This window comes from Cygnus atratus, chromosome 2 (genome assembly GCF_013377495.2).
Source record: "Cygnus atratus isolate AKBS03 ecotype Queensland, Australia chromosome 2, CAtr_DNAZoo_HiC_assembly, whole genome shotgun sequence".
In the NCBI taxonomy this organism is placed as follows: domain Eukaryota; kingdom Metazoa; phylum Chordata; class Aves; order Anseriformes; family Anatidae; genus Cygnus; species Cygnus atratus.
In genome coordinates, this window is record NC_066363.1 from 159,646,775 (window position 1) to 159,882,376 (window position 235,602).

At 56.7% G+C, this 235,602-nt stretch overlaps 19 protein-coding genes and 9 pseudogenes across 19 annotated transcripts in view; 17 read left to right on the forward strand and 11 right to left on the reverse strand.

Annotated features, from left to right (window-relative positions):
- Positions 1–2,580: 2,580 nt before the first annotated feature.
- Positions 2,581–3,576, reverse strand: LOC118257944 (feather beta keratin-like; annotated as a pseudogene).
- A 3,910-nt stretch (positions 3,577–7,486) lies between these two features.
- On the reverse strand, positions 7,487–9,969 carry LOC118257945 (feather beta keratin-like; annotated as a pseudogene).
- Positions 9,970–12,440: 2,471 nt separating this feature from the next.
- On the reverse strand, positions 12,441–13,922 carry LOC118257946 (uncharacterized). The gene is given in 5 exon segments (XM_050708789.1): positions 12,441–12,786; positions 13,037–13,107; positions 13,109–13,158; positions 13,552–13,770; positions 13,862–13,922. Coding segments are annotated over 5 exon segments (747 nt in total).
- Positions 13,923–17,394: 3,472 nt separating this feature from the next.
- On the reverse strand, positions 17,395–18,408 carry LOC118257947 (feather beta keratin-like; annotated as a pseudogene).
- Positions 18,409–22,347: 3,939 nt separating this feature from the next.
- LOC118257949 (feather beta keratin-like) lies at positions 22,348–23,361 on the reverse strand (annotated as a pseudogene).
- Positions 23,362–27,330: 3,969 nt separating this feature from the next.
- Positions 27,331–28,728, reverse strand: LOC118257950 (feather beta keratin-like). Its single transcript, XM_050708790.1, has 3 exons — positions 28,682–28,728; positions 27,909–28,025; positions 27,331–27,676 (listed from the first exon to the last, which is right to left on the reverse strand). The coding sequence occupies exons 1-3, from the start codon at positions 28,726–28,728 to the stop codon at positions 27,331–27,333; spliced, it is 510 nt and encodes a 169-aa protein (XP_050564747.1).
- A 1,352-nt stretch (positions 28,729–30,080) lies between these two features.
- On the reverse strand, positions 30,081–33,595 carry LOC126913181 (uncharacterized). Its single transcript, XM_050708791.1, has 3 exons — positions 33,216–33,595; positions 30,637–30,708; positions 30,081–30,426 (listed from the first exon to the last, which is right to left on the reverse strand). The coding sequence occupies exons 1-3, from the start codon at positions 33,593–33,595 to the stop codon at positions 30,081–30,083; spliced, it is 798 nt and encodes a 265-aa protein (XP_050564748.1).
- Positions 33,596–35,968: 2,373 nt separating this feature from the next.
- Positions 35,969–36,292, reverse strand: LOC118257951 (feather keratin 1-like). Its single transcript, XM_035566409.1, has one exon. It carries the CDS (start codon positions 36,272–36,274, stop codon positions 35,969–35,971), a length of 306 nt encoding a protein of 101 aa, XP_035422302.1. The 5' UTR covers positions 36,275–36,292.
- Positions 36,293–40,145: 3,853 nt separating this feature from the next.
- On the reverse strand, positions 40,146–40,466 carry LOC118257929 (feather beta keratin-like). Its single transcript, XM_035566393.1, has one exon. The coding sequence runs from the start codon at positions 40,464–40,466 to the stop codon at positions 40,146–40,148; it is 321 nt and encodes a 106-aa protein (XP_035422286.1).
- A 4,116-nt stretch (positions 40,467–44,582) lies between these two features.
- Positions 44,583–44,903, forward strand: LOC118257952 (feather keratin 1-like). The gene has a single exon (XM_035566411.1). It carries the CDS (start codon positions 44,583–44,585, stop codon positions 44,901–44,903), a length of 321 nt encoding a protein of 106 aa, XP_035422304.1.
- Positions 44,904–52,978: 8,075 nt separating this feature from the next.
- On the forward strand, positions 52,979–53,664 carry LOC118257953 (feather keratin 1-like; annotated as a pseudogene).
- A 4,126-nt stretch (positions 53,665–57,790) lies between these two features.
- On the forward strand, positions 57,791–58,458 carry LOC118257954 (feather keratin 1-like; annotated as a pseudogene).
- A 2,938-nt stretch (positions 58,459–61,396) lies between these two features.
- LOC118257932 (feather keratin 1-like) lies at positions 61,397–61,720 on the forward strand. Its single transcript, XM_035566396.2, has one exon. It carries the CDS (start codon positions 61,415–61,417, stop codon positions 61,718–61,720), a length of 306 nt encoding a protein of 101 aa, XP_035422289.1. The 5' UTR covers positions 61,397–61,414.
- A 2,884-nt stretch (positions 61,721–64,604) lies between these two features.
- On the forward strand, positions 64,605–64,910 carry LOC118257955 (feather keratin 1-like). Its single transcript, XM_035566412.1, has one exon. The coding sequence runs from the start codon at positions 64,605–64,607 to the stop codon at positions 64,908–64,910; it is 306 nt and encodes a 101-aa protein (XP_035422305.1).
- A 2,954-nt stretch (positions 64,911–67,864) lies between these two features.
- Positions 67,865–68,197, forward strand: LOC118257956 (feather keratin 1-like). Its single transcript, XM_035566413.1, has one exon. It carries the CDS (start codon positions 67,865–67,867, stop codon positions 68,195–68,197), a length of 333 nt encoding a protein of 110 aa, XP_035422306.1.
- A 2,512-nt stretch (positions 68,198–70,709) lies between these two features.
- On the forward strand, positions 70,710–71,381 carry LOC118257957 (feather keratin 1-like; annotated as a pseudogene).
- Positions 71,382–74,335: 2,954 nt separating this feature from the next.
- Positions 74,336–74,641, forward strand: LOC118257934 (feather keratin 1-like). The gene has a single exon (XM_035566398.1). It carries the CDS (start codon positions 74,336–74,338, stop codon positions 74,639–74,641), a length of 306 nt encoding a protein of 101 aa, XP_035422291.1.
- A 2,537-nt stretch (positions 74,642–77,178) lies between these two features.
- Positions 77,179–77,850, forward strand: LOC118257958 (feather keratin 1-like; annotated as a pseudogene).
- Positions 77,851–80,804: 2,954 nt separating this feature from the next.
- Positions 80,805–81,110, forward strand: LOC118257933 (feather keratin 1-like). Its single transcript, XM_035566397.1, has one exon. It carries the CDS (start codon positions 80,805–80,807, stop codon positions 81,108–81,110), a length of 306 nt encoding a protein of 101 aa, XP_035422290.1.
- A 2,537-nt stretch (positions 81,111–83,647) lies between these two features.
- LOC118257960 (feather keratin 1-like) lies at positions 83,648–84,319 on the forward strand (annotated as a pseudogene).
- A 2,933-nt stretch (positions 84,320–87,252) lies between these two features.
- Positions 87,253–87,573, forward strand: LOC118257935 (feather keratin 1-like). The gene has a single exon (XM_035566399.1). It carries the CDS (start codon positions 87,253–87,255, stop codon positions 87,571–87,573), a length of 321 nt encoding a protein of 106 aa, XP_035422292.1.
- An 8,258-nt stretch (positions 87,574–95,831) lies between these two features.
- Positions 95,832–192,937, forward strand: ARHGAP39 (Rho GTPase activating protein 39). The gene is made up of 11 exons (XM_035566420.2): positions 95,832–95,927; positions 164,319–164,753; positions 176,546–176,626; positions 182,755–184,156; positions 186,275–186,836; positions 188,648–188,740; positions 190,971–191,044; positions 191,784–191,983; positions 192,242–192,333; positions 192,414–192,583; positions 192,743–192,937. Exons 1-11 carry the CDS (start codon positions 95,917–95,919, stop codon positions 192,935–192,937), a joined length of 3,315 nt encoding a protein of 1,104 aa, XP_035422313.1. The 5' UTR covers positions 95,832–95,916.
- Positions 192,938–198,118: 5,181 nt separating this feature from the next.
- On the forward strand, positions 198,119–201,302 carry C2H8orf82 (chromosome 2 C8orf82 homolog). Its single transcript, XM_035566418.2, has 3 exons — positions 198,119–198,266; positions 200,013–200,061; positions 200,616–201,302. Exons 1-3 carry the CDS (start codon positions 198,162–198,164, stop codon positions 201,200–201,202), a joined length of 741 nt encoding a protein of 246 aa, XP_035422311.1. The 5' UTR covers positions 198,119–198,161; the 3' UTR covers positions 201,203–201,302.
- A 1,128-nt stretch (positions 201,303–202,430) lies between these two features.
- Positions 202,431–204,531, forward strand: LOC118257961 (uncharacterized). The gene is given in 3 exon segments (XM_035566414.2): positions 202,431–202,466; positions 202,664–203,237; positions 203,240–204,531. Coding segments are annotated over 2 exon segments (1,527 nt in total). The 5' UTR covers positions 202,431–202,466; positions 202,664–202,691; the 3' UTR covers positions 204,221–204,531.
- Positions 204,532–204,829: 298 nt separating this feature from the next.
- LRRC14 (leucine rich repeat containing 14) lies at positions 204,830–207,478 on the reverse strand. Its single transcript, XM_035566419.2, is given in 4 exon segments — positions 204,830–205,430; positions 205,718–206,323; positions 207,122–207,288; positions 207,290–207,478. Coding segments are annotated over 4 exon segments (1,443 nt in total). The 5' UTR covers positions 207,410–207,478; the 3' UTR covers positions 204,830–204,880.
- A 1,334-nt stretch (positions 207,479–208,812) lies between these two features.
- On the forward strand, positions 208,813–216,930 carry RECQL4 (RecQ like helicase 4). The gene is made up of 24 exons (XM_035566415.2): positions 208,813–208,896; positions 209,014–209,047; positions 209,486–209,571; positions 209,869–210,006; positions 210,126–210,847; positions 211,506–211,605; positions 211,789–211,911; positions 212,090–212,201; positions 212,295–212,429; positions 212,561–212,653; positions 212,766–212,902; positions 212,997–213,080; positions 213,168–213,356; positions 213,450–213,641; positions 213,823–214,009; positions 214,160–214,434; positions 214,647–214,784; positions 215,046–215,202; positions 215,299–215,428; positions 215,560–215,732; positions 215,826–216,012; positions 216,113–216,290; positions 216,414–216,516; positions 216,654–216,930. Exons 1-24 carry the CDS (start codon positions 208,813–208,815, stop codon positions 216,773–216,775), a joined length of 3,879 nt encoding a protein of 1,292 aa, XP_035422308.1. The 3' UTR covers positions 216,776–216,930.
- A 7,604-nt stretch (positions 216,931–224,534) lies between these two features.
- GPT (glutamic--pyruvic transaminase) lies at positions 224,535–234,881 on the reverse strand. Its single transcript, XM_035566384.1, has 11 exons — positions 234,774–234,881; positions 232,886–232,975; positions 232,683–232,791; positions 231,697–231,827; positions 229,150–229,393; positions 227,666–227,745; positions 227,465–227,601; positions 226,304–226,478; positions 225,465–225,620; positions 225,249–225,361; positions 224,535–224,625 (listed from the first exon to the last, which is right to left on the reverse strand). The coding sequence occupies exons 1-11, from the start codon at positions 234,858–234,860 to the stop codon at positions 224,535–224,537; spliced, it is 1,413 nt and encodes a 470-aa protein (XP_035422277.1). The 5' UTR covers positions 234,861–234,881.
- Positions 234,859–235,602, forward strand: part of DGAT1 (diacylglycerol O-acyltransferase 1) — a 5,819-nt gene continuing 5,075 nt past the window's right edge. The window contains exon 1 of the mRNA XM_050708793.1: positions 234,859–234,980. Coding sequence (XP_050564750.1) covers positions 234,859–234,980 — 122 coding nt within the window. The remainder of the gene's footprint in view (positions 234,981–235,602) is intronic.

Consider the following 235,602-nt stretch of genomic DNA (forward strand, 5'->3'; position numbering starts at 1 on the left):
GCATCCAGACGGGCCTTGAATATCTCCAGAGAAGGAGACTCCACAACCTCCCTGGGCAGCCTGTTCCAGTGCTCCGTCACCCTCACCGTGAAGAAGCTCTTTCTCATGTTGGTGCGGAACTTCCTGTGCTCTATCTTGTGGCCATAATATCCTCATTAGTGAGGTGGGTGATGGGACGGAGTGACCCGCAGGAATTCTGCAGATGACCCGAGACGGGGAGGAGCGTCTGATGCTCGTGATGAACGTGGCACCATTCAGAATGATGTGCAGAGGCTGGAGAACTGGGCAGAGAGGAACATCATGAATTGCAGAAGGGGCAAAGCAAATTCCTGCCTCTGGGGAGGACTAACACGCGGCAGCAGGACATGGTGTTTGTCCGACAGAGTGGCAGGCAGCTTTGCCGAACAGGACCTTGTGTTGCTGTTGGAGAGCAAGCTGACGATGAGTCGGCAATGCAGCCTTGCGGCAAAAGAGGCCACCAGGCTCCAGGAGGGCATGGGGAAGAGCGTTGCCCGGCACGATGAGAAAGGTGCTCCGTCATCTCTCTTCAGGACTGGTGAGGCCCCTTGTGGAGTCCTTTGTCCAGTTTGAGGCGCCCCAGTGGAACATGGAAGCGGACATGCTGGAGCAATTCCAGTGCAGGGCTACCAAGATGCTGAAGGGCCTTGAGCCTCTTCCAATATGAGGAGAAGGTGAGAGAGCTGGGTGTTTTCAACCCTCAGAGAAGGCTGCTCAGGCTGAATCTCCTCCTTGTTCTAAATCCCAGATGGGCAGGAATGAAGACAAGGGAACCAGGACTATTTTCAGTTACTGCCTGCTGCCAGGACAGAGAGTGAGTGGACGCCACAGAGGAGAGATGCAATTGCCTTGGAAGAGAAGGAAAAGCCTTTTCCCCTGTGAGGGTGGTCAAGCAGTGGACCTCAAGCAGAGGTTTTGGATTTCCATCCTTGGAGATATGAGAAACCAAACTGCACATGTCCTGGACAGCCTGCTGTAGCTGACTCTGCTTGAGCAGGGTGCTTGCAGTACATGGTCTCCAGAGGTTACTTCCAAACTGAAGGGATTCTGTGACTGCATCTGTTGTCAATGCGGGAGAATGCCGCTGGGTGAGAAGCAGTCGAGTGTGTGCTGACACGGAGAGATTGTTTCAGAGGGCATGTGCAGAAGAGCCTTAGCGTGCCCAAGCCTTTGTTTGGTCAAGTGCAGGTCTTGTGTGACGTGCTGGAAGGTGTGGTGGCCCTTTTCGACGTGCCCCCGATGACCCGTTGAGCTTTGCCTTTTTACTGAGAGACGTGGGAAGGGCAGTGGGAGAAGAAGGGAAGAGGAGGAGCGTCAGGCTGGCATGCTTGAGAACTTTATTGAGGAAAGCGCATGGAAAGGAAGGAGCAGCAAGTGGAACATCCCCGGGGGGGTCTTGATGCACATAGGGTGACCAACAACGTCATCATTGTGCGCAGAAGATTTTCTCGGAGCACGGAAATCTTCCAGCCCTGTGATGGGAGCAGCAGAGAGGTAGTCGATCCCTGGTGGCGTTTGGCTGGTGAGCACGTCATAGCAGCAGAGAGAACCAGACATACGAGACAGCGCAAGTCAAGGAAAGAAGTGGGAGAATGGTAGAATGTAAGTCGGCCATGTTTCCAAACATCACGGAATAGCCCACTTCCTTGCTTCTCTGGTTCATGCCTTGAGAGAAATAGCCGTGGTTGTGGAGCTGAAGACCCGGTGGGTTCAGCGACGGCACAAAGGTGCATCCTCAATCCACGAGGAGTCTCGCACCATATGTGTGGTGTCCGTGTGACGGACAACTCTGTTAAATCATACTGGCCTCACTAGAGACGCCAGAGGGACACCACTCCTCCCTGGTCTCCACCTGAGCACCGAGCTGTTGACCGCAACTCTTGGTATGTGACCATGCAGGCAATTCATTGTCTGCTGAGTGGCCCATCATGTCTTTCCATTTTAGTGACAAGGAGCTATGTAAGAGCGTTGTCCAAATGCTTCTTGAACACCACCAGGCTTGGGCCCTAATGGCCACTTGAGCGCTGCTTTTTCTTCTTTTTGTCGGGTGAAGTTGGAAGAGCGTTGGGAGAAGAAAGGAAGAGGAGGCATCTGAGGATATGGGATGCAGGCGGATTTTATTGAGGAAAACATGAAAAAGAGGGAGCGTCAAGTGGAAGGTGCACATTCTGAGGTGCCTGGAGGGCGACCACCAGCCTATGTCCCTTGCATAGAGCAGATTTTCCCAGAGCCCCAAGGTCTCCCTACCCTGTGGTGGGAGCAGCCCCAGAAGGTCTCCCGAGGGATTGTGCTAGTGAGCAAGGCATTGCAGCAGAGAGTAGCGGCCGTAGAAGGTGGTGCTATGGAAAGGAGAAAGAGGAAGAAAGAAGGAGGTATGTTGGCCATGTGTCCTGACAGCATGGGCTTGGCCCCTTCCTTGCTTGCTTGCTTTGTTGTGCTGTGGAAAGTGGAGTCGCGGCTGGTGAGCCCGCGTGCCATGAACAGCGCAGAGGTGCGTCCTCAGTCTGAGAGCTGTCTTGCACGGTGTTGGAAGGCTTCTGTCAGGGGTGTTGGCGTGGGTCCTTAGCAGGGGTAGCAGGCTCTTCCGCCGTTGATGCAGCCAAGGCCTCCGAAGCCAAAGCCTCCAAGGCCAAAGCCTCCGAATCCCCCGGAGGAGATGGGCACTCCCTGGGCGCTGAGGTTGCTGCCCACGGCAGCTGATGCGGAGGATCCAACGGCGGTGTTCTGGGGGAAGGAGCTGAGGATGGGTCCTGGCAGGGTGACCAGCACGGCAGGAGGCTGGATGACGACGCGGGAGTCCTCGCACTGCCTGACACAGGGCTCGTTGCAGCTGTTAGCCAGCGGGGTGGGTCCGCAGGGGCGGCAGATGTCGTAGCAGGACATGTCTGTGGTGTGGAGGGTCCCTGGAAGAGAGGGTGTTGGGAAGGCGGAGGGTGTTGGGAAGGCGGAGGGTGTTGGGGCTTGAGCAGTAGTGCTGGGGGAGGCCAAGAGAGTGGGGAGGCCTGGGGTTGTGGGGAGCAGTGGCGGTGGGGAGGAAGAAGGGCTGCTGAGGCTAAGGGGGAAAGGGCGTGTGGAGAGAGAGGCCTGGTGGGGTGGGCGAAGGAGGGGAGCGGGGTTCAGGCTCACCTTGTTGGGTACAGGGGAGAAGGCGTCGGGAAGATTGTGTGAGGGTGCGAGTCGCAGGGCCGGCTTTTATGCTGGTCCGTGAGTGCCCGCGGGGCGAGAGAGCCTTTGCGCATGACAGCATTTGGCGTGAGCTGCTCTTACATGCTAAAGCCTGGCAAGTAATGAGGTGGGGCATGTTGTCATTTCCACAACGCTCTCGTGTTCTTTTCTCCTGTTGAGGATGTGTCTCTGTGGCCTTGGCGGCAGCTTTTAAGTGAGGGTGGCTCTTTGGATGGATTTGCATGGCGAGTGCGTTTGCGGGCAGTCGGCAGACGCGGCCAAAGCATGAGAGAGGTGGGTTGTTATGAAGTGAGGTCATGGCGTGTCACTCGTGCGGTGCGGCTTGCGGCTGCATTGTTGTGAGGAGGGGGCCCTATTTGCTGGCGTCGCCATAATGCAGGCTGGTCTGGGCTTCCCAGATATGCTGGGCGTGAGGCCCTGGCACTGGCATCGCACTCTTTCCCTCCCTGCCTTCCTGCCCACTCCCTACGCCTGTGTTTATTCCTCGTCGGTGGCTTGGTGGCCTTTGTGCTTGGAAGGTCCTGGGTGGGAGAAGGGAGTCTGCGTGTTTTCTTCTTGCGGCAGCTTGGCGGGTGGTAGTTTGATCAGGCAGAGGAGAGCTGTTTGCGACAGCAGGACGTTGTCCTCCCAGGCCTCGTTGAAAGCTTGCAAGCCCTGAGCTGAGGGGGAGTGGTTTGGCAGGGAGACTGAGGCAGAGCTTTTGGGGTCTTATTCAGCACTGAGCGCCCAAGGGTGAGGCCCTTTCCCTGCCTAGGCTTTGATGGTCAGACGCAGGGTTTGGTCCCTGCAGCAGGGAGTTGGAGGCATGCATGGTGCGCGGGGCTGCAGCCGTGAGCCCCTCCTGGCTGGGTGGTCCCGGGCATGGCTGACGAGTGGCAAGGCCTGTTCCCGTTCGGCTGAGGTGGTTTTGGCTTGCTGCTGAGGTGAGTAGCGCTTGTTGCTGAGGAAGATGAAGCAAGGTAGGAAGGGGGGCTGTGCAACTGGGTGCGCCTTGTTCCGTGAGGCCTGCTGGGTTGCAGCCACGAATGCTGAGGGAGCTGTGTGGTGTCCTTGCGAGGCCACTACTAATTATCTTTGAAAGGTCATGGTGAGTGGGAGAGGCTCCGGAAGACTGGAAGAGACTCGCCGCGCTCCTGTGTTCAAGGAGGTGAAGAAGGAAGGTGTGGGAAACCAGAGGCTGGTTGGCCTGACATCAGTCGCTGGGAAGGTTCTAAGGGAAATCCTCCCGGAAAGCACTGTCGAGCAGACGAAGAACCGGAATGTGATGGGGAGTAGTCAGCACGGATTTAGAGATGGAAAGTCACACGTGAGCCTCCTCAGCGTCTTCTAAATTGAGGTGACCAGTTTAGTGGAGGAGGGGAGAGCAGTGGCTGCTGCTCAACTTCAGTAAAGCCTTTAGTAAGGGCTTTCTTTGACGCTTGCTCCCATGACACGCTCATAGAGAAGCGGACAAAGTATGGGATAGATAAAGGGACAGTGGGGTGGGCTGAAAAGTGGCCGATTGGTTGGGTGCAGAGGCTATTGCTGAGTGGCACAGAGCGGTGTTGCAGGCAAGGCCCTAGCGGTGTAGGCCAGGGCTCGGCAGTGAGGCCAGCACTGTTCAATATCACAGAATCACAGAATTGACGGGGTTGGAAGGGACCTCGAAAGATCATCGGGTCCAACCCCCCTGCCAAAGCAGGTTCCTTAGAGCAGGCTGCCCAGGTAGGCATCCAGACAGGCCTTGAATATCTCCAGAGAAGGAGACTCCACAACCTCCCTGGGCAGCCTGTTCCAGTGTTCCGTCACCCTCACTGTGAAGAAGTTCTTTCTCATGTTGGTGCGGAACTTCCTGTGCTCTATCTTGTGGCCATAATATCCCCATTAGTGAGGTGGGTGATGGGACAGAGTGACCCCGCAGGAATTCTGCAGATGACCCGAGACGGGGAGGAGCGTCTGATGCACGTGATGAACGTGGCACCATTCAGAATGATGTGCAGAGGCTGGAGAACAGGGCAGAGAGGAACATCATGAAGTTGCAGAAGGGGCAAAGCAAATTCCTGCCTCTGGGGAGGACTAACACCGGGCAGCAGGACATGGTGTTGTCCGACAGAGTGGCAGGCAGCTTTGCCGAACAGGACCTTGTGTTGCTGTTGGAGAGCAAGCTGACGATGAGTTGGCAATGCAGCCTTGCGGCAAAAGAGGCCACCAGGCTCCAGGAGGGCATGGGGAAGAGCATTGCCAGCACGATGAGAAAGGTGCTCCGTCATCTCTCTTCAGGACTGGTGAGGCCCCTTGTGGAGTCCTTTGTCCAGTTTGAGGCGCCCCAGTGGAACATGGAAGCGGACATGCTGGAGCAATTCCAGTGCAGGGCTACCAAGATGCTGAAGGGCCTGGAGCCTCTTCAATATGAGGAGAAGGTGAGAGAGCTGGGTGTTTTCAACCCTCAGAGAAGGCTGCTCAGGCTGAATCTCCTCCTTGTTCTAAATCCCAGATGGGCAGGAATGAAGACAAGGGAACCAGACTATTTTCAGTTACTGCCTGCTGCCAGGACAGAGGTGAGTGGACGCCACAGAGGAGAGATGCAATTGCCTTGGAAGAGAAGGAAAGCCTTTTCCCCTGTGAGGGTGGTCAAGCAGTGGACCTCAAGCAGAGGTTTTGGATTTCCATCCTTGGAGATATGAGAAACCCAACTGCACATGGTCCTGGACAGCCTGCTGTAGCTGACTCTGCTTGAGCAGGGTGCTTGCAGTACATGGTCTCCAGAGGTTACTTCCAAACTGAAGGGATTCTGTGACTGCATCTGTTGTCAATGCGGGAGAATGCCGCTGGGTGAGAAAGCAGTCGAGTGTGTGCTGACACGGAGAGATTGTTTCAGAGGGCAAGTGCAGAAGAGCCTTAGCGTGCCCAAGCCTTTGTTTGGTCAAGTGCAGGTCTTGTGTGACGTGCTGGAAGGTGTGGTGGCCCTTTTCGACGTGCCCCGATGACCCGTTGAGCTTTGCCTTTTTACTGAGAGACGTGGGAAGGGCAGTGGGAGAAGAAGGGAAGAGGAGGAGCGTCAGGCTGGCATGCTTGAGAACTTTATTGAGGAAAGCGCATGGAAAGGAAGGAGCAGCAAGTGGAACATCCCCGGGGGGTCTTGGATGCATGTAGGGTGACCAACAACGTCATCATTGTGCGCAGAAGATTTTCTCGGAGCACGGAAATCTTCCAGCCCTGTGATGGGAGCAGCAGAGAGGTAGTCGATCCCTGGTGGCGTTTGGCTGGTGAGCACGTCATAGCAGCAGAGAGAACCAGACATACGAGACAGCGCAAGTCAAGGAAAGAAGTGGGAGAATGGTAGAATGTAAGTCGGCCATGTTTCCAAACATCACGGAATAGCCCACTTCCTTGCTTCTCTGGTTCATGCCTTGAGAGAAATAGCCGTGGTTGTGGAGCTGAAGACCCGGTGGGTCAGCGACGGCACAAAGGTGCATCCTCAATCCACGAGGAGTCTCGCACCATATGTGTGGTGTCCGTGTGACGGACAACTCTGTTAAATCATACTGGCCTCACTAGAGACGCCAGAGGGACACCACTCCTCCCTGGTCTCCACCTGAGCACCGAGCTGTTGACCGCAACTCTTGGTATGTGACCATGCGGGCAATTCATTGTCTGCTGAGTGGCCCATCATGTCTTTCCATTTTAGTGACAAGGAGCTATGTAAGAGCGTTGTCCAAATGCTTCTTGAACACCACCAGGCTTGGGCCCTAATGGCCACTTGAGCGCTGCTTTTTCTTCTTTTTGTCGGGTGAAGTTGGAAGAGCGTTGGGAGAAGAAAGGAAGAGGAGGCATCTGAGGATATGGGATGCAGGCGGATTTTATTGAGGAAAACATGAAAAAGAGGGAGCGTCAAGTGGAAGGTGCACATTCTGAGGTGCCTGGAGGGCGACCACCAGCCTATGTCCCTTGCATAGAGCAGATTTTCCCAGAGCCCCAAGGTCTCCCTACCCTGTGGTGGGAGCAGCCCCAGAAGGTCTCCCGAGGGATTGTGCTAGTGAGCAAGGCATTGCAGCAGAGAGTAGCGGCCGTAGAAGGTGGTGCTATGGAAAGGAGAAAGAGGAAGAAAGAAGGAGGTATGTTGGCCATGTGTCCTGACAGCATGGGCTGGCCCCTTCCTTGCTTGCTTGCTTTGTTGTGCTGTGGAAAGTGGAGTCGCGGCTGGTGAGCCCGCGTGCCATGAACAGCGCAGAGGTGCGTCCTCAGTCTGAGAGCTGTCTTGCACGGTGTTGGAGGCTTCTGTCAGGGGTGTTGGCGTGGGTCCTTAGCAGGGGTAGCAGGCTCTTCCGCCGTTGATGCAGCCAAGGCCTCCGAAGCCAAAGCCTCCAAGGCCAAAGCCTCCGAATCCCCCGGAGGAGATGGGCACTCCCTGGGCGCTGAGGTTGCTGCCCACGGCAGCTGATGCGGAGGATCCAACGGCGGTGTTCTGGGGGAAGGAGCTGAGGATGGGTCCTGGCAGGGTGACCAGCACGGCAGGAGGCTGGATGACGACGCGGGAGTCCTCGCACTGCCTGACACAGGGCTCGTTGCAGCTGTTAGCCAGCGGGGTGGGTCCGCAGGGGCGGCAGATGTCGTAGCAGGACATGTCTGTGGTGTGGAGGGTCCCTGGAAGAGAGGGTGTTGGGAAGGCGGAGGGTGTTGGGAAGGCGGAGGGTGTTGGGGGCTTGAGCAGTAGTGCTGGGGGAGGCCAAGAGAGTGGGGAGGCCTGGGGTTGTGGGGAGCGTGGCGGTGGGGAGGAAGAAGGGCTGCTGAGGCTAAGGGGGAAAGGGCGTGTGGAGAGAGAGGCCTGGTGGGGTGGGCGAAGGAGGGGAGCGGGGTTCAGGCTCACCTTGTTGGGTACAGGGGAGAAGGCGTCGGGAAGATTGTGTGAGGGTGCGAGTCGCAGGGCCGGCTTTTATGCTGGTCCGTGAGTGCCCGCGGGGCGAGAGAGCCTTTGCGCATGACAGCATTTGGCGTGAGCTGCTCTTACATGCTAAAGCCTGGCAAGTAATGAGGTGGGGCATGTTGTCATTTCCACAACGCTCTCGTGTTCTTTTCTCCTGTTGAGGATGTGTCTCTGTGGCCTTGGCAGCAGCTTTTAAGTGAGGGTGGCTCTTTGGATGGATTTGCATGGCGAGTGCGTTTGAGGGCAGTCGGCAGACGCGGCCAAAGCATGAGAGAGGTGGGTTGTTATGAAGTGAGGTCATGGCGTGTCACTCGTGCGGTGCGGCTTGCGGCTGCATTGTTGTGAGGAGGGGGCCCTATTTGCTGGCTTCGCCATAATGCAGGCTGGTCTGGGCTTCCCAGATGTGCTGGGCGTGAGGCGCTGGCACTGGCATCGCACTCTTTCCCTCCCTGCCTTAATGCCCACTCCCTACGCCTGTGTTTATTCCTCGTCTTTCCCATTGGGTGTGCTGCATCGGTCGGTGGCTTGGTGGCCTTTGTGCTTGGAGGGTCCTGGGTGGGAGAAGGGAGGCTGTGTATTTTCTTCTTGCGGCAGCTTGGCGGGTGGTAGTTTGATCAGGCAGAGGAGAGCTGTTTGCGACAGCAGGACGTTGTCCTCCCAGGCCTCGCTGAAAGCTTGCAAGCCCTGAGCTGAGGGGGAGTGGTTTGGCAGGGAGACTGAGGCAGAGCTTTTGGGGTCTTATTCAGCACTGAGCGCCCAAGGGTGAGGCCCTTTCCCTGCCTAGGCTTTGATGGTCAGACACAGGGTTTGGTCCCTGCAGCAGGGAGTTGGAGGCATGCATGGTGCGCGGGGCTGCAGCCGTGAGCCCCTCCTGGCTGGGTGGTCCCGGGCATGGCTGACGAGTGGCAAGGCCTGTCCCCGTTCGGCTGAGGTGGTTTTGGCTTGCTGCTGAGGTGAGTAGCGCTTGTTGCTGAGGAAGATGAAGCAAGGTAGGAAGGGGGGCTGTGCAACTGGGTGCGCCTTGTTCCGTGAGGCCTGCTGGGTTGCAGCCACGAATGCTGAGGGAGCTGTGTGGTGTCCTTGCGAGGCCACTACTAATTATCTTTGAAAGGTCATGGTGAGTGGGAGAGGCTCCGGAAGACTGGAAGAGACTCGCCGCGCTCCTGTGTTCAAGGAGGTGAAGAAGGAAGGTGTGGGAAACCAGAGGCTGGTTGGCCTGACATCAGTCGCTGGGAAGGTTCTAAGGGAAATCCTCCCGGAAAGCACTGTCGAGCAGACGAAGAACCGGAATGTGATGGGGAGTAGTCAGCACGGATTTAGAGAGGGAAAGTCACGCGTGAGCCTCCTCAGCGTCTTCTAAATTGAGGTGACCAGCTTAGTGGAGGAGGGGAGAGCAGTGGCTGCTGCTCAACTTCAGTAAAGCCTTTAGTAAGGGCTTTCTTTGACGCTTGCTCCCATGACACGCTCATAGAGAAGCGGACAAAGTATGGGATAGATAAAGGGACAGTGAGGTGGGCTGAAAAGTGGCCGATTGGTTGGGTGCAGAGGCTATTGCTGAGTGGCACAGAGCGGTGTTGCAGGCAAGGCCCTAGCGGTGTAGGCCAGGGCTCGGCAGTGAGGCCAGCACTGTTCAATATCACAGAATCACAGAATCACAGAATCACAGAATTGACGGGGTTGGAAGGGACCTCGAAAGATCATCGGGTCCAACCCCCCTGCCAAAGCAGGTTCCTTAGAGCAGGCTGCCCAGGTAGGCATCCAGACGGGCCTTGAATATCTCCAGAGAAGGAGACTCCACAACCTCCCTGGGCAGCCTGTTCCAGTGCTCCGTCACCCTCACCTGTGAAGAAGCTCTTTCTCATGTTGGTGCGGAACTTCCTGTGCTCTATCTTGTGGCCATAATATCCTCATTAGTGAGGTGGGTGATGGGACGGAGTGACCCCGCAGGAATTCTGCAGATGACCCGAGACGGGGAGGAGCGTCTGATGCACGTGATGAACGTGGCACCATTCAGAATGATGTGCAGAGGCTGGAGAACTGGGCAGAGAGGAACATCATGAAGTTGCAGAAGGGGCAAAGCAAATTCCTGCCTCTGGGGAGGACTAACACCGGGCAGCAGGACATGGTGTTGTCCGACAGAGTGGCAGGCAGCTTTGCCGAACAGGACCTTGTGTTGCTGTTGGAGAGCAAGCTGACGATGAGTCGGCAATGCAGCCTTGCGGCAAAAGAGGCCACCAGGCTCCAGGAGGGCATGGGGAAGAGCGTTGCCAGCACGATGAGAAAGGTGCTTCCGTCATCTCTCTTCAGGACTGGTGAGGCCCCTTGTGGAGTCCTTTGTCCAGTTTGAGGCGCCCCAGTGGAACATGGAAGCGGACATGCTGGAGCAATTCCAGTGCAGGGCTACCAAGATGCTGAAGGGCCTGGAGCCTCTTCAATATGAGGAGAAGGTGAGAGAGCTGGGTGTTTTCAACCCTCAGAGAAGGCTGCTCAGGCTGAATCTCCTCCTTGTTCTAAATCCCAGATGGGCAGGAATGAAGACAAGGGAACCAGACTATTTTCAGTTACTGCCTGCTGCCAGGACAGAGGTGAGTGGACGCCACAGAGAGAGATGCAATTGCCTTGGAAGAGAAGGAAAGCCTTTTCCCCTGTGAGGGTGGTCAAGCAGTGGACCTCAAGCAGAGGTTTTGGATTTCCATCCTTGGAGATATGAGAAACCCAACTGCACATGGTCCTGGACAGCCTGCTGTAGCTGACTCTGCTTGAGCAGGGTGCTTGCAGTACATGGTCTCCAGAGGTTACTTCCAAACTGAAGGGATTCTGTGACTGCATCTGTTGTCAATGCGGGAGAATGCCGCTGGGTGAGAAAGCAGTCGAGTGTGTGCTGACACGGAGAGATTGTTTCAGAGGGCATGTGCAGAAGAGCCTTAGCGTGCCCAAGCCTTTGTTTGGTCAAGTGCAGGTCTTGTGTGACGTGCTGGAAGGTGTGGTGGCCCTTTTCGACGTGCCCCGATGACCCGTTGAGCTTTGCCTTTTTACTGAGAGACGTGGGAAGGGCAGTGGGAGAAGAAGGGAAGAGGAGGAGCGTCAGGCTGGCATGCTTGAGAACTTTATTGAGGAAAGCGCATGGAAAGGAAGGAGCAGCAAGTGGAACATCCCCGGGGGGTCTTGGATGCACATAGGGTGACCAACAACGTCATCATTGTGCGCAGGAAGATTTTCTCGGAGCACGGAAATCTTCCAGCCCTGTGATGGGAGCAGCAGAGAGGTAGTCGATCCCTGGTGGCGTTTGGCTGGTGAGCACGTCATAGCAGCAGAGAGAACCAGACATACGAGACAGCGCAAGTCAAGGAAAGAAGTGGGAGAATGGTAGAATGTAAGTCGGCCATGTTTCCAAACATCACGGAATAGCCCACTTCCTTGCTTCTCTGGTTCATGCCTTGAGAGAAATAGCCGTGGTTGTGGAGCTGAAGACCCGGTGGGTCAGCGACGGCACAAAGGTGCATCCTCAATCCACGAGGAGTCTCGCACCATATGTGTGGTGTCCGTGTGACGGACAACTCTGTTAAATCATACTGGCCTCACTAGAGACGCCAGAGGGACACCACTCCTCCCTGGTCTCCACCTGAGCACCGAGCTGTTGACCGCAACTCTTGGTATGTGACCATGCAGGCAATTCATTGTCTGCTGAGTGGCCCATCATGTCTTTCCATTTTAGTGACAAGGAGCTATGTAAGAGCGTTGTCCAAATGCTTCTTGAACACCACCAGGCTTGGGCCCTAATGGCCACTTGAGCGCTGCTTTTTCTTCTTTTTGTCGGGTGAAGTTGGAAGAGCGTTGGGAGAAGAAAGGAAGAGGAGGCATCTGAGGATATGGGATGCAGGCGGATTTTATTGAGGAAAACATGAAAAAGAGGGAGCGTCAAGTGGAAGGTGCACATTCTGAGGTGCCTGGAGGGCTGACCACCAGCCTATGTCCCTTGCATAGAGCAGATTTTCCCAGAGCCCCAAGGTCTCCCTACCCTGTGGTGGGAGCAGCCCCAGAAGGTCTCCCGAGGGATTGTGCTAGTGAGCAAGGCATTGCAGCAGAGAGTAGCGGCCGTAGAAGGTGGTGCTATGGAAAGGAGAAAGAGGAAGAAAGAAGGAGGTATGTTGGCCATGTGTCCTGACAGCATGGGCTGGCCCCTTCCTTGCTTGCTTGCTTTGTTGTGCCTGTGGAAAGATGGAGTCGCGGCTGGTGAGCCCGCGTGCCATGAACAGCGCAGAGGTGCGTCCTCAGTCTGAGAGCTGTCTTGCACGGTGTTGGAAGCTTCTGTCAGGGGTGTTGGCGTGGGTCCTTAGCAGGGGTAGCAGGCTCTTCCGCCGTTGATGCAGCCAAGACCTCCGAAGCCAAAGCCTCCAAGGCCAAAGCCTCCGAATCCCCCGGAGGAGATGGGCACTCCCTGGGCGCTGAGGTTGCTGCCCACGGCAGCTGATGCGGAGGATCCAACGGCGGTGTTCTGGGGGAAGGAGCTGAGGATGGGTCCTGGCAGGGTGACCAGCACGGCAGGAGGCTGGATGACGACGCGGGAGTCCTCGCACTGCCTGACACAGGGCTCGTTGCAGCTGTTAGCCAGCGGGGTGGGTCCGCAGGGGCGGCAGATGTCGTAGCAGGACATGTCTGTGGTGTGGAGGGTCCCTGGAAGAGAGGGTGTTGGGAAGGTGGAGGGTGTTGGGAAGGCAGAGGGTGGTGGGAAGGCGGAGGGTGCTGGGGGCTTGAGCAGTAGTGCTGGGGGAGGCCAAGAGAGTGGGGAGGCCTGGGGTTGTGGGGAGCATGGCGGTGGGGAGGAAGAAGGGCTGCTGAGGCTAAGGGGGAAAGGGCGTGTGGAGAGAGAGGCCTGGTGGGGTGGGCGAAGGAGGGGAGCGGGGTTCAGGCTCACCTTGTTGGGCGCAGGGGAGAAGGCGTCGGGAAGATTGTGTGAGGGTGCGAGTCGCAGGGCCGGCTTTTATGCTGGTCCGTGAGTGCCCGCGGGGCGAGAGAGCCTTTGCGCATGACAGCATTTGGCGTGAGCTGCTCTTACATGCTAAAGCCTGGCAAGTAATGAGGTGGGGCATGTTGTCATTTCCACAACGCTCTCGTGTTCTTTTCTCCTGTTGAGGATGTGTCTCTGTGGCCTTGGCGGCAGCTTTTAAGTGAGGGTGGCTCTTTGGATGGATTTGCATGGCGAGTGCGTTTGAGGGCAGTCGGCAGACGCGGCCAAAGCATGAGAGAGGTGGGTTGTTATGAAGTGAGGTCATGGCGTGTCACTCGTGCGGTGCGGCTTGCGGCTGCATTGTTGTGAGGAGGGGGCCCTATTTGCTGGCTTCGCCATAATGCAGGCTGGTCTGGGCTTCCCAGATGTGCTGGGCGTGAGGCGCTGGCACTGGCATCGCACTCTTTCCCTCCCTGCCTTAATGCCCACTCCCTACGCCTGTGTTTATTCCTCGTCTTTCCCATTGGGTGTGCTGCATCGGTCGGTGGCTTGGTGGCCTTTGTGCTTGGAGGGTCCTGGGTGGGAGAAGGGAGGCTGTGTGTTTTCTTCTTGATAGGCAGCTTGGCGGGTGGTAGTTTGATCAGGCAGAGGAGAGCTGTTTGCGACAGCAGGACGTTGTCCTCCCAGGCCTCGTTGAAAGCTTGCAAGCCCTGAGCTGAGGGGGAGTGGTTTGGCAGGGAGACTGAGGCAGAGCTTTTGGGGTCTTATTCAGCACTGAGCGCCCAAGGGTGAGGCCCTTTCCCTGCCTAGGCTTTGATGGTCAGACGCAGGGTTTGGTCCCTGCAGCAGGGAGTTGGAGGCATGCATGGTGCGCGGGGCTGCAGCCGTGAGCCCCTCTTGGCTGGGTGGTCCCGGGCATGGCTGACGAGTGGCAAGGCCTGTTCCCCGTTCGGCTGAGGTGGTTTTGGCTTGCTGCTGAGGTGAGTAGCGCTTGTTGCTGAGGAAGATGAAGCAAGGTAGGAAGGGGGGCTGTGCAACTGGGTGCGCCTTGTTCCGTGAGGCCTGCTGGGTTGCAGCCACGAATGCTGAGGGAGCTGTGTGGTGTCCTTGCGAGGCCACTACTAATTATCTTTGAAAGGTCATGGTGAGTGGGAGAGGCTCCGGAAGACTGGAAGAGACTCGCCGCGCTCCTGTGTTCAAGGAGGTGAAGAAGGAAGGTGTGGGAAACCAGAGGCTGGTTGGCCTGACATCAGTCGCTGGGAAGGTTCTAAGGGAAATCCTCCCGGAAAGCACTGTCGAGCAGACGAAGAACCGGAATGTGATGGGGAGTAGTCAGCACGGATTTAGAGAGGGAAAGTCACGCGTGAGCCTCCTCAGCGTCTTCTAAATTGAGGTGACCAGCTTAGTGGAGGAGGGGAGAGCAGTGGCTGCTGCTCAACTTCAGTAAAGCCTTTAGTAAGGGCTTTCTTTGACGCTTGCTCCCATGACACGCTCATAGAGAAGCGGACAAAGTATGGGATAGATAAAGGGACAGTGGGGTGGGCTGAAAAGTGGCCGATTGCTTGGGTGCAGAGGCTATTGCTGAGTGGCACAGAGCGGTGTTGCAGGCAAGGCCCTAGCGGTGTAGGCCAGGGCTCGGCAGTGAGGCCAGCACTGTTCAATATCACAGAATCACAGAATTGACGGGGTTGGAAGGGACCTCGAAAGATCATCGGGTCCAACCCCCCTGCCAAAGCAGGTTCCTTAGAGCAGGCTGCCCAGGTAGGCATCCAGACGAGCCTTGAATATCTCCAGAGAAGGAGACTCCACAACCTCCCTGGGCAGCCTGTTCCAGTGCTCCGTCACCCTCACTGTGAAGAAGTTCTTTCTCATGTTGGTGCGGAACTTCCTGTGCTCTATCTTGTGGCCATAATATCCTCATTAGTGAGGTGGGTGATGGGACGGAGTGACCCCGCAGGAATTCTGCAGATGACCCGAGACGAGGAGGAGCATCTGATGCTCGTGATGAACGTGGCACCATTCAGAATGATGTGCAGAGGCTGGAGAACTGGGCAGAGAGGAACATCATGACATTGCAGAAGGGGCAAAGCAAATTCCTGCCTCTGGGGAGGACTAACACCGGGCAGCAGGACATGGTGTTGTCCGACAGAGTGGCAGGCAGCTTTGCCGAACAGGACCTTGTGTTGCTGTTGGAGAGCAAGCTGACGATGAGTCGGCAATGCAGCCTTGCGGCAAAAGAGGCCACCAGGCTCCAGGAGGGCATGGGGAAGAGCGTTGCCAGCACGATGAGAAAGGTGCTCCGTCATCTCTCTTCAGGACTGGTGAGGCCCCTTGTGGAGTCCTTTGTCCAGTTTGAGGCGCCCCAGTGGAACATGGAAGCGGACATGCTGGAGCAATTCCAGTGCAGGGCTACCAAGATGCTGAAGGGCCTGGAGCCTCTTCAATATGAGGAGAAGGTGAGAGAGCTGGGTGTTTTCAACCCTCAGAGAAGGCTGCTCAGGCTGAATCTCCTCCTTGTTCTAAATCCCAGATGGGCAGGAATGAAGACAAGGGAACCAGACTATTTTCAGTTACTGCCTGCTGCCAGGACAGAGGTGAGTGGACGCCACAGAGGAGAGATGCAATTGCCTTGGAAGAGAAGGAAAGCCTTTTCCCCTGTGAGGGTGGTCAAGCAGTGGACCTCAAGCAGAGGTTTTGGATTTCCATCCTTGGAGATATGAGAAACCCAACTGCACATGGTCCTGGACAGCCTGCTGCAGCTGACTCTGCTTGAGCAGGGTGCTTGCAGTACATGGTCTCCAGAGGTTACTTCCAAACTGAAGGGATTCTGTGACTGCATCTGTTGTCAATGCGGGAGAATGCCGCTGGGTGAGAAAGCAGTCGAGTGTGTGCTGACACGGAGAGATTGTTTCAGAGGGCATGTGCAGAAGAGCCTTAGCGTGCCCAAGCCTTTGTTTGGTCAAGTGCAGGTCTTGTGTGACGTGCTGGAAGGTGTGGTGGCCCTTTTCGACGTGCCCCGATGACCCGTTGAGCTTTGCCTTTTTACTGAGAGACGTGGGAAGGGCACTGGGAGAAGAAGGGAAGAGGAGGAGCGTCAGGCTGGCATGCTTGAGAACTTTATTGAGGAAAGCGCATGGAAAGGAAGGAGCAGCAAGTGGAACATCCCCGGGGGGTCTTGGATGCACATAGGGTGACCAACAACGTCATCATTGTGCGCAGAAGATTTTCTCGGAGCACGGAAATCTTCCAGCCCTGTGATGGGAGCAGCAGAGAGGTAGTCGATCCCTGGTGGCGTTTGGCTGGTGAGCACGTCATAGCAGCAGAGAGAACCAGACATACGAGACAGCGCAAGTCAAGGAAAGAAGTGGGAGAATGGTAGAATGTAAGTCGGCCATGTTTCCAAACATCACGGAATAGCCCACTTCCTTGCTTCTCTGGTTCATGCCTTGAGAGAAATAGCCGTGGTTGTGGAGCTGAAGACCCGGTGGGTCAGCGACGGCACAAAGGTGCATCCTCAATCCACGAGGAGTCTCGCACCATATGTGTGGTGTCCGTGTGACGGACAACTCTGTTAAATCATACTGGCCTCACTAGAGACGCCAGAGGGACACCACTCCTCCCTGGTCTCCACCTGAGCACCGAGCTGTTGACCGCAACTCTTGGTATGTGACCATGCAGGCAATTCATTGTCTGCTGAGTGGCCCATCATGTCTTTCCATTTTAGTGACAAGGAGCTATGTAAGAGCGTTGTCCAAATGCTTCTTGAACACCACCAGGCTTGGGCCCTAATGGCCACTTGAGCGCTGCTTTTTCTTCTTTTTGTCGGGTGAAGTTGGAAGAGCGTTGGGAGAAGAAAGGAAGAGGAGGCATCTGAGGATATGGGATGCAGGCGGATTTTATTGAGGAAAACATGAAAAAGAGGGAGCGTCAAGTGGAAGGTGCACATTCTGAGGTGCCTGGAGGGCGACCACCAGCCTATGTCCCTTGCATAGAGCAGATTTTCCCAGAGCCCCAAGGTCTCCCTACCCTGTGGTGGGAGCAGCCCCAGAAGGTCTCCCGAGGGATTGTGCTAGTGAGCAAGGCATTGCAGCAGAGAGTAGTGGCCGTAGAAGGTGGTGCTATGGAAAGAAGGAAGAGGAAGAAAGAAGGAGGTATGTTGGCCATGTGTCCTGACAGCATGGGCTGGCCCCTTCCTTGCTTGCTTGCTTTGTTGTGCTGTGGAAAGTGGAGTCGCGGCTGGTGAGCCCGCGTGCCATGAACAGCGCAGAGGTGCGTCCTCAGTCTGAGAGCTGTCTTGCACGGTGTTGGAAGCTTCTGTCAGGGGTGTTGGCGTGGGTCCTTAGCAGGGGTAGCAGGCTCTTCCGCCGTTGATGCAGCCAAGACCTCCGAAGCCAAAGCCTCCAAGGCCAAAGCCTCCGAATCCCCCGGAGGAGATGGGCACTCCCTGGGCGCTAAGGTTGCTGCCCACGGCAGCTGATGCGGAGGATCCAACGGCGGTGTTCTGGGGGAAGGAGCTGAGGATGGGTCCTGGCAGGGTGACCAGCACGGCAGGAGGCTGGATGACAACGCGGGAGTCCTCGCACTGCCTGACACAGGGCTCGTTGCAGCTGTTAGCCAGCGGGGTGGGTCCGCAGGGGCGGCAGATGTCGTAGCAGGACATGTCTGTGGTGTGGAGGGTCCCTGGAAGAGAGGGTGTTGGGAAGGTGGAGGGTGTTGGGAAGGCGGAGGGTGTTGGGAAGGCGGAGGGTGTTGGGGGCTTGAGCAGTAGTGCTGGGGGAGGCCAAGAGAGTGGGGAGGCCTGGGGTTGTGGGGAGCATGGCGGTGGGGAGGAAGAAGGGCTGCTGAGGCTAAGGGGGAAAGGGCGTGTGGAGAGAGAGGCCTGGTGGGGTGGGCGAAGGAGGGGAGCGGGGTTCAGGCTCACCTTGTTGGGCGCAGGGGAGAAGGCGTCGGGAAGATTGTGTGAGGGTGCGAGTCGCAGGGCCGGCTTTTATGCTGGTCCGTGAGTGCCCGCGGGGCGAGAGAGCCTTTGCGCATGACAGCATTTGGCGTGAGCTGCTCTTACATGCTAAAGCCTGGCAAGTAATGAGGTGGGGCATGTTGTCATTTCCACAACGCTCTCGTGTTCTTTTCTCCTGTTGAGGATGTGTCTCTGTGGCCTTGGCGGCAGCTTTTAAGTGAGAGTGGCTCTTTGGATGGATTTGCATGGCGAGTGCGTTTGAGGGCAGTCGGCAGACGCGGCCAAAGCATGAGAGAGGTGGGTTGTTATGAAGTGAGGTCATGGCGTGTCACTCGTGCGGTGCGGCTTGCGGCTGCATTGTTGTGAGGAGGGGGCCCTATTTGCTGGCTTCGCCATAATGCAGGCTGGTCTGGGCTTCCCAGATGTGCTGGGCGTGAGGCGCTGGCACTGGCATCGCACTCTTTCCCTCCCTGCCTTAATGCCCACTCCCTACGCCTGTGTTTATTCCTCGTCTTTCCCATTGGGTGTGCTGCATCGGTCGGTGGCTTGGTGGCCTTTGTGCTTGGAGGGTCCTGGGTGGGAGAAGGGAGTCTGCGTGTTTTCTTCTTGCGGCAGCTTGGCGGGTGGTAGTTTGATCAGGCAGAGGAGAGCTGTTTGCAACAGCAGGACGTTGTCCTCCCAGGCCTCGTTGAAAGCTTGCAAGCCCTGAGCTGAGGGGGAGTGGTTTGGCAGGGGGACTGAGGCAGAGCTTTTGGGGTCTTATTCAGCACTGAGCGCCCAAGGGTGAGGCCCTTTCCCTGCCTAGGCTTTGATGGTCAGACGCAGGGTTTGGTCCCTGCAGCAGGGAGTTGGAGGCATGCATGGTGCGCGGGGCTGCAGCCGTGAGCCCCTCTTGGCTGGGTGGTCCCGGGCATGGCTGACGAGTGGCAAGGCCTGTTCCCGTTCGGCTGAGGTGGTTTTGGCTTGCTGCTGAGGTGAGTAGCGCTTGTTGCTGAGGAAGATGAAGCAAGGTAGGAAGGGGGGCTGTGCAACTGGGTGCGCCTTGTTCCGTGAGGCCTGCTGGGTTGCAGCCACGAATGCTGAGGGAGCTGTGTGGTGTCCTTGCGAGGCCACTACTAATTATCTTTGAAAGGTCATGGTGAGTGGGAGAGGCTCCGGAAGACTGGAAGAGACTCGCCGCGCTCCTGTGTTCAAGGAGGTGAAGAAGGAAGGTGTGGGAAACCAGAGGCTGGTTGGCCTGACATCAGTCGCTGGGAAGGTTCTAAGGGAAATCCTCCCGGAAAGCACTGTCGAGCAGACGAAGAACCAGAATGTGATGGGGAGTAGTCAGCACGGATTTAGAGAGGGAAAGTCACGCGTGAGCCTCCTCAGCGTCTTCTAAATTGAGGTGACCAGCTTAGTGGAGGAGGGGAGAGCAGTGGCTGCTGCTCAACTTCAGTAAAGCCTTTAGTAAGGGCTTTCTTTGACGCTTGCTCCCATGACACGCTCATAGAGAAGCGGACAAAGTATGGGATAGATAAAGGGACAGTGAGGTGGGCTGAAAAGTGGCCGATTGCTTGGGTGCAGAGGCTATTGCTGAGTGGCACAGAGCGGTGTTGCAGGCAAGGCCCTAGCGGTGTAGGCCAGGGCTCGGCAGTGAGGCCAGCACTGTTCAATATCACAGAATCACAGAATTGACGGGGTTGGAAGGGACCTCGAAAGATCATCGGGTCCAACCCCCCCCTGCCAAAGCAGGTTCCTTAGAGCAGGCTGCCCAGGTAGGCATCCAGACGGGCCTTGAATATCTCCAGAGAAGGAGACTCCACAACCTCCCTGGGCAGCCTGTTCCAGTGTTCTGTCACCCTCACTGTGAAGAAGTTCTTTCTCATGTTGGTGCGGAACTTCCTGTGCTCTATCTTGTGGCCATAATATCCTCATTAGTGAGGTGGGTGATGGGACGGAGTGACCCCGCAGGAATTCTGCAGATGACCCGAGACGGGGAGGAGCGTCTGATGCTCGTGATGAACGTGGCACCATTCAGAATGATGTGCAGAGGCTGGAGAACTGGGCAGAGAGGAACATCATGACATTGCAGAAGGGGCAAAGCAAATTCCTGCCTCTGGGGAGGACTAACACCGGGCAGCAGGACATGGTGTTGTCCGACAGAGTGGCAGGCAGCTTTGCCGAACAGGACCTTGTGTTGCTGTTGGAGAGCAAGCTGACAATGAGTCGGCAATGCAGCCTTGCAGCAAAAGAGGCCACCAGGCTCCAGGAGGGCATGGGGAAGAGCGTTGCCAGCACGATGAGAAAGGTGCTCCGTCATCTCTCTTCAGGACTGGTGAGGCCCCTTGTGGAGTCCTTTGTCCAGTTTGAGGCGCCCCAGTGGAACATGGAAGCGGACATGCTGGAGCAATTCCAGTGCAGGGCTACCAAGATGCTGAAGGGCCTGGAGCCTCTTCAATATGAGGAGAAGGTGAGAGAGCTGGGTGTTTTCAACCCTCAGAGAAGGCTGCTCAGGCTGAATCTCCTCCTTGTTCTAAATCCCAGATGGGCAGGAATGAAGACAAGGGAACCAGACTATTTTCAGTTACTGCCTGCTGCCAGGACAGAGGTGAGTGGACGCCACAGAGGAGAGATGCAATTGCCTTGGAAGAGAAGGAAAGCCTTTTCCCCTGTGAGGGTGGTCAAGCAGTGGACCTCAAGCAGAGGTTTTGGATTTCCATCCTTGGAGATATGAGAAACCCAACTGCACATGGTCCTGGACAGCCTGCTGTAGCTGACTCTGCTTGAGCAGGGTGCTTGCAGTACATGGTCTCCAGAGGTTACTTCCAAACTGAAGGGATTCTGTGACTGCATCTGTTGTCAATGCGGGAGAATGCCGCTGGGTGAGAAAGCAGTCGAGTGTGTGCTGACACGGAGAGATTGTTTCAGAGGGCATGTGCAGAAGAGCCTTAGCGTGCCCAAGCCTTTGTTTGGTCAAGTGCAGGTCTTGTGTGACGTGCTGGAAGGTGTGGTGGCCCTTTTCGACGTGCCCCGATGACCCGTTGAGCTTTGCCTTTTTACTGAGAGACGTGGGAAGGGCACTGGGAGAAGAAGGGAAGAGGAGGAGCATCAGGCTGGCATGCTTGAGAACTTTATTGAGGAAAGCGCATGGAAAGGAAGGAGCAGCAAGTGGAACATCCCCGGGGGGTCTTGGATGCATGTAGGGTGACCAACAACGTCATCATTGTGCGCGGAAGATTTTCTCGGAGCACGGAAATCTTCCAGCCCTGTGATGGGAGCAGCAGAGAGGTAGTCGATCCCTGGTGGCGTTTGGCTGGTGAGCACGTCATAGCAGCAGAGAGAACCAGACATACGAGACAGCGCAAGTCAAGGAAAGAAGTGGGAGAATGGTAGAATGTAAGTCGGCCATGTTTCCAAACATCACGGAATAGCCCACTTCCTTGCTTCTCTGGTTCATGCCTTGAGAGAAATAGCCGTGGTTGTGGAGCTGAAGACCCGGTGGGTCAGCGACGGCACAAAGGTGCATCCTCAATCCACGAGGAGTCTCGCACCATATGTGTGGTGTCCGTGTGACGGACAACTCTGTTAAATCATACTGGCCTCACTAGAGACACCAGAGGGACACCACTCCTCCCTGGTCTCCACCTGAGCACCGAGCTGTTGACCGCAACTCTTGGTATGTGACCATGCGGGCAATTCATTGTCTGCTGAGTGGCCCATCATGTCTTTCCATTTTAGTGACAAGGAGCTATGTAAGAGCGTTGTCCAAATGCTTCTTGAACACCACCAGGCTTGGGCCCTAATGGCCACTTGAGCGCTGCTTTTTCTTCTTTTTGTCGGGTGAAGTTGGAAGAGCGTTGGGAGAAGAAAGGAAGAGGAGGCATCTGAGGATATGGGATGCAGGCGGATTTTATTGAGGAAAACATGAAAAAGAGGGAGCGTCAAGTGGAAGGTGCACATTCTGAGGTGCCTGGAGGGCGACCACCAGCCTATGTCCCTTGCATAGAGCAGATTTTCCCAGAGCCCCAAGGTCTCCCTACCCTGTGGTGGGAGCAGCCCCAGAAGGTCTCCCGAGGGATTGTGCTAGTGAGCAAGGCATTGCAGCAGAGAGTAGCGGCCGTAGAAGGTGGTGCTATGGAAAGGAGAAAGAGGAAGAAAGAAGGAGGTATGTTGGCCATGTGTCCTGACAGCATGGGCTGGCCCCTTCCTTGCTTGCTTGCTTTGTTGTGCTGTGGAAAGTGGAGTCGCGGCTGGTGAGCCCGCGTGCCATGAACAGCGCAGAGGTGCGTCCTCAGTCTGAGAGCTGTCTTGCACGGTGTTGGAAGCTTCTGTCAGGGGTGTTGGCGTGGGTCCTTAGCAGGGGTAGCAGGCTCTTCCGCCGTTGATGCAGCCAAGACCTCCGAAGCCAAAGCCTCCAAGGCCAAAGCCTCCGAATCCCCCGGAGGAGATGGGCACTCCCTGGGCGCTAAGGTTGCTGCCCACGGCAGCTGATGCGGAGGATCCAACGGCGGTGTTCTGGGGGAAGGAGCTGAGGATGGGTCCTGGCAGGGTGACCAGCACGGCAGGAGGCTGGATGACAACGCGGGAGTCCTCGCACTGCCTGACACAGGGCTCATTGCAGCTGTTAGCCAGCGGGGTGGGTCCGCAGGGGCGGCAGATGTCGTAGCAGGACATGTCTGTGGTGTGGAGGGTCCCTGGAAGAGAGGGTGTTGGGAAGGTGGAGGGTGTTGGGAAGGCGGAGGGTGTTGGGAAGGCGGAGGGTGTTGGGGGCTTGAGCAGTAGTGCTGGGGGAGGCCAAGAGAGTGGGGAGGCCTGGGGTTGTGGGGAGCATGGCGGTGGGGAGGAAGAAGGGCTGCTGAGGCTAAGGGGGAAAGGGCGTGTGGAGAGAGAGGCCTGGTGGGGTGGGCGAAGGAGGGGAGCGGGGTTCAGGCTCACCTTGTTGGGCACAGGGGAGAAGGCGTCGGGAGGATTGTGTGAGGGTGCGAGTCGCAGGGCCGGCTTTTATGCTGGTCCGTGAGTGCCCGCGGGGCGAGAGAGCCTTTGCGCATGACAGCATTTGGCGTGAGCTGCTCTTACATGCTAAAGCCTGGCAAGTAATGAGGTGGGGCATGTTGTCATTTCCACAACGCTCTCGTGTTCTTTTCTCCTGTTGAGGATGTGTCTCTGTGGCCTTGGCGGCAGCTTTTAAGTGAGGGTGGCTCTTTGGATGGATTTGCATGGCGAGTGCGTTTGCGGGCAGTCGGCAGACGCGGCCAAAGCATGAGAGAGGTGGGTTGTTATGAAGTGAGGTCATGGCGTGTCACTCGTGCGGTGCAGCTTGCGGCTGCATTGTTGTGAGGAGGGGGCCCTATTTGCTGGCTTCGCCATAATGCAGGCTGGTCTGGGCTTCCCAGATGTGCTGGGCGTGAGGCGCTGGCACTGGCATCGCACTCTTTCCCTCCCTGCCTTAATGCCCACTCCCTACGCCTGTGTTTATTCCTCATCTTTCCCATTGGGTGTGCTGCATCGGTCGGTGGCTTGGTGGCCTTTGTGCTTGGAAGGTCCTGGGTGGGAGAAGGGAGTCTGCGTGTTTTCTTCTTGCGGCAGCTTGGCCGGTGGTAGTTTGATCAGGCAGAGGAGAGCTGTTTGCAACAGCAGGACGTTGTCCTCCCAGGCCTCGTTGAAAGCTTGCAAGCCCTGAGCTGAAGGGGAGTGGTTTGGCAGGGAGACTGAGGCAGAGCTTTTGGGGTCTTATTCAGCACTGAGCGCCCAAGGGTGAGGCCCTTTCCCTGCCTAGGCTTTGATGGTCAGACGCAGGGTTTGGTCCCTGCAGCAGGGAGTTGGAGGCATGCATGGTGCGCGGGGCTGCAGCCGTGAGCCCCTCCTGGCTGGGTGGTCCCGGGCATGGCTGACGAGTGGCAAGGCCTGTTCCCGTTCGGCTGAGGTGGTTTTGGCTTGCTGCTGAGGTGAGTAGCGCTTGTTGCTGAGGAAGATGAAGCAAGGTAGGAAGGGGGGCTGTGCAACTGGGTGCGCCTTGTTCCGTGAGGCCTGCTGGGTTGCAGCCACGAATGCTGAGGGAGCTGTGTGGTGTCCTTGCGAGGCCACTACTAATTATCTTTGAAAGGTCATGGTGAGTGGGAGAGGCTCCGGAAGACTGGAAGAGACTCGCCGCGCTCCTGTGTTCAAGGAGGTGAAGAAGGAAGGTGTGGGAAACCAGAGGCTGGTTGGCCTGACATCAGTCGCTGGGAAGGTTCTAAGGGAAATCCTCCCGGAAAGCACTGTCGAGCAGACGAAGAACCGGAATGTGATGGGGAGTAGTCAGCACGGATTTAGAGAGGGAAAGTCACGCGTGAGCCTCCTCAGCGTCTTCTAAATTGAGGTGACCAGCTTAGTGGAGGAGGGGAGAGCAGTGGCTGCTGCTCAACTTCAGTAAAGCCTTTAGTAAGGGCTTTCTTTGACGCTTGCTCCCATGACACGCTCATAGAGAAGCGGACAAAGTATGGGATAGATAAAGGGACAGTGAGGTGGTCTGAAAAGTGGCCGATTGCTTGGGTGCAGAGGCTATTGCTGAGTGGCACAGAGCGGTGTTGCAGGCAAGGCCCTAGCGGTGTAGGCCAGGGCTCGGCAGTGAGGCCAGCACTGTTCAATATCACAGAATCACAGAATCACAGAATCACAGAATCACAGAATCACAGAATTGACGGGGTTGGAAGGGACCTCGAAAGATCATCGGGTCCAACCCCCCTGCCAAAGCAGGTTCCTTAGAGCAGGCTGCCCAGGTAGGCATCCAGACGAGCCTTGAATATCTCCAGAGAAGGAGACTCCACAACCTCCCTGGGCAGCCTGTTCCAGTGCTCCGTCACCCTCACTGTGAAGAAGCTCTTTCTCACGTTGGTGCGGAACTTCCTGTGCTCTATCTTGTGGCCATAATATCCTCATTAGTGAGGTGGGTGATGGGACGGAGTGACCCCGCAGGAATTCTGCAGATGACCCGAGACGGGGAGGAGCGTCTGATGCTCGTGATGAACGTGGCACCATTCAGAATGATGTGCAGAGGCTGGAGAACTGGGCAGAGAGGAACATCATGAAGTTGCAGAAGGGGCAAAGCAAATTCCTGCCTCTGGGGAGGACTAACACCGGGCAGCAGAACATGGTGTTGTCCGACAGAGTGGCAGGCAGCTTTGCCGAACAGGACCTTGTGTTGCTGTTGGAGAGCAAGCTGACGATGAGTCGGCAATGCAGCCTTGCGGCAAAAGAGGCCACCAGGCTCCAGGAGGGCATGGGGAAGAGCATTGCCAGCACGATGAGAAAGGTGCTCCGTCATCTCTCTTCAGGACTGGTGAGGCCCCTTGTGGAGTCCTTTGTCCAGTTTGAGGCGCCCCAGTGGAACATGGAAGCGGACATGCTGGAGCAATTCCAGTGCAGGGCTACCAAGATGCTGAAGGGCCTGGAGCCTCTTCAATATGAGGAGAAGGTGAGAGAGCTGGGTGTTTTCAACCCTCAGAGAAGGCTGCTCAGGCTGAATCTCCTCCTTGTTCTAAATCCCAGATGGGCAGGAATGAAGACAAGGGAACCAGACTATTTTCAGTTACTGCCTGCTGCCAGGACAGAGGTGAGTGGACGCCACAGAGAAGAGATGCAATTGCCTTGGAAGAGAAGGAAAGCCTTTTCCCCTGTGAGGGTGGTCAAGCAGTGGACCTCAAGCAGAGGTTTTGGATTTCCATCCTTGGAGATATGAAAAACCCAACTGCACATGGTCCTGGACAGCCTGCTGTAGCTGACTCTGCTTGAGCAGGGTGCTTGCAGTACATGGTCTCCAGAGGTTACTTCCAAACTGAAGGGATTCTGTGACTGCATCTGTTGTCAATGCGGGAGAATGCCGCTGGGTGAGAAAGCAGTCGAGTGTGTGCTGACACGGAGAGATTGTTTCAGAGGGCATGTGCAGAAGAGCCTTAGCATGCCCAAGCCTTTGTTTGGTCAAGTGCAGGTCTTGTGCGACGTGCTGGAAGGTGTGGTGGCCCTTTTCGACATGCCCCTATGACTTCTTGAGCTTTGCCTTTTTACTGAGAGACGTGGGAAGGGCACTGGGAGAAGAAGGGAAGAGGAGGAGCGTCAGGCTGGCATGCTTGAGAACTTTATTGAGGAAAGCGCATGGAAAGGAAGGAGCAGCAAGTGGAACATCCCTGGGGGGTCTTGGATGCACGTAGGGTGACCAACAACGTCATCATTGTGCGCGGAAGATTTTCTCAGAGCACGGAAATCTTCCAGCCCTGTGATGGGAGCAGCAGAGAGGTAGTCGATTCCTGGTGGCGTTTGGCTGGTGAGCACGTCATAGCAGCAGAGAGAACCAGACATACGAGACAGCGCAAGTCAAGGAAAGAAGTGGGAGAATGGTAGAATGTAAGTCGGCCATGTTTCCAAACATCACGGAATAGCCCACTTCCTTGCTTCTCTGGTTCATGCCTTGAGAGAAATAGCCGTGGTTGTGGAGCTGAAGACCCGGTGGGTCAGCGACGGCACAAAGGTGCATCCTCAATCCACGAGGAGTCTCGCACCATATGTGTGGTGTCCGTGTGACGGACAACTCTGTTAAATCATACTGGCCTCACTAGAGACGCCAGAGGGACACCACTCCTCCCTGGTCTCCACCTGAGCACCGAGCTGTTGACCGCAACTCTTGGTATGTGACCATGCGGGCAATTCATTGTCTGCTGAGTGGCCCATCATGTCTTTCCATTTTAGTGACAAGGAGCTATGTAAGAGCGTTGTCCAAATGCTTCTTGAACACCACCAGGCTTGGGCCCTAATGGCCACTTGAGCGCTGCTTTTTCTTCTTTTTGTCGGGTGAAGCTGGAAGAGCGTTGGGAGAAGAAAGGAAGAGGAGGCATCTGAGGATATGGGATGTAGGCGGATTTTATTGAGGAAAACATGAAAAAGAGGGAGCGTCAAGTGGAAGGTGCACATTCTGAGGTGCCTGGAGGGCGACCACCAGCCTATGTCCCTTGCATAGAGCAGATTTTCCCAGAGCCCCAAGGTCTCCCTACCCTGTGGTGGGAGCAGCCCCAGAAGGTCTCCCGAGGGATTGTGCTAGTGAGCAAGGCATTGCAGCAGAGAGTAGCGGCCGTAGAAGGTGGTGCTATGGAAAGGAGAAAGAGGAAGAAAGAAGGAGGTATGTTGGCCATGTGTCCTGACAGCATGGGCTGGCCCCTTCCTTGCTTGCTTGCTTTGTTGTGCTGTGGAAAGTGGAGTCGCGGCTGGTGAGCCCGCGTGCCATGAACAGCGCAGAGGTGCGTCCTCAGTCTGAGAGCTGTCTTGCACGGTGTTGGAGGCTTCTGTCAGGGGTGTTGGCGTGGGTCCTTAGCAGGGGTAGCAGGCTCTTCCGCCGTTGATGCAGCCAAGACCTCCGAAGCCAAAGCCTCCAAGGCCAAAGCCTCCGAATCCCCCGGAGGAGATGGGCACTCCCTGGGCGCTGAGGTTGCTGCCCACGGCAGCTGATGCGGAGGATCCAACGGCGGTGTTCTGGGGGAAGGAGCTGAGGATGGGTCCTGGCAGGGTGACCAGCACGGCAGGAGGCTGGATGACGACGCGGGAGTCCTCGCACTGCCTGACACAGGGCTCGTTGCAGCTGTTAGCCAGCGGGGTGGGTCCGCAGGGGTGGCAGATGTCGTAGCAGGACATGTCTGTGGTGTGGAGGGTCCCTGGAAGAGAGGGTGTTGGGAAGGCGGAGGGTGTTGGGAAGGCGGAGGGTGTTGGGGGCTTGAGCAGTAGTGCTGGGGGAGGCCAAGAGAGTGGGGAGGCCTGGGGTTGTGGGGAGCGTGGCGGTGGGCAGGAAGAAGGGCTGCTGAGGCTAAGGGGGAAAGGGCGTGTGGAGAGAGAGGCCTGGTGGGGTGGGCGAAGGAGGGGAGCGGGGTTCAGGCTCACCTTGTTGGGTACAGGGGAGAAGGCGTCGGGAAGATTGTGTGAGGGTGCGAGTCGCAGGGCCGGCTTTTATGCTGGTTCGTGAGTGCCCGCGGGGCGAGCTCTTCAGGACTGGTGAGGCCCCTTGTGGAGTCCTTTGTCCAGTTTGAGGCGCCCCAGTGGAACATGGAAGCGGACATGCTGGAGCAATTCCAGTGCAGGGCTACCAAGATGCTGAAGGGCCTGGAGCCTCTTCAATATGAGGAGAAGGTGAGAGAGCTGGGTGTTTTCAACCCTCAGAGAAGGCTGCTCAGGCTGAATCTCCTCCTTGTTCTAAATCCCAGATGGGCAGGAATGAAGACAAGGGAACCAGACTATTTTCAGTTACTGCCTGCTGCCAGGACAAAGGTGGGTGGACGCCACAGAGAAGAGATGAAATTGCTTTGGAAAAGAAGGAAAGCCTTTTCCCATGTGACAGCAGTCGAGCAGAGGAAGAGGTTACCCAGAAGATTAATTTTGGTTCCCCATCCTTCGAGATACTGAGAACACAACTGTACATTTTCAGAACAGTCTTTGTGTGCTGTCTGAGTCCACTCTATTCCTCTACTTGATAGAAGTCCGGCTGAGGCTTAGGAGCCACAACAGGCCTTTATATGACCCTTCCTTCACTGTCAAATCCACAACTACAAGGATAGGTTGTTACCTCCTTAAAGCAGGTGCCCGCTGAAATCACTGAGAAGAAGATGATGGATTACATTAAATTCGAAGATCAGTGTGGTAAGGAGTCTGTGTTTGACTATGCGTCACTCACTCTATCTTATAAATGTAGCAGCCAGAGAAAAATGTGGTGGAGTACATTTTTTCCCCAGCTCAGCTATGGTTTGGGAGTAACTTCAGTCCTCCATTGTCAGTGGGCAACAGGTATAAAGGGTGAATACAGTCAGGCACTCTCTGATCTTCTCTCAGACCCTGCAGCCTGGGCTCTGGAGAGTACCAGCACTGTACATTCTAGAATACCAAACTTGCCTTATCTGAACCGTAGCCAGGATGGAAAATTACCATCAATCATCTTGTGGTCCTATAAATAGTAGTCCTAAGCAAAGAACCCCATGAGCTCTCCAGGGGTTGCAAACTCAATCTCTCCCTGAGCTGGGATGCCTCACAGCATACCCCTGAGGGAAAGTGCATCTCAGGGCTGACTCCTTGAGGAACAACCTCAGATGCAGACAAACACCAACAAGGAATTAGGGTGAGTAATTCACTCTTGGGGGGTATTTTGGAAGCGCATGACTGAATTTAAACACCCCCAAGAACCCTGCAGTGAGTCTCAGCTGAACCTTGCCATTCTTGAGCCTTTAAGTCACTGTTTCTATTGTAGCAAATCCCATTAAAATAATTCTGTTAAATTCTCTGGTGATCAAAGGTTGATTAAGAGCTGTTAAAAATCATACCATCTGTACCTCAAAAGTATAAAATAAATCCTAAATTGCTGCTATATTAAAGCAGTGTAAAATCTAATTCCACAACATGTGCCCAAGCCTTAGTTTGGTCATCTGTATGTATTGGATGACGGGCTGGAAAACCAGCTGGTGCCCACCGGTGTTGTTGGTGATGACATCCTTGAGAGGGGAGGTTCAGTGGCCCTTTACAACCCCACCTGATGGCCTCTTGAGCAAAGCTTTAGTAGCAGGTGAAGTGGAAAGAGCGTTGGGTTGAAAAAAGGAAGATGACGAATGTCAGGATGGGATGCAGGTAGATTTTATTGAGGGGGAAAAAAATAAAAGGAAGGAGCACCAATAAAAACGCCAGGGTCTGAGGTGCTATTAGAGTGACCACCAGCTGCTGTCCCTTGTCTACAGCACATTTCTCCAGGGCACTGACAACTTCCTGTGCTTTTGAGAAGAGTAGCAGAGATGGGGTCAATCCATGGTGGCATTTGGCTTATGAACCAGTCATAGCAGTAGAGAGTAGCGGCTGTAGAAGGTGGTGCTATGGAAAGGAGAAAGAGGAAGAAAGAAGGAGGTATGTTGGCCATGTGTCCTGACAGCATGGGCTGGCCCCTTCCTTGCTTGCTTGCTTTGTTGTGCTGTGGAAAGTGGAGTCGCGGCTGGTGAGCCCGCGTGCCATGAACAGCGCAGAGGTGCGTCCTCAGTCTGAGAGCTGTCTTTCATGGTGTTGGAGGCTTCTGTCAGGGGTGTTGGCGTGGGTCCTTAGCAGGGGTAGCAGGCTCTTCCGCCGTTGATGCAGCCAAGACCTCCGAAGCCAAAGCCTCCAAGGCCAAAGCCTCCGAATCCCCCGGAGGAGATGGGCACTCCCTGGGCGCTGAGGTTGCTGCCCACGGCAGCTGATGCGGAGGATCCAACGGCGGTGTTCTGGGGGAAGGAGCTGAGGATGGGTCCTGGCAGGGTGACCAGCACGGCAGGAGGCTGGATGACAACGCGGGAGTCCTCGCACTGCCTGACACAGGGCTCGTTGCAGCTGTTAGCCAGCGGGGTGGGTCCGCAGGGGCGGCAGATGTCGTAGCAGGACATGTCTGTGGTGTGGAGGGTCCCTGGAAGAGAGGGTGTTGGGAATGTGGAGGGTGTTGGGGGCGTGAGGAGCGGTGCTGGGGGAGGCCAAGGGAGTGGGGAGGCCTAGGTTGGGGCTGTGGGGTGCACGGGAGTGGGGACGAGGAATGGCTGCTGAGGCTGGGGGCAGAAGGCGTGTGGAGTTTTATCCCGATGGGGTGGAAGGGGGTGGGGTTCAGGCTCACCTTGTTGGGTACAGGGGAGAAGGTGTCGGGAGGAGTTTTTGAGGGTGCGAGGTGCAGGGCTGGCTTTTATGCTGGTCCATGAGTGCCTGCGGGGCAAGAGGGACTTTGCACGTGACAGCATTTGGCGTGAGTTGCTCTTACATGCCAAAGCCTGGCAAGTAATGAGGTAGGGCATGTTTTTGATCCTGCAACACTCAATTTTCACGTCCTTCTCTTGAGGACACGTCCGTTTGGCAATAGTGGCACCTTTTATGCCAAAGTAATTATTAGAGGCCAAAGGATTGCTCTTGAAGGTGCATGTCAAAGCAGGCAGAAGATGTGACCCAAGCATAGGCGAGGAGCGGTGTTTTCAGTGAGGTCATGGTGCTGCTCTCATGTGGTGTGATTGCGGCTGTGTTGTGAGGAGGGGCTTCCTGGATGTGCTGGGCATGAGGTGCAGTCACTTCCTTTTATGACAAGGTTACCCATCTAATTGACCAAAGGAAGGCAGTACATGCAATTTCTTTGGATTTCAGCAAACCTTTTTGATACTGTTTCTCACAACATCCTCCTGGACAAAATGTCCGGCACGCAGGTAGATAAATATATAACATAGTTGGTGGACTGTTGGCTGACTGGTCAAGTTCAAAGGGTTGTAGTAAAGGGGGGGTTCATCACGCTTGCTGCAGTCACTAGTGGGGTTTCCCAGGACTCCATTTTGGACCCAGTTCTCTTTGATGTTTTTGCAGATGATCTGGATACAGGACTCAAATGCATATTAAGTAAGTTTACAGATGATAGGAAATAAGGAGTTGCTGTTGTCTCCCTCAAGGGTGGAGAGGCTGTGCAGAGAGATCTTGACAGACCACAGGGCTGTGCAATCACTAGTCATATGAAGTTTAAGAAGAGTAAGTACCAGATTCTGCACCTGGGGCACGGTAACCTGTCCCAGTATATGTACAGACTGGGGGATGAGGTACTGGGGAGCTGCCTCAAAGAAAGGGATCTGTGGCTTCTAGTTGACAGTAAGTTGAGTAATGAAGTGGGGTGTGTTTTCCTACCCCAAATGTTCCCTTTTTGGGTCCTTCTGCTGAGGACATGGCCAATGATCATGGCAGCGCATTTTAAGTGTCAGTATTAAAGACCAAAATATAGTTCTTGAAAGTGCGTGTAAGGCTGGATAGAAGATGCATCCAAAGAAAGGGAGAGGTGTGGTGTCATCAGTGAGGTCAAAGGGAAACCTGCTTTTGATTTTTAGAAAGATGATTTGGACATTTCAGACAGGAATGGGAGGCATGCGGTCTGCAACTCAAAAGGGTGGGTGATATCAAAGCCTTCCACTGTTTAGCCAAGGTGACTGGTTTGCAGGCTGATAGGTGAGTAGTGCATGTTGCTGAGGAAGATGGAGAAGCTGTGCGACTGGATGTACTGAAGTGCACAGGACCTGTCAAGTTGCACCTACAAATGCTGAGAGTCCTGGTTGATATCTTCACAAGGCTACTTTCAGCTTTCTTTGAAAGTTGATGGCGACTGTGTTCCTGAAGATAGGAAGAGACTCATCCCACTCCTATGTTCAACAAGATCCAGAAGGAAGGTCTGGGGAACTGCAGGAAGGTTGGCCTGCCATCAGTCTCTGGGAAGGTGCGGAAGGAAATCCTCTTGGGAAGCATTGCCAAGCACACAGAGGATAAGAATGCGATGGGGAGTAGTCAGCATGGATTTAGAGAACTGAAGTCAGGCTTGAGCCTCCTCAGTGTCTTCTGCGTTGAAATAACTCTCCTGGTAGATGAGGGAAGAGCCGTGTCTGTTGCTTATCCTTGCCTTTAGTAAAGGCTTTGATGCTCCCTCCAATGACATGGCCATTCAGAAGCTGAGAAAGTACGGGTTTCTTTGAGAAAGAGCCGTGGTTGACGATTTGGTGAGCCCAAGATCCAGCCTCATCCTAGAGGTGCAACCCTCATTCCATGTCATTGCTTGCAGCGTCTTGATGGTATCTGTCAGGGGTGGTGGCCATAAAATCCTGATGGGAAAGAGAGTTGTTCAGTGCGTGCTGACGTCTGACGCATGCAGAAGTCCCTTAGTGTGCCCAGGCCCCTGGTTGTGCAAGTGAAGGGCTTGTGTCACATGCCCGAAGAACAGCAGCAGCCCATTGGTGCTGTTGTCAGTGACATACTTGCTAGGAGAGGTCTTGTGTCCCTTTTCATAGACTCTTAGAATTGTAGACTATCTTGACTGTGAGATACGGTAGAGTATCCAGATCCCTGAGGCTCTGAGAGTCCAGCTCCAGACAACATACACAGCAACCTGAGTGCTAAACCAGATAGAATCATTGAATGATTGAATGTTTTCAGTTGGAAGGAATGCTAATTCTATGATTCCTGTAGGCCTGTTTTAATTACTGGAGGGTCTCTATAATGCCTGCCTGGAGCCTTCTCTTCTCCAGGCTGAACAAGCCCGGCTCTCTCAGCCTGTCTTTGTAGGAGAGGTGCACCAGCTGTCTGACCATCTTTGTGTCCCTCCTCGCAACCTGCTCTTACAGTTCCAGATCTGTCTTATGCTGGGGCCCAAGCACTCAACACAGTCCTGCAGGTGGGGTCTGACAAGAGCAGAGTACAGGGGGAGAATAGCCTCCCTCCATTTGCTAGGTGCAATTCTTATGATGCAGCCCAGGAGACGGCTGGCTTTCTGGGCCGCGAGTGTACATCGCTGGCTCACATTGAGATGTTTCTCCACCAATACCCCCAAGTCATTCTCTGCGGGGCTGCTCTCAATCCACTTGTTCCTCAGGCTGTATTCATGTTGGGGATTGTCTCGACCCAAATGCAGGACTTTGCATTCGGCCTTGTTGAACTCCTTGAGGTTTGCTTGGGCCCACCTGTCAAGCCTGTCAAGGTCCTTCCAGATGGCATCCCTTTCCCCTAAGGTGCTGGCCACCCCACAGAGCTTGGTGACATTCACAAACCTGCTGACTGCCTGCTCAATACCACTGTGCATGTCAGCAACAAAGAGGTATAATAATGCTGGTCCCAGGACAGACCCCTGAGAGAAAGCTTCCCCTCTGGTCTCTACCTGGGAATCGAGCAGACTCCTTGAATGTGTTCATCTAGAAAATTTGTTGTCTGCAAAGTGGTCCGTCAAACCTCTGACTCTTCATTTTAAAAACAAGGATATATGTAAGAGTGCTGTCCAGATGCTTCTTGAACAGCAACAGGCTTGGGCCCTGCCGGCCTGCTGAGCCCTGCTTAATGTTGAGTGAAGTTGAAGGAGTGTTGGGAGCAGAAAGGAAGAGGAGACATCACAGGCTGACATGCACGAGAACTTTATTGTGGAAAAGAAGAGTGCAAAGGCGTGCAGAGTAGAAGGGACCTGTTCTGTGGTGCAAGCAGTGCAATCATCAGCCTGTGTCCCATGGTACAGCAGATTTTCCCAGAGCCCCAAGGTCTTCCTGCACTGCAATAGAATCAGCACATGGGAGGTGCCGGGTGGGTTTGTGGCTGCGAGTAAGCCATTGCAGTGGACAGTACTGGACATGGAAGATGGTGGAAGGAGAACAAGGAATTGAGAGAGGAGTAGGCCATCCTTCAGCCATGTTTCCAGGCAGCATGGACTGGCCCCCTTCCCTGCTAGAGTGCGGAGTTCCCTGAGAAGAAGAGCCGAGGCTGGTGAGCCCATGCGCCATGAACAGCACAGAGGTGCATCCTCAGTCTGAGAAGTGGCTTGCACAGTCTTGGAGGCTTCTGTCAGGGGTGTTGGTGTGGGTCCTTAGCAGCGGTAGCAGGCTCTTCTGCTGGAGAAGCAGCACAGGCCTTCGGAGCATCAATAATAAATTCAATAATCATGGATTTATAAAGAGCACATCAAGTATGACCCTCCGCAGAGTCTTCTACGTAGAGTTGACTGATGTCCTACACATATGACTCTCTGATAGTGTTTGTTGTGAAGGTGTAGGATCATGTTGCAGAAGAAAGCAGGTCAAGGGTGTGCTCACATGGGGAGATTGTTTCAGAGGGCACAGGCAGAAGAGCCTTAGCATGCCCAAGGCTTTGGTTGGGCACATGTAGGTCTTGGGTGATGTGCTGGAAGTGCAGGCGGTGCCCGCTCGTGGTTATGTTGGTGACATCCTTGCCAGGTGTGGTGGTTTTACCCAGCTGGACAGCTGAGCTCCACCACAACTGCTGTCTCACTCCCCCTCCTCAAAGGGAAAGGGGGAGAAAAGACAATGAAAAGGGCTCAAGGGTTGAGTTAAGGACAGGGAGATCACTCAACAATGATAGTCACGGGCAAAAGAGGCTCAGCACTGGGAGATTAATCAAACATATTACCTATTACTAACAAGCTAGAACAGTGAGAAAGAAACAAAAAACAAACTAAAGATATCTACCCCCATCCACCCTATTCCACCTCCTCCCCTGAAGTGGCATAGGAAATGGGCAATATGGGCTGCAGTCAGTCCTTGTCGCTTCGTGTCCACCGCTCCTTCGTGGTCCCTCTCTGTCCCTGCTCCAACTGGAGTCCCTCCCGTGGGGCATTCACAGCTTGTCTTGGCAACCTTTTCCAATGCCTCACCACCCTCACAGTGAAGAATTTCCTCCTAATGTCTAGTCTAAATCTATCCTCTTTTAGCTGAAGACCATTCCCCCTTGTCCTATCATTATCTACATGAGTAAAGAGTCCTCTTCCATCTTTTTTAGAAGACCCCTTTAAGTACTGAAAGGTCTCAAGGAAGTCTCCGCAGAGCCTGCACTTCTCCAGGCTGAACATCCCGAGCTCTCTAAGCCTTCTTTCATAGGGGAGGTGCTCAAGGTGGTGCCTCATGAGGACAGAACAGAGGGGGACAATCACGTCCCTCGACCTGCTGCTCACACCTCTGTTGAAGCAGCCCAGGATGCAGTTGGCCTTCTGGGCTGCAGGCGTGCACTGCTGGGTCCTGTCGAGCCTTTGGTCCACCAGAACAACCCAAGTCCTCCTCTGCAGGGCTGCTCTCAATGAGTTCTTCTCCCAGTCTGTACTCCTGACTGGGATTGCCCCGACCCAGGTGCAACACCTTGAACTTGGGCTTGTTGAACCTCACGTGGTTCACATGGGCCTGCTTCTGCAGCCTGTCCAGGTCCCTTTGGCTGAAGAGCGTTGAGTGAAGAAAGGAGGAGTGTCAGGCTGGCATCCATTAAGAACTTATTAAGGAAGACTCATGAAAAGGAAGGAGCACAAACAGAAGGGCCGTGGTCAGAGGTGCAAGCAGAGTGACCATCAGCAGCTATGCATTTTGTGTGGAAGATATTCCCAGAGCACAGAGATGAGAGCATCCTCAGTCCATGAAGTGGCTTGCAGGACATTGTAAGCTGCTGTCTGGGACATTGATGTGGGTCCTTACCAGGGGTAGCAGGCTCTTCTGCCAGAGAAGCAGCCCAGGCCTCCAAGGCCAAAGCCTCCGAATCCCCCGGAGGAGATGGGCACTCCCTGGGAGCTGAGGTTGCTGCCCACGGCAGCTGATGCGGAGGATCCAACGGCGGTGTTCTGGGGGAAGGAGCTGAGGATGGGTCCTGGCAGGGTGACCACCACGGTGGAAGGCTGGATGGCGACGTGGGAGTCCTCGCACTGCCTGACACAGGGCTCGTTGCAGCTGTTAGCCAGCGGGGTGGGTCCGCAGGGGCGGCAGATGTCGTAGCAGGACATGTCTGTGGTGTGGAGGGTCCCTGGAAGAGAGAGTGGTGGGAAGGTGGAGGGTGTTGGGGGCGTGAGCAGTAGTGCTGGGGGAGGCCAAGAGAGTGGGGAGGCCTGGGGTTGTGGGGAGCGTGGCAGTGGGGAGGCAGAAGGGCTGCTGAGGCTGGGGACAGAGGGCGTGTGGAAAGATGAAGGAGGGGAGCGGGGTTCAGGCTCACCTTGTTGGGCGCAGGGGAGAAGGCGTCGGGAGGATTGTGTGAGGGTGCGAGGCACAAGGCTGGCTTTTATGCTGGTCCTTGAGTGCCCGCGGGGCGAGAGAGCCTTTGCGCGTGACAGCATTTTGCGTGAGCTGCTCTTACATGCCAAAACCTCGCAGGTAATGAGGTGGGGCGTGTTGTCCTTCCCACAACGCACCCTTTTCATTTTCTCCTGTTGAGATGTGTCTCTGTGGCCTTGGCGGCAGCTTTTAAGTGAGGGTGGCTCTTTGGATGGATTTGCATGGAGAGTGCGTTTGAGGGCAGTCAGTAGACGCGGCCAAAGCACAGGAGAGGTGGGGTGTCATGAAGTGAGGTCATGGCGTGTCACTCGTGCGATGCGGTTTGCAGCTACATTGTTGTGAGGAGGGGGTCCTATTTGCTGGCATTGCCATAGTGCAGGCTGGTCTGGGCTTACCAGGTTTGCTGGGCGTGAGGTGCTGGTATTATTATTTATCACAAGGTTACCCCTCTCATTTACTATGTGTAGCCACCAGTAGGTGTAATCTCTTAGGAGTTCAGCAAAGCTTTTGATAAAATTTCTTACAATGTCCTTCCGGACAAAATGTCCAGCATATAGCTAGACTTATATGTAATGTGATGGTTGAGCAGTTGGCTGATTGGTCAGACTCAAAGTATAGTTGTAAATGGGGTTGCCTGTGCCCAGCAGGGAGTCACTATGGGGGTTCCCATGGGTTCCATTTTGGGTAGAGGAGCCTCGCACATAGATGTTGACGAATTAGAGGGCTGGGCTATGACCAACAGCATGAAATTTAATGAGGGCAACAGGCGAATTCCCCATCTGAGACAGGGCAACCCTGGATCTGGGTTACATCAAGCACAGCATTGCTAGCCAGTCAAAGGAAGTGATTGTCCCGCTCTACTCTGCACTGGTGTGGCCTCCCCTCAGGTGCTGTGTACAGAATTGGTCACCGCAATCTAACGACATAAAACTCTTAGCGATTGTCAAAAGGAGCACTACAGAGGTGATGAAGGGCTTAGAGGGCAAAATGTACGAGGAGTGGCTGCAGTCCCTTGGTTTGTTCAGCCCAGAGAAGAGGAGACTTCACCGGAGCCTACAGCTTCCTCACGAGGGGAGCGGAGGGACAGGCGCTTCTCTCTGGTGAGCAGCAGTAGGACCCGAGGGAACAGCCTGAAGGTGTGTCAGGGGAGGTTCTGCTTGGATATTAGGGAAAGACTCTTTCCCGAGAGGGTGGTTGGCACTGGAGAGGCCGAGGGAGTGGAACTGTGAGGAAGGGCCAGCTGGGGAGCCCGGGTGTTGGGGGTGAGTGCCTTTAGGGTGAGTGTCAAGGTGACAGCTATTTTTCTGCACCGTGTTTGATGGTCAGAAAGAGGATCTGGACATTTCAGAGGGCAGCTGGAGGCATACAGATTAGTAGACCTTGTGCTGATGTTTGCATTCCAAAGGGTGGAATGATGGCAAGGCCTGCCTGAGGGCAGCTGAGGTGAGTGTTTTGCAGGCTGTCTCTCAGGTGAGCAGAGCTTCTTGCAGAGGCAGATGTGTAGGTTGTGCATCTGGATGTGCATAAATAATCAGGACCTGATGGGTTGCACCCAAAAATGCCGAGGGTTCTGGCTGATGTCTGTACAAGGCCACTTTCAATTATCTTTGAAAGGTTATGGCGACTGGGACAGGACCTGGAAACTGGAAGAAACTCACCCCACTCCTATGTTCAACAAGATGAAGAAGGAAGGTCTGGGAAACTGCGGGCTGGTTGTTCTGTCATTGGTCACTGGGAAGGTTCTGAAATAAATCCTCCTGGAAAGCACTGACAAGCACATGAATGATAAGAAAGAGATGGGGAGTAGTCAGCATGGATCTACAAAGAGCAGATCATACTTGAGCCTTCTCAGTGTCTTCTACGTTGAAGTGACCTGCTGGGTGGACAAGGGGAGGGCAAAAGCTGTTGCTTACCTTACCTTTAGTAAAGGATTTGATGCTTGCTCCCATGAAATGCTCACAGAGAATCTAACAAGTACGGGTTACACCAACAAACAGTGGGGTGGTCTGAAAAGCGGCTGCATGCCACTGCACATGGTCCTAGACAGCCTGCTGACTGTCCTTGACCATGGAAGTTGTACTACCTGGTGTCAAGAGCTTCCTTCCTGACTATACCATTCTGAGATAGTGTTTCTTGTGTCGGTGTAGGATCATAGTACAGAAGGAAGCAGCAGTAGGGCGTGTAAGAAGGGGAAATTTTTTGAGAGAGCATGGGCAGAAGAGACTTAGCATGACAAAGCCTGTGTTTGGGCACTTGTAGGTCTTGGGTGATGTGTTTTAAGGTCTTGTGGCCCTTTTCGACGTGCCCCGATGACCTCTTGAGCTTTGCCTTTGCACTGAGGGAAGTGGGAAAGACGTGGGGAGAAGAAGGGAAGAGGAGGAGCGTCAGGCTGGCATGCTTGAGAACTTTATTGAGGAAAGCGCATGGAAAGGAAGGAGCAGCAAGTGGAACATCCCCGGGGGGTCTTGGATGCACGTAGGGTGACCAAAACCTCATCCTTCTGCGCGGAAGATTTTCCCGGAGCACGGAAATCTTCCTGCCCTGTGATGGGAGCAGCGGAGAGGGAGTCGATCCCTGGTGGCGTTTGGCTTGTGAGCACGTCATAGCAGCAGAGAGAACCAGACATACGAGACAGCGCAAGTCAAGGAAAGAAGTGGGAGAATGGTAGAATGTAAGTCGGCCATGTTTCCAAACATCACGGAATAGCCCACTTCCTTGCTTCTCTGGTTCATGCCTTGAGAGAAATAGCCGTGGTTGTGGAGCTGAAGACCCGGTGGGTCAGCGACGGCACAAAGGTGCATCCTCAATCCACGAGGAGTCTCGCACCATATGTGTGGTGTCCGTGTGACGGACAACTCTGTTAAATCATACTGGCCTCACTAGAGACGCCAGAGGGACACCACTCCTCCCTGGTCTCCACCTGAGCACCGAGCTGTTGACCGCAACTCTTGGTATGTGACCATGCGGGCAATTCATTGTCTGCTGAGTGGCCCATCATGTCTTTCCATTTTAGTGACAAGGAGCTATGTAAGAGCGTTGTCCAAATGCTTCTTGAACACCACCAGGCTTGGGCCCTAATGGCCACTTGAGCGCTGCTTTTTCTTCTTTTTGTCGGGTGAAGTTGGAAGAGCGTTGGGAGAAGAAAGGAAGAGGAGGCATCTGAGGATATGGGATGCAGGCGGATTTTATTGAGGAAAACATGAAAAAGAGGGAGCGTCAAGTGGAAGGTGCACATTCTGAGGTGCCTGGAGGGCGACCACCAGCCTATGTCCCTTGCATAGAGCAGATTTTCCCAGAGCCCCAAGGCCTCCCTACCCTGTGGTGGGAGCAGCCCCAGAAGGTCTCCCGAGGGATTGTGCTAGTGAGCAAGGCATTGCAGCAGAGAGTAGCGGCCGTAGAAGGTGGTGCTATGGAAAGGAGAAAGAGGAAGAAAGAAGGAGGTATGTTGGCCATGTGTCCTGACAGCATGGGCTGGCCCCTTCCTTGCTTGCTTGCTTTGTTGTGCCATGGAATGATGAGCCGTGGCTGGTGAGCCCGCATGACATGAACAGCGCAGAGGTGCGTCCTCAGTCGAAGAGCTGGCTTGCATGGTGTTGGCGTGGGTCCTTACCAGGGGTAGCAGGCTCTTCTGCCAGAAAAGCAGCCAAGACCTCCGAAGCCAAAGCCTCCAAGGCCAAAGCCTCCAAAGCCACCAGAGGAGATGGGCACTCCCTGGGCGCTGAGGTTGCTGCCCACGGCAGCTGATGCGGAGGATCCAACGGCGGTGTTCTGGGGGAAGGAGCTGAGGATGGGTCCTGGCAGGGTGACCAGCACGGCAGGAGGCTGGATGACGACGCGGGAGTCCTCGCACTGCCTGACACAGGGCTCGTTGCAGCTGTTAGCCAGCGGGGTGGGTCCGCAGGGGCGGCAGATGTCGTAGCAGGACATGTCTGTGGTGTGGAGGGTCCCTGGAAGAGAGGGTGCTGGGAAGGCGGAGGGTGTTGGGGGCGTGAGGAGCGGTGCTGGGGGAGGCCAAGGGATTGGGGAGGCCTAGGGTGGGACTTTGGGGAGTATGGCGGTGGGGAGGCAGAAGGGCTGTTGAGGCTGGGGGCAGAAAGAGTCTGGAGAGATGGGTCCAGTGGGGCGGGCGAAGGAGGGGAGCGGGGTTCAGGCTCACCTTGTTGGGCGCACGGGAGAAGGCGTCAGGAGGAGTGTGTGAGGGTGCGAGTCGCAGGGCCGGCTTTTATGCTGGTCCTTGAGTGCCCGCGGGGCGAGAGAGCCTTTGCGCATGACAGCATTTGGTGTGAGGTGCTCTTGCATTCCAAAGCCTGGCAAGTAATGAGGTGGTGTGTGTTGTCATTCCCACAATGCTCCCTTTTCATTTTCTCTTGTTTAGGATGTGTCTGTTTCACAGAATCTTGGCAGCACATTACAAGTGACAGTAATAAAGACCAAGGCAAGACCACTTGCCTCATACTAAACAAGAGGCTTTGGAAGAGTGCCTTTGCACTCTTTTTCCACAATAAAGTTCTCGTGCATGTCAGCCTGTGATGTCTCCTCTTCCTTTCTGCTCCCAACACTCCTTCAACTTCACTCAACATTAAGCAGGGCTCAGCAGGCCGGCAGGGCCCAAGCCTGTTGCTGTTCAAGAAGCAGCTAGACAGCACTCTTACATATGTCCTGGTTTTTAAACAAGAAGAGTCATAGATTTGACAGACAGACCGCTTAGCAGACAACTAATTGGCTGGATGAGCACATTCAAGGAGTTGCGGCCAACAGCTGAGTGCACATATAGAGACCAGTGAGGAGAGCTTTCTCTCAGGATTCTGTCCTGGGACCAGTGTTATTTGACCTCCTTGTCGCTGACATGCGTGGTGGTATTGAGCGGGCCCTCAGCAAGTTTGTGAATGTCATCAAGCTCTGTGGGGTGGCCAGCACCTTAGGGGAAAAAGGGATGGAAGGACCTTGACAGGCTTGACAGGTGGGCCCAAGCAAACCTCAAGGAGTTCAACAAGGCCGAATGCAAAGTCCTGCATTTGGGTCGAGACAATCCCCAACATGAATACAGCCTGAGGAACAAGTGGATTGAGAGCAGCCCCGCAGAGAATGACTTGGGGGTATTGGTGGAGAAACATCTCAATGTGAGCCAGCGATGTACACTCGCGGCCCAGAAAGCCAGCCGTCTCCTGGGCTGCATCATAAGAATTGCACCTAGCAAATGGAGGGAGGCTATTCTCCCCCTGTACTCTGCTCTTGTCAGACCCCACCTGCAGGACTGTGTTGAGTGCTTGGGCCCCAGCATAAGACAGATCTGGAACTGTAAGAGCAGGTTGCGAGGAGGGACACAAAGATGGTCAGACAGCTGGTGCACCTCTCCTACAAAGACAGGCTGAGAGAGCCGGGCTTGTTCAGCCTGGAGAAGAGAAGGCTCCAGGCAGGCATTATAGAGACCCTCCAGTAATTAAAACAGGCCTACAGGAATCATAGAATTAGCATTCCTTCCAACTGAAAACATTCAATCATTCAATGATTCTATCTGGTTTAGCACTCAGGTTGCTGTGTATGTTGTCTGGAGCTGGACTCTCAGAGCCTCAGGGATCTGGATACTCTACCGTATCTCACAGTCAAGATAGTCTACAATTCTAAGAGTCTATGAAAAGGGACACAAGACCTCTCCTAGCAAGTATGTCACTGACAACAGCACCAATGGGCTGCTGCTGTTCTTCGGGCATGTGACACAAGCCCTTCACTTGCACAACCAGGGGCCTGGGCACACTAAGGGACTTCTGCATGGGTCAGAAGTCAGCACGCACTGAACAACTCTCTTTCCCATCAGGATTTTATGGCCACCACCCCTGACAGATACCATCAAGACGCTGCAAGCAATGACATGGAATGAGGGTTGCACCTCTAGGATGAGGCTGGATCTTGGGCTCACCAAATCGTCAACCACGGCTCTTTCTCAAAGAAACCCGTACTTTCTCAGCTTCTGAATGGCCATGTCATTGGAGGGAGCATCAAAGCCTTTACTAAAGGCAAGGATAAGCAACAGACACGGCTCTTCCCTCATCTACCAGGAGAGTTATTTCAACGCAGAAGACACTGAGGAGGCTCAAGCCTGACTTCAGTTCTCTAAATCCATGCTGACTACTCCCCATCGCATTCTTATCCTCTGTGTGCTTGGCAATGCTTCCCAAGAGGATTTCCTTCCGCACCTTCCCAGAGACTGATGGCAGGCCAACCTTCCTGCAGTTCCCCAGACCTTCCTTCTGGATCTTGTTGAACATAGGAGTGGGATGAGTCTCTTCCTATCTTCAGGAACACAGTCGCCATCAACTTTCAAAGAAAGCTGAAAGTAGCCTTGTGAAGATATCAACCAGGACTCTCAGCATTTGTAGGTGCAACCTGACAGGTCCTGTGCACTTCAGTACATCCAGTCGCACAGCTTCTCCATCTTCCTCAGCAACATGCACTACTCACCTATCAGCCTGCAAACCAGTCACCTTGGCTAAACAGTGGAAGGCTTTGATATCACCCACCCTTTTGAGTTGCAGACCGCATGCCTCCCATTCCTGTCTGAAATGTCCAAATCATCTTTCTAAAAATCAAAAGCAGGTTTCCCTTTGACCTCACTGATGACACCACACCTCTCCCTTTCTTTGGATGCATCTTCTATCCAGCCTTACACGCACTTTCAAGAACTATATTTTGGTCTTTAATACTGACACTTGAAATGCGCTGCCATGATCATTGGCCATGTCCTCAGCAGAAGGACCCAAAAAGGGAACATTTGGGGTAGGAAAACACACCCCACTTCATTACTCAACTTACTGTCAACTAGAAGCCACAGATCCCTTTCTTTGAGGCAGCTCCCCAGTACCTCATCCCCCAGTCTGTACATATACTGGGACAGGTTACCGTGCCCCAGGTGCAGAATCTGGTACTTACTCTTCTTAAACTTCATATGACTAGTGATTGCACAGCCCTGTGGTCTGTCAAGATCTCTCTGCACAGCCTCTCCACCCTTGAGGGAGACAACAGCAACTCCTTATTTCCTATCATCTGTAAACTTACTTAATATGCATTTGAGTCCTGTATCCAGATCATCTGCAAAAACATCAAAGAGAACTGGGTCCAAAATGGAGTCCTGGGAAACCCCACTAGTGACTGCAGCAAGCGTGATGAACCCCCCCTTTACTACAACCCTTTGAACTTGACCAGTCAGCCAACAGTCCACCAACTATGTTATATATTTATCTACCTGCGTGCCGGACATTTTGTCCAGGAGGATGTTGTGAGAAACAGTATCAAAAAGGTTTGCTGAAATCCAAAGAAATTGCATGTACTGCCTTCCTTTGGTCAATTAGATGGGTAACCTTGTCATAAAAGGAAGTGACTGCACCTCATGCCCAGCACATCCAGGAAGCCCCTCCTCACAACACAGCCGCAATCACACCACATGAGAGCAGCACCATGACCTCACTGAAAACACCGCTCCTCGCCTATGCTTGGGTCACATCTTCTGCTCGCCCTGACATACACCTTCAGGAAGAATCCTTTGGCCTCTAATAATTACTTTGACGTAAAAGGTGCCACTATTGCCAAATGGACATGTCCTCAAGAGAAGGACGTGAAAATTGAGTGTTGCAGGATCAAAAACATGCCCCACCTCATTACTTGCCAGGCTTTGGCATGCAAGAGCAGGTCATGCCAACTGCTGTCACGCGCAAAGGATCTCTTGCCCCATGGGCACTCGGGGACCAGCATAAAAGCTGGCCCTGTGCCTCGCACCCTCACACACTCCTCCTGACGGCTTCTCCCCTGTGCCCAACAAGGTGAGCCTGAGCCCTGCTCCCCTCCTTCGCCCACCCCACCAGCCCCATCTCTCCACACACCCTCTGCCCCCAGCCTCAGCAGCCCTTCTGCCTCCCCACCGCCATACTCCCCACAGCCCCACCCTAGGCCTCCCCACTCTCTTGGCCTCCCCCAGCACTGCTCCTCACGCCCCCAACACCCTCCACCTTCCCAACACCCTCTCTTCCAGGGACCCTCCGCACCACAGACATGTCCTGCTACGACATCTGCCGCCCCTGCGGACCCACCCCGCTGGCTAACAGCTGCAACGAGCCCTGTGTCAGGCAGTGCGAGGACTCCCACGTCGCCATCCAGCCTCCTGCCGTGGTGGTCACCCTGCCAGGACCCATCCTCAGCTCCTTCCCCCAGAACACCGCCGTTGGATCCTCCGCATCAGCTGCTGTGGGCAGCAACCTCAGCTCCCAGGGAGTGCCCATCTCCTCCGGGGGATTCGGAGGCTTTGGCCTTGGAGGCTTTGGCCTTGGAGGCCTGGGCTGCTTCTCTGGCAGAAGAGCCTGCTACCCCTGGTAAGGACCCACACCAATATTGCTGACAGCAGTCTCCAACACCATGAAAGCCAGCTCTCGGACTGTGGATGCACCTCTGTGCTGTTCATGGCACATGGGCTCACCAGCCATAGTTCTTCTTTTCGTGGCTCTTTCTTCCTCTTTCTCCTTTCCACAGTGCCTCCTTCTATGTCAAGTACTTTCTGCTGCAATTACTCAGAGCAAGAAGCCCTTGGGGACCTCCTTTTTGGTGAATTTATCATAGTACAGGAAGACCTTTTTGCTCTGGGAAAATCTGCTGTGCACAAGGGACGTAAGCTGATGATCGCCCTACTTGCACCTTAGTATTTGTCCCTTTTATTCTGTATGCCTTCCTTTTTGATGTTTTTTCTTCAATAAAATCATCCTGCAACGCATTCTGAGATGCCTCCTCTTCCTTTCTTCTCCCAACACTCTTTCAACTTCATCCACAAGAAAGACAGGGCTCAAGAGGCCATCATTCCAGATGGCGAAGGGCCTTGTGCTCAGACTCCATCAAGCCTAACACAGAAATCCCATCCCAACATAAACGCAGGGATGGTTGGAGAAAGCTATTAATGAGTTCCCCAAGGTGCCAAGACCTATCACAAGAAGTATGTTCACCACAGCCAGCATAGCTTGGCACAATTTTTCCTTCCAGAACATGACACAAGCCTTTCACTTGTCCAAACAATGGCTTGGGTATATAAAGACCATCTGGTCAGGTATCTGATGCAATCTCCCTGTGTCACCACACACCTAACTCTCTTCCCCAGCACCACTCTCCAGCCCTCCTAAGATATGTTACCACAGAAGCAGAAAGAAAAGCAAAGAAACAAACAATGAAAAGAAAGAAGAGAGGAACAATGTGACTTCACAGTAAGGGCTCAGCTCCATTGTCACAAAGGGAACATTACTGGCCATGGCCTATGCCCCGTGTCATGTAAAGGCTAAGAACGCCCTGCAGGAAGCATTGCACTCGTCATCCAACCACTCTCCTGCTCCTCAGCTATTCATCTATTCAAGGCTTTAGGGCTCCTGCACATTTTCCTGAACAAGATGAGACTGTAATAGGCTGCAAGGGAATCTCACAAAAATATCCACAGAGCCTTCCGCTGGCTGCCTCACACAGAAAGATGAATGGAGCAGGAACTGCAGTTCTCAACGGCCACACAGCCTTTTCCAAGATTTCCAGGGCTAAAAGGAAAGACACACAATAGGAAAGAGGGCCCACAAGCAACCATATGGCCACAGGGACAACGAGGATTGAGCATGAGAGTGGGTACAAGGGTTCTGGCACAAAGATGCAGCTCACACTGCAACCACCTTTCCAAGTCTCCTTCCTCCAGCACAGAAACCCTTCTCTACCCCCCACAAAGTCACCAACCTGTCTCACAGCAGGCCCCCAGCCCAGCATGGCATTCATCCCCCATGCCTCTTCCCTGTCAGTCACCCCAGCGCCCAACAACAGAGAAAGGCAGTCACCCTTCCCACCTCACCTCATCTCCTTCAGCAACAAGCCCTGCTCACCTGAGGGACAATGCACAGAACATCCACATGCATCACAGGAAGGCAGGCCACCCACAAACTCCCAGACAGCGATTTATCCATCCCTTTGAACATCTCTAAAGACCTGGGATGCTCCTTCACAAAACAGCCCGTCCCCTGCCTCCTCCCTGCACATCTCTCCCGCAGAGTCTGTGGGCAGCTACTGCAGGCCTCCGATCATACAAGCTGTCCCACCAGCCTCAGGTAATCCCATCATGCCACAGTTCTCTGAGCTGACACAGGGCTCTTGCTCCTCCTGCCTACTTCCCAGGCTCTGTGCTTTTGCATACGGATACCTCAGGTGGATCCTTTTCCCACCTCTTGCTTCTTCCCAAGACTTCTCTGGCTCAGTCACCACACCCTATGTACTGACAACCCAACGTCTGTTTCCCCACTTACCTGCAACCTACAGTCTTTCAACAGAACCAGCTTACATCCCTACTCATCTGGTTTCACAGTACTGTGGAATGGTTGAGGTTGGAAGGGACCTCTGGAGGTCACCTCATTCATCCCCTCTGCTCAAGCAGCACCACCAAGACCAGATTACCCCGGATTGTCTCCAGGTGGCTTTTGAGTACCTCCAAGGAGGAGAACTTGGTCACCCACACTGTAAAAAAGGTTTCTACAGATTTACGCAGAACATCTGGTCTTCTACTTTGTGTCCATTACTTCTTGTCCTGGCACCACAGAATCACGGAATGGTTGAGGTTGGAGGGAACCTCTGAAGATCATCTAGTCCAACCCTCCTGCCAAGCAGGATCACCTAGAGCACATTGTGCAGGATAGCATCCAGGCATGTTTTGAATATCTTCAGAGAAGGAAACTTCACGACCTCTCTGGGCAACCTGTTCCAGTGCTCTCTCACCCTCACAGTAAAGAAGTGCCCTCTCATATTCAGATGAAACTTCCTGTGCTTCAGTCTGTGCCCGTTGCCTTTCGTCCTGGCACTGGGCACAACTGAAAAGAGTCTGGTTCCATCCTCTTGACACCCTCCCTTCATATATTTATATGCATTGATGAAATCTACCCTCAGTCTTCTCTTTTCCAAGCTAAACAGGCCCAGTTCTCTCAGCCTGTCCTCATATGACAGGTGCTCCAGTCCTCTAATCATCTTCATAGCCCTCCTCTGGCCTTGCTCCAGTAGTTCCATGTCCCTCTTGTACTGGGGAGCCCAGAACTGGACACAATACTCCAGGTGTGGCCTCACCAGGACTGAGCAGGCGGGCAGGATCACCTCCCTTGACCTGCTGGCAACACTCTTCCGAATGCACCCCATGTTACCAATGGCCTTCTTGGCCACAAGGGCACATTGCTGACTCATGGTCAGCCTGCTGTCCACCAGGACTCCCAGCTCCCTCTCAACAGAGCTGCTCCCCAGCAGGTCAGCCCCCAGCCTGTACTGGTGCTTGGGGTTATTCCTCCCTAGGTGCAGGACCCTGCACTTGCCTTTGTTGAACTTCATGAGGTTCCCCTCAGCCCATCTCTCCAGCCTGTCCAGGTCCCTCTGAATGCCAGCACAGCCCTCTGGGGTATCAGCCACTCCTCCCAGCTTTGTGTCATCAGCAAACTTCCGGAGGTTGCACTCTGTTCCATCGTCGAGGTCATTAATGAATAAGTTGAACAAAACAGGACCCAGTACTGATGCCTGAGGGACACTTCTAGCTACAGGCCTGTAACTAGATTCCTCACCACTGAGCACAACCCTCTGAGCTCTGCCATCCAGCCAATTATCAATCCACCTCACTGTCCACTCATCTAGCCCGCACATCCTGAGCTTGCCTAAGAGGATGTTATGGGAGACAGTGTCAAAAGCCTTGCTGAAGTCAAGGTGGATCACATCCACTGCTCTCCCCTCATCTACCCAGCTAGTCATCTCATCATTGAAGGTTATCAGATTAGTTTAGCATGATTTCCCCTTGGTAAATCCATGCTGACTACTCCTGATCACTTTCTAATCCTCCACATGCTTGGAGATGACCTCCAGGATGAGCTGCTCCATCACCTTTCCAGAAACGGAGGTGAGGCTGACTGGCCTGTAGTTTCCTGAGTTCTCTTTCCTGCCCTTTTTGAAGACTGGTGTGACATTGGCTTTCTTCCAGTCTTCAGGCACCTCTCTTGCACAACTCACAAGACCCTGGCTTCATCCTCTCTGCACCCTCCCTTCAGGTATTCGTAGACATATGTGAGATCTCTCATGAGCCATGTCTTCTCCAGGCTCAACAGTCTAAGCTCTCTTAGCACTTCCTCATTGAGGAGGCCCAGGTTGGGCCTCACCACTGCTGAGTAGAGGGGAAGGATGACCTCTCTTGATGTGCTGGCAACATTCCCTCTAATATAATGCAAGACATCATTAACCCTCCTACCTGCAAGGGCACATTGCTGCCCCGTGTTCAACCTGGTGTCCACCAGGACACCCAGGTCCTTTTCTGCTAAGCTGCTTTCCAGATGGGCAGCCCCCAGCATGTCCTAGTGCCTGGAGCTGTTCTTCCTGAGCTGCAGGGCTTGGCACTTTCCCTGTTTGAACTCCAAGAGGTTCCCATCAGCCTGTTTCTTCAGCCTGTCAAGGTCCTTCAGGATGGCAAGACAATGCTGTGGCAGATCAGCCATTCCTTGGCATTCTGTCAGCAGGAACCACGTAGAGGGTATGCTCTGCTCCATCACCCGCACCATAAATGAAGATGTTTACCAGGACTGGACCCAGCATTCTCCTCTGGGATCAATCTCTGACTCTTGACCTTAGGCCTGGCTGCTCACCCCGTTTTTGATCCACCTCACTGCTTGATCATCGAGCCCATACTTAACAGCTTCTCTGTAAAAATCTGATGGGAGACAGTGTCAAAAGCCTGACTGAAGTCAGGCAGACAGACAACATCCACTGCTTTCCTGTCATTTACCAAGCCAGTTGTTTCAGCCCAGAAGGTTATCAGGCCAGTCAAGTATGACTTCCCCTTTGGGAATCCATACTCCTGATGACGTTCTTGTCCTCTGTGTGCCTGGAAATGAATCACCTTCCCAGGGATCAAGGTTAGGCTGACTGGCTTCCAGTTCCTCGGGTCCTCCTTCCTGCCTTTCTTCAAGGAGGAGTGACGTTTGCTTTCCTCCAGTCCTCAGGCATCTCCTTCACTCCCCATGACCATTTGCACGTTACTGAGAGTGGCGTTGCAATGACATCAGCCAGCTCCGTCAGTACTCCTGGGTGCATCCCATTGTAGCCCTTAGACTTGTGTATGGCTGCTTGACTAGGGGACATCTTCCTTGCTCCTGAGTTTCACGCTGGTCTCTGGGACATTGGATTCCTGAAGGCTGCTCTTGCTAGTGGAGACTCAAGTGAAGAAGACATTCACTACCTCCACCTTTTCCATGTCCTCTGTCATCCACCACCACCTCATTCAGTGCCTTCCCTACTCTTCCTTTTACTGCTTTACACTTCAAGAACCCCTTCTCATTTCCTTTGACATCCCTGGATGTTTGTAAGCGGGTGGACAAAGAGCTCTTACCACACTGTGTCACAAACATCCTATCTCTCTCCAAAGCATGCCAGCAGCTACCACCACACAGCCGAGCCAGGACAGGCTCTCTTCAACATTCAAGCTCAGCTCAAGCAGCTGGCCCTCATGTCCTGAGTGTCCTGCCGGCAAGGCCATGGCCACTGCAGCACCAAGTCCTGCAACAGCAGTGCCATGGCAACCCTGCATGGCATGGGTTGGGCTCTAGGCCCCGCTGCCCCCTGTCATCGCCCACCTCTGCTCCAGCAGTTGCAGCCTACCCTCAGCACAGCCAGGCACTTGCAGCCCTCAGGGCCTCCTCAGCCAATCATGAGGCAGTTAACAACCAGCACCTTCCAGTCAGGAGGCAGCTGACAGGCCCCAGCTGCAGCAGAAAAGACAACCAACCATCCTGTTAGAAAGGCCTGTTGAAACAAATTCTTCAGATCAACCAAAGGGCTTACAAAAACAACCAAAAAGAGAGGGGAAAAGAATCAATCAATAAAATAAAACCCTGAGAACAAAATGGCAAGGAATCCCCAAACAGGGGTTAAAAATAAATAAATAAATAAATAAATAAATAAATAAATAAATAAGGGGGGGAGGGAGGAGCAGGTGGGGCTGGAAAAATGCTGATTAAAAAGTACTCATGAAAATAGAGTAGATAGCCCACGCATGTAGGGTTCTGTCATGGTTCCCCCATACTGCAGGGTCCCAGACCCAATGTCCCCATGACTTTCTAGGTCCACAGTCTCACTAACTGCGTATTACCCACTCAGTCTATGAGAGCTATAAAAAATACTGTCCAGCCTTCATATGGAGTCCAGAAAACCCACATGGCCTCAGCATACTCAAGACTGCAACCCAGGCAGCATGAAACATCCTTTCTTGTAGCTGCAACCTTACAAGCAAGAAGGGCACTAGGCCACTGACACTGCACACCCAATGGGAAAGGCAAGGGCTGCAGAGAGTCTAAGCAAGTTGGGACGAAATAGTCTACCTCGACTTCAGCAAGGCCTTTGACACAGTCTCCCATAGTATTCTCCTGGAGAAGCTGGCAGCCCATGGCTTGGACAGGTACACTCTTTGCTGGGTTAAAAACTGGCTGGACGGCCAGACCCAGAGAGTGGTGGTGAACAGAGTGAAATCCAGCTGGCGACCGGTCACCAGTGGTATTCCCCAGGGGTTGGTGTTGGGGCCCATCCTCTTTAATATCTTTTTTGATGATTTGGATGAGGGAATTGAGTGCACCCTCAGTAAGTTTGCAAATGACACCAAGCTGGGGGGAAATGTTGATCTGCCAGAGGGTAGGAAGGCCATGCAGAGGGACCTGGATAGGATGGGTCCATGGGCAAAGGCCAATGGGATGAGGTTCAACATGGCTAAGTGCCAGTTCCTGCACTTTGGCCACAACAACCCCATGCAGTGCTACAGGCTTGGGGAAGGCTGGCTGGAAAGCTGTGCAGATGAAAAGGATCTGGGGGTGCTGGTTGATGCTCGCCTGAACATGAGCCGGCAGTGTGCCCAGGTGGCCAAGAAGGCCAACAGCATCCTGGCCTGTATCAGGAATAGTGCAGCCAGCAGGACCAGGGAGGTGATCGTTCCCCTGTACTCAGCTCTGGTGAGGCTGCACTTCAAGTACCATGTTCAGCTTTGGGCCGCTCAGTACAAGAAGGACATTGAGGCCCTGGAACGTGTCCAGAGAAGGGTGACGAAGCTGGTGAAGGGCCTGGAACACAAATCCTATGAGGAGCACTTGAGGGAACTGGGGTTGTTTAGTCTGGAGAAGAGGAGGCTCAGGGGAGACGTTACTGCTCTCTACAACTACCTGAGAAGAAGTGGTGGGTAGCTGGGGTCAGCCTCTTCTCACAGATAACTAGTGATAGGACTAGAGAGAATGGCTTTGAGTTGCACCAGGGGAGGCTTAGGTTGGAAATTAAGAGACATTTCTTCTCAGAAAGAGTCGTCAGGCATTGGAACAGGTTGCCCAGGGAAGTGCTGAAGTCACCGTCCCTGGGGGTGTTCAAGGAAAGGTGGGATGTGGTACTTAGGGACATGGTGTAGTGGGTGACATTGGTAGTAGGGAGATGGTTAGACCAGATGATCTTGAAGGTCTTTTCCAACCTTAATGATTCTATGATTCTGTGAAGCAATTTTATTCATGATTGCAATGGCAGGTGTCCTGCAAGCAGGAGTGCACAGCAAAAGTATATCATAACCTTATATTACCAATTACCCAATGCTCGATTCCTACCTGGTTCCTCATCGACTGAGTAATACAGGTTCACAAACTACTTGACGCTTATTATTATACCATATATGTACAATTTTATGTGACCAGCTATTAACTTCTCTTTTTCCTTCTCTTTTTCCTTCTCTTTTTCCTTCTCGTCTCATGACAAGAGGGCCCTGATTATTTGTTTATACTGATTTCGCGCTTCTCGTCCTCTTTTTGTAAGCTGTGCTCCTTATCTGAGGACAGTGGCACCTGCCCCTTATCTCGTTAACATACTCCCCATTCCCATGCCACTGTCATGCTTGTGCAATCACTTTTCAATATGCAAGGTTTGTGGAATTTTCCACTGCAAAAACACATCCAATGGCAAAAACACCACTTTTTTTTTTTTTCACATAAGCCGCCAAAGCAGTACACACGATGGGAAAGACGAGGGCTAAACATAGGCTTGCTGAGTTGGGTTAAAGGCATGGAGGGAGTGAACGTGATGCAAGTGGTAGCGCATCATGCCCAGACACCTGGGAAGCCCAGAACAGACTGCTGGGGATACCAGCAAATGGGCCCCCCTTCTCAAAACAAAGCCACAGACAACACCTCATGAGTGCCAACCCATGACCTCACTGATGACAAAGCACCTCTTCCATGCCTTGGATGCATCTTCTACCCGCCCTTTTGCACACCTTCAAGAACTATTCTTTGGTCTTTATTATTCTCACTTCAAATGTGCCACCAAACCAAACAGACACATACTCAACAGTAGAAAATGAAAAGGTCGAGTTCTGGGAACGACAACGCACCCCACCTCATTACTTGATGGGTTTTGGCATATACGAGCAGCTCACGCCAAATGCTGTCATGCGCAAAGGCTCTCTCGCCCCGCGGGCACTCAAGGACCAGCATAAAAGCCAGCCCTGCGCCTCACACCCTCACACACTCTTCCTGACGCCTTCTCCCCTGCGCCCAACAAGGTAAGCCTGAACCCCACTCCCCTCCTTCATCTCTCCACACTCCCTCTGTCCCCAGCCTCCGCAGCCCTTCTTCCTCCCCATTGCCATGCTCCCCACAGCCCCACCCTAGGCTTTCCCACTACCTTGGCCTCCCCCAGCACAGCTCCTCCCGCCCCAGGATCCTCCACCTTCCCAACATCCTCTCTTCCAGGGACCCTCCACACCACAGACATGTCCTGCTACGACATCTGCCGCCCCTGCGGACCCACCCCGCTGGCTAACAGCTGCAACGAGCCCTGTGTCAGGCAGTGCGAGGACTCCCACGTCGCCATCCAGCCTCCTGCCGTGGTGGTCACCCTGCCAGGACCCATCCTCAGCTCCTTCCCCCAGAACACCGCCGTTGGATCCTCCGCATCAGCTGCCGTGGGCAGCAACCTCAGCTCCCAGGGAGTGCCCATCTCCTCCGGGGGATTCGGAGGCTTTGGCCTTGGAGGCTTTGGCCTTGGAGGCCTGGGCTGCTTCTCTGGCAGAAGAGCCTGCTACCCCTGGTAAGGACCCATGCCAACACCCCTGACAGCAGCTAACAATGCCCCGCAAGCCACTTCATGGACTGAGGATGCTCTCATCTCCGTGCTCTGGGAATATCTTCCACACAAAATGCATAGCTGCTGATGGTCACTCTGCTTGCACCTCTGACCACGGCCCTTCTGTTTGTGCTCCTTCCTTTTCATGAGTCTTCCTTAATAAGTTCTTAATGGATGCCAGCCTGACACTCCTCCTTTCTTCACTCAATGCTCTTCAACCAAAGGGACCTGGACAGGCTGCAGAAGCGGGCCCATGTGAACCACATGAGGTTCAACAAGCCCAAGTTCAAGGTGTTGCACCTGGGTCGGGGCAATCCCAGTCAGGAGTACAGACTGGGAGAAGAACTCATTGAGAGCAGCCCTGCAGAGAAGGACTTGGGTTGTTCTGGTGGACCAAAGGCTCGACAGGACCCAGCAGTGCACGCCTGCAGCCCAGAAGGCCAACTGCATCCTGGGCTGCTTCAACAGAGGTGTGACCAGCAGGTCGAGGGACGTGATTGTCCCCCTCTGTTCTGTCCTCGTGAGGCACCACCTTGAGCACCTCCCCTATGAAAGAAGGCTTAGAGAGCTCAGGATGTTCAGCGTGGAGAAGTGCAGGCTCTGCGGAGACTTCCTTGAGACCTTTCAGTACTTAAAGGGGTCTTCTAAAAAAGATGGAGAACGTCTCTTTCCTTGGGTAGATAATGATAGGACAAGGGGGAATGGTCTTCAACTAAGTGCTATTTATTGAAACCATATCAGCCAGGACACTCAGCATTTGCAGGTGCAGCCTGTCAGCTCCCAAGGGCTCCTGCATAACCAGCTACACAGCCTCCCCATCATCCTCGTCAACAAGCTCCAGTGGGACAGCCTACAAAACACTCACCTCGGCAGATCAGGGGCTGCACTTGCCATTCCCCAATCCTTGCAATGCAACCATCACCACTGGGGCCTCATGTCCACAGCTACAAGCAGCATGCACACCTCCAGCTCCCCTCTAAAACGTCCATATCGTCTGTCTCAACATTGAACACCACGCACAGAAGTACGATTCCCCCTTGACACCCACCACAAAGAACAGCCTAAGGGACTCCCACCAAACTGCAGGAGGCCAAAGCCCCGGCTGTCAACATGCTGGCCCCAGAAAAGGGAGCGCTATGGAGTTGCCAACGCAACCTTTTAGGAATCATGACAGGACTCCCAACGCACTTACTCTTGTCAGCCCTGACACAGGCCCACGACTACAACATGGAATCATAGAATCATAGAATATCTCAAGTTGGAAGTGATAAGGATCATGGAGTCCAAGTCCTGGCACCACACAGGTCTACCCAAAATTTTAGACCATGTGACTAAGTGCACAGTCCAAACACTTCTTAAACTCTGACAGGCTTGGTGCAGTGACTACTTCCCTGGGGAGCCTGTTCTAGTGTGCAACCACCCTCTCAGTGAAGAACCTCTTCCTGATATCCATCCTGAACCTCCCCTGCCTCAGCTTGACACCATTCCCATGGGGTCTTATCACTGGTGACTAAAGAGAATAGATCGGCACCTGCTCCTCCACTCCCCCTCATGAGGAAGCTGTAACTGCGATGAGGTCTCCCCTCAGCCTCCTCTTTTCCAGGCTGAACAGGCCAAGTGACCTCAGCCGCTCCTCATACGTCTTCCCCTCTAGGCCCTTCACCATCTTAGTTGCCCTCCTCTGGACACTCTCCAACAGTTTCACGTCCTTTTTGTACTGTGGTTCCCAGAACTGCACACAGTACTCAAGGTGAGGCCACACCAGCGCAGAGTAGAGCAAGACAATCACCTGCCTCGACCGACTAGCGATGCCATGCTTGATGCACCCCAGGGTACTGTTCACCCTCCTGGCTGCCATGGCACTGCTTGCTCATCTTCAACTTGCTATCAACCAAAACCCCCAGATCCCTCTCTAAGGGGCTGCTCTCCAGCATCTCATCACCCAGTCTGTACGTGTAGCCAGGTTTGGCCTTTCTCAGGTGCAGGACCCGACACTTGATCTTGTTAAACTTCATGTGGTTGGTGATCGCCCAGCTCTCCAATCTGTCCAGATCTCTCTGCATGGCCTTTCCACCCTCAACAGAATCCACATCTCCGCCAAGTTTGTTGTCGTCGGCAAATTTGCTCAAAACACCTTCTAGTCCTACACCCAATTGGTTTATAGAAACATTGAAGAGGACTGGCCCTAAAATGGAGCCTTGGGGCTCCCTGGGAGCTCCACACCTAGTGACCATCCACCAGTTAGATGTGGCCCTATTTACCACAACCCTTTGAGCCCTCCGTCAGCCAACTGGTCACCCATCGGATGATGTTTTTGTCTAGCTGTATGCTGGATATTTTCTCCAGTACGATCCTGTGGGAAACTGTCAAAACCTTTGCTGACGTCCAAAAAGATCACATCAGCTGGTTTCCCTTGATCGACTAGGTGGGTGATTTTGTCATAAAACAAAATCAAATTTGTTAAGCAGGACCTACATCCTGCTTGGCAAATACCCCTCCTCTGCCTCTTGGGACTGAAGCGCCAGGGACAAGACAGGGAGCCCACTTGCTCCCAGCTACAGCCTCTAAGTTGAAGATGGCCACCAAGCCAGCGATACAGCACACCCAACGGGAAAGACAAGGGTAAAGACTGGCTTAGCGAGTTGTTAGAAAGGCAGGGAGGCAGCAAATGCGATGGAATTATGGAATCACAGAATAGACCAAGTTGTGAGGGACCCACGAGGATCATCGCGTCCAACTCGTGGCTCCACACAGGACCACCCAAAAATCAAACCGCATTTCTTAGAGTGTTGTCTTGTGCTCCAGCAGGCTTGGTGCTGTGATGGCTTCCCTGGGGAGCCTGTTCCAGTGCCCTAGCACCCTCTCAGGAAAGAGTCTTTCCCTAATATCCAAGCAGAACCTCCCCTGACACACCTTCAGGCTGTTCCCTCGGGTCCTACTGCTGCTCACCAGAGAGAAGCGCCTGTCCCTCCGCTCCCCTCGTGAGGAAGCTGTAGGCTCCGGTGAAGTCTCCTCTTCTCTGGGCTGAACAAACCAAGGGACTGCAGCCACTCCTTGTACATTTTGCCCTCTAAGCCCTTCACCATCTCTGTAGTGCTCCTTTTGACAATCTCTAAGAGTTTTATGTCGTTAGATTGCGGTGACCAATTCTGTACACAGCACTTGAGGGGAGGCCGCACCAGTGCAGAGTAGAGCGGGACAATCATTTCCTTTCACTAGCTAGCAATGCTGTGCTTGATGTAACCCAGGAAACGGGGTGAACTTTGGGCTGCCAGGGCGCCCTGTTGACTCACAGTCCGCTTGCTGTCAACCAGAACCCCCAGGTCCTTTCATGCTGGGCTGCTCTCCAGCCTCTCCTCCCTGAGTCTGGACATAGATCCAGGGTTGCCCTGTCTCGGATGGCGAATTCGCCAGTTGCCCTCATTAAATTTCATGCTGTTGGTCATAGCCCAGCCCTCTAATTCGTCAACATCTATGTGCGAGGCTTCTCTACCCAAAATGGAGCCCATGGGAACCCCCATAGTGACTCCCTGCTGGGCACAGGTAACCCCATTTACAACTATACTTTGAGTCTGACCAATCAGCCAACTGCTCAACCATCACATTACATATAAGTCTAGCTATATGCTGGACATTTTGTCCGGAAGGACATTGTAAGAAATTTTATCAAAAGCTTTGCTGAACTCCTAAGAGATTGCACCTACTGGTGGCTACACATGGTAAATGAGAGGGGTAACCTTGTGATAAATAATAATACCAGCACCTCACGCCCAGCAAACCTGGTAAGCCCAGACCAGCCTGCACTATGGCAATGCCAGCAAATAGGACCCCCTCCTCACAACAATGTAGCTGCAAACCGCATCGCACGAGTGACACGCCATGACCTCACTTCATGACACCCCACCTCTCCTGTGCTTTGGCCGCGTCTGCCGACTGCCCTCAAACGCACTCGCCATGCAAATCCATCCAAAGAGCCACTCTTACTTAAAAGCTGCCGCCAAGGCCACAGAGACACATCCTCAACAGGAGAAAAGAACACGAGAGCGTTGTGGAAATGACAACATGCCCCACCTCATTACTTGCCAGGCTTTGGCATGCAAGAACAGCTCACACCAAATGCTGTCATACGCAAAGGCTCTCTCGCCCCGCGGGCACTCAAGGACCAGCATAAAAGCCGGCCCTCTGCCTTCAACCCTCACAGACTCCTCCTGATGCCTTCTCGCCTGCATCCAACAAGGTGAGCCTGAACCCCACTCCCCTCCTTCACCTGCCCCTCCAGGCCTACCCCTCCACACGCCCTCTGCCCCCAGCCTTCCGCCTCCCCACCGCCATGCTCCCCAAAGTCCCACCCTAGGCCTCCCCACTCCCTTGGCCTCCCCCAGCAACGCTCCTCACGCCCCCAACACCCTCCGCCTTCCCAGCACCCTCTCTTCCAGGGACCCTCCGCACCACAGACATGTCCTGCTACGACATCTGCCGCCCCTGCGGACCCACCCCGCTGGCTAACAGCTGCAACGAGCCCTGTGTCAGGCAGTGCGAGGACTCCCACGTCGCCATCCAGCCTCCCACCGTGGTGGTCACCCTGCCAGGACCCATCCTCAGCTCCTTCCCCCAGAACACCGCCGTTGGATCCTCCGCATCAGCTGCCATGGGCAGCAACCTCAGCTCCCAGGGAGTGCCTATCTCCTCTGGAGGCTTTGGAGGCTTTGGCCTTGGAGGCCTGGGCTGCTTCTCTGGCAGAAGAGCCTGCTACCCCTGGTAAGGACCCATGCCAACACCCCTGACAGCAGCTAACAATGCCCTGCAAGCCACTTCATGGACTGAGGATGCTCTCATCTCCGTGCTCTGGGAATATCTTCCACACAAAATGCATAGCTGCTGATGGTCACTCTGCTTGCACCTCTGACCACGGCCCTTCTGTTTGTGCTCCTTCCTTTTCATGAGTCTTCCTTAATAAGTTCTTAATGGATGCCAGCCTGACACTCCTCCTTTCTTCACTCAACGCTCTTCAGCCAAAGGGACCTGGACAGGCTGCAGAAGCAGGCCCATGTGAACCACGTGAGGTTCAACAAGCCCAAGTTCAAGGTGTTGCACCTGGGTCGGGGCAATCCCAGTCAGGAGTACAGACTGGGAGAAGAACTCATTGAGAGCAGCCCTGCAGAGAAGGACTTGGGTTGTTCTGGTGGACCAAAGGCTCGACAGGACCCAGCAGTGCACGCCTGCAGCCCAGAAGGCCAACTGCATCCTGGGCTGCTTCAACAGAGGTGTGAGCAGCAGGTCGAGGGACGTGATTGTCCCCCTCTGTTCTGTCCTCGTGAGGCACCACCTTGAGCACCTCCCCTATGAAAGAAGGCTTAGAGAGCTCAGGATATTCAGCCTGGAGAAGTGCAGGCTCTGCGGAGACTTCCTTGAGACCTTTCAGTACTTAAAGGGGTCTTCTAAAAAAGATGGAGAACGTCTCTTTCCTTGGGTAGATAATGATAGGACAAGGGGGAATGGTCTTCAACTAAAAGAGGATAGTTTTAGACTAGACATTAAAAGGAAATTCTTCACTGTGAGAGGATGAGGCACTGGAACAGGTTGCCAAGAGAAGTTGTGGTTACCCCAGCCCTGGAGGTGTTCAAGGCCAGCCTGGATGAGGCCTTGGCCAACGTGATCTGGTGGGTGGCATCCCTGCCTCTGGCAGGGGGCTGGAGTTAGATGATCCTTAAAGTCCCTTCCAAGGTGAGCCATTCTATGATTCTATGATGATTCCCACTTCACCCTGTGTAAATACACGGTTCAAGATCAGGTCGAAAAGTGCCACAAGACCTCCCCTAGTGTACTGTTTTTACGTGGCAAGGTTTTGGTAGTGGGGGCTGCAGGGACGGCCTCTGTGACAAGAATCCAGCAGTTGCCTCATGTTTGATAAGGGCCTCTTTCAGCCATCTACAAAGGGACCTGCCGCTGCCCAGTGCTGAGCCAATAAGCGATGTTTTTTGTGCCTCTGTGATCCTACACCTTCACAACAAACACTATCACAGAGTCGTATATGTAGGACGTCAGTCACTTCTCCGTAGAAGATGCTATGTAGGCACACACGGGATATGCTCTCTATAAATCCGTGCTGACTACTCTCCATCGCTTTTCCGTACTTGAGAATACATTCTGGGAGGATTTCCTTCAGAACCTTCCCAGACTCTGATATCAGGCTGACCAGGCTGCAGCTTCCCAGACATTCCTCCTTCGTCTTTTGAACATAAGAGTGGGATGAGTCTCTTCCAGTTCTCAGGAACCTCTCCCAGTCGCCGTGACTTTTCAAAGATAACTGAGAGTGCTATTTATTGAAACCAGATCAGCCAGGACACTCAGCATTTGCAGGTGCAGCCTGTCAGCTCCCAAGGACTCCTGCATAACCAGCTACACAGCCTCCCCATCATCCTCGTCAACAAGCTGCAGTGGGACAGCCTACAAAACACTCACCTCGGCAGATCAGGGGCTGCACTTGCCATTCCCCAATCCTTGCAATGCAACCATCACCACTGGGGCCTCACGTCCACAGCTAAAAGCAGCATGCACACCTCCAGCTCCCCTCTAAAACGTCCATATCGTCTGTCTCAACATTGAACACCACACACAGAAGTATGATTCCCCCTTGACACCCACCACAAAGAACAGCCTAAGGGACTCCCACCAAACTGCAGGAGGCCAAAGCCCCGGCTGTCAACATGCTGGCCCCAGAAAAGGGAGCGCTATGGAGTTGCCAACGCAACCCTTTGGGAAGCATGGCAGGACTCCCAACGCACTTAGTCCTGTCAGCCCTAAGACAGGCCGGCGACTACAACATCCTGCGTTGCAAACTCCCCTCCTCTGCCTCTTTTGACTGCGGCCCCAAGGACAAGACAGGGAGCCCACTTGCTCCCAGATACAGCCTCTACGTACAAGATGACCACCAAGCCACCAATGTAGCACACCAAACAGGAAAGACAAGGGCTGAAAGCAGGCTCGTGAGTTGGGATGAAGGCACGGAGGGAGTGAACGTGATGCGAGTGGTAGCGCATCACGCCCAGCATACCTGAGAAGCCCTGACCAGCCTGCTGGGGATGCCAACAAGGGGGGCCCCCCTCCTCGCAACAGAGCCACCGACCACACCTCATGAGTGCCAAACCATGACCTCACTGACAACAATGCACTTCTCCCATGTCATGCATGCATCTTCTACCAGCCCTTTAACGAACCTTCAGGAACTATACCTTTAATACTCTCACTTGAAATGTTCCGCCACTTCCAACATCCTCAACAGGAGGAAATGAAGATGGAGCATTGTGGGGACAACACACCCCACCTCATTACTTGATGGGTTTTGGCATATAAGAGCAGCTCACGCCAAATGCTGTCATGCGCAAAGGCTCTCTCGCCCCGCGGGCACTCGTGGACCAGCATAAAACCGGCCCTGCGCCTCGCACCCTCACACACTCCTCCCGACGCCTTCTCCTCTGCGCCCAACAAGGTGAGCCTGAGCCCCGCTCCCCTCCTTCACCCGCCCCACTGGACCCATCTCTCCAGACTCTTTCCGCCCCCAGCCTCAACAGCCCTTCTGCCTCCCCACCGCCATACTCCCCAAAGTCCCACCCTAGGCCTCCCCACTCCCTTGGCCTCCCCCAGCACCGCTCCTCACGCCCCCAACACCCTCCGCCTTCCCAGCACCCTCTCTTCCAGGGACCCTCCACACCACAGACATGTCCTGCTACGACATCTGCCGCCCCTGCGGACCCACCCCGCTGGCTAACAGCTGCAACGAGCCCTGTGTCAGGCAGTGCGAGGACTCCCACGTCGCCATCCAGCCTCCCACCGTGGTGGTCACCCTGCCAGGACCCATCCTCAGCTCCTTCCCCCAGAACACCGCCGTTGGATCCTCCGCATCAGCTGCCGTGGGCAGCAACCTCAGCTCCCAGGGAGTGCCCATCTCCTCCGGTGGCTTTGGAGGCTTTGGCCTTGGAGGCCTGGGCTGCTTCTCTGGCAGAAGAGCCTGCTACCCCTGCTAAGGACCCACACCAACACCATGCAAGCCAGCTCTTCGACTGAGGACGCACCTCCACGTTCTTCATAGCGCACAGGCTCACCAGCCTCGGCTCTTCTTCTCAGGGCACTCCGCACTCTAGCAGGGAAGGGGGCCAGTCCATGCTGCCTGGAAACATGGCTGATGGACGGCCTACTCCTCTCTCACTTCCTTGTTCTCCTTCCTCCGTCTTCCATGTCCAGTACTCTCCACTGCAATGGCTTACTCGCAGCCACAAACCCACCCGGCACCTCCCATGTGCTGATTCTATTGCAGTGCAGGAAGACCTTGGGGCTCTGGGAAAATCTGCTGTACCATGGGACACAGGCTGATGATTGCACTACTTGCACCACAGAACAGGTCCCTTCTACTCTGCACGCCTTTGCACTCTTCTTTTCCACAATAAAGTTCTCGTGCATGTCAGCCTGTGATGTCTCCTCTTCCTTTCTGCTCCCAACACTCCTTCAACTTCACTCAACATTAAGCAGGGCTCAGCAGGCCGGCAGGGCCCAAGCCTGTTGCTGTTCAAGAAGCAGCTAGACAGCACTCTTACATATGTCCTGGTTTTTAAACAAGAGGAGTCATAGATTTGACAGACAGACCGCTTAGCAGACAACTAATTGGCTGGATGAGCACATTCAAGGAGTAGCGGCCAACAGTTCGATGCCCAGGTAGATAAAATGGAGGAGTGCTTTCTCTCAGGGGTCTGTCCTGGGACCTGTGTTATTTCACCTCCTTGTCCCTGACATACACAGTGGGATTGAGCGGGCCCTCAGCAAGTTTGCACATGGCACCAAGCTCTGTGGGGGGGCCGACACCTTAGAGGAAAGGGATGCCATCTGGAAGGACCTTGACAGGCTTGACAGGTGGGCCCAAGCAAACCTCAAGGAGTTCAACAAGGCCGAATGCAAAGTCCTGCATTTGGGTCGAGACAATCCCCAACATGAATACAGCCTGAGGAACAAGTGGATTGAGAGCAGCCCCGCAGAGAATGACTTGGGGGTATTGGTGGAGAAACATCTCAATGTGAGCCAGCGATGTACACTCGCGGCCCAGAAAGCCAGCCGTCTCCTGGGCTGCACCAATAGAAGTCAGCACGCACTGAACTACTCTCTTTCCCATTGGGATTTTCTGGCCACCACCCCTCACAGATACCATCAAGACACTTCAATCAACGTCATAGAATGACGGTTGCGCCTCTGAGATGAGGCTGGATCTTGGGCTCACCAAATCCTCAACCATGGCTCTTTCTCAAAGAGACCCGTACTTCCTCAGCTTCTGAATGGCCATGTCATTGGAGCAATCATCAAAGCCTTTACTAAAGGCAAGGTAAGCAACAATTCCTGCCCTCCCCTTGTCCACCCAGCAGGTCACTTCAACGTAGAAGACACTGAGAAGGCTCAAGTATGATCTGCTCTTTGTAGATCGATGCTGACTATTCCCCATCTCTTTCTTACCGTTCATGGGCTTGTCAATGCTTTCCAGGAGGATTTCTTTCAAAACGTTCCCAGCGACGGATGACAGAGTGACCAGCCTGCAGTTTCCCAGACCTTCCTTCTCCGTCTTGTTGAACATCAGAGTGGGATGAGTCTCTTCCAGTCTTCAGGAACCCGGTCACCAAGAACTTTCAAAGAAAGCTGAATGTAGCCTTGTGAAGAAATCAGCCAGGACTCTCAGCATGTGTGGGTGCAACCTCATAGGTCCTGTGCACTTAAGCACATCCAGGGGCACAGCCTCCCCACCTTCCTCAGCAACACGCACTACTCACCTGTTGGACAGCCTGCAAAACACTCACCTTGGCTAATCAGTGGAAGGCCTTGACATTCGCCCACACTTTGGAGTTGCAGACCACATGCCTCCAGTTCCATCTGAAATGTCCAAATTGTCTTTCAGAAAATCAAACACTGGGCAGAGAAATAGGTTTCTCCCTTGACACAAATGCCAAATATCACCCCCAATAACACAATGGCTCCCAGCTGGCCCTTTCTGACAGTACCTCTTGTCCTCTGCCTTTCGTGAATCTCAGGGCCACTCACGGACCTCACCACCCAGCCCAAAAAATCCCATCAAGCAGAGCGTCAAGCCTTGTGTTTTCTGGTGCCTTCGGCTTTGGAGGAAAGGCGAGGAAGCCTATGGTGTCAGGAAACATGGCCAGTGTAGGACCTACTCATCTCTCATTCCTTCTTTTCATAGCACCCTCTTCTATGCCCGATACGCTCCACTGCAATGATTTCCTCACAGCCACAAAGCCCAGTGTGGCTGGGCCACACCACATAAATGCCATGCAAAGACCTCACTCATGACGCCACACCTCAGCCAGCCTTTGGCCACATCATCTACCTGCCCTGCCATGCACCTTTCACAGAAATGCTCCAGCCTCTAATACTCTCACTTTGAAGGTGCCACCAGGACCCAACACCATGTCCTCAACAGGAGGAAATGAAAAGGTCGAGGTGTGGGAAGGACACCACACCCCACCTTCATTACTTGCATGGCTTTTGGCATATAAGAGCAGCTCACGCCAAATGCTGTCACGCGCAAAGGCTCTCTCGCCCCGCGGGCACTCAAGGACCAGCATAAAAGCCGGCCCTGCGCCTCTCACACTCACACACTCCTCCCGACGCCTTCTCCCCTGCGCCCAACAAGGTGAGCCTGAACCCCACCCCCTTCCTTCACCCGCCCCAACAGGCCTATCTCTCCATACGCCCTCTGCCCCAGCCTCAGTAGCCCTTCCGCCTCCCCACTGCCATGCTCCGCAAAACCCCAGGCCTCCCCACCCCTTTGGCTTCCACCAGCACTGCTTCTCACGCCCCCAACACCCTCCGCCTTCCCATTCACCCTCTCTTCCAGGGACCCTCCACACCACAGACATGTCCTGCTACGACATCTGCCGCCCCTGCGGACCCACCCCGCTGGCTAACAGCTGCAACGAGCCCTGTGTCAGGCAGTGCGAGGACTCCCACGTCGCCATCCAGCCTTCCACCGTGCTGGTCACCCTGCCAGGACCCATCCTCAGCTCCTTCCCCCAGAACACCGCCGTTGGATCCTCCGCATCAGCTGCCGTGGGCAGCAACCTCAGCTCCCAGGGAGTGCCCATTTCCTCCTGGGGATTCGGAGGCTTTGGCCTTGGAGGCCTGGGCTGCTTCTCTGGCAGAAGAGCCTGCTACCCCTGGTAAGGACCCATGCCAACACCCCTGACAGCAGCTAACAATGCCCCGCAAGCCACTTCATGGACTGAGGATGCTCTCATCTCTGTGCTCTGGGAATATCTTCCACACAAAATGCATAGCTGCTGATGGTCACTCTGCTTGCACCTCTGACCACGGCTCTTCTGTTTGTGCTCCTTCCTTTTCATGAGTCTTCCTCAATAAAGTTCTAATGCATGCCAGCCTGACACTCCTCCTTTCTTCACTCAACTGCTCTTCAGCCAAAGGGACCTGGACAGGCTGCAGAAGCGGGCCCATGTGAACCACGTGAGGTTCAACAAGCCCAAGTTCAAGGTGTTGCACCTGGGTCGGGGCAATCCCAGTCAGGAGTACAGACTGGGAGAAGAACTCATTGAGAGCAGCCCTGCAGAGAAGGACTTGGGTTGTTCTGGTGGACCAAAGGCTCGACAGGACCCAGCAGTGCACGCCTGCAGCCCAGAAGGCCAACTGCATCCTGGGCTGCTTCAACAGAGGTGTGAGCAGCAGGTCGAGGGACGTGATTGTCCCCCTCTGTTCTGTCCTCGTGAGGCACCACCTTGAGCACCTTCCCCTATGAAAGAAGGCTCAGAGAGCTCGGGATGTTCAGCCTGGAGAAGTGCAGGCTCTGCGGAGACTTCCTTGAGACCTTTCAGTACTTAAAGGGGTCTTCTAAAAAAGATGGAGAACGTCTCTTTCCTTGGGTAGATAATGATAGGACAAGGGGGAATGGTCTTCAACTAAAAGAGGATAGTTTTAGACTAGACATTAAAAGGAAATTCTTCACTGTGAGAGGATGAGGCACTGGAACAGGTTGCCAAGAGAAGTTGTGGTTACCCCAGCCCTGGAGGTGTTCAAGGCCAGTCTGGATGAGGCCTTGGCCAACGTGATCTGGTGGGTGGCATCCCTGCCTCTGGCAGGGGCTGGAGTTAGATGATCCTTAAAGTCCCTTCCAAGGTGAGCCATTCTATGATTCTATGATGATTCCCACTTCACCCTGTGTAAATACACGGTTCAAGATCAGGTCGAAAAGTGCCACAAGACCTCCCCTAGTGTACTGTTTTTACGTGGCAAGGTTTTGGTAGTGGGGGCTGCAGGGACGGCCTCTGTGACAAGAATCCAGCAGTTGCCTCATGTTTGATAAGGGCCTCTTTCAGCCATCTACAAAGGGACCTGCCGCTGCCCAGTGCTGAGCCAATAAGCGATGTTTTTTGTGCCTCTGTGATCCTACACCTTCACAACAAACACTATCACAGAGTCATATATGTAGGACGTCAGTCACTTCTCCGTAGAAGATGCTATGTAGGCACACACGGGATATGCTCTCTATAAATCCGTGCTGACTACTCTCCATCGCTTTTCCGTACTTGAGAATACATTCTGGGAGGATTTCCTTCAGAACCTTCCCAGACTCTGATATCAGGCTGACCAGGCTGCAGCTTCCCAGACATTCCTCCTTCGTCTTTTGAACATAAGAGTGGGATGAGTCTCTTCCAGTTCTCAGGAACCTCTCCCAGTCGCCGTGACTTTTCAAAGATAACTGAGAGTGCTATTTATTGAAACCAGATCAGCCAGGACACTCAGCATTTGCAGGTGCAGCCTGTCAGCTCCCAAGGACTCCTGCATAACCAGCTACACAGCCTCCCCATCATCCTCGTCAACAAGCTCCAGTGGGACAGCCTACAAAACACTCACCTCGGCAGATCAGGGGCTGCACTTGCCATTCCCCAATCCTTGCAATGCAACCATCACCACTGGGGCCTCACGTCCACAGCTACAAGCAGCATGCACACCTCCAGCTCCTCTAAAACGTCCATATCGTCTGTCTCAACATTGAACACCACGCACAGAAGTACGATTCCCCCTTGACACCCACCACAAAGAACAGCCTAAGGGACTCCCACCAAACTGCAGGAGGCCAAAGCCCCGGCTGTCAACATGCTGGCCCCAGAAAAGGGAGCGCTATGGAGTTGCCAACGCAACCCTTTGGGAAGCATGGCAGGACTCCCAACGCACTTAGTCCTGTCAGCCCTAAGACAGGCCTGCGACTACAACATCCTGCGTTGCAAACTCCCCTCCTCTGCCTCTTTTGACTGCGGCCCCAAGGACAAGACAGGGAGCCCACTTGCTCCCAGATACAGCCTCTACGTACAAGATGACCACCAAGCCACCAATGTAGCACACCAAACAGGAAAGACAAGGGCTGAAAGCAGGCTCGTGAGTTGGGATGAAGGCACGGAGGGAGTGAACGTGATGCAAGTGGTAGCGCATCACGCCCAGCATACCTGAGAAGCCCTGACCAGCCTGCTGGGGATGCCAACAAGGGGGGCCCCCTCCTCGCAACAGAGCCACCGACCACACCTCATGAGTGCCAAACCATGACCTCACTGACAACAATGCACTTCTCCCATGTCATGCATGCATCTTCTACCAGCCCTTTAACGAACCTTCAGGAACTATACCTTTAATACTCTCACTTGAAATGTTCCGCCACTTCCAACATCCTCAACAGGAGGAAATGAAGATGGAGCATTGTGGGGACAACACACCCCACCTCATTACTTGATGGGTTTTGGCATATAAGAGCAGCTCACGCCAAATGCTGTCATGCGCAAAGGCTCTCTCGCCCCGCGGGCACTCGTGGACCAGCATAAAACCGGCCCTGCGCCTCGCACCCTCACACACTCCTCCCGACGCCTTCTCCTCTGCGCCCAACAAGGTGAGCCTGAGCCCCGCTCCCCTCCTTCACCCGCCCCACTGGACCCATCTCTCCAGACTCTTTCCGCCCCCAGCCTCAACAGCCCTTCTGCCTCCCCACCGCCATACTCCCCAAAGTCCCACCCTAGGCCTCCCCACTCCCTTGGCCTCCCCCAGCACCGCTCCTCACGCCCCCAACACCCTCCGCCTTCCCAGCACCCTCTCTTCCAGGGACCCTCCACACCACAGACATGTCCTGCTACGACATCTGCCGCCCCTGCGGACCCACCCCGCTGGCTAACAGCTGCAACGAGCCCTGTGTCAGGCAGTGCGAGGACTCCCACGTCGCCATCCAGCCTCCCACCGTGGTGGTCACCCTGCCAGGACCCATCCTCAGCTCCTTCCCCCAGAACACCGCCGTTGGATCCTCCGCATCAGCTGCCGTGGGCAGCAACCTCAGCTCCCAGGGAGTGCCCATCTCCTCCGGTGGCTTTGGAGGCTTTGGCCTTGGAGGCCTGGGCTGCTTCTCTGGCTGGAAGAGCCTGCTACCCCTGCTAAGGACCCACACCAACACCCCTGACTGAAGCCTCCAACTCCATGCAAGCCAGCTCTTCGACTGAGGACGCACCTCCACGCTCTTCATAGCGCACAGGCTCACCAGCCTCGGCTCTTCTTCTCAGGGCACTCCGCACTCTAGCAGGGAAGGGGGCCAGTCCATGCTGCCTGGAAACATGGCTGATGGACGGCCTACTCCTCTCTCACTTCCTTGTTCTCCTTCCTCCGTCTTCCATGTCCAGTACTCTCCACTGCAATGGCTTACTCGCAGCCACAAACCCACCCGGCACCTCCCATGTGCTGATTCTATTGCAGTGCAGGAAGACCTTGGGGCTCTGGGAAAATCTGCTGTACCATGGGACACAGGCTGATGATTGCACTACTTGCACCACAGAACAGGTCCCTTCTACTCTGCACGCCTTTGCACTCTTCTTTTCCACAATAAAGTTCTCAGTGCATGTCAGCCTGTGATGTCTCCTCTTCCTTTCTGCTCCCAACACTCCTTCAACTTCACTCAACATTAAGCAGGGCTCAGCAGGCCGGCAGGGCCCAAGCCTGTTGCTGTTCAAGAAGCAGCTAGACAGCACTCTTACATATATCCTGGTTTTTAAACAAGAAGAGTCATAGATTTGACGGACAGACCGCTTAGCAGACAACTAATTGGCTGGATGAGCACATTCAAGGAGTAGCGGCCAACAGTTCGATGCCCAGGTAGATAAAATGGAGGAGTGCTTTCTCTCAGGGGTCTGTCCTGGGACCTGTGTTATTTCACCTCCTTGTCCCTGACATACACAGTGGGATTGAGCGGGCCCTCAGCAAGTTTGCACATGGCACCAAGCTCTGTGGGGGGGCCGACACCTTAGAGGAAAGGGATGCCATCTGGAAGGACCTTGACAGGCTTGACAGGTGGGCCCAAGCAAACCTCAAGGAGTTCAACAAGGCCGAATGCAAAGTCCTGCATTTGGGTCGAGACAATCCCCAACATGAATACAGCCTGAGGAACAAGTGGATTGAGAGCAGCCCCGCAGAGAATGACTTGGGGGTATTGGTGGAGAAACATCTCAATGTGAGCCAGCGATGTACACTCGCGGCCCAGAAAGCCAGCCGTCTCCTGGGCTGCACCAATAGAAGTCAGCACGCACTGAGCTACTCTCTTTCCCATTGGGATTTTCTGGCCACCACCCCTCACAGATACCATCAAGACACTTCAATCAACGTCATAGAATGACGGTTGCGCCTCTGAGATGAGGCTGGATCTTGGGCTCACCAAATCCTCAACCATGGCTCTTTCTCAAAGAGACCCGTACTTCCTCAGCTTCTGAATGGCCATGTCATTGGAGCAATCATCAAAGCCTTTACTAAAGGCAAGGTAAGCAACAATTCCTGCCCTCCCCTTGTCCACCCAGCAGGTCACTTCAACGTAGAAGACACTGAGAAGGCTCAAGTATGATCTGCTCTTTGTAGATCGATGCTGACTATTCCCCATCTCTTTCTTACCGTTCATGGGCTTGTCAATGCTTTCCAGGAGGATTTCTTTCAAAACGTTCCCAGCGACGGATGACAGAGTGACCAGCCTGCAGTTTCCCAGACCTTCCTTCTCCGTCTTGTTGAACATCAGAGTGGGATGAGTCTATTCCAGTCTTCAGGAACCCGGTCACCAAGAGCTTTCAAAGAAAGCTGAATGTAGCCTTGTGAAGAAATCAGACAGGACTCTCAGCATGTGTGGGTGCAACCTCATAGGTCCTGTGCACTTAAGCACATCCAGGGGCACAGCCTCCCCACCTTCCTCAGCAACACGCACTACTCACCTGTTGGACAGCCTGCAAAACACTCACCTTGGCTAATCAGTGGAAGGCCTTGACATTCGCCCACACTTTGGAGTTGCAGACCACATGCCTCCAGTTCTGTCTGAAATGTCCAAATTGTCTTTCAGAAAATCAAACACTGGGCAGAGAAATAGGTTTCTCCCTTGACACAAATGCCAAATATCACCCCCAATAACACAATGGCTCCCAGCTGGCCCTTTCTGACAGTACCTCTTGTCCTCTGCCTTTCGTGAATCTCAGGGCCACTCACGGACCTCACCACCCAGCCCAAAAAATCCCATCAAGCAGAGCGTCAAGCCTTGTGTTTTCTGGTGCCTTCGGCTTTGGAGGAAAGGCGAGGAAGCCTATGGTGTCAGGAGACATGGCCAGTGTAGGACCTACTCATCTCTCATTCCTTCTTTTCATAGCACCCTCTTCTATGCCCGATACGCTCCACTGCAATGATTTCCTCACAGCCACAAAGCCCAGTGTGGCTGGGCCACACCACATAAATGCCATGCAAAGACCTCACTCATGATGCCACACCTCAGCCAGCCTTTGGCCACATCATCTACCTGCCCTGCCATGCACCTTTCACAGAAATGCTCCAGCCTCTAATACTCTCACTTTGAAGGTGCCACCAGGACCCAACACCATGTCCTCAACAGGAGGAAATGAAAAGGTCGAGGTGTGGGAAGGACACCACACCCCACTTCATTACTTGCCAGGCTTTGACATGCAAGAGCAGCTCACGCCAAATGCTGTCACGCGCAAAGGCTCTCTCGCCCCGCGGGCACTCAAGGACCAGCATAAAAGCCGGCCCTGCGCCTCTCACACTCACACACTCCTCCCGACGCCTTCTCCCCTGCGCCCAACAAGGTGAGCCTGAACCCCACCCCCTTCCTTCACCCGCCCCAACAGGCCTATCTCTCCATACGCCCTCTGCCCCAGCCTCAGTAGCCCTTCCGCCTCCCCACTGCCATGCTCCGCAAAACCCCAGGCCTCCCCACCCCTTTGGCTTCCACCAGCACTGCTTCTCACGCCCCCAACACCCTCCGACTTCCCTTCACCCTCTCTTCCAGGGACCCTCCACACCACAGACATGTCCTGCTACGACATCTGCCGCCCCTGCGGACCCACCCCGCTGGCTAACAGCTGCAACGAGCCCTGTGTCAGGCAGTGCGAGGACTCCCACGTCGCCATCCAGCCTTCCACCGTGGTGGTCACCCTGCCAGGACCCATCCTCAGCTCCTTCCCCCAGAACACTGCCGTTGGATCCTCCGCATCAGCTGCCGTGGGCAGCAACCTCAGCTCCCAGGGAGTGCCCATTTCCTCCTGGGGATTCGGAGGCTTTGGCCTTGGAGGCCTGGGCTGCTTCTCTGGCAGAAGAGCCTGCTACCCCTGGTAAGGACCCACGCCGACACCCCTGACAGCAGCTAACAATGCCCCGCAAGCCACTTCATGGACTGAGGATGCTCTCATCTCTGTGCTCTGGGAATATCTTCCACACAAAATGCATAGCTGCTGATGGTCACTCTGCTTGCACCTCTGACCACAGCCCTTCTGTTTGTGCTCCTTCCTTTTCATGAGTCTTCCTCAATAAAGTTCTAATGCATGCCAGCCTGACACTCCTCCTTTCTTCACTCAATGCTCTTCAGCCAAAGGGACCTGGACAGGCTGCAGAAGCGGGCCCATGTGAACCACATGAGGTTCAACAAGCCCAAGTTCAAGGTGTTGCACCTGGGTCGGGGCAATCCCAGTCAGGAGTACAGACTGGGAGAAGAACTCATTGAGAGCAGCCCTGCAGAGAAGGACTTGGGTTGTTCTGGTGGACCAAAGGCTCGACAGGACCCAGCAGTGCACGCCTGCAGCCCAGAAGGCCAACTGCATCCTGGGCTGCTTCAACAGAGGTGTGAGCAGCAGGTCGAGGGACGTGATTGTCCCCCTCTGTTCTGTCCTCGTGAGGCACCACCTTGAGCACCTTCCCTATGAAAGAAGGCTCAGAGAGCTCGGGATGTTCAGCCTGGAGAAGTGCAAGCTCTGCGGAGACTTCCTTGAGACCTTTCAGTACTTAAAGGGGTCTTCTAAAAAAGATGGAGAACGTCTCTTTCCTTGGGTAGATAATGATAGGACAAGGGGGAATGGTCTTCAACTAAAAGAGGATAGATTTAGACTAGACATTAAAAGGAAATTCTTCACTGTGAGAGGATGAGGCACTGGAACAGGTTGCCAAGAGAAGTTGTGGTTACCCCAGCCCTGGAGGTGTTCAAGGCCAGCCTGGATGAGGCCTTGGCCAACGTGATCTGGTGGGTGGCATCCCTGCCTCTGGCAGGAGGCTGGAGTTAGATGATCCTTAAAGTCCCTTCCAAGGTGAGCCATTCTATGATTCTATGATGATTCCCACTTCACCCTGTGTAAATACACGGTTCAAGATCAGGTCGAAAAGTGCCACAAGACCTCCCCTAGTGTACTGTTTTTACGTGGCAAGGTTTTGGTAGTGGGGGCTGCAGGGACGGCCTCTGTGACAAGAATCCAGCAGTTGCCTCATGTTTGATAAGGGCCTCTTTCAGCCATCTACAAAGGGACCTGCCGCTGCCCAGTGCTGAGCCAATAAGCGATGTTTTTTGTGCCTCTGTGATCCTACACCTTCACAACAAACACTATCACAGAGTCGTATATGTAGGACGTCAGTCACTTCTCCGTAGAAGATGCTATGTAGGCACACACGGGATATGCTCTCTATAAATCCGTGCTGACTACTCTCCATCGCTTTTCCGTACTTGAGAATACATTCTGGGAGGATTTCCTTCAGAACCTTCCCAGACTCTGATATCAGGCTGACCAGGCTGCAGTTTCCCAGACATTCCTCCTTCGTCTTTTGAACATAAGAGTGGGATGAGTCTCTTCCAGTTCTCAGGAACCTCTCCCAGTCGCCGTGACTTTTCAAAGATAACTGAGAGTGCTATTTATTGAAACCAGATCAGCCAGGACACTCAGCATTTGCAGGTGCAGCCTGTCAGCTCCCAAGGACTCCTGCATAACCAGCTACACAGCCTCCCCATCATCCTCGTCAACAAGCTCCAGTGGGACAGCCTACAAAACACTCACCTCGGCAGATCAGGGGCTGCACTTGCCATTCCCCAATCCTTGCAATGCAACCATCACCACTGGGGCCTCACGTCCACAGCTACAAGCAGCATGCACACCTCCAGCTCCTCCTAAAACGTCCATATCGTCTGTCTCAACATTGAACACCACGCACAGAAGTACGATTCCCCCTTGACACCCACCACAAAGAACAGCCTAAGGGACTCCCACCAAACTGCAGGAGGCCAAAGCCCCGGCTGTCAACATGCTGGCCCCAGAAAAGGGAGCGCTATGGAGTTGCCAACGCAACCCTTTGGGAAGCATGGCAGGACTCCCAACGCACTTAGTCCTGTCAGCCCTAAGACAGGCCTGCGACTACAACATCCTGCGTTGCAAACTCCCCTCCTCTGCCTCTTTTGACTGCGGCCCCAAGGACAAGACAGGGAGCCCACTTGCTCCCAGATACAGCCTCTACGTACAAGATGACCACCAAGCCACCAATGTAGCACACCAAACAGGAAAGACAAGGGCTGAAAGCAGGCTCGTGAGTTGGGATGAAGGCACGGAGGGAGTGAACGCGATGCAAGTGGTAGCGCATCACGCCCAGCATACCTGAGAAGCCCTGACCAGCCTGCTGGGGATGCCAACAAGGGGGGCCCCCTCCTCGCAACAGAGCCACCGACCACACCTCATGAGTGCCAAACCATGACCTCACTGACAACAATGCACTTCTCCCGTGTCATGCATGCATCTTCTACCAGCCCTTTAACGAACCTTCAGGAACTATACCTTTAATACTCTCACTTGAAATGTTCCGCCACTTCCAACATCCTCAACAGGAGGAAATGAAGATGGAGCATTGTGGGGACAACACACCCCACCTCATTACTTGATGGGTTTTGGCATATAAGAGCAGCTCACGCCAAATGCTGTCATGCGCAAAGGCTCTCTAGCCCCGCGGGCACTCGTGGACCAGCATAAAACCGGCCCTGCGCCTCGCACCCTCACACACTCCTCCCGACGCCTTCTCCTCTGCGCCCAACAAGGTGAGCCTGAGCCCCGCTCCCCTCCTTCACCCGCCCCACTGGACCCATCTCTCCAGACTCTTTCCGCCCCCGGCCTCAACAGCCCTTCTGCCTCCCCACCGCCATACTCCCCAAAGTCCCACCCTAGGCCTCCCCACTCCCTTGGCCTCCCCCAGCACCGCTCCTCACGCCCCCAACACCCTCCGCCTTCCCAGCACCCTCTCTTCCAGGGACCCTCCACACCACAGACATGTCCTGCTACGACATCTGCCGCCCCTGCGGACCCACCCCGCTGGCTAACAGCTGCAACGAGCCCTGTGTCAGGCAGTGCGAGGACTCCCACGTCGCCATCCAGCCTCCCACCGTGGTGGTCACCCTGCCAGGACCCATCCTCAGCTCCTTCCCCCAGAACACCGCCGTTGGATCCTCCGCATCAGCTGCCGTGGGCAGCAACCTCAGCTCCCAGGGAGTGCCCATCTCCTCCGGTGGCTTTGGAGGCTTTGGCCTTGGAGGCCTGGGCTGCTTCTCTGGTGGAAGAGCCTGCTACCCCTGCTAAGGACCCACACCAACACCCCTGACTGAAGCCTCCAACTCCACGCAAGCCAGCTCTTCGACTGAGGACGCACCTCCGCGCTCTTCATAGCGCACAGGCTCACCAGCCTCGGCTCTTCTTCTCAGGGCACTCCGCACTCTAGCAGGGAAGGGGGCCAGTCCATGCTGCCTGGAAACATGGCTGATGGACGGCCTACTCCTCTCTCACTTCCTTGTTCTCCTTCCTCCATCTTCCATGTCCAGTACTCTCCACTGCAATGGCTTACTCGCAGCCACAAACCCACCCGGCACCTCCCATGTGCTGATTCTATTGCAGTGCAGGAAGACCTTGGGGCTCTGGGAAAATCTGCTGTACCATGGGACACAGGCTGATGATTGCACTACTTGCACCACAGAACAGGTCCCTTCTACTCTGCACGCCTTTGCACTCTTCTTTTCCACAATAAAGTTCTCATGCATGTCAGCCTGTGATGTCTCCTCTTCCTTTCTGCTCCCAACACTCCTTCAACTTCACTCAACATTAAGCAGGGCTCAGCAGGCCGGCAGGGCCCAAGCCTGTTGCTGTTCAAGAAGCAGCTAGACAGCACTCTTACATATATCCTGGTTTTTAAACAAGAAGAGTCATAGATTTGACGGACAGACCGCTTAGCAGACAACTAATTGGCTGGATGAGCACATTCAAGGAGTAGCGGCCAACAGTTCGATGCCCGGGTAGATAAAATGGAGGAGTGCTTTCTCTCAGGGGTCTGTCCTGGGACCTGTGTTATTTCACCTCCTTGTCCCTGACATACACAGTGGGATTGAGCGGGCCCTCAGCAAGTTTGCACATGGCACCAAGCTCTGTGGGGGGGCCGACACCTTAGAGGAAAGGGATGCCATCTGGAAGGACCTTGACAGGCTTGACAGGTGGGCCCAAGCAAACCTCAAGGAGTTCAACAAGGCCGAATGCAAAGTCCTGCATTTGGGTCGAGACAATCCCCAACATGAATACAGCCTGAGGAACAAGTGGATTGAGAGCAGCCCCGCAGAGAATGACTTGGGGGTATTGGTGGAGAAACATCTCAATGTGAGCCAGCGATGTACACTCGCGGCCCAGAAAGCCAGCCGTCTCCTGGGCTGCACCAATAGAAGTCAGCACGCACTGAGCTACTCTCTTTCCCATTGGGATTTTCTGGCCACCACCCCTCACAGATACCATCAAGACACTTCAATCAACGTCATAGAATGACGGTTGCGCCTCTGAGATGAGGCTGGATCTTGGGCTCACCAAATCCTCAACCATGGCTCTTTCTCAAAGAGACCCGTACTTCCTCAGCTTCTGAATGGCCATGTCATTGGAGCAATCATCAAAGCCTTTACTAAAGGCAAGGTAAGCAACAATTCCTGCCCTCCCCTTGTCCACCCAGCAGGTCACTTCAACGTAGAAGACACTGAGAAGGCTCAAGTATGATCTGCTCTTTGTAGATCGATGCTGACTATTCCCCATCTCTTTCTTACCGTTCATGGGCTTGTCAATGCTTTCCAGGAGGATTTCTTTCAAAACGTTCCCAGCGACGGATGACAGAGTGACCAGCCTGCAGTTTCCCAGACCTTCCTTCTCCGTCTTGTTGAACATCAGAGTGGGATGAGTCTATTCCAGTCTTCAGGAACCCGGTCACCAAGAGCTTTCAAAGAAAGCTGAATGTAGCCTTGTGAAGAAATCAGACAGGACTCTCAGCATGTGTGGGTGCAACCTCATAGGTCCTGTGCACTTAAGCACATCCAGGGGCACAGCCTCCCCACCTTCCTCAGCAACACGCACTACTCACCTGTTGGACAGCCTGCAAAACACTCACCTTGGCTAATCAGTGGAAGGCCTTGACATTCGCCCACACTTTGGAGTTGCAGACCACATGCCTCCAGTTCCGTCTGAAATGTCCAAATTGTCTTTCAGAAAATCAAACACTGGGCAGAGAAATAGGTTTCTCCCTTGACACAAATGCCAAATATCACCCCCAATAACACAATGGCTCCCAGCTGGCCCTTTCTGACAGTACCTCTTGTCCTCTGCCTTTCGTGAATCTCAGGGCCACTCACGGACCTCACCACCCAGCCCAAAAAATCCCATCAAGCAGAGCGTCAAGCCTTGTGTTTTCTGGTGCCTTCGGCTTTGGAGGAAAGGCGAGGAAGCCTATGGTGTCAGGAGACATGGCCAGTGTAGGACCTACTCATCTCTCATTCCTTCTTTTCATAGCACCCTCTTCTATGCCCGATACGCTCCACTGCAATGATTTCCTCACAGCCACAAAGCCCAGTGTGGCTGGGCCACACCACATAAATGCCATGCAAAGACCTCACTCATGATGCCACACCTCAGCCAGCCTTTGGCCACATCATCTACCTGCCCTGCCATGCACCTTTCACAGAAATGCTCCAGCCTCTAATACTCTCACTTTGAAGGTGCCACCAGGACCCAACACCATGTCCTCAACAGGAGGAAATGAAAAGGTCGAGGTGTGGGAAGGACACCACACCCCACTTCATTACTTGCCAGGCTTTGACATGCAAGAGCAGCTCACGCCAAATGCTGTCACGCGCAAAGGCTCTCTCGCCCCGCGGGCACTCAAGGACCAGCATAAAAGCCGGCCCTGCGCCTCTCACACTCACACACTCCTCCCGACGCCTTCTCCCCTGCGCCCAACAAGGTGAGCCTGAACCCCACCCCCTTCCTTCACCCGCCCCAACAGGCCTATCTCTCCATACGCCCTCTGCCCCAGCCTCAGTAGCCCTTCCGCCTCCCCACTGCCATGCTCCGCAAAACCCCAGGCCTCCCCACCCCTTTGGCTTCCACCAGCACTGCTTCTCACGCCCCCAACACCCTCCGACTTCCCTTCACCCTCTCTTCCAGGGACCCTCCACACCACAGACATGTCCTGCTACGACATCTGCCGCCCCTGCGGACCCACCCCGCTGGCTAACAGCTGCAACGAGCCCTGTGTCAGGCAGTGCGAGGACTCCCACGTCGCCATCCAGCCTTCCACCGTGGTGGTCACCCTGCCAGGACCCATCCTCAGCTCCTTCCCCCAGAACACTGCCGTTGGATCCTCCGCATCAGCTGCCGTGGGCAGCAACCTCAGCTCCCAGGGAGTGCCCATTTCCTCCTGGGGATTCGGAGGCTTTGGCCTTGGAGGCCTGGGCTGCTTCTCTGGCAGAAGAGCCTGCTACCCCTGGTAAGGACCCACGCCGACACCCCTGACAGCAGCTAACAATGCCCCGCAAGCCACTTCATGGACTGAGGATGCTCTCATCTCTGTGCTCTGGGAATATCTTCCACACAAAATGCATAGCTGCTGATGGTCACTCTGCTTGCACCTCTGACCACAGCCCTTCTGTTTGTGCTCCTTCCTTTTCATGAGTCTTCCTCAATAAAGTTCTAATGCATGCCAGCCTGACACTCCTCCTTTCTTCACTCAATGCTCTTCAGCCAAAGGGACCTGGACAGGCTGCAGAAGCGGGCCCATGTGAACCACATGAGGTTCAACAAGCCCAAGTTCAAGGTGTTGCACCTGGGTCGGGGCAATCCCAGTCAGGAGTACAGACTGGGAGAAGAACTCATTGAGAGCAGCCCTGCAGAGAAGGACTTGGGTTGTTCTGGTGGACCAAAGGCTCGACAGGACCCAGCAGTGCACGCCTGCAGCCCAGAAGGCCAACTGCATCCTGGGCTGCTTCAACAGAGGTGTGAGCAGCAGGTCGAGGGACGTGATTGTCCCCCTCTGTTCTGTCCTCGTGAGGCACCACCTTGAGCACCTTCCCTATGAAAGAAGGCTCAGAGAGCTCGGGATGTTCAGCCTGGAGAAGTGCAAGCTCTGCGGAGACTTCCTTGAGACCTTTCAGTACTTAAAGGGGTCTTCTAAAAAAGATGGAGAACGTCTCTTTCCTTGGGTAGATAATGATAGGACAAGGGGGAATGGTCTTCAACTAAAAGAGGATAGATTTAGACTAGACATTAAAAGGAAATTCTTCACTGTGAGAGGATGAGGCACTGGAACAGGTTGCCAAGAGAAGTTGTGGTTACCCCAGCCCTGGAGGTGTTCAAGGCCAGCCTGGATGAGGCCTTGGCCAACGTGATCTGGTGGGTGGCATCCCTGCCTCTGGCAGGAGGCTGGAGTTAGATGATCCTTAAAGTCCCTTCCAAGGTGAGCCATTCTATGATTCTATGATGATTCCCACTTCACCCTGTGTAAATACACGGTTCAAGATCAGGTCGAAAAGTGCCACAAGACCTCCCCTAGTGTACTGTTTTTACGTGGCAAGGTTTTGGTAGTGGGGGCTGCAGGGACGGCCTCTGTGACAAGAATCCAGCAGTTGCCTCATGTTTGATAAGGGCCTCTTTCAGCCATCTACAAAGGGACCTGCCGCTGCCCAGTGCTGAGCCAATAAGCGATGTTTTTTGTGCCTCTGTGATCCTACACCTTCACAACAAACACTATCACAGAGTCGTATATGTAGGACGTCAGTCACTTCTCCGTAGAAGATGCTATGTAGGCACACACGGGATATGCTCTCTATAAATCCGTGCTGACTACTCTCCATCGCTTTTCCGTACTTGAGAATACATTCTGGGAGGATTTCCTTCAGAACCTTCCCAGACTCTGATATCAGGCTGACCAGGCTGCAGTTTCCCAGACATTCCTCCTTCGTCTTTTGAACATAAGAGTGGGATGAGTCTCTTCCAGTTCTCAGGAACCTCTCCCAGTCACCGTGACTTTTCAAAGATAACTGAGAGTGCTATTTATTGAAACCAGATCAGCCAGGACACTCAGCATTTGCAGGTGCAGCCTGTCAGCTCCCAAGGACTCCTGCATAACCAGCTACACAGCCTCCCCATCATCCTCGTCAACAAGCTCCAGTGGGACAGCCTACAAAACACTCACCTCGGCAGATCAGGGGCTGCACTTGCCATTCCCCAATCCTTGCAATGCAACCATCACCACTGGGGCCTCACGTCCACAGCTACAAGCAGCATGCACACCTCCAGCTCCTCCTAAAACGTCCATATCGTCTGTCTCAACATTGAACACCACGCACAGAAGTACGATTCCCCCTTGACACCCACCACAAAGAACAGCCTAAGGGACTCCCACCAAACTGCAGGAGGCCAAAGCCCCGGCTGTCAACATGCTGGCCCCAGAAAAGGGAGCGCTATGGAGTTGCCAACGCAACCCTTTGGGAAGCATGGCAGGACTCCCAACGCACTTAGTCCTGTCAGCCCTAAGACAGGCCTGCGACTACAACATCCTGCGTTGCAAACTCCCCTCCTCTGCCTCTTTTGACTGCGGCCCCAAGGACAAGACAGGGAGCCCACTTGCTCCCAGATACAGCCTCTACGTACAAGATGACCACCAAGCCACCAATGTAGCACACCAAACAGGAAAGACAAGGGCTGAAAGCAGGCTCGTGAGTTGGGATGAAGGCACGGAGGGAGTGAACGCGATGCAAGTGGTAGCGCATCACGCCCAGCATACCTGAGAAGCCCTGACCAGCCTGCTGGGGATGCCAACAAGGGGGGCCCCCTCCTCGCAACAGAGCCACCGACCACACCTCATGAGTGCCAAACCATGACCTCACTGACAACAATGCACTTCTCCCGTGTCATGCATGCATCTTCTACCAGCCCTTTAACGAACCTTCAGGAACTATACCTTTAATACTCTCACTTGAAATGTTCCGCCACTTCCAACATCCTCAACAGGAGGAAATGAAGATGGAGCATTGTGGGGACAACACACCCCACCTCATTACTTGATGGGTTTTGGCATATAAGAGCAGCTCACGCCAAATGCTGTCATGCGCAAAGGCTCTCTAGCCCCGCGGGCACTCGTGGACCAGCATAAAACCGGCCCTGCGCCTCGCACCCTCACACACTCCTCCCGACGCCTTCTCCTCTGCGCCCAACAAGGTGAGCCTGAGCCCCGCTCCCCTCCTTCACCCGCCCCACTGGACCCATCTCTCCAGACTCTTTCCGCCCCCGGCCTCAACAGCCCTTCTGCCTCCCCACCGCCATACTCCCCAAAGTCCCACCCTAGGCCTCCCCACTCCCTTGGCCTCCCCCAGCACCGCTCCTCACGCCCCCAACACCCTCCGCCTTCCCAGCACCCTCTCTTCCAGGGACCCTCCACACCACAGACATGTCCTGCTACGACATCTGCCGCCCCTGCGGACCCACCCCGCTGGCTAACAGCTGCAACGAGCCCTGTGTCAGGCAGTGCGAGGACTCCCACGTCGCCATCCAGCCTCCCACCGTGGTGGTCACCCTGCCAGGACCCATCCTCAGCTCCTTCCCCCAGAACACCGCCGTTGGATCCTCCGCATCAGCTGCCGTGGGCAGCAACCTCAGCTCCCAGGGAGTGCCCATCTCCTCCGGTGGCTTTGGAGGCTTTGGCCTTGGAGGCCTGGGCTGCTTCTCTGGCGGAAGAGCCTGCTACCCCTGCTAAGGACCCACACCAACACCCCTGACTGAAGCCTCCAACTCCACGCAAGCCAGCTCTTCGACTGAGGACGCACCTCCGCGCTCTTCATAGCGCACAGGCTCACCAGCCTCGGCTCTTCTTCTCAGGGCACTCCGCACTCTAGCAGGGAAGGGGGCCAGTCCATGCTGCCTGGAAACATGGCTGATGGACGGCCTACTCCTCTCTCACTTCCTTGTTCTCCTTCCTCCATCTTCCATGTCCAGTACTCTCCACTGCAATGGCTTACTCGCAGCCACAAACCCACCCGGCACCTCCCATGTGCTGATTCTATTGCAGTGCAGGAAGACCTTGGGGCTCTGGGAAAATCTGCTGTACCATGGGACACAGGCTGATGATTGCACTACTTGCACCACAGAACAGGTCCCTTCTACTCTGCACGCCTTTGCACTCTTCTTTTCCACAATAAAGTTCTCATGCATGTCAGCCTGTGATGTCTCCTCTTCCTTTCTGCTCCCAACACTCCTTCAACTTCACTCAACATTAAGCAGGGCTCAGCAGGCCGGCAGGGCCCAAGCCTGTTGCTGTTCAAGAAGCAGCTAGACAGCACTCTTACATATATCCTGGTTTTTAAACAAGAAGAGTCATAGATTTGACGGACAGACCGCTTAGCAGACAACTAATTGGCTGGATGAGCACATTCAAGGAGTAGCGGCCAACAGTTCGATGCCCGGGTAGATAAAATGGAGGAGTGCTTTCTCTCAGGGGTCTGTCCTGGGACCTGTGTTATTTCACCTCCTTGTCCCTGACATACACAGTGGGATTGAGCGGGCCCTCAGCAAGTTTGCACATGGCACCAAGCTCTGTGGGGGGGCCGACACCTTAGAGGAAAGGGATGCCATCTGGAAGGACCTTGACAGGCTTGACAGGTGGGCCCAAGCAAACCTCAAGGAGTTCAACAAGGCCGAATGCAAAGTCCTGCATTTGGGTCGAGACAATCCCCAACATGAATACAGCCTGAGGAACAAGTGGATTGAGAGCAGCCCCGCAGAGAATGACTTGGGGGTATTGGTGGAGAAACATCTCAATGTGAGCCAGCGATGTACACTCGCGGCCCAGAAAGCCAGCCGTCTCCTGGGCTGCACCAATAGAAGTCAGCACGCACTGAGCTACTCTCTTTCCCATTGGGATTTTCTGGCCACCACCCCTCACAGATACCATCAAGACACTTCAATCAACGTCATAGAATGACGGTTGCGCCTCTGAGATGAGGCTGGATCTTGGGCTCACCAAATCCTCAACCATGGCTCTTTCTCAAAGAGACCCGTACTTCCTCAGCTTCTGAATGGCCATGTCATTGGAGCAATCATCAAAGCCTTTACTAAAGGCAAGGTAAGCAACAATTCCTGCCCTCCCCTTGTCCACCCAGCAGGTCACTTCAACGTAGAAGACACTGAGAAGGCTCAAGTATGATCTGCTCTTTGTAGATCGATGCTGACTATTCCCCATCTCTTTCTTACCGTTCATGGGCTTGTCAATGCTTTCCAGGAGGATTTCTTTCAAAACGTTCCCAGCGACGGATGACAGAGTGACCAGCCTGCAGTTTCCCAGACCTTCCTTCTCCGTCTTGTTGAACATCAGAGTGGGATGAGTCTATTCCAGTCTTCAGGAACCCGGTCACCAAGAGCTTTCAAAGAAAGCTGAATGTAGCCTTGTGAAGAAATCAGCCAGGACTCTCAGCATGTGTGGGTGCAACCTCATAGGTCCTGTGCACTTAAGCACATCCAGGGGCACAGCCTCCCCACCTTCCTCAGCAACACGCACTACTCACCTGTTGGACAGCCTGCAAAACACTCACCTTGGCTAATCAGTGGAAGGCCTTGACATTCGCCCACACTTTGGAGTTGCAGACCACATGCCTCCAGTTCCATCTGAAATGTCCAAATTGTCTTTCAGAAAATCAAACACTGGGCAGAGAAATAGGTTTCTCCCTTGACACAAATGCCAAATATCACCCCCAATAACACAATGGCTCCCAGCTGGCCCTTTCTGACAGTACCTCTTGTCCTCTGCCTTTCGTGAATCTCAGGGCCACTCACGGACCTCACCACCCAGCCCAAAAAATCCCATCAAGCAGAGCGTCAAGCCTTGTGTTTTCTGGTGCCTTCGGCTTTGGAGGAAAGGCGAGGAAGCCTATGGTGTCAGGAGACATGGCCAGTGTAGGACCTACTCATCTCTCATTCCTTCTTTTCATAGCACCCTCTTCTATGCCCGATACGCTCCACTGCAATGATTTCCTCACAGCCACAAAGCCCAGTGTGGCTGGGCCACACCACATAAATGCCATGCAAAGACCTCACTCATGATGCCACACCTCAGCCAGCCTTTGGCCACATCATCTACCTGCCCTGCCATGCACCTTTCACAGAAATGCTCCAGCCTCTAATACTCTCACTTTGAAGGTGCCACCAGGACCCAACACCATGTCCTCAACAGGAGGAAATGAAAAGGTCGAGGTGTGGGAAGGACACCACACCCCACTTCATTACTTGCCAGGCTTTGACATGCAAGAGCAGCTCACGCCAAATGCTGTCACGCGCAAAGGCTCTCTCGCCCCGCGGGCACTCAAGGACCAGCATAAAAGCCGGCCCTGCGCCTCTCACACTCACACACTCCTCCCGACGCCTTCTCCCCTGCGCCCAACAAGGTGAGCCTGAACCCCACCCCCTTCCTTCACCCGCCCCAACAGGCCTATCTCTCCATACGCCCTCTGCCCCAGCCTCAGTAGCCCTTCCGCCTCCCCACTGCCATGCTCCGCAAAACCCCAGGCCTCCCCACCCCTTTGGCTTCCACCAGCACTGCTTCTCACGCCCCCAACACCCTCCGACTTCCCTTCACCCTCTCTTCCAGGGACCCTCCACACCACAGACATGTCCTGCTACGACATCTGCCGCCCCTGCGGACCCACCCCGCTGGCTAACAGCTGCAACGAGCCCTGTGTCAGGCAGTGCGAGGACTCCCACGTCGCCATCCAGCCTTCCACCGTGGTGGTCACCCTGCCAGGACCCATCCTCAGCTCCTTCCCCCAGAACACTGCCGTTGGATCCTCCGCATCAGCTGCCGTGGGCAGCAACCTCAGCTCCCAGGGAGTGCCCATTTCCTCCTGGGGATTCGGAGGCTTTGGCCTTGGAGGCCTGGGCTGCTTCTCTGGCAGAAGAGCCTGCTACCCCTGGTAAGGACCCACGCCGACACCCCTGACAGCAGCTAACAATGCCCCGCAAGCCACTTCATGGACTGAGGATGCTCTCATCTCTGTGCTCTGGGAATATCTTCCACACAAAATGCATAGCTGCTGATGGTCACTCTGCTTGCACCTCTGACCACAGCCCTTCTGTTTGTGCTCCTTCCTTTTCATGAGTCTTCCTCAATAAAGTTCTAATGCATGCCAGCCTGACACTCCTCCTTTCTTCACTCAATGCTCTTCAGCCAAAGGGACCTGGACAGGCTGCAGAAGCGGGCCCATGTGAACCACATGAGGTTCAACAAGCCCAAGTTCAAGGTGTTGCACCTGGGTCGGGGCAATCCCAGTCAGGAGTACAGACTGGGAGAAGAACTCATTGAGAGCAGCCCTGCAGAGAAGGACTTGGGTTGTTCTGGTGGACCAAAGGCTCGACAGGACCCAGCAGTGCACGCCTGCAGCCCAGAAGGCCAACTGCATCCTGGGCTGCTTCAACAGAGGTGTGAGCAGCAGGTCGAGGGACGTGATTGTCCCCCTCTGTTCTGTCCTCGTGAGGCACCACCTTGAGCACCTTCCCTATGAAAGAAGGCTCAGAGAGCTCGGGATGTTCAGCCTGGAGAAGTGCAAGCTCTGCGGAGACTTCCTTGAGACCTTTCAGTACTTAAAGGGGTCTTCTAAAAAAGATGGAGAACGTCTCTTTCCTTGGGTAGATAATGATAGGACAAGGGGGAATGGTCTTCAACTAAAAGAGGATAGATTTAGACTAGACATTAAAAGGAAATTCTTCACTGTGAGAGGATGAGGCACTGGAACAGGTTGCCAAGAGAAGTTGTGGTTACCCCAGCCCTGGAGGTGTTCAAGGCCAGCCTGGATGAGGCCTTGGCCAACGTGATCTGGTGGGTGGCATCCCTGCCTCTGGCAGGAGGCTGGAGTTAGATGATCCTTAAAGTCCCTTCCAAGGTGAGCCATTCTATGATTCTATGATGATTCCCACTTCACCCTGTGTAAATACACGGTTCAAGATCAGGTCGAAAAGTGCCACAAGACCTCCCCTAGTGTACTGTTTTTACGTGGCAAGGTTTTGGTAGTGGGGGCTGCAGGGACGGCCTCTGTGACAAGAATCCAGCAGTTGCCTCATGTTTGATAAGGGCCTCTTTCAGCCATCTACAAAGGGACCTGCCGCTGCCCAGTGCTGAGCCAATAAGCGATGTTTTTTGTGCCTCTGTGATCCTACACCTTCACAACAAACACTATCACAGAGTCGTATATGTAGGACGTCAGTCACTTCTCCGTAGAAGATGCTATGTAGGCACACACGGGATATGCTCTCTATAAATCCGTGCTGACTACTCTCCATCGCTTTTCCGTACTTGAGAATACATTCTGGGAGGATTTCCTTCAGAACCTTCCCAGACTCTGATATCAGGCTGACCAGGCTGCAGTTTCCCAGACATTCCTCCTTCGTCTTTTGAACATAAGAGTGGGATGAGTCTCTTCCAGTTCTCAGGAACCTCTCCCAGTCGCCGTGACTTTTCAAAGATAACTGAGAGTGCTATTTATTGAAACCAGATCAGCCAGGACACTCAGCATTTGCAGGTGCAGCCTGTCAGCTCCCAAGGACTCCTGCATAACCAGCTACACAGCCTCCCCATCATCCTCGTCAACAAGCTCCAGTGGGACAGCCTACAAAACACTCACCTCGGCAGATCAGGGGCTGCACTTGCCATTCCCCAATCCTTGCAATGCAACCATCACCACTGGGGCCTCACGTCCACAGCTACAAGCAGCATGCACACCTCCAGCTCCTCCTAAAACGTCCATATCGTCTGTCTCAACATTGAACACCACGCACAGAAGTACGATTCCCCCTTGACACCCACCACAAAGAACAGCCTAAGGGACTCCCACCAAACTGCAGGAGGCCAAAGCCCCGGCTGTCAACATGCTGGCCCCAGAAAAGGGAGCGCTATGGAGTTGCCAACGCAACCCTTTGGGAAGCATGGCAGGACTCCCAACGCACTTAGTCCTGTCAGCCCTAAGACAGGCCTGCGACTACAACATCCTGCGTTGCAAACTCCCCTCCTCTGCCTCTTTTGACTGCGGCCCCAAGGACAAGACAGGGAGCCCACTTGCTCCCAGATACAGCCTCTACGTACAAGATGACCACCAAGCCACCAATGTAGCACACCAAACAGGAAAGACAAGGGCTGAAAGCAGGCTCGTGAGTTGGGATGAAGGCACGGAGGGAGTGAACGCGATGCAAGTGGTAGCGCATCACGCCCAGCATACCTGAGAAGCCCTGACCAGCCTGCTGGGGATGCCAACAAGGGGGGCCCCCTCCTCGCAACAGAGCCACCGACCACACCTCATGAGTGCCAAACCATGACCTCACTGACAACAATGCACTTCTCCCGTGTCATGCATGCATCTTCTACCAGCCCTTTAACGAACCTTCAGGAACTATACCTTTAATACTCTCACTTGAAATGTTCCGCCACTTCCAACATCCTCAACAGGAGGAAATGAAGATGGAGCATTGTGGGGACAACACACCCCACCTCATTACTTGATGGGTTTTGGCATATAAGAGCAGCTCACGCCAAATGCTGTCATGCGCAAAGGCTCTCTCGCCCCGCGGGCACTCGTGGACCAGCATAAAACCGGCCCTGCACCTCGCACCCTCACACACTCCTCCCGACGCCTTCTCCTCTGCGCCCAACAAGGTGAGCCTGAGCCCCGCTCCCCTCCTTCACCCGCCCCACTGGACCCATCTCTCCAGACTCTTTCCGCTCCAGACTCTCCCCACTGCCATGCTCCGCAAAACCCCAGGCCTCCCCACCCCTTTGGCTTCCACCAGCACTGCTTCTCACGCCCCCAACACCCTCCGACTTCCCTTCACCCTCTCTTGCAGGGACCCTCCACACCACAGACATGTCCTGCTATGACATCTGCCGCCCCTGCGGACCCACCCCGCTGGCTAACAGCTGCAACGAGCCCTGTGTCAGGCAGTGCGAGGACTCCCACGTCGCCATCCAGCCTTCCACCGTGCTGGTCACCCTGCCAGGACCCATCCTCAGCTCCTTCCCCCAGAACACCGCCGTTGGATCCTCCGCATCAGCTGCCGTGGGCAGCAACCTCAGCTCCCAGGGAGTGCCCATCTCCTCCGGTGGCTTTGGAGGCTTTGGCCTTGGAGGCTTTGGCTTCGGAGGTCTTGGCTGCATCAATGGCGGAAGAGCCTGCTACCCCTGCTAAGGACCCACGCCAACACCCCTGACAGAAGCCTCCAACACCGTGCAAGACAGCTCTCAGACTGAGGACGCACCTCTGTGCTGTTCATGGCACGCGGGCTCACCAGCCGCGACTCCTCATTCCACGGCACAACAAAGCAAGCAAACAAGGAAGGGGCCAGCCCATGCTGTCAGGACACATGGCCAACATACCTCCTTCTTTCTTCCTCTTTCTCCTTTCCCAAGCACCACCTTCTATGGCCGATACTCTCTGCTGCAATGCCTTGCTCACTAGCACAATCCCTCGCAAAACCTACTAGAGCTGCTCCCACCACAGGGTAGGGAGGCCTTGGGGCTCTGCTAAAATCTGCTCTATGCAAGGGACATAGGCTGGTGGTCGCCCTCCAGGCACCTCAGAATGTGCACCTTCCACTTGACGCTCCCTCTTTTTCATGTTTTCCTCAATAAAATCCGCCTGCATCCCATATCCTCAGATACCTCCTCTTCCTTTCTTCTCCCAACGCTCTTCCAACTTCACCCAACAAAAAGAAGAAAAAGCAGCGCTCAAGTGTCCATCAGGGCCCAAGCCTGGTGGTGTTCAAGAAGCGTTTGGACAATGCTCTTACATAGCTCCTTGTCACTAAAATGGAAAGACATGATGGGCCACTCAGCAGACAATGAATTGCCTGCATGGTCACATACCAAGAGTTGTGGTCAACAGCTCGGTGCCCAGGTGGGGACCAGGGAGGAGTGGTGTCCCTCTGGGGTCTCTAGTGAGGCCTGTATTTTTTAGAATCATAGAATATCCTGAATTCGAAGGGACCAACAAGGATCATCACGTCCAACTCCTGGCACCACACAGGTCTACCCAAAGATTCAGATCATATGACTAAGAGCACAGTCCAAACCCTTAAACTCCGACAGGCTTGGTGCTGTGACTACATCCCTGGGGAGCCTGTTCCAGTGCGCAACCTCTCGGTGAAGAACCTTTTCCTGATATCCAGCCTGAACCTCCCCTGCCTCAGCTTGACACCATTCCTGTGGGTCCTATCACCGGTCACTAAAGAGAATAGATCAGCACCTGCTCCTCCACTCTCCCTCGTGAGGAAGCTGTAGACTGCGATGAGCTCTCCCCTCAGCCTCCTCTTTTCCAGGCTGAACAGGCCAAGTGACCTCAGCCACTCCTCATACGTCTTCCCCTCTAGGCCCTTCACCATCTTAGTAGCCCTTCTCTGGACAGTCTCCACAGTTTCATGTCCTTTTTGTACTGTGGTGCCCAGAACTGCACACAGTACTCGAGGTGAGGCCGCACCAGTGCAGAGTAGAGAGGGACAATCCCTTCCCTTGACCGACTAGAAATGTTGTGCTTGATGCACCCCAGGGTACGGTTGGCCCTCCTGGCTGCCAGGGCACAGTGCTGGCTCATATTCAACTTGCTGTCAACCACAACCCCCAGATTCCTCTCTGCGGGGCTGCTCTCCACCATCTTGTCACCCAGTCTGTACATATAGCTAGGGTTGCCCCTTCCCAGGTGCAGGACCCGGCACTTGCTCTTAAAATCCTTTAGACGCTGGGTTTGAAGACATATCTGCTGAGTACCCCACCTCGGTTTCGGTCCGTTGCAGTCCCTCTCTCTCAAACACGATGCAGAGGTAGCGCTGCTCTTCAGCCCGGGCACCACTTGCTGTAACTTGTGTGCCAGTTCCAGGGACCGCAACCGTGGCAGCAACAGTGATTGGGCATTGGGCGTTGTGCTGTTTTCTCCACAGCCTGTTACCCTCCTGGGCATGATGCGAGGGGCACATCTGTGATATCAGTGTGGTGTTTTGAAGCTCCTGGGTGGACCATGTGAATGGCAGGACACCCTGGACCTCCACAGCCTCTCTCCCTCATCCCTCCATGGGCAGAGTTAGCATCCCTCCCTTGATATGAGGTTGGTGTTAGCAAGCCAGGGCCAGAAGAGGTGAAGCCCACCAAGATGAAGCCAGGAGATGTATAAAGGGACACATAGACGTGACCAGACCCCACTGGGCTGCATTTAGCTCTGACAGGGTTGGTGGGCAACATTTGGCTCCTTCTGAACCCTCCTCAGCTGGAAGCAGCCATCCCATGGGATGGGTTAGACATGGAGAAAACTGTCCCTGTGCTTGCCTTCAACAACATGCCCCCATCTGCATGTCCCTGCAGCCTCTGGCTGATCCCAGAGCCTCCCTTTCCCAGTGCCTGCAGAACATTTTGACACCACATGTGACAAATGTGGATAAATTTAACTGGGGTGGAGCGGGGAGGCTGGGGCTGGTAAGAGGGAGTTGACGCTGCCGTGGCTTTTGGAAATGTATCTTGATGGAAGGGTGCATTTATTTTTTTCATTGCTTCTCTTGTTCAATCATTTGGGGTTTGAGAGATGTTTCAAGTCTTTATATAGCTTAAAAATATTAAAACATAATAGTCTTCTGTTTCCATGGCAACAGGGACAGCAGGTATTCATGGGTCTGGGATGCTGGCATCCTGCATTCATCACAAGGTTTAAAAGACAGAACAATTTTCTTCAAGGTTCCCAGAAAGCACCGCGCAGAGAGAAGGGAACCCCAGCCAAATGCCAGCCCCAGGGCTGGAGCAGCGAGCCTGGGAGTGCTGCAGCTTACAGGGAGCTGCGGCTCCGGCACTCATTTCCATGCCTCCTGCCCATGTCAGTGACCGTGACTGATGGCCTGGGCACTGGTGGGAGGCAGGGTTCTCTGGGACGTCATTTGGGTGCCCCCGTTGCATCCTGCATGCAGCCCTGTTGTGCAAAGCAAGCAAACCTCTGCAAAGCAAGCCTGGCATCGTCATGGGCACGTGGCTGCATGGCTCCCAGCCAGCTGCTGGCATTGTCACGGGCAGCTGGGCACGTCTGAGCCTTCCCAGCCCTGCTCCTCCAGGTGCTGTCTCCCTTCTCTCTCAGGAGGAAAACAGAAGAGAAGGCAAAGCCTTTCCCTGCTCAGGTATGTTCTCCTTGGAAATTCAAAGGAGCATCCCAGGACTGAGGACTACCCTTCTCCCCAGCAAGGGGGTGGTGCAGGGCATTGCAGCTCCATGGGGGCAGCCACCTCCCTGGGTCCATGCTTGGTGCCAGGACCGTGCAGCATGGATACCAGGAGCTGGCAGGTGCCCACTGCCTGAGCTTGGCCACCCTTTACTATGGTTTGTGCAAGCTGCTTGCCAGTGGGATCCAGCGAGCCACATACCTGTGGGACCTGGTCAACCACACACTGCAGGGATCGGGCAAGCCACATTCAATCCCTTCTTCATTAAAGATTCAGAGTTTCCCCTGTGAAGGCATCTTAAGCAAAGAACAAAGCATGATCATCTATAACACATGCCAGCCACTCTTCACAAAGCTAGGGCACATTTGTGTGATTTACAAGGGCACCTCAGGGCTGTCGGCATCCTTGTGAGCTATCCTCAAATTAAAAGCATGAGCTCGCAAGTTTATTCTCTGCTGTTTGCTCTGGAAACGCCGCGGGAATGGGGTCTTAGCTCAAGAGTGGGTGGAAAGGCAGCATCAGAGCTGCCTCTGGACTCTGATCTTCCAAACCCATCGCCAGTGCTCTGTGCAGTGGGCATGGCTAAAAAGTGTAGACATTTCCCTCACATTACAAGGGGCCCCAGGGGGTACAGAGGCATGGTGGGGGTCTGCCTCAAAGGAGCCCGTGAAAAACTCCTTTGGGTCTCCAAGCCTCCTGGAGCAGGACATCGCTGGAGGATCTGCAGGCAACCACCAGGTAGATTGGTGCCTGTCCCACAGAACCCACTGCTTTGGCCACCCCAAGTGATGCTTCAGTTCCAGATGTTCCTCCAGAGGTCCCTCTGCACGAAGCCCGTTGCCTGAGCACAGCACTGGGAGCATCAGCAGGACTCCAAGCCCCATCTTCTCTCCTCGTGTGGCCCAATCGCTCAGATACAGTACATGCCTGCAGCCTTCCCCTCCCTCCCACCCCTCCTGGGCACATCCTGGGCCGTGTCTCCATGCCACCAGCACGCTGGGTGCTTTACCCGACAGCTCCACGCTCCCCTTCTCCATCACGTAGGATTTCGGTATCCTCAGCCAGGCTGCTTGCCTGCTGTGCCTCGTGCTGTTCAGAGCTCTACCTGCAAGCCCCAGGGATGCACGGATGCATCTGTTCTTGCTCTGTGATACAACTTTTTTATGGAAAAATGAACAAGGTTTTTTTGTAAGTAGAATTCTAAGAACTGTCGTTCCCTGGGCACCTGAAGTGTGTTTGATCGTGCTTAAGTGACACTGCAGGGACTGAAAGCACGTTATTTAAGTAATTACAGGAAAGCTTTAAAATTCAGCACAGATTTCACTATTCAAACTGTGTCCAGATATTCACATTTCCGTTGGGTTAAAACGTGCAAGTGACACATGTCTCTCACTGTGACCATGTCCCCAGGCACTTGCTGTTTGCTGCAAAGCTCCAGCATCTGGAGCCACTAAATGTCCTGGTTTCAGTTTGCAAAATACAGATGGATAAAAAGTTGTAAGCATGGATGAATGACTCTGCTATGATCAAAACCCAGAAGGTTACAAGATAGGACCCAAATCTTACTTTTTAGAGAAAAATCCCACTATGTGAGCAGACCCAGAGAGGTATGGCACAGGGCTTTGATTCTGCTCCAGCACTGCAGATCTGGCTTTCTGGAGGCACAGCGGTGCTGGTGGGCAGGGTGCAGAAAACCTCAGCCGCAGGCTGGCCCAAGTCAACATCTTCTTTAATGATCCGGATGACGGGGCAGAGCGTACCCTCAGCAAGGTTGCAGGTGACCCCAAACTGTGCGGAATGGCTGATACACCATGGGACCATGCTGCCATCCAGAGGGACCTGGACAGGCTGGAGAAACGGGCTGATGGGAATGTCGTGGGGTTCAGCCAGGAAAAATGGAGGAACAACCCCAGGCACCAGGACATGGCAGGCACCGTGGCATCCTGGAGCTGGGGTCACCCCTGGATGCGGACACGTCCCCTGTCCCCTGCAGAGCGCAGTGGCACAGACTAGCCTGCACTGTGACGAGCGGCTGGGTTAACTGGGGACATGTGCCTTCGTGTCACTGGGTCCCCGATCAATGCGGTTCTCCTGGGGGCTGTTCACATGCTGCAGTTAATGCATGGCCGCAGCAGCGAGGGAAGGAAGGGGGCATCCCTGCCCCTGCCGGGTTCTGCTCTGCCATCCCCGGGTTTGGGGGTGGTGTCAGGGGGCTGCTTTCCACCCTCATCTCCAGAAGGTTGGAGACAAAGGTCCCGGTCGACTTTGTGGCCCAAGAATGGGAGAAATGACCCTAAGTGGGAGGAATGACCCTAAATGGGAGGAATGACCCTAAGTGGGAGGAATGACCCTAAATCCTTCTGGCCTTCAATTTTCTTCTCTTTGCGTGGGCGCTTTGGTGCCTGGACCCCTCCGTGTTGCCCAAATGCTGGTGGTGGAGCTACAAGCCAGGGGTGATACCTTCAGGAAGGAGTACTGGGGGGAACAGGGGGCACCCCTGGGTGCTAAATCCCGCACAGACATCCTGAATGTTCCCACGATGGGCAGGACGTGCAGGAGATGAAGTGGGGAGGACTTGTTGGGGACCAGCGTGCTGCTGGGGTGATCCTCCCCCTCTACTCTGCCCTGGAAAGGCCTCACCTGGAGTACTGTGTCCAGTTCTGGGCTCCCCGGTACAAAAAAGACAGGGAACTCCTGGAAAGAGTCCAGTGGAGGGCCACAATGATGATACGGGGCCTAGAGCATCTTCCCTATGAGGAAAGGCTGCGAGACCTGGGTCTGTTCAGCCTGGAGAAGACAAGACTGAGAGGGGATCTCACCAATGTGTATAAATGCCTGAGGTGTGGCAGACAGAGGGATTTGGCCAAGCTCTTCTCAGTGGTTTGTGGGGACAGGACAAGGGGCAATGGCCACAAGATAGAGCCCAGGAAGCTCCTCACCAACATGCAAAAGAACTTCTTCACGGTGAGGGTGACGGAGCACTGGGACAGGCTGCCCAGGGAGGTTGTGGAGTCTCCTTCTCTGGAGATATTCAAGGCCCGTCTGGATGCCTACCTGGGCAGCCTGCTCTAGGGAACCTGCTTTGGCAGGGGGGTTGGACCCGATGATCTCTGGAGGTCCCTTCCAACCCCTACAATTCTGTAATAAGCTTCTGTAAAGCAACCTGGTAAGCTTCTGTCATGAAATCCCCAGCATGACAGAGTGGAGAGCGGTGGTATTGTCTTCGTGGACTTCAGCAAGGCTTTGGACACTGTGCCCAAAACATCCTCATGGATGAGGACGAGCAGGCCACGAGGTGTACTGAAAACTGGCTGAAGGGCTGGGCCCGGGGGGGGAGGCCAGTGGCACAAAATCTGGTTGGAGTCCCCAGGGGTCAATACTAGGCCCGGTCCTATTTGACATCTTCATGTTGCCTGTCCCTCACCAGCACAGAGAACGCCCCAGGACAGGGAAACATCCCTCACAGGGAAAGAGCTCCCATCACGCCTGCGTTCACAGCAGAAAACCTCCAAAAAGTTGATGTTCCCTTGGACAGTGTAGCTGTGACTTGCACCACTCACACCTCCAAGGAGGAGAAATCTGGGTTGGGGCCAAACGCGGTGTTCTTGGGTCTTTCCAGAAAGCTTGAGTGACATCGAGCAGTCACGGCCACGGCAGGGAGCAGTAGGTGAGGCACTGGTTTGTTGGGGCACCCCTATGCTGGGGACACCAACATGGACACCAACCTCCAGAGACTCCTGGCAGTGACTTTTGGCCAAATTCCTTCAAATTTGCAAGTCAGGATTTAGATTCAGGCTGGAAACGTCATTTTTGTGGGCGGTTTGGTACCATCCGCTGCTGAAAAACTGAAAGAAATGAGCTGCTTCTCCAAATTCAGCATTTCTTTTATTAATCCTGGAGTGTTTTGGCATGGGGCAAAAGCTGCCCCAAGCTGCCCCCCACCACAGAGGTGGGTGTAGGTCGGGAGGGGCTGTGGGGTTAGGGGGGCACTGGCCCTGGGGGAGGCTATGGGGCACGGGGGGGCCCTGTGATGCACAAATCCCAGGGGACATGGGGCACAGGGTGCTGTGGGGCCTCGGCTTTGTGCTTTTGTGTGCACGACAGCACGTGTGCATGTGTGTGCATGTGGCTTGTGTGTGCACTGGGCAGTGCATATATGTGCAACGGTGCACACTGTGCTTGTGCACGGGTATATATACATGTATATGTGGTGTGCAAACTCTGCACATATGTGCAACACGTATATGGTCCTATGGGTGTGCACATGAACACGCATGTGCAATGTGCACATAGGTGCAGTGTGCACACTGTGTGAGATGTGTATATAGTCCTATGGGTGCAATGTGCACACATATGTGCACTGTGCATGTGTGTGCAACAGGTGTATAGACCTATTGGTGTGTACGTGCACACTTACATGTGGTGTGCACATAGATGCGTGTGTGCACCATATACAGTGTCCTATGGGTATGTATGTGCAATGTGCACGTATGTGCATGTGTGTACATGTGCTGCGTGCAATGTGTGTCTGTGCAGTGTGTATGTGTGTGTAAGCGCACATGTGTAAGTGCACATGCGTGTTGTATGTGCACAGTGTGTAAGCCAAGTGTACGTATGTGCTCACGTATGTGCACTGTACAGCGTGTGTGCATCTGTGCGCAGTGTGCTTGCACGTACACACACACATGCACTGTGCCTGTGTGCGTGCGGGCAGTTTTTGAGCTAAAAGAGGGCAGATTTGGGTCAGACATAAGGAGTTTGTTGTGCAGAGGCTGCCCAGGGGAGCTGGGGGTGCCCAAGGCCAGGCTGAGGGGGCTGGGGGCAGGCTGGGGGCAGGGCCCCCGGTGCGGGGTCAGAATTGGGCGACTCCCCCCCAAAAACCCGCTTCCACGTGACTCTCCCTGCACCCCAATCCCGCCCACCCCGCGCGCGGACTACAACTCCCAGCACCCCCCGCGGCCCCCTCCGTTAAAGAGGGGGGGGGGAGGAGGAAGGCGCGGCTGGAGGCGGAGCCTGGCGAGAAGAGGGGGGCGTGGCTTGAGCGCCCGGCCCCGCCCCCCTCGCCGCTCCCTATTGGCCGCGCCGCCGTTGTCGCTGGTGACGGGGGGACGCGGCGGGGCCGCGGCGCGAGCGCCGGCCTCAGTCGGGCGGCGGCGGCGGCGGCGGCGGCTGAGGGGGGAGCGGGGTCCGCGCGCGCGCGCTCCCGCGCGTGGGGGGGGGTGGGCCGGGATTTTGGGGGGGGTGGGGGGGGGAGGAGGGGGTGCGGGGGCAAGGCCCGGCCATGGGAGCCTGCACCGGGAGCGGGGCCGGGGCCGCCGCCGGGCGGTAGGGCCGCCGGGAACATGGCGGAGAGGTGAGAGCCGGCATCGCGATGGGAGGGGGGGGGGCTTTGGAAATGGTGGGGGGGGGATGGGGGCGTGGGGGGGGGGGCGTTTGGGGTCTGGGGGGGCTGATAAAAGGGGTCCAGACCCCCCCCCCCACATGTCCCCGAGGAGGGGTCTGAACCCCCCTTTATTCCACCCCCCCATATATACACCATAGGGATATTGGGGGGGGGGCCCCTTTTGAGGGGCTTTTTGTCCCCCCGCATTTAGGGGGAGGATTGTTGAACCCCCTTTTTTTTGGGGGGGGTCTGGATGCATGCAGGGGGCACCATTTTATTGGGGGGGGTCTCTGTCTGTTCTTGGGGGGGGGGGGGTACAGTGAGAGTTTGGTTGGTAGCCCCCCCCTTTTTGGGTGCATTGGGGGAGAATCCCAGCCCTGCCCCCCATCCTTTTTGGGTCCATGGGGGGGTGGATTCCAGCCCTGCCCCCCTCCTCCCCCCTTTTTGGGTCCATGGGGTTGGGAGGGGGGCTCCCAACCCCACCCTGATTTCCGGGGGGGGGGGGGGGGCGTTGGCAAAATGGGGGGGGGGGGGGTGGATCTTGACCCCACCCTGCTGCTTGGAAGGGTGATGGGGGGCTGGATCCCCCCCCACCATTTCTATGCCTTATATGAGGGCTATGCCCCCCCCCGCCCTCCCCCCCGACCTGTGGGGGGTTGGATCCCCCCTCCCTGAATTCACCTCCCCTCCATATGGGGTTAAGGGGGCGGGGGGGGGGTCCTGCATCTCACCTCCCCATAGAGGTCATGGGGGGGGGGTGGCTGGATCCCCCCCCCCACCCTGCTCCTAATCTGGGGGGCTGGATCCTTACCCCCCCACACCTTTATTCCCTCTGGGGGGGAGGGGGGGCTGGATTTCCACCACCCCCCCCCCCCCCCCTTTAATTATGGGGGGGGTTGGATCCCACTCCATATCACCCTATAGGGGCTATGGGATGGGATTACCCCCCCCATCTCCTTATAGGGGTTATGGGGGGGGGGGGGGGGGGAGGCTGGATTCCCCCCCCCCCCCCTTGCTGTTTTTTGGGGGGGAGGATGTTATGGGGGGGGGCCGCATCCCCACCCCGCTCCCCGCGGGCTGCAGCTGGAGGAGGATTTTTGCGGCGGTGCAAGGTGTGGCACGGCGAGGGGGTGCCTGCACGGGGGGCCGGGGGGGGGGCACGAATACGGGGCTGAGCTGAGGGGGCTGCATCAGGGCAGGGGGGGGGGGATCGGGGCGGGGGGGGGGGGGGGGGGGCGCTCAGAAATGGCCGAGCCAGGGCGTTTGCGCCGGGGCGGGAGGTATTTATTTTCTCGTGCGCGGCGGATCGTGGGTTTTTTATTTATTTTTTTTTAATTCCCCCCTCCCCTCCCTTCTCTGCGCTGCTCTGCTGCTTCCCCAGCCCTGCGTTTCCTGGGCTGCGAAAGCTGCAGGATTTTTTTTTTTTTAATCACTCTTTTTTTATATTTATATACATATACTATTATATTTTTTTTTCTTTGCAATAGCAGCTTAATCAACCCTTGGGTGACCTCTACAGAGAAACCCGCAGCTGCCGCGCGCCGGCACTTCACCTGGCACATGCAGCTGGGTGGGCTTAAAAGGGTGGGGGGAATGACATTAAAATAATAAATATTATATAAAATAACAAAATCAGGGAGCTTTTTGTGAGCCCGGAGGCCCCCGAAAGCAGCAGGTGGCTTGGGCAGGGTGCGCCTGGGCCAGTAGCGAGCGAGGTGTGGCCGTGCCGATCCCCGATCCCTCTGCGGCCGCACGGCGATGCGCAGCCCAATCCTTGGGCCGGCGCGCTTGCACCTCGCTGGAAACCTTCATGCGGTGCTCGGGGGGGGGCGGATTTGGTGCTCGGGGGGATCCAGCAGCCTCGCAGCTCCGTCGCGGTGCCGGGGACGTGGGGTGTTGTCTCCGGCCGCGCCGTGCTGCCTGGCGGATGCCTCTCGCCGCCGCCGCCGCTGCTGCTGCCTCTTCTTCCACGCCGCCGCTGCTTTCTGTGCTCGTTTCGTAATTCAGGAGCCGCGCATCTCCTCGCCATCACCCGGTGGTGTTACCTTCCTCCGCTCAAAGGGGAGCCCGGCCGCCTTGTGTGCCCTCGGGGTGTCCTGGACCCTAAAATCCGTATCTGTCTGCGGTACATGGAGCAGCTTTCGGGTCTAAATTCCTCCTTAGTGCTAACCCCAGCGACTTGAGGTATGCCCACGGGGCTCGAGTGGCCCTTGATCTCTCGTGCAGTCCCTTTCCTCCGGTGCCGATGGGGTACGTCCCTCGGAAATCTCTGCCTGCTGCCTTTCCCTCGCCGCCGATCGGGAGGAGCCGAGGGCTCGGCTGTCTGCGAGCCAGATGTCTGCTCGTCGCACTCTTCCAAAGGAGCCGGGGATGGGTTCAAAGGGGTTGTTCAAAGGAGGCTGCGAGCGAGACAGCAAGCCTGGCGGCTTGGGAAGAGGGGGGGGAGCGAACTCGCCGTCCTGGTGACATTAATATTGCGATACCGAGACGCTCGAGGGGCTCTCGCAGCCGAATTCCCATAATTTATTACTAACTGGGTTTGAGGAGCTTGCAACTAATTCCTGGGAACGCGGTACCTGCCTTAAATTAGGTCATTAACTCCTAATAAGAGAAGCAGAAGTGTCCCGGTCTCTTGGAAGCAGCAGCTTGGAGCAGTGGAGGCTGCCAAAACCATGCCCCGTTTCACCCAGGGTCTTCCCGATGCCTGCGGCGGTCGGCATGGGGTCGGTGGCTGGTTTGGGGTTGGTTTGGGGGTTTTTGTGTCTGCTTCTCGTGCCGTTGTTGGGGCAGGAGCTGCTTTTCTGCGCTGGTTGCAGCCGTGAAGTGGTTTTTATGGCGAGCCCTGGGCAGCTGCCGAACATAACAGCGGTGCTGGGTGCGATTTCGGCCAGCGTTAACGAATCAAGATGTGTTTGTGCGCGCTAACGAACCTGGCACCGTAAAAGCAGTGAGTGATACGGGTTGTGTTGATTAAAAAAAAAAAAAAAAAAGGCTGGCTTTTTATTCTGATTTAGAAGTATATCCCTGCTGCCTTGTTCTTCCCAGGCTGTGTCAGGCGGTTCAGAGCTGTCACTGCAGGTTATGATTGAGTGGTGAGGGGAGGCGTCACCGTGGGGCAGGGATACGTGCCATCAAAGGCCAGGCTGGACGGGGCTTTGGGCAGGTGGGTGGCATCCCTGCCCATGGCAAGGGGTGGCACTGGTTGGCCTTCAAGGTCCCTTCCAACCCAAATCACCCTGAAACAGCCCTGCACGCACCTGGGCAGCGCGGTGCAGCTCGTGGTAGGTTGGCTTGCTTGTCTGCAGAGCTGCTCTTCTCCCTCTAATATTAAAGGGTGGCGAAATCTGGGACAGTCCCAGCAACCTGTCTGCGCGACGCTATCTTTAGAGCTGTGGCTTTCATCAGATGAAAGCTGCGTTATTGCCGGCGGTTGCCGTATCTACAACGCAGCCCTCGACGGGGACTCCGAGTCTCCAAAATCCTCAAGCCGATCCCGGCAGGATAAGGGAGATCCAGGCTGTGCAGGGCACTCCTGATGGACTGAACTTTGCTGAGAAACCCATCTGCCTAGAGGAATGGCATGGCCTTGTTTGCTAACGTAGTTCAGCTTGGACTGTCCGCCGGGTGGAGGAGGCCTGGTGCATCGTGTAGCTCCTCTAACGATGACCCTGGTCTTCTAAAACACTTCTGCGAGCCAGGTGGAGCTCCTGGGAAGGAGTCGTCTCAACTCGTGTTTACGAGGAACTATCCTGGAGGCTTTGGTGAAGCCGCAGTTCGGGACCTGGATCTGAAGGTGACCACTTTGGTCTTGGCCAAGTCCAAGTCCAGCACACCACCAGTTCCTGCCACCACGCGGGGGCTGTTGGCTGCCCAGTGTTCATGGAGTCGGAGTCTTGAGCTATAGCAGCGTGTTGATGTGGGCAACCTCCCCACGAAGTAATTCCTTTAGGTAGTGCTCCAGGAGCAGCTTCCTAAATCCCTGCCCCAGCGGCGTCCTGCGGTGGCTTCGCCTGGTCCTGTTGAGTTGGGTTGGCCGTTGTCTATCGTGGGTCAGTCAGCTCTGACTTGTCCGTCCGCGTGTAGGCTGGTCAAGGTGAAGATCCAGGGCAGGTTTTTCTGGGTGGGTTTGTAGGTAAACGGCCGTGTCGATCGCAGACATCGTGTCTCGGGGGTGGGTATCTTGGTTTCTTGTGCAAGACCGGTCGGGGCAAGGCTCCACGCTCAAACCGTTCTGGCGTTCTGCCTGCTCGTGGTATGAAGACCAAAGACTTGCGGTGTGTTGTTCCTCTTCTGCAAGATGAAAGTTTCAGAAGTTCACCTCTAGTAACTCGTGAATATACATGATTTTTAAAAAGCAGAAGAAAACCACCCGACAACCTCTGACTGAGAACCCACAAACCGAGGCGAAACCACTAAGTACAACAGAGGGCTCCAGCGACTGGGCTGCTTCCAGGAGTAAAATTTCCGCATGAAACAGGGCTGTGAATTCCCTGGGAGCACGGCAGAGGGGCCTGGCTCCGCAGGTGGAGGAGAAATCATCGGGTGCAGGGGTTTTAGGCTTGACCGTAGCCACCGTCACTGTACAGCAGCGCCCAACCCACGCATTTTTATGGCAGGCTCATGTGAAGGGGTTTGTCCCAGACAATAAATACCAGCGAGAGCTTCGTTTTGGCTGCTGATTGAGATCATTACGATGCCCCCTTCCCTGCAGTGTGTTTTTTTAAAAGTAATTTCTTGTTCCCGTCTCCAGCAGCCACGCTCTTCCCTCCTGCATTTTTGCTTCAGTGATTATTTCCTTACATGCTCTAGATAACGCATTGAGCCTAGACCTTTCCTCTTCTTCCTCTGCCTCTCCTCAGAAACATTTCTGCTGTAATACTTTTTCTTCTTCCCCTTTGCAACTAATCCAGGCTGGCTATTTTTAATTCCAGTTGCCAAGAAGCAAGCAAGGGATAAATGTGCTCCAGGTGCCGAGGGGAAGAAGCGGAGCGTTTGCAAGATAGCATCAGCGCCGTGCCCTTTGAGTTGGTTGTCATTCCTCCAAGCGCTCCCAAACCCCCAAAGCTGGTTTTCTCACTTTACCAGTTCCTGGCTAGCAGTGAAGGAACCGCATTGTGCTGGTAAATGGGAGGTGCCGTGCTGCTCAGGTTGCCTACGGCCGTGCCACTCTGGCTATGCCCGGTCTCGTCTGATCTCGGGAGCTGAGCGGGGTCGGGGCTCCTTTGGGAGACCTCCTGGGAGCACCGGGTGCTGTAGGCTAGAATTTATTTGGCAGCTGTCTTGGTCATAATGACCATGGAGCGGTTGAGTTTAAAATTTTCAGTGACGGGAGGAAAACCTGGATATGGGGAGAGCAGGCTTCAGGCTGCTCAGGGAACTCAGTAGTAGGGTCCCCTGGGAAACCACTTTTGTAGGCATCCATTGGTGCTGGTCAGTCTTTGAGCACTGCCTCCTAAAAGCACAGCATCAGGCAATTCCCAAATATCAGAAGTCAAGGTGGGGCAGAAGGCTGGCTGGGCTGTCCAGGGATCTTTTTCTGGAGTTTAGGCATAAAAAAGAAAGCGTGTGGCTGCTGGAAGCAGGGTCAGGCAGTGTGGAAGGACTACAGGGATGCTGTTCACTTTTGTAGGGAGAAAATTTGTGTGGCCAAAGCCCAATTAAGAATTGAAGCTGGCCAGGTCTGTGGGAGACAATCAGAAGGGCTTTTTGAAATATGTGAACAGAAAAAGGAGGACCAGAGGAAACATAGGTCTGCTACTTGATGGGATGATCACCTCACAGACAAGGACATGGGCAAAGCAGAGACACATAGTCATACGGTCTGAATTTTTGGGTAGATCTGTGTGGGCCAGGAGTTGGACCCGATGATCCTTGCGGGTCCCTTCCAGCTCAGGATATTCTGTGATTGTGCATCCCTCGCTGCTTCCCTGGCCTTATAGGGTCTGGTGATGGTGCTTGTTTTCCTCCTCTGACTGCTCCTGCCCTTTAAGCGTTCCCACAAGCAGCCCTATAAGAGGCACTCTTCTTGGACACCTGGTTCTTAGGGAGCCAAGTACATCGCTCCGATTTGGTCTGGTTGGCAGGCAACGGGATAACCTCGTCTCTGCTCTTGCAAATGGGGGGAGAAAAAAAGAAGTTAAAGTATTTTAAAATACTAAACGTGAAGGAGATGCAAACGGGCAGAGCGGGCTCATTAATGTGCCGCGTAGTAACCCAGCAGCGTGATTTAGAGAGCAGAAACCACTGTTCCTGCAGTGAAAGATGTGGAATTTTCTGATTGTTGATTAACATCTCATAAAACTTGCAGCAAATGAGGCCTGAAATGGACTGTCAGAGGGAGAAGGCTTTGCTTATTGTATTTTACAGACGCTGCGATCCTGGAAGGTTTTGTTCCTGGATCGAGCGTTGATTGGGAGTTATGCTGCTGGTGGGGAGCTGAGCTGTTTGACTTCTGGTTAATGTTCGAGTCTGCTCACCAGTGCCGGCTTTCCAAGGCGGTTTGGCTGGGAAGAAAGCCCTTATGGAGGGTGAGAGCAGGGAATCGGGGGGTCATCGGCATCAGGACATGAGTGGTGTGGAAGGAAGGGTGCTGGGGGCTCGCTGATGTTTGGGCAGCCTCGCGTCACTTGGTGCCTACCCTCAAGGTGGCTCGCAGGTGGCTCTGGTCTTCTGTCAGCGCTGCATGTAGGGCTGGGGGCTGTCAATTAATAGTAAAAACCTCATCAAGCGTGGGATAAAAGTGGAGTATTGCATACCACAGCTCAGTGTTTCTGACCTTGTCGTAGTGCTGAGGGTGGGGATGTTCTGCACCAAAGTACGTGTAGTAAGCGTACAAATACTTACACGCTGCGCCCATTCTACGGATGGGAAGGGAGGAGACCAGGATGTGTCCGAGGTGGTGCAGAGCAGCGATGCTGGGGTCTGGGACCTCGGCTCAGGCTGTGACAGGTCCTGGCTGTGCAGTCATCGTCCCCTTCACCACCGGGGCGTGCAGCACAGTGCTGAGGGGCAGAGCGGTGCGATCCGCATGGCACTGCCCCCGTGGAAAGCGAGCCCGGCTGGTCCATTTGTGCTCTTGTCAGCTGCACGCGGTTCCTGGCCTGCCTCTTCCCGAGGTGATGGCATTTCTCTGTCTGCCTCGTTGCGTTTTTATTGATCTCCCTCTCTGCCCTGCGCTCCGCTTGAATGTAAATGACTTCCACGGGTGATGTGTTTGGAAATCCAAGCTTTTTGCCATCTAGAAATGTTACTTACTCGGCGGATTGGAGCTATAGTATTATGATTTTATTGATCTTCCTGTAGCACTCCTTGCAAGCCTCAGAGCACTTCGCACGAGGCTGGGAGAGATCATTGCATTAGGCAGAGAAGTGCAATCGCTTATTGACTGCAGCGTGGCAGTTTCCATTATGGAGGAGGACGGACAGACAACGCGGTGCGTTCGGGAAGCGGGGGAATTTAGGTTACCGGAGTCAACCCGTGGTTTGTCTGGGATCTTTAGACAAACAGTCTCCCAAAGCCTAAATCCTTCGGAGACTACAAATGGCTTGTGGTCTCTGGATCAGCACCGCGCTGTCCTTCGCAGCGCGTTCGGATGCCAACGTGGACTTGAAAGGGAAGATGCTGCTTCTTGAACAGCCCATCTCGCTTCCTCTCAGCGTGCTGGGTTTTTTTTTGGCGTCCATCTGTTAAATTACTCATGGCGAGGAGCGCATCCCAAGCCAGCCGAGCAGCCACCAAGCGCGCGCACACGAGGCTCTGGTGGATGTACGGATGTATCATCAGTTTTATTAGTAATTAAGCTGTCTCTTCAGCGCTTTCTGAGTCCTGTTGCCGCTGTGAAGGTGGATGTCTAGGTGCTGTTGAGTTCTGCTTCGTAAGCTGCTTTGCCCCTAATCTAATGTGAGCATCTGTGAATCCCTGTCCTCTCCCCGGCGGGGACTGGAGGAACCGCGGAGCCTTCTCAGTGCGGTTGGTGCACTGCAGTTGCTATGGGCTTAATTAAAAAAAAAAAAAAAAAAAAAAAAGGAAGCAAAACCAAACACAAACGCCTCTGACTCTGGCAGCACTGAGTGTGGTCAGGAACATTTGGGAAGAATTAGAGAAAGCACCAGGCAGAAAATCACTGTTAGTTGAGGGATGTGCATGCATGCACGCTGGGCGCGTGCGTCTCTGCCTGGAGCAGCAGGCTCTGGGCAACGCGTGCGGTTTTCCTCGGCTTCCCAAAAAGCAGCGGGGTCTGGGTGAAGCTGGAGGAGGCTTTTTGCCCAGGCTGCTGGGCTCTGGTTCCTTGCTTTGCATCCGCACGACTGAGCACGACCTCTGCTACTCGCTGCTTGGGGTTTGTGAGCTGGGGTCGTGTTTCAGCCCTCACTGGAGGCTGATGCAGGAGATGTGGGCTGCCCACGGCCCCGGCTGCGCAAAAGAGGAGCGTGCGGGGACAGCGAGAAGGTCCCCAGGCTGCAGGAGCTGCCCTGTGCTGCTGGGAGCCCTCTCCCAGGGGTTCCTGGAAGCTGAAGGCCGAAGGAGCGCGCACTCAGCATGATTTTCATTTCTGAGGCAGGATGGAGGCCGAGGTCTGAGTGCTTTGAAACCTTTCCCTGGTTCCTGGTGGAACCTGGTTCCTTTTTGCCTTTCTCCTTCACAGCAATGTATCCCGGTGCTTGTTCTGAAGGGCAGCGCTTCCTCTGCCTCTATGCTTCCTAAAATCCCTTCTCCTCAACCATTTGACCCCCCAACCTAGCTCCTGCTCTGGGAAACGAGAGCAGTCACGTCCCAGTGTACCCCCAGCATGAAAATCGTAGTGCTGGGGTTGAATGAGAGCTGGTGGCAAGGCGCTGAGCCGCTGGATTTGGGAAGCTCCAAGGTCTGGGTCCTTGCTGGGGTGGAGGCTCTCACTAATTTGGGGTCTCCTGGGTGGGCGATGTGAGTACCAGTGCTGGGCCTGATCCAGATGGAGTGTAGCTTGGTGAAATTGAGCCACAGGGTAGCAAAAGTGGAGAGAAAACCAAGAGCTTCCTATGCACCTCGGTTGGAAAAGACTCGCATTACCCCCTGACACTGCAGAGAGCTTTCAGATCCCCGCTTTCACCTTCTGCACTGCTTTCAAGAGATGCTGTTGAATCTGTCAAAGCTCCCAACAGCACTGCTGTAAAGCTGTAAGGGGAAATTGCAAATGAATACATCAACACCGCTTTCATTTAGAAGCCCTTTCTCTTCCCCTCCTGGTTCTGCATTGCTAACGTCTCCTCAACGTCACCTTGAGCAATCCGCGCTGTTCGGTGCCGTGGGTCAGATGTGGGAAAGGAGGGTGGAGGGATGTTCAGAAAATACCCATGCCCTCATAGAAAAAAATTTTAAAAACAGCACTTTAGAGAACGACTTTGTATGTTTTCTGTTTTAGACTTTTTTTTTTTAGCAGGAAGCTCTCTAGGTTTTTGTTCAAGGTAAGAAATGTGCCGAGAACTTCAAACCCTGACAAGTGCCTCTGCAGTAATTATTTTTCTGTCAAACTCGAGCTCGCCTAAACAATGCACTGTTCTCCTTCAGCGGGGAGGGAGGCGTGTGGACAGGGGGGTTGTCGCAAGCAGAAGCAGGAATAGGTCCTGTAGGAGCATGCTCCGAGGGTAGCGAGCAGGGTTTCAAAGCCTCCTGGGTTGAGGAGGTGCAGTGCCTGCCCTCGTGAAAATCTGTTCATTCTAGAGATTCAACAACTTGATTGCTGTAGCTTCTTAAAAACGAAGGGCTTCGTGGCAAGTCCCTGAACCTCAACATCGCTTCTGCTTCCAGAGCTGACATGCTCCTTGTCACCACCATGGGCTGGGCTCCAAGCTGAGGTTCCGAGCAAGAGCAGCTCCACTTGAGTTGTCTCAATGTCCAAAAGGACGTTCCTGTAGTGGAGGGTGAAAAATCAGTCCCAGGAACAGGGCTGACTGTTCGTTACCTCCAGCAGAGTGCAAATTGGGAGAGGTCTGATGGGGATAAGACCATAGGAGGAACCCAGGGAAACCAGGGCTTGTTTCATCATCTCCACCCCCACCAGGTTGTCTCCTGGGAAGACGATGCCCCAACCAGAGACTAATACAAACCCCGGGCAGAAACCGAGCTCGGTGTGCAGGAGGAACAGGTTGGGCAGCAAAGCCCTCTCTTGTCTGCTGCTCCTCAACGTCGGCAGCCTCTGCTCCAGATCTGTGAGCCGCGGGTTGTATCAGCCTCGCCGTGGCTGCCCCGTTTCATGCAGCTGGTGCTGGTAGGCATGCTTCCGAGCATCCCTGCCTGCTAACCGGGATCTGGCGCGAGCTGCTCCAGGAGTGAGTCAAGGGTGGTCGGAAGCAGTGCTCCAGAGCACGACGGGAAGCGTGGCTGGCGTTTGTGGGCAGTGGCTCTCCGGTTGGGGCTTGGTGCTCTCGTAAACAGGCTTGTTTCTTGCCTGCATATGGATGAGCTTTCCACCAGCTCATGCAGCGCTCCAGGCGCTTTTGTTCCTCGAGCGCGTTTCTTCGGCGAATCAAAGTGCCTTGGAAGCAAGCAGAGGGGCTCTGTGGCCACTGGGATCAAGGTGCCTGTTCTTTTAGCAACAGGGAAAATAGAAAAATTCTGAACGTATACTTCTGGATACTCCTGGCATATGTCTCTCCATCTGCACTTAGAGCACATGGATAATGTAGCTAAAAACACGCTTGCAGATAACACTGTATAAATTTTCTCCCTGTGGTGTGCAAATATCTATAAGGCTTTTAACTAGGGAGCAAGCAATCTCTTTGGGGTGTGGTTTTGCAGAATGCCTCCATCTAAAGCAAGTCTGTTCAGCCACTACAGATAAGTCTTATGTCTCACCGTATAACCGCGTGCTTCAAAGCACACCTACTAGTCAGTGTTGATAAGGCAAACCTGCAGAATGGAGCCATGCTTACTTTGCACTGGTGGATAGCACTGCAAACATGGTGCTTAGCTCCCTGTGCAGTCAAACCTTGAAACAAAACCGTCTCATTTTGGCACCCTGGAGTTAGAAGCTACCGGCTAGTTTCAAAGCTGAATGGGTTTCGTTTAAGAGCACTCCCTCCCTGCTTCAGACCCGCTGCTGAAACTTGAATTCCCTTCTTTGTTCCCTTTCAGAGAAATGAAAGATGGAACGTACCCAAATGAGGAAAATTGAGGCTAGAGCAGTGAATTGAATATGCAAGCACTGTGAACAGATGTCCTGGAGCTGGCTTCGTTCTAGAGGACTTGCGAGCTGGCAAAAGGGGCAAGCAGAGGCTAGCGGGGAAGGCTGCAAGCCTTACATCTGCATCTTGATGTAAATAAAGTGTAAATCAGTGACTTGTGTGTCCCTCTCCACTCGCGTAACTGTGATATGAAGGCTGGCTTTCTCTTTTCGTAGTGCATTTTGGGCTATTGTAGAAAACGTGTAAACCTCAGGTTTATATGCATGTTTTCAGATCCCACCCAAGGCTGGACACTGAGGTGACCATGAGCCAGCACTGGGGCCCTGCCCCTAGGAAGGCTGGGGGTGGTCTTGGCTGTGTGGAGCAAAGCATTGCCAGTGGGACTATGGAGGCATCCTGCCCCTGTGCTCGGCGCTGGGGAGCACTGGGCCCCCAGTACCGGTGGGACCTGGGTGTACTGGGGAGAGCCAAGTGCAGGGCCCCGAGGGGAGGCAGGGCCTGGAGCCCCCCTGCCCTGAGGAGAGGCTGCGAGAGCTGGGGCTGCTCAGCCTGGAGAGGAGGAAGCTCCGTGGGAGCTCCCCCACGTCCCTGTGGCCCTGCAGGGAGGTGCGAGAGGCCGGGGCCGGGCTCTGCTCGGGGGGCCTGGGGCCAGCAGCGGAGGCTGCGGGCCCAGCCTGGAGCCCGGGAGGCTCCCCCTGGCTCCCAAGGCAGCACTGCTGGTCCGGGCGGGTGCTGGAGCCCTGGCACCGGGACCAGGGGCTGGGGGCTTCTCTTTGGGGGCTGCGCACCCTGCAGTAGGTGGCCCTGATGGGGTGGGGGGGACCTGGAGGAGCCCCCAGCCTTGGCCACTCCGAGATTCTGAAGGCCTTCAGCTATAGCATCCACATGGCAGGAAAGCATTTGTCATGTAACTGCTTTCATCTCATCACCAGTCATTCAACTCAGTTTTGCTCGGCTATTGGGATCTTGCCTAGCAGCAGCAGCTTTTTTTAACAAAATGCTGTCTTAGCTCTAGAATATTTTTTTTTTCCGTGATTCTTCAGTATATTGACAACTGAAGTCAACTCCAAGCTCGGCTTTGGGTGCTGACCTGCGACTCTTGCTGCAGGAGCGGGATTTCTCCTGAAGGCTCCTTGGCTGCCTTCATCTCAAAGATTTGGCCCTGACATTTAGAATAATTGGAGTGTGTTCTAGCTCAGTCTGTGCTGATTGTTTTACAAATAGGGATCAAATGACTTTTAGCCAGAGACCGGTAAGGCTAGAAGCTGTCTGGTAATCTGTTGATTGAAATTGCTGAAAGAGGTATTAATACCACGTTGAGATACCTGGACTGAAATGAATCTCTCCCAGGTGCTTTAGCGTGCTCCTCCAGTGTGTTTTTATGGCTATGGCATACAGCTTGCTCCAGTTCCAGTGTGTTGTGGCTAAAACCCTAAAAACTAGCCCTAAAAACCATCCCCTAACCAGGCCTAAACCCTGAAAACCAGCCCCCCCCCGGGTGGGATTTGTGCTGTTGCAAAATTGCATCGTGGAGGCCTTAAAACAGCACCTGCTCTTCAGTGCTCTTTGGTACCCTCGAGGCCATCCACCAGCCCTGGAGGAAGGAACTCATTCCCTATCCCCTAAAATGGGGGAATAAAGTGGTTTCTGGATAGTGTCAGCTGCCATGTGTGCTCGGTGTGGATTCTCACACCTCTTGCTGGGTCGGTAGGTATGAGGGACCGCTGTGGAATGGCTTCATCGGGGAACACAGACTGGCATGAAACTGCATCGTCCTGGGGTGAATTCAGGAGGGAGAGGAACTGAAGTAGGGTCGTTTGTGCAGGGTTGGAGCACAAGGTTACTGGCCTAGTACCCCATCTCCTGACTTGTCTTCATCTTCCGTGGTTCTGGGAGTTGATTGTGTAGCACCACGGCTCTGGGTCCACGACTTTACGTAGCTGCAAAGGGTGTGGTGGGTGGTGGCAGAGCTTGGTGGGGACAGGACTCTGGCAGGATGGTGTAAAGGACAGGCTGGCATTTCTGGAGATCCTAGTGTCCCCTTAGAAAACCTCTAGTGCACATCTCAACTCTGCTGGGAGCACATGAACTTAAATGCCTTTGAGGTGACTATCTCCTAATGGTTTAAGTATCTGGGTCTTAAATATCGCTAAGTATCCTTTATTTTCCCATTCCCTAAGTGATATCTTAATCCTACAGTTTGCTGAAATATAATTGCCATGCTCTTCTGCGACTACAGGCTCTTGGAAGATCTTTGTCCTGGAGCTATGCAAAGGCTGGCCGTCACTGCTTTCAGGGGGTTGCCTTTGTGGGAGGCAGAGGCATGGCTCCCTGCAGGAGGCAGGAAGCTTCCCCTTCCCTTTCCCCGTCCTCTTCCCCGTCCCTGTCCCCCTCCCCATCCCCTGGACACCAGCTAGCAGCTGCAATGAAGTTACAGACGAGGTGACTTGGCCCATAACACTCAAAGCATCTATTTGCACAGTGGTTGGTGCTCAGAAGTATCCCAGCCATGTCATGAAGCAAGCCCTCTCGCCAGGAAGGCGAGGAGTTGGCTGCTGTCCGACAGGATCCAATTAACTGCAGTGATCAATGGCAATCATTTAAAATCCGCACTCCCTGGATTACAGAACAGTAAGGACATCTGTCCGGACTAAACTTTAAGGCAAGCCACTTTGTTGGAGCTAGCTTTCTGATATCACCTTTTAACTTAGTGGGTGTTAGCTTAAAGAACATAGGGCTACGTGAAACTTTAAGCCTGTTTTGACTCAATCCACATCCTTGCTGAGTGACCTATCGACTTCAGGGTCATGTAGTCGTGTTTTCTTTCTAATATATCCCTAGGAGGCACTTAGGCTGGGAATAGAAAGGCACAAATGTCCAAGGGGGCTACAAAAACTGCAGAGGTCTGTCAAAGAACAGGGGTCAGCTATTAGAAGATAAAGGGATGAGCAATAAGTGGCTGAAGCCATCGCATGCGCATGGGCAGTAAGGTGTAGGGACAAGGCGGTGCGTCAGGAAGATGTGGGGATGTGGGGGGAGAACCAGCAAGGCTGCGGTGTTAATGCAGAGGGACATAAACTAGCAAGAAGAAAAATGGATGTGAAGGAGGGCGAGGATGCTCCAGGCTACGCATCAGCCTGGTGTGCAGTGAGGGGAACGCGGAGGCTTTTTGATAGTGATGAGGAGCGAAGTGGAGTGCAGGCTCAGGAAGCACGGCGAAGTTCAGAGGGGTTGCAACGAGGACGTGGACAGCACGTCGGTTCCTACATGACTGCTGGGCTCCGAAATGGCGTTTGGGTTTAACCTCTTTGCCTTTACCTCTTCAGTGACTCTCTGCGAGAAGTCATTTGGGTACAATGGTGGAAAGAGAGAACGCGAAGGTATTTCAGCAAAACTTAATTCAGGGAGCATACAGGGAGAATTAATATCTCTTTCTTTTTTTAGCCATTCTTGTCCTGGAAAGTCATGCGATTAGGAATGCCTCCAAGATATTTACTTAGTGCAGAAATGCATGAGTTGAAGAATTGCTACCCTGGAGATTTGCTGCAAGTGGCAGGATCTAGACTGGACTGGAGAAACTGTGTAAGCAAGAGTCTCTCGGAGTAGTGGCAAATATTGGAGGCAGTAGCAGAAATGTAGGTGTGTAATCCCCCGTCTTGCATCAGCAGGATATACAGCAGGATATACAGCAGAAATGACTGGAGCAAGAATGGCGTATACCTCAGTGGAAGTGCTGTTAAAATTAGAAGGGTGAACAGGAGTGGTGCAGGGGAAAAATATTGAAAAACAAAGTATTCCACGTGTTGCCTTCTGCATCTGGTGTATGCAGACATCTAAGGATGGAGCAGCTTCAGTGAGCAGTTGGAGTTGGAGTTCAAGCTTCAGCTAAAGTTGAACTCCAACTCCAGTGGCCAGCTCTGTTTCCTAAGGGTGCGATACCCAGGGTTCCTCCTCTCTGCTTTGCCTTGCAGAGGGTATTTTGCTAAGGCTGGCTGTATTCCTGGCCCTTTGCTGGCTCTTTCCTCAGAGCTGCTCTTAATGATACAGTTGGAGTTTGAGGATCTCATAGCTCTTGCTGTTCAGTCTACTTCATCGAACCAAAAAATCAAAGGGAGAACTTTGTGCTGGGAGGCAGTGGTGTGGTTCCTCCTAAACAGCTCAGGGAGAAGTAAGCTGTGCGTTAATGGAAGATGCCAAACAGAAAGGCTTGCCATGCTGGAGAACAGAAAGAGTCTGAGGATGCCACCGAACAGATACAGATGTTCCCAATCTTTCTTGATGAATGGGAGTTTGTATTGTAGGTAAACGCTTGCCTGGAAACATTTTATATGCATTCAAAGCTGAAAGTGAGATTTTTAGAAAGCAAAAAATCCAGCATTAGCGTTCAGTGATCGATGCAGGCTGAAGTTGGGGGGTGAATTTTGAGGGCAGTGTTGAGCAATGTGTGTGTGTATTGAACGCTTGGAAGTGGTGCCCAACTCTGTCCAATGGATTGCTTTTTTTCCAGCCTTGACTAATGGGTTTGCAAGGATGAACGAGGAGGGGAAAAATAAAGGGCAGTAAAGTGAAAGGAATTTTTTGAAGGTTAAATATCTCTGCTGCTTTAGAAAAGCCATCAGACCTAACCGACAGTGACTGCACCGTCGCAAAGGCAAAATGAATAAAACTTGAACGGACAGACAAAGTAGAGCTCGTTACGTGCCGGGCTCTCCTTGCTGCCTTGGTTGTAGATTCCGATCGATATCGGTGGGGGAGGAAGGTTAAAACAAAGCTCCCCTGATGTTGCTTCTAGCCAAAGCTCTGCACTACTTTCTTCCCTTGGAAGTCTGTTCTCATGAAGACTGAATGCTGCCTTTCATAGCCGAGCTGTTGAGACACTTGGAGTATTTTTGGCTGGGGAAGATAATGAAGTCTTAATGCAGCAATCCATTTGATGCAGGAAATCAAAAGATACAAAGAACTTGAGTTAAAGATCCAAGTGTGGCAGGACACAGAAATAGAAATGACCGTACGGAGGCTCTCATCTCCTCACTGCCTTCTTCCCAGCACTCCTTTTGTTCTAGGAGCTGGGTGGGGAGGTGGCAGGGCAGCTCGAAGTGCATCCCTTAAATAAGAGGAGGGGTGGAAAAGCTTCTGAAGAGCCTCTGTTTAAAAAAATAAAATAAAATCCAGTGGCTTGGTACTTTGAAATTGCTCCTTGTTCTTTTCAGAGCCTAAAGCTTAGAAACTCAGCAGTTTTCCAGGGAGAGGAAAGATGTGCTGGGTGTCTGGCTTGCCGAGGTAGTGACTGTGCTAACATGACACATGGGGTGGATGAATGGGAGGCATTTAGAAGGTGATGTGCTACTCCCTGCTCTGCAGCACCTCATATTGCTTCGCTGGTGGGATCTGACCCTCGTCCCTTGCCCAGTGCCCATGCGGTTCGCAGGGGTGAGCCCAGCTTTGCCTTGCCCCGGCCGAGCGACTCATCCACATCAAGGAACTCCTCCCAAAGCTCATATCAGCTCTTAAATTGGAGGAAGGAGCTCCAGGTTTGCTGTGCCATTGTTCTAGCCCTTTATCCCAGTGTAAGGGATGCCTTTTTCCACCCTCCCCGAGATAAACAGAGCACAGGCGTTGTTAAATGCGGGCTCTTCCAACGGGATCTACCAATTTTGTGTGACTCAACAACTGCCCCCACTCTGTGAGATTCACTTTTGTTCACAAATTTTCCTTTGTTTAAAAAGATGAAAAAGCTTCAAGCTGTAGGGTGAAAATGTTTGGAGCAGATTTTTACGTCCAACTCAAGAACTCTCGTGTCAGAGGAGGAGAAAGAAGAATAATTGAAAATATTGAATATTTCATAAGCCGTAGTCCAAGAAAAAAATTCTAATGTGGTAATACGATTTGTTTTTTAGAGGGCTCTATTGATTTGTCATTAAAAACTGTCATGTTCTGTGTCCATTGTACAAGGATGGGGGAAAAAGAGAATGCTTTATAAATAAATTTCCGAGGACATACGGAGTGCACTCAGAATAATGGCTGGACCATAGCATAGTCACTTATCTCTCACATCGTGCTTTGGCTGTTAATGGTGTGTAAATTTTATTTCTATTTAAAATCACTGTGGGACTTAATTTTTCATGTTTCAAGTGCAAAGAGGAAAATGGAGAAGAGGCAGGGTCTCTTTTGGGCCCCTGCTTTAGGAGGCATCCCAGTGGCTGCCTGCCTGTCCCCCACTTCAAATCCCAGCCTTGCCTGATTTTGGGGGAACAAGCACCTTTTTTGTATGTCACACGCTTGCCTCTGTTTATGGCACTCGGTGCTAGTGCCATTTATCAGCCTAAGCAGCAATAAATTATAAATGTGCTAGAAAAAAAAAAAAAACTTAGTAAATTTTATTCCCCCTTCTCCGCTCATCTCACCTCATTTTAGCTACGATTTACACCATATAGGCGTGGTTTTTAAGAGGGTCGTTGGCTTTGGGACCCGCAGGCAGGCTCCTTCCAGCCCACTGAGGCTGCTCCAAGTCCTCGGTGCCTGCACAGGCTGACTTGAGCCAAGTGGGCACGTTGGGCAAAGGGGCTGCCGGCACTGAAGGCATCGCTTACAGCCGTCTGGGAAGTGCTCTCGGCCCGTGTTCAACGCAGCGGGCAGTTTGTGTTCCTCATCCCTTTTGTCGGCTCATCCAGCCGTGGTGGTCTCTTCTCAGGGCCAGAGACTTCACCCTCGGTTGAGGTAGGGCTGCTGGAGACTGGGTTTTGGTCCCCAACAGGAGCCTTGCCCTTCTTGTTGGGTTTCCACTCTTCAGCACGAGGGTTTGGGTTCATCTCAAACGCGGTAGTGTTGAGGGTTTGTGCTCTGTGACAGCTCTCTGTGGAAGGATGCCCCTCAGAGGGTGACCCGTGCATCCCCCTCCACGCAGGGACTGAGCCATGTCCCACCTCAGCAACTGGAGAAGCCCGAAAGGAAAGTCTCATCACCCAGCACAGAGCCGATCCCACAGGAGGACTCTTCATTTGGACGAGGTCTTGGAGGTCTTTTCCAACCCAGATGATCCTATTCATTGATTACCATTGATCTGTCTTGGACAGCAGCGCTGTGGCAGGAAGACCAGGTCTTTTGGTTGTGTTGATGCTTCTGTTTCTGGCTCCTCACCAAGTTTTGGGGTCTCTGGGCACGTGAGCCTCCAGTCGAGCTCTCCTGTTTCCGCAGATGTTCGTACCTGGAGAAGTTGTGCTTAGCTCAAGCTGTTGGTGCTGCTGGCCCTTCTGCTGCCTGGTGGAGGGCAGGTAATGAGATTTGCTGCAAAATGAGTACTCAGTTTAACTTGTAGTCCTGTTTGTGGTGATCTGTTCATTTTGGGGTCTTGAAACGAGTCAACAAAAGGGTCTGAGGACCTGGCCTGGAGGCCCAGGTGGTACGGGACTTGAATGAAAACACAGCAGAGCAGTTGGGCCTCCCAGCTGTACCGTGCCTTCGGAGGGAGTTCTGCTGGATTTCTTCCAGAAGAGCCTTTGAGATCTCCAGAGTTATTCCCTTTTCCTTTGATTGTTGGCTGACAGCACCAATTTTTCATTTTATTGTTTTTCTGAGCAGGACGTTCTTTGATCGCCTCTGCGTTAGATAAACTTCCTCCCCGAGGTCTTAGGACCAAAACCCTGGCTTTTGTGCAGCCAATGTGAGCTGCGAGCTTGTCCAGAGCAGGTCAGCTGTGGAAACCCAGTGTCTCTGATATTAAATGTTCCCTCTTTCTGCTGAACTAAGCGAGGAGCATGCAGAGAGCACTGCGGTACCAGGTCATGAGCATCGTCTGAAACCCACGCCGTGCGAGATGGGCGAAGCAGGTTCCTAATGCCCTGGCAGCAACCACATTTCTCCAGCTCCAGCAAGTGCCATGAGAAGATCGCTCTTCCTGCAAGGCTGCCGACTTTCCTCCGAGTGCCCGAGCAGTGTCTGGGTGCCGATTTAACTAACTTTCCCACTGCAATGCTTTTGCTCAGGGGAATCAGCGATGAAATGGCAGGTCTGGCTGCTCCTGCAGCCTTATCTTGCCGCCTTGCAGCTCAGGTTCAAGGGACTGGCTTGGCTTTGTAATGCAAAAGCAAGCTCCCAGATTTTTTAGGGTGGCATTACTGGATTAACGGCTTCACCATAAGGCTTGGGCACGCGATAGCTGCTGGTTTAAATAGCGTCTCAGTGAAAGCTGCGCGGCAGCAGCGTGCGCACAGGCTCTCTGTCAGCGACTTTGTGTGCCCGCAGGAGGCTCGCTGGGCTCTTTGAATGGTGCGGCAAGCGGGAGCCTCTCCATTGAGAGTTGCTGTGACTCAGCTGCTGTGCAGGAACCTGCTGCTTGAGTCGCTGCTGCGCCCATCGTCAGGCTAAAAATAGGCATTCCGTCCAAATTCTCCTGTCATTCTTAAAAAATTCCATTACACGCTGTCCTTTTAACCTGGTTACCTGGTTCTCTGTGGCCGTTTAGAGGGATCCTTTCATTTACTCTGCCCCATTTTCCCTGGCTGTCTCCCTTGCAGGGGTGGCATGGATAGAAGAGAAAATCTTGCTCTCCCACAGGGACAGAAGTCTGATTTGCTCGCATAAAGCATCTCTCTATAATCAAGCCTTCCTGGTTCTTTGTTCTAGGCACGTATTAATGGAAGAGGATGTTGCTATGAATTGCTGAGGGCTCTTACAAAGAACTGGGAAGGTTTGAATAAAAAGCTAGCAGGCTCAGAAGCAGGGTTTGATAGCTGGTAGTCCTTTCTTTATCACTGCAGGTAATATGTGGGAGTTGAGACGTGGGTCACTTGTCAGTCGTACGTAATAAAAACAGATCCTAATTGCTGGCAGTCGTTGGGCATGCAACACCGAAATTGCTGTAACAGGTAACAATTTTCTATACTTTCATTCCGGAATGACAGTATAGAACGTGAATCATTCTTGTAATGCTAATTTTCCCTGTTTTTCTCGTCCAGAGCTCCAGATCTGCCAAGCTGTCAGCCATGGGTGGGCTGGCTGAAACTCTCCCGACGAATGTCAGCTTCTCCCCTGATTTTGTTCTCCTTTAGGGTGATGGAGCTTGGCCATCTGCATTTGTTTCAGGGCATCAGCGTTTGGGAATGCCAGGGAAGGTGGGACAGGAATGATTCCACCAGTGTCAACGTGCTGACTTTAGCAGGAATCCATAGCAGGAAGCTGATCGCTTGCCTTTGCTGGGGAGTAGCTCATCACTGCCCAAGTTACTAAAAGTTTTATCTAATGGATCTTCTTTCTGAGACCAGAGGAAAATCTGACTTCTTCTGTGTGTCAACCTGTTCTTCCTTCAAAGAACCAAGTGAAGCGGCACCATTGGTGCTACCTTGAGTTTGCTATCTGCCAGCCCAACTTAATTTTCTGCTCTGATGAGCTATCTTTAAATAGTTTAGTAGCCCGGCTTAAAAATCTGCTTTGAGTCCTAAAGACTTGAAACCGTCTATTTAAATGTGCCCCTTGCGAAAGGAAGTTCCCGACGTGACCGGTACTGCAGGTATTTCAGTGACTCGCCTGGCTTCGCAGCCCGGCCATCCCACGGCCGTCTCTCTTGCCGTCTAGCTTCCAGTCTGTGTCTCTAACCACAAATCCCAAAGTTTTGAGTCAGCTCCTCACCTCTGCTGCCTCCAAAATATTTCTCCCCCCACACCTCCTCTTCGCTTGGCTTTCCCACTTGCCGGCACAGCGATCGTTACCTGCTCTGGCGCTGAATAAATAGCAATTAATCATACCGACAGCTGTGTGACGGCTGCCAGGGCACCTCCTATTAAATGGTTTAAGACTAAATCCGATTTTACCATGTCTGCCTTAACCAGTCAGCTCTTCTTCCTCCTTGTCTTTACTGTTCTTGTACTATATGGTGTTTTTTTTCCTGATGCACTGCTGTTCGTACCGGTGTGCTGAAGAATTGCTGCATGCTTGCAGGAGCCTTACTAGTGTGGGGGCATCTGCCTCCAGAGGTGAGAGCAGTGTTGCTGTAGTAGGGATTTAACATGCCCACCAGTTCAGATGAGGACTGGATGCTCGGGGAAGGGGTGGGGGTGTTTGTCAACTTAAATTTCTCACTTTGTTCCATGCACTGACGACACAGGGCATCTCTGTGCTACGCCCCGGAGTAGGTTCAGCCCTGGTCTACATGTGCCCCCACGTCCCACGGCAGCGGGGCTGTGCTTTTAGCTCTTCTCAGACACGTCTGGAAGAGTGTACACATCACCTGCTCACTCAGAAGGCTGGAGACTTGCTGGCTCTCTGGCACCTTTTAGCTGCCTGCACGTTGGTGCTGCACTTGCTCCAGCACATGGGGCTGCCCTGCTGGAGCTGCAGACCCAGGCGTGTGTTCTCCACGGGGAGAAGGGTTAAATCCCCTTTGGCCCTGTGTCCACACAGTCTCTGCTAACCTGAGTTTTAGCTTTTTCACGTTGAGGCGTAGGCTCCTTCACGGCCCGCTTGTGTGCGTACGGCTGTGGTTTGATGCTGGATCCTGTGGGGTGGACCTGCAGGGGCCTGGGATGCCGCTGTGCTTGGGAACAGGGACTCAGAGCTCTGAGAGAAAACTGATGAAACGAAAATCCCACAAAGCATCTGGGACAAGGCAAGCTGGACAGAGGGTCTGGGAGGTCCGTGTTGTGGGCTCACGCAAGTGTGCATGCATAGCGGTGCGTCAGGCCCGTGTCCGGGTCTCGTGCAGGATGAGTTGAACTTGAAGCTCATGGCGTGTCAGCCATTCCTCTGTGACTGCCTTGGTCCCTGTTCTCAACCCCTTAACCTGCCTGCGGCTTTGTTATCGTGCTTTGATAACATGACCAAACGTAGTAAAGAGAGAGATGGGGGTGTTCAGCCTAGAGAAGGGAAGGCTCGGGGGAGACCTCACAGCAACCTTCCAGTGCCTAAAGGAGGCTGAGGAAAGTTGGGGAGGGACCCTTTGTCATGGGGTGTGGTGATAGGACAAGGGAGAATGGTTTTAAACTAAAAGAGGGCAGGTTTAGGTTAGATATAAGGAAGAAATTCTTCACTCAGAGGGTGGTGAGGCTCTGGCCCAGGCTGCCCAGAGGAGCTGTGGCTGCCACATCCCTGGCAATGCCCAAGGCCAGGCTGGATGGGGCTGGGGGCAGCCTGGGCTAGTCGAGGTGTCCCTGCCCATGGCAGGGGGGTTGGAACCAGGTGGGCTTTAAAATCCCTTCCCACCCCGACCATTCTGTGACTCTATGAGAGCTGTCAGGGCTTGCTGCAGCTGTGATGGCCTGGGAGGCTTGGGAAATGTGGTGGGCAGCTTTGTGGGATTTGCCAGAAAAACCCTGCTGATTGCCCCCTTCTGCCTTTATTTCTCACTTGTGTTCCGTTTCTGCTCTCCTGCCTTTTAGCACCTTTTGCTTCTCCCTTCTCAGCTCCAGCGAAAGCCACGCAACCGCCTTCTTCCCTGGGAGGAGAGACGTGGCCTGCTGGCAGAAAGCTGCAGAAACAAACAAAAAAAAAAAGCGAAAATCAAACAACAAGAGCAAAACAAAACCAAAAAAGGCAAAAAATAAAAATAAGAAAAGATAAGAAGAACCCCCACCCCCTGGCTGCTTTTATGCAGCTGCTGGGGCCCGGTGGCCCTGCAGGAGCTGTGCTGACTTGAGCTGCTGCTGAGGGCCTTCACAAAATCGCTTCTCTTTGCAGTGCTGGGGCCTCCGCCGCGCTGCTCCGGGAGCAGCCGTGTGGGTTTGCTTCTCCTCCCACCACTTCTGGTTGTTCTCTGCGTGTGCCGTCTTGTATCTCGCTGCAGGTGCCCGAATATTGCTTTCTTAGCTCTTCCTGATGCACTTGGCATGGCTTCTTTCCTTGTGTCCAAGCTGCTGTTTCTGCTCTTCTCTTAGCTTGGTTTTTCTTCACCCGTGGAGCTCACACACAGGCACATTTTGTGTTTTTTTTTTCCCTCTTCTCCTGTCCTCCCACCCCCGTTGGTCTCCCTGCTGCCGTTCCTTCAGCATCTTGCAGGGAAACGATGTTCTCACGCTTCAGAATCCGGTGGGGTCTTTGATGCAGGGCACATGTGAGCTTATTTACATCGTCTCGGTACTGCTGGTACCCTGGTGCGTCTTCCCGGCGGCATATTGTTGGGGCAGCTCTGCTGTACCCAATGGGAACGAGCCATCATGCTGAGAGGTTGCTGCTGGCAGCTAATCCCCGTAAGAAACGACATTAATTTCTGGCTGTTTTAGTGGGTGGGGTAAGTCGTTTGACTGATGTGAGCTGTAACCACAGCCAAAATGAAGGTCCGGGGTGTGGGTTTTGGGAAAACACGGTGAAAACATAAGCTATGCTAAGAATGTCCTCTGATCTTCGTTCGAGCCACAGCAAAATGGCTCTCGGTTGTGTCAAATGTGATTAACTGATAAACCTCAGGCTGCTCTCGCCTCGCTTGCTGGAGCAGCGCCGCGGTGCTGAGCCTTCGGGAGGGCAAAGAGCCTTCAAGGTGGGCATTTGAAGGCTCCACGCACCATGGTGGCAGCACCGTCTGTCAGGGTGGAGGTCTGCAGATCTCTTAAAAGGTGAGCTTTGCACTGCTCCTCTGCTGATACATCCACAGACTATTTTTTTCACTCATGCATTCAGAGGTCGTTGCTGAATATCCATTTTCCTACCCGTTTGAGTGGTGGCCAGTGACCCCTGTCCATGGACATCCGTCGTCTTTGCCTCGGGGCAGAATATTGCTGTAGTCCCTCTGCAGAGAAACATGCCATTTGAGAGGTGTTTTGTGTTTTGAGGGATGGAGCAGGTTGGAGTAGACTTCTATAATTCAGCTCCTCCTAATGCTGTAATCTGAATTTAATGTGGGGAAGGGATGGCTCCGTGCAATGGAGACGGGAGTGCTGCGTGTGCATGGCAGCCGATGGTCTGCTGGGAGACCGACATACATAGGATGGAGTAGGAGGAGACAGATTTTGATGTGGTAGGAAACAAGTAGTGGTGTAGGCTGGTGGGGAGTTGCTTGGAGCCTTGAAGATGGGAAGAACTTAAACACAGTGCAAGAGCCCGCTTTAAGATGAATTACCCATTTGCTTCTGGTATGTTGATGGGCAGCATAGTTTTGTCCTGCTGGTGATCCTCCATATAATTTTGGGAGAGTCTCCAGTGCAACTGCGGGTCTGGAGGGAAGGAATCGTTCCAATCCGGTGCGGAAGGTAACTGGGGGCATTGTTTGGGGTGGGCTCACGTGGGCTTGTGTGTGCAGTCCCACGGTCGGCTGTGTTTCGGGGAGCACAGGGATGGGACCGCGTTCAAGGTCCCCGTGCTGTCGTAAGGAAGCTGTGAGATGACTTCTGAGCGTGCCCTCAATGACAGCTGCAGCAGGGCTGCCAGCTCTGAGTATAGCCAGCTTTATGATCCCGGAGCACAGGTATGTTAGAAAGTTAATAATGGATGCTAAGGAGTGCCCTGGCTACCGGCAATTAAACACTGCTAACGATGAAATTTCTCATTACTTCCCTAGTCATTGCGGAGGGACGCTCCCGGTGCAGCCTCCTCATGCTGCGGCCATTTTAAGAGTATCTTCAAATACAGTTATGTCTTTTTTTTTTTTTTTTTAATTGCTGCATATCTTAAGGAGACAGATTGCTGCCTTCATCTGTCTCCCTGATTAGCTGCCAGGGCTGCGCTGCGTTACAGTAACTTCATTCCTTTTCTTTTCAGCATTCACCTTCCGTACATCACTTTCCTTTATTGAAATACTATTCTGCTGGGTGATTTTGACCATCTAGAAAGGCTTGCTGCTGCAGCCAGGTGCCCAGCATTCTGCTCCCAGGCTGAGCTCATGAAAGCCTTGCAGCGCTCGGGCCCAAAGGTGCCCTGCAAAGCAGCAGGCACCAAGGGGAGCAGCAAGGAGCGTGACGACCTCTGCAAAAGCCTGATTTACAGCAAAGCCTCTGCTTGGTGCTCTTCACCAAAACCTGTTTGTTTTTTTTTTTTAATGTGGTTTTCGGAGGCTTCTAAGCGACCCCCCTGCAATTATATTTGTTTTGACTTGGCCTGAACCCAGCATCCCCTCTCTTTGGGTTGCCGCCAGCCTGAAGCTGCCTGCTGGCTTGGCGTGGATGGAGATGGCCACGCGTACCCTCTGCTTCGGAAAGCCAGCGCAGTGGGTCTATAGACCCCGAGGTCTGTATGGCAATGTTGCTGACACGGGTTCAGACCCCTCTGAGATGCCACGAGAAGCACGGTTATTGGGGCAGAGCTGCCCTCACCTCGCACGTGCGGGGTGGGGAGCTGCCTTCCAGCAAGCTGGATTCACCAACTGTCCCTCGTGGCTTCTGAATCGTTTGCTCTGCTCTAGTCTTTTATGTGATGCTATGCTTTTTTCTTGTTTGATGCACATACTGGGTATAAAAAGTAAAACTGCACGGACAACTGTGTCTTCACAGTCCAAGTTTTTGAGTGCTCACAGTTTAATGTGGCCATTTGGCATGCTGCTTTCCTTCGCTCCTTGTAGCCCGCTGCTCCTCAAGGCTTAAAGGATGAAGATGGAGGAGGAAAACTCATGGGCTGGAGGGCATTTCCTCGACTGCTTTGGGGGGGATTAGTCTTTTGTATAAGTGATGCAGTTTCACAAGCTCTCCTAATGTTACCTGAAACAGAATGCATACAAAACTGCATGTAATAATTCACATTTGCATAGCTTCTTAGAAAGGCGGCCCAGTCAAAGTGTGAAGTTGTGCAATATTGTTGTTTTTCCACCGGTGAGCAGTAACCATAGTTCAGCCATGGTTCAGAAAGTCATCTTGTGTAATACTGAACTTAGGGAAATGAACAGATAATTTATGCCATTGAGACCATATACTTAAGTCCTCCACTGGCTCTCAACTCAGTTTCTTAAGCAATCTGCTTAAGCATTTACCATGAGAACTTAAAAGGGAAAAAAAAAAAATCACGCATGGGATCCTACTTTGTACAGTTGGACAACTGAGGCACAGGGAGAAAACTGGTATGGCACTCTGTAAAGAGTCATTCTGTTAAGATCAACAGGTTATGCCCTTAAATTCTTGTCCTAGTCTTCTTGTTCTGGTGGCTTTTTCCCCCAAAAGGTGTGTTCTGCCGGCCAGAGGTGGGATCTGGTTTAGGCACCCCTTGCCACCGCTTCTGTTGGGGTTCTGCCTGGAGGTTTCCTCCCCTCGTTGCCGGATGCAGCCCCGCAGCGGCTGGGAGCTTCTGGAGGCACAACCTTAGAGCAAAGGAGCACGGCTGGGGGGCTGGCTTTCTGCTTGAGCACTCGCAAAAAAGTTCGATTTGAATAAAAGCTGCTCTTAAGCTGCAGCAGCAGCGTTTAACTGAGGGCTCCTGTTGAACTTAGTATCTTTTCGGATGAGCTGAATCATGGGAGAGGGGGAAAAGCTAGGTGGTCTCTTGTGCTGGGGGATCGAGGTGCCAAGCTGTCCCATAACCAAACTACTGCCGCTCTTCTTGCTGAGTGTCTCCGCGCTCCAGATGCGAGGTTGGGAGCAGTGCTTCTGTAGTGGCCCTCAGAGGATTATGTGGAGCTGTTGTGACCCACTGAGGATTATGAGGATGGCCTTGTGGACATCTGAACCGTTGTGCCACCTTTCCCATACCTAAAATGATGCCAGTGGCCAAAGCAGCTTGTCAAGCGTTGATGAGCTCGTGTGTGCCGAGCGAAGCGGAAGAACTGCAATAGGCATCTGACATACTGATGATATTAAACTATTTCTAGCAACTGTCCCCGTCCTGGCATATGACCTAACTCTCAATACGTAGCTGTCATGGCAACTGTAAAGGTCAGCATACTTACAAGCTAATATTTAAGGTGGGCAGATAATAGTTTTCTGCCTTGGGCAAACAAGCGCCTATTTGTTTTGAAGCTTGGGACAAGAAGTCTGGTCTCGCTGTCTGAAGCTTTTCTTGAACCGGTAGGACTCCAGGTGGCCCTGAAAGGAAGGGAGGTTGTTCAGCCCTCCTAATGTAATGCTAATAGATTACTAGAGATAATTAAAATTACTCTTCAGCAGCTTGTAATCATCCCTAGTATTTGTTTGCCTCTTGAGACGCGGCAGCTGTGTCGCAAGCCGTGGAGGCCTGGTAGAGCAAGGCCTCCCGGCTGTCCGACGGTGGACTGGGTGCTTGGCCCTGCGGACGCTGGGTCTCGTACGGCCAGGCCGTGCGAGCTTGTTGAGCTTTGATGCTTTCATTCTGCTCCAGAGCAGCACAACCCGTCTCTATCGAGGACCCTGGATGGCAGGCGTCAACCAAAGTGGCACCAGATCCCCCAACATCCATGGAGAGCCTGGGTTTTGGTGGTAACTCTTTTGCCTTAGCGATGGCCAATGATACTGGTAGAGCTGGGAGGGACGGCGCAGTTGTGAGCAGGTGGTAATGGATGGGAGGCTGGGAACACCGGAGTTCGGTGATTTTCCTTGTTGTGCACAGGTACTGAACATGTCGAGTCACTTGAAGACACTTTCTCTTGATTGCAGACATCAGAGGCTACCAAACAGTTTGGGTTTTGGTTTGTTTGTTTTTTTCTTTCTTTGAAGATCCTAGAATCACAGAATGGCTTGGGCTGGAAGGGACCTTAAAGAACATCAAATTCCAACCCCTCTGCCATGGGCAAGGACACTTTTCACTAGATCAGGTTGCTCAAAGCCCCATCCAACCTGGCTTTGAGCACTGACAGCGATAGGGCATCCACAGCTTCTCTGGGCAACCTGTGCCAGTGCCTCACCACCCTCTGAGTAAAGAAATTCTTCCTTATATCTAACCTAAATCTACCCTCTTTCAGTTTAAAACCAGCAGATGATAGATACCAGCATGAGTGATGATACAATCTGGGCACGCTGGAAGTTCTGATCTCCTTGACCTGATTGTCCAAAAGCTGCAGCCTCAAGATATCTGTAGGCCAACCTGCAGAGACTGGCAGGCAAGGAGCAGTCCCTGTGCTTGCGTTACTGTTTGTGTAGGAAGCAGTAAATCTACTGGGACCTGATCCAGAGTCATGGAAGAGTCAGCCGTCAAAACTTGTTAATGCTCCAGCGAGGCAGCGTAAGGAGGGGCTTCTGGGGATGAAGGTAGACAGAAGAGCAGTCGTCTTCCTTCCTCTGTTTGTTGGCTTGATGTGACCCTGGGAAATTCATGTCTCAGAACTGGTAAAGTCTCTCTGTTGTTACTGAAGTAAAGGCTGAGAACGCCTTTGCTGGTTCTTCCGGCAGTGGCGGAAGTCTTCATCATGGACTTCTGCATCATGATGGATTGTCCTTGATTTTAGGGAAAAACCCCAGCACTGAAGCCGATGCCGTGCTCAGAACACCTGAATGGGTTGGGTGCTCTCATCCCTCAAGTCCAGAAATTGTGCCTGTTTCAGTCCTACACAAATGGAAAGAACTTCTCCCGGTGCCCGCCTTATTATGTGCTGAACCAAATATAAAATCTATTTTTATTAAATAGAATTAGCAGACTAATGCCCTAATTAAGAAGGGTTTACAATAATCTCTACTCTCAGAGTAAGTGGAGTCGTGGTATCCCTCCTGCCTGTGGACTGGGCTGTTCTCCCCTCCCTGCTTTCGGGAGGTTTTGTAATGCGGCTTTTGTAATACTGTTTTGTGAAGCACTTGTCTCCTTCTGACTAAGAGTTTGCTTGCAAATCCGTCCCTCCCAGAGGATGACAGAGAAAAGGGCTGGTGGAGTGTGGCGGAGTCACTTTTGTTGACTTCTAAGTTAATATATCTTAAGTATTTTGTTTTGGCTTCTCTGATTAACTTTTTGTGTATTGTAGGTGAAGTGAACTGCACTTTACCAAGCTAAAATTACCACCTTCACCCAGAATAATTCAGTTGCGTCTGGGAAGTGGTCAGGGAATTTTCAGAAGCTGCACGACAAGATATTATTGTTGTAGAATGAGCAGGCTCCCCACACGAAATTCATGAATGTAAACTTTAACATTTTCACTGCTCTCCTACGCCTTCCCGGAACGAAGCACACAAGTGGGTTTCCTGCCCTGTCAACCTTTGGAGATGAATATTCCCTTTATCGTGCTGCCTTTCATCCCCTATGACGTATGTCCCGCAGAGTGATGTCCCAGAAGCTTAAACATTGCAAAGGATAACAAATGAATGTTGTGAGGACTGGAACGAAGGTGGGTGTCCTAATGGGGAGACTCGCAGCGCTGAAAACCTGCCAGCATCCCTCTCGGCAGTGCTGGGGCTTCTCATGGGGGGCTGGCGACTCGGTAGGAGCCCGGCTTTCTGCAAAGAAGGCTGAGAGCAGTTGCTTTGACGGGGGTCGGGAATATGAGGCTGCTCTTCTAATGTGCTTGAGCTATTCTTCATTAGTGAAGGAGCATCTAGTTTTTCAGAGACCAGTTCTTGCTTTGAGGAACTCGTGTCTCCACCAGAAAAAAATAGCCCAACATCTTGGACAGAAGGACAGGTTTTATGACTAGCCCTGCGAGAAGAGTTAAGCAACAAGATCTTCATGAACATGTTGTCCCAGACGTGCGAGGAAGGGAAGGAAACTTAAGCTGCTTTTCTAGAAAGATGAGCATGAATCACTTGGGTCTCTGTCCCCTGTGAGTAATACTGTAAATCTGTGGTACTTGCAATAATGCTTTCACAACCCACCCATGCCATACTGTGTGCACATACACTGCTGTAGAGTAGCATCTCTTAGCTGCGCCTCCAGTTGGGTGAACTGAAGTGTTGACGTCCCCGTGTGCTTTCTAAAAATACATGCACGCTTTCCTATGTGTGGTATTAGCATAGTTAAACTCTTGTCACTGGCGTCACGGTTTTACAAGGAGCCAAGCGGGCACAGCTGAAGGAACGTAATTGAAAAAGGATTTGTCATCTACAAGCTGTCATGGTTCCCGTGACCTGCTATGCAGGAAGGAAGCTCTTCAGGTTGGCAATTTGCTTTATGGTCATAAACATAGGTAGGGGTGGGTCACTACCGAGAATTTTGGGGTTTGGTGGTTTCCTTGCATGATGCTCCCCCTGTACAGACAACCCAGTGGAGTAAAGGTATCTGGACCACAGGGAATACTAGTTATAATACTTAATACTACGAGTTCATCTTGCTCATTTTCTGAAGGACCTCTTCAACTGAAAGAATTATTTTGGTTGTTCCTCTCGTACTAGCAGAACATGTAAAGCTGATATCAGGGACTTTGAGAAGCAGCACATTAGGGGAAAAGAAACTGACCTTGTTTGTTACAGAGGAAAGGTGTGGGCAAAGGATGCATTCCTGTGGAGAAAGGACACTGATGGCATCCGTCTGGAGCAGCAAAGTCATCTCTGGCTTTTCTGAACAAAGGGAAACCTCCCTTTCACCCCAACAGGCTCATGGCGATGCTCAGTACCAACAATCTTGTTGAGTGGGCCTAGGTAAAGCCTGGGTGGTGAAAGCATCGTGCACTTTCCAGAGTGCGCTTTTCCTGCCCCGATCTCAGTCCTCTGGTGGTTGTAAATTCACCTTTGCAAATTATTCTTGAAAGCCAAAATCTGCTCTCTTCACTTGCCAACAGATTTTCTGGCCTTATATGCCCTGAGGTAGAAAGTTTGCTTGCAAACCCTGCTTTTAACATGTGTTGGGCTGTGCATCTGTGAAGCAGTCGTACCATCAGCGTGGAATAGCAGAAAGTGTCCTGCGTCTTTGTGTTGTCCTTCCTTTTCCATGTCAGTCCTCTGAAGCGGTGCTGGAAGGAGACCGGGTGCTTTGCAGTGAAGTGCCAGGATGGCGTACTGGGGCCACACGGCCGATATTTAAGGCCAGCAAGCAGGAAGGATCTTCCAGAGAGGCAGGGGAGACCTCGGGAATGGAGACCAGTCTCAGCCCTGGCATCAGTAACCCCTCCTGCTGCTGGTCCACACCCTGAGCACGAGCAGAGCCGCCTGGCCTTGGTTTTAGTGGCTAAACCCCGCTTTGGGGTATTTGCTGCCAGGAGTTCAGCTCATGCGTTCTCTGGCACTTAGACATAGTAGTATTTGAAAAGAATCTAATAGATTTCTTTACCCAATGATCCATGTATCCTAGACTCCTAGACGCTCTGCGATTTGCTGGTAGGAACAGCCGGGTGATAAATACTCCCTGCTGCTGAGCTCTGTCTGCCCTATCCGTCAGCCTTGCTACCGGCGGCCTCGGCTGGCTGCGAGTCGGTGTGTGCCTGCATCAGATTCAGCCTGAAAACTGATGTGGTCATCTCCTCTTTGTCCAATGGCTGGCATTTGACTGGCTTCTCCTTCCCATGTTCACACATGGCAATGTTGGTCTAAAGGGGTGAAGAGGCTGGTGCAGAACCAAGGGATGTGGCCGTCCTGCTGGGAAAGGTACAGGCTTTGGGCACATAGCAGTTGGGATCGGTTCCAAGGCCACCCGATATTTCTTGGAGTCACTTTGTTTGAACCCGAGTGAGAACAGGTCATGTACTTGCCCCAGGGTGCTCGGACTCAGTTCAGCAGCTTCAGGAGGCAAAACCAAGAGCACAGCAGGAGGAATTTGGGAGCATCAACCAACTGGGGGCACCTTCTCGCTGCCGGCGGGCTTGGGTGCAGCAGGAGAGCAGCGTTCCGCTCCAGTCCCTCCCCATGCATACTGGTGTTTAAACAGAGGCCTGAATTAGTGTATCACAAAATACAGACACGGTGCCAAGCAGCAGTAAGTCCAGCCCCGCGGTACAGCTTCCTTTCAGATTAGTGGCGTTTCCCAGCTGACGGAGACAGGACCATGCCGACTTCTTAAGTGTTTACTGGTGCCACGGTGATTAATGGTGGTGGGGCTGGGAGGGAGGAGACAAAAGGCACTCCCTGAGCATTGGATTCCTTGTCCTCTCTCCGTTTCAGTTGTTCCAGCCAAAAGGTTAAGTGGAGATCAAAAACAAATAGGAAACTTCAGCTCGGAAGCCGTGTTCCTGGAGTGCCTTTTCAGACACTCTGGGAGCCGCTGTAGAAAGGTTAAAATTTGCAGCTCAAATGTTAGCTGTGATCTCGCTTGAGTGAGCGTCTGAAAATACATCTCGAGTCTTGGTTCGCAAAATGAAAGCTTCGAAGTCTTTCTCCCATTAGAGACCAGAAGGCAGCAGGGCTGAAGGGCACAGAAGCAGAAACTTGTGGACGTCCAAGATATTGCCTCACCCCGTCGGAATGGCTTGTCACGCAGCCTGGACCGCAGAACATGTTGTGGTGGATTAAACAAGAGGGTCATTGAAAGAATGGGTGCTCAGTCAGATGTTTGCAGGCATCTTGACAATAGTCCTTTCATTTCCCGTGCCCAAGATCAAATCAAAAATCGAGGGCAGCTCGGCACCGAGGGAGGCAGGCGGTGGTGGACGTAGCGGCAGCCTCGGGTTAGAGCCTGTCAGTGGAGTCAATGTCCCAGAAGGAGATGAAAGGTGGTGGCTGGAGGCTGTGTCTGACCTGCAGACCTGCGCTGGAAAAGGGAATAAATATCTCAAATCTGTCAGAAGTGTGAGATGGAGACTGGAAGAAAGGAAAGCCAGCTCCAACTTCAGTTACCTTTGCCAGGGTTGGGGAAAAGTGTTATGTGGGTTGGATTTCTGAGACCCTTAAATGCTGTTATTTGTATCAATGTTTGGTTTGTGCCAGGTCCAGTCTTGGATTTTCATAGCCCATTTCACTTCTTGAGTTTGTTCCAGCTTTTGTTTTTCTGTGAAAGGGGTGCCACGTAATCAGCAGCTTGCTCCTTCCCATGAGCCTAGCCATCTCGCTCCAAGGGTCTGTCTGCATGGTGCTTTGGAGCTTAAGGTGTGAAGATGGACTTGAGATGTGAAGTCCAGTAATCCCTGTCTGGTGCTCATCAGCAGAAGGTGCTCTCACACCATTCAGAGAGGCTGTGGAGCCTCCATCCTTGGAGGTGTTCAGAGCCCAGCTGGACACAGTCCTGAGCAGCCTGCTCTGAGCGGGACGAGGCCATCTCCAGAGGGTCCCTGCCAGCCTCAGCTCTTTGGTGATTCCATGAAAAAGCCCTTCTAGGGTGCAGGACTCAACTCGTAGGGTACACGAAGTCTTCAAACTGATCTGGTCCAACTGGGTTGGGCCACCTATAGAGAAGTTGGGTGTTGGAGGGGAATGTGATGTCTGGGGACTTGGGAGGTGGTGGACGGTGAATGCAGAGCTGCTTGAAGCCCCACAGCCCTGGCACGGGGGCACCTTGCACGAGTTAGCAGGAGAGGTGCTTGGCAGGGGTGAGAAGAGGTACGGAGCGGATTTCGAAACCATTGTTGCCGCAGGAGGATGTGGGGATGGATGGCATCAGGGGGCTCTGAGTGGGTTTTTGAGTTTGGTGACAGTGGAGACAGGATATCTGCTCCAACCTCACAGCGACGGGGGCGTACAAGGGGATAGGGGTGGTGGCCAAGCCTTGCTTAAACAGCATCAGAAAAAGTTTGGGGCAGGGGGCGTTTGCGTCCCGGAGCTCTGGTTGCTTCTCCTGTCTGGTGGGGTGCTCAGAGGGTCTGTGCTTATGCTAACGTCTCGTACCAGGAAATGGAACAGCATTCGGGGAGATTTCTTCGAGGCATTTCATAAATGCATACAATGATGCTCTTTAAGCTCATCTTGTGGCCTTTTCTTCCCGATCTGGCATCAGGTTTTCTTCCAGCGGTCCCCACCAGCAGCCTGATGACCACAGCAGTGATGAGCACGCATACCACCAGGCACGCCGCATTGGGCTGCCTTTCTTCAGGCCCTCGTTACGGGCTTGGTGCTGCCCCTGCATGCGGGAGATGCAGCTGCTGGTTGTCTTCTCCAGGGGAAGCGGGTCGCCAGGCACCTCGCAAAGTCCCTCGTGCCTTTCAGGGGGAAGTAACGCTTTTATCGCGCTCTCCGAGAGCTGCTTGTAATTTCTTATGGCTAGCTGTGAGATAAAGTGGTCTCTAATCTCAGCAGCTAATACCCAACAAAATTGAAAGCTGCCAAGGTAAAATGAAATAATTGCAAAAAGGGCTAGCCATAAAAAATGAAGTTAGCTTTAAAAGAAGAAAATTATTTACGCTGCATTCAGCTGCTGAGCAGGAAGAAGAGAGTTAATGGATCTCACCACTTCTGTGGCCGCGTTACGTTTCCATTTTTTGTTGGAGATTTAGCAATAGATTTTTCACAGTTGCTTAATCCTGTTGCTCACCTGATTATTCTGTATTCAAACATTATGTGTTCCTCACCTGATTACTCTGTATTTCAGCACTATTCTATATTGCTCACCTGATTATTCTCTATTCAAACACTGTTCTGTGTTGCTCACCTGATTTTTCTATATTCCAATACCGTTGTGTGTTGCTCACCCGATTATTTTATATTCAAACACAATTCTTTATTGCTCACCCTATTATTCTCTATTCAAACACTGCTCTGTGTTGCTCACCTGATTATTCTATATTCCAACACCATTGTGTGTTGCTCACCCGATTATTTTATATTCAAACACAATTCTATATTGCTCACCCTATTATTCTCTATTCAAACACTGCTCTGTGTTGCTCAAGTGATTATTCTATATTCAAACACTATTTTACATTCAAACACTGTTTAATATTCAAACACTATCCTACATTGCTCACCCAATTCTATATTCAAACATAAAAACTGCCCGAACGAACAAAAAAAAAAAACCTCATTTACAAGATCTAAATTTGGGTCCTGGAGCATTTTGACCCCATCACATGGCAGCGTTTTTTTCCCTTTTTGAGACCTGGCTGCCGTGTCGTTGGCCGTGCCGAGAGATCCAAGGTCCTTGTGCGCTGCCAGGCACATCCATGGCAGGACTGCCAGCGATTCAGCCACCAGCACGTGTGATGCAGGTCGGGGAGAGCACGCACTGGGCTCTTGGGGTGAGGAGCACAGCGCTGCCTCACTTTCCTCTTGCAGGGGTGAAGATGCTGCAGCGCCGAAGGAGCGATTGCTTAGGAATGCTCGGGGTAATTTTAAGTTCGCAGCGAGTGCTGGTGCATAACTCACAGTTGATTATTTAAGTTGTACTGTTTAATCCAAGCCCCATTTCCTGTTAATTCCTTGGAGCCCTCTTGCCATTCCTGGCGTCATGGCAGGGTGGAAAAAATGTTTTTGGGTTCCTCACTGACCACGGAGAGGAGCAGCCACTCGTCCCGCAGGGCTGCTCAGTGCTCGTGCCAGGCAGCCTGGGCTGCTGATTGTGGCTTGGCCCCAACGGGATCAACATCCCAGGGGCTGCCCGGTCCCTCTCTCCTCATCCCTGGCCCAGACAGCAGATCAAAACATGCCTAAAAGAGGAGCTCTCAGCCTAAATGCAGAGCTGCTGTCCGAAGCACCTTTTTCAACGGCTGATACTGGAGACTCCTGAAATTATCTATAACCAGAACAAAATAGTTCAGTTGGAAAGGACCCACGAGTACCGCAATCTAGGACTTTCGATGTGTTTTTGGCTTTAAAGATTCAACTCTTCTTTTAGACGTGGGGAGGGCTTCTGTGCCCAGAAGCACGTGGTCTTGGCCCTGGTATATTTGATCAAGATGCGGCTTCGCAGAGCAAGAGTGGCAAGGCTTATGGGGACTAACAAAACATCAAAGGTGTAGCTACTGGAAAGAAAGATGAATCATTAGTAACTGGAATTGATTTACGACAGGATGGAGCTCTTGTCAAAAACACCTAAAATTCAGATGGAGATCAGTCATTTTAGAAACAGAATGTGGTCCCGGTACGCTCGTGTGTCAGAGAAGGTGATTCTTCTGGCTGCATTTGAATATAAAAGACTCAAAAGGTGTTCAGAAACAATGGCTCTGCTGTGGCTGTTACTCATAACCTTTGCAATTCATAAAAGTCTCTTCTCTTTGTATAGAGAATTCATCCAGTGTCCTTTGCTGTTGTCTCTAGCCCGTATGGATGTCTCAAAGCTCAGCTGTGGTGGCCGTGGCCATCCTCTACCGCTAACGTCTCTAATCTGGACTGCTATTGTCTTCTAAGCAGAAAAGTGGTTCAAAGTGAATGTTTGTTCCCAAAGTGTGGGGCTGTGCGTAATCCCCTCTGGGGTCTGTCAGTGCTTCTGCAAAGCATGGTCTGATGCAGGGGTCACTGCCTTCTGCACAGCCACCTTCTGCTGCTGCGGTCAGCCTCCTGGAAATCTTGTCCGATACTGAGTTCCAGAAACCTGAGCAATGGAAGTCCATTTCCAGGCCAGGTTGGTGCACTCAGCATTGACCTTTGAAAGCCTGTGTGGAACTCAAGGGATCCTCAAAAGATTCCAGGTACCAAGGATCGCTTCAGAGGATGACTCGGTTGCCTCATCAGGTCCAGTGTCCTAATCTGAGGTGCTCTAGTCCTAAAAGGGAAAAGAAAATTAGCGCTGAAGAACCCGTTTGAGTGTTTCCTTGAAGCGTGCTCAGCTCATAGTGGGGATATGATGCCAACGTGGGCAACAACGCAAGTGGCTCAGAGGCAGGAGATCTTCGGGGTTACTGGCAAAGTACATTGTGGAGCTGCAGGTGGTAGAGCTGGGATGTTACTGCCTGCCCCAGGAGTGATCTGAATTATTATTCATAATAATCTGAATTATTATTCATAATATTCAGTGGAAGGTAGTTGCTGTCAGCTCTGTCAGCGATGAATGTGTCCAGGGATGGAGCACGTCTAGGAGCAGGGAGCTCCTGCTCGAAAGAACTTACGGCTGAAATAGAGAGGGTCGAGAAAGCAGAGATAAACCAAGCGGAATGATTCACATAACCGTGGCAGCTATTGTGCTCTCTGGGACGCCTGCCGTGGTAAATCTACCTGGAGGGAGAAGTGACAGGGGAGAAGGGGACTCATGTGGGCAGAAGCAGCCTAATCAAAGCAGCAGGCAGTTCTCCAAAGCCAAAGGCAAGGTTCTGGGGGCTGCTCCAACTGGCTGCAGTTTCTGGGTGGCTTTTGGCATTTCAGAAAGCTCTGCGATAGCGGGTGAGACAGCAGTGAGGGCACGCGCAGCTGAGCATGTCTGCTGGGAGCAGAGGGATAAAGCTGGGCTTGGGGCTGGGAACGTGCAGGACTATGGCCTGCAAGCTTGTGGCAGCATGTGCTGGCTGGAAAAGCATTGAGGATTTCTCTCTCCACGTCACATCAAAAATCAAGTTTTGGAAGAAAGCTCCCAAGCACTTCATGTGGAAACTCAAATCCAGCTCTGCTTTTCCTTTCCAATGGCCGGCCTACAAGCTCGTGCCTCATCAACCGCATCAAAGATGCTGATTCCCTTTCCTGCTGCTTTTCTGTTTCCTAAATGAGCCTGCCGCAGGGTCCTGACTTTCAGTTGCTAATCTGCATTCTGCCTTTCTCTGGCTTTAATCCGAAAGGCCCCATCAGCTCCGTGCAACCTCAGGGTGCTGGGATTCGGTGCTGTACTTATGAGGAAGCTACCATGAGGTGTGGGCACCTGGAGATCACACAAAGACCATGCTAAAGCCTCGGATGGGGACCCAGAGCTGGGCTTAGCTGCAGAAGATGTCCGGTTCCTAAACCCATTGGTGGCCTCCCCAGCACGGAGGTCACTGTCACCTGAAAGTCACAGCTCAGCCATAAAAATGTGGTACAAGAGAAGAGGTTCAACATGGAGGTTTGTGAAAGCGCGGGAACTGCATATTTTCCCAAATCTTCACTCGCTGAAATGAGAGCACTGGTGGAGGTTTTCTCTGTGCATGCTTTCAAATGTTGCTTCTGGGCGTTCTCCTATGGATCTCTGGCATGGGTGTCTTGATGTCTTGTATAAATAGACTTGGACGAGTTGTTACTGGAGCTTCCAGTTCCCACACTGATTCTTATCAAGGAAGATTAGTTCCCAGCCAAAGCTGTTTTTTTCTTTCTTTCAAGGGATTTATCGCATCAAAACAAGTCTGTGGCTTGCTGCAGTGCTGAAACCGCCACACTTACGTCCTCGGACTGGTAACGACCTGCTGAGCCACCAGAAAATGGGACGGGGTTGCTGTAGCCTCCTGGTTAGGGCTGGAATCAGGACCAGGTTCCTGTCTGGCGGCTTTGGGAGCAGATAATCACCCGTCTGCACCAGGGCTGAGACCGTGCCCCGGCGCTTCCATTTTGTGTCCCTGCCTTCAGAGCTCGTTGGGCAGCCGATGGCCCAATGGCATCGACTGTTTGCGGGCACGCTGCAGTACGGCCAGCTCATCTGCTGGGCAAAGCAGGCGGTGCTGCTTGAGAGGTGCCCACCCTGCTCTGTGGCTGGAATTAAGTTCATTTAAGGATTAGGTGATTGCAGTATGTTTCTAATTGCCCTGCCGGAGCAAAGCCAGAGAAAGAAATCAGGATATCGTGAACCCTCCATGTAGATTTGGCTCCCCGATAGCATCCAGGCTGCTCAAGCAGCTGCCTGCGAGTGGAGGTGCGTTGTCAAAGTGCTGCTGAGATTGTCCAGCAGTAGCAGGGCACCGCCTCAGATGCTGGCTGCTTCCCTTGAACCCCAAGATGAACCCAAAGCACCCGGTGTTGCATTTAGGAAGACTTCTGCTTGCTCAGCTGGTGCAGGGCTCCGAGCTGCTGGCTGGCTTCCTTAATCGAGGGGGGACCAGCTCGTTTCCTCCTCCTTTACATCATGTCATGAAGCCGTGCCTTGCCTAGTGTCCAGAAACAGCAAGTGGTGGGGGAAAAAAATAACTGCATGTGTATTCATGGCCCTGCTGTTGGGAGCCGCCGGCTCTGCCACCAGGGGCTGAGCTGGGCTCGCTCAGTTGCAGGATGGGCAGCTCACCCCAAAAACCTCGGGGTTCCTCAGACCCGAGTTCCCTCTTGGCTTCCTCTCAAACCCGACGTCTTTCAGCTCTTTCTCCTTCAGATTCCTCGTGCTCAGCATAGAGTACCCGTTTAGTTCCTGTTGCTAAATCGGAAATGAAAAGATGGAACTGGTAAAGTCGGCAGTGGGGAAGCTAGCCCCCATGCCATGGGAGCGTGATGTGGTTCTGCATAATGAGACTTGAAAGATGCACTCGCTGACGCTGTTACGGGTGTTAATAAAAGATTGTTTTCCTCGGGGGCTACACCATCTGTGAACACATTTCTGTGCTAAGAACTTTTGCAGAGGAAGATGTTCTACAACCTCCAGAGCCTGGAGTACGTCACGTAAAGGGCATATACAAAATCTCCTCCATTTGGGTGGCCTGGCTCCTTCTGACCTCTCCACTTCTGATTCTGCCTTGTAAATATTAGCTAAGAGGGAAGAAGCTGTTCGGGACAGCTCTCACTTGTCTTTCATGGTTGACACCAAGGATGTAAGTGGGTTCGAGAACAAACCATGTATGTGTTGGTTTAGGCATGCTGGATTTATTGGGGGAAAGCCCATGGACTCTGCTAGAGACTAGTCTGAGACTTCTGAAAAAAATGTTGATGTTCTTCACGTGGATTGGATCTGGGCTGAACACTCTTAAGAACCTTTCTTTCCTTCGTTAAAATCACTGTATGAAAGATTTGAGGGCATTTCTGATCCTTTCTTTGATCCAGTGAGTCTGAGCAGCTGGGCTGGATGGGGAAACTCGAGCCATCAGCAAGTCAGGTCTTTGGTAGTGGAGAGCATCTCAACATTGATAACCAGAGTCTCTCGTCAAAAGCTTTGTCTGTTTTTCCTAGGGTTTGCTGATGAGCAAATCAGTGTGTTGCTTTGGTTCCAAGTGGTAAATTCCATTTTTTTTCTTATTAATCTGTGACTTCGGATGGACTTTTCTAGTAGCAGTCTGTTGTACCTGCGATGGCTGTACCTGGAGAGTGGAGGGAAGTTGGGCGTATCTCTGACCCAAATCTGTGCTCGCTGCTTTGGGTCTGAAGGCATAGGCTACGCAGCCAATATCTTCCCTGGCAATCGAGCAGCTGGATGAAATACTTTTAAGTGATCTAAATGAATGAGTAGACCGGGGGAAGGTCAGGAGGACTCAGGTGCAGACTCAGCTGTGCTTAAATATTTTAGTCTATAACTAAGTGGATTGGCATTGTGACCCCAAACATCTAGTAAGTATTGATAGAAACGAAACACCAGACTTTCGATTTATTGCCGATCTTGGTCTCGTGTCGTTTCTACAAGAGTGCCAAATACTGAGATTTCCAGTGTTGGATTCACCAGGGGTGGACATACCCTGGGTGGCTGGACAAGAACATTCCTCCCTCTCCTCCACCAGCACTCCCTTGTCTGTTGACACTGATTTTCCTGTGGCAATATGGAAGGCTAAATTGGGGAGAAAATTGCTTCTGCTTTGCAATAGCTCGTTCAGAGACTTGGACCCTTGTGCTCTGTCTTCTGTGAAACCTTGCTGTGTAGGGCTTCTCCATAATGCACCGAGGGTGAGATGTGGGCTGCCAGAGCCGAGGTGAGGGGAGTCCAGAGCTGGCTCCTCTGCCTCGCTTTGTGCAGGTGCTAACTGGAGGGTCTTGGGGAATTTATTGAAGACCACGTAAAGGTGTGAATCTGGGCTCTTTGTTCCTCTGGTGCCGAGGGTGCTGCAATGACTGAGTTCTTCCTCCTTTTAAAGCAGCCAGAAAACAGAGGGGAAGCACATTTTGTTATCTCCCATTACAGGTGAAGGCGGATCGAGTTTCTGTTAACAAAGGGGAGCACTACAGTTGTTCTCCAGCAAGATTAAATGTGGCTTTGCTTACAAAACTGAAGCAGAGGATGCGTGGACATTGTCCATTATGAGCTGCTCTCCACTGGCAGTGTTTTTGCTCCCTACTTTACTCGCTGCTGTCACGATATCTGAACCTGCAGATAGGAAACTGGGCATGCACTCGGACGGAGCAAGTTTCTGATGTGTGAGCTGTAACTGGAACCGTGGCACGCAGGTTTGTGTGCTTGCCGAGTGCGCTGTGGGGCAGCTAAGCCAGCACGTTAACTCCTGGAGCAATTTGTTTTCTCTATTCCTATGCAAAGCACTGAGGTCCACCTGAGCAGGGAAGGACCTGGTACCTTGGGGAGCTCTCTGGAGGTGGCCTTGGCTTATCTAAGGGAGCTGGAAATGGCCTAGGGCTGGTGCTTATGGTTATAGCCAGCTTTGAGAGCCCATCCTGATCTCTGCCACGAGGAGCCCACAGCTGACGTATGCAGACCTTGGTGACTCAATCTCAAAACTCAGTAGTTTGCTCTAAGGACCCTTCTATCAGCTGTGACCTTCACGTGTGTCTTACCATCGCGCAGATTTCATTTAGCATCCGTGCCTTGAAATAACTTCACAACTGCAGCACGTCCCACCTAATCTCTCCTTTTCCTGGCACTGTGATGCTCGCGTGGAGGTGGGGAAGAAGTGACCCCATCCGGGTTATCTGTACAAATGATATCGGGGCCAGTAATAACATGTTACTTTTATTATACCTATATATATTACTTATACTTATATTACTTATATTTGCTAATAGCAATATTGAGATGTGGCTTTGGCATACCGATAGGTATGCAGTGCCCCCCGATTGTGAAGGGGAAGGGAGGAGGCAACCAGTGCAGCGCTGCGTGGGAATGGGCTCACGTTGTGCACGGGTACAAACACCAGGACTTAAACAAGAGCCCGCTGTTCTCCTGGGGGAATCTGGCTTCTTGTAGTCAAATGCCTACTGGGAAACTGGTTTCCTCCAGTAAACTAATCATGCAGTGCAGTCCTTGGCTTGAGAACGGTAAGTGGCTAGGGAGATGTGGGTCCTGTTGTCTCTCACTCTCACATGCCCGGAGAGCTGAAATAAAAGATCAGGAAATTGCAAAGTGCTGACCCCGTCCTGCACAGCGCTGAATGTTTTTGGTGTCTGCATGGCTTGAGCTTCCGGGGTGAAGGGTGGCACTTCAAAATGAATAAGACTAAATAGCAAGGCAGAACATGGCCATTCAGTGCAAATTTAGCACTGTTTGTCAAACTGTAAGTCAGCTGTCTGCGGCTAATTACAGAGATGTCAGCGAGTTTTGAATTTGTCAGCTGAATTCAAGATTGTAGAACGTTGCTTGTAAAATGTCTCTATTAAAAAGCAACAAATTCCTCAAAGAACAGCATATTTATTTGTGGGTTCTCTGGGTCTCTGGCCCATACTATTGTTCTGGCAGCTGTACAATGAGCTGATGGAGGGAGATGGAAAAGGTAAACGAGGCAGCAGCGGTCCCTGGGCTAGGCAAAAAAATGAGTTGGACTTGATGATCCTTGTGGGTCCCTTCCAACTCTGGGTGTTTGAGAACTGGGAATGGGTCAGCTCTCCAATTCACTGGAGCGTGGCCGCTGTGACTGGTCCCAGTCCCCCTGCAGGTGGGTGGCAGTGTGCTGTGCCTCCTCCTGCAGTGCTGAACTGCTCTTCGGAAGGATAAAAGCACCACGCAGGGTCCGGGTGGTGTGAGGGGCTCTGCTTGGAGCAGATAATCTCTGAGACCTTGCTCTGCCTTGCTTTGAACACTTGTCAGGAGGGAAGGGGTGCCCATGTCTTAGCTCACAAATGGTTCATTCTCAGTTCTGTGTCTGCCTGAGTCATAGAATAATTAGGGTTGGAAAAGACCTCCAAGATCATCTGGTCCAACCATCACCCCACCACCAATATTACTCATTAAACCACGTCCCTAAGCACCACATCCAACCTTTCCTTGAACATCCCCAGGGACGGTGACGCCACCACCTCCCTGGGCAACCCGTCCCAATGCCTGACTGCTCTTTCTGAGAAGAAATGTCACCTAAATTCCAACCTAAACCTCCCCTGGCACAACTTGAGGCCATTCCCTCAGGTCCTGTCACTAGTTATCTGCAAGAAGAGGCCGACCCCAAGCTACCCACACCTTCCTTTCAGGTGGTTGTAGAGAGTCCTCGCAGCCCTGGTTGGTTCAAGGCCATCCAGGCTCGGGGTGGCCAAGGTTGAGGTCAGGACACTATGAAGGCTGTAGCCTTTAGCCGAGTGGGACAGGATGGAAATACAAGGGGGGCATTTGACCTTTCCTGGATGGCTGGAAAATCTGGACAACCTGTCCTTGCTTCACTTCATTCATCAGCCAAGGCTGTGTCCCTCAGCTGTGGTGCTCCTCATTTCAGCACGTGGGCACTCTGCAGCACAGACTCTGGGCTGTTTTCCGACATTTGGCTAGAGAGGGTTTTATGACAGTCTCTCCTAGGCTTCTGTGCCACAGAGGGTATTGTTGGTTTACAGATGAATAAACTGTGGCAAACAAACGGAGAGCATCTTTCCATTGCAAAGCTCAGGCGGTAAAGCTATCCCCAAAGCAACTCTCCTGTGTCCGTTACTCCTTAGCAATTAGTAGGTACCGGTAGAGAATTAAATCCGCTGCAGTAGGTGTTGACGAAGCTACGGTGAGAGTCCTTGCCCCAGAGCTTTCCTGTTTTCCAGAAGGACGAAGGGTGAATGTGAGTCAGAGCTGGATGCCCAAATCCTCTTGTTTGCTGCCCCCGGAGCTGTCAGAGCACATCAGGAAGATGTTCAGCACCGTGAACCAATGTAGCCACAAGAGCACGAATCAGAATCACAGAATTGTAGGGGTTGGAAGGGACCTCCAGAGATCATTGGGTCCAACCCCCCTGCCAAAGCAGGTTCCCTAGAGCAGGTTGCCCAGGTAGGCGTCCAGACGGGCCTTGATTATCTCCAGAGAAGGAGACTCCACAACCTCCCTGGGCAGCCTGTCCCAGTGCTCCGTCACCTTCACTGTGAAGAAGTTCTTTCGCATGTTGGTGAGGAACTTCCTGGGCTCCATTTTGTGGCCATTGCCCCTTGTCCTGGCCCACAAACCACTGAAAAGAGGTTGGCCATATCCCTCTGTCTCCCACACCTCAGGTTTTTGTAAACATTGATAGGATCCCCCCTCAGTCTTCTCTTCTCCAGGCTGAACAGACCCAGGTCTCTCAGTCTTTCCTCATAGGGAAGATGCTCCAGGCCCCATATGATCTTTGTGGCCCTCCGCTGGACTCTCTCCTGGAGATCCCTGTCCTTTTTGTATCAGGGAGCCCAAAACTGGACACAGTGCTCCAGGTAAACGAACCAGACGCCGTCCTCCAAAGCAAAGCCAGGCTGTGAGATCCTTCTGTGGGCACTGGGCCTTTGGCCGCCCAAGGCCCTGTGGCTTTGACCCAGCCCCGAAGCCAAATGCCATAGCGACGTGGGACCAAACAGCCTTTTTTGAAGGGACAGAAGCCCTTTCATAGGACCGGTGGAGGGCTTAAGCACTTGGTGTGTGGGACAGGGGGGTGGTGGGACTCGCACGCTGCAAGCCTTGGCCAACGCGTCCGGTGGCAGATGAGACAGAGGAGAAGCGGCATCTCTGTGCTGTGAGCTCTGCTTTTAGCCAAAGAGCAGCAGGCCCTCGTGAAGTTCTTCATTGGGGTGAAGCATTGGAAGTGCCCAGTGGGGTCCCCATCCCCAGGGATATTTAAGAGACATCTGGATATGGCCCTAAGGGATGTGGTTTAGTGATGGAACTCAGTAGGCCATGCTGATGGTTGGACTTGACGATCTTGAAGGCCTTTGTCAGCCTAGATGATTCTGTGACTGTTGTGGTAGGAACAATCAGTCCTCATTTTGCACAAATTCATCACTTCTCTTAGTTGTGATGCTTCTTTTTCCACCTGTGCTTCCTCTCAGTGGCTGGGGAAAGAGCAGAAAGGAGCAGCCTCCAGGTTTGTCTCCCTTTTCTTACCCTGGGGCACTCCTCTGTGCTCGTGCCCTTTTTGTGGTGGCTGCATAAGGAGGCGATCTGTATTGCACTTGAGGCACCCTTGAAGGCATCTGGACACTTCTGCTAGTTTGGGATGTGGAAGGCTGTGATGAGAGGCCATGAGCATGAGGCTGATGAGCGTGATTAAAGCCTGAGACCTCTAGCTGAACAGACATCCACTTCCCTCTATGTTTGTGCCACGTTGGCTCGTAGACATCCACCCACCTTCACTGCTGGTTGCGTTGGCCCTTTTCTACAGGAGCCCTCTCCTTGCCTACAGCCTGGCAACTGTCAGAGCCCAATGCGAAGTTTGTTTGATTAGGCTCTTGGCAAACTGATAGAGGGATCGAGGATTACAGGAACAGCACTGATAACTAGCTCTCAAGCTGTCCCCCTGGTGCTCCATTAATGGCTTTGTGGAATTCCCATCTCTCTAACGCCTCACATTTGGGTTGTCTTAAATCATTAAAAAGAAAAAAGAGTGCCTGCTCTCCGCGCTCCTGCCAAGTAGGTCAGTGTTTTCCCAGTTGTGCCGTTTGGGAAATGGAGACATTATTCAGAGCGACTTTCTCCAAGTTGCTTGGTGAGTTGAAGATAGGGCTGGAAGCACAATAATAGTTTCAAGCATTAGTTCAGCCCTAGTCCTCAAGAGAAAATAAGTCACTTGGCCTAATCAAAGCCAGATTAAAATAAATCTCAGTGAAACCTGGCAAAATAAACGGCGTATTCCTGAATTCTGCAGTGTAGGAGAAGCGATCTGGAAGATGGAAGGGGTGGGCAATTGGTGCTGCATAAAATGTGACAAACTCACCTCCTTGCGATGTCAGTATTAAAAATGCCACCTGATGCTTCCCGTAGGAAGAAATGAGCCCAAAAAGCGTTCTGGTTGTGCTACTACAGGGTGCTGTTGCTGATTTTTATTTTGTTTTTTATTTTTTTTCCTGATCATAATAATAATTATTAAAAAAAAACAAAACACCAAGGCAGAAGCATCACCATGGTGTCTGTGAATCAAGCCAGGCTCAGAAGAGTTGGCTGCTATTCAGCTGCTCTTTACACAACTCATAGGACAGTGGCATGCAGGTAATGATTAAAATGCATCGAGTTTTGAAAGGAGAAGGTTGGTTCATGTGACAGTGGGTGGGTGTCAGTCCGGCCGTCCTTCAGCCCAGTGGGGACAGAGTGGGGGTAAGGTGAGGTGGAGAGTTGTCCTGGCATGGGAATGGGGAAAACACAGTGGCTTTTTGAGTTGCGATGTGTCCAACCCCTGCCTGCCTCTGGCTCGAAAGAATAAAAGCCACAGAGACCCTGCTTGAGCAGATCCGAAGCCATCAGTAGAAAATAGCTCATTTATGAAATGGGCACTTCTCGCTGGGAGAATCGTTACACTCAGAATCCATCCTCCATTATAATTTTATTTTAATATGGAACTACTCAGGATGAGTTGTTACTCAGGACATTTTTTAGGCAGAAGATGACATTAGGGAAAAGAATACGGAGCATGAAAAATGGATTATACAGTGTCATTCTGTGGCTACTTGCCTGAGATATTAATTATGTAGGATTGATTTTAAGCTCAGATCTTGTGTTGATTACTCCATGGCTATCCAGGTCTTCTCCCAACACCGAGTGCTTGGACAGAACAGGATTTTGCCGTGCCCGCAGTTAGGCTCCTGGCTGGCAGGAGGACCTCGCCTAGTGTCAGGTCTCCTGTTCTCTTCCTTTTGCAATCAGAGCCCATTTTTTCATCCTTTGCAAGCCATCTGCTGCAGCTGCGAGCTCAAAACTAATATACAGTAAGGTCAGGCTTGCCTTTTTTTAATTTCCTTTTTTTTTTTTTTTCCCCTGAAATAAGGCGGGTCTCAGGCAGGCACTGTTGTCTGAAAGCATCAGGATTAGAGCTTGGTTCGTGTACGGGAAATAACTCGTGCGGCTGCTGGCACGCTCTCCTCCTGTTTATAATTGCTCTGTTGAACGGACTTGGAAGTGGGGAAGCTGCAAACTTTCTGAAAAGAAAAGAATATAACATAAAAAAAAAAAAAGCAACCCCTTGTTTCCCATCCCAGCATCACGTCTTCAGGAGCCCAGCTAATTAAGCTCCTCCGAACGAGCCGCCTGGCCTCGGCAAGCGGCTCCTCGTTGGTTCCCTCCGCTGCCAAGCGCCGGGGGAGGCCGGGCGAGGAGGGCAGAGCCTTCGCCTTCACCCACCCACGCTGCTCCCCGGGGCAGGGCGCACTGCCAGCCCCTCTGCCGGCAGCCCGCGAGCTCCGCGGGGAGGCACACAGCGACGCGCCGAGCGCCGGCTCGTCCGAGCGCCCCGCGTTAGACCCTGAAGGCGGATGTGCCGTCGTGGCCCACGAGGAAGAAGAGGCAGCCCCGAAGGCTCGTCTCCTGTGCCGTGCCTTCCAGCCCGGAGGGATGCTGCGGGATGGCAGAGGAGGGGACGACGGGACGGCTCTTTGGAAGGAGGTGGGCATCGGGCTGGTAAATGTGGCTTCGCTTTGCTGGGCAGAGAGGGTTGGGGCAGCTGCTTCGAAGCTGAAGCGTCCCACGAACGTGATTTTTCTTTTGCTTTGCCCGGCCTCGGTTGTGCTTCTGGATGTGAAAGCCCAGAAAATAAAATGCCCCGCTGCAACCTGTCCTCTTGTGTTTGCGCTGCCCAACGGCTGCGGGAGCGACCTGGTGCCAAGTGGGGCCAGGATTCAGGGGCTTCCCCACTCGGAGCTGGCAGCGGCTGAGCGCCTAGAGCTGCCTGTGCCAAGGCTTTGGGGACGGGGAGGGAGGGGAAGCCCCGGGGTCTTCCCCCTGGGCAGATGGAGACCTGTCAGCCGTTTTGGCAGCGGGCGGCGAGGGGCTTCTGGGCTGAGCCACTTAACTGCTGGAGAGCTGAAGGTGCCTGCTGTCGCTGGTTCTCCATTTTCCATGGGCTTCTTCGGAGTTTCATAGGTGCTGGGTTTGTTTTCTGCGCTGAAAGCCAAGCAGCAGAATGTCGCATACTCCTCCGTACGCCTTGCTCCCCATAAATGCTCGTGCTCACGTGGCCAGCCCTCGCATACAGCCGCTACCCGGCGGCAAAGGCCAGCTGTAAGCAGTGCTTAAGGACTGTTGAGAGCAAGCGCTCGCTGGCAGGGGGACAGCCTTGCTCTTAATTGCTCTTTTCCACCCTCGCTTGCTGTGACCGCATGGAAGCGCTCAGAGGGCTGCCAGGAACACTGCCGCCTCTGTTCCCCGCGCAGACGGCGGCCGCGGTGCCCCCCAGCCCGATGGCGCACGGGACGGTGCCGGAGGCACCGCGCTGCCAGAGCCCGGCACGCGTGATCTGCACGGCCCCGGCCAGCAGCAGCAAGCGCTGCCCCGGGTCCTCGCCGGCATTTGCTAATTTCTTCTAATTGAGCGAGCCTTCGTCTCGTATCCGGGCCCTCACGCCGCAGGGCTGCGCGTGCGTTGCTGCCTGGGATCCTTTGCTTGGGACCGAGATGTTTTCCCGGTGAGCTGCTGCACTGCAGAGCTCGGGGAATGATCTTTTTGTGCTCCGATTTCGGAGTCGATGCTTTTTTGTACTCTAATCAAGAGGGTTTTGATGCTGTAATTAAAGACATGGGCTTAATGGGCATTCTGTGGGATGTAAATTTGTCGAAAAATACAAGTCAAACTTTTGAGACCAAAGCGCTTTTGTGCTTACTTGGTCTATTGTAATTAGGGGTGTGGTGCTTAAGGAATATTAATTAGTCCCACGGGTGAGGTTGGGGAGCCAGAAAAATGCCGCCTCCACCCCTGCTCCCCGGTGGGAGTTTGGGGGTGGCAAGAGCAGGAGCTGCGCATGGGAGGCAGTGAGAGGCAGGGAGCGAAATTCCACCTCCTTTAAAATAAACAACAATAATAATATCATAAAAAAAACTCCTCTGGGAGCCGGGCGCACCTTCCTTGGGTAGCTGGCTCTGCCAGGCGAGTTCAAACCACCCCCGTCGTTCCCCCGGGGGTAGCAGTTGCCTCTCGAATTGCGACAGATCTGTAGCCGGGGCTGGGAAGGGGGCGGTCAGGTGCCTGGAAAACAGCTTGGGGGGCTGGCTCCAAATATCCCCAGCCATGGATGGGGATGGGACAGGACCCCAAAAACATGTGGGTGAGCCCCTCTGCTTGCGTGAGAACCGGTGCCGAGCGAGCCGCTGGCTCCGTCCCTGGCACACGGGGCGAGAGGCTCCATGGCTGCGTCCCGGAGGCGTCTCGCTATCCTTAGGGTATCCAAATGATGGATTAATTACCCTGCTAGTCCCTGGGAATCCCAACAGGCTTCCTGACGATGGGAAACGGGGCAGGGACTGAGCGGTGGTTGCGTAGGCACGGGAGGCAGAGGGCTGGTGGAATTTGGTGGCCGACCCAGTATGCGGTGCCGGCACGCTCTCCTGCGTCGGGCTGGGCTTCAAGGAGGGCGGATGGAACAGGAAAATGTCGCAGCCTTCTCTTCCCAAGCCTTAAAAACAATTAAAGACAGCCCGGCCTGGGAGAGAAATAGCCATAGTAATTACAGGGGTAAAGGCAGTGATGAAGGAGAAGGGAGAAATGATAGGACGGAGTTATCAATTAGATAGTGACTCAGGAGAGCCGCGCGGCAGAGGGAGAAATTGCTGACGAGGAGCTAGCTTCGTGGCTTCCTGGCGTGTCCAAAGCTTGTTCTCAGCCGCAGTGCGGGCCCATTATCTGATGCCAAGGATGTACTCATTGGTCAGGCAGGAGAGCTCAGCTTCCTCCCAGTATCATTTAAGCTGCTGGTGTTTGGAAAAGGGAAACAGAAGGCAAAGTTTGGATGACTTAATGAAAATGTCAGTAACTTTTGGGAAGTAACGGTAGGAATCAGACCTCCAGCCCATCATTTTTGCAGTGAGTCTTGGAAATTGAGGGAATCAGATCTAGATAAAAGTCAGTAATGTGCTGATGTATTAAAAGGCCAGGCAGAAGGGTCTGGGTGGCTGCTCTGGCAACCTGGTGCTTGGCTGGCAGGGGACACTCATAAAGAGCAGTCAGGCATTGGGACGGGTTGCCCGGGGAGGTGGTGGAGTCACCATCCCTGGGGGTGTTCAAGGAAAGGTTGGACGTGATGCTTAGGGACATGGTTTAGTGGGTGATATTGGTGGTAGGGGGATGGTTGGACCAGATGATCTTGGAGGGCTTTCCAACCCTAATGATTCTGTGATTTATTGGTACCACATCGTCCATTAGCAGGAGATTGAGTATGGGTCGCATTGGCGCCAGCGATTTGGCATCTATCGGGGAAGCTGATCTGATATTGTTATAATGATGAGGATTGAAGTGGCAAATAATCAAGGGAACAAAGTGGACCTGGCTTACTTGGTGAGCTGTCCCTGCCGGTGGCAGGACCTGGGGACCCGGTGGGGACATCTCTTGACTTTATGCCTTGTACGGCACATAGGTTGCTGGCACTGAGGTGCCCATGGCTAATGGGTGCCCAGTGCCCACGGCTCTCAGCTCAGCTGAGATAAACAATCGCATCCAAGTATTGAGGCTAGAGTATTTGAACTAGAAATTGGGCTCAAATTCCTTCGGATGGAGGCCAGGTGAGCAAATTCTAACATAGAAGAAATACTTCCCTAGGAAAAGCCCTTTAAGCTGCAGAATTTCTGTTTTGAAGTTGGAACTAGTTCTAGGAAGTGTGAGGGCCTGCGTTATACAAAAAGTCAGAGGAAGATAAGTTCTGAGTTGTAGCACGAGATCACTTTTTAAAATATTGATTTCTCTGGCAGCTGCTAGCTGTTTTCCTTCGAGATCTGGGTAACCCAGTTTCTTCTCCTGTGGTGTCGGGAGGAATGAGACAGACTTGAGTCTGGTACTGGGCATGGCACCGCAACACGCAGGATTCGTTCACTGTAGGACTTGAGGAGCAGAGTCCCAGAACGGTTGAAGCTGGAGGCACCTCTGGGGTCATCTGGTCCCCCGCCCCATCAGGACCCCCCATCTGGTGCCCAGCCCCACATCCAGGTGGGTTCCCCAAGGAGGAGCCCCCAGCACCTCCCTTGTCCCGGTGCCAGGGCTCCAGCACTCACACCATGAGGGTTGGCGTGCCTGGAGCGATGCAGCAAGTTGGGGGAACCCCAGCACTTGGGCATTGTCTTTCTGTTTGGGTGCACTGACTTCCCAAGGCTCTGGGGACAGATTTGGCGTTGTGTAGGTGGGACAAAGTGCCCTGAGAACCTCTAGAGCTGCAGAAAGCAGCATCGAACAGAATGAAAGAAATTCTTCACTGTAAGGGTGGCAAGGCACTGGTACAGGCTGCCCAGAAGAGCTGTGGATGCCCCAGCCCTGGAGGTGTTCAAGACCAGGCTGGATGGGGTTTTGGGCAACTTTTGGGGATTTTGGCCTGGTGGGAGATGTCCCTGCGTATGGCAGGGGGTTGGAAATCGGTGGGCTTTGAGGTCCCTTCCAACCCATCTGTGGATCTGCCAGCATCTCCTCCAGAAGTTCTGGTTTGTGTCCGTCCTCTGACACGCGCAGTGCCCACCCGGAACATGCAGCCTGGGGGGTGACTAATCTGAAAAGCCCCAAATGACTCCTTGGGAGGCTTGGAGACAGGTTTGTTCTCAAGCATACTTGATTACTGCCGCCTTAGCTGCATCTCCATAAAAATGCTGCTCTGCAGTGAGCTGTGGTACCGGGTGAGACGCGTTTTCTCCCCAAGGCGAGAACCCCTTGGGTCCGGGGAGCTGCAGGACCTTCGTGGGAAGGGTTTGTGCTCTCTTCCTGGCAAGAGACCCTGGCAAAAATGCTTCAACACCCTTGGGTACTGGAAGCTGCTTCGAACCCTGGGCTCTGCATCCCTGCTGCAGCTAGCGGTGGGTCACACAGGAGTGCGAGCACCGCCAGCCTCCGCTCCCTACTGCAGGCACTTGCTGCCCCCTGACATAACCAGGAGGAATTCAACACTTTGTGATAATAAACGTGCACACCCTGAGGATGCACAAGTGCTGCAAGCGTAGGTCTGCTGGTGTTTTGGGTTAATTTGGGAGGATGTGTGGCGTGCCGGGACTGGACGCCGAGGTGACCAGGCTTCCCGGGGCAGTGCCGCTGGGAGGCGCCGGGCCAGGTCTCGGTGCGCTGCCCGCCTTCCTCTGCAGCGGCTGAACCACAAAGCGCAGAGGGGAGCGGGGATTAAAAGGAAGCAATTTGCATGCAGTTGCGTAACGAAGTTGCAGGAGGCTGGGGAATAGAACAGCATCGAGAGACCGCGACACGATGCGGTATCCCGTGATCCAAAGGCTCCAGAGGTGGCTGTGGAGGAGCTGGCTGCAGTAACTCGCTGCCACACCATATCACTCGGAGGCTCCTTCCCAAGACAGGTCGGGCTTTCCACAGCCCCGTACCCTCGGTGCTTCTTTGGGTGGCTCAGGGCTTGGGAACCTCTGAGCACAGCCTTGGCAGCCTCGCCAGGCCCCTTGCCTGAACATGAGCATGAAAAATGCTCCGTTAGGAGGTGGGACAGTTCCTTCCATTCCCTTTCTGCCAGGGAGAAATGGCTTTTCATATCAAGTAGGAAATTGCTTGTATCAGTTTGCATCCCTGTGCAGCAGATACTTTTTTCCCCCATCATTTATTCAAACCGCTCGTTCTCCATCCTCTATGTGTGGCTCTGTGGCAGCTGCGGTGGTTGGATGCGGTTATTTTTGCAGCACAATTAAAGTAAGCACACCTTCAGCTACCGTTGCCTTGCATGTCGTCGTGTCACCACTTTTTTTCTCCCCAAGTTGGAATTCTCCAGGGGAAACGTATAAAGTCTGCTGTGCACCTGGGGCAGCTCAGTCTAGCTCAGGGTGCTGCCGGATCGTGCACGGCTCGCGTGTGCTCCCAGTCGTGCTTCTGGGCACTGGGGGTTAGGTGCAGGGATGCGGTGCTCAGACACTACCACACAACGGCAGATTTGTGCCATCTGGGCCAAGGCAGGTCCACGTGCACCCAAAACCAGAGGCACTAGCCAAAAAATTGGGCACAGCAGCCAAGAAGAGCTGCCTTCCCATGGGATGTCTGTAAAAGGTGCTGCAGGGAAGGGCACGGCAGGGATACGGGACTGATTTCCCAGTGAGGAGCCCGAGGTAAAACTCGGTCTGGGACTCTGTTCTGTGCTGTGTTAGAGAGATCCTTCCGAAATGTCCTTGTGTGGTGGTGTGCAGCGCTGCTGTGCGACTGCAGAAGAGCTGAACTCAAACGGGAAGGCCAGGGGGAATAAATGGGGCATAAAAGGTGGGGGAAGTGTTGCGAGGCAATGCGAGGAGGCGGCAGGACCTGGTCCTGATAAGATACGGTGCCTGCGTGAAGCAGTGAAGACTGAAGCCAGGTTTCCTGCTTGGTTTTTGTCACTCCCCATCTGTGCAATGCTAAAGGAAAGGTGGATGGGAAGTTCCAGCCTCCAGCTGGACCGGAGGCTCCCCCTAGACCCCAGACAGCACTTTTGGGCCGGGAGGGTGCCGGAGCCTTGGCACCGGGACCAGGGGCTGGGGGCTCCTCCTGGGGGATCCCCGAACCCACCTGGGGTGGGGCTGGGAACGGCTGGGGGGGTCTGGTGGGGTGGGGGAGACACAGAGGTGCCTCCAACCTCCGCCATTCTCTGATCCTGCAATCTGCACCTGAGTCCTGCTGGCTCTTTGCATGCACGCGGGGTCAGACCATGGAGTGACCCCGACCAGGAGGCGAGCAGCGTTTGGGAGTGCCCCAGTGAGGGGTGCTGGGAGTCTTTTGGGGGTCTGGCCCACCCCCACGCCATGTGCTTCAGGATCCTTCACCAGCAAGCACAAAGCCAGTGCTGGAGTGTTTTTGAGCCACGTGTTCCCTCTGGAAATGAAGCCCACACGCTCCGTCCGTCGCCGCCGTGCAGCACCTCACCGGGCTCGGTCTGCTCCCAGCCGCAGCAGATGAACCTCACCGTGCCGCCGTGCTCCTCCTGTTGTCTCTGTGAGGACCGAGCCCAGTTGTCGGTGGCCGGGGAATGTTGGCAGCAGCCTTCGGGAGGCTTCCCGCAGCCTCGCGACGTGCAGATGCTGCAGGAGGAGCATTCCTCTGCCTCCCCGCCCCGGGCTGCTATGCTTTGCGTTGGGATGAACCCAGCCAGCCGGAGAAGTAGGTTAAATACCAGGAATCCAAGCATAACTCGGCTCAAGTCGCACTATCGGAGCAATTTATCTGGCTAATTTTAGCAAAATGTGTTATTAAGTGGATTAAGGTAATTAAACATTGTTATCGTTAATGGCTGACATGATAACGTGCCCTGCCACGGGGGCCGCTCTTATCTGAAACCTCGCAGTAGGAAAGCCAGGCCCACCAAGGATGATGACAGCCATCATTCAGGTAGCACGACACGTTTTTAGCCCTTTAGTGGTTTTAGGTTTAGGTTTTGTATTTCGTAAGTGTGTGCCTTTAATTAAAGTCTTTTACAGCGTGGGGTTTTTTTGTTGTTTTTTTTTTTTAAATGCTGCTCACCAAGTGCTGCAGACCCCCTCCGGGAAGCAGGCAGCATCTCCCAGATGCCAGCCACCACCGAAGCAAGCCGAGGGCCGTTCTCATGCGAGGGCAGCCAGCAGGAGCACGAGGAGCCCCAGGATGCATTATCAGGGCAGGACTCACTGCCACGCATGGCACTGGTAGCGGTGGCTCTGATTTTCAGGGCTGCAGGCATCGGCCTCAGTCGGGAGCGTATGGAGAGGGCCTGTCCATGCTTTGGCAGGGGGTTTGGACCCAACGATCTCTTGGGGTCCCTTCCAACCCCTACAATTCTGTGGTTCTGTGCCCAGCAGCAAGCAGGGCTGGCAGCACGCTGAATGCCCTGAACAGCTCCAGCTCCGTGCAGAAGCTGCAAGGTTCAAGGCCCTTTTGCCTTTGTTTCTGTACCGAATTAGCGCGCGGCGCTCTTTTCTTTCCGTGCGTGGCTGTAGCTCTCCCGGAACCTGGGGGAGGAGGAGAACAAAGCGAGGCGCCCGCAGTCTGTCATTTTGGAGGCAGCGTGTGGCTGTCGACAAATCGGCGCGGTGCACGGCCCACCTTCGGGCCCCGGAGGAGGGGATTTAATGGCAGGTTTCTGCACTGTTCCCTGGCTGGAAATAACGTGGCCAGGCCTCCAGAGCGTGTTGGTCCCTGGAACTGCCAAGTGCTGAATGCTTCTACGTGCCCTGTTGGATCAGTTCAGGCCACCCTGTTGAACAGGACGAAGGTGAAACCTCCACAGATGTCTCTGGGCTGCTCTGCTGGCTGGGAGCAGCAGAGCCGTAATCCCCCAAATGGGGTTTTTACCCAGAAAGTGCTCAGTGGAATGGGAAGGAAGGCGTAGCGTAGGCCCGAGGCTGGAGCCGCTCGCCTTCTGTCAGGCATCCCACATGCTGCAGCGCTTGGAGCAGAAAAGCGACGAGGTTTTGGGGCGAGATCTCAGAGTTTTGGCTTCTGCAGGGAGCGCCAGGCTCTGAAAAACGCCAAATCTTGGAGCTTTGCCCCTGCACCAGCGCTGCAGCCAGGTAATCACGGGCACACCATCCCGGCCACCAAGGAGTCAGCGTGGCAGAGAGCCTCGGCCTTGTTGCAGGGTGTCGTGTTAATGGCAGCCTTTGGTGAGAGGTGGGCTTCACGGCATGGGGAAGGGGCCAGGAGCAGATCTAGCTGCCGCCTTCCCCTCTGTGATGGAGAGAAGAGAGCACCAGGCTCGCCCGTAGATGCGGCACGGGAAGGGTGAGAGGCAATGCACGGCTGCACCGTGGTGGGGCCTCATGGTGGGGCCTCGTGGTGGGGTCTCATGGAGGGATCACCCAAGTGTGGTCTCATGGTGGGACCTCATGGTGGGGCCTCGTGGTGGGACCTCATGGTGGGGCCTCGTGGTGGGGCCTCGTGGTGGGATCACCCAAGAATGGTCGCCTGGAGCGTCTCCGAGACCCCCATTTGCAAAGATTTCAACACTGGACCGAAAAAGGCCCTGAGCAGGATCACTTCAAGGACACCTGTGCCCAAGGGAGGAAGGGAGGGCGGCCCTGGTGACCTCCAGAGATCTTCCAGCCTCCAATGCTGTGAAGCAGGGCAAGGAGACGTCGGGCTGTGGCTCCTGTGCTGGACGCTTTCCATCTCCCACCCAGACCAAGGACTGAGCGCTTGAGAGGCGTTTGTTCCTGTCCCTCGGGGGGTTATTTATTTATTTATCTACTGATTTCTCGGAAGATGCACGTGATTCTCCCAGTAACCCTAGTTCCAGAACACTTGCTGCATCCTCATCTCAAATTTCCTCCTCCTTTTCCTTGCGCTGGCGGGGACTTGGAAGTTTCCTTCCCCTCGCATAAAGGGACCTCCTGCTGCCTGGGGGCTCCGGGAACCCCTTGCAATACAAATCTGAGATGTGTAGAGGGGAGGCCAAGCTTGTAGGGCCGTCCGGAATCCGCTGCTGCTGCCAGCGGAGGCTCTGGAGGCAGCAAATGCTCTCGCACCTGCCAAGTCACTCTCGGGGGACGTTATTCACTTTGCTTTGGGGTTTTGCCCTCTGTGCAGCTTTCCTTCTGCAGAGCTCGTGCCAAGGACGGGCAGAGCATTTTACTTCACCCCACTGATGCCATTTGTGTATAAATGTAGCCCTTGTAGGTGACAAGTTGTTCACTGACATCCCTGCTTTCTATCTCAAGGTAAAATGCCCAAGTTACAGTCCCAGACTGACCGAAAAAAAAATCGCTTTTATTTCTGGCATTCCATTTTTTAAGTTTCAAGGTTGGTTAGCCCTGTCTTGCCTCTGTTCGCTTTCTCCTTAAGGTCAGCTGCTTTTCCCCCGGGAGAGCGGGGACAGAAAGCAATTTTGCTCACGGGCTTCGCTGCGTGCGCCTCGTAAAAAATGACTTTGTCGTCGCACCCAAGGGCACTTGTGGGAAGTCTTCGGCTCTGCTGGGGCGCGTTTTGGTAGCGTGCCTTGTAGAGCAGCGCCGGGATTTTGTGCCAGGCTGAGGGATGGTTTAAAAAAACATGGAAAACCTGGTGCAGAAGGGCAGCCTTGCTGCTGACCATGTGGTAGAAGTAATGCAATAGTTATCCATTGATACGATCAGTTATTTCCTCACATGGGAGCTTTGTGATATGGCATGAGAAGGTGTGCATGCCAGAGGTAGGGATCCAGGACTTCTTAGTTTCCTTTTTTCTTCCAAACAGGTAAATTTTAAGTTGAACTGCTTTTCTTACGTGCTGTTACCGTATCAGAAATAACAAATCTGATTTCGAGCAGGAACACGCGGTGTCGTTGACTCTGCCCAGTGCCCGCCTTCCCTCCCGTAGACACCCCAGAGTCCTGGGATGGCTGAGGTTGGAGGCGCCTCTGGGCCCCTTTACGTAAGCCTAGCACTGGAAATGCAAAGCATCCGCAGCCCCTGCGGGGCAGGATTGGTCCCTTGGGAGACAAGGGGTTGGGGTCATGCTGGGGGCTCTGCGGGAGGAGGGGGCTGGGACCCATCGGGCTGCTGGAGGGCAGCGTTTGGGGAGCTGGGGGGGGGGATTTGCTCCTTTATCTCCCTTCTGAGTTGCACTGGCAGATTGAATGGCAGATTTCGCACCAACTGTGCCGAGCGATCGGATCCCGCGCCCGGGCACGCGGCGTGCTACCGGAGGGATTTGTCATAGCGCGGCATATGGCCGGGTGTCAGTGCGGGCAGCAGGCGTTTCCCCTCTGTTCTCGGCCCGCTCCACTTGCCCGGCTGGGCTCGGAGGAGCAATGCAGGCGTTTTGCTTTCCTCTGCGTGTCCTGGTGGGTGGGGGGCAGCAGGAACCCACCCAGTGCGCGGCTGGAAACTCGCTCTTGGATTTCTGCAAAGGGTGGAGGGGTTTGTGCTATGTCCACTTGCCTGCAGCAGGCTTCCTGCTGCTCTGCCAAGGGATTTTTTTTCATTTTGGCTTGTTTTTTTGTTTTTTTTTTTTGTGTGTGTGTGTCTGGTTTTTTGTGTGCTTTGGTTTTTTTTTTCTAAATGAGATTGCTGTCTAGATTTCTGTCCGGGGCTAGCATCTCGGTGCTTTGAAGCAACGAGCGCTTTGTGTCTTACAGCGTTATCTGCAGGTCCTACAAATGCCACCCCATCGCCGTTGGGAAGAGGGGGAGGACGGCTTCCAAGTGTCCTCTTCCTCCCAGCGCAGCACCGAGAGGTTATCTGATATTTCGGTGGAAGCCAGCGCTTGTTGGCAATCTCCCCGTGCCGTGGGGAAAGGTCATCTTGTCTTACAGCCTCTAATTGCTCCCAGCATCCCAGGGATTTTGCGGGCTGAGCTCCACGTCAGCAGGACGTGCAGCAACCGAAAGGGTTAAATGGGGTCTGCACTGCCTGTTTCCCCCCCCTCGCCCCCAGCCCAGCCACGATGGGAAATGAAACCGCGTCCGGAGCCGGACAGGTGGCCGCTTTTGGCCCCAAAACGGGGCACATCACCTGCTCAGGAGCAGCTGCCGCTGCAGGGCTCGCGCGTGGCTTAGAGCAGGGTCCTAGGCAGAAATGCCCCCAGCACTGCGCTCGCCTGGCCCCCGCTATTTCCTAAATATTTCGGAGGCCAAAAGCGCAGCGCGTGCTTTCAGCAACTGGCATTCATGCTTCGAGGCTCTGCTGCAGCGACCTTCTCTACGGCTCTACGGTGAAGGCAGCAAGTGCTGTTCCCCGGGGACTGTTCCCCTGGCATCATCCAGTGTCTTCCTCTCCTCCCCACGATGCCTGCATGAAGCACATGGGATAGGGCCCGCTCGGCACGGGGACCACAAATCAAATCCATCAGGGTGCGTATTTAGGGGCTTCCACTCCACACTCGGGTCGTCCCCATCCGGGCTTCACCTCGTTTGCTTTCTGAAGCCGTAAATTAAGTCCTTGTCCCTCAAGATTAGGTCGGCTTGAAGTCACAGCTGCATCGAAACAAGGTTTTTACTTACTCAAGGAGTCAAAAAATTAAAAAATGAAACAGCAGTCGGCGCGAGGAGCGCCCCGCACACTTGGCTAGGAGGGCTGGGATTCGGCAGCTGCGACCGCTCTGGAATCCGCGCCTGCTCCGCTCCCTCGCCGCCCCGCCAGCACGGGGCCAGCTGCCAGACTGAGAGCTCTTCCCCTGCCCATAATTCTGCTTTTTTTTTTTCCCTAGAAGTTGTTTTTCCCCTAAAAGCAGTCAGTCCCCCTTCGGGATGCTGATGCACGGACTCGGATGTGCTCGTTTTCCAGCGCTGGGAATTGAGGCGATGGCTCCTGGGATTCGGAGAATTCCCTTCCTGCAGAGGTTTTGGGAGCAGGGGAAGTTTCTTGCCCCTGATTTTTGTGGGATTGTGACAGGTTCTTGCTTGCTCATGGGCTTCCTGCAGATAGCGTAAAGTTCAAAGCATTCCTCTCAGTGTTTCACACTTCCAATATTGCAGGGAGATTATTACTATTAATAACACATTAATCATCTTTCCTCTGAAGATTTCAGTTGGAAAAGCAAAATAAGATTATTATTTTTTAAGCAGCATCAGAGCCAGCACTAGCAAGTCCCCGTGCTCGGGTGATCTTCTTCAGTCGGTTTAATTTTTAGAAACTTCAGCGCTGAAAATTCGGGTTTGTGAGCACAACGCTGACACCGGAGCTGTGCTAATGGCTAGACCCGACTCGGGGCGGCGCGTATGGTGTGCACTCGCGGTGCCAGCAGAGACGAAGCTGCCGCCCGTCCCCAGAGACCCATCCCCACGGTGCAGCCATCTGCTGCGCTGCCTGCAGGAGCTGCAGCTTCCCCCCTTGGTCCCTGGGGGAGAGACACCCTAAAACCCAGCTCTGCTTGGGCCAAATCCGTCCCATGTCCCCGGTGGAGCTGCGTGGATGATGGCGTGAGATGTCTTGCTTGCGGGAGAAGGTCTGGTTTGGCTGGAAACACACATGGAGGTTGAAATAAAACCATGCTGGATCCTTCTTGCTGGGGGCTCCTCCTTGGAGATCCCCAAACCCGCCTGGACGTGGGGCTGGGCACCAGCTGGGGGGGACCCTGATGGGGCAGGGGGGACCTGGAGGAGTCTCCAACCTCTGCCGCCCTCGCTTTCGGTGCATGACCCGAGCCACCTCCAGAGAGCACGCTGACTGCACCCCTGGGTGCCCGGGCAGGCACCGTGCATGTCCCAGCTCTCTGCTCTCCTCACCCCTTCCTGTGGGGCCTGTGTCTGCTCTTCCCCCTTCTTGCTTATGGCCTGGCACCCTCGGCCGGCTCAGCGTCCCGCACGGAGCTCCCCAGCCCTCAGCAAGGCAACGATTCAGGTTCTTCTGCACCCTTCTGCTGTTTCCTTCCAGCAAAACTTCCTGGGGGCTGCTGTCCTCCAAACCTCGACCCCCCCCAGCCCAGCTGGGCAGACAAGGAAGTTTTCGGAGAGAGGCTCCCATAACCTCCAGCTAAAGGCTGAGCAGCTTTACAAAGCCTGAGGTCAGCCTGGCGCATTCGCGGCTTTCACGCGGACGCTTGATTCATCGCCGCCTGTTCGTGTTATCAGCTTTCTGGCAGCTTTCTCCACTTTCGGGGGGGGGGGCGGTTTAAAGGAGATAATGCATAGCCCAAGCTTGCGCTGTGAAGTTCGGACTGGGAGCATCCGCCCTCACCAGAGGTCGAACTTGCCCTGATAAGAGGGGAGGACATCGGAGCTGCCCGATCCTCTTTCCAAAGCCGCCCTTTGAAGCCAGTGCCGCGTCCCCGCATCCTCTAGGCCAGAAGCGATGCGATGACACCAAAGTCATCAGCACAAAATGGGCGGTGGGGGGGTCCGAGAGCTCCGTACCTCTGCCTAGACCTCCCCGGGACGGGGAACCACCCGGGTTGGGCCTTGTGGTCCCAGAGGCCCTCTCCAACAAAACGAATTTGGTGAAATTCAGGGGGCGAAGCAGGATCTCGCCGTGCCTGCCACGGCTGGGTGTCCTATTTCACAGCCGCCCCCGGGCTCATCCTCCTCGAGCTCCTCGCATTCTCTTTTGAACCCGTTTGTGTTTTTTGGCTCCGCCGCTGAATACATTCCACAGTTTAATTGCGTGCTATGAAAAGTAATTTCCTTTAGTTGTCTCTTAAACCCCCTGCCAGATAACTGCGGAACGACCGGCAAAACGCATCCTGAGAAAATGAACGAAGAGCTCCCGGTCCCCTTCTCGGCGGTGCCGGCGCCTTTCTGCCTTTGGGGACAGTGCCATCCCCTCCTGGTGCTCACCCCACATCCACCCTAGATGCGAGCTCTTCCCCGTGGGGCTGCCCTGTGGGGCTGCCCATGTCTTGCCCCATCCTTGCCAGGCATTTCTGACCCTTGGGCCACCTTCCCAACCCGTGACAACGTGGGGATTCCTCCAGGGCCCCGATGGGCTCTAAGCAAGTTACAACGAGGCCCTGAACTCAAGACTGGAAACCATCTCCCTGCTGTTCATTCCGTGGAGTTTTCAAGCTTTTTTTTTTTTTTTTTTCCCCTGACATCTCAGTTTGACGTAGCTTATTAATTCAGCTTTATGCCCGACAAAGAAAGACTTCAGTGCGGGAACGCCCCCCCCGTTTGAACCGAGTCCTCCTCCTCTGGCTTTATTTCTGGTTGCTTTCTTTCTCCCCTGTTTATCCATCAGCCGTTCCCCTTGCCCGACGCGCACACACCAGTTCCTGGTGGATTCCTTTATTGAAGCCTTAATTTTCTTTTACCATCTCCATTTTAGCTTAGTTTCTATGGGAACGGGGAAAAGATAGAAATGAAAGCTTCCTGCTCCCATCTCCCCACCGGGCCACGCGTTTGGCATCGCCTGCAGCCTCGGAGGGAGGCTGAAGGCCAGGAGGCCGCGGGGCTTCATCTCGCAGCCTGGTGCTGGGCGGCGAGGTGAGCTCAGGATGAGGGACAGGACACGGTGGCGGCGTTACGTCCCACTTTGCCAGCACTCAGGAAAACAGCAAAAACAAGGGGCTGCCTCTGGTCCCGTGGTGTCTCTCGCCCCGGATCCTGGTTGCTTCCACCCATGGTGGAAGCTGGAGAGCATCGGGTGTCTCCGGCAGGTCTCAGCTCCCGGGCATCCCTGGCAGAGCCAGCTCATGGTGGGGACGTGGTGGCACGTTCGGCAGTCACTGTTTGCCTCGAGGGATGGAGGCATGCATCCTTTGTGGTCACCATTTGCCTCGATGGACAAGGTGGGCCATGGGCCTCGGCAGCCGCACTCCAACGAGCTGGGCTTTGCTCCTCACACATCCTACAAGCTGCTCCTCAGAGCTCGCCCATGACTAAGGAAGATGGATTTCGTTTTCCTGGCCCTTTGTTGCTTGAGCAGATCTCGTAAAGAGGCGAAGGCTCATGCAAAGTCTCTCCGGTTCCCATAGTGATTGTAACATCAGTATTTAAAAGCGGCGTTCCAGGTGATCCTGATAGCTTTCTCCAGCTATCAGAGAGGGAAGGAGCCAGCAGGAGCCGTGGCAGAGAGCCGGGAGGCTCAGCCCTATGCAAAATCACTCCAGCACGGCTCAGCTCCCCATCAGGCGGGCTGGGAGCGAGCGGCCCCGGCGCTTTCTCAGGGCGCGTTCCAAGCGAACCGCCCTCAGCGGCGGCACATCTGCCTCCGATGTGCAGCCGGGGCTGGGAATCGCTCGGGGGGGTGCGATTTAGATTGCAAATTACCTCCGAGTTGCAAATCCACGCCGTCCCGCCTCGTGCTGTCAGCTGCTAAATTCCCTTGAGGAGACTTTTCGGTTTTCCGTGCGAGCGCCGGAGCTGTCGTCAGGCTTCGAGCAGCAACAGGGGTGGCTGGGGAAGAGGCTTGAGGTGCCTTCGAGCACCCCCATGCAGCAGGAAAAGGACCCTCAATGCTCTTAGTATCATAGAACAAGTGATCTAGGATGGAAAAGACCTCCAAGATCATCATCATCAGGTCCAGCCATCAGCCTGACTCGCCGAGGCCCACCACTAAACCCCGTCTCCCCTGGCACATGGTGCAGCAGGCCAGTGTTGAGGAGGAAAAGTTCTGCTTGTTGAAGTTTTAAATGTTATTCTGTTGAACTGAAAATATTTTTTCCCAGGCTGACTTGCTGGGGGGCATCTCATGGAGCCACAAGGAGCTTGGAGGGGTTGGCATGGGAAGGAGCATTACCCACGGTGTCCCACAGCTCGAGAAATGCCTCGAGCCCTCTTCTTTGGACAAATCGCCCCCAAAAATCTGTAGGTGGAGGGGGTGGAGAGCACGTGGGTTCAGGACTCACTGTGCCACACTCAGCAGGAAGAGAAATTTCCCTGGGAATGCAAATTTGTGAAAAGTGTCCCATGTGGATCTTTTTTTGTGGCACTAAGGGACATGGTTTGGTGATGGGACACGGTAGGTCAGGTCGATGGTTGCACTTGGGGACCTTCACAGAATCACAGAGCGGCTGAGTTTGGAGGCACCCCCGTGTCTGCCCGGTCCCCCCTGCCCCATCAGGGTCCCCCCAGCTGCTGCCCAACCCCATGTCCAGGTGGGTTTGGGGATCCCAGCACCTCCCCCGCACTGCTCGAAGCCCCCTCGGACGCTGAAGGCTGGGTCGGTGTTGGGGATGTGTCACGGCGAGGCTCAGCGCTCCGTGGTCTGGGCACTGGCTCCCTCCCAGCAGCAAGCAGTAACTGGGGACATTTCGGTCTGGGTGCCCACGAGATGCAGGGTGACAGCAGGAAGGGCGCGATGCCCCCAGGAGACCGCAGCTCCCGGAGAACACGGTGCCAAAATGCCCTGCCGGCCCCAGGACATGCCCGCGTACACAGCAGAGCTCACGTCTGGCTCTAAACCCAGCCTGGCTTCCAATCTAATAAACATAACGTGGCCAAGGCGAGCCTTGAGTGGAACAGGCTCTGACACCCGCACGAGAGGCGTGCTCCGTGTTTTCCCCTGGAGCTCTCCGTCTGGTCGGGATGGATTTGGTAAGCGGCAGGGAGTGGAGAGACCAAACACTGCGAGCGTCTTCAGCTCTTATTCCTCTGAGTCCTGCTCGCAGTGGTCTGCCAGGAGGGTGGGCGAGACCTGCCCTGGTTGGCACAGCCTTCATGCTACAGAATGGACAGATCGGTGGTAGCGTGACCACGTTTGGCCACGATTACCGACGGTGCGGTTACTTGGCGATTGCACCTGCTCCCCTTTAGGAGCCCCTGAGCATCCCCGAGCATCCCCATCCTCATGGTGGCCTCCAACATTCAACAGGAGCCTGGAGGAGCTCTGCATCCATCACATCCTTGCCACCCGTCTTGGTTCTTCTCTGCTTCTCCCGGTTTCTTAAATTCGCTTGGAATTCCCGGAACCTTGCTTTCTTGGTTTTCTTCCGTGGGTCCTTTCCATCCTAGATACTGGGGTAGATCACGAATGGCTCTTTGTGTAAAAAAAACGTGGTTTGGATGCTGCGAGCAGTCAGCACTCACTTGAGGCTGCATGCAAAAAGTTGGAAGTGTCTTTGGTTTATGGATTATGGCCAGAGGACTGAAACTCAGTTGGGGTTTTTTGGGATCCATCCTCGAGGTGCCAAAGCTGGGAGTTTCCGAGAGTTTCTGCATAACTGATTTATGGTTATAAGGATATATGGTTATATGGGAGCCCGAGCTCGTGGTGCGCTGCAAATTACCCAGCAAATGGTCGGCTGCGCATCTCCTGTGGTTGGTTTTGGGGGGTTTTATCAGTCTGTATCCATTTGGGATCGCTCCACCCTCGGCACTCACCGCACAGTGCCGCGTAACCGGAGAGCGAGGGCAGAGCCGAGCGTGCGAGCTCGGCGCGTCCCTACAGATGGGAGAGCAGCTTCGTCAGGGGAAATCAGAGCTCAGGGTCCGACCTGATACTCCGGCAGCTCCTGGCTTTGGTCCGGGAGTGTATAAATACCCTGAGCCCTGCAGCTCACGGGGATCTGGGCAGAAATCCAGACCGCTGCCTGCTAGGCACGGGCTGTGTCCGGGGAGAGAGCAGGCAAGGAGCTCTGCTCTCCTTGGACGTGCCGGCACCCGCGGCCATTTCAGCAAGGGGCAAAGTGCTGACGAGGCAGGGACTGAGCTCTGCAGCCACCTTAGGAAATAATAAACTAATAAGCCCTGATATCAAAGCGAATCGGCCATGCCTCAGCCGAAGCCTTTGCTCGTCCCCTCCAAACAAGAACCAGCCAGCAGGAGCCTGTGTGAGCAAGCAGGGGCCATCTGCGGGGAGCGCTGTGCTCCATCCGTAGGGTGCTGAGAGCTGGGGAGCTGCCAGGAGGGTGCCACAAGGACCAGGCAGGATGAGACACTGCAAGACCGTCAGCAGAAATTAATGAGCATCCGTCCTGGGGCAGCTCCCGCGGCCACCTCGGGGCCTCGAGCAGGGTCTTGAGCCTGGTGGCTCGGAAGAGAGCAACAAAAGTTCCTTTGGACAGGATTTGGCAGGGGAGCAGAGCGGGGCCGGCAGCGGCGAGGCTCTCCCACTGGCTGCTGTGTTGGCGATTTCGGACACCCATAAGGCTTTGGTGGCCTCATTAGTACGGAAATCAATAAAACCCTGGGTTTCACGTAGGCTACTCCAAAGGCATCGCTGGCCAGGCTGACAGAGGAGCGCGTTTTTGCACCAGGAGCTTCCTCCCCGCCGCGCTTGGCACTTTCCCAGCTTGCATCCCGAGGCTGCACAGCACTGGGAGGGGGGTGAACAGGGCGGTCCGGGTGGGGGGGATGCAGCAATTTGGGTCCAAGCATCCTCTGAACAGGGGCCAGCTCCGGGGCCCTCCCTGCACTGCCACCTCCCAGGCTCGGTGCTGTAAGGACTGGAAGAAGTTGCAGGAACAGGCGCAGCTTCAGTCCCAGACATGCAAATATTTTGGATTCCTACCAAAAAAATCCAGTTACAGCCTCCATCGTGCACGGATCCAAAGCTCAGAACTAAATCAGAGCTGCCCTGTGCCCTGGTGCAGAAGCTCACTCTGTTGGTGCTTTCTTGAGCCTGGTTTCATAGCACCAGCACTGCGATTGCTGCCCAAAAGCCATGGATGTCACCCCAACACCGGTGTTCCTTTTCCTCCCTGCCCCATGAGTGACAACAGCAGCTTTGCAGGGACCTGGAGTTATTTTTTGGGTTCGCCCAGGGACCGTCCGTCACCATGGTCAACATCAGCAGGATGCAGGGGGACTGGGATCAAGGTTTCCCGGCGTTTTGGGGCTGATCGAGGTTTCCTGGTGTTTTGGGGCTGCTGACCCCAAAGTTTGGTAACCCCATCCCATTCGAAGCATTTTTGCTCTGGCAAGATGCGCTGCGTGGCCAACCCCGATTTTTTCCATCTCCCTCTGCCAGGCCGCTTAGTGAGGAAGTGTTGCACCTTTCAGGTTAATGATGTCTTTTCATAAAAATATTCATTGGCACTGAAACCACCGGTGTGGGAACAAACCCTCGCTCCAAGTGCTTTGATATTCTGCTAACTGCTGTCTGCCCGCAGCCGGTGCTGCGTTACTGCTGACACTCGGCAGTTCTCTGTCCATGCTGCTCTGGCGCTCATCAGCCAGGGCTTTCTAAGGTTTGGCACCAAGGAACTGTCTCTGGTGGCTGAAACAATTTTTAAGTAAAGCAAATTTTAAGTAAAACACATTTTAAGTAAAACACGTTTTAACACGTTTTAAGTAAAACACATTTTAAGTGAAGCAAATTTTAGGCAAAGCATTCCTGCAGAATGCCATGTGCATAACGAACCAAATTGTGCTGCTCGGAGGTAGAGAATCAAAGCACCATGGCATAGGTTATTATTTTTATTTATTTGTTTGTTTTAAGGGTGGGAATGAGGTGGGAATGGTCTCCTCAGCAGAACTGCGTAGATTTGGGTTCCCGGTCATATTTTGATCACAGCAGTGATCTCTGTGGGGTGAGATGGGGTGATGAGAGGAGCAGGGCACTTCAGGGAGCCCTCGCTCTGCTGGGGCAGGCTGGGGTCAGCTCTCCAAAACCACTGTGAGGGCTGGGGACTGTGTTGGGTGTGCTGGTGCTGTTGGCCTGAAGCATCATGTCCGTGTAGAGCTGGCACTTCTGGATGTAGTTGGGCGCTTCTGGGTGTAGTTGGGTGCTTCTGGGTGTAGTTGGGCACTTCCGGGTGTAGTTGGGCACTTCTGGGTGTAGTTGGGCACTTCTGGGTGTAGTTGGGCACTTTGGGTTGTAGTTGTGTGCTTCTGGGTGTAGTTGGGTGCTTTGGGGTGTAGTTGGGCACTTCTGGGTGTAGTTGGGCACTTTGGGTTGTAGTTGTGTGCTGCTGGGTGTAGCTGGGTGCTTTGGGTTGTAGTTGGGCACTTCAGGGTGTAGTTGGGTGCTTCTGCATGTAGTTGGGCACTTCAGGTTGTCGTTAGGTGCTTTGGGGTGTAGTTGGGCACTTCTGGGTGTAATTGGGTGCTTCTGGGTGTAGCTGGGTGCTTTGGGTTGTAGTTGGGCACTTCAGGGTGTAGTTGGGTGCTTCTGCGTGTAGTTGGGCACTTCAGGTTGTCGTTAGGTGCTTTGGGGTGTAGTTGGGCACTTCTGGGTGTAATTGGGTGCTTCTGGGTGTAGCTGGGTGCTTTGGGTTGTAGTTGGGCACTTCTGGGTGTAGTTGGGCACTTCTGGGTGTAGTTGGGCACTTCAGAGTATAGTTGGGCACTTTGGGTTGTAGTTGCATGATTCAGGATGTAGTTGGGCACTTCAGGGTGTAGTTGGGTGCTTCTGCGTGTAGTTGGGCACTTCAGGGTGTAATTGAGTGCTTCGGGTTGTAGTTGAGTGCTTCAGGGTGTAGTTGGGCACTTTGGGTTGTAGTTGGGTGCTTTGGGTTGTAGTTGGGTGCTTCTTTGTGTAGTTGGATGCTTCTGGGTGCAGTCGGGTGCTTCTGGATGTAGTTGGGTGCTTTGGGGTGTAGTTTGCTCCTTCTCGGGGTCTGTTAATGGGTGGCGAGCAGCCTGCTGCACGGCAGGCGAGCATCCCCAGCACCAAGCAGTCACCTGGGGGCTGCCAGGAAAATGTCACTTTAAGTGGAGTCTGCTCAGAAATGGGCTGATTTAAGAGGAACGGCCCCTCCGGCTCCTTCCCCCTCTTGCCATGGGTCGCTTCCTTCCCCACGAGACACGCGCACAGCATCGACCCGGTCTCCTGACCCCGTTGTGCTCTGGTACAGAAAGATGCTGGCTCAGCTGTTTTTCCCCTCGTAACTGCAGTTATCAATAAATCCCATGTCATTTTAAGTGTGAAATACGTTGGAATTTAAGCTACTCGTAATTGGATTGGCTCGGCGCGTAATTGCCACGGTGTCACGAGCTTTCCGGCACGCGTCGTGGCATCGCCCCATCCCTAGGGAAGTACAGGGTGAGCATCCTCACCTGAAATGGGAAGAGGAGGCTGCTGTGGCTCGAAGATTCGTTGGTTCTTGTGGCCTTCTGAAAAACGTTACCGAGCTGAAATGAGCCCAGGGTTCACCTCAGCTGGCTCTGTGCTCTCAGAAATTGAACCTATGCATCAGTCAGGCTCCATTTCGGGTCAGCACAGGGAGTTAGGGCTTTGGGGTGAGTCCCCGGGCTTTTTTTGCCCTTTGCAAATAAACACCTCGTTAGCGTTAATAGCGCCATGAACACTGGTGCTGGGAGCATGCTGACGCCTCCCTCTCTCTCCTTGCTCTCCTTCAGGCTGGAATGGGTGGAAATCATCGAGCCTCGGACGCGGGAGCGCATGTACGCCAACCTCATCACGGGGGAGTGCGTGTGGGACCCGCCGGCCGGCGTGCGCATCAAGCGCACCAATGAGAACCAGTGGTGGGAGCTCTTCGACCCCAACACCTCCCGCTTCTACTACTACAATGCCACCACGCAGCGGACGGTATGGCACCGGCCGCAGAACTGCGACATCATCCCCCTGGCCAAGCTGCAGACCCTGAAGCAGAACACGGAGTCGCCGCGAGCCTCCACAGAGAACAGCCCCGGCAGGAGCAGCAATGTCAGCAGGGAGGGCAGCACCAGCTCCTCCCTGGAACAGGAGCTGGAGGGCAGCGAGAAGGTGCTGGAGCAGACGAGGTCGAGCCGGCAGTCGACCCAGTACACCGTGGTGAAGGAGGAAACGGAAAGGTGAGGGCGGCCGGCGATGGGTCAGTGCAGTGCCGCGGGCACGACGCGGGGTCGGGTGCCGGTGCTCAGCACTGTGGAGGGGCAGAGAGCAGGGTCCTGGTCCTGCAGCGGGGAGATAATTCATCAGGCAGCTCCCCTGGCGAGGTCACTGATGCCTCTGTGGTTTACAGTTTGCTCATCCATCAAGCAGTCACTGGAGGAAGAGGTACAGGCACCTGTGGGAGCTGCTCTTCCTCATTAGTGTTGGCTTAGGTGTTCTTTCCTACGGGCAAAATAACTCCCCGGCCTCCAAAACGTGGTGGTGCAGGTTTAAAAGCTTTTTCCCTGCGTGTTCTTCCTCCCCGTGTCTCCCCAGCGCGGTCCCTGCTGCTCCCCTGGGCCTGCGGGGTGGGTTCCTGGTGCAAAGGGGAAGCTGCAGCCCGAGCAGGGAGCCATGCTCGGTGCCTGAGGTCCAGCTGTGCACGGATGTGCACATCACAGTGAGACGTTGCTGCTCTGCCTGCTCTGTCTCACGCCCTTACAGCCTGCGGGCTGCAAATCAGGCGGCTCGTCGCTTAACACATTTTTATTCTCTTAAACATCACCCCTCCAAACGTGACCTGCCCATCCTGCTCTCCATCAGTCAGCATGCTGGCACGAGCGAGCCAGCAGCAGCAGGATCCGTCCTCGCGATGCATTTTGCTCCCTCCCTGCTCGCCCGCAGAGCTGGGACAGGGGCCGAGCACACGTCTCCTGTCCCCCCCATCCCCTCCTTGCACCGACCCCCAGCTCCACTCCACTGCCCCCGTCCCTATCACCCAGTTCCTCCTCCTCCATCTGTCTCGATGCCGTGCAGCTCCAGGTGCTTGCTGAAGACATTCACAATTTATTCTCTGCATCCTTTGCACGAGCTGCACTCGGGGTGGATTTTCCAGCTCCCTGGTGGGCACCCTTCTGGCAAACGAGCTCCTCGGTGCATCGGAGCAGAGTCCAGCTCCCAGCCCTGTGGGAGCCTTGTTTTCTCTTTCATTGTTTCAGACGTTGGACTAGATCGTGTTAGAGGTCTTTTCCAACCTAAAAGATTCTATGATTCTATGATTTTCTATTTTTTTTAAGCCGCCCATCGCTTAAGACCTCTCCAGGCCTCGTGGCTGCTCCAGGAGCATCCTGAGGTCCTTGGTGCACAGTCACCCCCCATGAAGGGTTACAGGCAATGAGACATTTTGGGGTGTTTTTTCATCTTCCTGCGGACCATGCACACCGTCGGGGGCTTCCAGGGGAAGAAGGAAGCTCCGGCCTCGGCGGCACCATGGATTTGTCACCTCCCTGCGTGCTGCTTGCTGGACTGCAGAAGCCAGGGCGAGTGGCTCAAATCGCTCATCCCACGCGTTCCAGCTCCTCCTCCAGGGCTTCAGCTGTGCGGGGGCATCGCGGGGTGCACGGGTGGGAGGAGGACACTGGGGAGCTCAGATCGAGAGGCTTAACCCGTGAGGACCTTCTGCCGCCGCGCCGCCTGGGAGCCGCCACGTAAACCCGTCCAGGGCAGGAGCCACCTCCTGCCTCAGGGGAGATAAAAATAAATTTATAAAAAAATATCAGGTGCCACTCGAGGGAGCAAATATTGCTGTGCTGTGGGCAATTTCCAGCTGGAGGTGACTTGTTGGTCCTGTTGGGGGTTCAGTCCGTGCCACATCTGGCTCGGGGAAGGGGCGACGCCACGGGCTGAGCCCATGGGGTGCATTTTCAGCAGAGCACCAGGCAAACTGGTTAAAAACACCTGGGTTTGGGTGCTTCTGCGGCTGTCAGAGCAGCCCAGGATGCTGGGCAGGGAGTTTGCTCCGCAGCCGGGGACTTTCCTCATCAGGAGCTGAGATTTTGATGAGGGAGGGGGGCTTGGCTGCCGACCTGCGGGAAATCCCCTGGGACACCAATGTTCTGACTCCAGAAGTGGCCGGCGCTCCTGGGCCAGGGGTGGATAAAGCCAAACACGAGCTGTGCAAATTAAAAATGGATTTTGGATCATGGTGATGGCAGCTGCGAAGGGCAGCGCCAGCTCAGGCGTTTGTGCCTCGAGCTTCTCAGTGCCCGGGGCCCCTCCGCGTTCTGTTGTTGTTTGTGACCTCGAGCAGCTTGCAGCCACAAGACACAAAAATGTGTGTTTGTGTGCGATGTGCTCATTTTGTGCCCGTCTGAGCCCTAAAACGTAGGAGAGCTGCGTCAGGCATGGAGCGTTGCAGCTCCAGGGGCTGGAGATGTGCAGACTCTTGCAGAAGGCAGCAGTGAGTCCTGAGCCTCTTCATACCAGGGGCATAAATAGGACCTCTGCCGTGATGTAAATGGTTAAAATAAATGCTTAAAATGCTTAAAGAAATGGATAAAGGTGAGAATACTCATCTTCCGTTCTTCAAAGATGAGTACAGCGACATTTAGGTTTCTAGATAGCTAACTACTTAGAGCAGGCTTAGCATCATCTTCCATAAATATTTTTTTTCTTTGCCTTGTTGGTGCTGTTTTCTTCTCAACGGGCAGCCAGCTCCCTGGCTTTGAGCACCAAGGTGCCTCCCACCACGGCTGCGCTGCTGGCTGGTGTTTGAGCGATGTCTCCTGTTTTCTGGAGGAATCGGGGTGGTGGACAGGACAAGGGTCATGGTGGAGGCTGCCCCAAGACCCTTCTTTGCAAAGGAAAGGGGAGCGAGCTGCGGTGCTAACGATGCTGGGTCTGGCATCGCTTGGTGTGCCGGAGGGGACAACTGGGGATGCTTCGTTTGCAAAGGAGGAAACAAGGGGATGGTTTGTGGGACTGGGGAGGGGTGAAAGTGGGTTTTTGTGGGGTGAGTTGAGTGCGTGCCTTTGCTCAGAGACAGGGCTGAAGTCTCCTACCGGGAGAATTAACAAAGGATGCTTCTCCAGTACTTGGCTTTGCCTCTCATAGGAGAGCCAAGGTTGGAAGGGAGCTCTGGAGGTCACCTGCCTGAATCCTCTGCTCAAAGTTTCATAGCATTGAGTCTTAGACTCATTTCAACAAGGTTTCCCTCCCGAACTCCTCTGGTCTTACAGCGAGGAGCAAGGCTCGAGCAGCTGATCTCAAGGAGCCATCAAGGCTGGGAAAGGCCCTCGGGACTATCAGGTCCAACCTCCAACCCAACCTGCTGGGTCCCAGCCCTACACCACGTCCCTTAGTGCCCGTCCCATCACACCTTGTGCTTGGAGGCGCCCCATGGATGGGGAATTTGGGAACAGGAGCCTCTGGTTTGGCCAGAGGCCACGGTGGCCACCGGGTCCTCAGTGCGGCCAACACGGTCTTCAGGGTCTCGACGGCAGGTTTGTCTGGGTGGTCAGCAGAAGTAGAGTGCTTCCCGGCAGGAATTCCGGCTTGCCCGAGATGTTGCGTTTGCTTCCTTAAAATGGGAACTTTATCTACAAAGCAGGACGTGGCGGCTCTGAAATACTGACTGGCTTTGTGTCGGGTCCCTGGGTTTCGGCACGCTGCGCCTCGGTCCAGCAGGGCCCCAGGACCCACAGGGTGGCTCCCAAGGCCCCAGGGGAGACTGATGAGCAGAGGCACCTTGTCTGAGCCACCTGGGGAGCTTTCCTTGGACCCCACACAGGAATGGGTGGGTCTTCACCCGAATCCCACCTGCTCCATAATGCACCTGCGTTATTTCCCAAGACTTGCCCTTTTCTCGCAGGTTTTCCCCCCAGTTCTGAAGCCTGCCTTGTGAGATCCCAAAGACCTTCCTCCCCGACCTCTTGCCTCCAGCAACAGCATGAAGCACGGAAGGCAGAGCGAGCTCTCCCCAGTGTGCCCAGGGCTCTCCCCAGTATGCCCAGGGCTCGCTGGTGCTGGGACCCAGCCTTGGTGTAGGGTCAGGAGGGGTTGCAGGGTTGTAGGATGGGCTTTCTGCTTAAAAACCAGAATTGGCTGAGGCCGTGTGCCGTGTCTGCTTCCAGCCTGGACCCTGGCGGGGAAGGCTTCCCGCAGGAGCCCTGCTCTGAGTTGAGCAAGAAACGCTCTGCTCCTCCTCGCCTCCTCCACCTGCTGGTGTCAGGGGATTTCTGCTCCCGAGGTCTGGAAAACTGCAGGCAGCCGAGGTGGCCTCCCCTCCACGTCCGCTGCAGAGGAGCCCGTGCTGACCCAGAACATGTCCTCTGTGCACGTTCATCCAAAAATGAACATCTCCGTGCTGCCAAAACCCCATTCCCGTGGGTTAAGTCCATCCAGGGGCTGCACTACAGCGTGTAGCATGCCAGGGGCTGGGGGCTGCTGCGATGAAATGCTGGGGTCTCGGTTGGCCCTACAGAGTCGCATCTCCCTTCCCACCCCAAAAGGATGCTTCAGGATCCCACCCCAAAACGTGACCTCCTCCGGGACCTCATTCCCCCAGCAGGGCCCGAGGCACCGGAATGGGGATGCTGCCAGCCCGCGGAAGGGAATGCTCAAGGAAATTGCAGTTTTTTTCAGCAAACAGGGCTAAAATTGAGATTTTCTCTTTTTGTTTTCTCTCCTCTTGCTTATTGCCTCAGCTCTGTGGCACCCGATGAACGCCATGTGCTCCACGGGGAGACATTTGCGGGGTGAAGACTGGGGTTTAACCCCCTTCCTCGTGCTGTTTTCAAATATTTGGGGGAAAAATGTCCACATCTGGCATTTCCTTGGGGCAAAGCGCTCTGGGGCAAATTGGGGCAAAGCTCTCTGTCCATGTCCTGCTGATTTTTTGTGTTCTTTCTGCACGATGGGCTCGGGGATTAGCTGGGTATCTGTCCAACGTGTGCGCAGGGCATCCGGCCCAGCGTGCGGTTTACATAACAGCAAAGAAAAACATCTTTTCCCATTTTTTTTTTTTTTAGATGCAGCGGCTGTAATTAAGTGTATGAAGCCTTGCAGTCCAGCGATTAGAGCAGAGGATTAGGCGCTGAGATTTCATTTCTATTCCTGGCTTTGCCACCGAGCTGTGCTATTTCAGGCACGTCACTTTCCCTTGTTTTAAAAATAAAAGCAGCGCTCGGAGCCGCTGGGAAGCGGTGCCACCTCCTGTTCCAGGGGGGAGAAGGAAAAAAAAAAAAAAAAACATGATTAGACATTTTCTTTAGATCTGCTGGAGGTGCAGTCCCCTCTTCCTGGTGCTTTGGGTGTGAGGTGTGGGTTAGTTAGACCAGGGAGGGGCTGGGGGCTCATCCTGGGGGCTCCCCAAACGCACCTGGCTGTGGGTTTGGGCACAGCTGGGGGGTCCCGGTGGCGCAGGGGGGGACCAGGAGGAGCCTCCGACCTCCTCCACTGCCCGAATCCATCAGTGGCAGGTTTGTCTCCGTGGAGCCCGTTGGCAATTCATCAGACGGGGCTTGGGCAGGAGCTGGGGTGGGGGGCGCATGGGGACAGGAGCCGGAGGGGGAGCTCCTCTGGAGCCACTTGAAGTTGATTTTTCCCCTAATTAAGCAGTTTTATTCCCTTGGTAAGGCTCAGGAGTAGCTGTCGGGCTGCGGGCACCCTCCAGGTCCTTGGGTCTGTGGTGGGGATGCGGCGGCACCGTGTGCCAGCCACGGGTAGCGGGGCTGGGTGGACCCAAGGATGCTGCCACGCGTCATGCTGAGAAGGAGGAGGCTGTTCCCTGGGCACGAAGGTGCTGCAAGCCCTGAAGAAGACCAGCTCGTTGGGAAACCACACGCACTGCTTACCTACAGGGGTCCCCTCAGCATGGATGGGCTGCAGCAGCTCTGGGTTTCCTCCTGCAGGGCTGGAAGGGGCACAGGCTCCTTGGGAGCTGCAGCCTCCCCAAAAAAAATTGCCCAAATTTGGGGTAATCCCAAATCCCAAAAAATCTCTGCCAGGGCTTTTGGCCTCATCAGTGCGAGCTCGAATGCAACCACAGCCATTGGAGTAAGCCTGCTGAGAAGACAGACATCGCCCTGCGTGGGCTGCTAAAACCAGCGCATTCTGCACCTCCCCAGCCCCTCGGAGCCCTGCACGGGCACTGCCGGTGTTTGGGCAGGATGAGAAGGAGGAAAAAGCCCCAATTTTGCCGTTTCTTTCATGGTAAGGAGGCGCTGCTGCGCTCCATGGGTTTGTGCAAGGAGTTTGTGCAATGGGTTGTGCAATGGCTGCTGCAGCAGTAGTTCCAGTTGCATGAACTGTTTAATAGATACTGGGCACCCTCCAATTAACACACTACAATTACAAGCCCACTTCTCCTAGCCCCGTGGCGCTCTGACCAGAGGTCTGTTGCGAAACGGCGTTGCTGAAACCGCCCGTCCCTGGCTGGCAGGGCGCTGGGTCCCGTCCAGGCTCGGTTTGGGCTGCTGTAGGCAGGGGTGCTGGACAGCTTCCAGTGGCATTGCCTGCAGCGAGTGGGTGCGATGGCTCCGGTGGGATTCGGACCTGCAGCATCAGCAGGGCTGAGTGGGTCCCCAGCGCCCTGAAAGTCCCCTCAAGCACCAAGGAGGCTGAAACCACCCGGCAGCGTTGCGAGGACCCTGGTCTAGAACGAAGTCACTTGTTAAAGTGTCTTCCACCTCTGGAAGGTGGGAATTGTCCTGGTTCTTGTTCTGCCCCATTTGCAGTGGATATGTTGCTGACCCTGCAGAACCTCGCTCAGCACCCGCATGGGGATGGCACAGCTGGGGACAATGCAGTCCCCTCTCCACCACCCTGCCATTCACTGCCCTGCCCTCTGGGGTCACCTAGGTTGGAAAAGACCTTCAAGATCCCTAAGTCCAACCATCGGCTTGACCTACGGCGTCCCATGGCTAAACCACCTCCTCGCCTTGAGTCCATCTGGAGCTGCAGCAGGATGGGGACAGCAGCACGGGGACAGCAGGACGGGGACAGCAGGACACCCTCCCTTGTGGGCACACTGCTGCACTGCCTCCTCCGAGAGGAGCCAAATGGTGCAGGGGAGAGCATTAAGAGCAGAGCCACTCGCTCTGATTTCAGCACACATGAACGAGAGCTGCTGGAAGCGTGGAGCTGGCGGGAGGGCCCCAGGCAGGCTTGCCAGGTTGTTAATATTTAAGCAGCAGCATTGTTCAGTCCCTGCTGGCCTGGCTTCCGTGGGCAGCAGTGCGTGGAGCACTTGTCCCCTATGAACCGCTCTCCAAGGTTTTTAGCCCGCACCTTAAGAGCTGTGCTGAGCACGGGTCAGACCGACACGGGGCACAGTGCTTTCGGCAATACCCGCCTCTGTCCGGTGACTCAGAGCTCGCTTCTGCTCTCACACAGCCTCCCCACTGCTGTGTGAGCAAAAAAAAAGAGAAGGGCTTTGCTGAGGGGGCTTCACAGACCGGCACCAGCCTGACCTGGGCTTGGGTGCAGGGAGGCGCGAGCGGGCACTGGTCTCGGTACCCTCATGGGGACGATCAAAGACCCTTGGTTACTCCAGAAGATCAAACAGCCTCTCTTTGTCTGGAGAGGTCGTGGGGGGTCTCCTCCTTGGAGAGCTTCAGAAGCCGCCTGGACGTGGTGGTCCTGGGTGACCCAGTTGCAGTGGCCCTGCTTGAGGAGAAGGCTTGGACCGGACGGACCTGGAGGAGCCTCCAGCCTCAGCCATTCCCTGAGCCCCCTCTGGAGTTATCATGGGTGAAACAAAACTTCATGGTCTGATGGCTGTGAGCTTCAGCTTCCCTCCTCCGTGCCTCAGCACCTTCGTGCTCCCGAGCTGCCTGCCTGGCGTAAGCCCACCACCGCTCAACTTTCTCCTGAACATTCCCAGAGTTTCTCCTGCCGTGGCATGGTGTTTCTTTCCAATGGGAGCAAGACCCCCAGCTTTAGGAGCGCAGGTCCACTTCCTTGGTCTCGGCAGCATACGTGCTGTCACCTCGTGTCATCTCTTTGTTGGCAATAATGCGTGTGACCTTCGCGACAGCAGCAGAGGGGTGAATTTTCAGCTCCTGGGAGATGCAGAAGAGCAGAGGGAGCGTCTCAGATGCTCCACCGCTGCCCGCAGCCCGCCCCTGCAGCCTGTAACTCGCAGCATTGTGGATGGATTCGATACCTGCCTTCAGTCCCCTTGGCAGCTCAGTAGCAAGAGCTGATCGCTGCGATAACGAACTCAGACTCATCAGCAACACCGCACCGCCTGTACTCCGGGGCTGCTCTGCCGGTGGGATGGGGCCGAAGATCCAGGAGATCTCCAGGAGATCTTGATCTCAGCACCTTGCCGGGCATTTCTGGACCATGAGCTTGCTTAGAGCATGGATGGCGTGTCAGCGAGACCCTGCCTGGGGTTTTAATCCATTTATTGCAGAGGAGGAGATGGCAGCTTCCAAAAACTTTCTTTAAAGATTTCGAGGCGTTAGGGGTGCCAAGTCAGCATGCTGAGCTGTTTCATCTCTCCAGCCCCATGGGCTGTCCTGGCTCCTGGGCACCTCGTGGGGCTCCGTTTGAGGTGCAGAAGCTCTGGAACGCTCGGTTATTGTAGGTATATGGAAGAACAAAGGCGGTGCTGTGCCGTGTGCTCTGCTCAAAACACCAAGCCGGGAGCAGCAAGTGCCGATGGCAAACCTCTCCTTCTTCATCCTCAGCTGCTTCATCCGTGTTTGGAATCCAGGCGTGAACAAGCTCCATCACCTACAAACTCACACACCCTCACCTTGCGCCTCCATCCGGCACCACCAGAAGCACGAAAGCTGCATAACCGTGGCTGCTGGGGCAGCCTCTGCAGTATTTGCAGGACCTTTGCTCCGAGTGGTTGGAAACCAGCTGGAATTCGTGCGCGGCTCCTCGGACCTCCTGGCAGGTGGGCACGAGTAGAAATGGAAGCCGGGGGAGCCTGGGTCCCATCCCCACCTTGCTCCCGGAGTCCTGGTCAGGACAGAAGGTTTGCCCTGAGATGCAAGGAAACACTTGGTGCCCTTTATTTGCAAGTACCTTGAAAAATGTAAGGCTGGAAGGGACAGCTGATGATCAGGTGATTTTTTGCGGTTTTTTTTTTTTTTTTTTGGAAGGGAAGGGACGAGGTGAGGTACGCAGCGGGTGGCAGGCGTTTGGAATGTGTTACTGTGGGAGGTGGATAGCGCTGCGCTTTCAGGAAGGGATTAAACAAATCCCAGGCAACCAGTCCATAGACGTTTCTGAAGTGGGTTCCTTGGAGGACACTTCCCTGCTGATGACTCTAACACAGGGACCGGGTGCTGGGGGGCACCTTGGGACTGCAGGCAGTGACCAAGGTCGCGAGGTCTCCATAAACAGCTTACCTCACCGCCACCACTTGAAGCTGAGCACTGGGCTGGAGGCAGCGTGGCGTGGGCCCAGGAGGACTTTTCGTGTCTTATAGACCTTTCCAGAAGGTCCATAGAGTGCAGGAAGCAGGGCAAGTTGAGAACTTTCTGTGTAAGGAAACTAAGGTGGTCCTGAGGTCTGGGGTTCCTGAGGAAACCTGGAGAAATGTCAGTTTGCTCTGAGGGTCTTCCCCTTAGAATCATAGAACAGAACCATGGAACAGAACCACATAGGTTGGAAAAGGCCTCTGAGATCAAGTCCAACTGCACACCTGGCATTACCATGTCTACCACTAAACCACGTCCATGTCCTTGCTCAGCTTCAATTCCCAGTTCATGCGTTCAGGAGTTGGAATTTTCATGCTTTTCAGGAGTTGGACCCGATGATGCTTGTGGGTCCCTTGGCACAGTCTGTGATTCTAAGAACTTGCCTGAAGGTCTTCTTGAACTTGCACTTCCTTGAGGTCTTCTTGACCTTGAAATTCTTTGAGGTCTTCTGGACCTTGAGATTCCATGAGGTCTTCTTGACCTTGAGCTTCCTTGAGGTCTTATGGACCTTGAGTTTCTTTGAGGTCTTCTGGACCTAGAGCTTCCATGAGGTCTTCTTGACCTTGAGCTTCCTGGAGGTCTTCTCCCAACAACCACTGCCATAAAACTCAGGTATTTTTTCTGCAGTTCTTTGGGAAGCTTCCTGAGCATTGGTCCCCTTCCATCAAACCTACCGAGGCTCTGCCCACTGTGGAGGAGCTACTGCAGTCATGGATCTGGGTACAGCATGATAAGCAAGAGCTGGAGCCTTTCTCTTGAGAAGAGGCTGAGTGTCACGAAAGAGGAGGCGTGTGCCTTCACATGCGTTGTAGAGGGAAAAGGGATTAAGCAATTCAACACAGTCATAATTTCAGGGCTCAGAAGTCTCATTAAAATTAGCTTTGACAGAAGCTTAATTTTATTGCCACTTACTTGAATAAATTCTTTGAGGTCTATCCTATTAGGAAGATTTGTTTTCTTCTCCTGAAACCAACATCTGATCTGAATTTTATTAACGCAAGCGCCTTAATGTGTACGTAGGGTTCGTTAATGCGGCAGCGTAGAAAACTGCTCAGAAGGAAGTTATTTCTCCAGATGTTTGCTGTTACGTTCTGATGCGGATCAAATGTCTAATAATTTGCATGGTGCACGAGTTGCTGCGTGTTTTGCAAATGAGCCTGATGATTTGCACATCCCTCAGCGGAGATAAGGCAAAAAGACCTTTCCTGTGCTCCCCGAGCAAATACCGGCCATAAGTAGGAGCAATATTGGAACGCGTTGCCCTTCGACAAAGACTAATAACGTGGCTAACAACCACGGGAGGGGCACGGCGTGCACATGAGAATGCTGGGGAAGCCCGAACCCCAGGGGAGTGAGGACCAAGAGCTGGGTCTGGGTTGCAGGAGAGGCTTTAAGCCGGTGCTGGTCCAGAAAGCAGGGTGTGATTCGATGTCCCACATCTCCACGTGTTCTTCTCTGTGTTCCTCAAGTGAACACACTCAGGGAAGGTGTCTCCGGGAGTAGGTTTGTAGCTGCTGGTGCCGCCACCTTCCCATCTTCTGCCCAGTGCTCTGCAGGCTCCGCTGTGCCCCCAGGCACCAGTACAACCAGCTGCAATGTGGTAAATGAAAATGTGCCCAAAAAAGGCTTTTTCTGTCACTCGCCCCTTCCCCCTGCGTTGGCTTTGGCCAACGGAGCAGCAGAGCTATTAGTGGGAGGAGTGGGACCGATGTTGGTGAATATCCATAACCCCTGCCCTCTGCACAGGACTGGTGTAAATAACCAAAGCTGAAGAGCTTCTCCTTTGAGCACATTAAGTAGATATCCATGTCCTGGATGAAATCGAGGCATGCTAGGCAGGGTGGGATGCCAAGTGCTGGATGCTGTGACCCATCCCTAAGGCACAGAAGGGATGGGAAACGCGCAGGATGCAGCGGATGCTCGTGTGGAGTGAGGGTGATGCAGCGAGTCAGGATGAAGGGCTGCCCTGAGAAGGGGATGGGGGCAGGACAAAGCCAGGAGATGGTTTGGATCCATCCAGCTGTTCTTATAAGTAAGGGGGAATGGGGTGTTGGCACGGTGAATGAAGCTGGAGACCACAGCTTTGGAGGGCTTGGTCATCACGTTGGATTCAATGGTCCTTGTAGGTCCCTTCCAACTGAACCAAACCATCCCATCCCATCCCATCCCATCCCATCCCATCCCATCCCATCCCATCCCATCCCATCCCACTCGACTCGACTCCTATTCTATTCTATTCTATTCTATTCTATTCTATTCTATTCTATTCTATTCTATTCTATTCTATTCTATTCTATCCTATCCTATCCTATCCTATCCTATCCTATCCTATCCTATCCTATCCTATCCTATTCCATCATCTGTTAAACACCTGATTAATGACTCATGATGCCAGGAGGTGGGCACAGAGCCCAGCCCGATGGGGTGCCCATCTCTGTGGATGGGCTTCATGGATCCTAAGTCTTCGCTGATCCTAAAGGAAATGAGACGTTAATAAGGGACGTGCGTGTCGCAGTCACTGTTGTAACCCCTTGTTCACCATTACTGTATTGCAGTTCGCCGCCCTCCGGAGTGTTTGAGAAAGAATATGACATTTATCGGGATTACAATGCGGAAGGCCAACTCCTCCACTACAGGTAGCCGAAATTTCCCTCCTGTACCGGGGTTCGGGTCCGAAACGTGGCCTCCGCGGCGAGGCGTGGGCATGGGCAGCCTGTGGGGAAGGGGCTGCAGATGTCTTCTGGTTCTCCTCCCCATCTCCTTCCCGCCACTTGCTGTAGTTTTAGCTTTATGACCACCCTTAATAAGGGATTAATTTTGGATTTATTTTGGTGGTTCTTTGGAGCAGGAACGCCGCGTTCCCTTTCTGTAGCTCAGTGCCGTCCGTGCTGCTCTCTGAGCACTGGAGCACGGCCCGGCTGCTTCAGAATTTCATAAAACAGTGTTTCATTATTTGCTTTTCATTCCTGTGGATGAGGAAGGCATTTCAGGCAGGCAAAGGAGAAGTCATGGGGTCTAACCACTGCAGGGTTGGGGGTGCAGGCGGGACCCCCCTGGTCTGTCCCAGTGCGTCCCATCGCAGCAGGAGATGTCTCGGATGGCTCTCGGCACTGGAACCACATTTAGGCTCCTTTCTGGGATTTGTACATGGGTATGGGCACACATTTCACCTATTTCTTGCTTGTAAGATGGGTGTCAGCATTCTCCTTCTCGGATCGGGATCGGGATTTCAGGTGATCGCTGTGCTGAGGAAACTGCCCCCTGGCTTCCCTGGATTTACGCTGATGGTGGGGACATGGAGCGCTTGTGGGGACACGGAGCAGTGGCAGGGACGTGGAGTGGTGGCAGGGACACAGAACTGTAGCAGGGACATGGAGTGGTGACGGGAACGTGGAGCAATAGAGGGGTGACAGGGACACGGAGCAGTGACGGGGACATGGAGTGGTGATGGGGACACGGAGCAGGACAGAGCTGTGGTGCCGGATTGATGCCGCAGGCAGGGACCAGGACCCGATGCACATTCTGGGGACAGCACCCCCACCGTCAGTGCCATCCCCGGCAGCAGCTGCCCCTGCCCTCTCCCCATCAATTAAAAGAGGAAATTTCACCGCGGTCGGTGCACGCAGCCCTGTTTGTACCAGCGCCTGCCTCGCTGCAGGGGACGCCTCCATCTCCCGACCTCAGCCTGGAAAAATCCCACAGACGGCCCTGCCCCCCCCAGCTGCAGCCAGGAAGCTAATTAGCAGCTTTGGCTAATTAGCTGAGAGTGGGCTTCCTTCTGGAGGAGCCGGTCTCAAGTGGCCCCTGCCTGCGGGGAGGTGGGAGGAGGGCTGATGCAGCCTCGGGGGGGCTCCTGGCCCGAGCCCCTCCTGCGGGCTCCAAAACCAGTGTCGGGACTCAGCACCCCGGGGTGCGTGGATCCGCTTGGGTGGGAGCAGGAGCTGAAATCCCTGGCTGGCTGCAGCAACATGTTGCCAGCTCACCGGGACACAACGCGGCTCCCCGCCGCGCTGCTCCTCGAGGAAATGTCACTGCTGCTCCCCACCTTCTGCTGCGAGCTCCTCTTCACGGCGAAGGCTTCTCTGCCCCCAAAATGGGGGATTTTGGGGTCTCAGAGCCCGCTCCTGCGAGGGAAAACTCCACGCTATTGAAGGGGGGTGAGGGACGGAAGGTTCGTTATCTCCTCGCTGTGGCTTGGCTTCCGCTGCTGCTAATTGGATGCCACAGGAGACGGGAAGCCGGCAGCGCTCGGGCAGCGGACAGGGGAAATATTGCACGGAGAAATTGGGTTCTGCAGCTCTGAAGTTAAAAGCACAGTCGAAAAAGAGACGCGACGGTGCCCAAATGTTGCAGCCTCCTCCTTTCATTAAGGAGAAGGCTTGTCAGGGCTTTGTGCTCAGCCCAAGGCAAACTCTCCCTTGTTTTAATTTAACTTCTTCGGAGGTATTTTGGCAGGGAGCTTCGTGCTTGCTTTCCTCGCAGGCATCAAAGCTCCAGCAGTATTTTAGGCAGGGAACGAAGCCCCGGGAGACCTCGGACACCCTTCAAGTGAGCCCTGCAGTCGGCAGATGGGCTGGAGGCTGGGCCAAAGCCGGCGCTGGTGAGCGCGGGCGGCGAGATGAGCCCATCCCCGCCTGTTCCTGGCCACCGACCGGCGCTGACACCCCTCTGGGCGCCGTTCCTGCTGCTTCTCCCCGTTGAAGGGATGCACCACCCTGTGCCAGGCAAAGCTGAGCGCCGAGGCGAGAACAAGAGCCGTGTGCGCAGCAGGCGAGGTGAGGAGGAGGACACGGAGAGGCCGGGAGGCTCGGAAACGCACGGCGAAGCCCAGGCGGAGGAGGCAAAACGCTGTTTGTGCTCCCTAGGCTTGCAGAGCCCTCGAATTTCGGGTGCCCTGCGCAGAGCCTTGCTGGACGGCGGGCTCTGGCCTCACCAGGTCCAAAGCGCCCTGGGATCGCAGCTCTGCCAAAATGCCCGCACCAATTGCAGGGACCCAAGTCACCGCCCTTCTACATGCCGTAAGCAGCGAGCGGGGATTTGAGATCTCCAGTAGGATCTGAGCTCCGGGATATTTGTAAGTGTAACTCTGTGTTTGCACGTCCTTGGGCACTTGCAGATAAGGAGCAACAAAGTCTTAAGGCTGGGGATTTTAGCCTGTCTTCCCATGGCTTTGTTTTGGTATCAACTGGCAAAGCACGCGGTGTCCTGGTGGCTCTGCAGAGGCCAGGAGGTGCCGCCTGCCCCGCAGGGACAAGGGGGTTCCAGGCACACGTGGTGGGAGATGGGGAGAGGTGGGGACCCAATGGGGGTCTCATTGGAAAGATCTCCAAAGGGAACAACCCCGTGCGGGCACAGCGAGCCGCCTCGAGCACCGCTGAGGACAGTTCTGCCCAGGCGCACCCTCCGCTGGATGTGAGCACCGCCACGCACAAACCACGCAGGAAACTGATCTATGTGAATTACTGCAAGTTAAGGGCTTTTTTTCCCCCGAGAGGCGAAAAGGCGCTTAATTCTCGAGCTAAATTACAGTCCTCACCTGGCAAAGTCTGAATAACACCAGCACGAGCAAATGCAGCATGAAGAAATGTACATGTTCAGGTCAGTTTTGCTTTTACGTGCTGCAGGACAGAAATGTGGCAGGTTTGGTGCACTGCCCGGTGTTGCCTTCCTGCTGTGGGCAGCATTTGGGGAAACGCCGCCGGTGCCAGTGGCTGCAGGGCAGGTCTGCCTGCAGCTCAGTGCCGAGCCGACGGGGAAGGTCAGCGGTGCTGCTTCACCTCTCAATCCTCCTTTGCTTGCAGCGAGCTGAAAGCCGGGACGTCGCTGCTACAGCAGCCCTCCTGTGGTCCGTGCTGGTGTTCCCTGGTGCAGCGCTGATTTAACGTCGCTGCCGTCTGATTTCACATAAATTGGTTTCTCTGGTAGAAGGTTAGAGGATTTGGGGGGCATTCTGCAATGGGATTGCGCATGGGGTCGTAAGTGCAGCCGTGCTGGTGCCGTCCTTCAAGGGAAGGGGAGCGAAGGGGAACCGGGACGAGCAGAAACGCTCGGAATTTCTGGAGAAGCTGCAATGCCGATGGGTGGCCCTGGCCATGGGCATCGGTTATGGCACGATTCGTGGAGCCGAGCCATGCCTGGGGGAGCGGGCTGCCTGCACCAAAAACAGGCACAGAAAATGGCAGAATCCTGCGTGGAGCTGGGCTGGTCCCCATGCTGGCTTCTCCTCTCCATCAGGATCATTTCCACTTATCGCAGTAACTGAGCCACTCGTGGGCACGGTGGCTGCAGCGATTTAGCCGCAAAAAGCCCTTTCCGAACATTCCTTTTACAGGCAGAAAATTAAATTTAGCCCGTAGTGATGCTTTCTAGTGCTCAGCAATAACCCCGGACGGCGCGGTGGAGCTCTCGGGTTATTGCTCGCTGTTACTTACTGCTCTGATTTACAGCTCTGCCTCGGCTGGGTGACGTGACGCGCCGCTCCGTGGTCTGCTCGGTGAGGTTTTATTCCTACCCACTGCTTCCAGGAGCGTGCTGCTGCTGAAATAGGAACAGGGGCTGCAAATATGGGAGATAGGAGAGGCTTTCACCCGGCTCTGGTTGCGGTGCCTGTGGGACAGAGGCGGGTTGGATGTATCGGGGCAGTTTTGGAGGCTCCCCTCTGCACAGAGCACCCCCGGGGGGCTGTCCCTGTCCAGGGACAGCCCTGCACTTCGGCGGCACCTCTGGTGCTGCAGTGCTGCTGGGGATGGCTCAGGTCTGACCATGTTTGACCTGCCCAGGCACATCGGGTCTGCTCCAAAAGCAGGTTTCTCCGTCGTGAGCTGCGTCTTTAGCAGAGGTTTCAACCCCAAAGGCACCGGGACGCACAGCGGCGATGCTGGGGGTGAGGAGCCGAGCAGGGCTCTGTCTCGTTCCCACTAGCCATGATGATGGCTGTGACTCAATGTGGTGTAACGGGGGGCTCCTGAAAGCCCCAGCTGGCGCCAGGCTCTCTGAGACCCTCGGCTGGGACCCCATCTGTGCTGGCTGCAATCCAGCTTGAAGGCTGCAAGTTGAAGACTGTGGAGACGCCATCAGATGAAAGCAGGGCAGGGACTGAGAGAAGATGCTCAGTGTGCTGAGTCTCCATCCAAAACACAGAGCCCCCTGCCCATTGGGTACGTGCCAGCACTTAATGGGACAGCTGGCACCGGAGGCATCGGAAGGAGCCAGGATGGGTCCCACACATCCCTTAGGGGCTGAGCAGGAGCATCCCAGTCCCGGGGACATCAGTGCCAAGGCACGCGGGGCACCAGAGGCACCAGAAGTTGCCTTTGGGGCTGGGGCAGTGTAGACGCATCTGAGGCCAAAACCCAAGCACAGCTGAAACTTTGCTCCACCATTTGCCACTTGGTTTTTGACACTTTTTGGGAGGTCCAAACTGATGCCCCCTGCTGTAGGTGCCCCAGGACAGGGAGATTCAGCTAGGAAGGTCCTAGGCTTCATGCTCGTGCCAGGAGCATCCTGTTGGATCCCCACCAGCCTTGCCCTGGCTGCTCAGCTCCCTGCAGCGTGGTCCCAAGGAGTTAATCACGCACAGCCAACATTATCCTGAGACTATAATTATTTCTGCTGGTGAATTATTAATGAAGAGGAGAAAACTCTTCATTTCGTTGCAAATTGCAGTTAGGACCGAAACACAGAGCTTGGGGAATGCCGGGGACGGGCGACCCAGCGGCAGGGGTACCAGCCCCCAGGGTGCCGCTGCTGCCAGGGGAGGCAGACGATGGCATTGCGGAGAGCAAGGCCACACATGTGAGACCCCAGTCCTAAAAACGCTCCCAAGTTCACCACCTTGCTGATGTCATTTCCATTCAAGGGAAAAGAATGAGTTTGAAGGTCTCAGCATGTCATCTGCTGCCTGGACCAAGGGGTTCGGGCCCTGGTGGTGTGGGTGTTGGGTTTCCAGTGCTTGGCATTGGGGTAGGGGTAGGAGTAGGGGTAGGGTAAGGGTAAGGGTAAGGGTAAAGGTAAAGGTAAAGGTAAGGATTAGGGTTGGCACGTCAACATCCTTGGCACGTTGGCCAACAGCCAGATGCCGTAGGACGTGACGCATCGAGAGGCTTTCAGCTCGAGCATCATGAGCAGGGTGCTGTTCTTGCTCTAGGAGCCCAGCGGGGCACAGCACCAGTCTAAAATGCCCCCAGATTGCCCCAGTGCAGCGGTGCTCTGCTCTGGTGCTGCCAGGGGATGCCCCCAGGAGATGCCCCGTGGTTTCAGGGTATGAGGACACTGGTGGCACACGCAGGGTTTAACGCACTCGGTGCTCCCCATTATGAAACCCATGGGTTCAGGTGGTTTTGTCCTTCCTGGAGCTTCTTCGTGCACGGTGCCCCCTGCAGCCCTATGCCGTTTTTTCAGAGTTTCAGTGGAAAACTTCAGGGGGTGAGGCTGGGGTTTGTTGGCAGGGAGGACCCACCGAAGGGATGGGGCTGGGTGGGGATGAAGAGGACAACACCTAAGCAGGGGGCTGGAGCTGAGGGCAGAGAAGCAGGGGGGCACTGGGAAGCTGAGGAGCGGGCCGGGTGGAGGAGATGGGATGGGGCTGCGAGGAGGGGACATCCATCCGTGGTGTGCACAGCTCTGGGACAGGGGCCGTGCACTGTGCTCCGGGCTGTCTGAGATGTCTGGGCAGCATCACAGTGGCACTGGGGTGGCTGTCCCCTCGCCCCCCCCCACTGCAGACACCTGCCTCACCCCCTGACCGCTGTGTCTGTCCCTGCAGGACGTCCTCCCTGCGATGGAACGCCGGCACCAAGGAGCGGATGCTGATCAAAGTGACCGACCGCGAGCCCAGCTTCCTCATGCACCAGGGCAACGGCTACGCGCCCGACAGCCAGCCAGGCACCCGCTCGCGCCGCCCCTCGGGGGGCCAGCAGTCGCCCAACCTGCAGACCTTCACCCCCGAGGCCGACAACTCCGTCTTCTTCCCGGAGAGGAAGCCCTCGCCCTTCTTGAAGAGGGCTGAGCACGTGGGCAGCTGCTCGCCGCTGCTCGGCCGGGGCGACTCCTTCTGCTCCCCGCTGCAGACGCAGCACCGCAAGCACTCGAGCGAGTCGCAGCCCTCCTCGCCCCGCTACGCCTACGAGCCGCCGCTCTACGAGGAGCCCCCCATGGAGTACCAGGCGCCCATCTACGACGAGCCCCCCGTGGACATGCAGTACGAAGCCAGCGGGAGCTACAAGGCCGGCTCGCCCCAGAAGTCACCCATCCGCAAGCCTCACCCCTTCCTGCAGTCACCCAAGCAGGGCTCCAACTCGCCCTACCAGCAGCTGGTGCTCACCAAGCAGAAGTGTCCCGACAGGTTCATGAGCCTGGAGTACAGCCCCGCGGGCAAGGAGTATGTCCGGCAGCTGGTCTACGTCGAGCAGTCGGGCTCCAGCCCCAAGATGAAGACGGGGCTGCGCCACAAGTACTCGCCCAACCCCATCGGCGGCTCCTACTCGCTGCAGCACAGCCCCTGCCTGCTCCGTGACCAGCGCCTGGACGTCAAATCGGGCGACTACAGCAGCATGGAGGGACCCGACTTCTGCCCCGGGCAGCCGGCGGGCCAGGCGGCCCCGGGCGAGGACTCCATGTCGTGGTCCAGCCAGCAGGACACCATGTCCTCCACCGGCTACTCGCCCTCCACCAGGAAGAGGAAAAGCCGCAAGCCCTCGCTGCCCCACGAGCCCAACGCCTCCTCCACGGATGGCTCGGGGGACCGGGAGGCGCTCGGCGAGCAGCCGGCGGGCGAGGATCGGGCCGTACCGGCGCGCTCCCAGATGAACCGGACGGAGAGCAAGGCGGCGGAGGCGGAGGCGGCGCGGGGCTTCCCCGAGCCCTTCCTGGCGCAGGCGCGCCTGGCGTGGGAGGCGCAGCAGGCTCACTACCACATGAAGCAGCGGAGCAGCTGGGATTCCCAAAAGGACGGCTCGGGCTATGAGAGCGACGGCGCGCTGCCCTTGCCCATGCCGGGCCCGGTGGTGCGAGCCTTCAGCGAGGACGAGGCACTGGCCCAGCAGGACAACAAGCACTGGAAGAGGAACACCTTCGAGAAGCTGGGCTTCCCCCAGATCCTGCTGGAGAAGAGCGTCTCCGTGCAGACCAACCTGGCCTCCCCTGAGCCCTACCTGCACCCATCTCAGGTAACGACCCGGGGGTGTCCCTGGTGTTCTGGGGGTGTCCCTGGTGTTCTGGGGCGTCCCCACGCGTCCCACGGACCCTCACGCACGCGTGCGCACCATGCAGCATCCCTTGGGTGCCACTGCAGGCTTGGCAGGCCAACCCATGAACAGTATCCCCACCATGCTCCTGGTTAAATAAAGCTTGTTCTCAATATAAAGCAAGTTTAAACCCCATTTTCCATCTCAGATCCAGCAGGACGTGCCCGCAGGTGACACCACAGCCTGGTATCTCCAACACGGGCACGGGTGCTTCAAACACAGTAGCCGTGGCTCTGCGCCATGCGTGGCTTCAGGAGCTGCTTCTCCTCCCTCGGTCCAGCTCAGCAGGAGCCAGCTCTGGAGCCCATCCCCAGCTGTGTCTGGTTGAAGATAACACCGGATCCTGCCCGTGGCACTCCGAGGGAGGCAGCAACTCTTGGGGTGCCCAAAATGCCCCCTTCTGGTCCTGGTCGGGCTGGAGGAGATGCAGCCAGCAGGGACGTCCACTCTGCGGGCACCACAAACAAACAGCCCGTTTCTGGTCCCTCGGCCTGCTTCAGGTTTCCAGCAGCTCCTGTGCCAGAAACCAGGGTTTGGTCAGCAATTTCTTCGGGGCCGTAGCAGCTGAGATGAGGCAGAACCCAGGGTAGTTTAAGTGAAAAATTAAGTAAGTAAATTGCCCTTCTTAATTAGAACATAATTACCTGACTCCTTATGGTGCTTGACTTCCCCTCGGCTGTGCGATGGTGCTGGGCAGCTGCCCCCTTGGGACCTGGAGGGTCCTGTCCCCTGATGGGACCCGGAGAACTTTCTGGAAGGTGGAGCTGGTTCTCAGCTGCCGGGCACGGAGCTTGGAGATAGCGAGGTGTCTGGAAAACGTTGGCTGCCCATGGGGACGTTGAAGGCATCGCACCCACAGGCAGCAGAAGGAAATTCTCCGTGTGCATGTGTCCCCAAGCACTCTGCGCCGCAGGAGGTGGTTGGGACCCAAAGTTGGGCTTGGGATACCCATGTCACAGGAGGAATATCCACAGCCAGGTTACCAACACTGAGCACCTGAGGTTTCCTAGGTTTCCTGCACTGGGGATGCAGTGGCGTGCTCCCTTCTGCCCTTGTGTTCCTGTCCCCATCTCCGGGACACGTTATCCAGCAAGGACAGATTTCTCCTCCAGCTCCCAACAGCTGCTTTTCTCCTCAACCCCCTGAATTTTTCCTCCCTTTTGCATTGGGAGTGCCCCTCGCCCACAAGAGTGAATTTATTTCTACGTCACATCTGTCGCTGTAAGCTCACCTGTACCCGCACCGTCCCCTGGCTGACCTCAAAGGCTAGTGCGGGCGGTTGGAGATGCTGGCACCCAGGATTTGTCCATAACTGGAGCAGAACCATGATGGGAGGAAAGGCTTGGCAGTCCCCCTGCTCCCCGAGCTGCTGCGACGGTCCTCCCACGGGCGCGGTGGCAGGAGGACCCATAGCAGGACCTGCCAGGGGGTCACAGCCAACTGCTGTTGGTGCCCAACTGCTCAGCCCCATGCTGCAGTTCCAGGCTCTGGCTTCTCCCAGCTTCCCCCAGCTGTGCTAATTAGCTGGAGCTAATTGGATTAAACTGGATATAGGGAAGAAATTGTTCACACTGAGGGTGGTGAGATGCTGGGACAGGTTGCTGATGCCCCAAACCCTGGGCCAGTACTGGTTCCAGTAGCAGAAGGACGCTGGTCTGCAGGAGGACCCAAGCCAGCACCTCTCTGCTATGCCCAGATCCTCGCTGGCTGGGTGCTGTGTGAGGCTAAATCCCAGGCACCCACGTCCTTCTGCACGTGGAATGTGAGGGAAAAAAAAATCTTTCTGCTGATGCTTTGTAGGGTCCCACCTGCTCCTGGTGCCCACAAGAATGTGTCTGGCTCCCAAAGTCATTTGTCCCCAGCCTGGACGTGATGCTGGGCCACCAGCCTCCTCCTGGGCTTGGGGACACCAGAAAGCCATGCATGAAGGTGGCTCTGTGGGCACGGGGTTACTGGGGTGCTGGCCACCATCGTCTGCTGTCCACGGTGGGTCGGGGCGCACCGCTAATAACCGTGCCCTGTCCGGCTGTTCTCTCCTAGTCAGAAGACCTCGGCGCCTGCGCCCAGTTCGAGAGCAGCAGGCAGACCAGGAACATGATGCCCAGCGCCAGCTGCGTCTTCCCCACCTTCAACCTGCGGAAGCCCTCCTCAGAGACGGACATTGAGAACTGGGCCTCCAAGCACTTCAACAAGCACACGCAGGGGCTCTTCCGGAGGAAGGTGTCCATCGCCAACATGCTGGCCTGGAGCAGCGAGTCCATCAAGAAGCCCATGATCATGACCAACGACCGCAACGTCAAGAAGGAGGCGTGCGAGATATTTAAACTGATTCAGATGTACATGGGGGACCGGCGGGCCAAGACGGACCAACTCAACGTGGCCTTGGAGATCGCCACCAAGGGCTGGAGCATGCAGGGCCTGCGAGACGAGCTCTACATCCAGCTGTGCCGGCAGACCACCGAGAACTTCCGATACGAGAGCCTGGCCCGGGGCTGGGAGCTCATGGCCATTTGTTTGGCCTTTTTCCCCCCTACTCCCAAATTCCATTCCTATCTAGAAGGATATATTTACAGGCACATGGATCCGGTGAATGACACCAAAGGTAAGAGACAAACCACCGCCGGTGGCGTTAGCCCCCGCTGATGTCACACCCCATTCCTTGTGTTTGTTTTTCCTCTCCCCGTCGCATTCATGCACTTTGTGTCCTTGATGAAACACGGTTGAGAAACTCGGCGATAGCACACCAGGAGGCGTGGTGGCTGCGGGGCTGGCGTTAGCACCAACCCTCTCCCCGGCACGTAGCAACCCAGCACGAGGCCCGGCACAAAGTGAGCTTGGACACCTCTGCTCACAGCGCAGGCTCGGCCGCCCCCGCTACTGCCGGCAGTGCTGGGTGGGGATGAGCAAGGGGTCTCATCATTCTGCGTGGCCCCGTGCTCTAGTTTCACATTCCCTTTCCACAAAGTGGAGCTCGAGGGGCTCTGGGATGGCTTTATGCTGAAGATCCAGCGAATCCATCTCCTTGTAAGCAGCAGCAGAGACTCAAGAGCGGTTACAAACGAATCACAGACTCGCAGAATGGTTGAGGTTAGAAGGGACCTCTGGGTCCATCTGGCCCAGCCCCTGCTCAAGCAGGGACACCCAGAGCAGGGTGCCCAGGAGGGAGGAGCCCCCAGCCCCTGGTCCCGGTGCCAGGGCTCCGGCACCCGCCCGGATCCACCTCCCCCTGGGGGCCAGGGGGAGCCTCCCGGGCTCCAGGCTGGGCCCGCGGCCTCCGCTGCTGGCCCTGGGCACCCCTGAGTAGAGCCCGGCCCCGGCCTCTCGCATCTCCCTGCAGGGCCGCAGGGACGTGGGGGAGCTTCCCCGGAGCCTCCTCCTCTCCAGGCCGAGCAGCCCCAGCTCTCGCAGCCTCTCCTCATGGCAGGGGGGCTCCAGGCCCTGCTGTCCCTCAGGGCCCTGTGCTGGGCTCTCCTCAGTACACCCAGGGCTCTCCAATATACACCCAGGGCTCTCCAATATACGCCCATGGCTCACTGGTATGGGGGCCCAGTGCTCACCCCATTTTCAATCCACCTCACTGCCTGGTCATCGAGCCCATCCTTCAACAGCTTCTCTATAAAAACCTGAACTGAAAAATGCCAGGCAGACAGACAACATCCACCACATCCGTCTCCATGACGAGCCCCAGCCCCTCGGGGCACCGCACGGGGCCAGCAGGGGACAAAGCCCCCTGGGGGGCACGGCGCAGGGCCTGTGGCCACCACCAGCACCCGCAGCAGAGGCACCAAGCTCACTTCGCTCCGCGCCACGCGCTGGCTTTGCTGTGCCGCCAAGCAGAGATGCTGCCTGTGCCCACGCCGCGTGTCGGCCCCACACCGCCCCGCTCACACCGCTCTGCGCCGGTAACTGCGGTGCTGCCGAACACGCCCTCGGCCTGCCGGGGTGCTCGATGGAGCTCTTGGTAGTGGGCAGGCTTGAAAGGCCCCTGCCTGTCCAGCCATTTTGTTTTGTTCCATTTTTATTCACTTTGCGTTATTTCATTGTTAGTTTGGTTCCTTTTTTTTTAGGTTTTATTTCAATTTTTTTTTAATTTTCTATTTTCCTCCATGTTTTGTATTTGTTTTATGTTTTTATATTTATTTTTATATTATATTTTTATATTTTTATTTTATTTCATTTCATTTTGTTTGATTTTTATTTATTCTTATTTGTTTTTAATTGTATTTCATGTTATTTTGTTTTTACATTTGTATATTTTATATATTTTTATTTTTATTTTATTGTATTTATTTTTGCTTTTTTCTATTTTTTTAATTTTATTTTTGTTCTATATTTCATTCCATTTTATATTTCATTTCGTTTTATTTTATTTTGTTCCATTCTGTTGTCTTCATCGCTTTGTTTGTTTCCCAGTGACACAGCACATTAAAGAGGTCCTGGAAAGGAACAGTAAGAAGAAATCCAAATTGAGAAAGAAACCCAAGCCCTATATCGAAGAGCATGATGGTAGGGGTCGTGTCACCGCTCGCTTGGGGCCCCCCTCTCTTGGCCCTCGTAGCAAAGCTGCTGCTTTTCGGCTTTCACACCCCACTCCCCAGCTCCCCCGGGCTCTGCTCGCTACGTAGGTGCTTGGAGGGGCTGCGCTGCACGGGGAGCGGGGAGGAAGGGGCTCGGGGACCCCCCCGAGTGGCCGGGAGTCCCGAGTCTGCTCTTTGATGGTTGGACTTGATGGTCAACTGATGATCTTTGTTGACGGTTGGACTTGATCAATTGGTGCTCTTCGCTGATGGTTGGACCTGATCATCAGTTGATGATCTTCATTGGTGGTTGGACTTGATGGTCAGCTGATGATCTCAGTTGATGGTTGGACTTGATGACCAACTGATGATCTTCACCAGCAGTTGGACTTAATGATCAGTTGGCGATCTTCATTGACAGTTGGACTTGATCAATTGGTAATCTTCGTTGACAGTAGGACTTGATGATCAGTTGGTGATCTTCACTGATGGTTGGACTTGATGACCAATTGATGATCTCAGTTGATGGTTGGACTTGATCGATTGATGATCTTTATTGACGGTTGGACTTGATGATCAATTGGTGATCTTCATTGACAGTTGGACTTGATCAACTGGTTATCCTCATTGACAGTAGGACTTGACCAATTTGATGAAGTTGGTGATCTTCACCAATGGTTGGACTTGATGACCAGTTGATGATCTCAGTTGATGGTTGGACTACATGATCAATTGGTGATCTTCATTGATGGTTGGACTTGATGACCTTGGTGATCATTGACGGTAGGACTTGATGATCAGTCGATGATCTCAGTTGGTGGTTGGACTTGATCAACTGATGATCTTAACCGATGGTTGGACTTGATGATCTTAAGGGTCTTTTCCAACCTAAATGATTCTATGATCCTAATTTGGTGCACTGCCGGGCTGGCACCCCAAAGCTGGAGGAGGGAGCCCACTGTCCCATGACCAGCCTTCCATCCCTGCTCACCTCGGGGTGATGCAGGGTCCCTGGGCAGGGCTGTCCCTGGGGAGCAATGCTTTGCACCCCATGGGCACGGCACAGAAGGGGCTGAAGGTGATGGCCATGGGGACCTGCAGGGACCAGCGCGTCCTGTCCTTCCTTCTGGTGCTGGCCAAAGCAGTCCCCAGTGGGCACAGGCGTCACCATGCGATGGCTTGTGCTGGCATCACTACATCTTGGTGCCATCGCAACAGGCATCAGGGCAGGGGGGAACGCCCCGGTCCCCACACATGGGGGGCTCCAGAAAACCCCAGAGCCTTTGGCAGCAGCATCAGGGACAGAAGCAAATGATGACCTCAGTTTGGGTTTAATCACAACATTTTTGGGGGTGTCAGGATGGTGGAGGGGTAGCAATGCCATCAGGCTGCCAACAAGGAGCTGACCACAGAATCCTCTGAAAGAGCATTTTGTTCCCTGCTTTGCACAAATATATAAAAAAATACATAAAGTAATAAATATATAAAATAAGAATAATAAAAAATAAATTTAAAATATTTTTTAAAAAGGGATTTTGCCTGGAGGAGGAAGCAGAAGGAGGCAGCGTATTACTTCCCCTGTCCTCATCCATGTGGATGCCCAGTTAAATCCCCAGAGGCTGACCGCTGGGGATGGACTGGAGCCAGGCAGGGCAGTGGGGATGCTCAGGCTGCAGAGCGCTCCATTTTCTCTCTTGTTAATAGCTCATTAGCGCCCAGCAAGACATCAGGTCAGGTGCCAGTGGTCCTTGAGCCGGTTGTACCCCTTCCTCACACAGCTGCAGGGAATGATTAAGAAGGATCCAGTTTGTTTCGCTCTTGGATCAGGGAAAGTTTGGAAAACGGGGCTGTGCCTGCATCCCCGCCTGCGTCTGGACCCGAAGCCATGGTCCCGCTGCTGATCCAGTGGGGTCACTGGTGGCAGCAGGGCTGGTCGGATCCTGCTCTTTGGAGCCGCACCGAAACCAAAGCTTCTGTCCTGGACATGTTGCTCCCAGGATGTCCCCAGAGCAGGGCCGTCCCATCCCACTGCTCTGTGTCCACCTCGAGAGGACCCCCCCGGGTGATGGGGACAGAGATGGAGCCACCACCCCCAGTGACGCTGCGGTGGTGGCCCCCAGTGACCCCCCGGGGCAGGCAGGGGACATCCTCACGGAGCCAGTCCCCTCGCCCGGTGGCTCCCCGACATCCTCCTGATGGCGCTCTGCTCTCTCTTGCAGGGGTGGCCATCAGCACGTATGCCAAGTACTGCTACAACAAGCTGCAGAAGGCAGCCCTGACCGGAGCCAAGAAGGTACCACCGGGCCCCGCAGACGTGTTCCTGCCCACCAGAGTGGCACCGTGGTGGGGATGGGGGCAAGCGGCACCAGAGACAGGGCAGGACGGTGCCCATGGGTCCCCAAAATTCTGTGGGGGAAAGGCATGGGACGGGCGCATCGCTGTGAAGCAAATGTGGCCACGATCCAGGGCCCGGAGCAGAGCAGTGACTCCAGGAGTGGACGTGTGGCTCCTTCAGTTCTCGGCTCTGCCCAGAGGGGAGGCGCGGGGCCGGATCCAGTTTTGGGGGGGTCCCAGCATTGGGAGGGCTGGAGCAGGTTGTGTTTCTGCTCTTCTGCATCCCACCGTGCACACATCTGCTGCGTCCATGTCCTCGCTGCATCTTGTCACGCAGATATCTGCTGCGTCCATCTCTTCTGCATCCCACCATGCTCATGTTTTAAGTCCTCCTCCTCCTCTGCATCCTGCTGTGCATGTCCTCTGTGTCCATCTCCTCCTCTGCATCCTACCACGCACAGATTCTCTGCGTCCTTTTCCACCTCTGCATCCCACCACACTCACGTTCTCTGTGTCCGTCCCTTCTGCATCCCACCACACACAGGGCTCAAGGTCTGCAGGTTCCTCCCAGATAAGACTCAAAGGTCCATGTGGTGGGACTGGCACAGAGCAGGAGCCCCCATGCCCATCTCACGTCCCCTGGCCAAGCACCACATTCAGGGACAATGACCACACAGTGGCTGCTCTGTCTCCTGCAGGGCCTGAAGAAGCCAAACATCGAGGAGATCCGCCACGCCAAGAACGCCGTCTTCAACCCTTCCATGTTCGGGAGCTCCCTGCAGGACATCATCGCCATGCAGAAGGAGCGCTACCCCGACCGGCAGCTGCCCTGGGTGCAGACGCGCCTCTCCGAGGAGGTTCTGGCGCTCAACGGGGACCAGACTGAGGGCATCTTCAGGTACAGCCCCGTGTCACGTGCGGTGGGGTCGTCACCACCCCACAGGTGCCCTTCTCCTCCCTTGGGGTGAGGAGCAGCCCCCCAAGCTTCTCCTTGCTCCAACCCACAGATCATCTTCACGGGGATTTGAAGAGTGAGCCCTTTCCCTGATGCCCACCGTGGTCTTGCTAGGGGCTCGGGCTCTGGGGGGGAGAGGAGGGGTTGTCCCCACATGGGACACCAGCTCCACAGTGCCCATGACGCTTGTCCTCCGTGCAGGGTCCCCGGGGACATCGATGAGGTCAACGCGCTCAAGCTGCAGGTAGACCAGTGGAAGATCCCCACGGGCTTGGAGGACCCCCACGTTCCCGGTAGGGGCTGGGTGGGTGCGGGGGTGTGGGGTGGGGGCTGAGCTGCAGCCCCGTGTCTCATGGCTGCCCTCGGCCCACAGCGTCCCTGCTCAAGCTGTGGTACCGGGAGCTGGAGGAGCCGCTGATCCCCCACGAGTTCTACGAGCAGTGCATCACCCACTACGAGAACCCCGAGGCAGCCATCGCTGTCGTCCACTCTCTGCCCAGGATCAACAAAATGGTGCTGTGCTACCTCATCCGCTTCCTACAGGTAAGGACGGGGTCCCACCACTCCCACAGAGCCGTCCCCAGCCCCGCTGCTGGTTTTGGGGTGCTGGCGCGTGGTTTTGGGCTCCCCAACTCACACAAGGGTCTCCTGTCTCATCCAAGGAGCTGGTTCCACTCTCACCACCATGCTCCTCTTCCCCAGGTGTTCGTGCAGCCGGCCAATGTGGCCGTCACCAAGATGGACGTCAATAACCTGGCCATGGTGATGGCCCCCAACTGCCTGCGCTGCCAGTCGGACGACCCGCGGATCATCTTCGAGAACACCCGCAAGGAGATGTCCTTCATCCGGGTGCTCATCCAGCACCTCGACACCAGCTTCATGGAGGGCGTCCTATAGCAGCACGTGGGGCGAAGCCACCACCCGATCCCACCGCCACCCCGTCCACCCCGACCCAACGTGGCCGAGGAGCACAAGCTGGGCCCCCTGCTCACTCCCAATGCTCCGGCCACCTCACTGCCCACCTCCCTGCCGGACATTTTGGGGGGTCCTGGACTCGCAGCACCCACCCAGGAGCACCCCAGGGTGGCGTGGCTGTCACGGGTGGTGTGGGAGGCCGTGGGCGTGGGCGCAGGTGGCAGTGGGGACCGGGTGACAGCATTGGGGACGAGCGGGTCCCGGTTCAGCAATAACCTGTGTCCGTGGGGTCTGGCACGGCCACCGCTGTGGACCAGGTGACAGCAGAGTGGGGCAGGAAACACGACGCACGCCTGGAGCAGGTGGCATTTTGAGGACAGGAGGAACAAACGTCCCATGGACATGTGCCACGTCCCTGCGGATGCTGGGGGCCCCCGGGTGGCTTAGCCCCCTGTCGTTGCCCACCCAGGGGTGCGGGGGAGCTGGGCAGGCTGGTCTTGTCCCATCCTGGTGCCCATCCCTCGGAGCAGCACTGGGGAGCACAACCCATCAGTGCCACCAGGCCTTGAAGGACCCATCTCACTACCAACAGGCTCTGAAGGACCCATCTCACCACCACCAGGCTCTGAAGGACCCATCTCACCACCATCAGCACCACCAGGCCCTGAAGGACCCATTTCACCACCACCGGGCTCTGAAGGACCATCTCACCACCACCAGGCTCTGAAGGACCCATCTCACCACCACCAGGCCCTGAAGGAACCATCTCACCATACATCAGTGCCACCAGGCCTTGAAGGACCCATCTCACCACCACCAAGCTCTGAAAGACTCATCTCACCACCACCAGACCCTGAAGGACACATCTCATCACCCCTCATTGCTGCCAGGCTCTGAAGGACCCATCTCACCACTACCAGGCTCTGAGGGACCCATCTCACCACCCATCAGCACCACCCAGCCCTTAGGGACCAATCTCACCAGGTGTCAGTGCCACCAGACCCTGAAGGATCCATCTCACCACCCATCACCACCACTAGGTCCTGAAGGACCCATCTCACCACCACCAGGCCCTGAAGGACCCATCTCACCACCACCAGGCCTTGAAGGACCCATCTCACCACCACCAGGCCCTGAAGAACCCATCTCATCACCACCAGGCCCTGAAGGAACCATCTCACCACCCCTCAGCACTGCCTAGTCCCAAAGGACCTGTCTCAGCACCCACCACGTCCCCTTGGCCCTGCTGGATTCATCACGGTACCCATCATCTACACTCGGCCCCAGAGGACCCATCTTGACCCCAGACACCTCTGCACCCATCATCTCCTTCTGGTACTGAGGGGAAGAGGTGTGAGGAGCAGCTGAGGTCCCTTGGTTTGTTCAGCCCAGAGCAGAGCAGGCCGAGGGGAGGCCTCATGGCGGCCTGCAGCTCCCTAACGAGGGGAGCGGAGGGGCAGGCGCTGAGCTCTGCTCTCTGGGGACAGCGACAGGACCCGAGGGCACGGCATGGAGCTGGGACAGGGGAGGGTCAGGCTGGGTGTGAGGGAAAGGTGCTTCACCCAGAGGTGGTCGGGCACTGGGACAGGCTCCCCAGGGACGTGGTTAGGGCACCAAGCCTGAAGGAGGTCAAGGAGCATTTGGACATGGTCTGGTTTTTGGGTGGTCCTGTGTGGAGCCAGGAGGTGGACTCGATTATGGGTCCCTTCCAACGTGGGATATTCTGTGATTCTGTGATCTTGGCGCCCATCACCTCCTCCTGGTCCCTCCGTACCCCACCTTGGCACCCATCAGCTCCTCCTGGTCCTTCCCACCCCATCTTGGTGCCCACGATCCCCTCCTGGTCCTTCCAGATCCATCTCAGCGCCTGTCAGCCGCTCCTGGCCCTGCCTGGCACATCCTGGCATCCAAAATCCCCTGGTCCATCTGGCCCCATCTCGGCACCTGACGTCTCTGCTGGCCCTGCCTTGGAACCCATCTCCTGGTCCTTATGGACCCATCTTGGCACCCACCAGTTCCTCCTGGTCCTTCTGGAACCATCTTGGCACCCACGATCTCTTCCTGGTCCTTCTGGACCCAACTTGGCACCCATCAGCTCCTCCTGGTCCTTCTGGACCCATCTTGGACCCCACCACCTCTGGTCCTTCTGGACCCATCTCAGCACCCATCAGCTCCTCCTGGTCCCACCAACCCCCCCCGGTGCCCACCACCTCCTCCCAGTTTGCCCCCCCAGCAACCACCGCCTGTCCCCGAGGACCCCCCAACGCATCCCCCCAGGGCCACCACGGCGTCGCCAGCGAGCAAGTGCCTTCTGCTCCATCCGGCGACCACCTTGGGGGGGGGGGGACGACACGCATTTCGGGGGGGGGGAGGGGGCCCAGGCCAGTCAGAGTGTATAGAGCTATAAAGAGAGATATTACATAGAAACGTTTGCTAACGAGATAGTTTTAATTGCAGATGCTATTTTATCGCCGCCGCCCGCCCCTCCTCCTCGCCCCGGGGGCCACCGCGTTGTCCCCAGCTGGGGGCAGCAGGGGCGGCGGCGGGGACCCCCCCCCCCAGCTCGGACAGAAGTTGTACAGAGATTTTTGTAAGCGGCCACGGTCCCCCGGGTTTGGGCACCCGGATTTTGTTCTCATTGTTGTAAACTCTTTAATTTTATTTTATTTTATTTTATTTTATTTTGTTTTGTTTCGTTTTGTTTTGTTTTGTTTTATTTTATTTGTTGAGTTTTTTTCCCCACTGGATTTTATATATTGATTTTCTCTTTCTTTTTTTTTCCCCCTTTTTTTTCCCCCTTTTTCCCCCTGGATTTTATATATTGATTTTCTCTTTCTTTTTTTTTTCCCCTTTTTTTTCCCCCCTTTTTTTATCCCCTTCCCCCCCCCTTTTTTTTTTTCTTTTCAGCGCTGCGTTTTTAATTTATTACGGTGAAAACACTAAAAAAAATAAAAAATAAAAAATGAGAGGAACAAAACCCAAACCACTCCCAGCCCCGAGGGGGGCTGCGGGCGCGGAGGGGAGTGGTGGGGATGAGCGGGGGCCCCCCCCCCGCCCCGCGCCACTCGTTACCCGAGGAACTCTGTAATTACGCCGCATGGACATGTAGAGGCGACTCCATGTTGTGTGAATAAAGCTACGTATGGACACGGCCTCTCCTCTGCCCCGTTCACTCTGGAGCAGATCAACGGCCCGGCCTGGGAACGGGATGCCCCAGAGCAGGACCGCCTGGTGACCCTATAGGGGCTATAGGGCTGCCATATAGGGGTGGGTGCCCGCGGGGATGTATAGGGCCCCGTACAGCCCTATAGAGGGGGGTGGAAGATGGGCCTGTGCTATACAGCCTCTGTAGGGTGTGCAGAGGTGTATGCGGTGTCATCCCCTCCAACCCCACAGGATCTATAGGGTGTGTATAGGAGTGGGGGGGGACAGGGAGGGTGTGGGTGTATATAGGGGTGTATACAGGGGTCATAGGGGGCCCTACTGGTGTATAAAGGGGAGCGCAGAGGGGTGTGGGTGTACATAGGGGCACAGGGGAGTGTGGGGCATATATAGGGGGCACTGGGTGTGTGCATGGGTGTCTATAGGGGTCACCAGGGGTGTGTGGGTGAATATAAGGGTCACTTTGGGGGGGAGTATGGGTGTCCATAGGGTGCATGGGTGTGTATGGGTGTCTACAGGGTGTGTGCATGGGTGTCTATAGGGCACACAGGGCTGTGTCAGTGTATATAGGAAGCACAGGACAGGTATGGGTGTACATAGGAGTGTGTATGGTGTATACAGGGGTCACAGGGTGTGTGCATGGGTGACTGTGGGGGTGCCCAGGGGGTGTATGGCTGCTTGTAGGGGGCATAGTGGGGATGTACACATATCTATAGGGGTGCCCAAGGACTGCACAGGTGTCTATAAGGGGCACACAGGGGATGTACATGTATCTATAGGGGTGCCTAGGGGGTGTATAGGTACCTATAGGGGCACATAAGGGCTGTGCGGGTATCCATAAGGGTGCCCAGGGGGTGTAGGGGATATAGGGGCAGGGGATATAGTAGGGGCATGTAGGGGATATGCACATATCTATAGGGGTGCCCAGGGGGAGTATGGGTGCCTATTGGGGGCACACAGGGGATGTATATGTATCTATAGGGGTGCCTAGGGGACGTATGGATGCCTGTAGGGGCACATAGGGGATGTGTGGCTATCCATAGGGGTGGCCAGGGAGTGTATGGGTGCCTATAGGGGCACATAGGGCACGTACATGTATCTATAGGTGTCCCCAGCAGGTGTATGGGTCTCTATAGCAGTATGTAGGGGATGTACATGTATCTATAGGGGTGCCCAGGGGGTGTATGTGTGTCTTTAGGGGGCATGTAGGGGATGTACATGTATCTATAGGTGTGCTGAGCAGGTGTATGGCTGCCTATAGAGGCACGTAGATGTGTGGATATCCATAGGGGTGCCCAGGGGGGTGTATGGGTGTCTATAGGGGCACTTAGGGGAGGTACATGTATCTATAGGGGTACCCAAGGACTGCGCAGGTGTCTATAAGGGGCACACAGGGGATGTACATGTATCTATAGGGGTGCCTAGGGGGTGCATGGGTGTGGATAGGGGTACATAGGGGGTGTGCACATATCCATAGGGGTGCCCAGGGGGTGCATGGGTGCATATAGGGGGCACACAGGACATGTACATGTATCTATAGGTGTGCCCAGCAGGTGTATGGGTGTCTATAGGGGCACATAGGGGATATACGCATATCTATAGGGGTGCCTAGGGGGTGTACGGGTGCCTATAGGGGGCAAGAAGGACATGTACACATATCTATAGGTGTGCCCAGCAGGTGTACGGGTGCCTATAGAGGGCACACAGGGCATGCACACGTATCTATAGGCATGCCTAGCAGGTGTATGGCTGTCTACAGGGGCATGTAGGGGATATACGCTTATCTATAGGGGTGCCCCGTGGATGTATGGCTGCCTATAGGGGCACACAGGGTGCGTATGGGAATCTATAGGGGTGCGCAGGGACTTCCTGGTTGACCACGGGGTGCCCGGAGCCCCGCACTGTCCCTATAGGCTCCCTCTGGGCTCCCTATAGGCTCCCTCTGGGCTCCCTTTCCCCCCCGGTCCCTTTTCCGGTGCCGGACCCGGAAGCTCGGGGCACTTCCGTTTCCGGTGTCCGCCGCGGTGCCCGTCCGGCCGGCGCCATGCGCCCGGGGCTGCTGCGGGCCGCGGCCTGCGGGTACCGGCAGGGGCAGCGCCCCGAGCCCGGCACCAGGGAGTACTTCTACTACATCGACCACCGCGGGCAGGTGGGGAACGGGGGGGCCGGGGGGGTCGGGGGGAAATGGGGGGGCTGGGGGGAGTGAGGGGGGCTGGGGGGGCTGAGGGAAATTGGGGGGAATGCGGGGGGAATGCGGGGGGGGTGGGGGAGTAGGGGGGCCAGGGGGAATTGGGGGGGGCTGGGGGGAATGGGGGGCGTTGGGGGGAATGGGGGGAGTGGGGATAATGGGGGGAGTGGGGATAATGGGGGGCTAAGGGGAAATTGGGGGAATGGGGGGGGATGGGGGGGCTGAGGGAAATTGGGGGGAATTGGGGGGGGTGGGGGAGTAGGGGGGCCAGGGGGAATTGGGGGGGGCTGGGGGGAAAGGGGGGGCGTTGGGGGGGTGAGGGGAGTGGGGGGGGTTGGGGGGAATGGGGGGGGCTTGGGGGGTGAGGGGAATGGGGGGGGGTTGGGGGGAATGGGGGGAGTGGGGATAATGGGGGGCTAAGGGGAAATTGGGGGGATGGGGGGGCTGAGGGAAATTGGGGGGAATTGGGGGGGGAATGCGGGGGGGGTGGGGGAATTGGGGGGCCAGGGGAAGTTGGGGGGGAATGCGGGGGGGTGAGGGGAAGGGGGGGGGCTGGGGGAATGGGGGGAGTGGGGATAATGGGGGGCTAAGGGGAAATTGGGGGAATGGGGGGGGATGGGGGGGCTGAGGGAAATTGGGGGGAATTGGGGGGGGAATGCGGGGGGTTGGGGGAATTGGGGGGCCAGGGGGAATTGGGGGGGGCTGGGGGGAAAGGGGGGGTGTTGGGGGAAAGTGAGGGGAAGGGGGGGGTTGGGGGAATGGGGGGGAGTGGGGATAGTGGGGGGAACGGAGGGGGCAGAGGGAAACTGGGGGGGCTGAGGGAAATTGGGGGGCCAGAGGGAATTGGGGTCTGGGGGGAAAGGGGGGTGTCGGGGGGAGTGAGGGAAATGGGAATAATAGGGGGGAATGGGGGGGTAGAGGGAAATTGGGGGGGAATGCGGGGGGTTGGGGGAATTGGGGGGGCTGGGGGAATAGGGGGGTCTGGGGGGAAAGGGGGGGCGTTGGGGGGGGTGAGGAAAATGGGGGGCTAAGGGGAAATTGGGTGAATGGGGGGGGATGGGGGGGGCGGAGGGAAACTGGGGGGCCATGGGGAATTGGGGGGGCGTTGGGGGGCAGTGAGGGAAATGGGGAAAATGGGGGGGGGGTTGGGGGAACGGGGGGAAATGGGGATAATGGGGGGATGGAGGGGGCAGAGGGAAATTGGGGGGGCTGAGGGAAATTGGGGGGCCAGGGGGAATTGGGGGGGCTGAGGAGAAAGGGGGGGGGGGGGGGCGTTGGAGGGGACTGAGGAAAACGGGGGAAATGGGAGGGGTGGGGAGACTGGGGTGAAAGGGGGAGACGGGGGGAAATGGGGGGACCGGGGGGAGATCGGGGGAATGGGGGGGAGCGGGGGGCTGGGGGCAATTGGGGGGGGTGCTGGGGGGGAACCGAGGGAAATGGGGGAAACGGGGGGGGTGGGGGGAGATTGTGGGGATTGAGGGAAATGGGGGGGAAATGGGGGGACTGGGGGGAATTGGGGGGAACCGAGGGAAATGGGGGGACTGGGGGAAACTGGGGAGAATTCGGGGGAACCAGGGGTGGGGGGGGGGAACCAAAGGGCCTGGGGGAAATGGGGGGGCCTGGGGGGGGGGACCCTGGGGAACCCGACGGCCCCGTGGGGGCTGAGCAGGACCCCAGCCGCCCACCGGAGCCGTGGCGGTGCCGCAGCTCTTCCTGGACGACGCCAAGGTGAAGAACTTCATCACCTGCTTCAAAGGTGGGCACGGGGGGCGGGACGGCGTCGGTGAACCGCTAATTAACGAGCCCTGACGCTAACGGCGTCGGTTAATCGGTAATTAACGCCCCCTGACGGTAACGCCGTCGGTTAATCGCTAATTAATGCCCCCTGACGGTAACGCCGTCGGTTAATCGCTAATTAACGCCCCCTGACGGTAACGCCGTCGGTTAATCGCTAATTAACGCCCCCTGACGGTAACGCCGTCGGTTAATCGCTAATTAATGCCCCCTGACGGTAACGCCGTCGGTTAATCGCTAATTAACGCCCCCTGACGGTAACGCCGTCGGTTAATCGCTAATTAACGCCCCCTGACGGTAACGCCGTCGGTTAATCGCTAAGTAACGCGCCCCTGACGCTAATGCTGTTGGTTAATGGCTAATTAACGCACCCTGACGCTAACGGCATCGGTTAATCGGTAATTAACGCACCCTGACGCTAACGCCGTCGGTTAACCGCTAACGAACGCCCCCCTGACGGTAACGCCGTTGGTTAATGGGCAATCGGCGAGCTCTGACGCTCACGACCGCCCGCAGACGAGCGCTTCCTCACCTTCTTCTTCGAGCGCCTGCGGCCCAACCGCAGCGGGCGCTACGAGGCCGCCTTCCCCTACGTCTCGCCCTGCGGCCGCGAGCGCAACTTCGTGCGCTGCGAGGACCGGCCCGTGGTCTTCACCCGCCTGCTGCAAGCCGACGCCGCCGACGCCGAGCCCCCGCTGCTCTCCTACTGCGGCGGCGGCCGGCGCCTGGCCGTGCCCTTCGAGCCGCCGCGCCTGGCCCTGCTGCCCGACAACGGGCGCCTCTACCACCCGGCGCCCGCCCGCGCCGGCGGCGTGGGGCTGGTGGGCTCGGCGCTGGCCGCCGAATGGAGCCAGGCCTTCGAGTACGGCGAGGGGGCCGGGCGGCCGCCCACCCACTTCACCTGGCGGGGCCGGCGCTACGAGCTCAGCCACGAGCTGCTGCCGCTGCTCCGCCGCGGGGCCCCGGGGAGCGGGGGGGTTGCGGGGATGCCCGAGGGCTCGGGGATGTGGGCGGGGGGTGAGCGGGGTGGCCACGGGGTGCCCAAAGCCCCCAAGGACGTGGGGCGGGGGCGATTGGGATCCCGGTGTACCCGTCGTCCTTGAGTCTGTGGGGTGGGGGTGATGGGGATAAGTCCGTGGGGCGGGTGGCGATTGGGATCCCGGTGTCCCTAGCGCCCCTGAGCCCATGGGGTGGGGGTGATGGGGACACCCCCCCTCCCTCCCCGATGTCCCCCGCGTCCCCCCCCACGGTGTGTGAACAAGGAGCTGAATCCGCGCTGAGGCTGCATCTGTGTCGTCACTTGGGGCTGGGGCACCGGGACGGAGCTGTGGCCCCCCCCACACACACCCCGTGTCCTCCCCCTGTCCCAAGGGGGTTCCACGTGTGTCCCCGTCCTGTCCCCAGAGGGGGGGGGGGGTGGCACTGCCACCGGGTCCCCGTGTCCCCAGCCACCGGTGTCCCCAAGCCATGACCGGGGACACCGGGGACACCGTCAGTGCGGGGGACAAGGACGTGCGGTGCTGGGCTGGGGGGGGGACAGGGGGACAGCGCGTGTGACACACGGCAGCACCCCGGTGGTGTCCCCCCCCCCCCCCCCCCAGTCCCACGGCACCGGGACACCCCATGGCCCCGGTGGCTGCGGTGTCCCCGGTGTCCCCAGCCCCGTGGTGGCGGGGAAGGGACCGAGGGGGGGGCAAATGAGGATGGGTTGGTGGGGGGGGAGGGGGGTGGCAGGTTTGGGATGTCCTCCCCTGCAGGTTTGGGGGTGTCCCCTGGAGGTTTGCGTTTTCCCCCAAAATATTTGGGGTGTCACAGGTTTGGGGTGTCCCGCCCAAATTTGGGTGTCCCCCCCCCCCCCCCAAAATTGGGGTGTCCGTAGCAGGACTGGGGTGTTCCCCACCCCCCCCCCACCCAGGTTTTTGGGTGTCCCATTTAGGTTTTAGGTGTCCCCTCCCAATTTGGGGTGTCCCCCCTCCAGGTTTGGGATGTCACCCCCCCAGGTTTGGGGCGTCCCCCCCCAAATTAGGGTGTCCGTAGCAGGATTAGAGTGTGTCCCCCCCCCAGGTTTGGGGGATGCCCCCCCAGTTTGGGGTGCCCCCCCCCCCCGTTTTGGGGTTCCCCCCACGTTTGGGGTTTCCCAGCAGATTTGGGGTGTCCCCCCCCAAATTCAGGCTGCCCCCCCCCCCCCCCCCCCATGCCCTGGGTGCCCCCCAATTCCTCCAGCCCCCATCCGCCGCCAGGGGGCGCTCGCTCCCCCCGCCCCCCCCCCCCCGGTGGCGCTCTCCCCCACCAGCACCAACTCGCTGCTCCCCCGCCCGTGACGTCACGGGGCGGGGCCGGAAGTGGCGGCGGGGAGGGTGACGGCCGGTACCGACGGGGGGGGGGGGGCACAGGGCGGGGGGGGCGAACCGGGAGGGGGAGGGGAGGGGGGAAGGGAAAGGGGGGAACCTACTGGGGGGAGGGGGCCCGATCCGGGGGGTGGGGGGCGGGGGGGGTCCCCATGGTTGGGGGGGGGGGGCCGGGGGTCGGGTCAGGACCCCCCTGATGGCGCTGCCCCCCCCCAGGGCCCGGGGACAGCCCCCGGAGGCCGCCATGGCCCGCAGGAGGAAACGGCGGCGGCGCGAGAGCGGTGACGGAGAGGGCACGGGGGACGGAGGTGGCAGCAGTGACAGAGGTGGCAGCAGTGACAGAGGTCACACCGGTGACAGAGGCGGCGGCGGTGAGGGCAGCGACGGAGGTCACAGCAGCAAGAGAGTTGGCACCAGCGACGGAGTTGGCACCGGTGACAGAGGTGACAGCAGTGACAGAGGAGGCAGCAGTCACACCAGTGATAGAGGTGACACCAGTGACAGAAGTGGCAGCAGTGACAGAGTTGGCACCGGTGACAGAAGCAACAGCAATGACAGAGGAGGCAGCAGTCACACCAGTGATAGAGGTGACACCAGTGACAGAAGCAACACCGGAGACAGAAGGGGCACCAGCAACAGAGGTGATGGCAGTGACCCAGGCTATACCAGCAACAGAGGTGGCAGCAACAACAGAGGTCACAGCAGTGACAGCAGTGACGGCAGTGTCGGCAGTGACGCGGGCACCTTCCCCTTCAGCCGCCTGCCGCAGGACTGCCAGCTCCCACGTCTTTCTCCTTCCTCTCACCGGAGGAGAAGTGCGGGGCCGCGCTGGTGTGCGGCGCCTGGAGCCACCTCATGCGCTCGCCCCGCCTCTGGCGCGTGGCCGACTTCACCGGCGCCCCGGCGGCGCTGGCCGAGGCCGAGGACGACTCCGGCGCCGCCTTCGCGCGCTGGCAGGGCTGGGTGCGGCGCTACGCCTTCCACCTGGCCGCCCGCCGCGCCAGCCCGCGCCTGCTGCGCGCCAGCTTCGACCTGGGCGACCGCGAGGCCGGCTGGGCCGAGTTCCTGCGGGGCTTCCTGGAGAGCGTGCGCTGCGGCGAGCTGCGCGAGCTGGAGCTCGACTGGACCCTCAGCCCCCTGCAGCCCCCCGGCCCCCGCCCGCCCGGCGCCGCCAAGCTGGAGCAGCTGAGCCACTTCCAGGCGCTGCTGGAGCTGCTGAGCCGCAAAGCGCCGGGGCTGGCCCGCGCCAAGCTGCCCTTCGACTGGTCGCGGCGCTCGGTGGCCGCCCTCGCCCGCTTCCAGCACCTGCAGACGCTGGAGCTGCGCTACTTCTGGGGCTTCCGCGGCGTGCGGCCCGAGGCGCTGCGCGAGCTGGCGGCCGCCCTGCCCCGCCTCAAGACGCTGGTGCTGCACCTGCTGGTGCCGGTGCAGGACCTGGGCACCTCGTACGCGCTGGAGTCGCGCTCGCTGGAGGTGCTGGACGTCTGGCGCTGCCGCGGGCTGGTCTTCAGCCGCCTGGAGCTGCCGGCGCTGCGGGCGCTGCGGGTCAGGAAGAGGACGCGGGGCCTGATCCTGCAGCGGCGCGCCAGGCTGGCGCTGCAGAGCCGCTGGCGCTGCCTCTACGCGCTGCTGCGCGCCGGCGCGCCCGGCCTGCGCCTGCTCAACAACCGCGCGCTGCTGCCGCACTGGCGCGAGCGGCCCTACGACGAGCTGGAGGCCATGCTGCGGCGCGCCTGCTACTGCCCCCGGCACGCCGACACCTGGCTGCTCTAGCGCCAGAGCCTGGTGGCCAGCAGCAAACCAAGGTGGCCACCAGCACCTCATGGTGGCCATCACCACCCCATGGTGGCCACCAGCACCCCAAGGGGGCCACCACTCTCCAACAGTGACTGCCACATGCGCAAATGCGCCCACGTTGTGACCGACCTACGGTGGCCTCCACCACTCAAAGGTGACCAGGACTACCTAGTGGCCATCATCACGTCATGGCGGTGGCCATCACCACGCCGTCATGGTCATCACCGCCCAGTGGTGGCTGTCACTCTCCAGTGGTGGCCATCATCACGCCATCATGGCCATCACCCCCCAGTGGTGACCATCACCACCCATGGTGGCCACCACCCCCCTGGTGGCCCCACGGTGGCCCTGCGCTGCCACCCACCATCCCCGGGGGTGTCGCGGTGTTTCGGGGCACCGCAGAGCCCTTTGAGCAGCGGGCGCTCCTCCCGGCCACGCATGTGAGGTCGGGGGCAGCAGGAGCGCTGCGACAGCCCACAGGGACACGGCCCGAAACCGGTGACACGGTGACAGCGTGGGGACGGCGCGGGTGGGGACGGGGAGGCTGCAGGAGCCCGGCCTCCATCACCAGACGGACAACAGCCATTAAAGACACCGATTTATACAGCGCTCCCGTGCTCCCGCCGCCCGCCCGCGCTACAGCGCGAAGTAGTCGAGGGCGCCGTGGCGGCTCAGGCTCGTGGTCCACACGGCCTCGTCCCGGCCGGCGCCGCGCAGCATCTGCTGCAGCTCCTCCTGCAGCGCCTCCGAGCGCTCCTCGTCCTCCGGGACGTCGTCGCCGTTGTCCTCGTCGCCGCAGAGATCCACGGGGCGCGGGTAGACGACGAGGCGCAGGGCGGCGAGCGGCGCCGTGCCCGCCGCCAGCGCCTTCACCCCCCGCCAGGTCAGGGGGTTGCCGAAAACGCCCAGGTAGCCCAGGCGGGCGCAGCGGCGGAGCGCTGGCAGCAGGGCATCGAGGTGGGCGTCCGCCAGGCGGCACTCCATGGCGTCCAGGTGGCGCAGGGCGCCCGAGGCCGTCGCCAAAAGCTGGAGGAAGGGCAGCAGGAGGTCCTCGGAGAGGTTGTTGCCGCTCAGGTCGAGCTTCTTCAGTGCGGGCGCGTGGGGGCTCTGGACGAGGTAAGCGAGGTCCCCGGGGAGGAGGTGGCAGAAGGGCAGCTCCAGGCTCTCCAGCGGGCACTGCAAGGCGCTGCGGGGGGAAGCACGGAGGCTGTGAGGGCTCCGGAGGCGGCGAGCGGAGGGCCGGGCATCGCGCGGGGCCAGGAACCGCCGGTACTGGCTGGTGGTACTGGCCATGGTCTCGAAATTTGGCTAGACCTGGTCTAAAACTTTGGGTAGACCTGTGCGCATGGTCTAAAATTTTGGGTAGACCCGTGCGGTGCCAGGAGTTGGACTTGATGATCCTTATGGGTCCCTCCCAACTCGGGATATTCTAGGATCCTACGATTCTACTCACCCTGCGGGGCGTGTACTCACCGCAGGAGCTGCCGCAGCCGCCCCGAGAGGCGGCAGGAGCCCAGGTTCAGCTCCCGCAGGCGCTGCAGGCGGCCGAGCCCCTCCGCCAGGCGCCGCAGCCCGTCCTCCGCCCCCGGCCGCCGCGCGTCCACGTTGCTGTAGGGCAGCCTCAAGCTCACCAGGTCGGGGAAGCGCTCGAGGCGCGGCACCACCTCGGCCAAGCCCGGCAGCCCCAGGTTGTTGAAGCGCAGGTCGACGCGGCGCAGCCCGGCCGGCTCCAGCGCCTCCAGCAAGGCCAGCGTGGCGCCCAGGGACAGCTCCTCGGCGTGGAAGTCGCGGCAGCGCAGGCGCAGCGCCCCGCCGGCGCGCAGGGCGGCGCGCAGGATGGGTCCCGAGGTGCTGTTGACGAAGAGGTCGACGCGCACCTCCACCGAGGGCGGTGGCGGCGATGAGCCCGGCGAGCCCTCGAGCCGCTCGGCGTCGTGCTGGTCATCGCGGCGCTGCGACGCCTCCAGGCAGGCCTTGGCCAGCAGCACCGTCCCCGACCAGAGGCTGAGGCTGTCGGGGCCCTGCTCAGCACCATCCTGCAGGCCCGTCATGTCCAGCACCCGCAGGCACGGCCTGGCGCTGCGGGGACGAGGCAGCGGGGCAGGGTTCGGGGCGGAACCTAGCCCCACCCCCCCCCCCCCCCAAAAAAAAGGGACACCCCCCCAACCCAGACACCCCCCCCAAAAGGCCCCCCCCAAAACTCAGACCCCCACAACCAGCCCCCTAATGAGCCCCCTGAGCCCCCCCCCCAAAACAAAGACCCCCCCCAAAAAGGGCACCCCCGAACCCAGACTCCCATAATGAGACCCCCAACCTAGCCCCCCCCAAAGGGACCCCCCCAAAAAATAGGGACACTCTCCCCCAAAAAGGGGCATCCCCCAACCCAGGCACCCCCCAAATGGACCCTCCCCAAACCCAGACCCCCACAACCAGCCCCATAATGAGCCCCCCGAGCCCCCTCCCCCCCCCCCCCCAAAAAAAAGACCCCCCAAAAGGGGCACCCCCGAACCCAGGCACCCCATAATGAAACCCCAGCACCACCGGGGCAGGGGAACCGGGGACCAAAAATCCCACAGTGCCACCAGCCCCCACCAAACACCGGCGTCCCGGGTGGGATACGGGGACGGCAAACCCCGGGTGACCCCTTGGGGGGCTACCACGTGCACGAAGCAACCCCAGTCCCGATCGCAATCCCAGTCGCGACCCTGACCCTGATCCCGACCCTGATCCCGACCCCAACCTTGATCCCGATCCCAATCCCGATCCCAAACCCAAACCCAACCCCGATCCCAAACCCAAACCCAACCCCAACCTCGATCCCAATCCCGATCCCAAACCCAAACCCAACCCCGATCCCAACCCCGATCCCAACCCCACCTGGCGTCGCGGCGGAGGCCGGCGGTGACGGCGAGGAGCAGGGCCTGCACGCACAGCTTGCCGGGCGGCCGGCGGGCGCGGCGCAGGCGGCGCGGGAGGCGCAGGACGGGGTAGGGCCAGGAGCGCACCAGGTCCCGCAGCAGCGGCGCCCGCTGCTCCGCCAAGGCTGGCCTCGAGCAGCGCCGGGTACAGCTCGGCCGGCAGCAGCGGCAGCGCGCGGCGGGCGCCGGCGGCGTGGCCGGCCAGGCGGCGGGCGCAGAGGTGGACGAGGGAGGAGACCGGGGGCATGGCTGCGGGGTCGGGGGCGGCAGCGGGACCCCCGACGGGTTCAAGGCTCGTGGGGGTGCTGGGGGGGCACCCCCCTCCCCCCCCCCCCCGAAGAGAGGTGCCTGTGGGGTGGGGTCAGCGTGGGGTCGCCGCAGTGCTGCCCCGTGGGGGGAACCCCCAAATGGGGGCCCGCAGGTGGGACCCCAAATCTGACCCTCCCCCAAAAGGCAGCGCCCCTCAGCCAGACCCCCGGTGGGGGGCACCCCATGGCGCCCCCTGGCCCAGACCCTATAGCAGGACCCCCCCCACAGTGGGACCCACATAGCAGGGCCCCCCCCAATGGGACCCCCAACCTCTACCCGTCCCGAACAGGCACCCAATGGCACCCAGTACCCCCCCACAGCACCCCCCCGACCCAGACCCCATAGTGGGTCCCCCCCCCCCTCAGTGGGAGCCCCAACCTCTACCCACCCCAAACCAGCACCAATGGCACCCGGTACCCCCCCCAAAGGTCACCCCATGGCACCCCCCTAACCCTAACACCCCCCCCCATTTGTCCCCATAGGATCCCCAACCCTGCCCCCCCCAAAGGGGCACCCCCTAACCCAGACCCCCATAATGAGACCCCCCCAACCTAGCCCCCCCCAAAAATGGACCCCCCCAAAGGGACCCCCCCCCAAAAAAAGAACACCCCCCAACCAAGACACCCCCAAAAGGGCCCCCCCTAACCCAGGCCCCCCCCTAACCCTGACCAGACCCCCCCCAAAAGGGGCACCCCCAAACCCAGACCCCCACAAATGGCCCCATAACGAGACCCCCTCCCCCAAAAAGACCCCCCCCAAATGGGCACCCCCGACCCCGGGCACTCCATAACGAAACACCAGCCCCCCCCCCCAAAGAAATGACCCCCCCAAGGGGCGCCCCCAAACCCAGACTCTCCCCAGCGCGCCCCCTCCCCCCGCGCCCTCCTCACCCGCCTCTGCCCTCGCCCCGCCGCACTTCCGCGCGTGCGCGCTGAGGCCCCGCCCCGCCCGGCCGCGCACCAATCACCAACAAGGAAAGTGACAAGATCACGCCCCATTGCTCGGAGTGACCGAGCCTATTGGCTAGCTCTGCTGCCCGTCATCTTCCCAGCGTTTCTATTGGGTGAGAGCACCGAGAGGGGACGTCAAGCTATGAGGCGGCCTCAAGGAGGGGCGGGGCCACGCCTCGTTGCTAGGAGAAACCGCGGAGGCGCGGCTGTCCATTGGCTGGCGTGGCTGCCCGTCACCTTTCCGGCGCTGCTATTGGGCGAGAGCGGCGAGAGCGGGAAGCTCGAGCTGGGCGGGAAGCGCTGAAGGGACGGGGCCGGTCCTGAGGGGACGGGGCCGGTGTTGGGGGCCCGGGGCCGGTCCTGAGGGGCCGGGACCCCCCCGATCCCCCCCATGGAGCGGCTCCAGGCGGTGAAGGCGCTGCTGAAGCGCTGGGAGGCGGCGTTCGCGCAGCAGCACGGCCGCAGGCCCGGCACGGTGCGGCCTGAAAGGGGGGGGGGGGGGAAGAAAGGCTCCGTGAGGGGGTCTCGAGCCCCCAAACTGCGGCTTTTTAGCCCCAAAAACGGCCCCGTGACGCGGCGCTTCCCCCTGCAGGGCGACGTGGAGGCGGCGCCGGAGGACGTGAGGCGTGAGTGGGGGCGGGGCGGGGTTAATTAGCGGCTGCTAATTGTGGGGAGGGGGGGCCCGAGCCTGGCTGGGGGGTCTGGAGGGAAATTGGGGGGGGGGTTTGAGGAAATTGGGGGGGGGTTGGGGGAATTGGGGAGTCTGGGGGGGAAATTGGGGGTGGGTTGAGGGGAATTGGGGGGGTCTGGGAGGGATTTGGAGGGGTTTGGGGGGAATTGGGGGGAGGGTCGGAGGGAACTGGGAGGTTTTGGGGGTGTTGGGGGGCTTTGGGGAAGTTTGGGGGGGGTTGGGGGAAATTGGGGGGGGGTTGAGGGGAATTGAGGGTTTTGGGGGGGGGAGGAAATTGGGGGAGGTTTTGGGGGAATTGGGGGAGGTTTGGGGGGGCAATTGGGGGGGGTTCGGGGCTGCAGGGCGCCTCACGCAGCCCCCGCCGCCTCCTTAGGGCTGTACCGGGAGTACCGGGCGCTGAAGCACCGCGGGGAGCTCGCCCCGTGCCCGCCGGCTGAGGGGAGCCCGGCCACGGAGCAGGTACGGGGCTGGGCCCTGTCCCCTTGGGGGGGTCCCCATTGCGTCCTCACCACCCCAATGGAGCACTCTCGGTCCCAAAATCATCGATTATTAGGGTCGGAAGAGCCCTCCAAGCTCACCCGGCCCAACCATCCCCCTATTAACAACGCCACCCCCAACCCACGTCCCCAAGCACCGCGTCCAACCTCTCCTCGCGCACCCCCTGGGACGGTGACGCCACCACCCCCTTGTATACCCCGTCCCCACGCCTCTTTGTGACAAAAAAACATCTCCTGGTGGCTTCTTCTCTCCCTTCAGGACTCCGGCTGCTGGGGCACGCACCTCAACCGCCAGCCCAAGGCCCCCAAATCGAGCGCCACCAACCAGCCCGTGCCGGCGGCGTCGGCGCAGCACTTCGGGAGGAAGCTAAAAGCCAACCTGGGCGCTGCCATAAAGGTCAGGGTGGGGGGCTGCTCCCCGATGTGGGCGCTTCTGGAGGGGCACGGAGCCCATTTCCTAGGATTTTTAAGCCCTGCGGGGTCAGAGAACCGAAAACCCCTCGTTGCTTCCCCCAGGAGAGGCCGCCGGTGCCCAGGAGGACGCTGGCTCCCCGTCCCAAACCCGTCCCGCAGCAGGAGCATGGTGCCACGTCCCCGGTGCCGTCCCCGCCGGGTGACGCGGATGGCAGCGAGCCCCCCGAGCTCCTCCTCCCCGCCGCCGTGCGCGCCCTGGCCCCGCTCGTCCTGACCGAGGGGCCGAGGCCTCGCCCGCAGGGCAACAAGTTCCAGCGGCTGCGGCAGACGGTGGCGAGGAGGCTGAGCTCCCTCGACGCCGCCTGGCTGCGGCGCTGCCAGGGCGAGCCCGGCCCCGAGGAGCCGCCCGATTGGGGTGCTGAGCCTCGGGGTGCTGAGCCTCAGGGGGTGGAAGGGGAAAACGTCGCCCCCGCGGGGATCCGCTCCCCGCCGCAGGAGCCTGAGGTGTCGGAAGGAGCTCGGGGCGAGCTGGCGGAGACTGAGGGGGGCGAACGGCCGGCCGGGCACGGCGGTGACAGCGCAGCGGGGCCGCGGGGCGCCGACGGTGGCCGCGCACCCGAGGAGCTCCCCGGTGGCACCGGGGGCGCAAAGAAGGTCGGAGGGAAGAGGCGGCGCAGGGACAGCGGGGCAGGAGGCAGCGAGCAGCCAGCGCGAAAGCAGCCGAGGGAAAAAGCGCCGGCGGCAGCGCCGCCGGCCCCCGAAAACCTCCTGGGAGACATCGAGGAGGAGAAGCTGAGACCCCCCTGCAGAGCCGCTCCTGCCAGGTGGGTGCTGGAGGGTGCTGAGTCCGCTTCCCTCGGCGCGTTTTGGGGCGACTCGCTCCGACGGGGCGCGCGCGGTCCCTGGAGACGTGCCCGGGGCCGGGGCGGTGTCGCCTCACGCCTGAGCGCGCGGGGAAAAGAAGCCGAGAGGTTTTCCTCTCGCCGCGCTGGTAACGAGCCGCGCCCGCCTTCATCTCTCCTTGATTTAAATCAGTTGTGTTTTGTTGTTTTTTTTTTTTTCCTTGTGGAAAAAATGAATTCTGTGTGGGTTTTCTCAGCCTGAGGTGCTCGTGTGCCTACCGGCTGGAGTGTTTCTGGGGCGAAGGACTTGCGGGGTCACCTCCCTGCGCCCCTTAAAACCCACAGCACGGCTCTGAGCAGCCCTGGGGGCAGGGGGCAGCCCGCGGCAGGAGGCTGCGGATCCCCAGGGACCTCTCCTGCAGCAGCAAGCGCTCCATCCGATCCTTTTAACCCTTTCCCCCCGAGTGCTGCTACGTTTTTGGGGCCGGATTTATGAGGAGGTGCTTATGGGGCCGTGTTTTCCCCTGCGCCGTGCTCCCCACCCTCCGCTTTTCGTCTCCTCCCCGTCCCCCTCTCCCCGGGGTCGGGGCCGGCTGCGTTTCGGCGCCCTTCCCGACCCCAGCCCGGCTTCGTCCCGCAGGGCTCCGCGGCGGCCCCCCGGCAACTTCGTGCGCCTCAACCTCAAGAACCGCTCCCACGTGCGAGGCCACGTGCTGCGGGGGAACCGCCTCCGCGAGCAGGTAACGCGCCGGCGGCTGAAAAACGGGTCAAGTAACGCGGAGTTAGTGCTCTGCCGGCCCCAGAAACGCTTTTTCCTTGTTGTTTTACCCCTCACCCCTTTGCTTCCCGCGTGGGGGCAGGCCCGTTGGGGTCACCCCGCAGGACGGCGGGGCCCCGCGGCGCTGACGCCGCCGTCGTTGCAGGTGTGGAAGCAGAAGTGGCAGAAGAAGGCGGCGCAGTTCGGCGGCGGGTCGGCCCTCGGCGGGAGCTCGGGCGTCTGCTTCTGCTGCGGCGCCACGGGGCACTGGGCGGCGGAGTGCCGGGGCGCAGGTGAGGGTCGTGCCGCGCCGCGCCGCGGTTTATCCGGCACAACCCCGCGGTGGGGACCTCCGGGGGAACGTCCCGCGGGGGGGGGGGGGGCGAGGTGGCTGCCGTGCGTGGAGCCCGAGGGGAAAAGGATTTCGCGCTCTGCCCGCAGCGACCGCTGCCCCCCCGCCGCCGGAGGAGGCCGGCCGTGCCCGGGAGGAGGAAGAGGAGGAGGAGGAGGAGGAAGATCCCTTGCCCACGCTGGCAGAAGTTGCCCGCAGGACCAACAGCGTCTGCCCGGAGCTCTCCGGTGAGGCCGCCGCGGGGGGCTTTGCTCGCGGCGCTGACGTGCCCCAAATACACACGCGGGGCTCACCGGGCCCCCTCGCTTCGTCCCCGGCAGAGAGCGGCGGCCCCGAGGGCGCTGCGGGGGAGGTGACGGCCCACCTGGAGGTGCAGCGGGCGCCCTACGAGCCCCCCGAGCCCCCCGCGCCCGTGGAGCCCCTCTACAGCCTGGGGCCGGGCGGGAAGGTGCGAGGTGAGGCCGCCGTTTCCTCTCGTCCGGGAGCGGAGCCCGACCCACATCCCCCGCACCCTCCCCTGGGGTGGGCAGGTGGGGGGCGTAAAACCCCGCTGCGGGCTCCGTCCCACCGCGTTTCCCCCGCGCAGAGACCCCCGCGGAGGTGCTGGAGGCGCTCGAGGAGCTGGGGTTCAGCTCCTTCCGCCCCGGCCAGGAGGCGGCCGTGATGAGGATCCTCTCGGGTGGGTCTGCTGCCCCCTCCTCCACCTCCCTCGTCCTCCCCCCCCCCCCCCCCCGGCTCCCCCCACGCACCGTGGGGCCGCGGCGTCGCCCCCAGCCCCCCTCTTCCCCCAGGCCTCTCCACGCTGGTCGTGCTGCCCACGGGGCTGGGCAAGTCGCTGTGCTACCAGCTCCCCGCCTACCTCTACCGCAAGCGCTCGCCGTGCGTCGCCTTGGTCGTCTCGCCGCTGGTGGCGCTGATGGATGACCAGGTACCTGCCGGCCGCCTTCCTCCCCCTCCCCGGCCTCGCGGCGTCCCCGGCGTCGCCCCGCGGTGCGTGTGACGGCGCCTCGCCTCGCCCGCAGGTGTCGGGGCTGCCGCGGGGGCTGCGGGCGGTCTGCGTCCACTCCAACATGAGCAGGGCGCAGCGGGAGGCGGCGGTGGAGCAGGTGAGGGGCGGGGACACGGAGCGCGACGGGGTGGGGGGGGTGAGCGGAGGACGGAGCACCCCACGCCCCGCTGTCCCCGCCGCGCAGGTGAGGAAGGGCGCGGTGCACGCGCTGCTGCTGTCCCCCGAGGCGCTGGTGGGCGGCGGGGGCTCGGGCTCCTGCTGCCTGCCCCCCGCCGCCGAGCTGCCCCCCGTCGCCTTCGCCTGCATCGACGAAGCTCACTGCGTCTCCCAGTGGTCCCACAACTTCCGCCCCAGCTACCTGCGGCTCTGCAAGGTGCGCGGGGCCCTGCAGCCAGGCAAGGAGAGAGGCAGCTTCCCTTCCTCACCTCCTCCTCTTCCTCACCTCCCCCCCCCCCATCCCCCGCAGGTGCTCCGCGACCGCCTGGGCGTGCGCTGCTTCCTGGGGCTGACGGCCACCGCCACCCCGGCCACGGCACGCGACGTGGCCGCGCACCTCGGCGTCGCCGAGGAGGAGGGGGAGGAAGGGATCGCGGGGCGCTGCGCCGCCGTGCCCCCGAACCTGCGCCTCTCCGTCTCCATGGACAGGGACCGGGACCAGGTAGGGGCGAGGGCGGGGTGGGCAACATCCCAAGGGGTGGAAGCCCTCAAATCCCCGCCCCGAGACGTGCCCGTGGCGGTCGCCCGGTGCTCGCAGCCCGATCCCCGAGCAGCTGCCGGGTGTCCCGCGGGCGCTCGGCACCCCCTGCCCGTGCTCAGGACCCCCCCCCCTCTGCCCGCAGGCCCTCATCTCCCTGCTGCGCGGGGAGCGCTTCGGCCACCTCGACTCCATCATCGTCTACTGCACGCGGCGGGAGGAGACGGCTCGCGTCGCCGCGCTCATCCGCACCTGCCTGCAAGGGGTGCTGCCGGCCGAGCCCCCGGCGGCCCCCCAGGACGACGGCGACGCGGGGAGGAAGAAAGAGCGAGGTAGGGAGCGGGCCCAGCCCCCCCCCGAGGTCGTTTCCGTGCTAGGCCGTGGCGTGGGGCGCTCTGCAGCCCCCAAATCCCCGGGGCTTTCCTTCGTTAAGGTAATTAAAGCCACGCGATCCTTTCTCCCCTCCTTTTTTGCTTTTGCAGCGAAGAGCACCCGGCGCCCGCTCAAGTGGATCGCGGACGCCTACCACGCCGGCCTGTCGGCCGCCGAGCGCCGGCGCGTGCAGCGCAGCTTCATGTCCGGCCAGCTGCGCGTGGTGGTGGCCACGGTGGCCTTCGGCATGGGGCTGGACAAGGCGGACGTGCGCGGCGTGGTGCACTACAACATGCCCAAGAACTTCGAGAGCTACGTGCAGGAGATCGGGCGGGCCGGGCGGGACGGCGAGCCGGCGCGCTGCCACCTCTTCCTGGACCCGGAGGTGAGGCCCTAAAAGCTCGGGGTCTTCCCCCAAAATTTCAGAGCCCTTCGCGGAGCCCTGAAGCCCTTTGGGGTTCCCCCCCTGCTCAGCCCTAAATGACGCGGGGAGCCCTAGAAAGGGATTGAAGGGACCCACGAGGGGGTGGCCGAGCCCCGGTGTCCCCCACGGGTGCTGCCCGCGGGCTCACCGCGGCCGTCCCCTCCCCTCGGCAGGGCGAGGACCTCCACGAGCTGAGGCGGCACATCTACGGCGACACCGTCGACTTCTTCACCGTCAAGAAGCTCGTGCAGAAGGTTTTCTCTCGCTGCAAGTGCCGGGAGCTGCACCAGAAGCGCCAGGCCCTCGGCGGGGTGAGGAAGGGGGCCGGAGGGGGCACCCGGCTGCGCCCCGTTGGGGCCCCCACACCCCCAATTCGCCTCGGCTCCCTTGGCTGGCGGGGGGGGGAAGCACCCGGCATTTTGGTCCCTCAGCCAGCCCAAACGGCTCGGGGAAGCCTCGCCGGAGCTGGGTGAGGAACGGGCGGGGCTGTTGGGGATGCCCCCGAGGGGCAGGCAGGGTGGTGCTGGTTCCCCGCTCCGTCCCCGCGCGCTGAGCTGCCGCCGGCCCCGCAGGACGCGGAGGCCGATGACGCCGCCGTGGCCGAGCTGGCGGAGGAGCCGGAGGGCGGCGCGGCGCGGGGCAGCGAGCAGCCCCGGCGGGCGTGCTACATGCACGAGCGCGCCGTGCCCGTCCAGCGAACCGTGGAGGAGCTGGACGTGCGCGAGGAAGGTGAGCGGGGGGGGGGCCTCGCGCCGCCGCGCCCGGCAAAACCCCACCACCACCACCACCACCACGGCGCTGCCCCTCCTCTGCCCTCCCCCGCAGGCATCGAGACCCTGCTGTGCTACCTGGAGCTGCACCCGCGGCGCTGGCTGGAGCTGCTGCCCCCCACCTACTCCTCCTGCCGCGTGCAGTGCTACGGCGGCCCCCAGCAGCTCCGGGCTGCGGCGCGGAGGTCAGCGGGGCCCTCGGGGTGAAGCCAAGGACAAAATGGGGCGGCTGGAAGGGAAAACATCCCGCGGTGGTCCTGGTTTTCCGGTGCTGAGCCCCCCCCCCCCGCCTCTTTCACCTCTCTCCCGCCCGCAGCTGCCCGCCCATCGCCGTCTTCCTGGCCCGCGAGCGCCTGGCGGGGCGGCCGCACGCCCGCGACAGCTCGGTGGAGTTCGACGTGGTCTCGCTGAGCGACTCCATGGGCTGGGAGGTGCCGCTGGTGAAGCGCGCCCTGCGCCAGCTCCAGTGGGACACGCAACTGCGCCGAGGTACCGCGGGCGGGCGAGGGAGTTGGGGGGGGGGGTGTCGCAGCGCCCCCCCCCCCCCACGCCGCGCGCTCAGCGGCCCGTCGGTGCCCACAGGCGGCCGCGCCGGGGCGGGGAGCGGCGTCCTGGTGGAGTTCGCGGAGCTCTCCTTCCACCTGCGCGCCTACGGCGACCTCTCCGAGCAGGAGCTGGACTCCGTCTGCGACTTCCTGCACCGCAGGGTGGTGGCGCGGGAGAGGGCGGCGCTGGGCCAGCTGCGCGCCTGCTTCAGGGCCTTCAAGAGGTGGGGACGGTGCCCCCAGACCCCTCACCGTGCCCCCAGGCCCCGGGTTCGGGCCCGTCCCGGCACCGCGGCGAGGGCTGACGGCGCTTTGGGGGCGCAGCGTGGCCTTCCAGAGCTGCGAGCCGCACCCCGAGCAGGCGGAGGAGGAGAGGAGCTCCCGCCTCAGGGCTCTGCTCCGGGACTACTTCGAGAAGGAGGCCCCCGGGGAGCCGGCCCCGCGCGGCTGCGAGGAGGAGGAGGAGGAGGAAGATGAGGAAGAGGATCGCCGTGGAGCACAAGTGAGCAATTTCTACATCGCGCCGCCTTCGCGGCGGTGACAGCGGGGCCTCCTCCCGGCCGGCCTCGATGCAGGGAGGACGTGGAGGCCAGGCGCTGTGCCCCTCTCCTCCCCCCACCTGCAGGACGGGGAGGACCAGGTGCGCGCCGACGTCCGCCACTTCCTCGCCATCCGCCAGGACGAGAAGTTCTCGGGCAGAGCCGTCGCCAGGATCTTCCACGGCATCGGTAAGGGGCCGCGGGGCGGCGCTCCGAGCTCTGGCTCCGTCCCCTGGCGGCTGAGCCCCGAGGGAGGGTGGCGGAGGCACCCCGGGGTCCCGTTTTTCGGGGCCCTGGGGGCTGACGTGTGGCCCCTCGCCTCGCAGGCAGCCCCTGCTACCCGGCCCAGGTCTACGGGCGCGACCGCCGCTTCTGGAGGAAGCACCTCCGCTTCGACTTCCACCGCATCATGCGCGTGGCCACCGAGGAGATCCTGGCGCTGCGCTGAGGCCGCCGGGACGTCACCGTGGTCCCCAAGGGACCCCTGGGCCCTGGGGGAGGCGCGGAAGAGCCCTGCGGCGGTGTGCGGGGCTCACTGCGCCGTCGTTTGTCCCCCTCGGCCCCGTTACCCCGCGTTTAAGCGGCTCCGGCCTCCCTTGGGGGGGGCGTGGGACGGATGCCGGGGGCTGCACGCTGCCCTGCCCATCGCCCCCGGGGCCGCGGCTGGATTTTATCTTGGAATTAATAAATCAAGAAAATTTAAAAATAAAGCCCCTCACCTGGCTCCTGCTTTTCCAGCCCCACCCCAGGGAGTTTTGGGGAGCCCCCAGCCCCTGGTCCCAGTGGCAGGGCTCCAGCACCCGCCCGGCCCCACAGTGCTGCCTGGGGGCCAGGGGGAGCCTCCTGGGCTCCTTCCCCCAAGCGAGGCTGCGGCGCCGTTCTCCTCCGCTGCCGCCCCGTCCCGCTGCATGCACCGCAATTACCCCGTGCGCCTCTGATCACGCGCCGTGCAGCCGCGGGGACGCCTCGCTGCGCGCCGGGACGCGACGGGCCCGCGACGCCCCAGCGGCGACGGCGCTCCTGCAGCGGGGCGCCCTGCCCCGTTTCCCCCCCTCCAGCCCCGTTCCTCCCCGCGAGCATCGCCGCGTGGGCAAAAAGCCTCTTAAACGTTGAGCAGCGCTCCAGGTGCTGCTCCCAGCGGGACGCAGCCTCGGTCCCTCCACGTCCTGCAGCGCACGCGGGGAGTCCCGGGCTCACGGCGCAATCTCGCTGCCGTCCTGCTGGGACTACAGCCACTGCTCCCCCTTGGCTCGCAGCGAGGACGGGACCCTGCCCGCGGTCGCGGAGCAGGCGCAGCGGGGCCTCTCCCTCTTCCTTCTGCACCTCTCGGGGTAAGCGAGGCACCTGCGGGACAAAATCGGGGCCACCCGGAGCTGTCACTGCTGCACCGGGGCACGGGGACCCCGAACGGGTTCGCCGGGGCGTGGTGACACCCCCCACCCCAACCCCAAACCCGCGGTTATCCCCTAACCGCAGCGCCGCGTCCCCTTCCTCCGCAGCGCGCCCGCGCCATGGCCCTGCCCTGGGGAATGCTGCTGCTGCTGCTTGGCGGGGTCCTGGCGCAGGATGCGGCCGCGCAGGGCTGCCTCCCGCTGCCGGACGGTGAGTGCCCTCCTCCGCCCCGGGACATCGACGGGATTGCCACCGTGCCGCGGTGCCGGCACGACGAACCCCGGTTGCGATGCCCCCGGTGACGGCCGAGCCCCTGTTTTCCCCCCCGCAGCTCCCAACGCGGCGCTGGGGCGCCCGGCCACCCAGTCGTCCATCTTCCCCAACCACAGCATCCCCGCCAACGCCGTGGACGGCAACCGGGACGGCGACTGGCGGCACGGCTCCTGCAGCCACACGCGGCGCGAGCACGAGCCCTGGTGGGCCGTGGACCTGGGCGGGCGGCACGCGGTGGTGGCGGTGCTGGTGAAGAACCGGCAGGACTGCTGCTGGCAGCGCCTGCGTGGCGCCCAGGTCCACGTTGGGGACGCGCCGGCTGAGCGCGGCCGGGACAACCCCATGTGAGTCGGGCAGGCGATGCCACCGGGGCCGCTCAGCACCGCCATCCCCGCTCAGCACCGCCTCTCCTCCTGTCCCCCCGGCAGCTGCGGCGTCATCGCCGACACCGGCCCCGGCTCGCTCAGCACCGTGTGCTGCCGGGGGCTGCAGGGCCGCTACGTCTCCATCCTCATCCCCGGGCGCAAGGACGCGCTGGTGCTGTGCGAGGTGGAAGTGCTGCTGCAGGGATGCACCGCGTTGCCCGGAGGTGAGGGGCGGCCCCTGGGGCTGGGAGGACGGCACGGGGAGGGTCCCGGTGCCGGCAGCCGTCATCCGCGCTCCCGTGGCCGTTGCAGCCCCCAACGTGGCGCGGGGCCGCGCCGTCACCCAGTCGTCCACACTGAACGCCATCAGCCTGGCCGCCAACGCCGTGGACGGGAACCGCGACAGCGAGTGGGAGCGCGGCTCCTGCGCCCACACCGAGAAGGAGCTGGAGCCCTGGTGGAGCGTGGACCTGGGCCGGCGGCACGCCGTCCTCGCTGTCACCCTCACCAACCGGCGGGACTGCTGCTGGGACAGCCTCGTGGGCGCCCAGGTCCACGTCGGGGACTCACCGGCCGACCACGGCAGGAACAACCCCATGTGAGTGGGGTCCCCGGCGGGGTCCCGCCTGTACCCGCAGCAGTGCCGTGGCCCCTCAGCAACCTCCCGCTCCTCCCCCGGCAGCTGCGGGGCCGTCCTGGACACCGGCCCCGGCTCCACCAGCACCATCTGCTGCAACGGGCTGCCGGGCCGCTACGTCTCCATCGTCATTCCCGGCCGCATCGACTTCCTCGTCCTGTGCGAAGTGGAGGTGACAGCGCAGAGCTGCCTCCCTCCGCCCGGCGGTAAGGGGGAGGCCGCCTCCGGTGCCACCACGGTGCTGTGGCCTTGGTTCGGTGCTGGCAAATATAGGGGAGGAGCGGGGGGCCACGGGGGTGAGGGACAGGGATGTTGCGTGTGCCCGCTGGCGTGGTGTGTGTGCCGTGTGTGCTGTGCCACGCTGCAGTACATGGCCGTATGGCAGGAGGGGGATGCAGGGCAAGGAGGGGTTCCAGGCACCGGCTCCATGCCGGTGGTGAGAGCCCGGAGCTGGCGCCACTGTCCCGTGGTGTCCCCAGCCCAAAACCTGGCGCTGTGGCGCCCGGCGATGCAGTCCTCCACAGCCAGGCCGGCTGGCAGCGCCATCAACGCCGTGGACGGGAACCGGGACGGCCGCTGGCGGCACGGCTCCTGCACCCAGACCAAGAGGGAGCGGGAGCCGTGGTGGACGGTGGACCTGGGCCAGAGCCGCGCCGTGGCAGCCGTGGTGGTGAAGAACCGCCTGGACTGCTGCTGGCACCGCCTGAAGGGCGCCCGTGTCCACGTTGGGGACTCCCTCGCCGGTCACGGCACCGACAACCCGGTGTGAGTGCTGCCGTGCCCAGCCCGCGCTGCGCCACCGTTCCCTCACCGCCCTCACCGCCTCCCTGTCCCGCAGCTGTGGTGCCATCACGGACACCGGCCCCGGCTCCACCAGCACCGTGTGCTGCCGCGGGATGCCGGGACGCTACGTCACTGTCACCGTGCCTCGGCGCCACGAGCAGCTGAGCCTGTGTGAGGTGGAGGTGGTGGAGCAGGGCTGCGCCGCGACGCCTGGCGGTGAGCGACAGGGTCCCCAAGGCCTCCCTCTGTCCGTCCGGCACAGCGACGGGGGTGTCACCACCTCCCCTCGCACCCACAGCCCCCAACGCGGCGCTGGGCCGTCCGGCCACCCAGTCTTCCATGTTGGATGCCACCAGCGGCGCCGCCAACGCGGTGGATGGCAACCGGGATGGGAATTGGGAGCAGGGCTCCTGCGCCCACACGCTGGAGGAGCCCGAGCCCTGGTGGCGGGTGGACCTGGGCGGGCGCCGCGCCGTCGAGGCCGTGGTGGTGCAAAACCGGCACGACTGCTGCTGGGAGCACCTCAAGGGTGCCGAGGTCCACGTGGGCGACTCGCTGCTGGACGGCGGCCGGCGCAACGCCGTGTGAGCCCCCCGTGCCCTTCCCCAGAGCCCCCCTGTCTGTTGTGGGTACCACGGCTCACCTTCTTGTCCCCCCCGGCAGCTGCGGCGTCATCACCGACGCCGGCCCCGGCTCGCTCAGCACCGTGTGCTGCCGGGGGCTGCGGGGCCGCTACGTCTCCATCCTCATCCCCGAGCGCGAGGATGCGCTGGTGCTGTGCGAGGTGGAGGTGCTGTTGCAGGGCTGCGCCCCTCTGCCTGGAGGTGAGGGACCCCCCCAAAATAACACACAGAGACCCCCACCCACAGCCCTGACCTCATGCCCATCCCGTGCCCACCCTCCCCGTGGTGTTGGCAGCACCCAACGTGGCGCGGGAGCAGCGGGCGATGCAGTTGTCCACCTCCAGTGGGGCCGGTGCGGCGGCCAACGCAGTGGACGGCAACCGGGACAGCAACTGGCGGCACGGCTCCTGCAGCCACACGCGGCGCGAGCACGAGCCCTGGTGGGCCGTGGACCTGGGTGGGCGGCACGCGGTGGTGGCGGTGCTGGTGAAGAACCGGCAGGACTGCTGCTGGCAGCGCCTGCGCGGCGCCCAGGTCCACGTTGGGGACGCGCCGGCCGAGCGCGGCAGGGACAACCCCATGTGAGTCAGGTGGGCGATGCCACCGGGGCCGCTCAGCACCGCCATCCCCGCTCAGCACCGCCTCTCCTCCTGTCCCTCCGGCAGCTGCGGTATCATCGCCGACACCGGCCCCGGCTCGCTCAGCACCGTGTGCTGCCGGGGGCTGTGGGGCCGCTACGTCTCCATCCTCATCCCCGGGCGCGAGGAGCAGCTGGCACTCTGTGAGGTCGAGGTCTATGGCACCTTCCTGGAGCCCTGAGTGGCCCCCGGGGGGGGCATGGCTGCTGCCCCCTTCCTGGGCCGGCCCCAGGGGTCCCCGCGCTGTCCCCATCTTCTCCACCTGGTGCCCGGGGTTCCTCCTCCTGCAGTGGGGCCGGTGGGGCTGTGTGCCCTGTGTCCACTGGGATGGCCGGGCCCTACACCGTGCCCCATGGGCACCCCGTGGGACCTCTGCTGCCCTCGGTGCGTGGTGGTGAACACTGGGTGTCACCCGTGGGTGTCCCCATCCCAGACAGGGATGTCCTCACCCAGCGTGGTGCTGGGGACCCTAATAAATGCCTGAGTGTGACTGCAGCACCCAAAGTGCACTGGGGTGAGATGGGGATGGGGACGGGATGGGATGGAGGTGGGGATGGGGATGACAGAATGGCTCTCCTTTGAAGGGACCTTTAGGATCCTCTAACCCCAACACCCTGCCATAGGCAGGGTTGCCACCCACCAGATCAGGTTGGCCTGGTGGTGTGGTGAGCTCGGGGCGGGTACTGGGAAGGGTAATGGGGTGGGTAATGGGGAAGGTAGTAGGGTAGGTAATTAGGAAGGTAATGGGGTGGGTAATGGAGTGCATAATGGGATTGGGTAACGGGAAGGTAATGGGGCAGGTAATGGGATAACATACGGGGCAAGCAACAGGGTGGGTGATAGCATGGGTAACAGGGCAGGTAATGGGCATGTTAATGGGCCAGGAAACAGGAGTATTAATGGGATGGGTAAATGGGGTATTAATAAGGCAGGTAATGGGGGTGTTAATGGGGCTGTTAATAAGGGTGTCAATGGGGCAGGTAATGGGGTGTCAACAGGGCAGGTAAAGGGTCCCCATGGCCACCCAAGGTCCCCCAGGTCCCCAGGGTGCTCGGGGACCCACCCCATGATGACATCCCCCTGCTGTGGCGTGGGGACGTGGGGTGGCTCTGGCGAGCCAGCTCCTGCCCCATGGTGGGGACAAGGCCTTCACAAGGCCAGCTGGTGACATCAGGTGGGGAGCCCACAGCCAGGCCCTGCCCCACAGCGGGGGACATGGGGCACCATGGGAATGTGGGATGTGATGGGGACATGGGATAGCAGGGGGATGTGGGATGTGATGGGGACGTGGGACACCCCACGGACATGGGGCACCTTGGGGACATAGGACATGACGGGGTGTGGGATGTAATGGGGATGTGGGATGTGAGGGGGACACAGGACACCATGAGGACATGGGGCACCATGGGACATAACGGGGATGTGTGATGTGATGAGGATGTGGGATGTCATGGGGATGTTCGGTACCATGGGAATGTGGGACGTGATGGGGACACCACGAGGACATAGGGCACCATGAGGACATGGGAGGTGATGGGGACATGGGATGTGATGGGGATGTTGGACACCATGGGGATGTGGGACGTGATCACAGAATCACAGAATCGTCTAGGTTGGAAGAGACCTCCAAGATCACCGAGTCCAACCTCTGACCTAACACTAACAAGCCCTCCACTAAACCATATCACTAAGTTCAACATCTAAACGTCTCTTAAAGACCTCCAGGGATGGCGACTCAGCCACTTCCCTGGGCAGCCCATCCCAATGCCTAACAGCCCTTTCAGTAAAGAAGTTCTTCCTAATATCCAACCTAAACCTCCCCTGGCGCAACTTTAGCCCATTCCCCCTTGTCCTGTCACCAGGCACGTGGGAGAACAGACCAACCTCTACCTCGCTGCAGCTTCCTTTAAGGTAACTGTAGAGAGCGATAAGGTCGCCCCTGAGCCTCCTCTTCTCCAGGCTGAACAAGCCCAGCTCCCTCAGCCGCTCCTCGTAAGACTTGTTCTCCAGACCCCTCACCAGCCTCGTCGCCCTTCTCTGGACTCGCTCGAGCACCTCCATGTCCTTCCTGTAGCGAGGGGCCCAAAACTGAACACAGGACTCAAGGTGCGGCCTCACCAGAGCCGAGTACAGGGGGACAATCACTTCCCTAGACCTGCTGGCCACACTGCTTCTTATACAAGCCCAGGATGTTGTTGGCCTTCTTGGCCACCTGAGCACACTGCTGGCTCATATTCAGCCGACTATCAACCAGTACTCCCAGGTCCTTCTCGGCCAGGCAGCTTTCCAACCACTCATCTCCCAGCCTGTAGCTCTGCTTGGGGTTGTTGCGCCCCAGGTGCAGGACCCGGCACTTGGCCTTGTTGAACTTCATACAGTTGACCTCAGCCCATCGGTCCAGCCTATCCAGATCCTCCTGCAGAGCCTTCCTGCCCTCGAGCAGATTGACACACGCACCTAACTTGGTGTCATCTGCAAACTTACTGAGGGTGCACTCGATCCCCTCGTCCAGATCATCGATAAGGATATTGAAGAGGACTGGCCCCAGTACTGAGCCCTGGGGGACTCCACTAGCGACCAGTCTCCAACTGGATTTGACTCCATTCACCACAACTCTCTGGGCCCGGCTATCCAGCCAGTTTTTAACCCAACGAAGCGTACGCCAGTCCAAGCCACGAGCAGCCAGTTTCGTGAGGAGAATGTTGTGCGAAATGGTGTCAAAAGCCTTACTGAAGTCAAGGTAGACCACATCCACAGCCTTTCCCTCATCCACTAAGCGTGTCACTTTGACGTGGGACGTGATGGGGACACACGACACCATGGGGACATGAGGCACCATGGGAATGTGGTATGTAATGGGGACATGGGATGTGATGGGTCGTGGGACACCATGGGGATGTGATGGGGATGTGTGACACCCTGGGGAGATGGGGCACCATGGGGACATGGGGCACCATATGTATATGGGGCACCCCGTAGACAAGGGACACCATGGGGACATGGAACACCATGAGGACATGGGGCATGTCATGGACGTGGGACACCATGGGGACGTGGACACCATGGGGACGTGGGGCACCATACAGATATGGGGCACCGCATAGACGAGGGACACCACGGGGACATGGAACACCATGAGGACATGGGACACCCCATGGACATGGGACACCATGGGGACATGGGACACCCTGGGAACGTGATGGAGACTTGGGGCACCTCATGGACATGGAGCACCATGGGGACATGATGGGGACCTGGGACACCCCATGGTCACCCCGGTGGGGCCCCCCCCATCACCATCAGGAGGGGACACCCATGGGTGCCCCCCCACAGCCACGGACGCGGCGGCACAGCTGTTGCTGACCGTTTATCATGAGATATACAATATCCACCCCCCGGCCCCCCGTGAGCCCCCCCCGCCAAGCCTGGGGGCGCCCATGCAGGGCCCTGCAGGGGGTTGGACGGGATTTGGGGGGGAGGGCGGGGGGGGAGCTCGTTAGGAGAACTCCTTGACGAACTTGGTGTAGAAGGCGCTGAGCTTCTGCAGCAGGACCTGCAGCTTGTCTGCGGGCGGCAGGATGGTCATCCTGGGGGGGGGGGGGGGACACCAGGTTGGGCGTTGGGACCCCCCCAGCACCCCCCACATTGTGCCCCCCACCCCCCAGCCCCGGGATCCCCACAGCCCCCAGCTGGTGCTGGGGCTTTTGGGGGGCTCCAGCCCCACTAGGGACAGGAGTGGGGATGGGAATGGGGGTGGGGACCTGGGGGAGGTGTGGGGGTCCTGGGGAGGGGCAGAGTCCTGAGCCTGGCCTGGACCCATCCATCTTGTCCCTGTCCCTGTCCCTGTCCCTGTCCCTGTCCCTGACCCTGTCCCTCTTCCCAGCCTTGATCTTCTATCCCCATCCATCCCAACCCTGCCCCATCCCAAACCATGCCCCCGTCCTCTACCATACTCCAGCCATGACCACGCCCCATCTGCCCTGTCCCTGTCCCCAACCCTTATCATGTCCCCAGTAGTGACCCTGACCTTGACCATCCCACCCCTCTCCCCATCCACCCCATCCCTGGCCCCATTCATGGCCCTGTCCCCGTCCCCACACACCCCTGTCCCTGTCCCTAACCCTATCCCCACTCATGACCCTGTTCTCTGCCATCCCAACCCTGGTCCCCATCCCATCCCTGTCCCCCATGCCTGTCCCTGTCCCCACACCTGAAGTGGAAGGTGCCCTCCTTCTGCCCGAACCCGGAGCCGGGCACCACGCAGATCCCGGTTTCCTCCAACAGCCGCATGCAGAAGAACATGTCGGGGGCCTGGCCCTGCGCCTGTGGGCGGCACCGCTCAGCCCCACGGCGACCCTGGCCCCACGGCGACCCCGGCCCCAGGGTGACCCCAGCCCCATGGTGACCCCAGCCCCACGGCACGTACCTGTGCCGCCTGCAGGGCACGGGGCGGCAGCTCAATGCGGGGGAAGGCGTACATGGCGCCCTGCACCGGGTTGCAGCGGATGCCGGGCGTGCGGTTGAAAATCTCCTGGGTGAGCTTCGCCTTCTGCGCCAGAGCGCTCAGCACGGCCTGCTTCTCCTGGGGGGGGGGGGGGCAAATGGGGGCATGATGGGGCTGTGCCCACCCCATGAACCCCATTTCCCACCCCATGTACCCCATCCCCATCTCTTGTGCCCCATCCCATCCCCATCCCATCCCATCCCATCCCATCCCATCCCCATCCCATCCCATCCCATCCCATCCCATCCCATCCCATCCCCATCCCATCCCCATCCCATCCCCATCCCATCCCATCCCATCCCCATCCCACCCCATCCCATCCCATCCCCATCCCATCCCCATCCCCATCCCCATCCCATCCCATCCCATCCCCATCCCATCCCATCCCCATCCCATCCCATCCCCATCCCCATCCCATCCCATCCCCATCCCCATCCCATCCCATCCCATCCCCATCCCATCCCATCCCATCCCATCCCCATCCCCATCCCATCCCATCCCCATCCCCCATCCCATCCCATCCCCATCCCATCCCATCCCCATCCCCCATCCCATCCCATCCCATCCCATCCCATCCCCATCCCATCCCCATCCCCATCCCATCCCCATCCCATCCCCATCCCATCCCATCCCATCCCATCCCATCCCCATCCCCATCCCATCCCCATCCCATCCCATCCCATCCCATCCCATCCCATCCCATCCCCATCCCCATCCCCATCCCATCCCATCCCACCCCACCACCCCCACCCCGCACCCACCGCCATGAATCCCTCATACGAGGGCTCCCCTGGCTGCGGGGGGTTGACGACGGCATCCAGCAGGATCTGCCCAGCCACGGGGGGGCAGAGCCGCACCGACACGAGCTTGGCCAGCTGCTGCTGCACCTCGGGGTCCATGTTCACCACCTCCACGTACCCACCACGGAACCCACACCTGCACCACACGGCCCCGCTGCCACCGGGATGGGGACGGCCACGGGGACGGGGATGGGGACAGGGAGGCGGCGGTGGCAGCTCCTCGGATGGGGACCCCAGGCAGGAACCCCCACCAGGACCCCTCCACTGACATCCCCACCCCACAGCATCCATGGGGCCACCACATCTCCACCCCACAGCACCCATGGCATCCCTATTCCTTCCCCATGATCAACCACATCCCCATCCCACCCCACACCACCCACGGGGCCATGGTGTCCCTATTCCTACTCCATGATCTACAACATCCCTATCCCCACCCCATAAGGGCCATGGGGCCACCACATCCCCATCCCTATCCCACCCACAGCATCCATGGGGCCATGGTGTCCATATTCCTACCCCATGATCCACCACATCCTTATCTCCACCCCATAGGGTCCATAGAGCCACACCCCCCACTCCACCCCATAGCACCCATGGGGCCACCACATCCCCTTCCCCATCCCCATCCCCATCCCCATCCCACTCCAGAGAATCCATGAGGCCACCACATAGGGTCCATGGGGCCACATCTCCATCCCCATCCCCATCTCCACCCCATAGGTTTCATGGGGCCACTTCCCCAACCCTACCCCATTGCATCCATGGGGCCATGGTGTCCCTATTCTTACCCCATGGTCCACATCATCCCCACCCCACAGCATCCATGGGGCCACCACATCCCCACCCTATAGGGTCCATGGGACCACATCCCCACCCCATAGGGTCCACAGGGCCACCACGTCCCCATCCCCAGAGCATCCCTGGAACCATGGTGTCCCTATTCCTACCCCATGGTCCACAACGTCCGCACCCCAACCCATAGGATCCATAGGGCCACATCCCCACCCCACACCCCATAGCACCCATGGGGCCACCACATCCCCACCCCACCCCGTAGGGTCCCTGTGCCCCCCACCCCAGCACCCATGGGCCCCCCCACCCCGTGTCAGGGCCACCCACTCGCCGGCGAAGCCCTTGGAGATGGAGTGGAAGGAGGCGAGCTCCACGGTGTTGGCATAGGGCGGCCCCAGCTGGGCCAGCACCTTCTTGAAGGAGTGGAAGGTGGCGCCCTCGGCGTACACGTTATCCTGGTAGACCTGCGGGGGGCTGCGTCAGCGCGGGCTGGGGGCCACGGCCGGCCGGGGGGGCCCCGTCCCTCACCTCGTCGGCCAGCAGGAAGAGACGCTCCTCGTAGGCAAACTTGATGACGGCCTCGATGCACTCGCGGCTCTGCACCTGCCCTGGGGGGGCACGGGGCGTTGGGGAGCGCCAGTGACACGGGGGGATAGGGAGACGGGACCAGAGGAGTATGGGGGGACCAGTAGCAGTAGGGTACTGGGAGGACCATTACCAGTAGGGCATTGGGGGTCCCATTACTGGTAGGACATTAGGGGTTCCACTACTGCTAGGGCATTGGGGTCCCAGTCCCAGTAGGGCACTGGGGTCCCATTACCAGTAGGGCATTGGGGGTCCCAGTAGAGTATTGGGGTCCCATTACCTGTAGAGCATTGGGGTCCCAGTCCCGGGAGGGTATTTGGGTCCTATTAGCAGTAGGACATTGACCCCAGGGCTTCCAGTATGACCCAGTGCTCCCAGTATGACCCCAGGCTTCCTGTATGACCCCAGGTTCCCAGTATGACCCAGGGGCTCCCAGTCTAACACCAGGGCTCCCAGTACGACTTGGGGCTCTCAGTATAACCCCAGGCTACCAGTATGACCCCGGGGCTTCCAGTATGACTCTTGGGCTCCCAGTATGACTCTTGGGCTCCCAGTCTGGTCCCAGGCTCCCAGTATGACCCTGGGGCTCCCAGTCCAACCCCAGCTCTCCCAGTATGACCTCAGGCTCCCAGTATGACCCCATCACTCCCAGTATGACCCAGGGGCTCCCAGTACGAGCCCAGGCTCCCAGGATAACACCAGGGCTCCCAGTCTGTCCCCAGGCTCCCAGTATGACACTGGCCTCCCAGTATAACACTACGGCTCCCAGTATGACCCTGGAGCTCCCAGTATAACACCAGGACTCCCGGTATGATCAAGGGCTCCCAGTATGACACTGGGTCTCCCAGTATGACCCTGGGGCTCCCAGTCTGGTTCCAGGCTTCCAGTATAACCCCAGGACTCCCAGTATGACCCTGGGGCTCCCAGTATGACCCCGGGGCTCCCAGTCTGGTCCCAGGCTCCCAGTATGATCCCAGGCTCCCAGTATGACACCAGGACTCCCAGTATGACACCAGGACTCCCAGTATGACTCTAGGGCCCCCACTATGACCCCAGTGCTCCCAGTCCAACCCCTAGGGCCCCCAGTACGACCCCAGTGCTCCCAGTATAACATCAGGCCTCCCAGTATAAACACTAGAGCTCCCAGACCGACCCCAGTGCCCCCAGTCCAACCCCAGTGCTCCCAGTACAACCCCGGGCTCCCAGTATGACCCCAGGGCTCCCATTATAACGGTATAACACCAGGCCTCCCAGTATAACACCAGGGCTGCCAGTCCAACCTGGGGCTCCCAGTATGACCCTGGGGGGCTCCTAGTATGACCTTGGGATCCCAGTCGAACCCCAGTACGACCCCGGTGCTCCCACCCCAGGCGGTGCCTGCAGTGCCCGCAGTTCCCGCAGTGCCCGCGGTGCCCGCGGTGCCGTACCGGTGGGGTTGCCGGGGTTGATGACGCAGAGGGCGCGGGGGCAGCAGCGGCGGCGGCCCTCGTCCAGCACGCGGCGCAGCTCGGCGGGGTCCAGCGCCCAGGTGCGCTCCTCGGCCAGCAGGTAGCCCAGCTGCACCGCGCCCAGCTCCGCCAGCGCCGCCGAGTACAGCGGGTACTGCGGCACCGGCACCAGCACCCCCGTGCGCGCACCGCCCTCGCCGGCCACCAGCAGCTTCAGGATGCTCTGTGTTGGGGGGGGGGGGGGCGGTGGTGGGAGGTGGGCGAGGGGCGATGGGGGGCATTGGGGTGGGGTGGCATGGGGACGGGGGGACGTGGGGATGGGGTGACACGGGGACATGGTGATGTGGGGACAGGGTGGCATGGGGATGGAGTGACATGGGGTTGGGGTGACATGGGGTTGGGGTGACATGGGAATGGGATGGCATGGGGACGGGGTGGCATGGGGGTGGGGGGCACGGGGTTGGCTTGACATGGGGATTGGGTGGCACAGGGATGGGGTAATATGGGGATGGGGTGACACGGCGATGGGGTGACACGGGGACAGGGTGACATGGGGATGGAGTGACGTGGGGACATGGTGATGTGGAGACAGGGTGGACATGGGGTTGGGGTGACAAGGCGATGGGGTGGCAAGGGGATGGGGTGACATGGCGATGGGGTGACATGGCGATGGGGTGACGTGGTGATGGGGTGGCACAGAGACAGGGTGGCATGGGGTTGGGGTGACACAGGGATGGGGTGACACAGGGATGGGGTGACACAGGGATATGGTGATATGGGGACAGGGTGGCACGGAGATTGGGTGGCACGGGGATGGGGTAATATGGGGATGGGGTGACATGGCGATGGGGTGACGTGGTGGTGGGGTGGCACAGGGACAGGGTGGCACGGGGTTGGGGTGACACGGGAACAGTGTGACACAGGGACAGGGTGACACAAGGACATGGTGATGTGGGAATGGGGTGGCACAGGGATGGGGTGGCACAGGGACAGGGTAATAGTGGGATGGGGTGACATGGGGTTGGGGTGACATGGAGAAGGGGTGACACAGGGACAGGGGGACGGGGAGCACGGGGATGGGGTGGCACAGGGATGGGGCGACATGGGGACAGGATGGGGAGGGGACGGGGTGGCACAGGGATGGTGTGACATTGGGATGGGGTGACAGGGGGATGGGGTGGCACGGGGTTGGGGTGACATGGGGTTGAAGTAATATGAGGACAGGGTGACAGGGACGGGAAGGGACGGGGACAGGACAGGGTGGCACAAGCACAAGGTGGCACGGGGTTGGGGTGACGTGGCGATGGGGTGACACGGGGATGGGGCAGGGAGGGGACAGGGTGGCATGGGGAGGGGGTGACATGGGGACATGGTGATGTGGGGATACAGTGGCACAGGGATGGGGTGACATGGGGATGGGGTGACATGAGGACGAGGACAGGGAAGGGATGGGGTGACATGGGGACGGGGGCAGTGACAGGATGGGGACAGAAAGGGGACAGGGACAGTGAGGGGACAGGGTGACCCGGGGAGGGGGTGACAGAGGGATAGGGTGACATGGGGACAGGGTGACATGGGGTTGGGGTGACATGGGGACAGGGGCAGTGAAGGGACAGGGTGACATAGGGAGGGGGTGGTACAGGGAGGGGGTGACACCGGGGTGGGATGACGCCAGGATGGGGTGGTACAAAAATGGGGTGACACAGGGATGGGGGCAGTGAGGGGACGGGGACAGAAAGGGGACAGGGCAGTGAGGGGACAATGAGGGGATGGGGACAGGGACAGGGAGGGGATGGGGATGAGGACAGTGGGGACAGTGAGGGGACAGGGTGGTGACTGGGATGGGGGGGGTAAGGGGACAGGGACAGCATGGGGACAGGGACAATGGGGCAGTGAGGTGGCCTGGGGACATCGTGGGCACGGTGACAGCGTGGGGACAGGGGCACTGCGGGGACAGGGGCATTACGGGGAGGGGGACGTTATGGGGCTGGGGACATTGTGGGGACAAGGACACTGTGGGGCTGGGGACATTATGGGGACAGGCACAGTGTGGGGAAGGGGACATTAAGAGGACATTAAGGGGACATTAAGCGGACATTATGGGGACAGGCACAGTGTGGGGACGGGCACGGTGTGGGGACAAGGACATTTGTAGGACCAGGACGCTGCGGGCACAGGACGCCGGGGACAGGACACTGCCGGTGCCAGCGGCGCGGTGCCAGCGGTGCCAGCAGGCGCCCTGGGGACACCGGAGCCGGGTCCCAGCCCCCCGCGCCCCCCCCCCCCCCCCCCGCGCATGGCACCACCCCCAGGGGACAGTGCCAGGGGTGGCACAAAGGGACCTTTGTGGCCGTGCCACCGCCGGGCGTGGGAACGGGGACGGGGACGGGGACGGGGATGGGGACAGGGACAGGGACAGGGACAGGACGGGGACGGGGACAGGGACAGGGACGGGGACAGGGACAGAACGGGGATGGGGACAGGGATGGGGACAGGACAGGGACAGGGACGGGGACAGGTCCCCACCACGATGGCGTCGCTGGCGCCGGTGGCCAGGAAGATGTCCTGGGGACGCGCGGGGACGCCGTCGCGGCGCTCCAGGAACCGCGCCACGTCCTGGCGGATGGCCTCGATGCCGGGGCTGGCGCTGTAGGCACCTGGCGGCCACCGGGGCTGGCTGTCCCCAGCGCGTCCCCAACGCGTCCCCAAGATCCCCACTGTCCCCCTGTCCCCGTTGTCCCCACGTCCCCATGTCCCCGTTGTCCCCACGTCCCCACTGTCCTCGTTGTCCCCATGCCCTGCATTGTCCCCACGGTCCTTGTGGCTCCCCCGTCTCCTTGTCCCCATTGTCCCCCTGTCCCCACTGGTCCCCCATCCCCATTGTCCCCCCCATGTCCCTGTGGTCCCCACTGTCCCCACTATCCCCACGGTCCCCCTGTCCCCATTGTCCCCATGGTCCTTGTGGCTCCCACTGCCTCCCTGTCCCCACTGTCCCCAATGTCCCCACCACACCTATGGTCACCCTGTCCCCATTGTCCCCACCACCCCCACTGCCCCCATCATCCCCACAGTCCCCATTGTCCCCGTCATCCCCATGGTCCCCCCCGTCCCCATTGTCCCCAAATCCCCCTGTCCCCACTGTCCCCACCATCCTCATGGTCCCCACTGTCCCCATCATCCCCATTGTCCCCCCTGTCCCCATGGTCCCCATTGACCCCCTGTCCCCATGGTCCCCATTGACCCCCTGTCCGCATTGTCCCCATTGTCCCCCCTGTCCCCATTGTCCCCCCTGTCCCCACCACCCCCATGGCCTCATTGTCCCCATTGTCCCCCCTGTCCCCGTGGTCCCCATTGACCCCCCGTCCCCATTATCCCCCCTGTCCCCACCATCCCCATCGCCCCCACCGCCCCCACCGTCCCCCCGGTCCCCCTGCCCCCACAACCCCCCGAGTCCCCCTGTCCCCCCCCCCCCCGCCCACCTTGTCCCCCTGTCCCCCCCAGCGTCCCCTCACCGGCGCTCTGCCCCGCGCAGGCGTCCAGCAGCCGCCGCGCCCTCGCCTTGGCGTCCTCGGGGAAGGCGTCGTGGCGCAGGAGCTCGGGGCACACGCACAGCGCCGCCACCTGCGGGGACGGGGTCAGCCCCCCGGGGACACCGGGGACACCGGGGGCACCGTGTGTGTGTCCCCCCCCCCCCGCCCCGGCCCCGGCCCCGTACCTGGCGGAGGAAGGTGATGGGTTTCTGCCCCATGGCGTGGGCGTCGCCGATGTTGGCCTTGATCACCTCGGTGAAGGGCTTGGGGACGCCCTGCGGGGACACGGGGACACGGGGACATGGGGACGGGGTCGGGGGGGGCTGCCCCATGGGTGGAGCACCAGGGGGTGGGGGGGGCAGAGGGGACACGGGGGGTGTCATGGGGGTGAGGGGGACAGGGGGATAATGGGGGTATGGGGACGTGGGGATATGGGGGGCCATGGGGACTTTGGGGACTTTGGGGACTTTGGGACGTCGGGGACATTGGGGACATGGGGACGGGATATGGGGATGGGGGGACATGGGGACATGGGGATGGGGGGATATGGGGACAGAGGGAATATGGGGGCATTGGGGACAGGGCAGATATGGGGACGGGGGGATGGGGGGCATGGGGACACGGGACGAGGGGAGTGGGGACATTGGGGACAGAGCAAATGGGAACAATGGGGACGGGAGACAATGGGAACAAGGGGGGCGTGGGGATGGGGGAATGGGAACACTGGGGATACGGGGACGTGGGGACGCGGGGACACTGGGGGACATGGGGACGTGGGGACACTGGGATAACTGGGGACACTGGGGCCAGCTGGTAACGGGGTCACCGGGGACGTCCCCAGCGCCGCCACCCCCCCGGCGCGGACTTTGGCCACGGGGCGGACTCTGCCCACGCGGGGTGGGGACGTCGCCTGCGCATGACAGCGTCTTGGGGACACGGGGTGTGGGGGGGTCCCCAAGCACCCCGGGGGGGCCAAAGGATTCAATGACCCCCCCCCCCCGGGGATGTGTCCTTGGTGGCCCCGGGTGACAAGAGGGGACAAGGCCATCGGGGGGGGGGGGGGGAGGCACTGGGAGCCACTGGTGGCAGTGGGAAAGTGCCCAGATGGGGACACGGGGACACGGGGGGGGGGGGGGGGGGCAGGGGAGGGTGACAAGGGACAGGAGGGGACATGGGGAAGGGGGGGGGGGGGTCCCAAAATTCCTGGGTATGGGGGGGGAAGGTGGGGGGGTCCCCAGTTTGGGGGTCTTGGGGGTCCCTGGGTATGGGGGGTTGGGGGGGGTCCCAGGTTTGGGGTCGCCGGGTTTGGGGGTTTGGGGTCCCTGGGGATGGGGGTGCCAGGGTTGGGGTTGGGTCCTGGGGTTTATGGGGGGGGGGGCTTTGGTTTGGCGGTCCTGGATAGAGGGGATCCCTGGTATGGGGGGGGTCTCTGGTTTGGGGTCTCTGGGTCCAGGGCTCCCTGGTTTGGGGGTCTGGGGGCCTTGGGGGGTCCCTGGGTCCAAGGGGTGCTGGGTTTGGGGGGGCCCCAAGTCGAGGGGGGGGGGCTCCCTAGGTCTAAAGGATCAAGGACAGAGGGGGCTGGGGGGTCTTGGGGGTCCCTGGGAATGGGGGTCCCCAGGTTTTGGGGGGTCCTGGGGTTGGGGGCAGTCCCTGATTTGGGGTCGCCAGGTCTGAGGGTCACTGGGTCTGGGGGTGCCCTGGGGGGGGGGGGTCCTTAAATCTGGGAGGGGCCCGGTTGGGGGGAGGACACCCTGAGTGCAAGGGGTGCCTGGTTTGGGGGACCCCAAATTTGGGGAAGGGGGCGCTGGGTCCAGGGGGGGTCCCTGGTTTGGGGCACCCCATATCCGGGGGGGGGGGGTCCTTGGGTCCATCGGGTCCTGGGCGCGGGGGGGTCTGGGGGTCTCGGGGGTCCCTGGTGTGGGCTGGAGACCCCAAATTTGGGGGTCCCCATGGCTGGGGGGTCTCTGGGGCTGGGGGTCCTGGCTTGGGGGGGGGTCCCCAGCTCTTGGGGGGGGGGGGGGGGGGGCCAGGTTTGGGGACTGGAGGGGGGGGTGGGGGGGGGTTGTCCCGTACCTGCCGCAGCTCCTGCTCCAGCTGCAGGGCGCGGGTGACGATGGGGCCCCGCACGGCGTACTCCACGCGCCGCACCGCGGGGTTCATGCTGCTGGCGCTCAGCACCGGGGCCCGGCCGCCCCCCGACGCCGCCGTCGACGCCGCCGCCGCCGCCGCCGCCATGGCCGGGAGCCTGCGGGGTCGCCGCGCGCTCAGAGCCCGCATGGGGCCCGGTGCCGGCCCCCGGGGAACGGAGCCGGGAACCGGGAACAAGCGGGCGAAGGCGGCACCGCCCCGGGCAGCGGCACAGGGCGGGACGCGGGGCGTGGGGCGTGGGGGCGTGGGGGCGCGGGGCGTGGGGCACGGGGCAAGGGGCGTCGGGCACGGGACGGGGGGCACGGGGCAAGGGGCACGGGGCGCGAGGTGGGAGCGGGGCACGGGACGTCGGGCACGGGGCGCAGGGCACTGGGCACGGGGAATGGGATGCGGGGAGCGGGACGTGGGGCACTGGGCACGGGACACAAGACGGGCGCGGGGCACGGGGTGCGGGGCACGGGGTGCGGGGCACGGGGACATGGGGTATGCGACGTGGGGACGTGGGGACGTGGGGACATTATGGGGACGTGGGGACGGGGATGTGGGGACGGGGATATGGGGATATGGGGACACAAGGACATGGGGACACGGGGAGTGCTGTGGGGACAGGGGAAGGCAGGGACACAAGGTTATGGGGACACGGGCATAGGGCCACAGGGTGGTGGCACGGGGACAAGGAGATGGGGACAAGGAGATGGGGACACAGGGACAGGGGCATGGGGACACGGGGGGTGGGACACGGGTACATGGGGGC

Excerpts from the sequence above, each read along its gene's own strand:
- GPT (XM_035566384.1), bottom strand. The coding sequence starts at position 234,860 with ATGAACCCCGCGGTGCGGCGCGTGGAGTACGCCGTGCGGGGCCCCATC. Across the intron at positions 232,976-234,773 it reads TGGAGCAGGAGCTGCGGCAG|GGCGTCCCCAAGCCCTTCAC; the intron begins GTACGGGACAAC and ends GTGTCCCCGCAG. Across the intron at positions 226,479-227,464 it reads TCCAAGGGCTTCGCCGGCGA|GTGTGGGTTCCGTGGTGGGT; the intron begins GTGGGTGGCCCT and ends CGTGTGGTGCAG.
- LOC118257956 (XM_035566413.1), top strand. The coding sequence starts at position 67,865 with ATGTCCTGCTACGACATCTGCCGCCCCTGCGGACCCACCCCGCTGGCT.
- LOC118257955 (XM_035566412.1), top strand. The coding sequence starts at position 64,605 with ATGTCCTGCTACGACATCTGCCGCCCCTGCGGACCCACCCCGCTGGCT.
- ARHGAP39 (XM_035566420.2), top strand. Across the intron at positions 191,045-191,783 it reads CCCTGACCGGAGCCAAGAAG|GGCCTGAAGAAGCCAAACAT; the intron begins GTACCACCGGGC and ends TGTCTCCTGCAG. Across the intron at positions 192,334-192,413 it reads GGAGGACCCCCACGTTCCCG|CGTCCCTGCTCAAGCTGTGG; the intron begins GTAGGGGCTGGG and ends CTCGGCCCACAG.
- LOC118257935 (XM_035566399.1), top strand. The coding sequence starts at position 87,253 with ATGTCCTGCTATGACATCTGCCGCCCCTGCGGACCCACCCCGCTGGCT.
- C2H8orf82 (XM_035566418.2), top strand. The coding sequence starts at position 198,162 with ATGCGCCCGGGGCTGCTGCGGGCCGCGGCCTGCGGGTACCGGCAGGGG. Across the intron at positions 198,267-200,012 it reads ACATCGACCACCGCGGGCAG|CTCTTCCTGGACGACGCCAA; the intron begins GTGGGGAACGGG and ends GCGGTGCCGCAG. Across the intron at positions 200,062-200,615 it reads CTTCATCACCTGCTTCAAAG|ACGAGCGCTTCCTCACCTTC; the intron begins GTGGGCACGGGG and ends GACCGCCCGCAG.
- LOC118257933 (XM_035566397.1), top strand. The coding sequence starts at position 80,805 with ATGTCCTGCTACGACATCTGCCGCCCCTGCGGACCCACCCCGCTGGCT.
- LOC118257951 (XM_035566409.1), bottom strand. The coding sequence starts at position 36,274 with ATGTCCTGCTACGACATCTGCCGCCCCTGCGGACCCACCCCGCTGGCT.
- LOC118257950 (XM_050708790.1), bottom strand. The coding sequence starts at position 28,728 with ATGTACTCCACCACATTTTTCTCTGGCTGCTACATTTATAAGATAGA. Across the intron at positions 28,026-28,681 it reads TGCTACATTTATAAGATAGA|GACTCCACAAGGGGCCTCAC; the intron begins GTGAGTGACGCA and ends AACTGGACAAAG. Across the intron at positions 27,677-27,908 it reads TCTTCCCGACGCCTTCTCCC|TCCAGGGACCCTCCACACCA; the intron begins CTGTACCCAACA and ends AACACCCTCTCT.
- LOC118257952 (XM_035566411.1), top strand. The coding sequence starts at position 44,583 with ATGTCCTGCTACGACATCTGCCGCCCCTGCGGACCCACCCCGCTGGCT.
- LOC118257932 (XM_035566396.2), top strand. The coding sequence starts at position 61,415 with ATGTCCTGCTACGACATCTGCCGCCCCTGCGGACCCACCCCGCTGGCT.
- RECQL4 (XM_035566415.2), top strand. The coding sequence starts at position 208,813 with ATGGAGCGGCTCCAGGCGGTGAAGGCGCTGCTGAAGCGCTGGGAGGCG. Across the intron at positions 210,848-211,505 it reads TGCAGAGCCGCTCCTGCCAG|GGCTCCGCGGCGGCCCCCCG; the intron begins GTGGGTGCTGGA and ends TTCGTCCCGCAG. Across the intron at positions 215,429-215,559 it reads CTCCGGGCTGCGGCGCGGAG|CTGCCCGCCCATCGCCGTCT; the intron begins GTCAGCGGGGCC and ends TCCCGCCCGCAG.
- LOC126913181 (XM_050708791.1), bottom strand. The coding sequence starts at position 33,595 with ATGCACAGTGGTATTGAGCAGGCAGTCAGCAGGTTTGTGAATGTCACC. Across the intron at positions 30,709-33,215 it reads AGGGAGGCTATTCTCCCCCT|GCACTCATGGACCAGCATAA; the intron begins GTACTCTGCTCT and ends CTTGCCCCGCAG. Across the intron at positions 30,427-30,636 it reads TCCTCCCGACACCTTCTCCC|TCCAGGGACCCTCCACACCA; the intron begins CTGTACCCAACA and ends AACACCCTCTCT.
- LOC118257934 (XM_035566398.1), top strand. The coding sequence starts at position 74,336 with ATGTCCTGCTACGACATCTGCCGCCCCTGCGGACCCACCCCGCTGGCT.
- LOC118257929 (XM_035566393.1), bottom strand. The coding sequence starts at position 40,466 with ATGTCCTGCTACGACATCTGCCGCCCCTGCGGACCCACCCCGCTGGCT.